Raw genomic sequence first — 241,690 nt, 5'->3', positions numbered from 1 at the left:
GGTCCAAGATCATGGACCACCCGGAGGGTCACTGCCAGGTCTACTTAAGATTAATAATGATTTAGCTATTATCTAAGTACCATACATTATATATATAATCTAACTAAGCCTTAATAATCTTCTTAGTAAAATAAAAGTAATACTAATAAATAAGATAGCTAAGTTAGATTAGTATAAAGGCTAAGGTAAACGCCCTTATAAAGGTCCTTTAATAAAACTATCTAAAACGCTTAAGATTATCTATATTCTAGATAAGGTAAGACTTTAGCCCTAAATCTATACTTAACGCTAATCTTAATACTATTATAGATTAGGTAACTAGTAGTTTTTATTAATATAAGTCTATAATAGCAGGATTTATTATATAAGCTTTAGTCTATAGAACCAAAGCTTATACTAATTTAAGATATAAAGACCCGCTAGAACTCGACTTTTTTAATACTCCGACGTACGAAAAGGCTCTAACCATTTCTTAAGCCATTCTATAAGTAATACTAGATAGACGAGCTTATAATCACTTACGAGGAATAGCGCTAAGTTAAATATCTTCTCTAGATCACCTATCCCTTCTACTAATTTACCACTATGCTTTCGTAGATAAAAGATATCACTATCTACTTAGTATTTAGTATATATAATAAGCTGTTTACTTATCTTAAGCAATCGAAAGCATAGCTCTAATAGAAGAAAGTTCTATAGAAAAAGGTGATACTTAATACCCTTAGGGCTGCTAAAACCAAACTATTATAGTACTATAGTATAACTAATAATATATATGGTAATCTTTATGTAATTGGTACTATTATATCTAGACCTGGCAGTGACCCTCCATTTGGACCCGCCAAGACGCTAAGGAGGGTCCAAAGTCCGGATTCTGGACCCGCCAAGGAAATTATGCATGCATAACCTATCCTAATTAGGAAATAATATGCTTATAAACCATGATTTATATATATTTATGTCAAAATTTAGGTCTTGGCGGGTCGCTGGACCCTCGGAGGGTCCAAGGTCATGGACCACCCGGAGGGTCACTGCCAGGTCTAATTATATCCCTATAGAATAAGCTCTAATTCTTTATAAGTAAAGATTAGAAGGATCCGGAGGTTAATTAGCGAGGTCGGTATTAGAAGAGTCTTAAAGATCGCCTTAAACCATATAAGCACTGTCTTATATATAGAGGGGAGCCTAGAGCGGTATCTTTAAACTTAGGACTATCTAAACTTAAGAAGATATATAGGTAGGCACTACCTCTATCGGAAGTATTATTAGTTAATAACAAACTAAGCCAGTATCTTAATAGTCGTAAGTACTCTAGACCCCCTTATTATATTATAACTAACCCTAAATATAGCCACTATTGCGACTATACCTTATGTTTTTTAGAGAGAGAATAAGCGTATATTCCCTGTACTTACTAACTTAGCGTAGGATATACTTACTATTCTAGCTACTAGAGCTAGAGTTAAGCGACTTTTTAACTCTATACGCGATATATATTACTACTGTCGGGGTTCTCTAAAACTATTGACCATTTAAGAGCTTATAATATATATATTTATATCAAAGTTTGAGATAGAGGATAAGGAGCGTCTACTATTAAATAAGTATCTCTTATTCTAAGAAATATAAGTAGAAGATAAAGAACGCGAAAACGGTATAAATAATCTAGAACCGATTAGTGATAATAAGGAGGATGATATTATGGAAGTAGAGATACCATAGCTAAGTACGGTTATTTTAGGAAAACGGCGGAGAAGTGTCGTATCTGTTAATAAGGACGATAGAAATAGCGAGGATAAGGGTATTAAAGAAGATAATATTAAGAATAATATAGATCTTCCAGTTAACTATACAACTAGAAGGGCGCGAGTACACTCAGTATATCTAAATAGTTATGATATAACGATGAGATAGTTATTTTACAATTAGAATGCCCTCATTTTCTCTAAATTCAACTGTAAAGAAAATAGAAATCAGAAGCTATAAGATAGAAAGTGAAAAACACAAGAATAATCAAAAATACAAACCAAGTCTTTATAATTAATGCAACTGCCAAGAATTAGGTGTTTGTCCTGTTTATGGAGGGTTGGGTTTTGGGTCGGAGGTTCCGACCCAAAATGGGTTCTGCCGAAGTCTAATCTGCTATATTACTAAAGAAAGAAGTAAGCGATTTACGCGCTAAAAATGAGAAGAAAAAGCAGAATTAAGCTAGATCTAGGAGGTAGATACCTACTAAAGAAGGCCTCTTAGTTCTTAAAGCTTCTTAATTGATTACTGAGCCGGTTGAAGCGGTTGAAGCGCCTCCCCCCTACCGGCAGAGAAGGCCTTCGCCACCTTTATAACCCCGAACGAGAGTATTACCAATATGCGGGTTATATAAAAATCTGGGTCATAAAAGAAATGTATATCCAGAGAATAGATCATTTCAGTGTATTTAATTTAATGGAGTTTTGGTTGAGTTGTATACATTTGAAATTAGTAGGTTGGGTGGGGTGGCCAGCTCGGTGGTGTGGCCAGCTCGGTAGTGAGATACGTTATGAAATAACTAACAACTAGCTAGCCTTTGTCATTCTATCGAAGAATAATAATAGTTCTCATATTCTCTCCCTTTCTCTTAGATTTTAAGCTCAGGGAAGATCAGGGTATCCAGAGACGCGCGGCGTCGCCAACACCTATCTTGTAATGGCGCGCCATCAATCTAGGATGAATGCGCTTCAACAGTTGCCTCACATGTAACGGTAGCCGAGAAGTCTACATGAAGGGCTTACTTAGGTACTTGAATCTCTGCTGTAGAATGGACCAATAAACTTATGAATTGTAGGGCATGTCGCCAGGATTGGTGGGAGAGCGACGTCGATTAGTGCTTATGGACATCGAGCGGCGTTTGATTAACTTATACAGCGAACACCCAAACTGAAGACCCTCCGCGGTCCAACTTCATACTAATGCATCAATCTGAAGGATCTGGCATGAAATTTGACAAAGCATTTCTAGACTGGGCCGGTTCCGGAAACGTAGCAAAACATCGAATGGGAAGGGGAGATGTTGGGATCTAGTGAAGTGGCTATATCCCTTTACTGTTGTTCTACAGAGGCTGATTTTATGCTAAAAGCAAGATGTCCAATACAAGAAAAGAAGCAGCGCCAAGATCCCTTATATACCATACCGAGAGGCCTTCTTTAGTGCCTTTCGGTAGCTACCAAACTCCTAGTATACATCTTCCGGCGGAGAGATTGAGCTGAAACGTGACCCCTAAATCTTTTATTTTGCGGATAATGCATATATATGGTAAGGATAAAATTTCTTTGTACTGACTCCAGAGTCTCGTGAAAGTATACTACAATGGTCGGATGCGAGTCAACTCAGCATCGCCTTTGTGACGAAATGAATAAGAGCTGACCACTAATGATAATCAAACAACCTCGACACCACTCCTGACAACCCCCCAACCCCGATAATAAGTGCTCTATTACACACCTTCTGTCCTCAAAGGAATCTGCTTAGTTGGTGATCTCGCAGTTGAGGAAAGCCGCTTAGCAACAATGTTAGTGATAAACCATTTCCATGGAAACAATCGAGAAACTTACACTTGGAGAAGAAAGCATAGCTCTCAGCATTCTCAAGGGCGGCAGAAGAACTCAGCCCATGAACAGTATCATAGCCATACGTCTCAGGACCGAAGATGCCCTTGGTATGGGCCATCTCGTGCAAGGTAGAGGTAGCCTGATCCAGAACATCGCAGGTGTTTGACGATGCAGGGAACTTGGTGAAGTACGCAGGACAAGTCCGGATTCTTCCGTAAGTTCCATCTGTCTCACCGTACGCAGTCATGGTGAAATCGTGGGTGTCAACACAGTCGATGCCATCCTGAGTGCAGTAGTAGCTCACGACTCCCTTGTTACCGTCCGTGGCCTCTGTGGCAATCTTGTCCAAGATACCTGCGACGCGGTTGCGGGACTGGACGCTGCTGGTCTTGAAAAAGCTCTGGAAGAGGTTGTACGAGTAGTCGGATTCGCTGCGGATGAGGTTGGCGCCGGCTTCGGCCATCTTTGCGGCCCGGGCGAGTGCGTTGTTGATCATCTGCGCTCTCTCAACAGAGCAGCTCTCGAGAGTAGCGCGTGTCTCAAGAGGGCTAGCGATGGCGCCTGCGATCAGAGGGAGAGCGACAAGGGTCCGGAAGAAACGCATTTTGATGACTTGGATGAAACAAGATTTGGTAATGGAAAACGAAGCCGAATGATGGTATAAGATTGATCAAGAAGTAATGATTGATGGCTACCAGGGCTTATTTATAAAGAAAGATGTTTCATTAAGGAGAGGGCCATCGTCGATCTTTTACAGATTATATCAACTTAAAACGGCCTGTTAGTTGGTCCCTGAGAGACACAGCTCTAGCGGTTTCATTATGTTTCGTTAATCTGCCTGTAGATTTTTGCCCCATGTTTCACCATTGCAATGCCGATCATGCCAATAGATGATTGAGTTGTGTCTGCTACCAAGAGCTTATGTTGTAGATAGAACCCTTAAATGATCTATGGGGACTTCTGCCACGAACAGTGTGGCTCATACAAGAGATCAAAGGATCCCTATAGCCTCGTGGCTTAGGTATGTTTACTTTCATATCCTGCAGTCACTCCACATCAGCCATGTTGCATCCTCTTCACTGTAACCCTCACGATAGCAGCCAAGACTCCTGTCTCAACAACCATAGTCCAGTTACGCCACGGATGAGGGCTTCCGCCCTACCAGCCCTGGATTCGAATGGAGGATTCCTAGTCGCGTAGGCCATCGCTTAATTAATTAAGCGGGAAGAAGGTTGATTTAAAAATGTGAGACAAGTAACTACCGCAGGATCTGAAATGCCTGCCGGGATCAGGCCAATTTTCAATCTCTGAGATCTCTCGGGTTTTTTAGAGGTGGTTTTCTAGATGAGTACTTTATTTGAACCCTTAATCGACCAAAGAGAACTAGTTAGGTGTCCTAGTCTGAAACAATTAATTTAAACTTTAGTCGGTATTTAGCGTGTTCGTCCCCTTGAGATGAAAATCTCCGATACTCCCCACTACCTTTCCCGCGGGATACTCTCGCGGGATACTGAATGACCTATGAATCCTGAAGGAACAACATTAGACCAACCTGTCTGATCTCGGAGATTGTCTTCCCTCTAGGGCAAATGCCATCTGTTATCCTTGTTTTCGGTTATTGGGATAATTTATCAAGTAGTGTGGTGAACTGTTCTACAACATAACTAAGTTACTAAAATGGATTAACTCGTCTATTCTACTGAAACAGCGAAAATATATCAATGGAAAGAGGATAGATACATGGAATAGTTAGTAGATGCTGCATAGAAAGCGTGGGAGAAGCCAACGATTCACTTTGTTAATCTAGCTAGGGCCATGCCGTACCGCGTGGAAGAGGTTATTAAAAGGCTAGCGTACTAGCTATTACGTAGGGATTCAAATTCAGAAGTTATATTCCGTACAGAGAGAAACTGAGTGTATATGCTCCTATGGAGTACTTGGGCTCCTAGGGTCTATTTTTGTCGCACTAAACACTTTATAGTACGGAGTATGGAGTAGATGTAACTCATAGCTCTAGAGTGTTTTAGAATACGATATAGGCAACAATATTACTGCCTGTCTAGTCCCAGGGTCATATGACCTATAAACATATGCTACTTTATCACCTTTGTAGGCTACTTCCTTGGAGAAGTAGCTATTATTTCATCATACCATTATAGTAACCAGTGATTAAGGAAAAGGAGGCTGATAACATGTGCAGAGGTCCGATATGAACCTGGGGATCATTCAAACCAATTATCTAGAACGAGCGTGGAAAACCACAGGAGTAAAGATTGGTAGGATTGCACAGTAATTGAAACATGGGCATCACTAAGAGGTACGGAGGGTCATTACATATCGAAAAGTATGGTATGAGTATAGATATTACCCCAAACCATCTTGACAATGAACTACTAATAGGCACCGTGTAGTAAAGAGATGTCAGATCTGCGCAGCTAGATAGCGCAGCCAAGATAGCGAAAGGAAGCGTAATTAAAGGGAGTCATACAACAAGTGCAAAGATTGACCAGACCAGTTTTTGATATTTCAAAGCAGTTAAGTACATGTACAGAAACCACCGTGACCTTGTTGACGACCGGCGAGTCTATTTTGGCAGCGAAAAAAAGGACATGGTCTTGTGATCATCTCCACCTGGTCGACCGGTGAATCCCAACTTGAATAAAGATAATGTCACCTGGGGGATCCTATTCTGGCAATTCCTCTCCTTCGTATGCGATATCATCTGGTAAAACTTCTTCTTGCGGGATCAAAGCTGGAACACCTTGGCGTTCAACAAGTTTGCGTGATTGACCTTTCTGGAAGATGTTGACTTCGTATGTGTTTTTCACCAGCAGATGATAAGCGTAGACTTTGCGGTTCTGCCCGAACCGCCGCGCCCGTCCGATTGCCTGGGTCATTCCCGCATCGTATTCATGATCAGAAGCCGTGTGGTATGGCGACAAGAAGATGACGTGATTTGCGCATTGGAGATTCCTTTATATCAGATCAGATTAGTAATGTTTCAAACAAAGAATAGATAACAGCACAGAGAGAGATAACTTACAATCCAGCTGCCATGGAGTTTCCGAGATTCAAGATCAAAGCCTTCGGCCTGGAAGATGGTTGGGTGGTGCCCTTCTTTGGTTTGGGAGGATCAGTGAACTCGCCGATTCCCTTCAAGTTGGTTTGTGTGACCATGCGGTGCTCGATTTTCGCAGCTTTGAGGGCATTTGATGCAACGGGCAAGAGGTGGCTGATTTGCACGAAGATGAGGATAAGTTCGTCCTTTGGAACCTTGCGGATGATTTTAACAAGCTCGTTGAGCTTGGTGCTCTGAATTGCTTGGTCTTCGCTGACGAGGATTTCACCAGGTACGATCTTGGACTGGACAATTTGACTGCTGCATCCAAGGACGGGGCAGGGTTTGTGTTGTTGGGTGATCGCGGCGTCAAGGCAATTTTTGCAGAGGGCATGACCACAGATTTTGAGAACGTTGACATCTTTCTTTTCTTCCAAATCGCTCTTGCAATTTTGACATTGTGGGATTCCAATGGTTTGGATCTTCACCAGATGTTCGTAGAATCGGTATTCTTGGTCAATCTCGAGGGCTTGCTTCAAAAGAGAGGTGACATCAGCGGATAATGATTTTTCAACAGCTGTCCAAACTGAATTAGAAGATGTATTGTTGGTTCCTCCAGGTCCTGTGACTCTGGGAGGTCGTGTTCCAGACACTGTGTTGCCGGTCTTCGCATTCTGGATCTTTTGGACTCGCGCCTTGAGCAAATCTTCGATTGGCCGGTGTTGTTCGTCAAGTTTCCACTCGCTGTATGAGTGGATGATGCCCTTTAAGAGCTCATTGAACTTTTTGTTGAGTTCCGCGTCCCCGGAATCAGTCTTGGCGACGCCATTCAGGGCGTTCTGCCAGTCTTTGGCATTGGTATTGTTCATTTCGCGATACCAAACAGTCGCTGCCTGTCGAGTGATCGAGTCCACTTTAGTCCAGATCTCGGCGGATTTCTTTTTGTCATTCCGCGAGCCTTTAAGGCACTTTTCGAGGTTCCATGGAGGCTGTCCGATTTGACTTGTGACACAGGACATGATGAGAGCCTCTTGGGGGAACTGGCTCTTGGACAAAATGGAGCCCAGAAGACCAGGGATTCGTCTCTTGTTTTCTTTGACGGCTCGGAACAACGTATCGTACGCTGTCTTTTCAGCTGGGGACTGTTCGGTGATGACAAGGTGCGTTATCAACGGAATGTGTGTGATGCGTGCGATGTTCTGACGCGCAAACCGGTCCAGGAATCTTTGAGCATGCTCTCGGCGGTTTTGATACCAGGCGTTGCTGTGGGGCGCCTGGTAATATTGAAATGCCTCGACAGCTGTGTGGTTTTTCCTGATATTTCGTAGTCTGCTGTTCTGCGTCGGCTTGTCGCAATCGCCATCGTCGTCCACACCAAGGTGTAGACAAAGGTAACGCGCAATACTCTTGATATCGGCAAATTCACCAAGAGCTGGCGTTCCAGAAAGGATCCATTTGGAGCGTGCCTGCAATGAGAGCAGGGAAGCCTGTCTTTCTTCTCCGGCATATGTGTATTCGTCGATGACCAAACGGTTGAAGTTGAATGCGTGGATGAATGCGGCTTTGACAGTGCGCCAGTCTTGCTTGGTGCGCCCTTTGACACCTTTTTTGATATCAAATTCTGTGCGGTCATCCTTCACGGCAGTTGATTTGGCTCCACGTTTCTTTTTGTCATCGGTCACTTCTACCAGGTCCGTCGATAGGCGCTTTTGTCGCTTTTCTTTTGAACCTTCCACTGACTTCCTACTATACCTCCGCTTCCGCTGGTCCACGGGACTCGCTGTTCCGGTCGACTGTCTCGCATCAGATGCATCAATTTCTTCGAAACCCGAGTCAGACTCAGAATCCAAATCCTCTTCTGCTTCTGCATCAGACTCATCACGACCATTATTAGCATCAGCGAATGCCTGGCCACGGAGGCGTCGAGAGGGCACGTAGGTGAAGTTGGCCTGTGTCTCATGAACTCGGCGACGTCTGGCCTCCAATTGCTGGAGCATCGCCTCAGGCCCTTCTGTTTTCAATATTTCAACAGACTCCCGCAAGGAAGCACGAGCGTCGTGGAACCAGCCATCGAAATTTCGACCTGTTCCTCCGCTCGATTTTGCGGGAGCCTGGGGTGTTCCGGTAAATTGTTGAAGTCGTTTGTAGTATGAATCATTCGCCAGGATACTCCATGACAAAATAACGATATCTGCTTCTTTGACTTCCCGGATGCTGATCTTGTTGATTGACGATATCGCCAAAACTTTATATTTTCCTTCGAGGAACTTCGAGGTCTCCGAAACCCACTGCTTGAAGACATTGCTGGGCACAACGATCAGAGTTGCTTTTGTTGAAATCAGCCCATTGTCTTCAGGGGGTATAGTGTCGGTTTTATACTGCGCGTCGATAAGACCAAGAATAACAGCCGTCTTGCCATATCCAACCTCGTCAGCTAGCACGCCGCCGCGAACAATTTTTGGCATTGTCGCTTTGACTTCGGCGCGCCAGGGCATCAAGGGGAGGATGGATTCTTCAACTTCCTCTTCCATGAATGGTTTCATGTCCTTTGCTTCTTGTGAAATCATCCAGCTCAATGATCGAAGCTGTTCATCACGAAGCTTGAATTTGAAGTTGGGAGGTTGTGGCGAAGGATTATCGTTGTCGTTGCTCCTCAAAGTAAATCTGCCAGGGGCTGCTTGGCTCATATCAGGGGTTTTTTGAGCCATGTCGTACGCATGAGGAAGAAGTCGCCAGCGAGATGTGACTGTCTCACGGCTTGCGGTGCCAACCAATTTTCCATGTGCCTGGTGCGTCAGAGCTTGAACATTGAGGGTGAAACGCAATTCAGCGTCTCCATGTTCGCTGATTCGTCTGAAGACCAAAAATGGCGAGGGTCGGTTTTTGATGGCATGCTCGTAAACGGCAGCTTCTTGAGGATTCTCGTATGGGATGATTCGGTCTTTGTTGTCGCGGCCCCACAGGATGCTGGGGGTGAGTGGGTTGCAGGTGTTGCAATTGCCATATGCATGATGGTTGGGGTCTGAGCAGTCTGGAAGGATGATTTCGGTCCAGTCTTCAAAGTCAGACCACGCGGCAATTTTCGGGAACAACCAGGCGAGACCTTTCAATTCTCTCATAGAGACCTCAGGATTCCAGGCTTGCCAGTCGGAATTTGCGTCGGGCAGGTTGAGAATCGCTGTTGTTGCTGACAGTGAGGTAAGGGTGATACAAGCATCATGACAGTGCTGGTTTTCAATCGAGACTTGGATTCCTTGTTGCAATGTGGAGAGGGTAATCTGCTCGGCAGGACAATGGTTCAACTGCGCTCGGGGGGCCTTGGCCCATTGACGGCAGAAAGCTTTCACATCTTGCGAATCCAGGGTAACATCCAATGATCTCCAAGTTGAGGGTAACTCGGCGATCGTCATTCTCACATCATATCCGGGAAGGCGGCTGTGGTAAAGAGCGAACACACAGGCATCTTCATCGGGGGGTCCAGTTTTCGTTGGGTCAAGGAATAAGAACATTGGAGGCACATGGGCGGTGGCTTCTTTTTTGTACAATGCACCAAGTGCTGTTCCACAGTCAGGGAGGAATTTGTAGATTCCTCGGACATCGAGATCAAGAACTGCGACATCTTGATTGGATCCTTCAACGAAAATACTGTCCCAGACTTTTCCATCAACAAATTTAGCGGCTTTGAGACCACATTCCGATTGGAATGATCGGACTTGGGATCCTCGGCCAGAAATCTGAAGTGAGAATGGGGTGCTAACGGGTGAACAAACTTCCCATGTACCCTCGACAAACGACCCAGAGGTGGGACTCATTCTGGAAATTGGCTTGGCTAGCACTTCTCGGATAACGCTTCTCGTGCTCGCGGACTTGGGGGGCTTTGCGTACAAAAGCCACTGGATGGAGTCCGGACCGATATCAAGGAACAAGCTGGAGTGCGTGCCATCATAAACGACTCGCCATTTTCTTCCGCGCTTGATCTCGAAAAACCGAAAAACGTCGTGCACAGCTGCCTTCACGCACAGAACAAAGTCGGGCCAAAACTGGGGGAGGTTGTCGATAGGGTAAAGGGATCTAAACGTTTCGAAGTCCAAAACGGACAAACCAGACAGCATAAGCTTCATGGGAACAAGTCCCTTCAAATTCGCTATAAACTCAGACGGCTTTTGTCGAGAGAGGGGGGAAACATGTAGATACGAATGCGTGGGATTTCCACGACAGGATCTGCAAGCGGTATGTCCACACAGTGTGCAACTGTAGATTGAATCTTGAACCCCAGTCTGTCTCTCGCAGGAGCAACACAGAACGCTGCTCGCTGCCTTGGCTTTGAGAACAGCATGGTCGACGAGGGGGGCTTCGGCGATTTGGAGGTTGCTTCTCACAAGGCTGTGAGCCTCGCTTGGAACGAGAAGGGACTTGGCCTCCGCGTCGCCGGGGTTGATTGAACCCGCCTCGTCGTCGTCAAGAATCTCATGCACGGCTATCAGACCAGCCAGCATGATTGCACACACGACAGTACTCGTCATTGCATTTCCTGCCATGTCCATCAAATCGGCTTGGGTTTCTCTCGTGAGTAGCATTCGATCGAGGGGCAGACCTTGTAACGAAAGGGCTTCCGTGCCAGATACGGGGCCCCCGCGGGTGGTCACAAATGGGATGCCCTTTGGCGTCAGGCACCCCGCGATCCCAGACCCAGCAAGGCTGTCATTCCCTCGATCGACTCCCTGAGACAAGTCGATCCAACGCCTGTGAGTTGAAGTGTTAGTAAAATATTCCTGAAGTGAAACTGAAGTGAAAGTGAGAGAATATTAAGAAAACTTACTCCTTGAAGTTCATGTCATAATCTTGAACCATCTTCTTCAAGAAATTCATATCCACGGTCTCCCACACTCTCTCCGGCTGTGTCTTCCAGAAACGATGCCAATAGAAGTCCGGTGCCTTCAGGTCATTGATTCCGGGCAGGGATCGAGTGATTGGCCTCTCGATGCCTAGTTCCAGTTCGCCACGGTGCCGCTCGTGACGAATCTGGTACTGGTCCCAGCTGGTTTCGCTTCGGGACTCAAGGCGGGCTCTCATCTCGATGAGCTCGAGTCGGCGGTCGTCGTCACTCAGCAAGAACAACCCCACCGGCGCACTCGCTGGCCGCTTGAAACGGCGAGCGAGCTCGCGAACGCGTTGAGTGACAGTGTCAATGCCACTCTGGTCCATGGAGCCTCCAAGCAGGCCCGCTGCTTCCAAGCGGCGCTTGTCAATGACCACCATGTACCCGCGCTCGCGTGTCTGCGGGATGTAGTAATTCTTCGTGTCGACATTGACACAAACCGACATGTATCCGAGCTCCTCCCACTTTCCCTTCATCTGATCCCAGGGCGCATTCCGGACGTTCTCCTGGACGACCATGCGAGGTCGATATCTCTCCGCGTACCGCAAGAGACCGTCGAACGTAGCTCCCGACTCGCCGCCTTGCTGCAGCGTCTTCTTGCGGTTGTTCAACGGAGAGAAATCGACACAGGCAGTTCCAGCAACTAAGATGTCGAGGTCACCGGGAATCACTTCCGATGACCCGTAGGCGGTTCGCCTTCAAAATCAAAGTCAGTATGAAAGTCAAGTCAGAGGAAGATGAATGGGTACTTACCCCACGTCCCCTCCAAGTTCGGTGATGTCGCGAAAGAGGATAGGGGGGCGGAAGTTCCGTTCAATGTATGATTGCTTGAACGGAACAATCTCGCAGCTGAAAGCGTGCGAGATCCGAAGTTGCTGGGCCTCTGCCAAACCTGTCAAGGTGATATTAGCAATTGCTCCATATTTCAGGGAGAACGAAGCAGAAAATGAGACAGATGAGACAGAAAGGCAAGAATGAGATGAAAGTAAACAAATGATAAATCAATACAAATCTGAAGTCATGGTGACATGGAGATCAAGGCAAAGTTAGGGCAAGGAGGGAGACATGTGACTTGGACGTCGGGACAAGGTGAGGAACCTCAACCATAGAACCAACTGCAAGCAACATGACTCTCACCATGAACATCGAAAACAACAAACAAACGACCGATGGAAAAGAAGACAAAAAAAAAAGACACTGCACTTACCCGTCTGGATCAATTCCAGGGCCAGAAGCGGGGCTTCCGTTCCTGAGCACATTGTCGCCACTCGAAGTGGTCGACCGCCGAGCCGAATGAGGACATGCTCGAATCCCATTTTCAGGGCGTTCGATGCCATGTCAGCGAAAATTTCTGTCAGCGTATGCAGAGGCGGGAGGTCATTGGCTAGATACCGACCCCGAGGGATCTCGCATCCCCGCCGCAACTCAGGAATCTCATCGGCCCGGGCCCTAGGCTCCTGATCATCCTTCGCCAAACCATCCGCCGACTGCTGCTGAGGAACCCCCTTTGACGCCATGACCTGCGTTGGAGGAGGGGGCGAGAAGATGAGGTAGTCGGATTTTTAGATGATACTGGCAAGCCAGTCAAGAAAGGACACGCTGAAACAAACCTCGGAAACCGAGGTACTTACAGTGTGATGACCTTTGAGTCACCGGCTCAGGGCACGAAGCAAACAGCAAACATGCAAAGCAATGGGTGGAGCAGTGATTGGGTGCAAAGGTGAAAGAGGAAAAAAAAGAACGTGAGAAGAAAGGGAACAAGCTCCCATTTATGCGTGACGCCCAGGCAACGACTTCATTTCCCCCGCCTAAATCGGGAGGTGCTTTCACGCGACGGCGACATATACCCAGGACTACGTCAGTAGCTCCCGCCCAATTCGGCGCGACGGCATGTGACGGTGACGACCTGCGCTCAGAGATACACTCGCGCTGAGGTATACTACTGCACGACAGTCACCAACATATGGAAATCCCGGTGGACCCCCCCCCCCCCCCNCCCCCCCCCCCCCAACGAGTCCGGTACGGGCATGCAATGGCCATTTCATTGACTGAGAGATCGAAATAGTTATGGAGACCAAGCCCGAATCACAGACTAAAGCTAAGAAACTGAAATATTGTTGTCTATACTAACTTGATATAGTATGTCGATAGACTACATGCTTCTTGCGGCAATATAATGGAGAACGGTCTAGACAGGTTACCAATGGACATGGTGTGGTTGTCAACAGAACCCAGTGTCTCCCAGTGAAAGATATAAAACTACATAGTCACTATCACTTGCCGGCCAACCCTATGTGTGCTTAGGATGAGATATGCTAGTGTCATACTGCTTGTCTCTTGTTTGATAACACAGACTTTTCCTATGGTATAAAGCTATGGGCAATGTAAAGTTTATGGCAAATGATATAGGCACCGGTGTGCCAATGGGCGGGCCTATACAGCCTTATTGCAATCAAAATTGATATTGATGGCTTTTCTGAAAAGTTAAAGATTGAAATCGAGACCGCGAATTATGCCGGTCTTGAACATGATTGGTCCCAGTTAATTGGTGGGTTGGCAGTTATTCGCCGAATATTGAGTATCAGAGGTAGAATTTGTTAAAACATCATTGTAAAAAGACTGCCATCCATGACAAGAGAGTGTTAGAGTGCCAATCCTGGATATTACCAACTCAGCTTTGTCGAACTCGCATATGGTGAAGTAACTTTGGAAGATTTCTCTCTCCGTCACTGACAAACGCACCAAATAGGTCCACGGGTTGAAGCATGTTGCCTTTGGGATAAAGACTCCGAAGGGATGGCAAAATGGAAGATTGATTATAGAAATACAAGGACTAAGAGAATCAAGATATCATTCTGTTACTATTCTGAAGGTAGAGCTTGAGATTGGCCCGGTATGCAAATCAATGGGGAAAAAATGAGAAACCCTTTGCGCCACCCATTCGCCTAGTACAAGAGCATAATAAAAGGAGAAAAATAAAATATTGGCCATGCCAGGCTTGCTCTCAACGAGCAAAGCCACAAAATATCCGAATCCATATGCAGTATCAAAAGAGGACCACACTCTACCGCATGCCGCTTTGCATCAATTGCTGGCGTAACAGCATAATCTGGCTTCTTTCCATAGGAGGCAAAGCATCAATAGAAGCCTGGGGCATGCTAAGGACTTGCTGGAGGAGCTCCTCCTGGCCGTGCATCGGGGCGGCAGGTTGAACCGGGGGAGGGGCGAAAGGAGTGCCGGTGACAGGCGGTGTAGAGATTTGGCCAGGGATACCGTACTGTTGGAATTGTTGAGGGGTTTGCTGTTGAGGAACTTGGGGAGGCTGGGCAGCCTGTTCGACGATGGAACCAAGCAGCTGGTATTCGACCAGATTCATGAGGAGTAGAGCCTGGAATACGGCATAGGCGAGCTGAGGCGCTTGGCGCAGCAGCTCAGTGGCACGCGCCGGGTCGGCAACCGCGAGCGATTTCATTTGTGTCAGAACATCGAGCAATTGATTTGGTGGGAGGGATGCGAGAGTGTGAGAGATGGCGTTGGGGCAGTCGATTTGGGGCGGGAGTTCCACGCCTGGGGGGAGAGGAGGCAGCGGCGCTGACCCTTGGATCGGTTGCTGCTGTGTGGGATCTTGATTCATCATTGGTTGCGACTGCTGCGAGTAATCTGGGGGTACGGAATCCTTCTCGTTGTTGTGAGGCCAATCAACACGGATCTTGCGGCCCATGACTTCGTGATCATTGAGGTTGCGCACCGCCGAGGCGGCGGCGTCAGCATCCGCAAAATCTGCGAATCCATAACCTTTGGGTTTGCCAGTCTCCGGGTTCATCATCAATCGGAACTTGGTAACGGTACCGGCTGTGCTGAGGATGTCTTTGACTTGTTCCTCGGTGAGATCTACAGAAATATTAGAATCGTGTAGGTTAGACAGACAGCTGCAGCAACATACTGTAGGGGATATTCCCCAGAAATACACTCTTCCCAGTCCGATCGGGCGCCATGATTGTGATAGGAAATGAAATGCGAGTGAGAGAGACAAAGAAGTCGAGGCAAGCAAAGAAACGCTGATTCTGCCCGACTTTCTCCCACCGCCCGCAACCTCACCTCATCCGCTCAAGCATCATACCAAGTTAGTCTTCATCCATCTCCAATCCTATCCGCGCACTACCTCACATCATGTCTCAAAATCAACGGGAGGCTTGGGAGCGCCTGCAAGTTATGCTGTCGAAGCGCAAGGCCGGCTTCGGTGGCGGCTTCCCATCCGGTGGTGGCCGAGGAGGCATGGGCCTTGTCGGAACTCTTGTTCTGGCCGGTATTGGCACCTACGTTGCGTCAAATGCTTTGTTTAACGGTATGTTAAGCTCGTTTACTCAGGGAATCAAGCTTCTAACTAGTTTTTAGTCGACGGTGGTCACCGTGCCATCAAATACTCGCGCTTAGGTGGTGTCCAGAAGGAGATCTACAACGAAGGTATGAAAACTCACTAACCGAACCAAGGAGCTCTCTCTCACATTTGGACGATTTTAGGAACTCACTTCCAAATCCCCTGGTTCGAAACACCCATCATCTATGATGTCCGCGCCAAACCTCGCAGCATCCCTTCTCTTACCGGTACCAAGGACTTGCAAATGGTGAACATCACCTGCCGTGTCCTATCCAGACCCCGTGTGGATGCTCTCCCCCAGATCTACCGAACTCTCGGCCAAGATTTCGATGAGCGTGTTCTGCCTTCCATCGTCAACGAGGTGCTCAAGAGTGTTGTTGCCCAGTTCAACGCCAGCCAGTTGATCACACAGCGTGAGAACGTTGCCCGTCTGGTGCGCGACAACCTGGCTCGCCGGGCTGCCCGTTTCAACATTGCTCTGGACGATGTTTCCTTGACAGTACGTATCTCCTTTGGCCCCTGCTAGCGCAAACAGCTTCTAACACAATATCTCCACACAGCACTTGACCTTCTCCCCCGAGTTCACAGCCGCAGTTGAGGCCAAGCAGGTCGCACAGCAAGACGCTCAGCGTGCTGCATTCATGGTCGACAAGGCCCGCCAAGAGAAGCAGGCCTTCATTGTCCGCGCACAAGGTGAGGCCCGCTCCGCCGAGCTCATTGGTGACGCCATCAAGAAGAGCAAGAGTTACATCGAGCTCCGCAAGATCGAAAATGCCCGTCACATCGCTCAGATCATCCACGAGAGCGGTGGCAAGAACAAGCTCTACCTTGACAGCCAAGGATTGGGCCTCAATGTCAACGCCCACAGCGAGGAGGGCAAATAAATTCATTCCGCTTGATACTTAATGGCGCTGCTGGAGGGATGTGAATTATTGTACAAATAGCTGGATTACCAAGCATCTGAATGTGGTCTCTTCTCTTTTTTTCCCAAAGTTTCTTCATAGTAAATTTTCATAAGTGGTAGCTGTAGACCTCCAGGGCTCATATATATTTTCTCCATGCGGGGACGAAGGCGGCGAGACGATTTTTCTGATTCGGAGGGGCACCACCTTCAGTCGATAACAGTTCAACACACTTGACTAGCATTAACTAGCAAGTATCACATTTAATCCGTGAGTATCAGTTGAATAAACCCCCCAAATTCAATTTTCTTGTAAATAATTATTCGTGAACCCCCACTAACAGCACCCAGATCATGCCCGAAGTTATTGACGATACCGCAGTGCACCTCACAGAGGTCGACATCGACCTTGACGTGCAAGAGATCCTCCTCGCTGCATCGCAACATGACCAGTCCAAGCTGCGCCAGCTCCTCCGCAGCCAGTCCATGCTGCCAGACGCCGCAAACGTGAAAGATACTGAGACCGGCTTCTCACCTCTGCACGCCGCAATCGCCGCCTGCGAGCCCGATACAGAGACCGTCGGCACCAATGGCGCAACCACAGAATCGAACCCCAACGGTCTGGACGCTGAGACCGTGAAATCAGCAGTGGAGACCGTCAAGTTCCTCCTGCAGGAGGGCGCTATCTGGAACGACCTCGACGCGAACAACGAGACACCCGGCTGTATCGCGCGCCGCATCGGCGCTCTCGATCTGTACGAGTTAATCGTCGACGCGGGTGTCCGCGCAGAGTTGCTACTCAACCGCCTCGACGCGTACGAAGAGCTATCCGATGATGATGACGAAGAGGAGGAAGCTGAGGCTGAAGCTGAAGCCGAGACCGCACCGGAACTCGTCGATGCCTCCGCCGAACCTACAACAGCAACAAGCACAGCCACCCCTGTCAACCCGGAAGTATCCAACTCGCAGTACCTGGAATCGCGTCTGAACATCTCGAACGACCGAATCCTGGACGCAGATCAGAACGGCGTGATGATGCGCTGGGAAAGCGACATCATGCGCAAGTCCGCGACAGCACTGCTCCCTACACCCGGGCTGAAAGTTCTGAACATCGGTCACGGGATGGGCATTGTGGATGGGTTCTTCCAGGAGCAAGGGCCGGCTGTGCACCACATTGTCGAAGCGCACGAGGAGGTCGTTACGGAGATGAAGCGACGCGGGTGGGATACTAAGCCCGGTGTTGTTATCCACCAGGGTCGTTGGCAGGATATTCTTCCTGGCCTTGTGGCGGCTGGGGAGACGTTCGATGCTATCTACTACGATACGTTTGCGGAGTCGTATGGTGATTTCCGGGACTTTTTCTCTGAGCAGGTCATTGGGTTGTTGGAGCAGGAGGGTCGGTGGGGATTCTTTAATGGCATGGGTGCTGATCGTCAGATCTCATATGATGTCTACCAGAAGGTAGCGGAGATGGATCTCTTCGAGGCTGGGTTTGATGTGCAGTGGGAGGAGATTGCTGTGCCCAAGTTGGATGGTGAATGGGAGGGTGTACGTCGGGCTTACTGGGTTGTGGATGATTATAGATTGCCCCTGTGCAAATTCATGGATTAAGGGAGATTTTGGATGATTTGATGGAAATGGGATATAAAGAAAAAGGACATTGGATGTCTATGACTGAATGAGACGCTTGAAAATGCTATAGAATGGCTAAAAGGAACAATGTACAAATGGTATCACAGTTGAATCAAATCCACCTCGGAGAAATCTGGAGGACTGCGACTGAAGATCGTCCGACACTTGCCGTCTAGCGCCTGGTACTCATTGCTAATCCAGACATGTTTGCTAAACCGTTGTGTTCGGTACACTTCATCATCACTGATACCCAGATCATCACGCGGAATCCAGATGACAGGCCGCTTGGCGCGAAGGGCCTCGTGCTGGAAGGCACGCTGCACCAGCTGGTCACGCTCATCGGGGGTAAGATCCTCTAATTCATCGTGAATACCAGCAAAGAGGGCTTGGCCAACTGTGTTGGGGGCTGGTCCCTGCGCCTCAGTGTCTTGGGCCATCTTTTCCCGCATGGTCCGTAGTGTCGGGGTGGAGGGTGTTGAGTTCTGACCGAAATACTTGGATTTCCGGTTTGATGAGTTGGAGGCCCATGAGGGACGTTTGTTCCCAAGCTTGGGGGTTGACAGGAGATCTGAATTCTGTCGCTTCTGGTCTGGGAGATTGGTCTCTAGAGGTTTCAGTTCGATGTCTTCTCGTATCTCCTTTCCGTGTTGGCGCTCTTCGTGTTCACGCTTAGCAAGGGTGTGTTCAATATCACCATCCTCGTCATCGTCATCGTCAAGAGCGAGGCCGAGGCGCGCGTGCTGAGCACGGCGGAACTCATCATCACGTCGAATAGCGTCATCTTCCAAAGTGATGGGCAGGTACCGGATCAGTGGACTGAACGCTTCGTTGAGAAGAATTTGGTAACCAGCCGTCAGGATTAGAACAACGATCATGCAGATAGCCTGTCCCTTGCAGGCGACCTCGTCATCTGCGTTCCGAACCAAGAAGAACAAGCCGATCAGGCAGACTTCCATCACGTAAATTCCAGTGAATAGCTGATTGATAGCTCGAGGGAAAAGAAGGCCACCAGTGTCAAAGCGGAACTTGGTGACGTAGAGTGTGTTATAGCGATATACGAACCAGAACAGGCCGAAGGTGATGATGTTGAAAATCAAAATCAGAGGTGCGATCACAGAGTAGATCAAACCTAGGAGAATGTTAGTCAACACATTCAATCAAAAATACGAGACGACGTACCAATAGAAGCTAGGGTGGTATAGACAGGGAAGAATGTGCCCCATTGCATCTGATTGAGGTTTGTTGTTCGTGCCCACTTCTTCCGGGCAGTAGAGTCCAGAATTGGAGCTAAAATGAACCAGCTCACCAAGCCAAAGATTTGCACAAGAGCACCAGCACTCACAGACATGGCTTGTAGGATCATGTAAGAGAAGAAGTAGTTACTAGACTTCGGGATGTTCACTGCTAGCATCTGCGGCCAACTGGTCACGTCAGCGACGTTCTCAATGATTGTTGAGAAACTGGAAGCGATGGTGACGACCAGGAACAGCTGTACAAAGAGGAAGGCAAAATAATAGTTCTGGACAGTGAGCTCGATGGACATGCCAGTGAAGAGGCCTTGTGTGCGGCTCAAGAAGCGAAGGATGAGAGGGAGTAGTGCCATCAGTATAGCTAAACACAGTGCAGGAAGGATACCCTGAATGGCTGAAATGAACCAGTCTGGGAGCTTGCCAAGCCAGGCAAGCCATGGGAATGCACCCTCCAGATATGCCAATTGCGACAATAGTCCAGTGAACGCGACGGGGAACGCCCATCCAACGACCATTGCACAGACTAGTGTGATGATGCCAAAGGAACGCAGGTATCGTTCCCACCATTTAATCGACATATTATCCCAGATGACGTCGTCAGGAGAGATTTCCACGACTCGTGGTGCCATCTGTTTGGGGAGGTGGTGACTGACAGCTTGGCAGGCCATGTGGGCGGCGACTTGGTGATTGAACTGGACGAAGGCTGAATTCATCAAAGGGAACTTTTCAGGGTGCTGTTGGTCGATTTCGATCTCCAGGTTCAGACGAGCGACCTCCTTGCGACAATAATCGATGGTATCGACCTTTTGGCCTAAAAGCCAAATCGAAGGCATCCAACTCCAACCAAATATGGGTAGACGCATGGTATCTCGGTCTTTGGGCCGGATGTATTCCTTCCACAGCGGCTCTCCGTAGTCTTCATTTTCGAAGTTTTCATTGTAGGCGATGGGGTATTCTTCCCCTTCTATTTTGTCCCCCTCCTTTCGATCATGTTCTTGTTTTTCGTTTTTGTTGGGTTCCTTCAAGTCATAACGGGGTGAATCTGTTGCAGGCGTTTCAGGTGCAGTCAGTGGATATTCGTCAGCCTCACGCACACCCTGCGATTTTGTATGAGACGACTTTCGTCTCCAAAATGGTGGCTTCGGCGAAGTCGTTGCGTCAGAACACAGAGTGTCATCCTGACCTGCACCCTGTCCGATTATCTGACCTGAATTGAAACTCAAGTGCTGACTTCGCCGCAGCCCTACGGGTCTATCGGGCTTTGTAGCAGGCTGGGTGTCAGAGGTAACAGGATCGGGGACCGGAGGGGTGTTTGCACGAGGCGGGAGGGTGTCTGAAGTTGCAGAATGATCGGGGCCTGGGGGGGTATTTGAACGAGCACGAGGCGGGACGATGTTGTCTGTAGTGGCAACGAAGCCCCCGGTTCGAGCTAGGGGCTTCTCAAAGCCGTGCTCAACCTTCTTGAAGCCTCCAAGCACTGTCTTGCCTAGTTTTCCCACCCCTTGGCCAACTGCCCCAGCGGCAGCAAAGGCAGGGTCAAACACTCGTCGAGGTCCGTCCTCCGACCGTTTCTCGTGGTGACCTTCCGGTTGTCCATAGAGCATTTCTCGTACCGTGTGGGCCTGATGAGGATTACCAGAGCTAACACCAGGACCCATGGCCATTTGGGAGGCCCGTTTGTCGGCCACCTTTTTCTCTTTTTTCTCTGCGCTTGATTGACTCTTGCCGGCTTTCTTTGCCTCCCCCTTGGCTTTTTTGAGCTGTGCCTTTTTGCATTTTGCAATCAGATCCGTCTCGGCACTCTCAAGCTTGAGAGCAAACTCGTTTCGTGCCTTTACTTTCTCGTTCAAGTCGTCAAAGTTGCGGTTGAGCCAGATGTTTCGCACGCCCCCAGGGAAGACATCGAAAAGCTTATCAAGGGCATCCATGTCGAGCCAATCAGGCGGGATAGAAGTAACGAGCACGGTGGTAGCAGAAGCACGGAGTCGATGCTGGGGAGACGTCAAATAGGCTTGTCGCAGGCGAATGTAATTCCGAAGTTCATCAAAAAATACAGCACAGACGTAGACAATGGTAATCACGGCCATTATCAGATGAGCCCAGTACCGATTCGTGTGCTCGGGGGTTACGTTGCCCCAGGCTAGCTGATCCAGACCAGTGACGCTATACTTAGTGCCCGAGGTACCATTTTGGTATGTCTGACCCTTGCCACCAACACGGTTGATTGGGAGTAGAACCGGTAAGATCACGAGGCCCAGAGGAAGGAAGATCTTCAGAAGCATGCGCAAATAGCGCAGGAAAAAGTATGCATCTAGCCCACATTTCTGAATGAATTCCGAGCTGGAGGTACGAAATACTGGGACAATCCAACGGAAGAGTCCTGGGGGTGATGGGGTTGTGCGTTCTCTATCTGGTACCAAATAGGTTCGCGGTTGACTGGATATTCAATTTTAGTCAATTTCAGGTCCACATTCTCGTTCCCGGTGAAGTTTCAGGGGACTTACTATATTCGACTTAGTTTACCCTTTAGTAACAGAAAGAGGAGAAATTCAACGACGAAGACGACGATGGCCGTCGCCAGCGACGCCAGGAAAGTCGAGATTGAAACACCTTCAGCGGTTCGGCCGTGGCCACCAGTGTGTTCCAGCGCCTCCTCCAAGCCTGAAGGCATGGTGATCAGCTCGGCTATTGCCGAGGGGGAAAAAAGTAGGAGACTAGGGAAGCTAGGACGCTAAAAGGGGTGTCGAAGAAGCTGTCGCCGCAAGAAGCATAACGAGATTTCGTTGTAGGCACCGATAGAGGTTGAAAGTAATTACCTGTAGACCGGAGGGTTTGAAGAAGAAGGAGCTTGGTGATAAGAGAACAAAATCACAAAGAGAAATCCACTTAAACAGACTTCGCAAGGCGCCAACCTGATCAGCTGTGGGGATTGAGAGCCAATAATGTCGATCTTGGTCTTTGAATAATATCTTGATTAATGAGGTGAGTGGCGCGAGGACTGAGCTAGCGGTCTGATCAAGAAATTGGGATGTTGAGGAACAGGGATGATTGGAGAGATCGTGGGAGCGCCGATCGAGGATACAATGACATCAGGCGCTAAGTGAAACAACCAACTAAGTCACGGCGGCTTTAGGTGAAAGGAGAACAAATATTGCTTTATGTAACCTAACGCCGCAGCGTTTCATATTCTATATTTGTCACAAGGAACAGTACCATTTTTTTCATCTATGACACGTTGATACATAATAGATGCGAATGCCTACTACGGTAGTAGTGAAGCCTCTCCGAGCATTTGGTGGGGAAGAAAAAAAGGGAAAGAGCGGTGATTGGCCCGTAGGTTGAAGATGTGGCTGTGCATCATGTAATGATTCAAAATTCATCCGGGAACCAGCCACAGGGTCAGGAACTGCATGTGGCTAGTGTTAAAAACACGTCGTCCTAAAGAGGAAACCACTTAACGCGCCCGTCGCGTCCACGGTGGCAGAACCCGCGTTCCGCCCACAGCTTTTTGCTCTCCCTTTCTTCACTCGTATCCCCGTACCACCACCAACCCACCTGACCAACGTCTAGTATCAACACATCAATTCATATCCACCATGTCGTCACCAACACAAAGACGGAGGGGTCGTTCCTCCAAAAATTCAACTGCATCTCCTAGTTCTTCGTCCCGACAGGAGCCCCCTAGCAGCCCGACTTTTCAAGCCACTCCCCGTGCCTCGAGACGTCTAATGGCCGAGGGAGCCGCACCCTCTTCATCCCCCATCTTTTTCCAATCATCCCCGACCAAGGGAGATAACAATGCCGAGACTCCGGATGAACGCATGGCCGATGCCAGCTCAACGGTAGACGATGGCGACAGAACCCCGCGAGGCAATCCTGGTGTGAGAGGTATGGATTTTATTTTAGCAGAGCAGCACCTTTATTTTCAATATAGATACCTAACTGCCCACCAGACTCTTCTCCTATTCATTATATTCCCAGTTCTAGCCCAACTCGAGGTTTCGGTCGGTCTGATATCCGTTCCGACATCCGCTCCGATGCATTGAGCACCGCCAGCAGTGGATTATTTGTGTCACCAGGAGGCCAGGGCCGACGGGCAGGTCCTCGTCGCAGCGATTTGCACTCAGGTGGCTTTGGGTCTACTCCCAGTCGCCGTAATCGTGTGTTCGTTGATGCCAATGGAATGCCTACAGGTGATACCATGCCTCGCTCCGATGCCACTTTCTCAAATATCAACCCGGGCACCTCCGAGGCTGAGGCCATGGCCGGAAATTCCACTCGTGTGATCTGGGGTACCAACATCTCGATCCAGGATTCAATGTCGGCATTCAAGAACTTCCTGTATAATTTCGCCACAAAGTACCGCCTCTGGGCTGACGGTGCCACCGAGGACGAAACCAGACTTATGGGAGAATTAGCAGAGAGACATGAGTGCATCACCATGTGTAACAACATGCGACGACTCGGTGTGACCACTTTCAACCTCGATGCTGCTAACCTGAAGTCATACCCATTGACTCGCAAGCTGTGGCACCAACTTTCCGCATATCCGCAAGAAATCATCCCTCTGATGGATCAGGCTTTGAAGGATGTGATGGTGGATTTAGCCCTCAAGGAAATGGACGTTCTTCGGTCAGAGAGCCAACGCGCTGCTCAGCCTCGTGACCGACGTGGTCAGCCCATCCTCACCTCGGACAATGTGCTTCCGACTGTCGATGTGCCGGATCTGGTTGGGGAAGTGGAGGCGATGACATTCAAGGTGCTCCCATTCGGTTTAGATCGGACCGTGAACATGCGTGATCTCGACCCAGCCGATATGGATAAACTGGTCAGCATCAAGGGTTTGGTCATTCGTGCTACTCCCATCATCCCCGATATGAAGGAAGCTTTCTTCCGGTGCAGCGTATGCAGCTATGGTGTGCAGGTCGACATTGATCGTGGCAGAATTGCCGAGCCAACAGTCTGCCCTCGAGACTCTTGCAAAGAGAAGAACTCAATGCAGCTCCTTCACAACCGTTGCTCCTTCTCCGATAAGCAAGTCATCAAGCTCCAGGAGACTCCAGACAACATTCCTGATGGTCAGACCCCTCACTCGGTGTCTCTGTGTGTCTATGATGAGCTAGTCGATGTTTGCAAGGCCGGTGACCGTGTGGAGGTGACTGGTATCTTCCGGTGCAACCCCATGCGTGTTAGTGCTCGTCAGCGCTCGCAGAAGTCTCTCTTCAAGACGTACATCGATGTACTTCATGTGCAGAAGTTTGACCGTAAGAAGATGGGCATTGACATGTCCACAGTCGAGCAAGAAATGTCCGAGCAGGCCGCAGAGGCAGATCAGGCGCGCAAAGTCTCGGCCGAAGAAGAAGAAAAGATCAAGCGGACCGCCTCTCGCCCCGACATCTACGACCTGCTGTCTCGTTCCTTGGCTCCCAGCATCTACGAGATGGACGACGTGAAGAAGGGTATCTTGCTGCAAATGTTTGGAGGAACTAACAAGACCTTCCAAAAGGGAGGTAACCCACGCTACCGTGGTGACATTAACGTTCTTCTGTGTGGTGACCCCTCCACCTCCAAGTCCCAACTACTGCGCTATGTTCACAAGATCGCCCCTCGCGGTGTCTACACCAGTGGTAAGGGTTCGTCGGCTGTTGGTTTGACTGCCTACGTGACTCGTGACCCGGAGACTCGCCAAATGGTTCTAGAGTCCGGTGCCTTGGTTCTGTCCGATGGTGGTGTTTGCTGTATTGATGAGTTCGACAAGATGAACGATTCCACGCGCTCCGTCCTTCACGAAGTTATGGAACAGCAGACCGTCTCTATCGCTAAGGCGGGTATCATTACTACCCTGAACGCCCGAACATCCATCCTGGCCTCTGCCAACCCCATCGGCAGTAGGTATAACCCTAAACTCGCTGTTCCGCAGAACATTGATCTGCCACCCACTTTGCTCTCTCGTTTCGACCTGGTGTACTTGGTTCTTGACCGTGTCGACGAGACGGAAGATCGTCGCTTGGCCAAGCACTTGGTCGGCATGTACCTGGAGGACAACCCTGAGAATGCCAGCTCACAGGAGATTCTGGTAAGTAACCCTCCCCGTGTGCTCAATTAGAGAGATGTCTAACAGTTTTATCTAGCCTATCGAGTTCCTTACAGCCTACATTACATACGCCAAGACCAACTGCCACCCTGCGATCACCCCAGCTGCCGGTGCTGCACTCACCGATGCCTACGTGGCTATGCGCCAACTCGGTGATGACATCCGCGCCCAAGAGCGCCGTATCACTGCCACGACTCGACAGCTGGAATCAATGATCCGACTCTCCGAGGCGCACGCACGCATGCGTCTGTCCCCCGAGGTCACCGTCGGCGATGTGGAGGAAGCTGTGCGTCTGATCCGCTCCGCCATCAAGCAGGCCGCCACCGATGCCCGAACCGGTCTCATCGACATGGGCCTTCTGACCGAAGGTAGCAGCGCCGCTGACCGTCGTCTACGCGATGATCTGAAGAAGGCGGTGCTGTCCCGCCTTGATGAACGTGGTGGAGTGAGTGGTGGTGCAGTCCGCTGGACCGACCTATATCGCGATGTGAGCGAGCAGAGTGACAACAAACTTGACCACAACCAATTCGGTGATGCGGTGCGCTCGCTCGAGACGGAGGGCTCAGTGAATGTCTTCGGTGAGGGTGCTCGTCGCAGTATCCGCCGGGCGGCCATGAGCATGTCCTAGGTGGCTGCGATGATACCATGATGTGATGATAGATTAGGCAGGTGCATGTCATCTCTGACTGAGGGTGTTCTGGCGTTGGTGGTTTTATGGATAATGGTATGGGATGTGGTCCGAACTGTTGTATTGTAGATTGATCATAATATTTTCCAATCTCATGGATACCCCAAAGGTGCTAGCTTGGTTAGAAACTAAGACATGTAGAAAAAGTATACAATCACATGCGTCTAGCTAGACCCAACGAGCACAATGCCCCGGGTGGGGCTTGATCGTCCTGCAGATGGCGACTCATATCCCTGTCCTGTAACAAGCATTGAAAAAGAAATTGGCAAGCCTGTTTTTGAACTGGATTCTGTAATAATCTCTGGTTCAGTTTAATTGTACTTCTTAGTAACATAATAATGCACTAGAATAGCATAATCATAACGAGCAGTAGAAGAAAAGAGAGGTAAACACAGAGAGACAGAGACAGAGACAGAGAACCCTAGAGAGAGAGAGAGGCTAAGTGCCCACGTGCGCTGATGACTGGTCAGATAGTTAACGTCACCAAGGAGTGGAGGTATGGGGAATACGAAGTTACCATACGATAATTACCAAAATTACCAGAAGTACCAGAAGGACGATCTAGATCTCCATCATCATTCTCCTTATAATCACCAATATACAACATATTGAAGGAAATTGAAGCCCATTATACCTCAATATCACATTTAAACGCTATTTCTCAGCTATCTAACAAGTTAAAATCTTCGTTTCAAACGATCTAGATCATCTTGCATCGCCTTAACTCTTAACACCGCACCCACTTCGATGAGACGATGGGGCCGTCACCCGCTAGTCATCGGACTAGCCGAGTTCGGGGACCCATTCTAACCTCTTTGACCTTCTGTCTTCGGGAGAGCTAGAACCCTCCGAATTTGGCCTCCCTCCCCTCACCAGGATATTTTTTCCTTCTTCTTTTTCCCGTCATGAGCTTGGGATAAACTCGACTTTCTCTTCCTCACATTCTCCCTGCCCACCATGAGGTATGTAACTCCCAATCCCCGTTATCTTCCAGCCACTCCACTTGTCGCGCCTTCAGCGTACTGACCCAATTGTTTCACAGGTTCGGTGAATATCTCAGTTCTTCCATGATCAAGGAATTCTATCCTTACTACATTGCCTACGACGATCTCAAGAAAGCTCTCAAGACCGATTTCGTCGACGAGCCAACCGCCGATAACACCCAGCCCGCCCGCAAAGAATGGACCGAAGATGATGAGACGCACTTCGTCTCCTTGCTCGAGAGTGAGCTAGAGAAGGTGTTCCTATTCCAGAAGCGCAAGAGCGAGGAGATTGTTGCCCGCATTCAAGAAAGCGAGATCGAGGTGAACGATGTCGTCTCCCGTCTGGACAGCTCGGCCGATTCCCGTCGCCAGAGTACTCGAGCTGCTCGCCCCGCGCCCACCGATGCGGATTTCATGCTGCTTGAGCAGGTGCTCAGTGATATCATTGCCGATGTTCATGATTTGGCCAAATTCACTCAATTGAACTACACGGGTTTCCAGAAGATCATCAAGAAGCATGACGTATGTTTTTCCTTCCAATTTTCGAGTCGGGGCCCCCCAATTCGCTAACAATCGCACAGAAAGAGACCCAATGGTACCTGAAGCCGGTTTTTGCGACACGTCTGAAGGCCAAGCCTTTCTTCAAGGATAACTACGACGCTTTCGTGATTAAACTATCCAAGCTGTATGACCTGGTCCGGACCAAGGGTAACCCGGTCAAGGGTGACTCATCTGCCGGTGGTGCCCAACAGAACTTTGTGCGTCAGACCACAAAATATTGGGTGCACCGAGATAATATTACGGAGTTGAAGTTGGTGATCTTGAAGCACCTGCCAGTGTTGGTCTTCAATGCCAGCAAGGAGTTCGAGGAGAAGGACACCGCCATCTCCTCTGTCTACTATGACAACACGGACACTTGGGAGCTGTATCAGGGTCGCCTGAAGAAGACAGAAGGCGCTGAGGCAATTCGATTGCGTTGGTACGGTGGGATGGAAAGTGACCAGATTTTCGTGGAGCGCAAAACCCACCGTGAGGACTGGACGGGAGAAAAATCCGTCAAGGCGCGTTTCGTGCTCAAGGAGAAGAACGTCAATGCCTATCTCGATGGTCGGATGACGGTTGAGCAGATATTTGACAAGATGCGCAAGGAGGGTAAGAAGAGCCCGGCGGAGATTGATGATTTGGAGCAATTGGCCCGCGAGATTCAGTACCGCGTCATTACTCGCCGCTTGGTGCCCGTCACCCGTACATTCTATCACCGCACTGCCTTCCAGCTGCCAGGTGATGCTCGTGTTCGAATCTCTCTTGACACGGAACTGACCATGATCCGAGAGGATAACCTGGACGGCCGCCGACGGTCCGGGAAGAACTGGCGTCGTATGGATATCGGAGTCGATTTCCCATTCTCCCAACTGCCCCCGGAGGATATCGATCGATTCCCCTATGCCGTGCTGGAGGTGAAGCTGCAGACCCAGGCAGGCCAGGAACCTCCCCAGTGGATTCGGGATTTGACTGCCAGTCACTTGGTTGAGGCAGTCCCGAAATTCAGCAAGTTCATCCACGGAACAGCCACCATGTTCCCTACTCGCATCAACCTGCTTCCATTCTGGTTCCCCCAAATGGGTGTGGACATCCGCAAACCCGCCAGTCGAGAATTCGGTATCCACAGACCGCTAGCGAGTACCTCGATATCTGCCAATGATGAAGATTCGGATGATGACGAAACCCCGGATGCGCAAGAAACACCTTTGAACGAAGACCTCACCGAGCACCAAAACGGATTGTTTGAGACCAATGGCAACGAATTGGATATCGAAGAACGCATCGCCGCCCAGCCCCTGCCCGGCGACGAAGACTACCCCTTGTACGACTCGGACGACGAATCGGTATATTCCGACGAACTCGAAGAAGCCCGTCGCATTGGGGGTGCGTACTACGCGCAGCAATTAGCCAAACACTACCTCTTTCAAACCGGTCACGCTGTCGCACAGGGTCTCATGGCGATAATCCCCCGCCCCCGCCCAACATCCCTGCCTCCCCCCGAACAGCGTGGGATCGCTGTTTTGAGTGGCCACCGACGCACCCTACAGCGCTTCCAGGCTCCCCCAGGCAAACGTAAGTCAGCTCCATACTATTTCGTACATCAGTCACACAAACTAACACAAAAATAGGCATCTTCGTTCCCGTCCGCGTGGAACCAAAAGTCTACTTCGCCGCCGAGCGAACCTTCCTCTCCTGGTTAGAATTCTCCATCATCCTCGGCGGAATCGCCGCAACCCTCCTCAACTTCGGCACCGACTTCGCCACCCTTGTCTCTTCTTGGGCCTTCACCATCCTCGCCGCCGGCGCCCTCGTCTACAGTCTCTTCCTGTACATCTGGCGCGTTGACAAGATCCGCAAGCGTCGCGACGTCAAGCGCGTCTACTACGAGCGCTGGGGTCCGACAGTCGTCAGTATCGGACTCGTTGTAATCATTCTGGTTAACTTTGCGCTGCGTGTGCGCGCTGGCGGGTTTATGGCTGCGCCAGGATCGGAGGGCGAGCATCGTCGTGGTGGACATGGCGAATTATAAAACTCTTGATTTGTTTGGAAAAGAAGAACTGAATCGTTCTCTTTATTTATCCTTTTTGGGGGTTTGATCACCTTTTCCGCTGCTCTTGGGCGGGCTCTTATGTTGTATCTACGTGGCGTTCGGACTGGGGCGTTGGGGGATTGTAAATCATGTACAAACCGCATACATGCTACTGCAAATATGAGAATGGCACCTTGATTAGTGTCTAACTTTTAGTTTCTTTACTTTTGTTCAGTAGATGTAGATGTATTATATTTGGCAATATTACTCAGGATAAGATATATCATCTTCACCAAACAGTGTAGGCTGAGAAGGTGAATTCAGAAAGACATCTTCGAACAGGCTGCCGAAAGGAAACGAGAAAGGAAACGCCATGCCCATGCCGTCTTGCGGAACCTGATCAAACAATCCTCCAGTAGGGTTCATACCACCAAGATCACATTCGTCAAGCTGACGTCCATTTTGCATCGAGGATCCCGTTGCTGGACGCTCTGGTGCTGCACCATCTTGTGTCTGTATACCAGCAGAGTATCGCCTAAGCAGTGATTCAAAAATTGGATAAAAAGCCGCAAGTACCGGGAACCGATCTCGCAATTTTTCAAGTATCAACATGCAGAATCGGGCGCGATGCTGTGAGATAATTCGCACGCCAGCATCCCCTCTGTGGATGTTGACTATATACATTGAGAGCACCGACAGCACGGGCGCAATTCTAGAAAGACCTTTAGCAAGCCGTCCGGGATACTTGGGGGCATCTTATTATCGAGGGAGGGACGTACATGCTAGCTGAGGCTGCATATAAAAGATCATTCGCCATGAGTATTTCAAGCATGTGAGAGATCTCTGTACATATCTCGAATGTCGGAGTGCCTGGGCCGGTATCGAGAGAAAATCTTGGGTTGGTTCGATGTAGAACCAGTCGATATTCCCTGTAGATTCAATGCTCAGAATGGAGAGCCTTCTGAAGAGTCATTCGAAAGGCAACTTACTGGTATAATATATGAGTCAATATAGCCCACTTGCTGCTATTTGTTGACAAAGACTTGGATTCCGGAGGGAGGGATAAAAACCACAAGGAAATTTGCTCTAGACAGATATCTTGTGAGTGACCAGTATCTTCATCATATTTGATAGTGAAGAATCGATCCACTAATATGTGTTAGCAAATACATTTAGAAACAGGATGATGGGAGGTTTAACCTGTTCGAGCTAGTTGCACAGCATTTATCACAAAGGCATTTGCCTCACTGAGCTTTTCTTGGGAGGTTCCTGTTTCTTGAGACCCGACTTGTTCAAAATCTACTTCTGACAAAGGTGGGACATTGCAAAGTCTTCCTTGTACGTGTGGAGGGCGATCAAGAAGCATAGAAAGATTTATGTCCATGGCCTGGCTTGGAAAGTCAGACTGGTAATAGACCTGGGTGGGGGTGAACAATAACTGACATATATCATCCACCACAATCTTCGCCATAATTTTCGATCTTTTTCTTCGAGACGGATGTATGACTTTCTAGAATACTGATTAGTGCCATTAGTGCACGCTGGAGGGATGAGTCGACTCACGCTTGATGTAGTCCTAAAGCCTGTGCCATTCCCACAGAGATACCAACCCAGTACCAAGGGTCTTTATGTTCTAGAAGACCATTCCACCAATAGCACATAAGGAATGTAGCTTGAATAGTCACGATTGTGTCCGTTTCATATCCAGCATCATAGAGAGATTTAGCTCTCTGGTAAAAGATGAGGCTTGCAGCGTACCGGGACACAAATCCAGCATCAGCAATGACCGAATCCGAACAATATATGGTAGCAGCGAGGTAGATAGCATTCAAGAGCAAATGTGAGAATTTGCCCTCATCGAGAGTGACAAGGAACCTCGACCTATCAAGAATAGGCAATGCAGCAAGTGAAAAATGGAAGTAAGCGTCGAGCAGGGCCTGGCTGGTCTCTTGTGACGGGAGATCAAATGCACCTTGTTTCTTGAGGCTTTCACTAGTAGATATATGAATCCTATCGATTTCCTGCACCGTCGACCTACCCAACCGGGCCAGCATTGCTCCATGGAGATGGTCTTGAAGTGGACGCACATCCGTCGTACCCCCGAAAGGATTTCCAAATTGTTGGATCAAGTAATTGAGATTAGAAGAATCCCCAACATATTGAGTCTTGCCGCTTGGCCCGAGAGCTGGGAAACATGGCTCTTGCTGTGGCGTATCTCCATTGTCTTGAGGATGAGTGGCCACAGGTGGGTTTGGACTCAGCACTCCTTCATACGACACATTGTGAGAGGTCACTGAAAGGCTCCTGCTTGAGCCTGCTTCACTGGGTAGAAGAGGAAGCTTTCGTTTCCTAATTCCGAATTAGTCTCAATATTATGGCTTGGTCTTTTGAATCCTACCGTCCACGACGAGATATAATCAGCTCACATTGGCGCCGGGCATTCCGGCAGTTGGAACACGCGGAGCCTTCACTGCGATCGCATTTGACTCGTCTGTCATGACATAAACGACAGGCGACTTTGACTGGACTGCTGCGTGGCATTTAATAATTACGAGAAAGGCAACAGTTTGGTTGTAGTGAGTTCGGCGTCTTGATTTCGGCGAAGTTGGTGCATGCAGATCCACCAAGTCGCCGAATTTTCACGCCTCTGATTGGCTAACACCTTAATGTCTGCCTTCTGATTGGATGCCTGACACTAGCTGTTTAGAAACAACTATAAAACTTCTCCAGGAGAAATGAGCTGATTCTATCTTTCCTAGATGACTTCTCGAGCGAGCAAAATATTCAGACTTAGCTGGTGATCATGTTTTTGAATACACCTTCTCGAAGCATACTTCGATACTCCAATCCAAAGCAATGGTCACAATGTCTCCTACCCACCATCGCAAGGCCACGATACCTACGCACATCTTCAGAACCTAGCAGCTCTCCATCTACACCCATCCCATTTGAAAGACAGAAAGATGGAGCGTCTGGGTATCTCCTGTAAGTCCAATACTATGTCAACTTCCAATCCAATTGATCTATAGCTCTAACATATTTCCCCTGCTCAGTGCAAAAGCCGACGAACTAGTAAACTGGGGAAGACAAGGCTCCCTTTGGCCCTTATCATTTGGACTCGCCTGCTGCGGAGTCGAAATGATGCATACCTCAATGCCACGATACGATCAAGATCGACTAGGCATTATCTTCCGCGCCTCGCCACGACAGGCAGATGTGATGATTGTTGCCGGTACGGTAGTCAACAAGATGGCGCCGGCAGTGAGACAACTATATGATCAAATGCCTGAGCCTCGATGGGTGATTAGCATGGGTAGTTGTGCCAACGGTGGAGGATATTACCACTACAGTTACAATGTTGTACGGGGCGTGGATCGTATCGTGCCGGTGGATATTTACGTGCCTGGCTGTCCGCCGACTGCAGAGGCGCTTTTGCAGGGGATTTTTCTTCTTCAGAAAAAGATGCGGAGGACGCAGGTGACCAGAATGTGGTATAGGCGCTAAGTGAGGATTGAATTGGGGTATATATGTATCATAATAAAATCCAATGCTGTCATAGCTATGGAAGTAATGGGGAATAACGCTCCTATCTATGCAAAATGCCAAAAGAATGTGATATTCATGCCTTCATTCCTCCACCTCGATCTGCATCTCTCGCTCTAGAAAATAGCGTCAGTATACCTCTGAACCGAATTCTACATTCACCACGAAATACTTACCCCAGATCTTGATCGCATGCGAAACAATCGTCTCAGCCTTAACCATTAATTTCGCAGTATACCTCTCCGCCTCTGTCGGATAAAGCTGACTTTTCTGTGCTTTGCGAGGATTGGCCTAAACAGACCAGAGACATGTTAGTAGACGATCACACACACAGTCTTCAAGAAGACATTCAAAAAGAAAAAAGATCCAAAAACCCACCATCATAAGAACAGGAACCAAATCCTTCGGCTGGGCCTCCGCCAAAGCCCTCAAATTCCTGAACCCATTATCCCTAAGCAACCGTGCGGTCCAGCTCTTAACAAAAGTAACCTGCGCCATCTCGAGCAGATCCGCGCGCGCGCCAGCCTCAAGTCTATCGCGCATATGATCCAGAACAGCAGCCATCATGCCCCAGTTCATGCGCTGGCAGAATTTGACGATGCCGGCGGCAAAGCCGTGGCATTGCTGTGCTAGGGTTTGGACTGTGCCGCGGGGGATTTTGTAGCGTTGGGCTATTGTTGAGAGGGGGACTTCGTTGCTGAGGTCGCGGAGTTGAAAGGCTGTGTAGGCGCGGCGGTAGATTCGGGCTTGTTTTATTTGGGCTGGGTTTGTTTCTTTTAGGGAGGCGCCTGATTGGACCCTGGTGATAGGGTGTTAGTGTGGAGTTTGGGATGGGTTGGGAGTGTGGGTGGAATGGTGTAGGTGGAATGGAGTAGGGAAGAAGGGGGAGGCGTACATTGTGTTGACAAAGCCTGGTTGAACTCCGACGAATTGTAGAGCCCGGAGACCGCTCTCGTCTAGCCTGTCTAGTTGATCACGGAAGATTTGCCAGTCGATGGGGGTGTTCATGGCTGCCTGGAGCGGGGTGAACATGTAGAAGATGTGCATGTCGCCGTCCATGACGAAGGCCTGTAACGCTCGTTTCAGCTCTTCGTGAACAAACAGGCCGTCTTCGGGTGAGAAAGCCGAGGCCACCACTGCCTGTCCTAATGGTGTGGCTTCGTAGGATTCGTCGTCTCGGAAAATAAGAAGTTCTTCGTCAACTAGCTCCTGGAGAGCGGATTTCATAATGGTATATGCGATCTTCTTGTCCAATGTGCGGTAAAGAAGCGTGCACCGAACATATTCTTTGATCGCCTCACAACCGGATACCAATCCTGTCGCAACGGCTTCAAGTAAAGCGCTTTGGGGTGTGAGCGAATAATTCTGGGACAATGACAAAACAGTTGGATGAGAAATACATACCGCTTGAGGCCTCTTTTCTCCGGTGCCAGACAGCTCTCAATAGCTGGCATATCAGCGTCCAACAGATCGCAAACAGCCTGCATATCGGCTTTCACGCAGATAAGATAGGTTTCGCCGGCGTCATCCTTGCCTTTACGGCCAGCACGACCGCACATTTGACGACTGTTTTTGTCAGCTTATATTCCTCACTCCAAGAAGAGAGCACCTACAGCATAGCCGGGCCTACTAGCTCACGGCCCATGCGCGCACCATTAATAATAACTCGTCTCGCCGGGAGGTTCACACCAGCGGCAAGACTACATGTGGCCACGAGGACTTTAATCACACCCTGGTCATAGGCCTGTGCAATTAACTCCCGCTCTTCGGTAGTCATGCCAGCATCTAAGTGCTCATTAGCAAGGGTGGAAACTCTATCATGGATGTCACAATACTAACTGTGAAATCCTGTCCCTTTGATGATTGTTGTCTCCAAAGCCGGGTCTAGTCCACAAGCGAGGCTCCGCAGTTCTGCGAGAAGGTCGAGTCGCTTGTTCAACTCTTCCGGCTCTGCTGGCGGCATCGCTTCACCGATAGTCGCAGCGTGAATCTGGCACGCATTGCGACTACCACAAAACACCAATGATCCAAACCCAGCAGCTGCAGTTTCTACTGCGAGCGCTACCATAGCATTTGTGGCGGAGTTGCTGAGCTGCTTAAAGGTAGAAGGTTCAACGATTCGGTGGGGAGGAATGGTATCGTGTAAGCACGCAGCTGCAGTCAGCTTGGATGCCGTTTGGAACAATTGCCTCGAGGTTGCAGCTGGGTAGATTCCATTTTCGTATACCAAGTATTCGTCGATGGGGATTGGTCTGTATGTGGAGATGTAGAACTTGGCGTTCATCCATTGTGCCAGCATCTCGGTGTTCTGTAGAAAAGTTAGAGCAGTCCACCGAAGGATTGAACGACAGACTCACAGAAAGCGTGGCACTCATCCCAACAATCTGGATGTCCTGCTGTAATAACAACAGCTTTGTGACCATCAATTCCAAGAGATAACCCCGGTGTTCGTCATCGAGCATGTGTAACTCGTCGAGGACCACGACTCCCAAGTCTCCAATGCTACACTCTTCGATGGCGCTGTTTATCAACGAATTGGCCTAAGAAAAGGAATATCAGAACTCTGCAAACATCACATCGTCAAGTGTGCACACCTTCTCTATCGTACAAACAGCAATATCAGTATCAGCCCAAGTGGCCGTCGTCCGACTTCCACCAAAGAAGCCTGTAACCCTAATATTCTTGTGCAATTTCTTCCATCGCCTGCGAGGGAATTTGGAGTCATCTTCATCATCCGGGACATTTCTCTCCACGTCTTGCACAATGCGACGCATCCACTTGAGCTTTTCCTGAACAAGAGCAACATAAGGCAGAACCAACAGCGCTTTACGCCCTGGGTTTTCGATAATGCGTTTCAAAAGCAGTACATCCGCAACAAGGGATTTTCCACCACCTGTCGGGGCCGTGTAAACTAAATGGCGTTCACCGGAGAGCAATCCCCTAGCCAGAAGACACGACGCCTGCCACGGATAGATATTTTTAACACCGAGAGCAGCAAAATTGGCCGTGAGGGCGGGCGGCAGACCATACTTTGGATTAGACAGGGAGAGCAAGGGATTCTGACTGGAAGGTGGGGCAGTCGCAGCCACTGCCTTTTGAGGTTCATCCGGAGATGGTACCGCGCCCGCACCAAGATAAATCTTGCTGGCGGTAAAGCGATGGACCGGGGCGTCTAACAGATCTCGAGCAGACTCCAGCGGAACTGATTCCAGTATGGAGTCTGTATTGACATTTTGACGAGGGAAAGTAGCTTGTTTTACGACTGGACCGGGTGGGATATCGGGGACCTGCTCTGTGGGCTCTGTCGGGGGTCGCTTCTGTCCTGCCACGGGCGCTACATGATACGCTTGTCGACGGGCGATATCAATGGATGTCTGGAAGCCGCGAGACTGGACTTGACCCGATGTCGACATGCCTGAAACACAGCTCGGCCCATTCGTCTTGGGAGGGGATAAACTAAAGTTGGATTTAACCAAAATCGGCCATATCTCTAAATTTCAAATGTTTTGATAATTAATATTTTGATGTTGATGTTTCCCCATGTTATTGTTGTTTTATCTACGCGGCTTAGTCTTGTGTTACTGCCTGAGGCAAGATAGATTATATCAGCAGTTATGTCATCCACTCAGATCCTCCCGGGAAGGCTTGGGTCTTGACTTTGTTATTCCTGAGGGACACCGATGATCGCATTTTCAATAATGTGCGTATTGCGAGATTATTACTCTTATTTCATGCTTCCATACTCCCATGCTCTGGATGATTGAACTGTAGTTCCGATGTGGCAAACCTGTAGTCCCTTGCTCAGGGACTACACCAACCTTGTCCAAGATCGTACTTATGTGGAGGCTTATGTGGATGCCGTTCTTCCAAGCCCAGCCCTGATTATTGTCGGGTTTGTAGAAACGCACAATAGACCAAACCCAAAACCCGATATTCGTAGCCCCATGCGTGTCAACGGCTGCCTAAGAACGATTGGCGCAATTCCGTCCAATCTCGTGTGTCGTCGGAGCCGAGAGGGTCGGCTGACGATCTGGGGCTAACGTTGGATTTTCCTCACGCGGCTGGACATCGTGGCCTCCTCGGAAGGCATCCTCGGAACCTACAACCACGGACAGTACATGTGGACTTGTGTTGCTCACACTTGCTGGGAAAAATATAAGAGCAAATTGGCTAGGGGAAAAAGACAAAGTTCCAAATTTAGGTGCCCTTCCGAGACCAGGTACTTCGTACAGAATCCGAGACCCGATCGGGGTGGAGGCGTCAAAACGACTGTATCATGAGTCGCGCGTACCACCTATGCATTAGGAATAGTAGGATTCGTAGTATTCGTAGTATTCAATGTTAGCAAGATTGTGAGATTTCAGTATTGTATGGTGATAACACGGAATTCAGTCGCCATGCAGTCGTGGAATGTGATATATATCCCAATATGTATTCTTATTTATCTTTATTTCCCCTGGAACAAGGTTGTAAGGGAAGGTTTTCAAGTCAGGTTCAATACGAAGAGGGAACGCCTTTCAACCCACAGTTGAACCAATCGTAAAGGTGGTAAAGGTGGTGAGTGTAATTGTCTGTTGTCAGGCGGGATGGGATGGGTTGGATCTGTTGTTCCTCGGAGGTCTGATCGCCGTTATATATCTCCCACATGAACCCGGACCTGACCTCAACCCTAGTTCAATTCATATGTTATATGTGCACCTGCGATACACAAATTATATATTGCTCCATAAAACCATCCGATTTCACGGGTGGATTTCCCAACGGAGTAGGCCGGCACGTTATACCCAAAGAGTACAGACCTTCACGGTCCTCGGCCAGTTCTCGGCGGCATCGATCGTCATTGGAGAGAAGGTTAAATTACCTATTACCTCTGATATTCTGATACTCTACATAATACTCTACTATTCTCCTATTTCTACTTTGATATATATTGTATTCTCCTAGTCCATAGACCCTCGATATCCGACAATCGCGTCCAAGGACCCACAATATTCCTCTTGTCCACGAAATTTATAGATGATTCCCCCCTTTTGCCTCTTCCCGAGATTCGTGGCCAATCCCGGTGTGTTTGGTCGCACAGGATCAGGCGAACGGGGAAAAGCCCTCCAAAATAGCAAATAGGCAAAAGGTACTGTTCATGTATTTTGGTATTTTATCCAATATCAGTCCATAAAACTCATGTTCTCTAGATCGAGAGGTCAAACTAGACCTCATGCCACCCTTTTTCCCCTTTGAAGTTGTTCTGATTATACCGCATACCAGCATTCCTCTTCCCAGTGTGCTTTAAGGAAAATAATATTAAGTAGATCGAGCAAGGGAGGTCCAAAAGAGGTTCTGGTTCCCATGTCCTTAGGGATCCGTCATATTAACATATTGGGACTAGGGGCCAGGTCGGGATCCTCGACACACTCTCTCTCTCTCTCTCTCTCTTCTGTTCTTCCTCTCTTTTCTTTTTCCTCTTTTTCCTTTTTTTCCCTTTTCCTTTTTCCCCATTCTCCCCCGTTGGCTATATCGTCTTTTTTTCCCGCTAAATCACTTTTGACCCGCTTCTCCCGACCCATATCCCTCCCTCCACTCTATCTACTCTTCTCTTCTCTTTACACTCTTCTCTCTTCCTCTCTATTCTTCTATTCTTCTACTCCTCTACTCTTCTATTCTTCTATTCTCCCCTTTATTGTTCTCAATCTCAATTTCTATTCATTCCTGTAAGTTACTATTGTCCTTCTCATCTATTATTCTTCTATTCCCCCCAATATCGCTTCTATTGTTAGCCTCTCCCCTATCAATGTTCTATCCCGGATGGTTCTTGATATCGGAAATGCCCTTCACCCCTGCAGAGAATAAGATCTGACACGGTCCACTCTTTGTCTTTCCCACTTTTATTTTTCGGTTTCCCCTTCACAACTCCCAGTTCTTCGTGTGTACCGGTGAATCTCCATATCTTGCCCACCCGTATTTTGAGATTTTCTTCCACTTTTAGTTCTTCCATTGACCGTGTCCTCTTCCGCCCTTTTCTGAAGTTCCAAGATTACGGGTTCCCACTAATCACCCGCAACAGCCTCTTGGCTTTATATTTCCCCTTCTCTCATCTTCTTCCCCCATTCACCACTATTCATTTGCCGGTGGATGACTAAGGGACTCACTCAATGACCACTCCCAACTCTCCGGAGGCAGTGGCCGATTCGGCCAACGGCTCCGCCACCGCGTATGGCACGCGATCGAGAGGTCGGAATGCCCCTCGGCCCAATTACGCGGAGGACCGTGACCTGGACGCGGACATTGATCTCTCGGCGCCAAACTCAAAGTCAGCTAAAAGAAATAGTGGCGTGGCACTCAACAACATTGTCAACGGCGCCAATATCGATGAGAAGACCTCGTCGGCGCAACCACGAAAGAGCCTGACCAATGGCCAGAGCGCAAATGGTTCGGCAAAAGATGCCATTCCTGGCACCTCATCATTTTCCGCCAGACCGGAAGATGTGAATGGATCTAATTTGAGAAAACGCAAACAACCCGCCAGCACGCCAAATTCAACTCCCAACTCGGGCGGTGCTGTGAAGAAGATCTTCACCACCCCTCCAGGTGATTCTGAGGGGGGTTATTTCACCAATATGATGAGTTTCGAAAACTCGGGGCCTTATCTGCAAGATGGCCAATTAATAGCCGATGATGGCACCACTTTTGCCCTCAATGGTTAGTCTCCACTTCCTTCAAAACCGATTGTTACCAAACTAATCATTTTTGATAGACCATGTTTATTTAATTTGCGAACCTCCGGGTGAGCCATATTATTTAGCCCGCATCATGGAATTTCTTCCATCCAAAACTAAGCCAGGTGGCTTCATTGAGGCCATGAGAGTCAACTGGTACTACCGCCCACGGGATATCCAGCGCCATTCCCCAGACACGCGGTTTGTTTTTGCTTCAATGCACTCCGACACTTGCCCTCTTTCTTCACTACGGGGCAAGTGTGAAATTCGACACGTGTCAGAGATTGAGGAGCTCGGTTGTTACAAGAAGACAAGGAACAGTTTCTGGTACGACAAAATGTTCGACCGATATATCCATCGTCTTTACGATGTCATTCCGACTAAAGATATCATTAATGTTCCCGGAAACGTCAAGAAGGTTCTCGACGAACGCTGGAAATTTATTCTTGTCGAGATTGGCAAAGGAAAAGAATTGACGGGTGCCGTCAAGACTTGTAAGCGGTGCCGTTTATACGCTGCAAACTCCGAATCCGTGGACTGCGCAGTTTGCCTTTCAACATATCACATGCAATGTGTACGACCCGCCTTGACCAAGAAACCCGCTCGAGGCTTTGCTTGGGCTTGTGCCGCTTGCAGTCGCGCCCAGGAGCGCAAACTTGAGGCACGCAACACCCCATTAACTGGCAGCATCCGGACAGATGGCGAAGATGTGATCATGGAAGAAGAGGAGGAAGAGGATCCTCATAATCATGCGAATGGTATAGCAAATGGTACCTCTCCCAGCACTCCCGGAGCTGAGGAAAATTCCATGCCTCAGCCCGCAACCGTGGAACAAATTGCACAGGCCAAAATGTGGCCTTACCGATACCTGGGTATTCACTGCCGCGTGGAGGATGCTCTGGACTACGATGATCGAATTTACCCCCGAGCTAGCTCACGTCTAGGAACTCGACACCAGGCAATGGTCCCCGCTTGGCCAGGCCGCGCAGTTGAATACGTGAAGCCACTCGATGCGAAGAAGAAATCAAAGGTTCCCGGTGGCAAAAAGGATGGCAAGCTTTCCAAAGATGCGCAGGCAGCAATGGAAGCTGCAAAGCACGAGAGGGCAAACCGACCGAAGTGGGTTCAAGATGAACCAACGGGCTACGTGCATCGTGGTGAGGATGAACCGGTCGCAATCAACGGAAAGCAGGCGCGCACAGCCGAACTTCAATTCAAAATGCCTACTTCTGATCAGATCCCCGCCCGCGGCGAAGATGATGCACCTGGTTCTCATTTAAGCGATGCGGATCGAGAAAAATTCATCGATGACTACATGCGCCAAGCTAAGGAACTGGCCCCTGGTATTGGCGTTGAGAAGTACTCCACGAACTTCCTCGATAGAGCCCTTGCACTTCTTTACTCTGAGAACTTCGATGTTCAGGCTGCCCTTGCTAAGCTGAAGAAAACCAACAAGTACAAGGATCTCAAGGAACCCCACATTCGACCGGAGGAGCTCAAGCTATTCGAACAGGGTGTCGCCAAGTATGGATCTGAATGGCGCAATATCATGAAGCACGTCAAGACTGTCCATATCTATCAGATCGTCCGTTTCTACTACATGTGGAAGAAAACCCCCAGCGGTCGGAAGATTTGGGGCAGTTATGAAGGCAGACGTGGCAAGAAGGAGGTACGCCGCCACAGCGTCATTTCATCTAAGCTTCTGGACGACGTGGCCGATGATCATGATGATTCTGCCTTTGACTCCGAGAAAGCCATCGTGCAGAAGCGTGGATTCCATTGCAAGTTCTGCACCATCCGCCATTCACGACAGTGGCGCCGTGCACCCCTAGTTCCACCAGGCACCGTTATTCCGTCTGAGCCCTCAAACAAGAAAGACAAGGGCCCTATGCTCACTGTTGCGCTCTGTCTTCGCTGCGCTTTGCTGTGGCGAAAGTACGGAATTCAATATGAGGATGTTGACGAGGTTGCGAAGAGAATTGCAAGCAGCGGTAACAAGTCCTGGCGACGCCGCATCGATGAGGAAATGCTCGCGCAACTGATTGTAGCTACCGAAACCCCGTTCGTGATCACCCCTGCTACGGCAACTACGGCTACCGCGATGGGCATTCCACTTGATACAAACCCTCGACTCTTGATGGAAGGAAAGGCGGAGCCAAAGGTGGAAGGTAAGGTGGACCCGACGAAAAAGAAGACCAAGGAAACCCCGGCACCTTCAGCCACGACATCTGTTGAACCTATGCCGAAGAAGAAGACGGTCCCCGAGAAGGTGGTGGAAGCTCCACCGATTATTCCCGACCCGCCAAAGGCCAAGACTCTCCCTTGTTCAATCTGCAACCAAGTCGAGCCTTTGGGCGAAGAGCATCTTTCATGTCGGGATTGCCGTCTTACAGTCCATCGTAATTGCTACGGTGTGCGGGATTCGCGCCCCGGCAACAAATGGCTGTGTGATATGTGCTCCAACGACCGCACTCCCTCGATTTCTACAAACTACACATGCGTTCTTTGCCCAGTATCATGGACTGAGCACGAGCTCATGGAGACACCCAAGAACAACTCTCGGAAGAAGACTGAGCGTGACAAGGAAAAGGAGCGCATGGAGAAGGAGATGGTTGCCGAGGCGATCAAGCTCTATCGCCAGCGACAGGAGGCCGTTGGCAAGCCTGTTGGTCCTAGGGAACCCCTGAAGCGCACTGCAGGTAACAACTGGGCCCACGTGCTTTGCACTTTGTGGACCCCGGAGTTGAAGTACGGCGATGCAGAGGAGCTGGAGCCTGCGGAAGGATTTGGATCTATTCCCAAGGAGCGGTGGCGCGAGACGTGCAAGGTCTGCAAGTCAAGCAAGGGCGCATGCGTGCCATGTAGCTTTGCTGGCTGCAATGCTCACTTCCACGTGGGCTGTGCTTTCCAAGCACACTACCGGTTCGGCTTTGATATCACACCCCTCAAGAGCTCACGCCGCGACAGCATGCGGGCAATTCGTCTAGGTGAAGAAATTGGAGCAGCTACACCTGCTGTTTACTGTCCAAACCACAACGTGCAGACTGTTCTGCACGAAATCGGTGAGCAGACAAACCAGGACCATCTCAACGCTCTCCAATTGTTCGCCCAGACCTACAAGCAGGCCGATCTTACCCTGACTGGAACCGTTCGCAAAGCTGCGTACATGCATCAATCTGTTGGAGCTACGCCACACCCTTCCACCAATGTGAACCGCCGGGCTTCGACAAGTACTACACCAGCTTCTAAGGATACCCACAAAGCCCAACCGGCTCTGGAGGAGGTGACTGAAGATCCCATGGACATTGATACCGACAACCATGTTGCACCGCGACCGGCTGCTCCTGGCGTGGAGACTAACCACAAATGCGTCCGTTGTGCCACCGGCTTTAGTCCCAGGTGGTGGGCCATTGGGCGACGACCTCCCATGGCCAATGGCTCAGGACAACCTCATCATCCGCCTCAAGGTGCCTTCCCCCAACACAACGGAGATCCTTGTGAACTTGCATACGAATGTCATAAATGCCACCTGAAGAATCCGGCGCCTCCTCCGCCTCCGCCTCCGCCTGTGCCAGAGCCTACGCCTGACCAACGGCCTTCGCCTTACTCTGCCCAACGTCCTATGATACCCACTTCACGAATGCCCGGCCATGCAAGTCATGCAGGTCATGCAGGTCATGCAAGCCACCCAAGCCATGCAGGCCATACATTTTTGCCGCACCCACACCCACACCCACATCAACACCCGCATCCTCCTCCTAGCGGTGTACTTGGTCGGCCGATGCCTCCCGCTCACCCACCCAGCGGACTGCCCGGACCAGGATATACTGGTCCATACGAGCAACGTCACACACCCGACATCGGTCGTCGCAACGGCATGTCGCCGTCTCCTTATCCCCAGCCACAGCCACCTCCGCATCACATGAACAACTATCCGCCACCCCATCCCGCAGGACCACCGCCTCAACACTATACCAGCGCAGGACCTTCGGGACCACCGCCGCCGTATTCCACCCATCAGAGCCCGTACGGCCCCGTGCCAGCCCGCTCGCCGCATCTTTCGCAGCCCCCGCCACGATCATATGCTGCATCCGCGTCCCCTCCAATCGTGCAAGCGACGACGATCAACCGATCACCCCAGACCTCACTGAGCGCTCTCAATGGTGGCCCGCCTCCTCGCATGTACTCCGTCGAGCGTGTGGTAGCAGCTCCCTCTCACTCACCACCAGTGACGCAGGCACGCATTGACCCGCGCGGGCCCACTGCGACCCCTCCCACGCGACCGGAAGATACACCACCTTCCCTGATGGGCGGGCCACCGAGCAGTCGACACTCCGGGGTCAATGGCACAGCGGCTGGGACCGGAGCGAGCGCAAGCCCGTCGCTGAAGAACCTTCTCTCATAACGATATCCCCACATGAGTGCTCATAATCGAGTTGTATGATAGTGACCTATGTCCTCTCCTATTTGCTTTTACTGCTACTGCATATGCATGCCACGGCATCCCATGAACAAAAAGTGTGTCCAGGGTTGGGCTTCTTTTCTGCTGTGTTTTCTCTTTGTTTTTCTCTTTTTTTTTCATTCCCTTCTAGCCACAGAGATCCCGAGCCTTTCCAGCCGGTTGATCCACCTGTCGGCCACCGTCTTTCGCACTTTATGGTTTCTTCTTTTCTTTTGTGCTTGTTATTTTTCCGGCGTCTTGAATTACGGCACCCTGGGAAAAGTCCGCGGAGTCTGTTATGGGGCGGTTGGAGGGCTTGATATCGTCGAAAATCATGGATTGCATGGAGTAGGATTGGCCACTTTATGTTGATATTACCATTACCCAATATTTCCAGCTAGATGAATTGATTAGCATCGCTATGATCTACGTTTTCTTTCTGCTTCTTCATAAAACTCGTACATTATCCACTCGGTTGTCCGGCACCTGGACATGGATTATAAACCCTCTCTCAACGTACGGTGGACCTCGGGAGCTGGTGGTGCTGACAAATGCCGATTGAATGCTCGGTTGAGATCAGCTCGTCATAACTGGATCGCTGTTAGCTGCTGGGTATATAAAAGAATATCTTCTGCCAACATTTGCATAGAAAATAACCATTGAACACTGCACATATCACTCAAGATGAGCGACACTATGCGAGCTATCGGTAAGTGAACGCGGGGTTGAAGAACCTCCCCCACCTGATATCATCTACATCATTTAGAAGCATTGAGGATCATACATGAACCAATACCAACCTATCTGCCCTTTACTTCGCTGTCCTCACTACCTGCCTCTATATCCACATGCCCTACACTCTATAAAATGTCGACCCCAACTAACAACCCCCAGGCGTCAAAGGCGGCAAAGGCCCCGCAACAAACCTCTTCATCGACCAGATCGCCAAGCCCACCGCCGCAGAAAGCGAAGCCATCATCAAGATCCGGGCCTTCGGCCTGAACCGCATGGACATACTTCAGCGCGATGGCCTATACCCGCTCCCACCGCAAGCACCATCAACCATGGGCGTAGAGTTCTCCGGCGTGATCGAGAGCTTCGGAGCCGACGGACACGAAGACTTCAATATCGGAGATGAAGTATTCGGTCTTGCATACGGCGGTGCCTATGCCGAGTACATCGCCGTCTCGACCCACATGCTAGTACACAAGCCGAAAGAGCTATCCTGGGAAGAGGCCGCCGGAGTCCCGGAGGTGCGCAGATCTATCTCCCCTCACAGAATTGAAACCCGCTAACCAAACCAAATCACCCCACAGACCTGGATCACAGCCTCACAAGCGCTCTTCCTAATCGGCGAATTCCAATCGGGCCAAAGCGTCCTCTGGCACGCGGGCGCGTCCTCAGTCTCAATCTCGGGAATCCAATTGGCAAAAGACGCCGGCGCAAAAGCTATCTACGCCACAGCGGGCTCGCAAGAGAAAATCGACTTCCTGGAAAAAGAACTCGGCGTGACAAAGGCCTTCAACTACAAGACGCAAGACTGGGCGGCCGAGATCCAGACCGCGACGGCTGGCGCGGGCGTCGACCTAACGGTTGATTTCATCGGCGCGACGTATTTCCAAGGTAATCTTGACGTAGCGGCTCGCGACAGTCGCATCGTCTTGCTGGGTCTTATGGGCGGCAGCAAGTTACCCGAGGGAGTAAATATTGCGCCGTTGCTGTTTAAGCGTGTGCGGATTGAGGGGAGTACGCTGCGTAGTCGGGATCTGGGATACCAGCGGAAATTGCGAGATACGCTTGTTGAGCATGCTTTGCCTCGGTTCTGTGATCGGACATTTAAGGTTTTTGTGGAGAAGGTGTTTCCGTTTGAAAGGATTGAGGAGGCGCATAAGTTGCTTGAGAGTAACACTACTAAGGGAAAGATTATTTGTGTCTTTGAGTAGAGGCCAGATGATGGAGGTATACTGACTTAGTATGTACATGCATAGTACAATATTAAGAAGTGTTACGATGTGTGGGTTTTATGTATGGCTTTGTATATTATATGTACATAACCTGATAGGGTATAGCCAAGAGATCGACAGAGTAGAAAGCCCCACTGCCATTTGTAAGATGCAGAATGCAGAATACAGAATATAGAATCGGCCTGCATAGTAAAGGAATTACAACCCGACCAGGACTATTTCAAAGAACCTTGGAAGTAGGAGATATGCAGCTATCCCTGCCTCGTGTGATTGGCCCAGGGTTCCCCAATCACATGGACCGGATCAGCAAGTGAACCGTGGATGATAGGGAAATTAGGTAAGGTTCACGGCTCATATCAGCCATATATGTGTCCTCTGTGTATGTCACATATACTACACCATACAGATATTATATATACGGAACACCTATAGATAGGATAGATCATATATATCACTTGGAGAAAAACACCTCATGTGTCAAGTTAAAGGTACTGCATGCAATTGTGCAGGTGATCCATTTCTGTGAGTGGAGACGGGAAAGTCGACTAATCAGCAGTCGATGAGATCACCTCGGATTATTTGGTATTCCGTCAGATTTGGCCCCNCTCTTTTTTTTTTTTTTTTTTTTGGGTTTTGCTTTTTTTCGATTCTACAGAGTGTGACAGTGTATCTAGATATAATTTTACAATATGGTAGAAGTATACAGAATCTTGGTATATTGCAATATAACTAAATTTTATCTATATATATCACAGTATATATAGATCCGGGGTACTCCGTATATCTAATTAATTATCTCCAGGGCTTCTTACGTTATCTCGACTGCATAGCCCTGGACCAGGTGTATCGTGTTACAGAATCTGCGCTTACTAACCCACTGACCTTCTAGAAAGAAAAAAAATGAGAGGCGTCATTGGGTCCACAGGTTACGATCGGAGGCTCTGCTAGAGAAGAGATGGTATAGAGGGGGGTGGAAAAGGGAGATATATACGGAGTAGTATATATAGATAGATAATCATTTGCCTATTAACGATTATATATCAAGATTACTACCAACCTAAGTAAGAAACACATGTTAATAACCAAAATACAATACACCCCTAGTAACACTGTAACTAAGATTACTTGAGGATCATCCCGTCCCGCCCCAAGGCCTTCTGGAAGGAGGAAAGAAGCCCCTTCCCCGTGTTCGCCCCTCCACTGTCCTCAGCTTTGGGTCTTTGCTCTTTTTACTCTCCGTACAACTTCAACATTTCTCTTTTCTTCTTTTTTTTCTTCTTTTTCTTTGTTGATTCTCACCGCTTACACGCTCACACGCTACACCACCATGTCGAACTGACGTCCTTTCCCGCTTCTCCCTTTCTGTTCTTTCACCTCCAATTGAACCCCCTTCCTCGACTCACGTGTCGCTTTCATCCCATCGCTCTTCCGAATCCGATCTCGGGGTGGAAAAAGTGGGTTTCGCGATCTGTTTAGTGCGACAATTCTAAGAGTCTAGGCTCTGGGGGGTTGTCTCGGAACCTCCAGTCCACAACGCGACTCGGATTGCCTCGCTGCAGGAAACAACTCCATTGTTCGATTCGGTGAACTGAGAGCTTGCTTGCCGACTCCTGCCATTCCTTCATCCGACTTTCTTTGTGCCGATTCATTCGGATCTCTCCCGATCTTCCATATCCCCCCCAACCTCGCCGCTCTTTTTTTTTTCCCTTCCTACCTCTCGAAACCGCCCCCGTCACCCCGTACTTTCCCATCACACCCCCCAGCCAAACGCCTCGGTCTTCGTCATCTGAGCCACATGCGAGTCAGGACCGCTTCAACCGACTCCTTCTCTCTTCTTCACTTCGATTGGCTTCTTACCAATCTTGTGATTTCAGCGACACTGTTTGATCGAGGGTCGCTCTATACCTTCTAACAACCATGTTTGACCGCGTGGATTGCGCGGGTCTCTACATCGATGACCGAGTGCGGTCCGAGAGATGGGTGCGCAGAACTTCCATCGATGCTTCAACGGTATCATCCGTAGGTTCCTTTTCAACTCCCGACGAACCAGAGGCCCTGCAGGCGGATGTGGAGCAGCTGTTGTTGGTTTGCAAACAAGGTAGGTTCTGCAGACTGCCCTGTGTTTGATGATTTACTAATTACTCCCCGGTCTTGCAGTTTATCTCTGCCACAATGGTTCCTCCTTTGCCACCAAGCTAGCCGAGCTCAGCGACCGGTCGGGCAGCGAGTGTAACCCGATTTTCGCATTCTTCGAGGTGGACTTTAGCGGCGAAGAGTCGAACCTGGCTCGTCGAAAGGCCAGTCGCGCCTCCTGGGCAGACAACACTCCGCCGTCACCGGGCTCCATCCACCGCACTTTCACATTTTCAACGCAGTCCGACGAAGCACGGGGCCTGTCCCTTCTATCAGGTATTTCGAACGACATCCAAGCCCAAGAGGGCCCGAATTTGGTCATCCCCATTGCTATCTTGCGTCTCCCTACTTCCGATGCACCCAGCGATAATGCGGCTACCGGCCCTACCAGTCAACCAGATCCTCAAGGACCTATCACGGTGGAGCACAAGCAGGTTGCCCGCTGTCTTGATGCCGGTGCTATGGACGTCTTGACCACTCCGCTAGATCGGTCGCGGATTCAAGGGCTCGTGGTTCATGCCTACCGTACCCGTAAAGCGGCCCAGAGAGAGATGTCCCGATTTCTCGCACGGAGGAAGCAAAGAAAGCTTTCTTGGGTTGGTGTGCATGATGAACAGCCGTATTCATATCTAAGAGAAGCCATGGTTTCAAAGCTCATGAAAGGAATTTGCAACCCAGAAGAAGTCATACATGATGAATTCCAGGAGCTGGATCTCAACATTGATCTCTCACGTATCCCTTTTATCAAAGAGCAGGTAGGCAGTTGGAAGTTCTGCGCTCACGAGTTTACCGAGGACGAACTGGTCTTTGGCGCCTGTGAGATGATACAGCATGCTTTCACCATGCCGGGACTGGACCCTTGGCGATTGACCCCCGATGAATTGCAAACTTTCCTTCTCGCTTGCCGCGCCGCCTATAATTCCTTTGTGCTTTATCACAATTTCCGCCATGCGATTGATGTCCTGCAATCCGTCTTTTGCTTCCTGCTAAACATTGGTGCCTTGCCTCCATATGAATCCATTGGTCAATCTCCTGTCCCTGAAAGTCCCATCACCTCTCTCCTCACACCATTCGACACCCTTACTCTCCTTATTTCAGCCATTGGTCATGACGTTGGCCACCCAGGTGTCAACAATTTCTTCCTCGTCAAACTCAACGCACCTCTTGCTCAACTCTACAACGACAATTCCGTCTTGGAGGCGTTCCATTGCGCCGCCTTTTCTCAAATTTTGCGTCGGCACTGGCCCGCAGCATTCAAGGACAATCAGCTGCGAAAGCTCCTCATCAGCTCTATCCTGGCTACTGACATGGGTGTGCACCAAAAGTTCATGCAGCGAATGGGCTCATTCCAAGAAAAGTTCTCCGAAAACCACCGATCTGTTGATGGCTGGAAGCCGCAAGATGTCGACATGTACAAGACTCTCGTTTGTGGATTATTGATCAAATGTGCCGATATCAGTAATGTGGCTCGACCATGGAAAGTTGCCAAGAAGTGGACGCAAATTCTGCAAGAGGAATTCGCCAACCAAGGCGAGATGGAAAGGGAGGTTGGAATGGAAACTGCCTTATTTGGCGGGCCACCCGAATTAGGGAACATCTACAAACTGGCTACTGGTCAAATTGGATTCATGTCAATATTCGCCTTGCCGCTCTTCGAAGGCATTTCCGACCTTCTTCCGCAGTTGCAGTTCACTACAGAGCACATCCTTCGCAACCAGGCACAGTGGCAAGAACTTTCTAATGAGGAGCTGAAGAAGCAAGGTCTTCCGATTGAGAAACGGGCCGAGATCACTGTTTCACCTCGCTCCCATAGCCCTGAAGCCTCTGAAAAGGGGCACGTCGATTCAGGAGATGGTGCTGCGGATAGAGTCAAATCTCCCATGAGTTCAGACTCTGGTGAATTCAACGAAAACAATATCGAACCGGTTGTGTCGCCCGATACCGCGGGTCCTCAGATTGAGATCACAGGAAGTCCCCTTGCGCTGGCGACTGCCTCTCGGAAGTCTTCTAGTGCTATGCCGGACCTTTCTGGTTTCTCCATCCCAGGAATGCCAGAGTCTGCTCGTGGGTCTGTATCGACACAGCTACACAGCCCTCTTACACAAACAAGCCCTGTTACCGACGATCCGGCTGTTCTAGCCGCCGTCTTGTATGCTAACTCGGCCTTCGGTGGTGGTACTTCATCAGGATCAGTAGAGCGTGACCATGCGTCTGGGGCTGCCGAGAGACCAAGCAGCTCCCGCCAGGGTCTTCCACATGGTTCTCAACGTGGCTCCCAACGTCACCATGCGCACAATAGTTCGTCTGCTCGCACGGGCTCAAATCGCAATAGTTGCACACGAACACACAGCACCTACAGCAACACCATGACACCAATCTCTCCCGCAACTAATGCCTCGAGCTTCTTGGCTGTGGATAGCGGCGACGAAAAGCGAGTTTCTGGGGAAAGTGCCGCCCAAAGTGATATTGGAGCGCCTGACGACAATAGCACACGTCCCAGTACAGCGGACGCGTACCCTTCAAACGTATCGGAGCCTGCGGGCGGTTACAGCCCCGGTCGTAGCTCTATCATCGCTCGTGGTCAAACTCGATCTGAAGATGGTACCGGCAAAGACTTCTCCAGGCTGGGAGCTCCCGGAACCCGCAGCACGACCCATTCGACAACTACTGGTGAAAGCATCAAAAATGAACCTCCGCCAGTGGATGACTCTCAATGTACCCGCAGACTCCCTAAGCGGAGGAGTCGGCTTCGACTTGCTTTTTGGAAGCGTCGCAACCATTCGCACGAGGTCCGCGGTGAGACCTGATTCTTACCATCCTGGCTGGTGCTTTTTTCGTTTTTGAAGCATCTCCAGCTGTGTATAATGCTGCCATGGTTCTATGAACATTTCATTTTGCAATGAGGCTTGAGACCACACTGGTGTTCCATGAATTCACGACTCGACCAGTCGAAGAAGCCAGACTTTGGATTTCTTTTCCCCACCGCATTGGCTCTCCTGGTCACGACTCTACGAAGTCGATAACGATACCATCTTACTTTCTGCTAGACGTCTTGAGTTTGTCTCAGACACGAAAGCAAATACAAATCTTGTCTGAGCAGTTACAGCATCAAGACAAGATGATTGTATGTTTTACTCTATCCCCTCACCTCCTTTTGAGGCCGAGAGTCACGCTTTATCATGTATTCCTCTCAGATGGATACTGGCATCGGTGTCCCGCTACATCTGTCATCGGATCTTTTGCATCGGGATCACCCACCTACTTCCGTGTGATGACCACGCATATCTGTTTTCTTTTATCCTTACCTCAACACCTTCCTTCATCTCTCTTTTTGTTTTTCTGCCCCGCCCTCGTGTGATGTTTTGGGCGGTTCTCTCTTGTCCTAGAGTTCGGTGATAGGCCGGCGTTCTATCTCTTACAGGAGTGAGCTTTCCTCTTTTCTCCCCTGTACTTGGTCCTTTTGCGTCTTTCTTTTTTCTCTTTTTTCTTTACATGGACTCTTGTTAGACTCTTCCGCTCTGCGCGATAATGAATGTGATGTGTACAGTGATAAAATTATTGTTTTCAGACTTGTAGTGATTGTAACAGGAGTGGGCTCCAAGTAATATACATGTGTTCCAGCATTATGCTAGCATGATCTCAAGATGAGTTTTCTACATAAAGGAACTGAATGTAGAGGTAGACGGCATGTAAAAGCAATATTCAATACCCCGTCTTACTGACAATCCTCACAACTCGCCTTATCCTTACTCTCCTCTTTCTTCTCCTCCTCTTTCTTCGCCTCCTTCTGTTCACCCTTCGCCTCCTTCTGTTCACCCTTCTCCTTCTTCAACGCCCGATCCGTATGTCCCAAATCCCTATCAGGAGCAATAACATTCCGCACAAGGGACTTGAGCGCTTTGACTTCTGCGAAGGTGAAGGGATGGTTAGATGAAATAACACACTTAAACAAGTCTTCCACGCAGTATATAACGAATATATAGAAACCGAAACCCAACCCAAATCCGAAATCATAAGAAAAAGAAAGAAAAGAAAAACATACCAGGGAAACCCCCATCTCTCTTCCGATCCCAGAGAATACTCTCCTGCGTCCTGATCTCCCCGTCAAGCACCGCACCATGCCATATCGTCACCGTGAACACGCCACCGGTTTTAGGCACGAGGGCTACTTCACCGAGATCTGTGCTGAATGTTGAGAGAAGTTCTTGGGCGAACTATTGATTTTGTGTTAGTATATATAGTATGCATATTGGCGAGGTCAATTGTATATTATGTCCATGTCTATGATCATGTTGATAGTGATAATATATGTATCAAGTATCAAGTATCGAGACACCCAATATAAAACCAACTAATCCCATACCAACCCCGCTCAAAAAGTTCTAACTAAAAGACTTCTAACATGATAGGTCAAGAAGGGAAGAAAGATAATCACGTACATATGCGGCACGGAGCATCCATCGACACTGTGTGCAGAATTGGATTGAGATGCGGGGGAGATGGACGTTCGCGGGTGCGATTTTGTCGCTGTTATCGGGGGTTGAGTCTAAAGGGGTCGATGTCTGTGTAGACTCGGCCATGATGGATGTTGGGGGTTTGAGCTGGTGCGACTGGTGCGATTGGATGAGGGGGTTACTGTGGTGTGTGGGTGGAGTGTTTGGGATGACGATGACGGATGACGGATGACGGGGTTATTTTGTATGCAGGTGGATGTATTTGTATTGGGGGCCGTATTTCTGGTTAGACAGGTGATAGGCGATATGTAGGATGTTCAAGCTGATGTCCAGAGCTTGCCAGGTGCTTAGTGGGATGGGAATTTTGGATGATGTCAGCGGGGATAGGCTGACTTGGTGTATATCAAGTACTTGCTTGCATTTTTATTATACAGTACTGAATTTGGATCATAAATCCGCTATATTTGTCCAGGATATTCAATATATACAAAAGTACCAGGCTAGCAAGACCTACCCATTGCCAATCTAAGCCACGCAAGGCCAAAACAACCGGCCGAGGGCTGAACCTGACTACCGGGTCATTCCAGCCAAGCAAATCGCAAGACGAGATTGTCGGAATTTGGGGCCGAATTACAAGCAAATTCAATACGATTAGATCGGTATGGTATTGGTCATGCGAATCTATGATACATGAATGGCAACTCTCACGCCCTGACTTGACATAGAGGCTTTTTGAAGATTTGAGAACCCGTAAGAAAAGGATACATAAGAGAAAGAAGAAAAGAAATAGAAAAGGCCGATTCCAAACAAACATAGCGAGAAGGGGGAATGGTGCAATTCGAAGAAGAAGAAGAAGAAGAAGTAAGGCGCAACAGGTGCATCGTCAAGTGCACTGTCTGCAGAGTCCTCGGACAAAGGGGACCGGAAGGGCGGAAAGGGCGACAAAACACAACGAGACTCGTATGATCCCCGGAGGCGTGGAAGGGTTCGTGCAAGACCAGCAGACGATTCTTTCACGCCGACATCTTTGTCCGCGCGAGCAATCGTAGTGCTTTGTTCGGGTCCAAGGGGGGTGTGGTCGTGAATGGGTCCGGAATTAGATAGAAAGGAAAAGAAGAAGAGAAATGAGAGCGAAATGGGTCATGGCGAAAAGTTCCCGTCGTGAGTGCATTACATGACGGTGCAGCAACCTCCCTGTTGCTGAGGAGCGTAGGGATCCTCGCGCTTGTCGACCTAGGAGAATAGAGGTGTTAGTTTTTGGATATGGGCGCGCGCGATGAGTCGATAGAAAAAGCCGGTCGCATACCTGTCCCCATACGGATGGAACCATAAAGTCGCGAGTATTGTTGCAGTAACTGATGAGACTGTTGAAGGTGTTAGATTTGGCTTGTCTTTTCTTTGTTGAATCAAAGGGTTGAACGGACGAGAGAGCTGCCTCGGAGACCTTGACCCGTGGACGGTCCAGATCCTCCTTTAGACGACCATTGAGTTCGGTCAACCGACGATATTTCAAGTCGGCGACACTTTGCTTCTTATTCTTAACATCACCCCCGGATCGAAGTTCGTAGGGAGCCATCGTGACGAGTTGAGCTTTGAAGGAAGCGCGAATGGAGAAAGGGGGGAGAGGGGGTTTTGGATCGGCAGGTGTCCCAAGGGCGTAAGAATTAGGTTAGGGGGGGGGGGGGNNGGGGGGGGGGGGGGGGGGGCCGGGTAATCAGGGGCCAAGACGCCGGACAAAGAGGAAGGAAAGAAAAAGGAAGGTGAAGGAGTCGGGTTTCGAGTTAAAGAGAGAGAATGGATAAATGAATGGGCTGTCTAAAGGGGATTTTCCTGAGGAGATCCCTGGGGCAGGTCCGTGGGTTTCCCTATTTTTCCTTACACGTTACGTTTGGTATACGGAGTACGGAGTACGGACTACTGGGGAGGGAATTATTCGGGGGGGAAGTACCCGGTACTTGGAATGGGTTGAGGGTACTATTGTTTTATAAGGTGGATCTCAATACACAGCATGTACCCGGTACTTCCTGGTCGAACTCTGATAGATTATAATCAACCACTCCGTACTCCGTAACTATGTACATTGTCGGGGTCGGAGTGAGAATTAGCTGTGATTATAATTTTAGTACGGAGTAGATGACCTGGAATATTTTAGTCGACCTATAATAAATCATTATCACAATGCACAGTAAGCAAATATGACACCTCTGCCCATGTACTTGACTTTATGCCTCAGGCCAACACACGTGATCGCCATCGCTTAACGCGAAGTGGGAACATTGGCGGGATCCAATTTTTGCTCTGGCCTCAACACGCACATTGTGAATCTTCCCCTCGTTATCGGGTATTCGCGTGGCAGTCTAATCGCATTCTACCCAGCTGCCCGTGTGTGTCGCTGGCTTCACCTAACTTTTTTTTTCCAATTTTTAATTTCATATCAGTCACCTTTGATCCTTTCCCAAGGGGCATCCACCCATCATGCCGCCCCCTCCGCATATTAAGCCTGAGAATGTCCTCAAGGTAAGCGTCGCCGTCGCCGTCGTCGCGAAATACAAGATACATCGGTTGCTAATGACTCTATCTCCAACAGAGGGCTCAGGAACTTATTGCCGTCGGCCAGTCCGCCGCCGCCTTGACTGTCCTCCACGAACATGTCACCTCCAAGCGCACCCGCAGCAGCCCCATCGCCTCCCTCGAGCCGGTGATGCTCCTGTTTGTTGAGCTGTCCGTCGACCTTCGCAAGGGTAAGGCAGCCAAGGATGGTCTTTACCAGTACAAGAACATCGCCCAGAACACCAATGTCGGCACTATCGAGGTTCGTGTTGATCGCTCTTGAAAAAAAAAAAAAAAATCGTGACTTGTCACTAATCTAGGATTTCTTCTATCTCTACAGATTGTTCTCAAGAAGTTCATCGAGCTCGCCGAGCAAAAGGTCACCGAGGCTCAGGCCAAGGCCGACGAGATCCAGTCGACCCTCGAGTCCGCCGCTCCTTCTTCCAACGTTGAGGATTTGGAGGCCATCGAGACCCCCGAGACCATCCTCCTTGCTACTGTCTCCGGTGAGCAGTCTCGCGACCGTACCGACCGCGCCGTCGTCACCCCTTGGCTCAAGTTCCTCTGGGAGACCTACCGCACCGTTCTCGAGATCCTGAAGAACAATGCCCGTCTCGAGATTATGTACCAGTCGACTGCCCTCCAGGCCTTCAAGTTCTGCCAGAAGTACGCCCGCAAGACCGAATTCCGCCGCCTGTGTGAGCTCCTGCGCAACCACGTCCAGAATGCCGCCAAGTACTCTTCGCAGATGCACGCCATCAACCTGAGCGACGCCGATACCCTGCAGCGTCACCTCGACACTCGCTTCCAGCAGTTGAACGTTGCCGTTGAGTTGGAGCTGTGGCAGGAGGCTTTCCGCAGCATTGAGGATATCCACACCCTGTTGAACCTCAGCAAGCGCCCCGCCAAGAACATCATGATGGCCAACTACTACGAGAAGCTCGCCCGCATTTTCCTGGTCAGCGAGAACTACCTCTTCCACGCCGCCGCTTACAACCGCTACTACAACCTTCTCCGTCTTTCTTCCGTGGCCCTGGCCAGCGGCCAGAGCTCCAAGAAGGAGAACCCATCGGTCACCGAGGCCGAGATGACCAAGGCCGCGTCCTTCGTCCTTCTCTCCGCTCTGTCCATTCCCGTTATCAGCACTTCCCGCTCCCGCGGCGCCCTGGTCGATGTGGATGAGGCTCGCAAGAACAAGAACACCCGTCTCACTAACCTTCTCGGCATGGCCACCTCGCCCACCCGTACCGTGCTCTTCCGCGATGCTCTGAACAAGGGTCTGCTCCGCCGTGTGCGCCCCGAGATCCGCGAGCTGTACAACATTCTCGAGGTTGACTTCCACCCTCTGTCCATCTGCAAGAAGATTACCCCCATCCTGAAGCAGATTGGTGACGACCCCGAGATGGAGAAGTACGTTGTGCCTTTGCAGCAGGTCATTCTCACCCGTCTGTTCCAGCAGCTGTCCCAGGTTTACGAGTCCGTTGAGCTCAAGTTCGTCTACGAGCTTGCCCAGTTCCCCGCTCCCTTCCAGATCACCCCCGCCATGATTGAGAAGTTCATCATGAACGGTTGCAAGAAGGGTGACCTCGCCATTCGCGTTGATCACATTTCGGGCGTCCTGACCTTCGACTCCGATGTCTTCTCTTCCTCCAAGGCTACCCACGCCGGCAGCGGCGCTGGCTCCGCCGAGAGTGAGGTTGGCTCCGTCCAGCGCCTGCAGCACACCCCCGCCGAGATCGCCCGCTTCCAGGTCGCCCGTCTCGCCAAGACTCTCCACGTCACCTGCATGTACGTCGATCCCTCCTACAGCCAGGCTCGTCTTCAGGCCAAGCAGACCGCCCAGGCCCGCGCCATTGCTGGTGTTACCCAGGAGCACGAGGAGACCCTCGCCCGTCGCGTTCTTATCGACAAGAAGAAGGAAGCCGCTACCGATGCTCTGCAGCGCAAGCAGCGCGAGGAGGAGACTCGCAAGCGTGTCCGTGCCCAGCAGCTCCAGGATGCCGAGAAGCAGCGTTTGGCTGATGAGCAGCGCGACCGTGAGCTCAAGCGTATTAAGGATGAGCAGGACCGCATTCGCCAGGAGGAGCTCAAGAAGCAGCTCGAGGAGCTCAAGACTGGTGTTAAGGGTATTGATGTCAGCGAGATCGACCTTGACGAGCTTGATGCCAACCGCCTGCGTGCCATGAAGCTGGCTCAGCTTGAGAAGGAGAAGAACGAACTGAACGACCGTATCCGCACCACTGCTAAGCGTATCGACCACTTGGAGCGTGCCTTCCGTCGCGAGGAACTGAAGCACATCTCCGCCGATTACGATGCCCAGAAGACCCTCGACAAGGAGCTTTACGAGAAGCAGGTCGCCGAGGAACAGCGTGAGGCCAAGGCGAAGCACGCCGAGGCTGTTGCTCTTAAGCACCGTCTGGGTCGTCTCGTTCCCCAGTTCAGCAACTTCCGCAAGGAGGTTTCCGAGAAGCGCCACGAGGAGTTCGAGAAGCGTCGCAAGGCCGCCGAGCGCGAATTTGAGGCTAAGAAGAAGCAGCGTGTCAAGGAGGTCCAGGAGCGCCGCCGCCGCGAGAAGCAGGAGCGCGAGGAAGAGGAGGCTCGTCGCCAAGAGGAGCAGGAGCGCGCCGAGCGTGAGGAGCAGGAACGCGTCGCCCGCGAGGAGGAGCGCCGTCGTATCTTGATTGAGGAGAAGGCTAAGCGCGATGAGGAGCGATCGTCAGTATTCCCTTACTTTGGTTGTACTTCCAACTTTGATATTAACTTGACATACAGTAAAATGGACGAGATCGCCATCAAGCAGCAACAGAGAGAGGCCGAAGCCGAAGCCCGCCGCGCAGCTCGCAAGGGTGGATACGAAGAGCCAGTCGAACGAACCGCACCCCGTCTCAATATCGCCGGTCGCACTGGAGCCGCCCCCTCCAGCTGGAGAGAACGTCTGGCCGCCAAGGAAGCCGGTGGTGCCCCCGCCGAGCCCACTCGTGAGCCCGTTCGTGAGCCCGTTCGCGCCCCCGTCCGTGCCCCCGTCCGTGAAGAGCCCGCCCCTCTGCGCAAGGGTGGATACGTTCCTCCTCACCTGCGCGCCGGTGCCTCCGCCAGCGCTGGATCCGCTCCTCCTCCCCCTGCTCCCCACGAGCCCCGTGAACCCCGCGAGTCTCTGCCCCGTGAGGCTCCCACCGAGCGCTGGGCGCCCCGTCAACCCCGCGAATCCTCTTCTCAGTCTCCTGCTCCCGCTTCGGAATCCAAGCCCGCCGCCGGTGGCAAGTGGGTTCCTAAGTGGAAGCAGCAGCAGTAAACGACCGAGCTACGACTTTCCCGTTAAAAAGTGTATCCAAGCTCTTTTCTTTTTGGCGCTATTCTCATGACCCTTCTGCATATTTCGTGTATCATTCACCCATGTTCACCCCGTAACTTGTTAATGGGGGCCCCAGTTCTGTCTTTCAGCTCGCTCGGAATATGATATATTCTTTTCCTAGATTTATTGGTATAATTTGGTGGTTTTGTAGATGTTTTAGTCTCTTTATTCCATACATGTATGTATACCTAGATCGACAATGGCGGAGTTTAGCCAATCCTACTTAAACCTTCCGACGACAACGACAGCACTGGCCCCGCACAGGTACAGGTTGCATGCAAGGATGCATGTCGAAGCGGGTACCTTTCTAATAAATTTTGAGCTAATAGAAGAGCAAGAATGAATCTACTAATCGAATTGGAATGAATGGTATCACAATTTCAAGCTTATAGGTATGTGATCCAGGAAGCTCTCTATGAACAACTAGGACGAAAACATAATGAAAGATGGCCTAGTAAACATCAATATGGATATCTGACAAAAGAATAGAAATAAAAAAGATAGAAATAAAAGACAGAAGTCTAGAGTGTCCTGACCCGAGGAAACAGACAGAATCGCAAAAATGATCAAGTCATGAACATCAATATCGAACTTATGCAGCCGCCACTTCAGGATTAGCTCCAAACAGCTTCTCCCTCCATTCCCCACAGACAGCTTCAAAGCCACTGACTACATCGCCGCAGACCTTGCCAGCCTCTCGGTCTTTAAGCCGACGGTCCCACTCACCGCGCTCGATCCATCGCGATCCCTCTTCGCGGCTCTCTTCTTCCCGCCGGATATCAGCGACGAGTTCTCGCGCAGAGCGTAACCGGCGCGAAGCAGTTGACGTCAATTGTCTCGATTCGTAGAGCGTGTCGCTTAAGCCGCGAAGTGTGTGTGTGATATCTGCTGTTTGCGAGATGAGGGCTTGGAGAGAGGCCAGGGGGTTTTGTACGGAGGACTGGGGGGCTGTTGATTGGGAGTCTTGGTGTTCTGGGAAAGGGTATGGTAGATTTGGCAATAAGCCTTCGTCGATGAGGGGCATGAGAGAGTCGATGGCATCTTCTGAAAGGAGGGGGAATGGAGAGAAGAGGAGTGGGTGGACGAGGGATTGGAGGGCGCGTGTTTGGTGGGTGAGATGTGATGTGATTGAGGAATGAGCGGTGATAAGTCTGGCGATTAGAGATTAGCTATCGGTATCGATATCGGTGGGATTGGATTATATTTTGAGAACTTGGACTTACCTCATGGCACTGTTCTCAATCCCACTCTGTCCACCAAGATCTTTCAACGACTCAACCGTCCGCTGAATGACACGGTCGTTTTCACTTCCATTATTCTCTATACCTCGTCGAACGAGACTCTCAATCTCAGCCAGTTGGCTCTCCAAGGCAGGGGAGATGTCCGCCTCCTCTAGATCAGAATCAGGCCCATAATCTGAGCCATCGTATTGCGACTCCTGCCGGCGGTGCTGCCGCAAATGATTTGCACGGTTTTTGTTTCGTGACGGATGGAGCGAATCCCTTTCTGGTGAGAGCGAAGGTGATCGGGAGCGCACGCTGTGCGCTGATTGCATGTACATATCTTCTCCATCACTGTGACCCATCTGCTGTGACCCCGCGCGACTAGCTTCCTGGCCTGACGCGTATCCATATCCATCTTCCTCTTCTCCCCATGCATCGGCTAGCTCATCGGCTAGGTTTCCCAGTCCTCCACCGCCCGCATCAACGGCGCCAGAAAAGTCTCCGGATTCTCGGTGGGACCCACTCATGGCGTTTGAGGTATGGCGGGACGCGATAGGAGACGGCGGAGCAGATAATCGGGGTGTCCGTGGTGACCGGGGACTCTCAAGTACAAAAGTATTCCCAGTTGTTCCGGGGGAGATGGGTGAGTCCTCTGAGGCTGATGGGTAGCGGTGTGAGAGTTTCAGGGGAGACGGAGGGAGGGGCATTGGGTCGTTTGGAGGTATCACACGGGACCTCCTAAGTTGGTTGAAGCTTTATTTGGGAAATTGGGAGAGCTGAATTAGGGCAATATAGCCAGAAAAAAAGAAACAAGCAGTTGTAGTGCAGCTGCAGGCGAGGAACAGTTGTTTAATAGGACACCCAATTGGATGTTCCGATAGCTCCGGATCCGAGTCAATATCGTGGTATAGCGCGGCAGCAATGGAACAAAGACCAATCTAATATCAATTGATATAGCACACACGTGAAACGACAGACTTCTCAATAAAGGAGTGACTGCATCACCAGGACGCAGGAGGGGTACAACATGAACAACTCAACTTCAACCTTCACCGCCGACTTCTATTCGTCACCGCCCGGCATAAAAAGAACAAGAGCATCAAACCCCACATTATCATTCTCACGTTGACGATATCAAGATGAGTTCTATTGAACGCATGTCCCCATTGGACCTGCTAGACCTTAATCTGACCAACCTTGACCCCCTCACTGAGAATTATGATCTCGGCTTCTACTTGAACTACCTGAACAAATGGCCCTCATTGTTCAGCACCGTCAAGGACCATGAGGCCGGTATTGTAGGTTATAGTATGTTCAATTCTAGCCCTAACTTGGCACATCCCCTTTAAACCATGAAATATATCTGACTTATTTCTTTTAGTCATGGGAAAGCTCGAAGAGCAACACCCTGCAATGCGCCACTCCGAGCACTACACTCCATGGCACGGACACATCACTGTCCTGACCGTCGCCCCTGCCTGGCGCCGTCTCGGATTTGCACGCAGATTGACCGAGCAGCTCGAGCGGGGATCCGACAGCAACGACGCCTGGTTTGTGGATCTCTACGTCCGCGCCGGAAATAAAGTCGCATATGATATGTACAAAGGAATGGGGTAAGTGAAGCTCATAGATGCGCAAATACCGAATTGATTGCTGACATGTCTATTTACAGATACTCGGTCTTCCGGCGGGTAGTTAATTATTATAGCGATGATCCATCGGGGATGTCGGAGACTGGCGAAGATGCGTTTGATATGCGCAAGCCGTGCAGTCGAGATAAGAAGCTTGAGCACGTGCGAGAAAATGGTGAGAACTTCCCTGTTGGACCGGAGGATGTGATGTAAACCATTCTTCTTTTTGTGCTCTTTATTTAAGCAGCTATGGATTCTATTCTGTCTCTCTTGCCTTTTTCTTCGAGGGTTCTCATGGCATGGAGGGCTTTTGCAGGACTGGGGTTTTATGAACATCTTCTTGTACAGAATTAAAAATATGATTATTGTTTATTTTGTTGTCATTCTCCATCCAAATAGAAAATTAAGTGCGCCGTGTCTCCCACTGACTGGATAGAAACATAATGAGTGGGGAGGTAATGCAATATGTAGAATGACCAAATTATGAACGTAATTGTGCCTATCGTCGTTCTAGCATGTCTATGCCAAGAAATAACTGGAACAAGGCTGAGACCTCTGTGGGGTGATGGGTATATTTTGTAAGACATGTCAGCAGCCATCAGGCAATACTCAAGCTTTGACATGGAACTTAAGCCCGGTGCGCAGAAATCTGACACTGGTCATAAGTACCGCCGAGGTAGTGAGACAGCAAGCTGTAAAAAGCTGCACTCCGAGGAATTGGTTTGTATCGGCCAGGATTGCACCACCAATGGGTGTGCCGATCAACAGGCCTATGGAAACGATAGCAAAGAGCATGCCCAAGCGTGTACCCAGGTTTCGCACGTCCGGAGTTATGCTCGCCATGACCACAGGTGGCAGAGACACAAACCCACCCGAGAAAAAGCCGTAGAAGATGGCAAGGATGATGATACCAGGCACGGTATGAACACGGATCCAGACAAAGGCCAGGATTGCAGTGATGGTCACGGCGGGTGTGAGCATATTCAAAGGGCCAACGTGGTCAGCGAGGAAGTTGGGCGCAATACGGCCGAAGGTCGAGGCAGCATTTAGCATGGAGAGTAGGTAGAATCCTAGGTTGGAGTCTACAATGCCTGTTTCTATTGCGTATGACTGCACATAGAAAAGGAAGTTGTAGAAACCCAAGAAACCCATGAACATGGCAATTGCGAAGATAGTAAAGGCCGGCTCCTTTAGGGCAGACAACTGGTAGAGCTTACGCTTCTCCTTTGGCTGGATGCGCAAGCGCATGACGCTAATAGAAATGCAAATTGTGCCGAAGCAGACGAACCCAAGTGCTCGCGTGGCCCAGGCAGCACCGACCCTCTTCTGCAACTGATCGAACATGATTGGGTAGATCACACCACCGATACTGCTGCCGCTGGCAGCTATGCCGTTGGCCAGGCCTCTCTTTCGGCGGAAGTACTGTGGCAGGATTGCGACGGAGGGCACGAAAAGGCAGCCTGCTGCGAGTCCGATGCACACGCCCTGGCAAAGAATCAGTTGCCAGTATTTCGTGGCAAGACTGGTCATCATCAAGCCAAAGGGCAGTAGGAACGCAGCGAAGATGAGCAGGGGTCGAAAGTAGCCAGCGTCAAACAGGGGACCTGTAATGACTCCAACCATCATCAGAAGGAAAGACTGCAGCGATCCGATCCAGGCAATGGTTGATGATGAAGTACCGGCGAGCAACTCTCGTTCGTAATAGGTTTGATATGCGCCCCATGTATTGATGATGCCCCTATTTCAAGTCATTAGCAATAGTTGGGTCTTTGTACTGAAGAACATGTACTAACCATGAATTGAAAAAGAGAAAGAATGAGCCCAAAACTTGGAGCCATGTTTGTAAACCCGTATCGAATGTCAACTCGGGCTCTTTCTCCGGAGAATTTGATATATTGGAATCGACATTTTCCTCGCTAGTGGCTGAAGAATCAGCAAGGACTTTTTGCTCTACATCCACGTTAGTTGAACCCATGTTGTTTCATGTATCGGTCAAATAGATGGCCCTCACAGGTGAGAGCGTGCACAATGTAGGATGTGATAGAGTCAAAAATCGCAATCATGCAATGATATAAATTAAGGCGGAAATAATCCATGGTTATTATAAAATATTTTCCAGTTGCTTATAAACCCCTAAGCGGGGCCTAGGACCTCCCGAGGTCGGCCATTCGGCCATTCGAGAGATGACTACATGTGTAGTATAAGGGTTGATGTGACAATTAGGCTTTTGCTAGAATCGGATATGTAGTTGGTATACTTTGACTTGAGCATCTTATATACATACCTAACCTTATCGAAATAACATACTTTACCCTTATTTTCGTCAACCCTTGAGACATCATGCTTATTTCACCGCAAATTGGTTGCCCAGGCTGAAACTGGCCTAGTCACTAGTGAGATCCATAATAAGCCAAGTTTGATGCAACATTGCGAATAGCCGAATCTGCTTTTTACCGTTAATATCCGCCAAGCGAGAGGATGATCCTAGTATAGGCATGGGATATGCATATGACTTGTGGACTCCAAATATCTTGTCAACTCGATGCATCTGTATCAAAATCGTGACTTGAATAATGCATGGAAAAACATCTGGAACGATATGAAGCATACCAAACCTCTGAAAGCCATTGAAATCCCGACAATTCTCACGTGGTTTATATGCGCTATAATTGCTTCTTCTACAAACTCGAAGTATGTATATGCAAGAAGATAAACAGGGTCAAATTATTTTTGGATATGTTTTTTTCCGTTCTAGATTCATGTACAAAGCCTCATTGGCGTCCATGTTTCATCAAGGACATCCAAGTCTCTTTTTTTTCGACGGGTTCTTCGAATCCCAGAACTCCAAACGCTATGCTGAAACCCAAAGAAAAGCAAAAGATGGAAAACAGCCTCCGTGGAGAGCGGTTGATACTGTTTTGACCACTACAACAGCTCCTCGCATGTCCAATCCTCATACCTAAAGTCAAGCATTGTTAGATTTAACCCGCCACTCATCTTTGACAGGGTATTGCTTACCATCCATCGGGCAGGTATCGGCGAATGATCAGGGGAATCTTCTTCTGGTTCAACTCCTTCATGGCGATCTGCAGGGGATCGGTTTCACCCTCGAGGTCGACAAGAACGGGGGCATTCATACTATATTAAATGTCAGCAAGCCCAATCCCACGGAATATATGCGCAATTGTCCGTATCAAAAGCAACGTACCTGATCTGCAGGGCACGGGTACCGAGAACACGCGCGCGCTCGTACTTGGTCAAGTACGGGGTGGTGGTGCGCTGGTCGTTGGGTACTTTCTTCTCACGCGACTGCTCCATCACTTTTCCTGCGTATCCGGCATTGGGATCGCCCGAAACAACAACATTGTCGCCGTTGGTGGTGGGGTAATCTTCTCCCTCAATCCCGTCTTCGCCCTCAAGGCCTTCTTGTTCCTCCGGCTCCTCATCAAACACATCCTCGCCGGGTTCGTAGTCGAAGCTGCGCACACCACATTGTTAGAAAATGGGACTATAAAAGTATATGCGAACACATTGTGAAGCTGCCTGGAGGCAAAATGGAAGCAAAGCTCCTTTGCGCCTGGTCCCCGGGCAATCTGGTGAAGGGAGGTAGCTTACGTCTCTTCGACGTCGTCGTCGTGGCCGTAGTCAGACATAATGACAGTTAAACCTGTAAAGGAGCGAAGTATTTGTAGGCCGAAGCGAGCGATGAAAGACCCAGAGGTATGGGAGACAAGTCGGGGGGCTCGAGGTGGGATTTGATGCTAAAAATCCTGGGAGCGGAAAAACTTCCTCTGTGTTGACCGTCACCGCCTTTCTGGCAAAAATAAATTTATTAGTTCGACATTCACGTCCGAACTTCTTCGTGCCCTGAGATACTTTCTCTTTGTCAATCGTCCTTTTCAGGGCTTCTCATGATGGCCATCAAACGAAAGGCCTCATTGGAGGGGGTTAATACCCCCAAACGACACCAGAAGCAGAATGTCCTCGACAATTCCGGTACGTTTACATCCTTAGATAATATTTGATAAGTGATCTAATTGCTGACGATTCTACAGACATGATCTATGAGGAAACCCACTCCGATGCTGAGTACTCAGCCCCTGGTACTCCAAGCTTAATGAGCGAAGGCATGGACGAATCTCCGGCGACCCCATTCTCGGCCACCTCTTCCCGCCGTGACCGATTCCCATCCGAGTTCAAAACCCTATGTTGCCCATTTGAAGGGTGCGACAAGGCCTTCAATCGTCCGGCTCGACTCCAGGAGCATATCCGATCACACAACAACGAAAGAATCTTTAAGTGTGAGGCCGAGGGCTGCGACAAGACATTCTTACGCACTTCTCATCTTCAACATCATGTCAAGAGTGCACATACAGGTATCCGAGACTACGTTTGCGACTACCCGGGCTGTGGGAAGAGCTTTGTGAACGGGTCACGTCTTCGCCGGCACGTGGCCACACATGATGGACATGAAACGTACCGCTGTACCGAGTACCCACCTTGCCTCGAGTCATTCCGGAAGCACTCGACGCTACAGAAACATATCACGTCTGTTCACTTGGACCAGAAGCCATTTCCATGTACTTTTGTGGACCCAATCACCAAGGAGAAATGCGAGATGGCTTTTGACAAGGCTGGTAATCTACGGACCCACCAGAGCAGGGTCCATTCTGAGAAGCGATTCACTTGCGCAGAATGTGTCGAACAGATGGAAGCCCAATCATCAGAAATGGCCGACGATGGTACACGACAGGATGTATCATTCCCCACGTATGCCAGTCTACAAAACCACATTCGAATTGTTCACCCTCCCTCATGTCCCGAGTGTCCATTGGTCTGTTCCACAGCACGGGGGCTGCGAAACCACCTCGAGATAGCCCATGGCAACGTCAGTCTCGAAGAGCGAAAGATCTTCCACTGCACCGTCCCCGGATGCGGGCGCAGCTTCACCAAGCAAGGCAACCTGACCGTCCACGTTCGCACAGTACACGAAGGCGAAAAACGATTCGTCTGCGGCGAAACAGATCTCTCAAAATCCACCAAGCTGGATGGATGGGACGGCGTCGGTTGCGGCAAGCGCTACGGCAACAAGCTGACCCTCGAAGACCACATCCGCGTTGCACACCTGGGCCTCCCGAATGCCAGGAAACGACGCCAAGCCAAGGTGAGCAAAAAGTCGACACAGAATTCCGTTTCCACCCTTTCCGCTCTCACGGGCCAAGGCTACGCCGAGGAAACAGGACGACAGATTGCTTGCTTTTACCCCGAGACGTGCCCACATCGTTTCCATCGCAACTACGATCTGTGGGTACACATGACTACCAAACACAGCTGTAACGAAGACGAGGTCCAGAACCTCTTTATGCAGCGCGCATTGCTTACCGATGAATCCAGCCCTGGAGTCAACTCACTGGGTATCTATGGTCTTGGATATGATCAGGATGGCCCGTCGTACTATCAACAATCCTATGCGGGAGGAGACCACTCCTCGGATATTGCTTTCGGCTCACAGTCCAATGATTCGACCTATCTCCCTAGTCAGCCGGGCTTGGATTCTGATTATTTGATGCAAGACGATCTTCCAATGAGCGCAGCGGCTCTTTAATGCTGGATTTGATTCTATGATACCCAGCCGTAATCATACGGCACTGGTTGACCCTGTCAATGTTTGTCATGCGATTCAACCATGATGGAGGGTATTTCTACGATGTTATGATTATCTAGCGTTCTTGATGCGTTTGTATCCATGGACTTTTCTTCAAAGAAAGTTCCCATTCCTTGACAGCGTGTTGACTTGATGTATGTTTGACTTGACAAATTCAATTTTCGAAAGACTTACTCTATGACCCTATGTCGTAGGATAAACTCCAAAAGATAGAGGGGGGGGAAGGTCCCAAACTTCAATAGTGATCATATTTTAGACATCATAATATTAAATATATCGACGGGATGCTCTCGTTTTATTGTGAACAGCTTATTCCTATCTTGATATCACCCCCTAGAATAACCTGGTTGTCATTCCGTATCGAGCAACTTGCTATGGTGCAGTGAAAAATATGACAAAAGAGTAACATTAAATGTTGTTTAAAATATACAGACATGATTCACGCAAGAAACGCCAATTTCCCTAATAAAAAATGACAGTCGAATGACTGTTGAATAATATAAATATTACCCTGTATAGAATATACATCTTAGTAGGTATCAACTTATATATATAGAATATTTCTAACTACTTGATCTATATAGTTATAAAGCTTAGTTTTTATACTAAGATATCTAAGATATACTTTAATTTACTAGAATTTTTGAATATTTCATATTCCTTATTATAATAATATAGTATAATTCTATATATGAACTAGAATATATGTAAAAGATAGTTATTATTTAGATGATTTAGCTACTTTATAAATATTAAGACTATACTTTTGTATACGGTTCTATTGATACAAGCGGCGTCAAAGTACGGGTAGCGTGCTCTAGAGATACGGGATGAAACATCACCCTTTGATGTTCTATTATAAACGCGTCGATTGAATGACATTTGGGCCTACAGAAAGCTTTTGACGGAAATTGCATCAAAAGCCGAGAACAGCCCCTTCATAGGAACTCTAAAGTGGGTTGTGGATCATTTAACTAAAGAAAATGTTCACAGCCGGTGGACTCTATCTGAGGGAATCTCTCAGCTGAAACTTTGTTAGTGCATTAACCACAGAGTAGTTTGAACATGTCTGGTGTATTTGGAATGTCTGCATGATAATAAAAGATAGGTGTTTGCGTGAAGGAGCATGCCCCTGACCACCAAGTTGATAAGCTCGTATACCATCTTCATGCATAATCCCATTCTATATTATCTTTGTCAAAATCACCGTTGGTCCTGGAACCTGCACATTTGATTGGCCCTTACTTACGCAATCAAGCTAACTGCATAATAAAACAAATTTCTCACCTGGCCCCTCTCGTGTTAAGTTGGATTTCTTTTTATATCCGCTGATTCCACACTAAGCTAAGTCGCTGGTTGAAGCATCTTCGAGGCTCCTAGGCGTACACGCTTTCTTTCCCCGCTTTGCGGGACTGTATACTGTTCTCAGCGTTTTGTCGTAATGATCACAGTTATGAACCCTGACTAGGTATTGACACATTTGGAAACAGTTACTCTTTTGTAGAACGAAAGGTTAGAGATATTTGTAAACGAGAATGCGTGAATTCTCAGTGCTGCTAATTTGAATGAAATCAAGTAGTTTTAGTTTTGCGCGAAGCAATCTACATCAAATAATTGAAAAGGATTCAACGCTCTGCAATAGTTGATGAAAGCGCACGCGCAGTACTCCGTAGGTTGGCGGATACTAAACCCTCCCCCTCTTTTCACCCCTCTTCATGCAGACTTATCACATCTTACCACATCAGCTTGCATATCAGGCTGCCTTTTAGCAATCGGGGGCCTGTGGCCCCCGGTTTGCTTTTTGCACATTTTTGTCTCTCTTCTTGTCAACATCACTATCCAGGATGGGAGTGCAGATTCATCAGAAAAAGACCTATGTTATCTATAGAGGTCGTGTAGACAAGCCAACTATCTATTCTTCTTGGTAATTTGGTGCACCACGCTTTCGGCATATAGATCATTAATGTTGTTTTCGTTAGGGGCCACGCACATCCTAAAGTTACAGAGTTTCATGGTGCAGACTATCAAGAATTTGACCAACTCGAAGATGCACAGAATTCATTGAAAAAAAAAGGATTTGAGGATTATGAGAAGTTTCTCAAACCTGAGAGAAACGCATCTAGTTCGCAGCCTCGCGGTAAATATTATGCTGTTGCGTATGGCAACATGACTGGCGTATTTAGGGACTGGAAGTAAGAGATTTTTACATTTAGTCGAGGATATGGCTAACTCTATATAGAACAGCAGAAAAGTCAATTAAAGGGTTTAAATCAGCATGTCACCAGCGTTTCGATACCGAATGTGAGGCCAGAGAGTTCATTAAAGATTGGAACGACTCGTTTGCCGAGATATGGTGCTGGGCAATTAAGAAAGGGCTTTGCGATGGATGGAAGCCAAAGGGCCTAAGCTTGGATCTAGCATCCTTGTTGGTGAAGACGGAACCAGCAATGGACCCAGACGAGAACTTGCTATCAAAACTGGAGCAGTGGAACGTGAAGGAGAATGCTCAAGATTGAATCACTCGTATGTGGTGCTCCGAGAAGAAAATTGAAGCCCTAAAAGGGCTTCACTCGTCCTAGCTCCCTCGCCTGCGAGGGTACAGCTTTTTAGCCAAATTTCAGGATTCTAAGATCACGCTTTCATGCTCCCGTACTCGCCAATCAGGCAGATTGATAGGATATAGAGGAAGACATACATCCGTAAGCGAATATCAATAGCCAATTTGACCAATGTAACTGTACGGACCAGAGGGGATTTCTTATAGGTTTGACACAGTCTTGAAACACAGCCTGCGTCTCTCGTTCTTTCTTCCCATTATTCATCACACCTGTTCGTAGCGAGGTTTCTTCGTTCTTCAAATGAATGTGGAGTTCTAGGAAAAGAACTGCATCGATCGCAAAATTCTTCCTCAAATTATGGGGAATACTTGCGGGTTACATCAAGCGTGACCTAGATATGAGCTCCTTTACTTAGTGATGAATTTAGGCTGTGGGGTAAGCACTTTGTGTCATTTTTCCGTAATTTAATTGTGTCTTCTAGCATCGAAATTGCGACCAGTTTTATATGTCGATTATTTGACAGTTGATCAACGGTAATGCAGACCTAAATAGTAATTGCTATCAAATTCACCGTATCCGAGCTATATTTGCGAAACGCACAATGAAATATAATGCTATAGAGCCATTCAAAAAGGAGAGAGAAAGAAGCAGAACAACATATGTAAAACGGAAGCTACAAGAGCGTACTGTTCCCCAATTGCAGCCAAAGCGCCTTTGAGGCAGAATGTTTTGCTGCTTTCTTGGAACTTGCTTCCGCAGAAGATCTGACTCCTTTATACTGGGCAACAGCTTTCCACCTTGGAGGGCTATGGCATAGTTGATTCGAATCGTAAGTTGGTACGCAGTACTCGGAATCACCCAACTCTTTCAACGCACTTGTATAGACGTGTTCCTCATCAGTCTGCTCTGTATCCCCTCGGAGAACGCTTGGCGGTTGGTACTCTGGTAGGGTTGAAGTAGATTGATACGAAGACAGTCCGAGGCTCACTGCAGCTTCGACATGTTCCTCACCAGTCTGCTCCGTATCCCCTTGGAGAACGCTTGGCGGTTGGTACTCTGATAGGGCTGAAGTAGATTGAGACGAAGGCAGTCCGAGGCCCACTGCAGCTTCGACATGTTCCTTATCAGTCTGCTCCGTATTTCCTTGGAGAACGCTTGGCGGTTGGTACTCTGGTAGGGCTGAAGTAGATTGAGACGAAGATGGTCCAATGCCCACTGCAGCTTCGACGTGTTCTCCTCGGGGAGCAAAGACCGGATCATATCGACAAAATTGTGTCAAAGTAGCCACAATTTGTTGAAGATTCATATTTCTAACAACTAGACCTAAAGCTTTGAATAGCGAGGCTCTCTTCGCTTGATCAAGTGCACATTTCAGATGCGGATCGGTTTTGATCATTTGATTGATAGCGCCAATGTCGTCGAAGTCATTATATAACAATCGATTCATTTCCTAAAAGAAACTTAGTATCTTACCAAAACCCAAGAAGCAATGGCTACTGACCGGTAATCCAGGTGATAATCCCGCTGTGGGTTGACTTTCGATGAATTTCCCTTGGATAAAATAATACCAAATTTGCAAACCAAGCCATTCTTCTGATGTATAGCGTCAGCAATATGACCATCTCAGCTTAGTTTTGATTTTCACCTTGATCATAGGAGCAATGTACACCATCCATTTCGAAGATTTCTATCTTTTTGATCGCTTCAAGTTCATACACTGAGGTGTTTTCAGCAGTTCTGCTGGTCATTTCCATCTGAGAAGCGTTGATTGCCGGTTCAGATGAATCTTGATGGTCTTGGCTACGGCCAGCTCGTGTGAAACTTCTCAGTTTGTGGATGTGACCACGGATTCCAATCATGATTTGAAAATGGCGCAAAGCAAAATTCCCATGAATGCTTCATACTTATAGAGAAGAAAATTGAAAGAAAAAGGATAAAAATATTCCTCTGTACTCCGCCTCTTGAAATTTGAGGCTGAATGACAACGAGGCTCTACTTGCATTAGTGTAGCTGCCTCGAGCATAGCGTCTGCAAATCTACCTGACCGTCGCAGTTAGCTGATAATGAGGATATTCTTAGAAGGCTCGTATCGACTGTATAAGGAAGTTCCGCCTTGGGCACAAAGGGGAGGGAGGCCTGAGCGCCGTGCAGCTGGTTACACTGCATACTGTCGGAGGACAACGCAGCCGCTGATGACGTGTCTTTTGGGGGTGGAAGATAATATTAGATTATAAGCGTAATATAAAAGCGAGTGGTCAAGCATGCTATGTTGGCTTAAGGGCAGAGTATACAGCAACGGCAGGTCGTTTCAATATGTCCAAGGACCCTGATCAAAATGGTGAGTTTCTATTCTGGTGTTGCCCAAAGTAATTGGCATATAGCTAAAATTATTCAGTTGATTATCTCGGTCTTCAATGGGCTAAATTGGAGATTGGTTTATGGTTATATTATCATCTGCCACGGCAGAATGATGCCATCATAAAGGTGAGCTCTATAATGAATCCAGTGATCAGATTTTAATTCCAAGACAGGAGATCTGTGAACATCTCATTATGAGAGAGCTTCCATATGACGAGCTTTTTCTAGAGATCAAGTTGAGCCTACCTGATGATGAATCATCGGATTCAGCGGCGTCTCCGTTCTTCAACAAAATCGGAAGACTCGTTGTCCAGGATTTCCTAAGGACCCCCCCATATACGGATTCTATTCGGATCATTCTCTGTGGCTATCTGAACAAAAATCGAGAGAAAATCGAGAAGTACGCCAAGTCTTTGAAGGGCTGCCCAGATACAGCAAATGAAAATCCATCGCCTTTAGACTGTCAGAATCATAGATCAAAACAAAACAAAGGAGCACTGCGCATCAAAGCTGAACATCAACAGCCAAGCGATGCCCGGATGAACATAGAGCAGAGTGATGATGATCATGTTTATACAACTGCGTTGAAAGAGTTGGGTGATTCCGAGTACTGCGTACCAACTTACGATTCGAATCAACTATGCCATAGCCCTCCAAGGTGGAAAGCTGTTGCCCAGTATAAAGGAGTCAGATCTTCTGCGGAAGCAAGTTCCAAGAAAGCAGCAAAACATTCTGCCTCAAAGGGACTTTGGTTACAAATAAGGGGAAAGTTGATAACATAGCACGGAGTGCCTCGACGACAGCAATCAAAGTTGGGGTTTCAAGGCATATCATGATTCGCAATATATGGCGCGTGGTTGTTTCACTCTGTTTGTATTTAATATATGGCTATCGCTGGAGGGCTGCTTGAGATACCGAACCACCAAAGTGGAATATTTTGCAGTGGTGGAAATTGCTCATCACTTTTCAAATATCGCAAAGTTCTAATATTTGGCTTAAATGCCAATCAATCAAAGAATTCCAGAGCAGTACTAACGCTGCGTAATCTCAAATTCGATAGTTGACTTATGTTGTCAGTCCTACCAGATTTTGACCGACGGGTTTGTAGAATCACTTGGGCGGGATCATAGTGAGAACAACATGGAACATGAGGAACAAAATAGATAAGCAAATAATGTATGCTATCTGTTCGCCACTTCTTCAACATTCGCTAGTAGTGATACAGTGATACTTGTGGTTAAACTCCGGAGACGATCGCCGTGATTATCTAACGCTTTATGCTCTGCTGCTATAAGCAAAGTTCTGTGAGCTCCTCAAGAATCCTTCTTTTACCTGCGCGGATCTGGCCCGGAGTATAGGGCGAATCAAAGTCTGCCTTGAAAACTCGAAATTTATCTCCGTCCAAGAACGAGGTTCAAACTTAAAACGAAGGGATCCTGAATTTCTACAGTACACCTGTATAGAAAAAGAGAGCTATACCCAAAGTGGAATATAAGTGGGCTCTTGAATTTTGCGGGGGCCAATGAAATGCATTTTGGGACTCTAGCTTGCATCGGGCTGTCTCGTCCAGGTTTCTTTAAGATATTTTCTTCCTTTGGACATTTTGATACTCCGTTTAGATATCATACAATGGATTCGTACACGGTATGATGATATGAATATGAACATGAAGAATTTAAGTGCGTCGACCAAATGGCAGCGCGCGTCGGCCATTATCAAACAACCAGCACCTAAAAGCGTGGTGCGTAGTTCATTCGTCCTTTCCACCCACATTTTCTCATCTTTCTTTCTTCATCCTCCCGTCATGATCTTCTCATCTTTCAATGAGACCATTTCACCATTTCAACTTTATGCCTCACCAATCACCACATAACACCTCAATAGTTCTTTCCATTTTCGGATTTCAATTTGCCCACTGCCTTCGTGGGGTCTCCCCAGAATAAAGAGCAAGTGAGAGGCGGACAAGCACGCAGTATTTATTCTCTCCCTCACCTGAGCTAGAACGCCATGGTAGAATCGAGAGACATGAGACGATACTATTGGGATCTGAGATCCTTCATTGTCTAGCCCTTCTTGTCTTCTCATTTCCCTCTGATTGCCTGCTTACTTGATGGTAGCCATTGACCTGTGTCTCAACTGCCATTGACTTCCGACGCACATATTTCCCTCTGCATGTTCAATCGCTACAATTCATCTGTTCTAACTTTCGAATAACTTTCTAGAAGTACCCTACCCGAGAGCAAAAGCATTGAGACCTTTACACCCCCTCTAGCGAGCTTTGATCAAGATGCGCAGAAATACAGTTCCACAAGATGAAGTCCAAGCTAAAGATGATGGAAACCTACCACATCTTCTCGCTGAATTGGATCTTCATGAGAACTATGAACCGGTATCGCCCCCTTCAATCATCTACAGATCCCCTAAACTTCCATCCAATGATCAGATGTCACGGCTCCTACATTGGAGAGCCGAGCAGGGTGGCATACTCAATACTTTGCGGGAAGAAGTCTCATGTTTCGTCATCGGCTTCAACCTAAACGATTTATCACATATGATATCTTTCTGTCTTCCCGGTTGGAAAACAAACACTCTCCCTGGGTCGTTTGCCCATCTTCTTTACTCCCTGTTTGGCCCATTCGAAGAAGTGGCCAAGCTTCAGCAATCCATGAACAACATCCCAGAATATTTCAACGAATACAGACACCGAGCAATGTTTGCAAACAGGATTCGGAACATCAATCGCGAGCCAAAGGATTTCAAGTGTGGTGCTACCTTCGCGCCTCAGCTCCCGCCTTCCTGGAACGGCGAATGGTGCAGGGAGGACGACGAATATTTATTCTCTCGCGAGCTGCGAATGCTCAGGGACTTGATGGGGCCTCTTCGTGATACATTCAAGCCAATCTACTGGATCACCGACCGAGTCGAGAGTGCTCTGGAAATGGACAATGGCTTCCAAGCCTCGAAGGAACTGATTGTAGATTTCAGGAAGGATCTCTATGAAACATCCTGGAATCGCCGCAAAAACTGTTCGCCAATACCCCGTGTACTTTCTGTAGATGAACTGACTTGCTAAACATCTCTAGACACAATCTATGACCCCCGTCCCGTCTGGGATCAACAGCAGAAGGAAACAAAGCATCTCAGAGAATACCGCCTACAAGCCTGCAAAGGAACAATGTACTGGGATCGCTGGCCTCCCGTCGAAGAGCAGTATGACAAGGAAGCCCTGGCCGCAAAGGAATTTATCATTGACAACGATCAACAAGCCGCTCAAGACCTTGGATTCTTACCACCAGAGAACCCTCAACCACCACAAGTCCTGGTCTCAACCAAACCGGGTATCGAGCTCGCATACATCACCGACCTCGAGCATTACGACGACCAAATCATGGTCATCCTAGTGCGCATCAGCCAATGGCTCGCTCTTGCCCGCGGTTTCCCAGCAGTCCATCTATTCTGCGACATCGTCCGGCTCTTCACCATCTACGGCGTAGACGTGGCAAATGCCGTGCAAGTGGAGTTCTGCAAACATTTAACTGGCTTGCCGTCATTCCCCTGGGACCCTGTCGAGTTGCCGCCACTGTTTCCCTTCCTTGAAAGCGAGCTTCAGACACACGAGCTCTGCCCTGAAGAAATCCAGAGGCAGCGTGCGCGGAACTACTGGGCCGAGCAGCGGTTGATGATCTGTCGCTCGCTTTGGTGTCGGGATGATAACGCTATTGCCTGGGACTACCCCCTGCAGACCCTTGTCTGGGAGGAGAGGGAGGAAGGTCGGGTCCTTGCACTTAGGTCTCCGCCTTTCCAGGATCATGCTAGACACATCCCATGGGGTTTGGTTGATATGATGAAGGAGGGGTTGTGGATTGGGGAGTATGAGGATGATTGGCTGGCACAATTCGTCGGGTTCAACAGTGAGTAATCTGATGGTTGTTCTGGCAGTTTCTGCGGTGGAGCATGAGACAATGAGAAGGATGGACGGGAGATACTGAGGAGGGAGAAAGGATGCTGAATACAGATGGATGGAAATGGAAGACAGAACCTATTCATACACAGTTACATCAAGGGCTAGAAAAAAACCTGACTTACCTGGGATACACACGGATTTCACAACATGTAGTCCCTGATCATTCATAGAAAAGTCTCTTGCACAAAGTATGCTTTTTTTTCTTGTGCATATTCGTTTTGATCGCCAAGGCATACCTAAGTGGGAGAATTTAATTATATAGTGAGATTAGTGGCTATTGTATGCACAGGACTGTCAAGAAATTGCAGTAATAGTTTATATTGCATAAACATATAATTGATATCCTGTACTACCCCATTTCAAGTGCCTACCAACACTCGAAGCACCACCAGTGATGATGACAGTGCGCGGTGAGCCTGACTTGCCCAGAACTTTGGTAGGCGCCGGGATCATAGGGCGCATCGCTGACTTTTAGTGGTAGGATCTTTCTTTGCAGGGATCCATGCTGCCTGGTTGGTGCTGTTTCTGGGAAGGAACGAGGCGGATGTGCAAAATGAAGTAAAGCAGCACCAATTAGATGGGATGATTTGTATAGGAAACCGAAGCAAAAACGAAATCCACGAAATACTCGAGCGGTATTGTTCTATGTTTATCCCCAGGGTCGAGAACAATCTAGTCCACTTGAAAGCTCTGCTTACTTTGCATTGGCGACATACGATGACTATACGTCTGCCCAGACATGACATCATCTGATCGTATCATCGAGTTAGGCGTACCTAGGTAGTTCCTTCCAGTCTGAGAGTCCCTCCCAGGCATAGAGGGAGGTGGACCTTTTGATATGGGATTTCTGGAAAGATGTATAGATTGACCAATAAGCTTGTAGTGTATTTATAGAGAGCCTCGTATTTATCTACTTAGTTACTTAAGTACGGATACGTAGGCAGATCTGATATTCATGGATGTGACAAAAAAGGAAACGTTGCAATAACTTTATTTCCCCAACAGGCCCATGAACCACAGCCACGTAGTGGCACATAGTGGCACGTAGTGGAGAAAAAATGTTGGAAACAAGCTGAACAAAAGAATCGGCCCTCTAAATCCCTGCCACATGGATGATCTACATTTTTTTTAAAAAAAAGTACTATGACGCGTTTGGTCAGATCTCCATGGGGCCACGCTGATCCTAAGCTGCAGGCCCGAAAATCATGGATCCATTTAATCTATGCCAAGACTGCAATCGGCTAGATAATAGGGCATTTGTACGGAGTTACGGAGGATGACTCCGTATTTCGTACTCGGTACTTCCATGTTCCGTACCAAGATGTTCATCTCCACTATGTTACCCACTATATGTGCCAATTAACCTAATAAATTGCGTTCCAAGTTTTATCTGTTTATGTTGTATCTGAGAGATTGTGGCTGGATTGCCCTAATGCAGGAGTGAAAAGGTCCGTGTGTGAAAGCTCATGAACTGTATGTTGGACCCGGGACCCGGTGGGGTAAACATAAACAGGGAACAGGATTGGTACCTAAATTGTGTGTGTAGTAGGTTAATCCGTACTCCGTAGAATAGATTTTATTGAAGGTGTGGAGGGTCCTCCAGCGGTACCCGCGTGTTCAAGCGGACCACACGTGCAAATTATATGTGGGCCTGTATGAAGGCAAGAAGGGCAAGAAAGGCAATGTGTCAGAGTTAAAAGTGGCAATGGAATCTGCAGAATTTGCCAAGCCCAAGTTTACTTTCGCCTGTCTTTAGATTCAGTGGCGGGAATTATGAGCCTTGGCCACGGGGGTTCTTAGAGAATTTAAGGGGGGAAGTATTTTGGAAAAGGAGATGTTGACGGAGTAGTCCCTCCGGTGTGTATGTTGTAGCTCAGGGGAATCATAATATAGTTACCTTAGTTATACTTTGTTTTCGAACATAAGACATCTATATTTATCTATGCATACTACTAGTCTACTTATAGCCCAGTTGTCTCTCCAAGAATCCAAGAGGGTCCGAGATGATGCCAATTAAAAACCTTCAGTCTCAGGGAAAGAAAAAAAAAAGCAGAAATTGGCTTGGCTTGGTGACACGAGAGAATATAATAAGTAATAAGTATTAAGTAAGAAGCAATAAGCACAGAATACTCCGTACTAAAATACAGAGTAATAAGTATATTATTGGTGTATGGAGTAGCGTGGAATGTTTAGTCGCCTCTCGGGACTTGCCCAAATGACCGTTGACCGTTTGATCTTTAGATTCTCTCTCTCTTTCTATCTCTCCTCTTCAAACCTCCTATTCTTCCCATTTTATCCTCTCTTTCTCTCTCTCACTCTCTTTCTCTCTTTTGTCTCCGAAAAAAAAAACATAATAAAAAAACAAGGATCGTTAATCCCGGTGATTAGCCAAGACGTACCCAGCTTGTAACGTCATCTTCCTTGGCAGAGAAGCTCGATTTCCCTAAACTCCTAAACTCCGACTCAACCACTCGCTCTCATTCTTATTCTTCCAGGCCTTGTGTGGATTTCATGGATTGATCCTTCTCACCGAATTTGGTCCAGGCGCAGTCGCTATTTGACAGTCTTTCGTTCAGCGCAATTCGACCCGCCTCGGACAGTTTCCTTTTAAATCCCACCACGTTCCAGTCCCTCTCCCTACGCTCGAGACGTTTTACAGTCAAACTCAGTGAGGGGTAATACTCAAAATAAACCCACTGAGGTTCTTGTCTGGAATATCACGTTCCGGCGTCATGGGTCGTTCGCGTGGTAAGTCGATCCTCTCCGGGTAGGCCGGGAAGCGCACTAGAACCCGTTATTGACTCTCCCTTGCGTTTTACTAGTCCGCTCGTTTATATCCAGCTTTGGGGGGTCAAGGCACAATGGTTCTGCTAAAGAAAGCAAAAAGTTGTCGAGCGACGTTACGCCAGTGGCCAACGTAACTCCATCCGATACACCACCCCAGTGGCAAACCCCTCCCGACACACCATCTCCTCCGACCGAATCATCCCCTGTGAGCTCTGGACCAAGAGGTGGGGATAGCTCGCGACCGGCATCCATGATCTTCTCACGAAATCCACCTCTCATGCAACAGGCGGGTGATACCCCGCCGGAGCTGTCGCCAATCTTTTCATTCCTCAATATCCACACGAACAAGGTCTACCAGGAAGGATACTTTTTAAAATTGAACGACCTGGATTCTCGTAAGTGATCTCTACCCCTGGCGCCTTGCTCGGAAAGGCGGGCTAACACGTGGCAGACGGACGGCCTTCTGGTGATCGGCAATGGGTGGAATGCTACGCACAGCTGGTTGGAACTGTTCTGTCATTATGGGATGGCGCTGCGCTGGACGCAGCAGGTGGAGAAGAGGTCCCGGCGACCTTTATCAATTTGGCCGATGCGTCTATTAAGATGGTAAGCCTTGACCCCCCGATATCTTTGAGCGTGAACTCACCAGTTACTCGCAGATTGAGACTCTTCCGATCCAAAATGGAGCTACACAACCATTGAAGAACGTACTCAGCCTTTCTTCGGCAGGCAAAAATCGATACCTTTTACATTTCAATTCTTTTAACTCGCTGACCCAATGGACTGCGGCGATTCGTCTCGCGATGTTCGAACACACATCTTTGTACGAAGCGTACACTGGTTCTTTGATTGCTGCGAGAGGAAGAACTCTTAACGGAATCAACTCTATCCTGGCACCCACCAAATTCAAGTACGAAGATTGGGCGCGTGTACGATTTGGAGCAGGAACCCCGTGGAGACGGTGCTGGTTTGTGATCTGCCCGCCAGATGAAAAGGAGCTCCAAAAAGCGCGGAAACTCATGAAGAAATCGGCGTATGACCGCTTGACAATGCCAGTTACCGGAAACATCAAGTTTTACGAGACGAGGAAGACGAAAAAGGCGATTCCCATTGCAACGGTTACCCAGGTTTACTCGGCATATGCAATTTATCCACAATCTAAAGCTCTAATTGATACATCCACCCTGGTGAAATTGGAAGGACGGATCACCACCCATTCACCTGATTCTTCCTCGGAGGGACTAGTTTTCATCATGCCGGAGTTGCATCCTGCGGTTTCTGGACTCGAGATGATGCTACGCTTCCTTTTCCCGACATTCGACACTTTCAATCTCTACGGCCGTCCTACTCGCCTGGTGGCAGACACTAATCACATTAAGAGCATCATGTTTGCCTTCCCTAAGGAGCGACGCTACGGTTATCTTGATGTGTTGGATATTGCCAACCTTCTCCAAACCCCAGGAAGCCAAGAATGGAGCGAGGCTCAATGGAGAAAACAGCTCAAAGAGGCAACACAGCTCCGAATCTCTTCTGGCAGGAGCAGAACCAATAGTGTCAACAGCACGAGACCTCGTTATCGATCGATGTCTGGCCGAAACAGTGATGTCCCTATGGACTCTACTCGCCGCCAGTTTGCTGGTCTCGAGAACAAGGCTGGATTCAACAATTCTACCGAGGCTATTATTCACGAAGTCCCCCAAAACGAGGGTTCGCCAGTCCTGTATCACAATCGCGTGATTTCTGATGCCGCAGGTTTCGATTCACCTGACTCGTCTTCTCAGGATCTGATGCACCGCCCAGCAGTCGCCCCTATTGCTGAGGGTACCAGCTCTGAAAGTGACCCGAATCTCGATCGTATCCAAGGCCCGCCAGTCGGAGAGCAGCTCCTTTCAAACACCCCACCGGCTCCTGTTGAAAACCCACCCGCATTTTCGCATGGACCCAAAGAAATTCCCACTAACAGACCAGAGGCTTCTTCAGAGCAGAGGTTGGCAAACAACCGGATGTCCCACGCAACACTTTCTCAGCTCACATCGGTCGGAACAATGGGGCTGAGCGCGGCAGCCGCCGGTGCTGCATGGAAAAGCCACCAGGCACAGACTACGAACAACCAACCGCCCCAGGACAGGAGACTCGACAATGTCTACACTCCTGGCCCCGTCATTTCTACCAACTCTCTTGCAACTAAATCAAGTGATGAGGGCTTAGGCCGTGCATTCCCAGTTCGACCTCCTCCAGCTCCAGAGCATCGCCCGAACACACCTAGTACTACCGGCAGCCCACAGCGGGTTTCTCCCCAGAAGTATTCCCCTCAACGGATGCAGATTGATGCCAACAAATCTGTGCGACGCAAGCCACTCCCCCAGCAAAACCTATTCGGGATAGAGCCACAGTCACCAAGCGAACCCACTTATGATGATCTTCGCCATACCCTTGATGAAGATGTGTTGAATAAAATTGCTCCTCATCTTCCATCCCCAATTTCATCTACTGGAAAAAGAAACGGGAATGAGGACGAGAGCGTTTATGATGATGCATCGACGGTTTCACCTGACTATGCTAGCACCCACGATTCTGTCCACAGCAAGAAATCCACCGCGTCCACCAAACCCAGAATGGGTGTCATGAAGACCGTGGGAGTACCAGCTGTGAAGGACTATGTCATTGGCGATGCTCATTATACTATGGATAAGCCTCCGACCTCGAATCCGGATATTCCCATTGTTGACTTCGGCCCAACCATGACGTATATGCCTACTACTGGGCGCCCAACCACCTCAGACACCCTGAGAAGACCAATGCATCAACGCAATGATTCGTCGGGAACCAAGTTTTCTGTTCCCACTCAAGCAATCGATCCAGCTAATGCCCGGCCTTCCAGCGGGGAGGAATATCGACGGAGCATGCTGTGGCAGCCTGGAATGGCTTCTGGTCGCCCTGTCACTCCAGGTGGAGGTCTCACCCCGGAGCAGTTCGTGCAGCAACGGGCGGCCCCCAGTCCCCCGGTGCATCTCCACAACCGCACACCGTCCAATCCCATGTCAGTGCACCGCCCGGCATCTGGCGACTGGACACAGCATGCCCGTCCTAATTCGCCTATGAACCCTCAGCGACCTTCGTCTCGTGGTGCCCAGGGTATGCTTAACTTCAGCGAGGCTTCACCCAATCTTTCTGCTCGCGAACAGGAGCACGTTGCCCGCATGACTGGTTCTACATTCTTCAATATGTCAAATGACAACCAGAAACCACAGGCGCCGGTAAACCCCATGGGCCTTGTCTCGCACATCGATGCTCGGGAGCGCGAGAAGCGTGAAATGAGGGAGGGAATGTCGAACCAGGCGGTTCAACAGGCCATTGCGCACCGTCAGCAACACATGATGCAGCAATCTATGATGAACCAGCAACAGTACGCACCTCACCAGTTCTCGACGCCGTTCTTGCCGGCGTTCGCACCTCAGCAGATGCAGCCCCAACAGGTTGGCTCTGTGTACCCGTCTCCACATGGTCATGTTCGCCACGAGTCCATGTACAACATGCCGGCTGCCAGCCACACATGGGATGCCCTAAACCAGACGGCCCGTGCCGACGAACCCCGACGGTCATCCTGGTACGGACAACTTGCGCAGGCTCCTCAAACACCACCTAGCTATCCACAAAGCCAGACGTACGGTCAAGAGCCGAGGTACTACACCCACGCTCAATGAACCTGTTCCTTCCCTGGGGTCTGACTTTGTCCCCCATCCATCGTTTTGTCACCACCTCAACTTTCCCTTCAGTCCTTTCAACTCCTCATTCCCTGCAAATCATTAGCAGTATCTTTTTTTTATGTTCAACTCACCATTCTTGCATACCCAACCTTTGCACCTGGCTTCCAAACTGTCCCTCTTGCACGCATTCCTTCTCCTTGCACTCTCCAACATCACTCATTATCATTTCTTTATCTCTCATCGCTTCATTGCTACATTCTTCTTTGCATCACGCATCCAGCCGGAGTTCCAGATGGGCGTGGTGGGATCGTCCCTGATTTTTTCATGCGAGTCGCTTGTTAACCTATCTTTATATCGGGATCCTTGCCTTACTCTCTTCTTTTTTATTGGCATGTTTGTTTCAACATGTAGATCAGACTCGTGGAAATATGCATCCTGTATGTACGCGGTATAGATTGACCATGGATATCCAACCAGGCGATTACTACTTGTCCTCTCCACTTTATTCTTTCGATTTTCGAGTACAGGATTTTGTAGTAGTAAACGTACATCGTAGACAGTTAGTTGCACTCAAAGGCTCAAAGGCTATTGTGTTGTTGGTACTTCAACGAAGTTGATTGCCTCGTTCTTGCCGACTAAAAGAACGGGTCCTACTAGCAAATGCCAAAGAGATATTAAGCGCAGATCATAGCATAATGCAAATCAATTTTACTTCTAAATTCAATCCTACGCTAGCATAAGAGATTTAAAACAATTACAATAACGAGCAGATTTTAGTCAAATAACAAATTTGCAATTTGATCAAATAAATAAATAAACCTCACCTGGAGGCAAATTATTATACAAGATAGGTTCAACAAGTCAACAAAAAAGCCGACAAAACCCTAATTAAAGAGTCAAAAGCTACACAATTCGACTCGAAATGTCAACGACATTTAGCAGCTAGCACCGCTGGGAATACCCTTGCACTTCTTGCTCTTCACACCACCGGAGAGGCTAACGCCGCCCCAAGACCAGTTGGAGCAAGCGCCGGAAGCACACAGGATGTAGACATCGGTAGCACTGCTGGAGACAGATCCGGTGACACCGCTGATGGTCAGACCAGTGATGGGGACGCCGCTGGTGGGGGTTCCGGTAGGGCTGCCGTTCTTGTAGTCCTGCTCGATGACGATTCCGTACTTGGTGATTCCAGAGAGGGTGATGTCCTTGTAGGTGACGCCCTTGACGGAGCCGGTAGCACCGTAGACGGTCTTGACGCGAACACCTGTAAGAAACTGGTGTTAGATTACTGATGATCTAATCGTGGACTGAAATGAAACTGGAGACACATGGGTTACGTACCGTTCTGGGAGTCCTTGATGGTGCAGTTCTCGATGGTGACACCGTTCACGACGTTGTCGGAGCGTCCGCCGACGGAGCCGATGGAGATACCGTGACCGCCGGTGCACTTAGCGCCGGTGAAGTGGACGTTCTGGAAAATACAGTCAGTTGATTGATCCCACAGAATAATGGTAGTTGGTTGTACATACGGTGCCGGAGTTGACGGCAAGACAGTCGTCCTGGTTGTGGACGGTAGGGTTGGTGATGTAGACACCGTTGCTGGAGCCAACGTCGAAAGCGTCGGTGTTGTGGCCGCCCTGGCTGTCTCCGTCGGCGTTGTCGACAGTGATTCCACTGAGGGTAAGCTCCTTGGCGCCGTTGACGCTGAAGACCTGAACGGGGGAGTTCTTGATGTAGATGTTCTCGATCTTGGAGTTGGTCAGGCTGTGGGCGTAGAAGAACTTGGGCTTGGTCTTGCCGCCGTTAGTTCCCTTGCCGTCCCACCAGCGGGCACCGTCTCCGTTGAGAACGGCTCCAGTGGCTCCCTGGACGGTGATGGATGTTCCGGAAACAGAGACCAGGGGTCCATCCCATTCCTTGTAGCCGAAGGTGGTGGTTCCCTCGAAGATAACCTGTACGAGGTGGTTAGTATAGAGATTGAGATTTGGAGATTGACGAATCTTACGTTGGTGCCGGACTTCAGTCCAGTCAGATCCAGGGTAGTTCCAGCTGGGACAGCGACGTTGCTCAGGGTAATGGTAGAGCAAGAAGCCTTGTTCTTGATGGCCTGGGCGGCACCGGTAGAGCCGGAGAAGGTGCAAGAAGCACGAGGGACAAGAGCGTTCGCCTCCGGGGCGACGGGAGCTGCGTTGACGGCAGCAGCACTGAGCAGGCCGAACAGGCCAAGTTTGATTGCGGAACCCATGATGAAGAAAGAAAGAATGAAAAAGTAAAGAATGTAAAGGTTAAAAAGAATGTGATGGTTTTTTGGAAATCTTCAAGCAAAGAGCAGACAAGGGTGCCTTATATATACTTCTACATGTTAATCTGAAACGTACTGGAATTAGAACCCGAGCCGAATTAAAATACGAACAACCTAGATTTTTCCCTTGAAATTGGTTGATCCCGATGAAAACAGGTACCCAATAATTTTCCTCCAATGTGATGCTTGCGTTTTGGGAGTTATTAGAGGCTCAGGGGCCCCATTTCAGTTTCGAACGGGCCATGGAAGCCCCGAGAAGAGAAGGGTGGAAAGCGCACCGGGCGCAGGGGGTGGGAGATGTAAGTCAAGCTTATTTGTGGGTTTAGACGGCTGTTTCGAAGAAAGACATTCGGAGTTCTAAGTGGAGATCCACTATGCAACGGGCTTAAACGAGGTTGTGTGAGCCGACGGCTCGTATCTAATTTGATGTCTGAAGCTTACTACAACCATAAATCCTCGGGCTAACTAATAGAACAATAGCGCAAACAAATATTTTACCAATTTGACGATAAGTTTGACCTGGGATTGTCCAATGTGAAAGCCATAGGGGCGGGAGTAAGGCGGTTAATTTCGCGGAAGCTTCGGAGGACCAAGCAATATATCAAGCCTTCCAAGCTTGAGTTCCCGCTCGACGCTATACCTAAACGGGGTGCCTAGTCTCCACTGGACTCTACATATTTTGCATAGTTTGCGTATTTTGCTCATTTTGCTCATTTTGTCACTACGGAAGTAACTCTCATGTTCCGTACTCCGAACTCCGTACAGAGTACTCCGTATGATATCCATACATATACCCCTATCTTCTGAGACCCATACTACAATTTGCCTCTCAATCTATACAACATTGTTGTAGACACTTTAGAGCGGGATCACGACATTATCGATGTTGATTAGATATCCTGATCAAGGTTTTCCACAAATTCCAATAGTCCAAGGGTAAATGCAGAATTCTAACTCAAGCTTAATTCTATTGATGCTTATTATGACAACCCGGGTGATCCGGAGTTATAAACTCCACATGTAGGATCCTTAGACTCTGATTGCTTCACTTAAATCTCTAGAATGCAGAGCTCCGAAGGCTGTTGCAGCCTAAACAAATTTGTTGGGACAGTTCATGTCTCAGGCGGATAGTACTTTGCTCTCCACCTTGTCTGATCCTTCTCTCTATCTTTCTGATAGCTAGCTAGCTTAATATAATATGGACACCACGCTTGAGACTGATTCGGTCTGCGATGAGGGCTGTGGCCTCTCCCTGAATATTTGATATGACGCGGTCAGCATCGTCTGCGCGGGCCAAAATATCACTTCTCCCGGGAGCGATGGTTTGTCGACCCGCATTAGGGGAACTCCTTGAGCTGGCTAACGAAACATGCACCAAGGATCCGGAGACTCATGCCTATTTTGATGGTGTGTCTTTTCTGAATTCTGTCTGTGCACTTCTGTCTGCGCACGCACACACACACACACACACACACACACACAACTAGCAGATGCATCAAAAGTCATTGATGGCTTCACCGACGTGCAGTTCTACTATCAAATGACCAAAGCCGAGCTTTGCTCCTATTGCAACGTGGAAAAATACCGCGTTAGGCAGTCCTCTCCGTACTCCGGCTCCAACACCGGGCCAGCTTTCTCCTACCAAGAAACATTGGAATACATATAAGCCACATGCTCTAGCAAGTTTGGTCCCACGGACACCCACACCCCAGTAAACAAGCCGATGCCATCGGTGACATTGTAGAGACAGCGCTGCTGCATCAGTATGACATGGCAGGTAAGATAGGATCCGCAGGAGAGTTTCATCTGAAAGGAATTGGAGAGACATATTTGATACTGGGAAAGTCTAGTAATATCAAACAATGCAATCTCTCGTCGTAGAGAAAAAAGAGAGAGTACATGAAGTGATGGAATGTTAGGGGTGAATGAGGTAGACAGTTGCGCGGATATATATAATGTGGGATCTATACCTTGTTGAAAAACCTCACTATTTTTTGAACTGAAGCTGCTCTTGTAAATGCTTGGAACACTCTGATATTCGTCTGGCTATAATCGAGAGTTCACTTTAAAACGCACTTAGATCCAAAGCTTGTACGATAGAATATAAAAAGTATTCACGGGCGTAACAATATATTTCATCCACCGTAACTCACTTTTTGCCCCCTGTACTCATAAAAGTTCACCATTCACGCTTAATAGAAATAATCCTATGGGTCATATAAGCCATGGCTAATAACTAACTATGGTCAGGCTCAGATACTATCTAATTCAACGGAGCGTCCAGGTAAATGACGTGGTTGGGACTAGTGAATCCGTTAAAGGTGGTTGAACAGACGGTAGTGTACGCTGCAGCCGTCATGATTGTTAGCAAAACTATCGCATATTAGCCGGGAAGGGGGGCAAACAGACCTCCCATATCCTTGAAAACCAACCAATCGCCCGTCCTGACCTCCTGACTGAACATACACCGGCTATTGATGCAGTCGTTCTGGTCACAGGAGCGGCCCCAGACCGAGCACTCCAAAGTACCCTGAGCGTTCTCATCGTGCCACTTGCCATCGCGGATAACTGCCACGGGTACAAAGCTCGAGGTGACGATGAAGCGCATCATGAAGTTACTGTAAATGCCGTCATTGATGTAGAGGCGGGTAGGCGCCTCGCCGCCAAAACCCGTCGCATTCGTGCGGCGCGCGATGACCTGCACCGCTAGATGGAAGGAACTGCACGAGAGCAGTGTCCCGGGCTCGGCGATAAGTTGCGGTCGTGGGATGATCGACCCGTTGCCGAAACACTCGTCCAGCGTCCGCTTTGCTTCGGCGGCGATGTGCGGGAATGTTTCGTCCGTGTACCCGCCGCCGATATCGAGGGTGTTAGGCTGCAGCCCCAGGCCCCGTGCATCTTTGAATACTTTGGCTGCGTCTTGAATTGCGCGCACGTAGCCGGCTGGGTCGGCGTTGGTCGGGGCTGGAAAATCCAAACAAGAATTGTCAGTCCGTTTTTTTCGGGATCGCTCCATGAGGGAAGGGAGAGAACTAACCAACATGGAAGCTCACTCCCTCAAAGTTCAATTGCAGTGCTTTGATAGTCGTGAGAAGGCTGGGAGCATCTTGGGTGGCGACGCCGAACTTGCTGCCCAGGGGATCGACGCCCGTGTGGTCGTCGGCGAAGACTCGCAGCATCAGCCGGGCCTCCGGATAGTGGTCTTTCATCTTCTGGAGCTCCTCGACATTGTCAAAGGTTATGAGCTCAATGCTGGCCCGGCGACAGAACTCGATGGAACTGATGGGCTTGCAGGGGTGCGTGTAGATGATGCGCTTCGCCGGCACCCCGAGAGAGAGAACCAATTCAATTTCCTCGGCTGAGGCGCAGTCGAAGCCGGCGCCGCACTGGGAAAGCGTCTGGAGTAACTGTCGATCATTGTTGCTCTTGACAGCTGTTTGGGGCTGGATGTTAGCCTCTCCCGGTTGTTTTATGGTTGTTTTGCTGATTTGGAAACTTCATCATCACACCTCTTACCGAAAAATGGTGTCACCCCTGGGAGAGTCTTTTGCCAGAGGTTATATTTGGTAATGACTTCACTCAGGTCAGCGACGAAGAAGGAAGCCTCGGATAGATGACTGGTCTTTTGGGCATTATTTTGCTGAATTTGTCGCTCGATCGCTCCTTTGATCGTTTGGGGTTCAATCATCGCTGCGTGGTCTTCTCTCTTAATCAAATAGGCAGGGATTATGGGTGAAGCAATAAAAGAGAAAGCACGATGCTCACCGAAGGCAAGACATTATGTATCTGTACCGCGAGCGACTGCCCTTCAAGCGGTGGCCTAAGCCTTAAGCAGTCACCCTAAGTAAAATACAGCCCGGCTGATCAGCAGTGATCCTGCAAGGACGAGGAATGCGGCGACAGAGAACAGTGTCGGTGACATGATAGCTATACAGACCGTCCACAGTAAGGGGGCTATCATCACACGCGTCCTGCTGATGGCGTAGTAGATCGGTTGAAGCCCATGCAATGGAGTAAGAATGGTCTAATGCCTATGGGATTTCTAAATCGCCATCAGCAAGTAGCAATAAGTGGCTCAGTGGCACTAGTGGGCTTTCTCACCGCTGATTAGATGGCAACGAGAGAGAGAGATGGTATTGGTCATATGCATGCACCGACTTTTCTCTGGGGATATGATGAGCTATCTCATGAACCCACCTTCTTGCTTTCTTCTCAAGTCCATGATCGGAATGTGATAGCCCTGGCTCATGTATGTGTAGCCATCGTAGTCGTGGGGAATCTTCTGATGTAATCGGGCATCTTTACAGGATGCTGCCGCAGACAATACAACACATGGAGATCGGAATACGACAACTACTTGGAGGCATGGATAATTTAGAGGACTAGACTACGTCACAAAACATTATATTGTATGAAGAGGTACGAATCATTCATTCATAGAGTCCATCGGGATAATTGGTGATCTCGAAGGAAACGGGACTCAATTCATTCACCAAGCGTCCTTTTACGTACATTACAGTAGTCTATTGTATATGTGCAAGCAAAAAGCGCTGCCTCATAAAAAGGCCCTAACTTCTTCCTGAGGCCTGCTTCTTCTCCATCACCTCTCTTCAGTCCATCTGTCATTTTATTTTGATCACAATATTGAACTAAAGAAATGCCTGCACTCCCTCTCTCTGAGAATGAGGGCTGGAAGCGCCCGACCACCCCCTTTGGAAAGCCGATGCTGAAGCATTTCTGCATGAACCCCGAGTATCGAAATCTCAATGCGCGTAGGTAAGCTTCAACCGAATATGAGGTCTCGGGGGACTAATACGCACCAGCATCCTGTGGTTCCTGGCCGAAGACCGTTCGCGATCAGTGGAGGCGTTACCTCGACGATCTCGAGGCCCAGCCTGACTACTTCTCCGAGGTGAAACAAGGCCCTGTGATTCAAGAGGCACGGCGGGAGGTTGCCCAACTACTTCATGCCCGCGTCTCCGAGTGTGTGTTCATCTCCAACGCCACCACGGGGATATACACCGTCCTCCATAACATTCCTTTTGACAAGGACGACGTGATCATCACCTTCTCGACCACGTACGGCGCCATCGATAATGCCATCGCCTCGATGGCGGAGACCCAGCCCTTCCAGACACGCAAGGTGACCGTTGACCTGCCTATGCGCGGAGAGGATATCGTCGCCCGGTTTGAGGGCATGGTAGCTCAGATCAAGGCGGAGGGGTTGCATCCTAGGCTGGCCGTCCTCGAGACCATCGTTAGCATTCCCGCCATACGGATGCCCTTCGAATCCCTCGTGCAAGCCTGCCAGAGGGAGGGGGTTTTGAGTCTGGTGGATGGTGCGCATAGTATCGGCCAATTCTCCCTGAACCTCGAGGTGCTGCAGCCGGACTTTTTTATTATGGACTGCCACAAGTATGAACAGAAAACTCAATTGATTCTTGAATGTTTCTAACACAGAAAATAGATGGCTGTTCGTGCCTCGTCCCTGCGCTGCACTGTATGTCCCCGAGCGCAATCAGCACTATATTCGGAGCACCATCCCGCCATCGTTCGGCTTCATCCCGAGGGATGGCAAGCCCGCTCTGCCCCTCTGGTCTAAGCAGTCCGGCGGTGGTAGTAGTGGCTCCACGGCAACGGATTTCGAGACTATTTTTGCCTATGTGGCGACTAGCGACAATATGCCGCATATGTGCATCCCCACAGCCCTCAAATTCCGTCGTGAGGTTTGCGGCGGTGAGGAGGCAATTTATCAGTATCTGCGCGTTCTAGCAAAGGAAGGCGGGGATAGGGTGGCCGCTATTCTGGGCACGGAGGTGCTTGACGAGAAACCAGCCGGAGAATACAAGAGTCAACGGACGCCGAGCGAGATGAGAGATTGTGGCATTGCAACAGTGCGCTTGCCCCTGGCCGTATCGTCATCCCTTAAGCCTCCACCCCACAGCGGCACACCGTATTCCCCACTTTCGGACGAGGAAGTGGGACCCGCAGTTCATTATCTGTCCATGACCTTAGCCGAAACTCACAAAACATGGCTTCCACTCATTGACCACGGAGGATACATCTGGGTGAGATTGTGTGCACAGATATATCTAGATACCTCGGACTTTGAGTGGATTGGCAATGTGCTTAAGGAGATATGTGAGACAATTGGGAAGAAGGGGCATGTCATTTCTAAACACTAGTGTGTGATAGGAGATAATTCCAATTTAAAGAGAATATGTGACAGAACCTGCCCCTGTCACGCTGTATCATGTGATCAGGATCGTCCCTTCACCTCCTTAGGCTGTTCCATCGTGACACACTTCACCCTCGACTCACCTCTCTCGGAACCAAACTCGATGACTTCATATTGCCGAGCCCAAGTACTTGAACTAGATTTTGCAACAAGGAGAAATAATAAGAACGAGTATAGATGAATAGATGTTTGGGAGACGAGCATTTAAAAGACAAGCCTGACCCATCCATTAATTCTGTGCAAATGTCAGATCAAACCCTGGGAACCCTTCATCTAGGCACTTGCACAACTCCTTCTGGTATTCAACCAACCCTCCAATCCTATTAGGCCTTAAGTCAGAGACAAACGTGCCAAGCTACTATATCTGTAGAGAGATAACGTACCATGTTGCTCCCTTGTTCTTCGCGCCCGGCCGGCAATACAAAGATTTTGACCAAAGCCGGTCGATCTTCTCGCGCCATAACTTTTGTGACTCAGCCGTTGACTCGACCTGGACCACCCCAGCTTTTCGGAAACACATGAGCGCCTGACAGATCCATTCGACTTGGACATGAATGACGGCGGGAGAGCTGACTAGCAGGGAAGGACACTGCGGTCCGTAAAGATATAGCATGTTGGGGAAATTATGCACAGCCATGCCGAGGAAGGAGTGGATATCGTCGGACCACATCTCCGCTAGCGAGACACCATCGCGACCGTGAATCGACAGCTGCTTCAAGCCACTCGCATCGTCCCCGAATCCCGTCGCCATGATGATCACGTCAAACGACCGGATCTCATCGTGGGCCTGGATACCGCCAATGGTAATGGCCTGGATGGGTCGCTGGCTGACATCGATCATGTCCACGTGGTGTCTATCGATCATCTCATACAGCCTGTCCTCCAGACAGGGCCGTTTGACCCCAAAGGGTGAGCCGGGCTGGTGTGGCACTAGCAGATCACGTTTCATCGCATCCTGCAGACGGGGTCGGACGTTCTCTGCCCAGAAGTCATAGGTGTCCCGGTTGGCGCGGGCATCGTAGTTGAGGTCACGGAAGCCTCCCATCCAGAATGCCCAGCCGCCTTCGCGGATTCGCTTCTGATAGAACTCCAACCTCTCTGTGGTCGAGGCAGATAAGGTGTCCTGATCGCGCATCGTATAGTCGAATCCGCTGAACGACTGCAGGCCGCGCTGAAACGCGGCATCAAAGGCTTCCACGCCCATTTCTAGCAGGTCAGACCCCGCCAGCTTTGGTGGCCGGTTGCCGTATTTGGGGAGTGTCAAAAAGGGGGTCTGCTGGTAGATCGTTAGGCTTTTGGCCACCTCGCCCACGCTCTGGATAATTTGCACGCCACTGGGTCCGGTACCAATGATGGCCACGTTTTTGTTCTCCATCGAGACGGCATCGTGCGGCCACTGGGCTGTGTGATAGACCTGGCCCTGGAACCGATCCAGGCCGGGGATTTGGGGCATATTGACCACTGAGTTGAAGCCCACCGCGGGGATGAACCACTGCGCATAGATCTCACGCCCATCAGCGAGACTGATTGCCCACTGCTGGGATTCCGCCGAGAAACGGGCTCCCGTGATATGGGCCCCGAATTCGAAGCCTTCCGAGATGCTCCATTCTCTGTCGACTTGCTCGAAGTATCGTAACATCTCGGCTCGACTGGGGTATTCTTCGCGCCACTGCCAGTCCTGGAGTAACCCAGCATCGTAGAACTGGTAGAATGGAAATGGACTATCGACCGCGGCCCCGGGATAGGCATTTTCTCGCCACACCCCCCCCAGCGACGCTTTCCGCTCGAAGCCTCGAACTCGAAGCCCTAACTGCCGTAGTCTAATTGATTCGTGAGCGTTCGGTCTCTAGGATTCGGACCTGAAACGAACGTCAACTAGCTTACTTACCTATGGAGAGCCAAGATGCCTGAAAATCCGGCTCCGACAATGGCCACGTCTAAAACGTCGCGAGTCATGATGGTGAGTGAACCGTGGTGAAAATGCTTGGATTGGCGATTACTTGCTTCTACGGGACAGAATATCTCCCCACCTCCCCTCTCAACCCACCGCCTCCTACAACGCAAATGTGAGAGACATCGCAATGCCACACGCATTACGTGTCAGATCTTGCATGCCACGCCTGACGTAGCCCATGCTCTCCACCTCCATTCGACCACGAAGGCTTCCGCACGCCATTGCATATGCAGGACGCTGCTGCTCGCCACCGCTTGGTATGTAGCCACTAAAAAGAGAAACCTGTCATACGCAAGGATGATCCAGACAGATCTGCTGCAGCGGGGGTTTCACCAGATGCACAGAATACGATAGTTGAGGGGTTTCTTGGAATGCAGACCAACAAATGTAGATCGGAAGATTCATCAACTCGAACAACACACGTTCTCTCACCCTCACCGACAACGCGTCTATGCTATGTTTGGTTTTTATTAAGATCGATGGGCTCGCGAGACAGATGCAGTTACACCCCGGTCAGCATTTATTTTTTATCTCTTTTATAGCTTAACGCTGCAGTTCTATCGTGTTCATTCTTCCTGGTATCAACTATTCGATCATGACAGTGACTGCTGAAATTGAGGCTTCTCCTAGTCGGGATCCGAGAGCGTTTGAGACGCTGCTTCTCCATGGAGGGTGGGTTTGATTGAAGGAGAGCTAGAGGAATATCAGTAATGCTAAGTGATTTATTGTGGCGCAGGAGATTTCCCGACGTGTTGGGCAGTTGTGCTGTACCCGTTTACAATTCCGCGGTAGGGTATTCAATTCAAGTTCATGCAGTCTCAAGCCCTTCTCTAACTCTCCCTTCGTGTCTTTTGGGGTCGCTATCTAGGCTTTCCAATTCAACAGTACCGAGCATGGTGCGCGATTGTTGAATGTTACACAACTCGGACACATCTATAGTCGGTTCACAAATGTCTGTCTCTATCACTTTCTAGATCCTTTCGGATCTTATATGCTGGTAGCCACTGACACTTTGTTTCTAGCCCACGGTAAATGTTCTTCAGAACCGCATCGCTCTCCTGGAAGGAGGAGTAGCCGCTTGTGCGGTCTCGTCGGGGTCTGCGGCAGTGGCGTTGACGATGATGGCACTGGCGGGCACGGGGGACAATTTCGTTTCCTCGTTCCATGTCCACGGGGGCACTTTCCACCAATTTAGCGTCTTGGCTAAACAGATGGGCATCGAGTGTCGGTTTATCAAGTCCGAGGATCCGCAGGCCTATGCCGACGCCGTGGATGAGCGCACCAAGTTTGTATGGATCGAAACCATCAGCAATCCCGGTAATGTGATCCCGGACTTCGAAGAGTTGGCCAAGGTGGCACGGGAAAACGGACTACCACTGATTGTAAGACTACTGATTCTTTGCTTCTTGATTTTGTTTACCGGATTAGGCTCTTCCCATGACTCAGTACTCGTGGAAATCTAACAATCTGGCAGTGCGACAACACCTTCGGCTGCGCCGGATATTTCTGCCGACCTATCGATTATGGGGTGGATATTGTGGTTCACTCAGCCACCAAATGGATTGGCGGGCACGGCACGACCATCGGGGGTCTCATCGTGGACGGCGGCACCTTCGATTGGGGCCGGCACCGCGACCGGTTCCCCCAGTTCCACGCGACCGACACGCGCCTATGGGAGAAGTTCGGCCGGCGGGCGTTCGCGATGCGGTGCCAGTTTGAGATCTTGCGGGACACGGGGAGCACACTCAGCGCGAGCTCGGCGCAGCAGCTGCTGATCGGGCTCGAGTCGCTGGCCGTGCGATGTCAACGCCACGCGGAAAATACGCAGGCGCTGGCTGATTGGTTGTGCGGCAACAGCAACAGCCAAAAGCGCCAGGTCAGCTGGGTCAACTATATCGGCCATCCGGACCATCCACATCATGCCCTTGCTAAGCGGTATCTGCGGCGGGGGTTCGGGTCCGTGTTTACATTTGGCATCACGGGCGGTGTTGCGGCCAGCGCGAGGTTCTGCGATGCATTGAAATTGGTGATTATTACGACGAAGTACGTATACCCTCTCTGAGGGGATGATACTGGCAGAGTAAAGCCGAACAACACTAACAGCTACATCCAAGCCTCGGAGATGCTAAGACCCTTGTCGTTCATCCTGCCAGCACCACACACGAGCATTTCACGCCAGAGGATCGCAAGGCCTGCGGGGTGACGGACGAGATGATTCGGTTGTCGGTGGGGATTGAGCAGATCGACGATCTGCAAGCCGATTTCGCCCAGGCTTTTGCTCAGCTCCACATTCCGTGTGCCCCACAGCCGCCCGAGTTGGCTCTGCTGGAGGAGGCCCAGGAAGAAGTTGTGGCTGCGCTATATAATTACCCACCAGGGATTTTTATGGGCAATTGATCAACATTCTTGTGACTCGTATTTTATCTTGAATTTAATGACAATATATATATTAAGCCGATTTCTCCAATATTTCCAGTTATGTCATTTTGCGGTGTAGTTTTTGCAATGATGATTGAGAAAACGCGGAATAAATTAGAAGATCATAGATCGACATCATCCTACTGGTAGTGTCCATATACTGGGAATCAACATTAGTACGAACCAAGTACAACGTCACATAGTAGAAATATTTCCGGCTGGCCTTTCTAATCCGGACCGCCACGTGCGCACTAATGCCCTAACATACGGCAACTACAACATATGTACAGACATGCATGCACACATCCCTGCTATATTGACATCAGAGACAAATCAATTATGCACTGCAATTCTGTTGGGATTGTACAAAATATGTTAGTATGTTGTAGATTAGGTATTCCTACATGCAGGAACTTGCGTTTTGTTCTCTGCCGTTATACATATGTGATCCTCACTTTGTGCTTCGCTGCCGTGCTACATATATGATCGTCACTTTATGCTTCGCTGTCGTGCTACATATATGATCGTCAGATCTGGGCCTTCAAACTCGTAATTAAGTGACGTTGGGATCACACTGTGGCTGGCTGAGCTCCTTTTCTTGCAAGAAGCGGTGTGTTGTTACGTTATCGTACAACATACAGAATACGGAGTACTCATGGTTGAGACATCAGAATCGCATGCATCGTAATAGACTTTTATTGAAGACAAGGCAGGGAGCTGAGAGTAGGTAAAATCAAGACATTAACTTGAGGCAGAAAAATAATTGCAGACACAGTTCACAGCCAGCAAATCGGGAGATAGTAGAGTATACAAACCCGACCCTCTAGGTAGGAATAAAGCTACACATCCATATCCACATCCAGAATACTCCCCCAAATTGAACACAAACCACGAAACACCAAGCAACAATGCCTTCTCTGCCATCACTTGCCCATGATCCGGCCCCTAAACTCCCAACTTTAACCCCCAAGCAAATCCAACACTACCAAGAAAAAGGCTACCTCATCCTTCCCCAAGCACAACACCATCTCTTCCCCTCTCTGCAGTCCTTCAAATCCTGGATCCATGAAGTGTCCGTCTGGCCATCACCCCCAGACCCCACGAAGCCCGAATCTTACCGCCTGTACTACGAACCCTCCCCTGTACCAGGGGAGGACCCACTCCTCTTCGACACAGAGCGCGTATCCGAGTCCCACCAGCCACTAGCTAATATCATCACGGGCCCCGCAGCCATTTCCCTCCTCCACCAATTGACCGGCCAGCAAATGCTGCTCTTCAAAGACGAAGTTGCCTGGAAGCTACCCGGTGGGCGTGGCGCGATCCCGCACATTGATCTCCCGGCATACGGGGACTTCGCACCGGAGTTTGTCGAGATCATGATCGCGGTGGATGCTCACACAGCCGAGAATGGGTGTATGGAGGTTGTAGATGGGAGTCATCGAGAGGAAGTTCCGTTTGGGGAGGGGGGCAGGATTGTTGGGGATTGGGTTCAGAAGTTGGAGGGACAGGGGAGGGAATTTGTGCCGGTTGTTTTGGAGGCTGGTATGTATTTCTTCTGGGGATTTGGTTGAGGAGATGGGCTGGGCTGACTATGTGCGTACGTACGTACTATAGGAGATATACTCATCTTCGGGGAGAAGCTGGCACATCGGTTGGGGCCGAATAAGACGGACCAGCGGCGCGCGGCGGTGTTCGCAACTTATCATTTTGATTTGGAGAAGCCGGATCTGAGGGACGAGTTCTTTGCGCACAGGCTTGTGGTGTGTCCACCGGGGATTGGTAGGTTATCTATTTCCTTTCATTGTGGAAATAATAAGGGCATAGAGGATGTCGCTAACATTTCGTCTATCTTAGTTTGATTAAAAAGAGCTACTTGTAGGGATATATGTAGGGTCTGAGCTAGGCAAAGGACAGGTTAGCAGGGCAATCTCGAAACAAAAATATCTACAACGGATGTTTGGATTTATTGAGTTGGCACAAAGTTGATGCGGATCGATCAGGATTTGTGTAAAGTCGGCAGTCCAAGGTAGCCGGAACATTTTCTCCCTTAACCCATGGGCATCACATCTATATGGCGTGCAAAAGGAAAAGAAAAGCCAACAGCCAGACTCAGACCAAACTCTCAATTCATGCTTCATATGTACAGATACTCCTTGAGAAAATTCTCTCACAGATCCAAAATAGCATTCGGCTCCTTCAACATCCAATCTATAATCTCGCCATACCGCACCAGCCACTCCCTTGACTCGTTCTCCCCCATCACCGAATCAAAAACCGTGAACTCAATCTCCAGCCCCTTCCCCTCAACCGGAACCGCAGTCACCCACGCCTCCCCGGGCTGCAGTGATCCCGAGAACTGCGAGGCACATTGCGCCAGCAACGGGCTTCCACCAGCGACCACCTCTGTATCCGATATTCCCGGCATGTCATGGTAGGCGAACATGAACCCGATGTTAGCGTCCGCTGGCCAGGCTGTAAAATTCTCCACCAAGACCCGCCAGTCGATGACCCCGTACGGGAGAGAGGCAATGTATTGATCTTGAATGGATTGGAGGAGTGTTCGGACAGTGATCTTCCTTGCAGAACCAAACTGTACGCAGAGAGGGATGATGGAATGGCACGCCCCGATGACCGGGCGCGTGCCCTGGGTACGCACTCCGTCGCGCCCGTTCACGCACTGCGTCAGCACCACCGTCGCCTTATCCTCTTCCGTCCGCTCCCGCATGAGCATCGCCCACGCCGCTTTGGCCACCGTTGCCATTGGGATCCCCACCGGTGGTGGCGGGCTGGAAATGGCTACCCGATGCTGGAGGTGGAGTGCCTGCGGCGGGGGACCGTGCTGCTCGAGCTTTCGGGTCGGAAGCTTAGGTGGTGGAGTACCCTCAAGTAAACTTCGCCAGAAGTGCCCTGCGGCCGGATTCTTTAACTGCTCGTGCGCTTGCCGCGCAAAATCGCCATAGTTTGACGAAGACGAGGGTGAAGCCACTGGGGATGTTTGATTTTGGGCGTATGCCGCCCACAGGCTCGACGTGATTTCTGCCATGCAGTCGCCATCAGATTGAGCGTGAGACAGCCGCATGATGAAGGCGGACTGCGGTGGATGGTCGGCGCTAGAATCTTTGTGCTGTGCTAGCACAAACCCCGCTGCTGGTTCCCACGAGGCATGCGTGCGTTGGCGGTCGCCGTGGCTCCACGCCTCAGCCCATGCGGCCAGGTCTGCTTTTGTTCCATCAGCAGCCTCGAGGGTATGGTGCTGGAGGAGTTCGGCAGGTGAGTGACTGAGAACGACGTTGATGAGTCGTCCTCGGTCACCAAAGGGGACTAATATGGATCGGAGAGCCGTGTGGGCTTGAACTAACGTTTGACAGGCCTCCTTGAGTCGTCTGACGTCCACCTCCCCGGTGAGTATGAAGGTAATGTAGACGATCTCGTTGGCTTCTCGGCTCTGCGCCCCTTGGGTAGGGAAGACATCCTCAATGTCTGCGTCGAGAAGAATCGCCGGGCGATGTTCCAGAAATTTAGCTTTCAACGGTGCGAACGAATCATTCTTTGTTGCGGGAGTAGTAGCCGTACTAGAAGCGAGCGCGGTGAGGGACTCGCTGTCGAACACATCGGCCACGGTTATATTGAGGCCCGCGTGGCGACATAGCGTCACCATCTGACGAGCGGCTAAGGAGTCCCCCCCGAGCAGGGAAAAGGAGTCTTGCATGCCGATGCTCTCCTTGGAAACGCCCATTGACTCGGCACAGGCCCGCCAGATGATCTCCTCGTTTGGATTCGTGGCTCCGATCTTGATCTCTGTGGGTTGTTGTTCGTGCAGATATGCCAGTAGCGTCTCCCGAGACAGAGTCGAGCCACATTCTTGGAGGCGTGGCCGGTTCATCTTTCCGGAAGGGGTGAGTGGCAAGGCCAGGACGGGGATGATGACCGTTGGCACCATGTAGCTAGGAAGGACTTTGGCAAGGCCTGCCAAAGCAGCCTTAGCCTCATCGCGCGATTCAGTTGTCGGCGGGACGAACATGGCATCGCTTTTTATATCGCCAGGCAATGAGGCCTTCTTTTCCATGACGAACCCAGCGAGCATAGAATGATGATGGTCATCCCCGTCCGCGGGCACGACCAAGACCGCCGCCACGCGTGCGCATGTGGGATACTGATGCTTCAAGTGATACTCTACCTCGGTCAAGTCCATACGCTGGCCTCGTAGCTTTACTTCTGCCGCCCCAGTTCGACCAATATATTCGATCGACCCGGTCTCGGCACAACGAACCATGTCCCCGGTTCGGAACAAGCATTGGTCTTTGAGGTCTTCAGTCGACCGCATTTTAGCGAGCCATGCCGGAGCAGGGATATACTTGTCACTCGTTTGAAAGGGATCGTTGAAATATCCTCGACCAAGGCAGGGCCCTTCTAGTACGAGCTCGCCCACGGCTCCCGGTGGCATCAGCCGATCCGCAGCATCGCAGTCGACGATCCAGCCACGGTAAGCATGGGCTGCTATGTGTCCTAGATCTCGCGGATGATGGTTTTGCAGCGACTCAGTCTTGTTGCATCCTAGCGGAGGGAATCCAGTCTCGGATTGTCCGTACATGGTCATCAGCTGTGTGTTCGCGGCCCATTGCTCAAGATCCCCCGTCGTGAGTGGCTCCCCGGCCAGGAAAAGCGTTTGAAGAGACGGAACCTGCTTGGGATCCATGGTGCGGGCCATGGAGGGCGTCATAATTGTCCAATTTGCGTCCAGGGCTCGGATACTCCCGGCAATATCATTCTCGAGTTGGCCGGCCGACGGCACACAGAGACAGCCTCCTCGTGATAATGTGCCAATGTAGTCAAAGACACATACGCCAAAGGCATGAGAGACAAATTGAAACACCCGGGATGAGGCATTGAGTCGAAGCCGTTTCTGCAAGGACTCCGTACTCCAGCCTGTGAAAGCCGCGGCGTGCTCCACCACCGATAGTTTGGGTTCGCCAGTCGAGCCTGAGCTAAAGATTGCCCATGCGGCATTTCCTGGCTGGACCTCATTGGATTCAAATTCATCGTGAATAGAATCACTTGGATCCAGTAGATCAGGGTGAGGGACCTGCAGCATAACAGTCTGCAGGCTAGTTGCACGATCCGCATAGCTGGCCGAGCAGAGAACTAGGGGAGTCTTCGTCTTTTGAGCAATCATTCGGAGACGATCCTGAGGCTGGCCAGGGTCTAAAAGGAGGAAAGCCGCTCCGCTTTTCAAGGCGGCTAGGATAGACACGGCGACCCAGACTGACTTCTCCATCAGGATACAGACCATATCATCGGGTCGGATGGGAGCGAGGCTCACCATCTTTGACGCCAGACGGGAGGAAAGCCGGTCCAGCTCGCGGTAGGTCAACTTGCCATCCCATGAGTTCACCGCCGGCGCTGAAGGCTGAATCTGGCGCTGCACTGCTATCCCATGATGGACGCAAGCTTCCACCCGGGGAGGTGGTGCTTTGCCTTGGTGCTGAATGATATCGGCTAACCCTTCAGGGCTCGTTCTCCGCAGGGAGATTGAAGGCGAGTCTCTGTTTTGGGGTTGCAGAATCTCATGGATTGCCGACGCAAGCTGATGCAGCATCATTTTCACCGTGTATGAGGAAATCGATTCCGTCTGGAAGTGCGCTTCAACTGTTATTCGATTTTCACTCCTACTGCTGCTGCAAATGACTACCAGTCCCCGCCCATTCAACACTCCCATGGGAGATTCATGAGAAGTAGCTTCGCCCTGAATGCAGAGCACATTTTGGAACTGCTGGGCCCGGATGGCATCCTCGCCAAGATTGCTAAGATGATACTCCGGGGAGAGGAGATTGGTCACCGCTTGGAATTCCCCAACGCGGGATGTTGTCGAGCTGAGGAGCTTAGTCACTGTCTGTTGGTCGCTGATTTGGACTCGAAAAGGCAAAATATTCTCATGACCGTGGGTTGGGCCCAGAGATAGCCCGAATATAGTATCGTTGTTGCCCGTGTAGCAGGACAGAGTAATGCCCCACGCCAGAGTCAATATGGCCGGGATGGACCCAACATCGGCCTGTTGTGTATTGAGGTTGAGAGAAATCTCTCTGCAGATCTTTTCACTCCGCGATGATTCCGTCGACAAGGATGGCGTTGCTGGAAAGACACTCGCGGTGAGATTCTGTAACTCCCTTCTCCAAAATTTTTCAGCTCTTTCCACTGTTGGCTTGGACACTGTCATTTTGGAGATTCTTGGAAATCGTTTGAGAGGGAAGCATTCCGGGCGAGAGCAGGACGAGTAGAGTAGACCTCAGGACAGTCGTTTCTGCCAGTACATCTTCGTACATCGATGAATACGTAATTGTGCAGCGCAGGGAATAGTTGGCAATATGTGCCGTCCTGCATGTTAAGGTTGGTACGTATTGTTCAATGCACTACTACCCAAAGTCATTCAGTCACCGCTATCCGGTGCTTTGATGTATCGTACTGCAAGGCATTGTGGAACCATTTGTGCTGAGAGTTGCATGACGTTTGTCGACGCATGCCAGATTGAAGCCGTGACCGCAAGACCGGCTGTATTCTGCTCTTCTGTGGACAAGCGTACATCTGAAAACAGTCTGAGCAAGCTGGAACGGGTGTCTCAGGCAAAACTCTGAGAATTTGGGCCCACAGGGTCTGGAAATCATGTCTAGGGTCGTAAATTGTTCCCGTTTTCTTTTCCACTTGCGTAATGCTCCATGCGCATGGTAGATAAATGTTGACCCTGCTAGATTGATTTTCTGAAGCATTCCACATTTCCTCTCATTACATACCCTGGCTTCAAGCATCCAACTCTTAACTTTTGGGCATCAAAACATTTCAAAATGGTAGGAATTGAGATCGTGGAACCGGCCGACGTGCCCGTGATCGATCTAAATGCCCTCTCCTCCCCTTCCCCTGCGGAACGCCGAGTTGCCCTGGCGCAGCTGGATGAGGCCTACCGAACCTACGGTGCCATTTGGCTAGTCAACCATAGCATTGGCGTGGACCTGGTTGAGGAGGCTTTAGCATGGGTTAGTAGAGATCTTTTCCTCTTCCCCCTTTCCTAGAAAGTTCCCAGACAAGATAGCAGCAGATGGGGAAAAAGGACCCCTGAAAGTTTGAGTGAAACAAAGATATCTAATAGCTGCTATAGTGTCAGCGCTTCTTCCAACTGCCGCGCGAGCAGAAACAGACGGTCTCTATGCCGACCAAGAATGCCTCCGAGCGGATCGAAGGGTGGTCGGACGTCGGGGCAAGCATCTCATCTCAGGGGGTGTGGGATCCGAACGAGCTGGAGAAGATCCGTGCGGCCAGCTCGATCGAGCTGAAGGAGGTGCTCGACAGCCTAGACCCGACCTCGGAGGCGGCGCAGGACTCGGAACGACTGCGCAAGCTGGACCAGATGCTGCCCGGATTCCCGGCATTCATCGAACGGTGGTGGGACGCTTGCTTTAAGCAGCAGACCGAACTGATGCGCTGCCTGTGCGAGATCCTTGGCATCGCCGACACCGATTTCATTGTCAAGCAGCAGCAGACGCCCCGCCACGGCTCCACTCATCTGACCTGGAATTACTTCTTGGGGATGCCGCTCTCGCCTCTGAGCAGCGGCAGCGCCAACCGCCTCAACCCGCACACTGACTATGGGCAGTTGACCCTGCTCTTCCAGGATATGCAGGGCGGGTTGGAGATCCTTGACCCCGTCGCTGGCATCTATCGTCCTGTCCCGCCTCTGAAGGGCGCGATGATCATCCAGGTAGGCGATATCCTGGAAAAGCAGTCGAATGGTCGGTGGAGGAGTCCGTTGCACCGCGTGACAGCGCCGAATCATCTCATGTATGGCGGGAACCCTGGGGAAAGATCTGACCAGCAGGAGGATGCCTTGGTGTCACGGTGCTCCATCGTGTTTTTGTGTTATCCCGGCTATGAGACGGTGATTGAACATCTTCCTGGATGTGAAAAGAAAGGAAACTGGAAGACCTTGGAATGGGAGGGTAACATGACGGCGGGGGAGTGGATCAAGCGCCGGGCCGCTCTGGAGTATGAACGGCCCGAGTGAGTGTCACGTACAGGCGACGAAGTACGCCACCAGTTCATAACTCTCTTATTGAATACTACCTCATCGCCTCTTTCATTGCCGGCTTCTCGAAGCGTCCATGAATATACTACTCCCTAGTTATATGTAGAAAGGTCTCTTACACGAAGCACGCTTTCCCCCCCCGCCTTCAAATACATTTAAAAAGATATCTAGAAAGGCCAACTAAAAAGACATTAGAAAATGGCCAAATCCACTACTGAGTGTTTCTGGGTAGCATGTTAAATCAACTCGAAAGACACTGTATGCGCTATATTTAATTCCGTTGCCTCCACGTCGGAACAATTAACGAAGAGAAAAAGAAAATCAAGCGGTTTTTCTAAGCACGAAGCACACCCTGCCTGCTGAAATCATAAATTTCTCCACGATCTCAAGCTCCGGACAGGCCTGAGAAAATAAATTCCTCCACTCCTCCATGCTCTTCGCAAGCGTGCCAAAACAGGCGAGCATGTGCAGACTCTCCCAGTTGGCTGAGGCGGACATGATCCCCGCTGTCTTAGGATCGATCAAATCATCCACCAGCAAAAGAGACTTGTTAGGAGTCATGGCCCGAGCCGTGTGCCTGATGATCTCGCGAGCGTCACTTGTCATCATGTCAGAGTCAAAGTTCAACGGTTCTGAGGAAGAACCCAGGCAACAACATGACATAGAGAGGACTTACGTTAGGGTTCGGTCCATGAGGATGTTGCTCATCAGGTAAACATCGGCTTCCTGTACAGGTTGTCTCTCAAGGAAGCTATGTGCTTGCCATTGCACCCTTTGTAGTAGCTGCCGCGAGTCGTCGTCACCGGTCGTCGTGGGGCTTTTGACCTCGTAGTCCTGCACTACAAAGGACAATTGGGGATGCTGCCGGGCAATTCGAAGGGAAATATGTCCCTTTCCACCTCCAATATCAACAACCACGGCGCCTGCGGGGAGCTGGCTGAAATCAAAGAACTGCTCGACTGGCAGTTGATTCACACTCTGCCATTCCATCGATCGATCGAACCGGGCCCCGCGAGCTTTGTCGAACCTGTCATAGTAATCGTAGAATGTTTTCTCGGCTGCAGGTGAGGTTTAGTGACTCTGGATCTCAATATTGAAAAATAAAAGAAATGGCTAATGGCGTTACTTACTCTGAAATCCCATCTGAAATGGAGTTCGATGAGGGCAGTCCAGCAGGCGACCACTAATGCTAGAGACGTATTCCGACACATAGGCCCCTGTGCGCAGCCCAACATCAGAGCTGCGTTGGTCGAAATTAGCCCGGTTGTTCAAAGAGCAGATTCTCTCCAGACCTCAAATACTACTAACATGTAATGCACCCAGGCCGCAAAACCCTCTTGAAGCAAGCCGCGCGAGTGCCTATTCAGCTGGTATACTTCTGGGGATGGCTCGTGAAGAATTTGCTGCATCACACACTCCCTCATCAGACACCCTGAACCAAATATCCAAAGTCAGTACTGGCCTCACTCGAGACAGAATAGCATGCGGTGGATCAAACATACGAACCAACCCTTTGGATACGTTCAATGCCTCTGCCAACTGATCCAACGACATGGTAGCCTCCTCTGTCTTGGACATCATGCTGGGAATTTTCCAGTCGAGAAACAGACACATTGCGATACTGCTCTGATACCCAGCGGCGAGACGACAGCTCCATTCCTCGGTGGGCGTAACTGCTGCTTCCAATTCCCGGACCGCATTCAACAGGGACGAAACATCCTCCTCTCTTAACTTGTTGCTGCTTTTGTTATACGAGCGAGTAAATTCCCGAATCTGCTGGGTGAGAATCTCGGTCTCGAAGCTTTTTTCTTCACGGGTCATTCTTAGGGTGAGTTCGTGTAGTATACCGGGCGTCTTCTTCTGGCTGGAGTGCTTGATACCCTGAATTGCTCTGTATCTTGTATTTATTTTGAGATAAAGCTAGTTAGTCAGACTCTCTGATTCTCACAGTAAATTTATTCTATTTATTCTATTTATTCTATATTTCCTTCCCCCCGTACCTGGCGGTGTGTGTGTGTGGGTGTGTGTGTATGTGTCCAATGCAAGTATGCGCTGTAAAACCTGTCTGCATGCATACATCTCCTTTCCGTGTGCTCAGTCCTTCTGTAAATGATCTGCTCTTTCAAGCAAAAAGAAATTCAAATAATCAGCTGCATTAAAACTTCGGTCTACTTGAACCCAGTCTGCTTAACTATAAAATGTTTAATTTTTAGTTTATGTTTTCTATTTTACTTCAAAAATGTTCTCTAAAGTATTCTTTTTAATAGTCCATTATATAGCTAGTGTAGATTTTATTAAATACAAATTATAAAGCTATAGGACATCCCTATAAAACTACGATTTAGAGTGGAGTATATTCCTTAGCGCATATAACTGTGGCAAACAGAAACATGCCAAAGGAACTGATAATCAAAGTTTGTGACTCTAAAAATCATCCCAGCTCTGCTATACCCATCTTTTCATCCCGATGGTCTCTACGGCTGGAACTTTAATCGTGGCTTGCCCTGGTCACTTCACTAGGTAGGAGCCCTATAAAGCTCACTAGGGCAATACGAGGCGTATTGGGGGTTTTAATAGGGGCGACCTCATACATGTTCCTCAAGTTAACGATACATATTTGGCTGACTTCAACATTAAAACTACAGTTGGCGTGATCATCCACAAGAGCTCGCGTATGTCCATAGCTCTTCGGGTCGCGATGACGTAGTGCCCCCTCGGTCCCCTCCACATCATAGATCGTAGTAAATACCCCAGGTATAGGAGTGGGGTGGAGGCTGAAAGTGGCCTGGCAGGTACTTTGAACAGAACCCAGTGCCCCTTCGTGGGCACGTCATACAGGCACCAGTTGCAATAAGGGGGTGTGCCGTTATTTATCTTGCGAAAAATGCCACCATAGTATTAGCGATTGCTGTATAAGGGTTCGACGGCAACCCCGAAGTTCCACTCGCAAGTGTGTCGATGATCTTCTGCCACACATTGGTGCCGATAGTGGCGGATAGGCCGTCATGTATAGAGGCGATCTTCTTGCGTTCATCAAAGTAGGGTTGTTTTCATCACCTTGTCGCGATCTAATTTCTCCTTCGACTGGGAATGGAATTTGAATTGAGTGACCACAACCTTGTCTTGTCGACTGCAGCACCGGTCGCGTACATGTAAGAGGAAAGCTAGTCGAAGGATTCGACCTAGTAATTGATCTGGGTCAGATTAGGTAACCAACTAGGTCTAGGGCCCTAAATTAGGTTATAAACTAAGCAAACACGCTAATTATGTGTATAATTCTGCTGATTTAGCTGGTTGATGACTGCTAGGACCCCCTTTTATATAGAAACTGGGTCGAACTGGGCCTATACTGGGTTTTCTAGGGCCCTAGTCACTAGGTCAATGTTAGCTTTAGGTTATGAGCTTTCGACCCAGACCCAGACTAGGTTGGGTTCTGGGTTGAGACCTTCGACCCAAAATGGGTTTTGCGGAAGACTACCCGCGGGTCACTGCCAGGTCTAGTTGGGTCTGGGTTTTACTGGGTCGTGCGGAAGACTAATCCCGGATGTATTAGCCTAGAACTTTGTTCGCTCTTGATCAGCTGGCTTTATTTCCTGAGTCTATTGGATACATAGAAACCGAAGATGTACGTTACGTCAGGGGTGACAAGCCACATGGTTCATGTCGACATGCTAACGTAATAGAAGTCTCGAAGAGTCGACATCAAATGCCGGTCATCCTCATCACATCACCGCAGTATAAATTAAAACAGCCCTAAATCGCGAAAGATCAGCCGGGGAAGGTGTGAGACGAGAAATAGAAAGAACGACGAAAGAACGAAAAAAGAACGAAAAAAGAAAAAGAAATTCGAAGTTCTATAAAGACAAATCTGACATTTTACGAGTAGAAGGGCTTATCTAGCTCTAGATCCCAGCTGGAATTATAGTTAAAAGCTAAATCAATATTAATAGCGCCAGTTCAAGTATAACCATTCCTTGAGTAGATCTGGCTAGATCAATTTGGACCCAAGGGCGTCCATCAATAATACGAACCAAAGGCTTTTGATTATCTAATAAGAGAACGTTGCTAGTTATAAGATGGTCAATGACCTTTGGTGATGATATATTGTATTCCTTGCCTGGTAATTCTTCTGTCAAATTTAGCTCGACGCAAAGTGAAAAACAAGATTGCTTGAGTGGTATGGCTGATAGTACTCCTATTCCACCATTTCGAGAAATCCATGAGCTCGTCCCAGATGAGTCCGATGGAGAATCTATTCCAGGCGCCCCCCTTCTTCAACCTACTTTATGTGAGGTTGACGAATTTCTAGCCGCGGAATTGGACGCCACGCTGCTCAATAAACTGGGTTCATATTTGGATTTCGTTGCTACAAGATCCGGCACGCATATAGACTCGCTGAGCAGCCATATCACCAAAGGTCGCAAGATCAGAATTACAGAGGATCCAGGTCTTCACCTTATTTGGTACTATAATATCCTGTTCCTCAAGCCTATCCCACATTGTCTTCTTAATTACGGCTTTTGGAGCAAATACCTATCACCAAGACAGCCGCCACCCAACGATACGCTCTCAGACTCCTGCAGGTCCGCGCTAGGGTTTCTTCGTACCTACAGGTATCTTATAAAACATGATTCGGATTTCACAACTGCCGTGGAGAAACACTTGATCCCGACTGATGTCAAGTTTAAAAGTTTTCAACTCTTCATTGACAATTTTCAACCCCTCGCCGACAGTGTAGTTGCTCCACGATACCATTACGGCCAGATGCGCCTGAGTCGTTTGAACACTGCCGTCTGGTTGTTTCCTCCGCGTCAATGGTACTATCATCGGCTTGATTGGCAAATGGGCCAATACTTTGCTCGCTGGGCACCTCCGTTGCTTTTCATTTGGGCATCAACAAACTTGGTCTTGTCTTCTTTCTCACTTGTGCGTAGTAGTCGCGGCAATGACACCTGGGCTTCATTTATTACCACAAGCTGGATCTTCGCACTTGTGGTACTTTTCGCTATCGGTTTCACGATTGCTGCTCTATTAATAGTGATAGCGTGGGTCTATGGAAAGCAGCTCGCATTTGCCAGTCAAACAGCCTGGAAGCACTACCGAGGTGTTAAGAGCCAGAAGGCGGCAGCAAATGATACAGCCTAAGAGGAGGAACATGATGTTGTGATCTCAGAGGTATGTGACGGAAATCTGGCTGTACGACAATGTATGGTAAAAATGGCAGATATGGATGACTCTTTAACGACAAAACCCGCTCTTTCAACAATCTGTGCGGAAATCGATGACTAACTGTAATATACACTTTTGTACGGTATGTCTAGTACTCGAAGTCACATAATGATTAAGGTATAATACCCGGTTTCAACCATCCATGGATGTATTCAACCTTAGACTTTGACAATATGTCATACTACTATTGCCGATCATCTGCACCCTCTGTCTAGTGAAATGGATCTATATTTTGAGCTACTGAGATCTTATGACGGCACACGTTTGATGGACTTTGAAGTCCCCTTGTGCAATTGACGACGTCAATCAGGGAAGCACAAGGAAAACATGTTCCCTTGGCTTGACGAATTGCCAGAGCTTGAATTTTGCGGCTGAGTCTGTCGGAGCCTAGATGAGTCTTAGTCTCTGTGGCAGGTGACCTTTGATCCTCTTATTAAGAACGAACATGACTGCAGAAACCTGTCTTGAACTATGCACTGAAATATTCAGATTACAAATACCGTTTACATATATTTGACCAATCTAGGCATACAGGAAGGGCAAACCATCGATGATATATGGAATATGGACATCAGTTCTTACTACCACGAGTCAGTCCTATGGGTGATCCTGCTAGCAGTTGCCAAGCACTATGGCTTCTACTATCAGGTGGTCATTATTAGTCTTGCTATGACTCGGTCTTACTCAAGGATATTTTTGAAACAAGCACCTTCCGAGAGAACTTTGAGATCATGTTTGACCCGAAAATTTCATGTGCTCATGTTTTGGATCCTCGTTGCTTGGTGCTTATTACTTTCCCCTTTACATGTTTTCATATCGGTGCCTTCTTTACTAGCCGGCTTCTCACGAACCTTTGATAATGCCCCGCATCGGGGGTCCGATGTGGTCTACGACCCTGGAAATACCACGAGTGTGGAGTGTGTCTATTTCCTGTTAGCCTCGATGTAGGAGCCAACCTGACAACTGACATTTATTTTAGTGTGTATGCTATCCACGGCCTTGGCTCGGATCCAGCGTCGACATGGAATAATTCAAAAAATGGGACCAATGTCTGTTGGCTGAAGGACCTATTGCCCAAGGTCCCTGGTCTTACAAATATCAAGGTCACGATGGTTAACCATCAAAGCCATTGGAGTGAGGATGCTGCCAATATGCAATTTGAAGATCATGCACGGACACTATTGGATGAGATTGAGCGAGTAAGACATGATGAAGGGGCTGAATGTCGACCGATCGTATTTATCGCACATAGCTTTGGTGGTTTACTGTTGAAACAGGTACTTTTTCACGGTTTCCTTATTGATCCTGCACCCAGAACTTTCATCACTAATTCCAGAACAGTTACTGGTAGACGCAAAGAACCGGTCCAGTGAAGTCTCAACCAACACAAGAGCAATATTATTCCTCGGAGTCCCTCATATGGGTTCTCAGGCTTCTATTGTCGGACGTATAATATCCTGCACCGCCTATTGGCGTGGCTCATCATCGACCCTATTGGAATATGTGTCAACGGGCAGTTTGGCCACCAGTAGCCTTCAATCTTCTTTTTTCGATGCCTATATCAAGAGCCAACCAGACCCACCTTATATATGCGACTTCATGGAGACACGGTCTGAAAGGATAGGAAATCTCTTCTTGGGTCCAGTAGGTCTCCCTAGTGGAACAATAAAATAACTAAGGCATTAGGCTGACATGAGCTAGATTGTGCCTGGAAGTTCTAGTGATCCGCACCATGGCGAGGTAGCATATCTCGATGCTGACCATCGCGGACTGAACAAATTTGCATCCGCTGATGACCCCAACTTCACAAAATTCAAGGCGAGATTTACCAAGGCATTCTTAAAGGCATTGAAAAATGGTATGTGGCTTGAGACCCAATAAACAGTTGCTGGTTTATCTATGCTCGACCCTCCCTTCCGTGGCTCCTTTAGGAGAAAGACACTCTAAAATTACTACTATAAACCTAGGTAAGCTAATATGAAGAAAAGCCAAGGTTACTTCGATTCCTTTTAGTCGGGACGCAAGGTTCACCGGCCGCCAAGATATCTTACTTGAACTTGACCAAAAACTAAGGAGAAGCCAGTTTGCCTCTCTTGCGGGGATCGGTGGCGCTGGGTACATTCCCTTCAATACGTGCTGAGAGCCTTTGCTAACCCAGGTCTAGGAAAACTCATATTGCCGTAGAATACGCCTACCGATTTCAGGAGCGGCACCCGTGTGCTGATATCTTCTGGGTTCAAGCAGGCACAAAAGACATGATTGAGAAAGGGTACAAAGACATTGCAATGTCTTTAGATTTGCCAGCTGATAACCCTGAAGGGCTAAGTATCTTCTCGCGCGTGAGCTCTGCGCTTAATGATAGCAGAGAAGGGCATTGGCTTCTAGTTTTCGATGGTCTGAATGATCCAAACTTGCTCTATGACCCCAATGATGTTTCACCGGGTAGAACACCGGAAATCGATCAGTTAATTGCCAATATGCCGCACAGTGCCAAAGGCTACACTCTGCTTACCACACGAGATAGGAGAGTGGGTCACAGGCTCACGGGGATTGATGATACAATCTCTGTTTCACCAATGGGGCTGGAGGATGCAAGGGAACTTATGACAACTCTATTGCACGAAAAGCCTGGCTTGGATGACAATCGCACAATGGAACAAATTATACAAGCCCTGCAAGGCTTGCCATTTTATCTTTCCCAGGCGGCCGGCTATATTGCAACAAAAGAAGTTTCCCTTGAACACTATTTACACCTACTTAGCAATCCCACGGAGACAACGGAGTTGATCGACCAAAGCCACAATAATACCGACCTCCTCCCGAGGCCTGAAAACGCGGTAATCATGCCGTGGAAGATTACATACGATCTCATCAGACGAGAAAGTCCCAGAGCAGCGGATATATTATGTCTCATGGCCACTTTAGATGCTCAGTCTATACCTATTCAGCTGCTTCAGAGATGCGATGAAAGCCTTGTTGCGTTTGATAAAGAGACAGGTCTCTTGAAGTCATTCTTCTTGATTACATCAAACGCAAAAGGAGACAATCTAGGTATGCTTCGTTTACAACAGCTGTCCATTCAACATTGGCTGGAGCTACAGAATTCTCTCGATGAATGGAAGGAAAATGCAATGGATGAAATTCTTCGTTTGTGCGCCCATTTGACGGGCCGAAAGCAATACGAATGCTTGGAAACAGTGTACCCACATATTCAACTTCTGTTGGCATATGACTTCCGCACTCGCAATAGCAGGATTAAGGTTGGATATCTTCTCATCCTGAAATCGGAATATGACACGTCAAGAGGTCGATTCGCTCTTGCGAACGAGCAACTCTTGAGATCCGTTGGCATATGGAAAACGAGCTGCAGTGACCACAGTTACTATGCCATACGAGGCTTACAGCTTCAAGCAAGGGCTCTAGCGCACCAGAACCGACTGGATGAGGCAGAATATGCAATTAGAGCAGCATTTTGCGCGTTTGGTCAGGTATACGGGCCAGATGATAGCAACACCCTAAGCGCCCTGATGGACCTGGGAGGTGTACTCATACATAAGCAGTTGGATGAAGCGGAACATATATATTCCACAATATTCTACTTAACGTCGGGAAGAATGATTGAAAACCAGGCCTATGATCTAGAGGCCAAGCATAATCTCGGCATGATTGCGGAAACTCGAGGAAACCATTCCGAGGCGGAGCGTATTCTGCGAGAAACCCTCCACTCAAAGCAGCAAAGATACGGCCATACGAGCGAATTTACTCTTCGAACCATGAATTTGCTCGCTATTGTTCTACAGACTCAGGGCAAAAATCCGGAAGCAGAATCCTTGTTCCGACAAACGCTCCGCCTAAGAGAGGGAGTCCTTGGGATCACAGACAAAGACACAATGTACACCCTGAATCTACTGGTAAGGCTTCTCTGGATATCAAAGAAGTTTGATGAACTGGTAGATTTTGCATTTCAACATGCCGAGCGACAAAAAATGGTCCACGGAATCAGGAACAATGGCACATTGGACGCTTTTAATGATTTTGAGGGAGCGTTATTCCATCAAGGAAGATACAACGATGCTATCACTTCGATTGAAAAGACCATTCCAGTACGAGAAGACTTTCTAGGGCCAGATGATCCTGGTACACTGATGAGCAAAGTCAACTATGCCGTCTCACTGTGTGGGCAAGGGAGAAAGCGTGAGGGACTCAATATGTTCCAGGATGTTTTAGAAACACGCAAAAGGCTTTATGGATCGGAGGACCCCAGAACCCTCAAGACTCAAGAAAATGTTCAGATCGCCGCCAATGGTATTTGTAAGTTTCGGGATATTCTAACTCCTCCTGTGAGGGTGAGGACTACGTATCCGACCACAGATGCCGACCCAACCGTCATTATAGAATTCTGTCCGTCAGATTGACGGCAGTGTTTTACCTGTCGGATTGGCTTCTATGCAGGGATGTTTGCTGGGAGGAGAGGAGAAAGGTAAGGTGATATGTTTAATGATGCCATGATCGAACCTGACTCAAGTATCTAAAGGAAGCTCATATCGAGCAGCAAGCGTCTTGCAAACTTGTGCACTAATATTGTTGAAATGTTGACAAAAATGACACCGGAAAACTAGGTTAAAAAAAGTCAATTATACATTGAACCATTACTTCAAAAATAGGTCAAGTCAGCAGCGAGCGGCTCGGAGAAGTAATGTAGAAACTACCATATTATATGAAGATATCAGGTGAGGTTCAAGAAAGAAAGATAATAGTAGGCAATCCAATTATACAAATGTAGGTGAACCAGCAAAGGAATGAATCGACATATCGAAGACGAACAAAAATAGAGGAAAGACTGAAAAATAAGGGAAGGATTAAAGGATAAACACCCAATGAACCGGAACTTGTAAATTCTTTATACAGTAGTTCCCGAAACTGTTGTCAGACCGAGGCGGTAGTACCTACCTCTACTTTAATCACATTCCCATCTAGAGGGATGATGATTTGACAGAACTTATACTGGTATTTTGCCACCATTAGGTTCCCTGCGAATGAGCGGTTTGTAGATTACTCCCTGAGCAGCCCGGAGCGTGGGGTGAGCACTCGGTGCGTGTGCTAGGAGATCAGTCAGACTGCGCCGGAGCAAAAAAAAGAAAAACGTTCCTTCAGGACTTCATGGCGGAGGCGTTCCCCAAGCCTTTATGCGCATACTGGACATCCATCTTTTTAGTTAGTTAGAGTCATACATACCTGTCATTTTTACCATACCTTGCTGTACCCGAGATTTCTGTCAAATTACCCCCACAGTCTTGGAAATCAGAAGGCTAAGCTTATTATCTACGACATGCTATCGGATTATCGCTAAACAACAGGCTCGCCGATCTCAACCACAAACTCGGGTTCGGGAGTCGTCCGTTGACACAGGCGAGCTTGCGGGGCGATTATGTTGGACGCTAGGTTTGGCCCCCACAGGCATTTACGCGCCCGGGTTGCTGTATAATCTTGGCGAAGATCCATCTCGTGGCGGAGTCATTGGAAATCCATTAATTGCTGGTGCTAGACAATAATAATTACCCCTCGGTTTCCCGGTCTTCAAATCGTCAAATTTTCAATAATTCACTAAGCTTCTACCGAAACTCCTTCTCCTTTTAAAACATGGGTCTTATCAAGACTGGCCTTGCTTTGGGTGGTGGCTATAGCCTCATTAAAGCTGCATCCAAGTGCGTTCTTAAGTCTTCCACCCATGCTTGTCACTCTCATACTCATATATCCTACATTAGGGCCGCCACTGAACACGAGGAGCAGAAGCAGAAGCAGAGGGAAAGTCTCCAGCCTGCTTCCCAAAGGCTCCGACATGCTTCCCAGCAACAATACTATCTTAATAACAAGCGGCGAATGGGCTATAAGGATGGTAGCCAAATGAACAACCCTCATGTCCAACCATCGTACCCTCTACACGGGCCTCGCTCAAACCGTGACAGCAATGGGAACAAGTCTAAGCCACAAGCACAATCCCAGTCAACCCACCAGCCGTCAATGTGCTGTACAAATACAACGGCGATGGAGGATCCTCCGGCATACGATCCTTCACCGCAGGCACAATCCCAGTCGACCTACCAGCCGTCAATGTGCACAAGGGCCATGGAGAACCCTCCTCCATACGATCAGAGCCCCCCATACGAAATTTAGGCAGATGGTAAGGCTGGATCAGGTTGGGGAATCTTCAAAATCAAAATAGAAGGGTATGGCTTGGATTAAGTGTGGTAGCCGTTTACGAGGGGGCTTTGGATTCGGTTGGTTTACATTACATTGCAGGTTCTACTAGATCCACTAGATACCCCTGAGACCTTTAAATAGATTATAATTGAAATATTCTGAGCAAAATAGATTGATTTGATTTCATTGTATTCTGCTCTATTGTTTAGGATCGAAAATAGTTATTTGTCATGAGGTGATAACATGGTTGTATCGACGTAAGGAATGGTCATGGAAACACCGTCGATAAGGTCAAGCATCAACTAGAATTCAATAATCAAAACTCACATTTATGACCCGAATAGAACTATCAATCAGTCATACCTTGCTATACACCGTGATTTCTGTCAGTATACACCAAAGCGGTATGGGGCCGCTGTTGTAGAGGTATGTACATAAATCCCGGTTACATTATAATCTATGACAACATCCCCCACCTAATCCCCACCTTTAATATATGAATTCGGATATTGAGAAAGATGTGATTTGAACATAGAGGCTGGAGTAGATAGAATCCCTGCACTTGACGTAGCCTGGGGCTGGAATGACGTAATGGAGGTCGGGTTGCCGACGCTCCGGCTTGTAGGCCGGACAATCAATGCTGGGGAACAGGTTTTCTCCATTTTTCAGTGGATGTAATTGGATATCCGATCTTGCTTGCACAGAAGTACAGTACACAAATGTTAGTGATAGCGTCGAATGGCCATGGTCGCTATCTTGGTATATGGGGCCAGTGCGCCGCTCCTCGGCATGTTCATAAACAGCCTGATATCATCTGCTGCGCAATCTGCAAGTATATAACAGGCCATTTTTTTCATTCTCAGTTTCATATCCTCCACTTTTCTGTGCCATTGTGGGACCCATATATCCACACAATAGACCTTAATTAACGCAGCTTGCCACATGGCTGCCTCAATGGATTTAGATCTCGAGAAGCCAGAGGTATCAAGCTTCAAGGATGAAGCTAGCCTACAAGAAGATAGAATAAAAATAGAACGGGGTATCGACACCCACGCCGAACATGCCTCCAATTCCGATACGGCAAGCAACGAAGACAAACCAAAGCTACAAACCGGCGGCAAGCCCGAACTAACAGAAGACGACTGCTACAACAAGCTCGGCTTCTGCTTCCCAACATGGAAGAAATGGACTATACTTTCCGTCATATTTGTGGTTCAGATGTCCATGAACTTCAACACAGGCGTCTACGCCAACGCCGTCACCGGTCTAACTGAAGAATTCCACATCAGCGAACAAGCCGCACGAGTCGGACAGAGTGTATTCCTAGTTGCATACGCATTCGGATGTGAGCTCTGGGCACCATGGAGCGAAGAATTCGGCCGCTGGCCCATAATGCAGCTCTCGCTATTCCTCGTGAATATCTGGCAAATCCCATGCGCCCTCGCACCCAACTACGGCACGATTGTCGTGTGCCGTATCCTCGGCGGTCTCAGTTCCGCCGGAGGCTCAGTTACCCTCGGTATGACAGCCGATATGTGGGAAGCCGATGACCAAGGCTACGCGGTAGCCTTTGTTGTTCTCTCCTCGGTGGGCGGGTCAACCGTCGGGCCCTTCTTCGGTGGAATGATCGGGGAGTGGCTAACATGGCACTGGGTATTCTGGATCCAATTAATTGTCGGAGCGGTAACCCAGATACTGCACTTTTTCATCGTACCGGAAACCCGCACGACAATCCTAATCGATCGCGAAGCCAAACGCCGCCGCAAGAATGGAGAGGATATATGGGGTCCGAACGAACTCAAAACCCCTCGTCTAGACTACCACGATGTCCTACGAATCTGGATCCGGCCGTTCGAGATGTTCATTCGCGAACCAATCGTCCTCTTCCTCTCCCTCCTCTCCGGTTTCTCGGACGCCCTAATCTTCGTCTTCACCGAGTCCTTCACACTAGTCTTCAAACAATGGTCCTTCAGCGTTCTAGCGGTCGGTATGACCTTTGCCTCAATCCTCATCGGATACGTAATAGCATACATAATCTTCCTACCGGACATCCACAGACAAATCCAAACACGACGTAAATATGGCGCCGCAAGCCGTCTTGCCGAGCGTCGTCTCCTCCTCCTCCTTTTCATCGCACCACTCGAACCAATCGGTCTTCTCGGTTTTGCATGGACATCAACCGGTCCGCCAATCCCTTGGATAGCGCCATGCATCTTCGCCTGTCTAATCGCAATGGCGAACTACGCAATCTACATGGCGACTATAGACTACATGGTTGCGGCGTACGGACCGTATTCTGCGTCTGCGACGGGTGGTAACGGCTTTGCGAGAGACTTCCTTGCTGGTATTGCGACGATGTATGCCACGCCCATGTACCAGAACATGGGGAGCAAGTATCATCTCCAGTGGGCGAGTACGCTGCTGGGATGTGTGGGGTTCTTGGTTTTGATTCCGATTTATGTCTTCTACTGGAAGGGTCCGGAGATTCGGGCAAAGAGTAAATTTGCGCAGCAGCTTGCTGCTGATCGGGATAGACATACAGAGAGTAGGAGAGGTAGTCGGGCGAGGGCTTCGATTGGAGAGTAGCTGCTGTGCCTAGGGCTAATGTACTATGTTCAGTTTTTGCTTGTATTTCTAATTAGTAGATGAGTACCCTGGGTAGAGAGGTATGAATAATTTATGATAATCACATTATTTCTTATATCGTGGCAGGAAATTAGAAGCAAAAGCAAGCTATTAGGGAGTATATAGACGTATTGTATGTAATACCCGACTAACTCTCCTACTGAAAAAGCTAGCATGCGAGCCACAATCAAGAGAGGGAAAGCGGGTGCGAGTTGAGAATGATTTTAAACAATGTTATTCCTAACGCCATTCCTCCCTCTTGATGCAACTCATATTCTGTGTGTCTGATGTCTTTCTTTCTTTCTTTTTTCTTCCCCCATTAACGATGATCTTGATTTGGCACCCATTTAAGGGCATTTCAGGGCACTTGTTTATTGGATTTTCCTACGTTTCGGCTTGATAAAAGGCTTAAGGAACTCAATTCAAAAAAGCCTAGAGCCACAGTTCTGTTTTGTAGGCAGAATTGTCATATCCTTCCTCTAATGTTGGATATATTGTTCCTCAAACACAAGATCGCACTATTTATAGTGAGACATTAAACAAAAATCGTTAGCCACGTTTGGCCTATCCATTGGCATGAACAATTTGGCCAGCATGAATTGGCAGCATTCCATCCAGTGGGCCCATAACCGTTGCATCATCATCTTCACTACCACAACCACCACCACCATCACCATCACTATCCTCACTCCACGACATCTTGACTACAGGGCTCATGGCCTCAAAGATCTCGGGCCCTTGTCGCTCCGCAGTCAGTTCAATTGCCTTCATACGCCCGTAATGGATGACGCGCGCTTTTTCATTTCCACCATCTAGATCCCTCCGCCCAACACGCAGTAGATACCACTGCCGGTGTCCAGACTCTAAAGTGGCATACATCAGGGAGTTGGCTCGCAGAATCTCCATCAAAGCTACAGCCTTTGGTTGGGATCGGCCACTCTGCGCTTCAACTGGGATGGGCATCGGGTATGTGTCAATCGCAGCATTCTGACTGGAGCAGATCGTCACCTCTGGCAAGTCTTTAGAAGCGAGCTGCTCTGAGGAGTGCTTCGGTAGACACTCCGGATGTAGGAATCTTGCAAGCGTACAGGGAATAGCAAGGGCGGTAGTCAAAAATGTAGCGAGATCGGGTGATTGGTAGACTTGAACATGCTGAGAGGCGTTGCTGCAGGAGGGATGGCTGACCTCTCTGATGACGGTGGTCCAATCTTGATAGCTTTCCACTGTTTTAGAGGAGTTCCTGTCACCCGGGTGCACCAGTGGGACCTCCATAGTGCCTCGAGATTCAGGATGGCTCTGCTGCAGCGAGCGGTGGGCGCTGATTCGCAAAACTCCGTTTTCGGGGTCAATCTCAGGCTCGATAAGTAACAAGCGTGGAGCCTGCTTCTTATCGACGATTGATACAGTTTGCAGGTTGACTATACACCATTGGCGGTCCCACTGCAGGCCAGTGGAGTTGACCTGCCAGGATTTGTTCTCTGGCACGGTGTATGCAGCACCACCCTTGATCGGGTAAACCATCAGGGTATGCACTCGAAGGCTCTGGGGTGATGGAAGTGGCGGTGATGTCAGCAGAGGAAGAGGGCCGGTCGTAAAGAGGTTGTGGATAAACCCCACGAAGATCTCCACATCACTCATTGTACTCATGGCGCCCAGACTGACTCTGATGATGCCCGGAGGCTTATGTCCAATTAGTACGCTCCGACATCCGCATCGAACACCGGCCATGTAGTTCTGGAACAACTCCCACTGCTCTAGCTTTAGGATCTTTGCTACACCCCCCGGGTTGCAGACGGCACCCGTGCGAAGATGGATGCGGTGCTCATTGGCAGCCTTCTCAACATGGGAAAGGCTTAACCACCGACCTTCATCAGAGCGGATGTTGAAGGCGATGATGCCTCCTTGAGTCTTACTGTCATCGTATGTGGCAGAGTGATCTTTGTAAATCTCGCACACTTTCACGCCGTTCGAGTGGCACATAGAAGAAAGGAGCTTGTAGAGGCTTACAGTGAGGTGAGTCACATGGCGAGACACGTGTTCCTGGGATATATACAGCTTCTCGTGTGTGGTAATAGCACACCCGAGAGCTATGATATTATGAAATGGTACGGTGCCATCCTCGAGCGCCTCATGGATGCAGGCTACCTTTCGAGAATGCCATGGTGGGCCGGAGCAGGTGACCATTTCCACAGTGCCGCCGCCGAAGTAGGGACGCTGCAGTAGTACATGTGCAGATTTCCTACGCACGATCAACCCTCCTAGATCAGGGAAACCGAAGATCTTGTAGAAGCTGACGGCTGTGAAATCGGGGGCTCTATCCGGGTCCCGGAAGCAGTCCAGTGACACGGTTGAGGCTAAAGCTGCAGCATCCAAAAGGCTGAACACTCGCTGGTGGGAGGTATATTCTGATTGACGTATGACTTCTGGCCAGTGAAGAGGCAGCCGTCGTCCAGTTAGATTTGTCTGCCCTGGATACGAAAATAGGCCCACTTGGAAGGTTTCCGAACTTTGCCCTGGAAATTGACCCGTCTTGTCCTTGGAAGGCGTGGATCTGAGCCAGGACTCAACTTCATCATCTGAGACGAAGCAATGTTGTCCTGCATCGGCCATTTCGCGCATACCCACAATGCTTGTATGGGACTCAATATGATATCCGAGCCAGAATCCCGGGAATTGGGGGGGCTTCTCCAGGTCCCGGGACACGGGTACGTCCTTTAATGCCTCAAAGACGAGTTTAACTGCCGCGGTGGCATTCATAACAAAAACTAAATCGAAATGCTCCGGGTCGGCGTTGAAGAACTCCAATGTCCGCCTTCGAACCTCTTCGACCTTCTTTGTTGAGACTTGCGATGACCGTGACTCGGAGTGCGGGTTTCCAAGGAGGCTGGTGGACATTTCCTGGGTGAAGCTTTTGAGAGCCGACTGTGCATAGAGAGTTGTACCGGTATGATCGAGATATGTTTCCCCTGGACAAGTTAGTTAAGAGTGTTCTCGCTTTGGCTAAATATATTTCTATTTGTTCACCTTTGAGCATAGGGTATTCAGTCTCCCGCAAAGTTTCAGCGCTATAGACATCGTGTCCAGCATCGCGATCCATGACTGTGTCTGAGCTGAAAGGTTTGATCAGGTATGGGTGAACGGAAGTACAACGGTAGTGTCTATAAAAAGTACTGTTCAACCGAGGTAGCGATTATTGAATGAGATTGGCAATATAAGCTTGATTTGACAAGTGCACGCTCCTTTATTTGCTTCCTGTAGACCATACTACTTACCGTGGCGAGATGGCCCCCGGATGTTCCCCCAGAACACCTTGCATACTCGGGCAGATGGAGCCAATCCTTGGCGCTCTGGTATCATCGAGCTGAAGGTAATAGTGTGTGCAGTTTGCCACAAATGCTCTGAATTTGGCCGGTTGCAGAGACATGGACAACAGTTCAGTGTTAACATAGTTGCACAATATTCTCTCATCGTCACAGGCGCCTGGTAACTATCACAAATAGGCACAACGTGAGGACGTGTCATACAAATATGACCACGATTGATGCACATTGACGACATTTAAACCAGCTTGGGTGGTGTATGGGACCACTATTGATGCACATCGACAAGATTAGAATCCTACTCAGGAACGTATGAGGGTTCGTAGGATTAACGATGGCTATCATCCGGGATCAGACGAGAAGGCTGTTCATTCGCTTTGATGGTATTTGTGAATAATTTGATATAATTTGAGCTGAGATCACCTGCAATAAATATGGAATTCTTTTGAATATAAATTGACCTACTTAGCCCACCATCCAACAGTAGAAAGACCCAAAGCGACAAGAACTTCACACCAGAACACTCTTTCCTATTCCTTTCACAAACATATATATCCATCCTCCAATATGGCTGATTCGGGAAAGCCTCTCAACCAGGAGGAGGTCTTGCGCCTCCTGAGACATTTCAGTGGTAAGGGTCCTCCAGCCAATGACCGGTGGGCCACCCTATGGGATGCGGGCGACTTCCTCCCTTGGGATCAGGGAGTTCCTAATCCAGCCCTCGTGCATGTCATGCAAGATCATCAGGATCTTATTGGTGCCTCTGTTTTTATTCAAGACAACGAAAAGCAGGAGCGCCGGCGGAAGCGGGCGTTGGTGCCAGGCTGTGGGCGTGGATATGACGTTCTCCTCTTGTCCAGCCTAGGTTACGACGCCTATGGCCTTGAAGTGTCAGCTAAGGCAGTTGAAGAAGCCAATACTTGGGCTGAGGAGCATCTGAGCGACTATCCGGTTCAAGATCAAGCAATAGGACCCGGGAAGGCGCAGTTCATTGTAGGCGACTTTTTTAGTGACGAGTGGACTGCGTGCATGGGCCCGCTTGTAAAATTCGAGTTCATATATGACTACACTGTGAGTGGTTCCCTTGTCTGGATCATCTGTCCACCTTCACGGCATGGTACAACACATATTGGGCATAGGGCTTTTTGCGTGAAATTCGCAATCGGCAAGCTTGATGACGTGCTAAGGGGACATAACTTTGTTATGACCTCTCAGTTGGTATGTGACTGACATTGCAAGAGCAGTTCTTCTGTGCCCTTACCCCTGACCTCCGTCCCTCCTGGGCTCGCCGATACTGGGATCTTCTTTCCATACACCAGGAAAGTGTCATCGTCTGCGTCGAATTCCCAACACAGAAAAAGCTGTCCCTTGGTGGGCCGCCTTACGCCTCGCCCTCGTCCGTTTATTTGGCGCACTTGAGTCACCCTGGACAGGAAATTCAGTACGATATCGAAGGAGCGCCGATCAATATTGAGGGGCACCTCGAACATGCGAACGGATTTCAAAGAGTCGGCCATTGGAAAGCTGAGCAGTCGCATGCGATGGGGAAAGGAATGGATTGGGTGAGTGTGTGGAGACGGCCGATTTGAGGGTAAGTGACATCCGGGGCCAGAGGACCGGGACCTCGGGAAGGATCAACCTTCAAAGTTTGGGGTAAATAGTCTAACAATCAAATAACGCACTGTTCCGGTCTCTAACTTGGCAAACCCAGGTTCATACCTCCTTTCTACATTTGTCTTCCACGTGGATTTGAAGCCATCATTATGAAAACCTGATCCCATTGTAGTCCGATCTGATACTACGTCTTTTCCATTGCCATCATCTTTCCGTTGTATCTGGTACTTTCGTGATTGAACTTGTCAACACCTCGTATCATGATGCATTATCAGTAAGGTCAAAAGTAAAGCCAAAGTTGCGGGTAGAAAGGCAGCTGTTTCTGGCCTCAACGGTGGTCATCTTAGGCGTCGATCCCACAGGTCCTTGAATTCTAGTTGTAATTTATACAAGAATAGTCGGCCGCGTTTGCGGCCTTGTGATGTCTTTTTAGATGTATGTGAAGGCGGTAACAGCATACTTTGTGCAATAGACTTTTCTTTGTATAAACAGACCATGCAATCCTTACAGGACCTCGATTCCAATCAGGTCCCTACAGCAAATTTTGAAAGTGTACTCCTCAATCACAAAGATGCGATGTTATTGATAGATGAATGCTTACATCTTAGCCCAAAACAGCGCAATGGCAAAACATGTATAAAGGTATCCCAAGAACGCCACAAGTGCCAGCTTCCCTCGTTTCCACAATGCTCCAACTCACCTCTCCACTCCGAAAAGCATCTACCTCATGCTAGAATAGATCATCCGATGCAACGAGACGTTTTGTAAATACCAAATTTTACCTTGTCTCCAATTAGATATCAACATCTAGCTCGAATGTAGCTTCTTGACGCGCATAGCGCCCTCATATAGACCGCGGTCCAAAGCAGCAGCGACAGTCAGAGTACCACCAATGATAGCACATATACCCGTAAGGAAGTTGGTAAAAGTCTTCGGCCGAGCCTCACGGTTGACAACCTTCATAGGAGAGATGTCGTAGTTGAAGAAGACGCCTGGAATACCGCCACCTGCATGAACGCGCTCCTTGTGGCCCTCTGCAGCATCATTTCCACCGGAAAGAGGACGCTTGTGCGAGGTCACAGAGTACTGATGAGCCTCGATACTACCCTGGGTACCGTAGGCGAGGCCGTGAGAGCCAAGAGGCGCCTTGTCGTAGGCATTGTGGATGGAGGTCGAGAACTGAGGATCCCAACCCAGGGGCAAGTACGATGTCGAGACAACTTTGACAAAGTACATGAAGTTGTAGGCGGGCTCGTCGGTCTCCTGCTTGGTATCGTCAAGCGGGTTGGTGTGGTGGTGGTCGGTCCACCCCCAACGGCCTGCAAGCTCGGTGGGGAGCTGAGGTCCGAAGCGAAGCTCGTGGACCAAGTGGGACATCGTGTGCTGCTCAGCAGGGCCCGCGTTAGGGACGATATAGGATTCTAGATCGTGGACGTGCATATTGCCAGTGGTGAAACTGCGGCCTGGTGCAATGTGGAAGTTGCCCACGACCTTGTTGACCTTTAGTACACCCTCGATCCGGCACCCTTCGCGGCGCTGCTCGGCGAGTTTCTCGGCATATCCTTCACGTTTACACTGCTCGATGTTGCTGCCGTCGCCGAAGGCCCATTGCTTCTCGGCGTAGGCTTCGCGCACTTCCTCGCAAGTCGTACAGCATCCCGGTTTGACAGCAGAGGGGGGAGGCGTTGCTCCACCGCATTCGCCACAGTAGTCGGGAGCCAAGTGCTTCGCAGCTTCTGATGGGGAGTGCCTGGAAAGGGACGATAATGAGATCGTGGTCATGATGTGAAGGATTTTGGGTGGAAGAATTGGCACTTACAGGTCCAAAGCCTGGACATCGATCACCTGGCCGCCTTCGTTGTATGGGCTCAGGCGGACTTTATTCACGCCGTGGGCCACGCCGACCTGCTGCTCACCAGAGACATCCATCACGTCCAAGGTCAAGAGTTCACACGGCAGCCGAGGGAAGGTCATGTTCAGATGAATCTCCATTCGCTCTCCTGCGCAGTAAAATTGAGTCGTTAGCGACCTTGCCTTATGCAGTTCATCTTCTGCAGGTCCATCGTGGGTCCGATCGAGCCTAAACTCTATTCATACCTCGCGATTTATCGACGACAAGCTCGGGCAGCACGACAACTCGTCTGTAGTCTGCCCATTCACCCCATACCAGCCACATAACAATCAATAGCGAAGCGATTGTAATGACACCTCCGGAATTTGTGCGAATGCGAGCATCCTCAACGGTCTTGGCGAAGGCGTCTAGCCTTGTGAATCGCGACTTTGCGGACATCTCGCCGGTCAATTGACGACCATAGGGTGAAGCGCAAAGGCCAGGCGAGGGTTCGTGGACAGCGGCAGGATATTAAATGCCTATATGACAGAGAGAACACGAATATGTCAGCTAGGTGGTCATTGGACGCGCAAGCTCTATTGAATGACGGAGACCCCATTCAAATAAACAGACCAAACAAACACAATGGAGTAAAGCAAACAGGGAAGGCACCCATACCAACAATAGAGTCCGAGTGAGTCAATTCAAACTCAATGCGACTGAGTCTTCCAGGCACCTGACAAGAGAGACAAGAGCAAGGCCAATTTGAAGCCTCCGCCAGGCATACTTGCAGGGCCGATGTATGAGGAGCACCCGTGAGGACAGACGACAGCATATGATTGGCCGACCTGAAACAAAGGGATGAGTCATCACCTAATCGGGACTAGTTGCAGAACAATGCCGCCTCATCACGTGCCAATCGTCACTTTTTCTTTGAACTCACTTTGGTTATTCACGGACCTATTGTTCTTTGGTCATTCACTGTCACTTTATTATTGTCTTGCAGCTGCCTACATAATCTGCAGCACCCCCCTCTTCTCCAGTCTTTTCAATTTGCTCTTTCTTTACCTCCCACCCTCCCCAGTCACAATTCCATTGCGATTTCCTCATATGCGATCAACTTCTTTCTGCCTGATCTGAGGCGCAGAGCGCGCTGCTCGCTTCACTTTAGCAGTTCCAGCTTTCTTTCAACTTAGCTCCCTTTACAAGAACCTCCGATACCCCACCCACCTCTCAAATTTCTCCTCCAACCACCATGAAGAGCATGAAGCCTCGGCGCGGCGGCAATGACCGCGGGGGAATCCGCAAGCGGGGCCCTACTCGAACCGACCGGGATGGCGACATGGACATGGATGCGGGCGGTGCTCGTGGAAAGAGAATCCGTGCCGAGAAATCTGCCCTGGGTGGCCGCGCTGCCGGCACAGGCGCAGGTGGCCGAGCTGCAGGAACTGGCCACCGGGCTCATGCTCGCAACAAGCAAAGGGACTCAGATCTGTTCGAGAAAGCCATCTACAGCGCCGACGGCCAAGCAAGCCTTCAAGGCAGCAGGAAAAAATCCGGCAGCGATCTGGAACCGTTCAGTGTCCGAGGATGGAAATCAAGCAAAGCAGCAACAAACCGTGATGGCGGTCTCGAAAGCCTCATCGCATTCCTTGAACGACGTATGAACTCATTTATCAAATCCGGACCCCGCGCAAAGATTACAAAGGTATGTTCCTCGTTCACAATACCGGTCACCAACATCGATGCTCGACGTCCCTCGCTTCAGTGCCCTCTCGTTTTCGAGGACGGTCCTCCTACAAAACGACGATCGACACTTTTTGGGCTTTTTGGCTTCCTCCCCTTTGGGTGACCGTGGTTTTCAAGGCCCCTTCGCACCTTTCTAACTTTCAAATTAGTCGCGCACTGAAGGTGACACACTCGTCGCCTTCGTTCGACCTGATCTAGCGGCTCACATGCTTCGTATCAACAACAATGTCTTCGCTGGAGCTCATGTTACTGTTGAGGCATACACTGCCGCCACCGCACTCGATCAGGAACTCGCCGCAGCGGACCCAGCTCCTGGATCGACCGCCGATACAAAGACTAAGATGACTACCATTCTCGGAAAGCGCTTCTTTCCTGCCACCAAACTGCTTGACTTGTCGAAGCTGTCGGACGACCCCGATCTGAATGCCATGGGCATCTTCAACACCATCTCTACTCAGTCCAAGTTCTTTCCTGCTCTCATGAAGGTCTGGGAATTGGGTTTCAAGACCGTAGCCGAGCGACGTGAAGCGGTCGAAAGTGTCAGTCTGGCGGAAAACAAGCTCGGCAATATCAACTCCGTGACAACCCTTGCACAATCTTTCCCCGATATCCAATATCTAGACCTCTCGAAGAACGACATCAAAAATTCGCAGGCGATGATTGGATGGCGCTGGAAATTCCGTAACCTCATCTTCCTCGACTTGACTGAGAACGAGATCAGTTCCGACCCAACTTTCAAGGACACTATGCTCAAGTGGTATCCCAAGCTGCAAACCTTGAACAACGTCCAAGTGCGAACCCCGGAAGAGGTCGCGGCTCAGAAGAAGACACCGATCCCCGTCTTGCCCCCTCACTTCATTGACGAATCTCAAGTCGGCGAGAACTTCGTTCGTGCTTTCTTCCCTGGCTATGACAACGATCGCAACAGCCTCGTCAGCAGCGTCTACGATGATGAGTCCACTTTCTCCCTAAATGTAAACACCACCGCTCCCCGGGCCGGTCAAACCGAGCAGGCAGGTTGGGGTGAATACATCAGAAAGAGCCGAAATCTCGACAAGATCAGCCACCTTTCCGCACGCATGTCCCGCTCCTTCAAGGGCATTGAGAAAATCCGTGAAGTTTTCAATGCGCTCCCGCCCACTCGCCACCCTGACCTTATCGCAAAGGCAGAGCAATGGCTGGTTGAATGTCACCCGGTCCCCCATCTCCCCGACCCTACTGGACAGAGCCCCACTGGCGTTGGTGGTCTCTCTCTCATGGTGCATGGACAACTTGAGGAGAGCGTTGGTGGCAAGATTGAGATCCGCAGCTTCGATCGAACCTTTATTCTTGGCCCCGGTAAGACACCCGGTGGCATCCGAGTTGTCAGCGAGATTTTCTGCCTGCGCGCTTTCGGTGGACATGAGGCATGGTCCCCTGAAATTCAGGCACTTTCCCAGGTGCCCGACGTTGCAGCTCCAGGTCCTGTTCCCACTGCGGTCCCTATACCCCCCACAGTCTCTGCAGCTGCCCCGAGTGTTGCTGAAGGATATGGTTTGCCCCGACCCGGAAAGTCCGACACCCAGCTTCAGCAGGAGCAGATGGTCACTCAGATGAGTGCCAAGTCGGGTATGACTTTCGAATACTCAGAGATGGCCCTCGCAGGCAATGGCTGGAATGTCGAGCTTGCTTGGAAGAACTTTGAACAGCTCAAGGTAAGCTAGTTACAAGAATGGTCCCTTAAATGGCACGGAGTGATAACTAACGAGACTCTACAATAGGCAACAAACGCACTTCCTCCCACCGCTTTTCTCGCTCCGGCCTGAGCACTTGATGAGCACTTGCTGTTCTCTGGTTTCATTGAAACCTTCCACGCCCACTCCCACTTCTGTTGTTGTTAGCTAGTCAGTTTTATCTTTGGAGTGGTGTTGTGGAAGCATAATGCATCTTATGTGACCATACTTCTTTTACTTGCATGGCTTGGGCGAATGGCACTGGTTTGATAGTTTCGAAATCTGGACATGGGCCATTGGGCCAGGAACTTTTACGAAAACAAATAAACCCCCAAAAAAATCAATCAAATGAATACTCTGTTCCAATTTTCCACCCAGAATATAAATAGGAAAGTGTAGACTTAAGAATCTCTAGGATTATATCTCTGTAATTGCTTAAAGAACAGCCCTGTGAGGATTGCGGCAGTTGCGGAAGATGCCAAGCTGGCGCGCTAGAGCCATGCGGGCTGCGATCAACATCCCCCATTCAACCTCTCCCTCCCACGAATTCCGCATTGGCCTCACAAAGAGCAAGTTGAGACCAAGGGCAGGATGATTCTGGTGAGCTGATGGAATGACGATCACTGCCACAACCACCGGCCACATGTCGCCAAACGAGGAACCAAGCCTCGACGCCTTGGATGCGGGTGCGGAACAATTGACCTCTCGTGCTCACTATTGTTTATGCTAACATACGAGGTATATCCAGTGGACTACGATCCGATTGAACACTTGAATGCCGTTTTCTCCCATCCATCCACCCTCTCCTCCGTTTCTCAGATCGCCGACGCCCTGAACGAATGCGAAGATGAGCTGGACGATGACATCGGCATGCTGGTGGAGGAGCAGGTCACCTCCAATGCCGATAGCGTGGAACGAATCCAGGCAGCTAAGGCTGACCTGTCGGAGCTGTTTAAGAAGATCGATGACGTGCGTGAGCGCGCATTGAAGACCGAGCAGGCAATCACCGACATGACAGCCGACATCAAGCAATTAGACAACGCCAAGAAGAACCTCACACTATCGATGACGGCGCTTAAGCGCCTACAGATGTTGACTACGGCATATGACCAGCTCCAAGCTCTTAGTCGGACGCGACAATATGGAGAATGTGCACATCTACTTCAAGCTGTCATCCAGCTCATGGCCCATTTCAAGTCATATCGATCGATTGACCAAATCGCAATGCTAAGTCGGAATGTCGCGGACATACAGCGAGACCTCCAAGAGCAGGTCTGTGAGGACTTCGAGCTGGCCTTCGCCAAGGGGGAGGTAGGCTCGAAGCGTGCGATGCTTGCGGAGTCATGCCAAGTCGCAGATGCCCTGGGTGAACACGCACGGTCCCGGCTGGTGACATGGTATTGCAATACACAGCTCCGTGAGTACCGGCAGGTCTTCCGGAACAACGAGGAGGCTGGATCATTGGACAACATCTCTCGGCGATATTCATGGTTCCGGCGCATATTGAAGATATATGATGAAGAAAATGCGGCCATCTTCCCGGCTTCGTGGAGGGTAAATGAGGTATTAGCCAATGTCTTCTGTGAAGGTACACGAGAGGATTTCAAGGGTATTTTATCCCGGTCTGTACGAAGCGGACAGACAATCGATGTCAATTTGCTCCTCTCGTGCTTGCAAGAGACGCTTGATTTCGAGCATTCTCTTGAACGCCGCTTCGCCCCTTCATCCCGTGCATCTGTTGATACATTCGCCTCTGCCGAGCCGCCTGTATTCAACCAGTCAATTTCCGAGGCTTTCGAGCCGTACCTCAGTGTCTGGGTCGAGGCTCAAGACAAGCAACTCGCAGCCCTGCTACCGAAATACCGCCAACAACCACTCAAAGTACCGGACGAGGAGTTCAACTCGCACATTGTGATTTCATCTTCGACCGAGCTTTTCACTTTCTATCGTCACGCGTTACAACAGTGTGCCAAGCTCTCAACTGGTGGCAGTCTGGCCGAGTTGGCCAAGGTGTTTGCCAAATATCTGGACCAATATGCCCAGCAGGTCCTTCTCAATTATATAAGTGAACGACCGACAGTTCACACGCCGTCTAGGGTGCCCTCGGTCGAAGATTACGTCTCAGTTTTGAACACTGCCGATTACTGCTACACGACTTGCTCCCAATTAGAAGAGAAGATTAGGGGTAGATTGGATGAAAACCTGAAGCAATCCGTGGATCTGCAAAGTCAAGCAGACTCTTTCATGGGCATTGCCTCTGCTGCTGTACGGGGTCTTGTGCGCCAAGTCGAAGTCGACCTCGAGCCTTCCTGGCGCGAGATGCGCAATACACCTTGGGCTAAAATCGAGGCAGTCAGTGATCAGAGCTCATATGTGGGCGAGATGCTCTCTCGGACGAAGGAGAAGGCAACTGGGATTTTACAGTTGTTGCATAAGCAGCAATATGCGCGTGCCTTCTCCGATCATCTGATTGAACACATCTCGAGCCAGTTCATTAGCAATGTCTTCCAATGCAGGCCGCTTTCAGAAACCGGCGCAGAACAGGTATGAAGTCCCCCTGGGATGTAATTACATATATCACTAACTTTATTCATAGATGCTTCTCGATTCCTATACTCTCAAGAGCGGTCTTTCATCCCTGCTACCTGCCCCAGCGCCTGCCGGCTTTGTCAAGCGTGTGAACAGCAGCTTCTTCAAAATCGAAACTCTCCTCAAAACCCTCCAAGTCCGGCCGTCACCACCGGAAGCTCTTGTGCAAGCATACCTCATTCACATTGCCGACCGCAACAACAACAACTTCCGCAAAATCCTCGATCTCAAAGGCATCCGCAGCCGTCAAGATCAAAACCACCTTGTGGAGCTCTTCCAGCTTCACCGTGCATCGGATCGATATGCATCAAGCCTCCAGCAGAGCAACCCAATCCTCGCTGCTCTCCAAGGGCCATCTGCCACCGCTACCGGATCCGTATCCCAAGGTCTGGGCCTAAGCGGCGCCGCCGCAGCCATGCCCTCCCGTTTTGACGCATCCATGCTCGGCTCTGCCATTATGTCCGCTGCCAAAGACGGCGTCGACCGCTTCGGAAACCCCAGTCTGAGCACTCTGGGTGCTGGTGTCGCTGGGGCTACTGGGACAGCTACATCTACATCTGGCGTGACCAGTCCATCGGGCGCATTGTCCCCTTCCCTGGCCAGCTCTACCCTACAACATAATCCCATGCAAACGCCAACAGAAAGTACAACAGGAAATCTCAATGAGAACCTGAAGAACATTGGTAAATTCTTCCGCCGCGATCTCGGCGGCTTTGGAGGTCGGTTCGGGCGGAGTACTGAGGACGGGGCGTAGATCCCCTCGCCTATTTTCATTATGTCTTTTTCTTTCTGGTTATATCTTGACTCGGGCGTGGACACACCATTGTAGAAATGTTCTTTGCCGTTTCGGCTGATTTGTTCGGGCCATTGCATGCCCGGAGGTCTGGTTTATGTATGGTCAGGGCGCCCTGTCTTGACCTCATGTTTTGCAGCTGTATACCACTTGGATTGAATGCATTGAATGCGATATCCGTGTTGTTCTGGATCTAATTCGTCTATATTTTTCTATCGCACATACCAAAGTCTAAATCCATTGCCTGGTGTGGGTCATTTTTCTTCGAATATATTCCCTTTTAGTCCACGCCCTTCCAATGACATGTCGCGATAAGGAAGTGTTCCAAGCAATAAAATATAGATCTATATCGAGTTTACCCCTAGCCACCCACGATCACTTTTTTTTCCCTATTACAATATAAATCCAACCCATCAAAACATCCACTGCACAATGAATCCCCAAACCCCCCAAGAACTCCAATCCCCGGGATACACACTACGCACCCACCGACCAGGGGATATAGGCCAGATAATCCACCGCCACGCAGCACTATACGAAAAAGAACAAGGCTGGGGCACAAAAATGGAAGCGCTAGTATGCAAAGTGGGCGCAGAATTCCTCGATAACTACGACGCATCCACTGACCGGTGCTGGATCGCCGAGCGCAACGACGAGTTCCTAGGCTGTATAGTTCTCATTCGAGACAGAGAACTCGTCAACACGGCCAAGCTTCGTCTCCTCCTTGTTGAGCCCAGCGCGCGGGGCCTCGGGCTTGGTAGTGCTTTGATTCAGCAGTGTACGCGGTTTGCGCGCGAGACGGGGTATGCGCAGATTCGGCTTTGGACGCAGAATGTGCTTGTTTCGGCTAGAAGACTGTATGCAAAGGAGGGTTATCGGCTTGTTAGTTCAGATGATCATGGGGCTTTCGGGGAGGGGCATTATGGGGAGTGTTGGGAATTGGATTTGTGAGGGGGATGTTTCCTTCCGAAAAGGGAAGGTGGGTCTACATATGGCGTGTGCTGATATATCATGTCGAAAGCCATGTTACAATACATGACTGGGCCCCATAATAATTGCATATAAAGCTTAGTCAGTTATGTCCGAGCAGATTGTCAAATAGTGGATTTTTGTCATTTTAGCCAGAGTCATACACATCTGTCATTTTTACCATACATTGCTGTACCCGAGATTTCTGCCATATAATATATGAATCTGTTTCCTTTTTCTTCTTTTCTGCAAATATTATCTCGAGATCAGGGTTTCTATAAATGAGCCTTTATGATCTTAGGAGGCGTGTACAATGTATGATTTGCGATGTACCACCTTGGGAGAGCTACATGTGCCAAGCTTAAATAAGGTAAAGTGGGTCAAACTATATGTGCGGCAGTGGTATTGAGGTATATCCCTGAAGTATTGCAGTCATTGTGTCGTATTGTCTATGCGCGCTCAGGTGATCACGATGAATTTAGGACCAAGCCAGCGTGATCATAAAGAACAAGGACTATCGCTTGTTGCAGTTCATAAATGGGCCCAGACCCCAGACCCAAAGCCTAACCCTCAGTGGGCTGTGGGCCTCACATTTGAAGCCCAGCCCAATCCACTGCCCATTCATGGGAGTCTTGGCGCGTATAACCTGGCGTCTTATAAGCTGTATTCTAAGCTTCTACTAATCATATAGAGTTTAAGTTTGGAACTTAGAATTATAGTAGCTATGTAAGTATATATTTCAATTTGAAAATTCGATGGAGATTGAGACACAGCAGAAAAGGTTGATATATACATGCAGTTGTGATTTGTACAGGATAAGTGAACCTCTGTAGTTTATAAATCACGCGTTTTATCGCGTTTTATCGCGCTTTGAAACGAGGGTAATTAAAAAAGTCGCGTTTTTCGGAACTTTTGTATTGTTTGGGGCCCATTGGGCCCCCACGAAAGCCCAATAAGCCCTTACCCCGGGCCCACGGCCCATCGGTGAGCCTAAGGACCGGTCCCAAAATCCAGCCCATTGGTGGGTTGGGGCGGGTTGGGCTTTGGGCTTTGTGAGCTTTGCGGAGGTCTAGTTGCAGTCATGTGAGCCAGCCCCTCTTTAATTAGGTCCATAGGTAGATGAATGTTTTACCTTCTTCCATCCTATAGCTCGTACCGGTGCTCGTGATATTTCTCGCTCTTACAAGACAGAGCATTTTCATTTTGCTTCTCTGGTTGATCATCATTCCAAATGGAAAGCGCTTTCGGCAGGTGGGTGGTTCATGGCAATCTCGTCATGTCTTAGGTCTAATGCTCTTAGATAGGTATCTTTCTTCGCCCTTATTCACCTTTACGGTAGGTGCCGATAAGAAGCAAATTACCGTTCATTCTTCTGCTTTTGCGGGGCTTTCTCGAAGCCTGAATGCTCTCATGAATGGCGAAATGATGGAGGCAAAAACAAGACACGTTGACTGGTCAGAGGTCGACGTTGACACATTCGCTCGGTTATGTGAATTTGCCTATTGCCGAGATTACACTCCCCCTTCATTTCGCCTCGTTGCTGGCAAGTTTCCTCGCTTTAATTTGGGCTCGTACGACGCTATACCGGAGCCTGAGCCGGAGCTGGAGCCTATACCTGAGCCTGAACCGGAGCCCATCCCTGCGTTTCGCTATAGATATGCGTCCCTTCCATCCAAATACCCTCCGTCCGATCCCTTCTCCAATGATGATCCTGAAATGCCATACAAGGAAAGAAGTTTCTGGACTAAACAATTGCACAATGCATTTGAAGGGAGCCTTGTCGTCTCAAGCCAAAGTGAGGACTTGGGTGATACTTTCACACCCCCTAAAAACACCGGGTCTTGGGAAGATTTCACCCCTGTGTTTCTCGAACAAGCCCGACTCTATGTGCTGGCCGACAAATATGGCATAGAGCCGTTGAGCCAGCTGGTCCTTTCCAAGTTGTATCAAACTCTGAAAAGCTTCAAGCTATATGACACGGGGGTCAGTGGTATTGTGGAGCTTGTTCGATTCGTCTACTTGAACACGCCACCAAGTTACGATAGTAAGCTTGACGCCCTGAGGAATCTAGTGACATGTTATGTTGTTTCTATTCTTGGACAAATTGGTGAAAACGAAAGTTTCCAGGAGCTTTTGGAAGAAGGTGGTTCTTTCGTCTCTGATTTCTGGCGTATCATTTGGAGAGTCGATCAACCCTCTTCTCGCTTGAAATAACATTCCTAGGAATTGTGGGATTATCGTGCGGATTATCACCAACTAAAATGTTGCGAGAGCCTCGGGATCCACTGAAGGTTACTATTCAGGTGTTGTAGACTTAGGTTCCAGAGATAGCTTCTTCTAACAGTCATTCGTATTACTGATTCATGCAATTTCTAGCGTCGTCCGCAGCAGAGTCAAGTCTGACCGCGGTCCATGTCATGTAGTCATAGAAATCGAACTAACAGTCCTCCCCTATCTGGGACCAAAATTATAGCAATCCAAATGTCACCAGCTGGCTCGCGTAAATTGTAGCATTTCACACATGTGTGATGATAGCCTTCGACTCCCCCATCACTGACAGAAACCAGAGCAGTATGTTTCTTGGTTTTTGGCATTCTATGGCGATCAAATTACAAGAAGCTCTTGCTTAGATAGCGGAGGGCTAACACAATTCTGGCCACATCTCAAGCCTGTGAATCTGTGCTTTGAAAAGCGGTGTTAAAAGCATATCTTCAAGGGCTCTGAGCTCATGCTTGCAGGAAATAAGTAAAGTAATACTCTTCCCTTCTGTGAGCTTGATTGGTTAGTAATGGCGAATGATGACGAAGATAGTGGTAGATGACAGGGATCTATGTGACATCAGGCAGCCGCGCACCCCACCCTGACCCTTGGTTTGGGGGCCAAACGCCTAGATCAGATAAGATCGGACCAGGATGCCATTCCCGACGGTGTTGGTGTTTGAATGCATGGTCTTTAGTAAAGAAAAAAAAAGATAAGACAACAGATGATCCGGAAGAGACGGAAATGATTGTTGATCCCTGCACTTTTGGAATATTATTTCCAAATAGTCTGCGGAGTATACTATACCGTTGTAGTTACCTAGTCCGACCAGGTATTATAAATTATTAAAATCATTGCTTTTCCCGTTTTTCTTCTTTTCTTCTTTTTTTTGACTAACGAACTGTTCGATTTTCATTCCATTTATTGCTTCTTATGTTGTTTCTTACATCGACGTTTAAAATTAAATGGAAAAACCAAGTGCCCCCGAGCTAAGCGAAGCACCGATACACACCGATCCCGATCCTGCAAACGACGAATTACTCGTAAACTGGAACGGAATAGATGACCCCGACTGTCCATTCAATTGGACCCTGTCCAAACGATGGGGCATCACTTTACCATGCTCTATGGGGGGCATGGTGACCCTGATGAGCGCATCTATGTTAGCACCGGCGTTGGGCAATATTGGTGACGACCTCAGCATCAGCGAGAGTGAAGCCAACATGGTAGTCTCGATTTTTGTGCTTGCTTTTGCCTTTGGACCGATGGTTCTCGCTCCCCTGGCTGAAGTATTTGGTCGTCGATGGGTATGGATCCTTTCTTCAACCTGGTATCTGCTGTGGAACACAGTCTGCGGCTTTTCTCAGACCAGGGGCCTTCTACTGGCTGGACGAATTCTGAGTGGCCTGGGAGCCAGTGCAGAGTATGCGATCTCAACCCCGGTTCTGGGGGACTGTTGGCCTGCAGAGCAGCGCGGCCATTCTTTTGCAATCGCAACTTTCGTGCCTTTGTTGGGTCCAGCTATTGGACCTATCCTCGGCGGTATCATCACGACAAAAATCGGATGGAGGTAGCTTTTCTGGGTCATTTCCATTTTCGATGGTGCTTTGATTGTTTATGCACTCTTCTTCTTTCCGGAAACTTATCACCGTTTGTTGCTTCATCGAAAGGCTCTCAAATTGCAAAAGGAGACGGGCAGGCCTTTCCATACCAAAACCGATATTCACAGCCAACCACTGGGAAGAAAGCTCTGCTATAGTCTCGCACGACCGTGCTGGATGCTAGCGACCCAGCCGACTATTCAAATCATGTCTGTCTTTCTCGCCTACAACTTTGGCGTTCTCTTCCTGGTCCTCACCAGCTTTGCCTCCCTCTGGAGAGACAATTATCATCAATCGGTGTTAATCAGTGGTGTTCACTATGTCGCTCTTGTGGTCGGCTACACCGTCGCCGCTCAAGGTGGCGCTCGTATCACCGACTGGCTCTGGAAGTACCTTACACGCAAGCGAGGACAAACTGCACCTGAATATCGAATTCCCTTGATGATCCCAGGAATTTTTTTCCTGATAGCTGGTCTGTTTTGGTACGGTTGGTCAGCGGAAGCAATAGCTCCATGGATCGTGGTCGACATTGGAGCAGCGGTGTTTGGCTGTGGAGTGATCCTCAGTACTCAGGCCATGCAGCAGTATGTAATGGAATCTTACAGTGAGTATGTAGCATCGGCAAATGCGTCCAGTCAATTCTTACGAAGTATCTTCGGGTTTTGCTTCCCTATATTCGCGCCAGCTCTGTTCGATCGTCTTGGATATGGATGGGGGAACAGCACTTTGGCGTTCATTATGATAGGTTTCGGTGTACCAGCGCCTTTTATCATATGGATATATGGTGCTAGGCTCAGAGAGAAGGGAAAGCAGAGGGCAAAGGGGAAAGTATTCCTAGCTTAGTGGGTCTTACTATAATTTATAATTGATATGGACGGCCACACTGTTCAAATTTAAGTTATCTTATAAAGCGCAAATGGCAAATTGTCTCAGTTAACAGGGTGAATGATTTTACGGTTCCTTCATTTCCCAGGAAATTGAAAGATCGTTTGATAACCCACATTTCTCCAAGCTCGCACTTATGATCAACTCGCAGATGAAGCTGATGACATGGTGTACTCCCTAGGGGTTTAAACCGAACATCCATAAAATATTCAAATTTCAGATCTCATGTACTTCAACTTGATCTTCCAAAATACTCGATGAGGACTCGATTTCCAATCAAGGTTGCATTCAAATGTTGGTTAGCGCCCTTTGACTTAAGATAAGCGGTCGCATGACTCGCCAACATTCCCCTTTTCTCGCCTCAGCCATATCCTACAATTATCCACGTAATATGCTTGAAGAGACCTCACCACTTCTTGGTGGGCAGCGGAAAGTCACGAGATGGTCATCAATTTACTGGTTGTCTGCTGTCATCTTCTGCCTGTCCGCTGCGGGGGCCTTGCTCAATGTACCCCTGACTCAACTCATCGAAAACAACCTCTGCAGTCGATATGCTGAAGGCGCCCCAACTAAAGAGCTCTGCAAGACTGATAAAATCCAGTCCAAGTTGGCTTATCTAAATGGCTACCTCCCCCTTGTGGAGGCTGTAGTTGGTACGGACCATGCATGGTTATCTGCCTTAGCATCAAGCTATCCGATGCTGACGGGTTGCTATAGGTCTTATTGTGGCGTTTCCATTTGGAGCTTTAGCTGACAGGTTCGGACGATCTTTGAATTTATTTGAAAGAAATGAAAACTGATTTGTGTGTAGAATCGGTCGAAAACCCATCATTATTCTGTCAACGTTTGGAACATCACTATCCTTGGCCTGGGAATTAGCTGTAATTGCTTTACCTAGCATCATTCCAGTTCAGTTCATCCTGGCTGGTCCATTGTTTGCTATCGTCGGTGGTGGAAATACCGTGCTTATCGCTAATCTGTACTCGATCGCGTCCGATTTGGTAGTTCAATCAGACCGGTATGTTTTGATAGACACCCATCTCGATAAATCATATGAATATCTAACATATACAAAAAGAGCTTCCACATTCTTCCTCATGGCATTCGCCAGTCTGGTCGGTGCCTCTGTTGGGCCAGCTATTTCCTCCATCTTTATGGAAATATTCTCACCTTGGGTTTCAACCTTCATCGCCTTCTTGACCAATCTGGCCGCTCTAATCCCGCTCTTCTTCGTTCCCGAGACATTGTCACCATCAAAGCAAGACTCCACCTCCGAGCAAGATCATGCCGAGTCAGAAGAAGGGTCTCGTAGCTTCCGATCGCGCGTATCTCAGTCCCTTCACCTCGGCTCTTCCATCGCATTGCTGAAGTCACCTTCTTTGATTCTGGTCTTGGCCACATTTCTCACAGCTGTACCCGAGGCCCTAAGTACTTCACAGTTTTTGGCACAGTACATTAGCAAGCGCTTTGATTGGCCTCTCTCCAAAACAGGCTATCTTTTGACCCTCCGCGGGGTCATCCATATGGGAGTCCTGCTCTTTACACTTCCTCTACTCTCCAAGATACTCTTGCGACACCAGCGTGCACCTGTCAAAGATTTGATGCTCGCCCGTGCCTCAGTTGCAATTGCCGCCGTCGGAGCATTCTACATGGCTGCATCACAGATAGGATTGGTGATCGCTGGGCTAGCGATTCATAGCCTGGGATCGGGTCTGGCCCCGCTGTGTCGCTCGCTAGCAACCAGCTATGTGGGACCAGAGGACACGTCCAAATTAAATACGGCCATCGGTATAGTTATAACAATAGGGTCTCTGTTCGCTGGGCCGGCACTTGCGTGGTTATTTGAGACGGGAATGGAACTAGGAGGTGTGTCGCTTGGGCTGCCATATTATGGGCTGGCAGGGTCGTTCGTGTTGTGCCTGGTGGGCTTGATGTTTGTTCATCCTCCTGCACAGGGAGAGGAGATCGATGAATCCTAGCTCAATTGGTACCTCCTTTGTGATAAGGCCAAAGCGGGATTTGCATGGATTTACAGATGATGATTCTTGCCTACGGGCAAGGTCATTGAGCATTAAGTTCTACACTGGGCAATCTAAACAACCCAAATAACTAGAAAGCTAGACCGGCTGCCCACAACTACTTGAGAAGGGTTCAAGCTTCTCAACCTCTATCTCCTCATTCCAACCTCCTTTAACTTTGCCATCCGCTTTCACATCTCAAATTATCTGCGCACTCAACACAGTCGAATGTAAAATCTAGCTGTCGCGATGGGCTAGGAGTATATGACAAATAAATTTGGTCAACCCATGGATATGACCTCGGGAGTGATCCATGGATGGATATACAAGACGATTCATAGTTACGTCATATATCAAGGACGACCAGCTCTTCTCGGACCTTTTCTCGTATTGGACTTCGTAAATATCCGCGAGTTTTGTTTAGCAGGAACCCCATAGTTTCCACTAGAAACAGTCAACAAAGATCCATCATTCACCAAACGCAGAAATAGAGAATGCAAAAGAAGGGGTCTCAAGATACTCCTGCACACCATCCCTTCGCGCAAGTCAAATTACCTGTGCGCTCCTTGTCATCTCATGTTCACCATATAATCAAGGACGATGGCAGAGAGATGGGAGATTTTGAGAGCCCTCACATCCTCGATAAACTAACCAATATCGTATCCGGGTGGGGATGGTTGACACCTGAACATGAGGGTGGTTCTCCTTCGAGAACAACCTTGTCAGGTCAAGGTTCTCTGGGACTTGCGGGCGCTTCTCCTCTACAAGAGAAGGCTACGCATTCCTATGAGTCAGATCAGAAGCAAAGAATTACAGAGGGAGCATTGCAGACATCGATCAAGGATTATGGGAAATTCAAGAAAGTCCTCTATTACGACGACCTCAATACTGTTGAATTATACGAAAAGAAAGTACCGGTTTTTGACCAAACCACATCGCCAGCAAATCCCACGCAGAGTCATATACTGGGGAGAATGAGGCGAGCTTCTGCATCCGATACAATTAAGGAACTCTATGCAGTCAAAGTGTTTCGCCACGCCAAAACCACCATGTTTCCACCAGCCAAGCCGCTCCAAAACCCAAGTCGAAATGTTTCTCTGTGCCACCCTAATATTGTCCCGATCATCGACATTCTCTATAATAAGCAACGGAATCTTTGTCTTGTTGTGCCGTACTACGCTGGCGGCAATCTACACTCTTTTCTTTCACAAAAAAGGAAACCAAGCCAGAAACTGTCCACCGAGGAGTTGGACTGTATAGCTATACAAATCCTACGAGCAGTGGCCTTTTTACATGGAAATCATATTACCCATGGCGACATAAGGCCAGAACATATACTCCTAACGATCCAGGGCGCAGTGAAAGTGGGTGGTTTTGGTGAAGACGAAAACGCAATTCGAGAACTAGCCCAACTATCACATAGTGGTAATCTCACATCATCCTCTTCGGCACAAAACTCCAACTCAGCTCTGGATTCTCAATCTAAGCCGAACCTGTGCCTTCGGAGACGGGTCTCGGATTCCAGTGTTCCTTATCTCCCTCCCGAGAGATTTTCCAGCCGCCGTGGCTCTCGCCGTCAAAGCTATCCAAATCAAGACGTCTCTGCTTTCAAAGCGGGAGATATATGGGCATGCGGCATAATCTGCATGTTACTACAATCCGGCGAATTTCTCTGGCACAGCGCCCAGAGAGTTGATCCTGATAAATCCTTTGCCGATTACCTCCACTGTCGTCTGGAGAAACATGGCTATAGACCCATACAGGTCCTTGAAAAGGTAAGTTATATCTATCGTCTATTCCTAGTGAGACTGGGCATGAGAAACTTATCTAATACCTCGGAATTCAAAAGCGTCACCGAAATGTGGTCTACGCGATGTTGCATCCCGATTCGGGGTCGAGAATCACTGCAGCAGAGGTCATGGGATCTGAGTGGGCCCTTGGAGTTGCTGTTTGTGTGGCTGGGGATATGGGGTTGTGATTTTAAGATTCCATTTTTTATGACTTCCATATGTATGTAATAATGCAAAATGTAAAGGCTTCTTGTAGGTTGAGTCTGCACCCGAATAATATTGGAAGCTATATGCGATAGATCTCCCTAGCTCTTTGGCCCATCAAGATTTGAAATGCTTAGCAAAACCGAACATGTGTCTAGTCTCCTGCAGGGCTATATATTACCCCAACTTAGGTATTTGATTGACATCACTCGTTTGAATAAGCTTGAAGTGACTAAACCGAGCTGGCAACATAACCAAAAGTCAACCACCGTGTCTAGCTCAATGATTCGTATTAATGCTTCCGAATGCATCGGCTTATTCTGGATATTCGTAAAGACATAATCTAATTGCGTGTCAGGAGGAAAAATTTTATATGGGGCAAAGGCAGTTAAGTGGTCAAATTTATTCCATATCTACTCCTGGGGCTGGGGGACCAAATCGGCGATGCATATTCCTTTTTTGGGTAAAGGTGATCCACTGTCGACAGCGCACAATTGATTACAATTGATTCAAATAAATTATACATTTAGCTCGGGTCAGAGCCTTGTATATTATGCTTCATATTTGTCCAGGCTTCGAGTCAACGACTGGCTACTCTGGCCATCGATATCTATATACTTCCTGGATGATATATCTGAACCGAGAGCAGACCCTCTCTTACTGTGACGGGCCCCCTGCATTTCGAATTCGGGCTCATTTGCTGATCTCTTTTGATGTCCCGGCCACGACGGCCCAGTTGATCCAGTTCCTGATGCGGCTTGCTTCGACTTCTTCTTCTGTCCCTTCAGGAGTCCGTACAGGACGGGAGCATTTGCTACGATAGCGGCAGCGAGTAGCTCGACAGACGCCCACGTCGTTCTATTCACTTGTACAGTGGAATTTTTAGCGTTTTGAGGCAGTCTAGCAATGGTGATTGCGACGATGAAGAGGCCGACAGCGAAGAGGATGGCTAGTTGGATTTTCCTGAAGAGACCGCATCAACAAGATGCATGGTTGAGGTAGGTCGGGTCAAGCTTACTCAACAACAGATCGTTTAACTATAACCAGAACTGGAATCGGCAAGGCGATAAGCATAACATCGGTGATGATATTTAGGACACCTGAGGAAACTCGAACGTTAGAGATGTAATAATTTGAAACGAACTTCCTCACAGAAGGCATACCGAGCACGATTAATTGGAGCTGTGCCTGGCAGCATATGCCTGCATTGTGTTAGAAGGTTCAACAGATACGACAAACAAAGAAAAGGAATACCAGGGTCCGGCAATACGATCCAGTAATGATTGAATGGATCGCACTCGGTGAAAGTCACAATCTGGACGACTATATACGTCACTGCGAATATCCCGATATACGAAATCATCGTGACCTTCTCCCAGCGAAGGTGTGTGAGCAGTCTGCCGTAGGTATCAAGCAGAACCAACTTCTGCAACCAGAGACTGAAAGAATAATGAGTATAAAAAATTACTAGGTGGACCCTGAATTCCATGTAACCGATGACGTACTAGGAATTATAGAACACTCGATTGACGAGCACAAATTTGCTCGCGATCTCTCTACGACGGATCTCGTCGGGTGTGAAATGATGCGTATTTCTGAACGTCGTAGACATATTATTGGTTCCCCAGATGATAATGACATGTACCAAGGCGAGTCGTACGAGCGCACAGAGGATTGCTCCCATTGCGAGATAATCGCCCAGGACAAACTGGAATCTCTTCAACTTGCGTACTAGCAGCCGAAGGATAATTAAGACAATTGCCACCCATGTAAATACCCACAGAATTATAAGAGTGGGATCCATGGCTGTTGAGGAAGAAAAGAGTGACAGAAAAAGAGTGTGACAGTAACAAGGAGATGATGGCGAACTATATTAAAGGGGAGGACGTTCCAACCATTTTTCTCGTATTACTCATAATATCCATAGAAAGAGATTTCAAGAGAATCTACCGTTACAAAATCTTAGAACAGGGGTGAAGTCCAAGGTTCACTTGGCAAAGTCTAAGGGCCGTCTCTTCATTTCGCTTCTGTTCCCCATGGGGCCAATTGACATCAAAGCTCCCCACCGCGGAGGAAATTCGGCAAAATCATCTTAGCATTTGCTATAAATTGAGTAATAAAACCTTATTCTTGTTTTGATCCCCTATCCTCTCAAGATGCATCTCAAAATAGGTTTATTATTGATCGGGGCAATTGTTGCCGCTTCAGGCTGGTGCAGTGAGGTGCCAGCCCAGCGATCGTACATGTATGTTGGAGGACAATATATTCTGAATAGTGCTGGCCAGCATGTCTTCGCCGATCAAATGTATGTGGAAAAACTAACTCCGGTCGCGGGTGTTACTAAACCATATCCAATTGTCTTCATCCATGGCCAAGCTCAAACAGGCACTGTAAGTATCATTGAAGTCACCGCTTCTTTCATTTCCCAGATCTTAACCGTGATGCTGGCAGAATTGGCTCAACAAACCTGACGGAGGAGAAGGCTGGGCCTCTTACTTCCTCTCTCAAGGATATGCATGCTATATCATCGACCAAACCTTCCGCGGCCGCAGTGCCTGGTTCCCTGGCAATGGGACGATGAGCACCTACAGCGCTGAGCTGTTACAGCAACGCTTCACCGCACCAAATTTATACAACCTCTGGCCGCAAGCATCGCTACATACCCAGTGGAACGGAACAGGCATTATGGGCGACCGAAATTTCGACACATACTATTCCTCGACAGTCGAGTTCCTCAGTTCAGCAACCTACCAGCAATCAACCGTGCAGGCCGCCGGCGCTGCCCTACTCGACACCATCGGATCCCCCGTCATCCTCCTCTCCCACTCACAGGGCGGAGCCATGCCGTGGCTGATTGCAGATGTGCGACCAAAGCTCGTCCACTCGATCGTCTCGATCGAACCCACCGGCCCTCCTTTCCAGGACGCCGTCTTCAGCAACTCCTCTACGCGCGCCTACGGACTTACCGATATCCCGATAACCTACTCACCAGCCCTAGCCGATCCGGTTGACCTCGTGAAACATGTTATCCCTTCCAACTCGTCGTTGTATTCAGACTGCGTAATCCAGGCTGATTCCCCCGCACCGAGAAAACTCGTCAACCTTGCAAAGGTGCCCGTCTTGGTCCTGACGACTGAATCGTCGTACCACGCGCCATATGACTGGTGCACGGTCCGGTTCTTGCAACAGGCGGGAGTCCCCGCGAAACACCTCCAGCTGGGGGATATCGGTATCCATGGGAATGGACATATGGTTTTCATGGAGAAGAATAGTTTGGAAGTTGCTGCTGTTCTGCAGCGGTGGATGGAGCGGACGTAATTTGTAGGATGCAAATCATTTTTCTTCGCTACTCTACCTGGTCTCTGCCAAAGCATGTGGTTCTTCTGGAAAGTGCTCAGAGTTTGAAATAAGAGCTTGTGCCTCCACCTCATATTCTGAATTCTGAAGTGCTCTTTGTAATACCTCTTCAGCGAGGTCTCTTTCTTCGGCCCTTCACTCCAGGCTATCTCGATCAGATTGGGCGAGTAATTATTCAGGCTGCCGTGGGTTGCTTGTGGGACTTTCCTCCTGTCGATTCCTCTTGGACTTTATCCGTCAAATCGGAGTTATCTCACTTTCTGCGAGTTGTACCTAGTAGAAGAAAGAAGAAGTAAACAGTACAATTTATCCATTTCGCACTTCCTGCAACTGTTGGTGACTAATGAGGGCTAACTACACATGGGATGAATGTTCTATAGTATAGGGACAACGATCATGCTTATTGAGTATCAGAGAAACCCCCGCAAGTGTGGCCGAGTGGTTAAAGTACTTAGCGTCCACGCGCCCTGGAGCGGGTAGCTGGCGGATGGCAGGTACCCGCCCACGGGCCCCGGGCCCCGTTTATACAGGCGGGGCGCTCACATAGAAGAAACGGCAGTAAGTTGTGCCTACGTATTAATGAGCTTGTAGATTTTGGAAACCACTTTCCTCTCATAAAATCCATTTTACTTAATGTTCCTAAGCAAGCTATCATAGGGTCGTCTACTGAAACCATCCTAATATCTTCTGTAGTCCTATAACTTATGATAGCTCTCTAATGGTAGCCAATTAATCGAGTGCAAAACAACCTCTTTCGCCAGAGGTCTTCTTGGTTGTTAAACATGTAGTGAAAGCCAGCTATAGTTACAGGGAAAATGAGCCACAAAAAGAGGATCGAATCTCATTATTGGTGAAAGCCCAGTAGGTTGACGTGTTTGCTTCTGACATTAGAGTCATTGTACATACCGATAAAAGGGTCTGAAGGGTCCTGCTTGATTTGACGAAGAGCATCAATGATCTTCCGGAGCTCATGGCAAACCGAGATACGATGATTCACGTCCATAGAGTCCCATGCCTGCTCTAGAGTTTGACCCTGAAGATATTCCATAAAAATGAATGTTTCGCCTCCATCAATGGACCACCCGAAGACCTGCGGTACCGGGATATCGTCGAACTGGCCGATAGCAAAAAGACTATGAGCTTCAGAGATCTTCACTTCTGTGCCCCATTTAACGAGAAGATTTTTGTTTCGGAAAACGCGGGCGGGGGTTTGCCCTGAGGGGTTTGCCTTAAGGACCTTCCTCGTTGATGTCGAAAAAAGTCCTGCTACTGATGGTAGTTCCGGCACCGGGTTGAGCTCTGGCGTTCGCGCGAACCTCGTATGGAGAAGGAGGCTAACCCCAGTTCCTCGAGTAGGAAGAGTCCGGGATAACGAGATCTAGAGACATTGGTATCGAAGGTATTTTCCGTATGGGGCCTTTTGTGGCCACATTGTTGAAGCCGGATGGTCGAAATAGTTGGATATTAGGAGTCGGATAGGAAACTGAAAGGTGCAAAGTGACAGGTCGTAGGGAAGTGCCCGGAAGTTTGGTGTAAAGAAGGTGCATGTACCTTTCGTATGGAGTCGCCATACAAAAGATACAAAATGCTACGATTTACTACCCGCTGGGCATACATGGTGCTGGGCACGCCACGAGTACTCGGGAGCTGACCATTACGAAGAACAAATTTTTGGAGAACGATATTTTCATTGAGCAACCATCTATTACGGCAGCTGCACAAATAGAGATAGCGAACAGGATTTCCGACAGCCTCCAACTACAAAATTGTCTACGGCGACAACATATCGGCACTACTATCGCAGGTCGAATGAAGAGCATCTGTAATCTTGTCACAAGTTAGCAATTGTTTGCAAATTGAGGAGTCAAAAGTCAAAGTCAAGAGCATGTGTGAGGGTAAAGGCATGGCGTCATCAAAAAATTAGAGTGTTGTTGTTGCATTATTTTAATCTTCAGAGCGCCCCGGAGGGGGGCGTAAATGCTCGGGGTTAAAAATTTATAATCATCCGCCAGGGTGATGTGAGGTGGTGTGGGTGCAAGGGGGAGGGGGGGAAGAGTTGAAAACTCACCAATTCTGCGGAAACAAACAATGGGCGTAGCTACGTCCATCATACGAGTCCTAGGTTTCCGAAGGAAATCCATTGCCAAGACATGTTGTTTCATTCCCGGTCGCTATTTCAAGCTCCCGTTCAAGTAAATCTAATACATGGCATTCGCATCCCGTCGAGGAAGCGCTTAGTCGAAGAGACCGAAGCCCATGTCCTCATCGGACTCCTCCTCATCCTCAGCGGGAGCTGCGGCGGCAGGGGCGTCACCACCGGAGGTGGCGGCGGCGGCGACAGGGGCAGCAGAGGCGTACGCATCGGGGTTAGCGATGCGGTCCTTGAGATCCTCAATCTCAGCCCAGCTGTAGTCGGTGCTGATGGCAGCAGCAAGGACCTTCTTGTATCCGTTGATGAGGGAGTGGATAACGGAGGGAAGGGTGGGGTAGTTGGCAGCCAGGGAGACAGCAGTGACGGTAGCAATAGCCTGGGAGAAGGCGCTCAAGAGCTGCTCATCGGTGATGTCGAGAACCTCGGCGCCGAAGCACTGACCGTTCTCGTAGACCTGGGTGATGGCCATACCGTAGGTGAACGGAGAGATGTTCAGCAGGTTAAGGAGGGTAGCCTCGGAGGCACCGACCTTGTTGCCAGCCTCAACGAGCTTGAGGTCGGAAACAATCTCAATGGTACCACGAGCAATCTTGGTGGGGACACCGAGAGCCTGGAAGAAGGCGGTCTTACCGGGCTCCATACCAGTGTTACCACCGGGGATCCAGACATCATCAGGGGCGATGGCACCGGCACGAGCGGGAGCAGCGACACGGTTGGCAAGGATCTTCTCCTTGATGGACTTGAGGTCACCGTTGGTGAAGATGAAACCAACGTTGCCACGGACGTGGGGAAGGAGACGCTCCCACTCGGGGTTCTCGGTGACGAAACCCTTAAGGGCACGACGAACCATGGTGTTCTTACCCATCAGGACGACGGCCTCTCCACGGAGGGAGATACGGATCTCGTGCATCTGCTGGGAGCTGACATTGTCAACTCCAACGATGAAGATGGTGCTGTACTCATTGAGACTGTAACACAAGAGTGTTAGAAATTTTGAAACATGTCAATTGCCAGGCGCCATTGAGGTGAAACTAACAGAGTACGCAGCTTCTCAAAGTAAGCAGACTTGGTTGCGGACTTGCCCCCCATTTCTTCTTGATTTCGGTGAAGATAGGTTGTTTAAGGGAAAGTCTGTTGTTGTGGTGGTGAATGGAAGAGAAGAAAAGAAGAGCTTGCCGAGTTGGGGAAAATCAATTTTGGTAGTGCGCTCGCTAGTGGATCACGTGACGTAAAAAGTAGGACCCGCCCAAGATGGACAGACATGGGCGGAATTCGATCAGAGGGATCTCGGGAGCTCTTACTTCTGTTATTTGTTGTCTTCTTGACTACAAGTAGTAAGCGATTGGCAAATTTGTGAGCTCATTGATTATTCCCATTCCGTGAATCAAAGCCCTTCATCATGGCCGGTCTCCAACACCCATTCCAGTGTCTGCGATATGTCAACAGGCAGTCAGCAGGCCAATCGGATATCCTTATCGCTACTGCTGGTCGCAATCTCTACTCTTACGATGCGTCCAGTGGTCAGCGCCTGGATGTGTGGCCTCAACCCGTAGATGCCAATGCGGAGGATAAAAGCTCTGACGCAGCTCCCGCATCTGAAAGCCAAGGCCCCCCAGAAAAGCGAAGGAAGCTATCTTCGACCTCTGAGGACCAGAAGGAGTCCAAATCTGATTCAAAACCTAAGGATTCGAACAAAGAAGCTTCCAACTCCTGGACCAACATTCCTCTCTTGACTGTTGCCCACGGCAAATATGTAGTGATCATGACCTCCGAGGACAAATGTGTTCGAGTCTTGAGCCTGGACAGCGAAGGCAAACTTCAGCAATTGAGTGCTCGGTGAGTGCCTATTTTTCCATCTGCAAGCACGCCAAACTCATCATTTATAGTACAATGCCCAAGAAGCTCTCTGCGCTTACTCTGACTCCCGATGAGAACAACATCTTGACGGGTGACAAATTCGGAGATGTGTACACCTTCCCACTAATTCCGAGTGGAGAGTACGTGAAGGTCCAGGCTCCAGCGAAAGCATATGAGCCAGCCGCTACGAACCTCACGGTGCACACCAAACGCAACCTTGAATCATTAGAGCAACAAATGCGACAGGCTGCTCTGTCGAAGACCAACCAAGCAGAACGAGTTGCGCTAAACTTCGAGCACCAAGTTATTATCGGTCACGTTTCGTTGTTGACGGAGTTGATTTCCGTCACCCGGCCTGCAGACTCGACCGTTGGCAAGCGGAATTACATCCTGACTGCGGATCGTGATGAGCACATCCGTGTCTCTCGTGGTGTTCCCCAAGCACATGTAATTGAGCAGTTCTGCTTTGGCCACACTTCATTTGTTAGCAGTCTGTGCGTCCCTTCGTTCGAACCCAAGGTTCTCATCTCGGGTGGTGGCGACAACTATCTGCTTGTGTGGGACTGGCTCGAGAACCAGATTTTACAGAAGGTTCAGCTTCCTGGGGCAGAAGGAGAGACTACCGTGCGCGGCATTTGGGATGTTTCCCTTGAGCCTACGGCAGGCAATGCCGATCCTGTGAAGGCTATCTTTGTTGCACTTGAAGGGTACGTTCTAATAACCATTAGTGATATCTACAATTTTCCTAACATTGGAAGCAGGTCTTCACAGCTTCTTTGCTACACTCTAGAAAGCGACAACACGATAACTCACCAAGATACCCTCCAGCTGTCAGGAAACGTTCTTGAGCTGATTGGCCTTGATTCAAGAGGCTCTATTCTTGTTGCTGTGGATACTTTGCGGGAATCTGATTCTACAAGTGCCTGGAAGTCGTCCTCCCAGCCTCCTCTCGAAACCTTCCGCCTCAGTTCTGGGAAGTGGGCTCATGTGGAGGACTCCATGGTCGCCAAAATCAACTCCGAGGGCACCTCAAGTCTTCCTACGACAATAGAAGAGAAACAGCTGAAAGAGCTGAATGAGTCCATGTACAGTTTGGGCAACCTGCGGAAGAGAGGTGACTACGACGAATAAAAGCATGCTTTTGATGAATGTACAGCAAATGATCAATTAGAGTTCCAAATACATATGTAATGCAGCAGTCTTTCAAGATTTATCATTCTTCGTCCGAGAGGGAAAAAAGCATAGTCGGAAAAATCGCTTGCCGCGATCGAAATATATATTCGTATGGTTCTATCTATACCATCTTTGTTTCCACTACCTTTTTGGATTTTCTGCCCCCTATTGTGAAGAAACAGAATACATAAAACAGACCCGAGTCAGTACGAGAATGCCATGTAGTATTGCCGAAGTTGACCATCGCCTTTCGGGATATAATTGCTTCTTTGTCTATGGAGCACCCAGTTCACTAGCAAGCCAGAATGTGCCCTGATAGGATGGCCCAGAGGGGCTGAGACATTATCAATTCACCACGGTAGCCTAACTCTGCTGAGGATCTCCCGCGAATGGTCCCATCCAATCGGACCCTAGTCATAGTTCTTAGTTAGACTTATGGTGGTTAGAAGCAGATTAGAGCATCTTTAAGCTCTCGGAGGCTCCGGCGACTCGGCGTTTGATCTACGGGAAAACCATGGGGCTATTATACCAAAGTAATGTTTTTGACCGACGGTAGGAGTCCGCAGGGGTAAGTTCTAGTAAATATAGAAGGACGGATAGGTCAACATCTGATAGAAAAGCTGTCTCACAAGAGACAATATGACCGGTGATATCCATGGCTAAGACACACAAACATATTAATCAATTTGACAACTCGAATTCTAGCTATATTATAATGGATGCGAAATTACCTAACTATTGCCAAAAATTAACAATAGAAAGAAACCTCGGGAAGAAAACGCAGTCATGAATGTACGGGGATAAAGGGTTGCCACTGTGTTTTCTGATGATCACGGGCCGCGGTACCCGGGGAGCCTTCTTATAATCCCACTTCTCCCCCTCCATCCCACTTGCATATTCCATCGACAAAATGCAGGAACAATTTGAGCCTTTGAAAAACGACTTGCTGTTGAGGGCTGCACGGGGTATGTCTTTTCTGTGTTTTGTGTTTTAATCGGAGCTGACAATCGCAGGTGAGAAGGTGGAGCGTCCTCCGATATGGGTCATGCGACAGGGTGAGTTAGACTTATTCATGCACCACTCCCCCAAGAGCAATTGATTGACATTTTTTCTCTCTTTATTCAACAGCTGGTCGATACCTCCCCGAATACCATGAGGCGAAGGCCGGCCGTGACTTCTTCGAATGCTGCCGCACACCCGAAATCGCATCGACCTTGACCCTCCAGCCCATTGAGCGTTATGAAGGCCTCATCGACGCCGCAATCATCTTCTCTGATATTCTAGTCATTCCCCAGGCCATGGGAATGGTCGTGGAGATGCTGGACAAGAAGGGACCTCATTTCCCCGAGCCGCTCGACTCCCCGACGGACGGACAGTACGAGAAGGTCATGGCGAAGGAAGTGGACGTGAAAGCAGAGCTTGACTACGTCTATAAAGCAATTACACTCACACGATTCAAGCTGAAGGGCCGGGTGCCCCTGATCGGCTTCTGTGGTGCACCATGGACCCTGCTGTGCTACATGGTCGAAGGCGGTGGCAGCAAGCTCTTCGTGCAGTCCAAGAAATGGGTCTACAAGTACCCCGCCGAGGCACAGGCTCTTCTACAGAAGATTGCCGAGATCTGTGTGGAATACCTTGCGCTCCAGGTCGCTGCCGGAGCGCAGCTAGTGCAGGTCTTTGACTCCTGGGCTGGCGAGCTGTCTCCCGTCTCGTTCAAGTCGTTCTCGCTTCCTTATCTGCGCCACATCTCCGCCAACCTGCCCAAGCGGTTACAGGAGATGGGCCTGGAGCCTGTCCCCATGACCGTCTTCGCAAAGGGCGCATGGTACGCTCTGGATGACCTTTGTGATTCAGGCTACAATGTTGTCGGCTTGGACTGGCTGCACGATGCCGGTGAGGCCATGCGCATTGCCAACGGTCGTGTGACCATCCAGGGCAACGCGGATCCTGGCATGCTCTACGGTGGCCCCCCAGCTATTACTGCCACCCTTGAGCCCATGGTTGAGGGATTCAAGAAGGGCAAGCAGGGATGGATCTGCAACTTGGGCCACGGTTAGTCGAACTCTTATAATTTGGGTTCCATATCATTCAACTAATTCTCTCTCAACGCAGGTGTCACTCCATTCGTCGACCCCGAGAACCTCAAGTTCTTCTTTGAAGAGATTCACCGCTTGACCGTATAATTGTGTGTTTCTTGAATTTCATAAGCAGTCGGCTTCTTCCCCGACTCAGATTAAAAGACTACATTGGATTTAAAAACACATATTTCGGGCGTGAATATTTCAATTCTCAGGGTATTTAGGGCTATGATATATGCAGGCCTTATGATATTAGACAGCGATATCCTCGTTCCTGTATAGCGGACACTACAGTTAGTATTGATGATCATGAAACAGCCAACAATCCTCAAGGCAACTGCGAGCCGACCGAGAGCCGCTTTACGCATTCCGATAGACCAAGCACCAAAAATAACATACCATAGCTCAGGCTTCTCCTTCATGAAGTTGGTCATCAATTCCTTGCACTCGGCATTATCCAAAACGACAACCTCCTTGCCCTTGTTGAGCAGAAGCTCCTCACCACCCATGAAGCTCTGGTTCTCACCAATGACAATCCGCTTCACCTTGTAGAGGATACAAGCACCAGTACACATATCACAGGGCGAGAGGGTGGTGTACATGGTAGCACCCTCGTAAGCGGAGGCAGGAAGACGGCCGGAGTTTTCGAGAGCGGACATCTCGGCCTTGTGTGTGTTAGCGGTAGTTCATGAACGCTATAATAGTGGATATAGATATAGATCGACAATTGATCTCAATTGGATTATATCACGCTATACTGACATGCAAGACAGCGCTTCCCTTCTGGACGCGCATGTTGTGACCACGGCCAAGGATCTTTCCATCCTTCGAGACCAGGGCAGCACCGATTGGGACACCTCCCTCAGAGAGGCCCTGCTTCGCCTCTTCCACGGCGGCAATGAATCCGGGATCCTGTTCCATTTTGAAGTGTGTAGTAATTGAGCTGATGTGTGGGCTACGGAGTAGAGAGGGGACAAGATAAGGAAAACTACGCGGAGTACGGAAATCTACTCCAGGTGCAATCGGAGAGTTCCGAACCCCTCTATGACGATGGACCCGAGTGGACCGCGAAGAGCTTTTTTTCCCCCTCGTCTCTTGGCTTATCGATAAGAGAAGATATGTGGCTAGAGGGTGGCTGTCAGTGGCGAGGGTTCAAAATTTCTGCATTGCAAGTTACTGGTACATTTACAGGGATGGTATGCAGGATACAATATGCAAAAACCCGTATACAACCCTCAAATGAAATGCTAATTAGACTAATAAATCGCTAAAAACAACACCCACTAGAGAATGATCCCATTGCGGACATCTTCAACTTAGACATAACTATATCTGGCGCCTGATGGATGAAATATACAGCGTTAGTCAGCAGTAATAAAAAGAAACCATGGAAGCGCGGAGAAAACTTGCGAAGACCATCGAAGGCCGCAGAATCCCGTAGAATCAGCGCTCGGGCCAATTTGGGATGTACATAGAAGCCACCAGAAGAGTTGAAGATGAAGAATAGCCCGTATTGTCGAGCAATTTGTCGATTATATATTGAAAAATAGCAAAATCTGCTCCAAAGCGAGACAAAGAAAACTAGTGTAAAATCGTGAATCCTTAGTTGCCCTGGTAATTTATTGGGTAATTTTACGAGCCCCATACCGGTGCCTGGGTAAAAAAGTTACTCAGCCTTTTTTTGGCTTCGATTATTATTGTTCAGATAACCATCTCGCCCTTTCTCTCCCCCTCCTCCACTTTCTCATCAACCTTTCAGCCAGGACTTCAAATACCCGCAATTGTTGTCCATTTGGCATTTCACTTATAAAAGCCGTCTTAAAGTTTTCGGCGCCTTTCTCTCCCCTCCATTCTCCCGCTTCATTTCTGGATTCCACGGGAATACCTAATATTGATTTCTTTCTTACGCCTCTTGATTCCCCGCATACTTCACAATGGTCAAGGAAACCAAGTTCTACGACACCCTCGGGGTATGTGCAAACTATACTTGACCGGTTTCTAGGCCGGTTTGATTCGTGCTCCAAATCTGACTTGGCGTTTCTTTCATTTAGGTCGCTCCCACCGCTACTGAGGCTCAGCTCAAGACTGCCTATAAGAAGGGTGCTCTCAAGTACCACCCTGGTATGTGAAAATCCCGGAGACTCCGAATAGCATATATGGAAACACTCAGCTGACATCCTTTTGTCACATGAAGACAAGAACACCAACAACCCCGATGCCGCAGAGAAGTTCAAGGAACTGTCCCACGCCTACGAGACTCTTTCCGACCCCGAGAAGCGTCAGCTGTATGATCAGCTCGGTGAAGAGGGCCTGGAGCACGGCGGTGGTGGCGGCGGCATGAACGCCGAGGATTTGTTCTCTCAATTCTTCGGCGGCGGCGGCGGCGGCCCCTTCGGTGGAATGTTCGGCGGCGGCATGCGTGAACAAGGCCCGAAGAAGGCCCGCACAATCCACCACGTGCACAAGGTTAACCTCGAGGATATCTACAAGGGCAAGGTCTCCAAGTTGGCACTCCAGAAGTCCGTCATCTGCGGTGGCTGTGATGGCCGCGGTGGAAAGGAGGGCGCTGTTAAGGAGTGCGCGGGTTGCAACGGTAGCGGTATGAAGACTATGATGCGCCAGATGGGTCCCATGATCCAGCGCTTCCAGACCGTCTGCCCCGACTGCAACGGTGAAGGCGAGATCGTCCGTGATAAGGATCGCTGCAAGAAGTGTAACGGCAAGAAGACCGTCGTTGAGCGCAAGGTTCTTCACGTTCACGTCGACAAAGGTGTGCGCGATGGCCACAAGATTGAGTTCCGCGGCGAGGGTGACCAGATGCCTGGTGTTATGCCCGGTGATGTCGTGTTCGAGATTGAGCAGAAGCCCCACGCCCGCTTCCAGCGCAAGGGCGACGACCTGTTCTACCAGGCCGAGATCGACCTTCTTACCGCTCTTGCCGGCGGTGCCATCCACATTGAGCACCTCGACGATCGGTGGATGACCGTGAACATCGCCCCCGGCGAGGTTATCGTTCCTGGTATGTGACTTACAATTTTTTTCCTGTACAAGCCTCGTGAAACTTGTTACTAACAATTGTTTTTAGATGCTATCAAGGTCATCCACGGCCAGGGTATGCCCTCGTTCCGCCACCACGACCACGGCAACCTGTACATCAAGTTCGATGTCAAGTTCCCTAAGAAGGAGGACCTCCAGAACCTGGAACTCCTTGAGAAGGTCCTTCCTCCTCGCTCCGAGAAGGTCGTTCCCCCGACCGACGCCATGGTCGAGGACTTCGAGCTTGAGGACCCCGAGAACGAGCACGACCAGGCCCGCGCCCACGGCGCAGCCGCGACCGGCATGGACGAGGATGAAGATGACGTACCCGGCGGTGCCGAGCGGGTGCAGTGCGCTTCGCAGTAAAAGGATTCCGGAGACAATTTCCATGCCGTAAATGGGGGTTGATGCTAGGCCAATGATGAAGACTTCGCTTATGATACCATGTGAAGGGGGCCCTTCTCCTTAACCCCGATTTGACGCGGGGAACCTGTTTGTTTTCTTTATGCTTTGCAATGGCGTTTCCTTTGAAGACCTGGAAGATATCATTTTCTCTTTTTTCTGTCTTCTCGGGTTCCATTTCCCAATTTTCTCCTGTAATCCTCTTTCGAATCTCTCGCCTTGTCCAATTCTTTTTTCCCCCCTTCTTCTTTTGCATACACGTTTCGGGTCCTTGATCCTTGCTTTTCCATTGCTTTTTTTCACGTTTATCGCCCATTTTATGTTTTCCATGGGAACTGGGGGTTGTGTGGTGGGAGTGTGCTGACGATGGGAAAGAGTCATGAATCGAAAATGGATGAGACGAGACCACGATTGCGGGCCTGGCTCTTGCGAACGGATCTTAACGATTTCTGTTGCCGATGCTAGCTGTGTCCTAGGATGAAGTTCTGGCAAGGGGTCGCGGCGTGATCATGATGGATTCGTGCTTTTTTTTTGTTAGCCTGCACTCTGATGATGACCTTTGAATAGACCTTGTATGTTTTCGTTCCAATGCATTGCTCATCCTATGGATGGTTTGTTTGATATAAGACGTGTTGTTGGTAGTAGTACGTGTAGTCGTTAGAGTGAAGAGAAGAGAAGGAGGTGGGAGTGCGACAAGATAGCTTCCTTGGAAGTCCTCAAGGTCCTCTGTGCTGTTGTGGGACTGACTTCCAAGGTCGTCCTGTGAAATTCAGTGGTAGGTATGTTGACCAGTGTACAAAAGACAATATGAAAGAGTGTATCAAGGCTACTTCGTAAAGTGACGAGTTGCTGTGGGCTATTCAGGGAAAAATCGGAAGATACTATGGTTGTCGTGTGACGCGACAGCTGCTCATTACCTCGGCAACAATGCTACGAAGAGCCTTAATGACTAACTACGGCGATCTGAACATTTGAATTTCATTTAGACAAATGCTTCGTGCTAAGATTGCCAATTGACCCCGGTGAATTAGCGCAGCCACCAGGATACTGACATCAATCACCCGAGACTCCTCGAACCCATTTTTGGGTCTCTTGTTTGCTGGCGATATATAACCACATCTCCTATATTATCTGCGAATAAGCATGCAGGTGCATAACAAGGGAATGAGATGCCGTAAATTCACGACAAGCAAGCGAAATATTAAGCGATTATTATAGCAAGCGGTACGTTCTTGCTATATCCAATGTAATTTAACACATATTTGGTGGAATTTGGCAATCAATTTCTCGGATGGAGAATGGAAGGATACATATGTCTGCATGAGAATTGAGAATAGCTCATACAATGTAATTTACCATATCGCCTCAGATTGGAAGTCTGATCGTGGATATCTAGGTTTGGACCTACGAGGGTGACCCCTTAGACCTTGTGGACTCGGTGGCTATGCCTATATTCATGGCGCTTGAAGCTGTTGAGCAGATGAAACAAGTCGTTAAGATTGCTGACGACTACACTGAGGCTGAGAAGGAGGCTGAACGTAAGACGGCAATGATGGCATTCCTGGGCGCCCTCTTGTTCCTCGTTCCCATTGGCGCCAATGGCGTTGGGAAACGTGCCAGACGATTGAGAGCAGACTGTCTATGATGAGCTCTTGGCCATGCACTACCTAGCTATCATGGAAGATGCCACCCAATTTGATGGGGCGTCAGTCGATGAGGTCAAAGTTCATTTCGAAAACGGGACGATGCGCAAGTCAGGCGAGATAATGCAGCCATGTTTCGTATATGTATGATGATTGACGAGGAGTCACTACAGACGCTGCTAGATGCATCTTCGGCGAAAGAGAGAGAGAAAAGGTCTTGGGTAGGCAGCCTGGTACACTTTGTGCAAGTTGTTGAGGCTTGGCTGGAGATTTATAGCAGTGATTCCTTCCCTGGTTAGATGAAATGTGATATTAATAAGTCTGGGGTCTCTCCAGGGCTTTGGGGCATGATTGATGATGGAGATGAAATGAGGAGATCTTAGGATGATATGATACGGGACAACGATAGCCGCGGTGTTTATGACGCAATTTGGTGTCTCTGTGTATGCTGGAGAAGATTAAAAAGAAAGCTATCAGCTAGCCAAGTTTACACGTGTTTTTGCGTTCTGCCATCTAGAAAGGGACAACAATGACTTCATATAACTGTGCAGCATCTAGCAGTCTCATAACATTTGACTCTATTGGGCTCCGAGTAAGGTCGAGACAAAGCCCAACTACGACCGGACTTTTCAATATCACAATGCATACCACGGCCATAAGTGAGCTTATACAGCAGATTTATCGTAGCTGGCTGAATATGGCGATGTGCATAATCTACGAGTCAGCGTATGCAGCAGATCCGCTGTGGGTAGCTGAATGTAGCAATGTACAGGATCACTAGTGTGGGCTACATGCCAGATAGGTTATATTCCACTAGCGCTAGAGAACAGATGGGTGCGCCTAACTTATTCTTAGTATTTCCTCAACCTTTACGATTAGTGGGCGAAGGACCTCTTAGCACCACTTTTTAAGTTAAATCCTTAAGGCGGACCATATATTTTTGGTCTCTATATTACCATTGGACTATATATGAGGCGATATGTACCTAGGTAGGTAGGTATCACATAATTTAGCGCGGGCCGTGCCGGTCACAGCATATCACATATCACGCGAATCTAATGCGAATTTAACGCGAAACTAGCGCGAAACTAGCGTGAAACTATTGCTTCTTTTACCGTTTCCGTCGAGTCACATATGCATACTTCCAATACAACATATGTACCACCAAGTCCTACATTTTAAGGGTCCCGGCGATCTAGCCATGGAGGGATTAGTGCCTGAGGCCCTAAACTGACGGTCTAAGGCCACACACTACAACAGATATCGGGCAGGAACTCACGTATTTGGCTTGATGTATCTAGCTATATTTCCATATAACTTGAGCGCTTGGCACGGTTGCCTGCTCGATATTACATGGGGCATTAATCAAACTGGATATTTTTTTTCGATCTCGTCAGTTTGCTACACTACTGCTATTGACATACAGTTCAGCATCCGCTTGAGGACAAGTATATAAATTCTACAGCGGGATAAAGATCGTTCCAAGTATACTTTGATGAGAATTATACCTAGTTAGTTAGTTCTTAGTAATTAATATGGCATTAGGGGCTCTTCAACGCTAGCCCTAATTCGTCGTTATATACTCCGTACCATGACTCGCGATGCCAGCTTTACATAGCAAAAATATCGCACTCCTACAGAATCGAGATTAGCGCCATTGGTCCAATTCAATTGTTGGGTTCAATCAATTTGAATCCAAGAGAATCCTGCTCCTTTCTGTTTTCTCAAAAATGAGTGAGGGATTTATGAATATACAGGGGTGGAAGAGAGGCCATAAATACGGCCTTCTATCCCGGGTATGAAGAGATTAGACAGATTACAAGTTTCTGGCACTATCTTATAGCACCAATCAATTTGGAATCGATTCAGATCCCAAATTTACACCGTTCTATAGTGCTCTATTCAATATGCTTGCGTGGTTTGATTCTCTGGGTAGAAATCCCGCTAACAGAGAACCACTGATCAAGATACCGCCGTCTGATCCTCCACCAATTGACCCAAGCTCACTCATGTCCTCGCTGGGATATGATCCCCCTAATCCCACGCATGCTACCAGCAAGCCTCCCGGAAACAGCCATCAAGAACGGTCAGTCTATTTGCCAGACTTGTTTTGCTCAATCATGGCCGCCAAGCCAACCATCAACCCAAATTATTCTCATGTGAAGTCCAAAGGCAATCCCCTTATTGTCAAGTATGTGCACAAATATTACCTGAGAAAGGTCAAGGCTTACACTATATAAAGTGCTCTCCAGGCAGATGATAAATACGCGGCAAAGCTTTCCGAAATCGACTTTGCTTACCTCACTGCTATATGGGCACCATCCTGCGGCGAGGATGCCTTCCAAGTGCTAGTAGACTGGAGCACATGGGTATAAAACTATCCATATTCCTAGTTATAATTGGATATACTAATTTTGGCTTTATAGATCTTTCTTTTTGATGACCGTAAGTAAATGAGCTAACGTGACACGGGAAAGGAATTATGTAGGAAAATCTAACTTACATTCTAATATTTACAGAATTCGACGAGGGTCATCTCAAGGATAATCCGATTGCAGCGGAAGAAGAAATTGGCAAGATTATAGCAATCATGAATGGAACACGGTGCTCGGTTTCGATGTACGAAGATCCACTTGGGTTTATATTTCAGACGGTCTGGGACCGTATAGCAAAGGTACCAAATTACCCTTCACCTATGACCTAAAACCCAAGCTGATTAGAGCACATTAGTCTGCATCTCACGGTATGTTATACTGAAGAAGATACCTCGAACAATTTGGATTGCTTGATATATTACTCTCAGCTAACACCCTGGCATTATAAGCCACACAGCAGCGGTTGAAAGACGCACACGAAGATTTCTTTTGCGGACAACTTCAACAGGTCCGTGCTACAGGTGGCTTACGCATAGGTCCGCGCGATGTGGATAAATACTTGGAACTGCGGAGGAAGAATGTTGGTGTATACTCAGCCTTCGCCTGCTGCGAGTACGTTTCTCTTGGGACCATTAAAGCTGTATAAAGCATACTAACCTCGCCATTTAGAGCCATTCTCGGCATTGACCTTCCGCAAAACGTTCAGACCCATCCATCCCTTCAGGAGTTGAGCTATCTCTCAACAGAAATGGTTATCCTGTAAGTCAAACTCTAGAGATCTCTGGCAGACCGGAAGGAAAAAATGATTGATATTCTCCAGTTGCAATGACATACTTTCTTATAAGAGGGACATAGTAGGTATCTGGTGCTCTATCTGTGCTCTCACATGCTAAGTCTCCGTCCAGCAAGAAGGAACTGACTACAACCTAATAGAAGTTCTTATGGAACACGGGATTTCTACGCAACATGCTATGAATAAAGCCGGTGAGATGTTGATTGATTGCTATAAGCGGTGGTATACTGCGCTAGCCAATGTGCCTATATGGGGGGAAGAAACTGATCGACAGGTGCTGAAGTTCATTGATCTCCGTCGGGATATGGCATTAGGAAATCTACATTGGAGGTGAAGTCTGTTCCTAAGCTCTAGATAAACAGATTCTGACCACAGGTGGAATAGTTTCAAGACGACGCGCTATCTAGGAATTGAGCCAGGGGAAGTGTATCGGACACGAATACTAACCCTTCCCTGTTTACAGCCAGGAGATGTGAACCAATCTATAGTCTGACTAGAAAAGAGACACAAACATCAACCTATTTAGGCCAGAGAGAAATATGAATAATTTTTAGGTTCTTATCTTGGTTTTCCTTGATTATATGACGTGACAATCAATTTCGGTCAGGCATTTCTATAGCATCGATTTTGAGATGAGAAATAAGGAATCAGGCCTTGAAACCCAGTTAGCCTTCATTACACATTAGTTTTGAACATTGATTTATTCTAGTTCCGCCATTTGATACCACATCGGGAGTGTTCGACACGTAGGTCTTACCGTTGAGAAGGTGTAACATTCTCATAGTAGCTACAGGAGCGGTTAATATCAGCCTCGCCGCTTTCTTCTCTCTTGTTCTTTTCTAAAATCTGCCACTGAGTATAATTATATCTCTACTGAGTAAGCCTGAGCCTTAACACGCTCATAAAATCAGAGGCAACTCATATAGGAAATCGGTACGTACAGGTGCATGTGGAGTAGGTCTCTCAGAGTGATATTTAATCCCTCTAAAAGAATCCGTATTTGCTGTGAAAATGGGAAATTTAACCATAGTAACACGCCCAGGGCAGAATTGGGCAATCACTGCGCCAGAAAACGAACCAATTATAGACTTACTGCGCAGTAAACAACAAGAAAGTACCGTACGTTTGTAACTTCAATGGAACTGCCATGTTGAGGCAATACACATGAAGAATTTTTGTTCAAAACGAGCGGAGCATCAAACTTGTGGACCGAATTTAATTCAACTGCCGAAATTTTGGTTTATACTGCTTAGAACTAGAGAGGCCTACGAAGACTATAGGACTCAGGGTTCAAACCCCCTTTTGTAGGTGGTTTAGTGCCTGAATGCCTGACTTTAGAACGGTAGAAAAATTAAGATACCTGAATTACTATTACACATATTTTCATAATCAAAGTACACTGATTCTGGTCGCGTTTTGACCGGCCTTGACATCTTATGCGGCTTTTTCAAGTTGGTCCACTATTAAAGAAGCAATATCATGCGCCGCCGATCTCCAATATCGCGTTTTAACCAAAGGCATTGCCCAGTGATGACCTTCGAAGCTGCAAGGTGTCGAATAACAGGTACATGAAAGTCTTGTGGCGGGCAAACCTACAGTGGTCAGCAGAGACGAAGAATACCTCATAAAGCCCGTTTACCTTCTGCTATGGTGACTCAAACCCCACTCAGAAAGAGCACTTAAGGACACTGGGATGGTGCGCTTTTCTAAATGGCCTTCGACCCCTTTGGAAATAAAGTGGGGAATGCGGCGGTAAAATAACTCTCCAGTACGTCCACTAAAGTTGAGGTTCTCAAGTAATTAGCGTGATCCTAGTGCCTCCCGAGATTTAGACATCATTTATAACAGGGAGGTGTAAAAATAAACATGAATATGAGGCATACTATGTAATCAAGGATTATCAGATCCACGGTGGCTCGAATGCCAGGGTTTCGGTCCGCCATATTGAAGTCAACAATAAAGCGGGGGAATATCAGATGAGAGAGGTATGTGAACCGTCCAAGAGTGATCCCTTGTGCCCTGAATATGCAGCCTTTCCCACTATGAGCCCCTCATTTCTGTTCGAATACCTTGGAGTCCTACATTCTCGAGACTGGTCACTTTGAATATTGGCCAGGTTCTGCCCGTGGTTACTGTAGGAATTTGACACTACGTAGACCACTGGAAAGTATGGGGAAATCAATGATGTTATCCATGTCGACGCACCGGTTTTGCCGACCACTCATCCAACACGATGTGGCATGACATTGTGGTCTCGACCAATTTTAAAGCTAAAAGTGAAGTTCAAAACCCAAGCGTATAGACAAGCCAGGTGCTCATCCACAGGTTAAGGTTGCATTCGGTCACCTCTAAATGGTTGGAACCGAGTGGCACATATTTCCAGCCAATAGCACGATTTTGGCGTTTAAACTTTAAAATATCGTTGTGGTCTGACAGCACACTTGACTAAGTTTTATGCTTGCTACTTGAATCAATTGCGTAAGTCTACTAGAACCATCATGAGTCTATTAATGAGGAACACGCAAACGTTTTATTTTCTGCATTGCAATCCCAAGAATTGTCAATTTCGATAGTCTCGCAAAATGCCCTACAAATATGACCCATGTGTGACCTGCGGCAAATATCCATCGCAAGGCTCTTTTTGCCCAGATACCTGCAGTTATCTCTTGATAGACCAATCCCCCCCTACGCCAACCACAACTGTTGCCAACGGATCCGCTATATATTTCGCTCCTACTCTATCCACTGTAATCATGGAACAAAGGCTTCGGGGCAGATCGATTTCCCGAATAAAATCTTCCTCAAATTCAACGGAATGGTGCCAACCCGGTCAAGACCTCCCGTTGAGAAAGAATGTATCGACGGAGGATAAATATTTTCTCAAGTCTTATGAGAATTTATTTGATAAACTCCGGGTCATGAAGCGACAACTGTCTCAATGATTCTATGAGCCATTCAATTATCGAACTAAATGGTAAGCACAGTCATTTTTTCAAGATATGAATGTCGCTAAAGTAGAAATACGAAGAGTTAACAACTGGAATTAGATCTACCTGCTCAAGATAAAATGGATATTCCCTTCGCACATAGCCTTTTCTTGCCGGGGCTCTTTGGAAATAATATTCACCATAAGGATTGCCTTGAAAAGTCACGAAAACATGGCGATTTACGAAGCGACACTGTGATTCCGATGTCAGCAAGCTCCTGAACTTTGGAGGAAAAATGCGAACAAAAGGTCGGCATTGTCTTCCTAAGGCCCATTCGTGGTATACCAAAGTCTGCCAGGAGGAGCACTTTTTGATATTTTATCAAAATATTGCTAGGTTTTATGTCCCGGTGTCAAATACTCAAAGTATGGGTGTGGTGTATTATCTCAATGAAACATCTAAACCACCGTTTACTAAAGGTCTTTCTAGACTTGAGATATTCGTGTAGATTCTCATTTGCACGATCTATAGTTACCACAAATTTTATTTCTTCCTCACTTCCTCTATCGTGAAATCACCAGGTTGGTCAGGAGATCTTCGGCTGATATAATTCATAATGCAAGCTTGACACAATGCCTACATTTCCAGGCTTCGCGCTCGGTTTCAAATCAGATGGCTGTTTCATAGTGCTCTAGACCTTCTGCCTTTCTAAATGCCAACCACTTGACTTTTATCAAATATATCTGTTAATATATGCAACATGACATAAATCTCTTGTCTAGCAAGGTATGGTATAAATGACAGATATATATGACTCTAAGGAGAGATCAGGGATACGTTGGGTCAGTCAGAGCCACTCTCTGAGAGCTCAATCGAATGGTTTATGCGAGGTTGACCTGCGGAACGATGTATCATTATGTGAATGTCGAGATCCATTTCCGAAGAGGTGCGATTTATCGAGGGGTAGTGAGGGCAAGAAACCTCGAAAAATTGAATCTAGCTGATTTTCTTCGGGGAGGGCGGGAGACGGTGTGTTGGTGATGAGACAACAGGGACCAGGAAGACTGGGGAAGGAGGATCGGTTGTGTTGAGAGAGATGGCCTGGCGGATCTAGCTGGGTGTCGACTCATTCCCCTAAGCTAAGCTGCTGTTCTGAAAAAAATAAGTAGCCCACGCCTATCTCAACAGTTGGTCAACAGAGATATGTACACAATAGGATATTAAGCCAGCTATCTTGCCTAGCAGTATGTGTCCGTTGTGGCCTTTTGCCTGATCCCAGGTCGCATGGAGCGGATCCTTTGCCTCGATGCAAATTCTGAGATGACCGGAGACTGTATGAATAGAATCTCGAACGACTCGGCTGCCTGTATCAGATCAACAGAATGAGTCTGGAAGCAACTTGATGAACCGAAGTCTAATGCTGGACAGACGGTATGGCTAGAGGATGGCTTGAGAAGAAATTCCTGTGGTGGCCAAATCTATCATCGATAGTTCAGCACGTCAGGCAAATAAAATTTGACTAGTTTCCAAAGTACCCTGGATGACGAGATAAAATAACGCGATTGTGTCACGCAATTCTACCGGGGGCTTGAGCCGGCACTAGAGATGCGCCCTACTTTGTATTGACTTCAAGCTAATAAGTGGAAGGGTCCGATCACATTGATTGCGAAATATTGGTGTTGTTCATCTAACCAAGTATCTGCCTTGATCTCAAGCTTTGACGACATTTGTCTGTATGTACTTACGCCCGGGTGCTCCAAGCTCACCGGTATCGGAATTCATAAGTTCTAGAACAAAGCTAGTTTGGTGTAATGAGTAGCGTAACTCTTAGGACTGACCATAAGGGCCGGAGATGCTTCGGGAGAAATCCTTGAACTGGTTCCTTTTTTTTCTCCGAGGGATTTTGAATCCTTCTTCATGATCATGCCAGCTCTTCGGTGAGGAACAAGGATTAGGAGTACGAGATGAAAAACTGCCCACCCAGGTCCACGGACACTCCTTACATGCAATATCATCGCGACGCCTCCTCGGGATTCCTAGAAAAAGCGACTTCACGATCACCCCTGCATATGCACGCGAGGACCATTAAGCACCTAGAACGCATCGTGTCATTAGTCACACGGACACAGGAGATGGAATAAATTCCCAATGGTACACAAGATCCCGTATCCATATGTAGTAATGGGGCACAGGGGACTCGGGGACCAAGAATACGGAACCCCGAGCCGAGCGAACATAACGGCGCTATGTTATATTAGCGGCAAGGGCGAGAAATGAGTGCAAAAAAGAAATCAATAATGTGACAAACTGAATGACTAGTCAATATGTGACAAAGTTCTCGTATAAAACAAGCCAAACGCCACCCCGTCTACGGAAGAAGAGGCTGAAATTGAAGAGCATCTCCGAGGAGACGGTCAATGTATGGTCCGTAGTACTCTGTGTAGCGGAGATGCATGCACCCATGAGCACGGCTATGCAACCATAACCAGCTGCAGATCCGACCATGTCTTACCTAGAGTCAGCTGCCTAAGATGAACGGCGCGACGCCACATTATTTCATTTTTGCTTCTTCCTGTCGCCTATTTCTTCTCTTATATGCCGCTATAACATCTAGTCTGGTAGCCAAGAGAATCCACAGGCCTTGGATATGTGCCTATATAACCTGGGCGGTAGGAATGTCTTGCGTGATACGGCCAAAAGCGCCGAGGAATGCACTAGGAAGACTAGCCAGCGACTAAAGTGGAAGATGTAAACAGAAGAAGCTGATACGTCTGTAAACAGACCAAGAGTGGCATGGGTAGCCTCGTGGCACCATATTTTAAGTTAAGGGCGCAGGTCTACGGATGTACTCTGCAAGTAGAACTGCTTTAGTACTTTAGTATTCAGGATATCCCGGTAGACGCGGGCTAAAGATAAAGCTCGATGACGTGATTTAGATCTTGATTGCGTTTTTACAGAGTGGATGAAAATGCATGCGGAGGACAGGGGAAAGACATGCATATTCTAAGCTCCATATCAAATTTAACTATATATGCCTCAAACCTTGGCTATTGGGGCGCCGTTTTGGCAAAAGAGGAAACTGCGGCCGTGTTCCCCTACTCAAGTTCTGTGAAGGCCGATGGGTTAGATACAGCGTATGTAAAAAGGCAACTGTCTACGGAGTACTCCGTAACTGCCGCGAGAAAGGGTGTATTTTCCACTACTCCGTACTCCGTACATATGCACCTAACAGATAGAGTAGCCCCGAGCTCAAAGGGACCCCACGCGAGCTTTTGATTACAAGAATATTATTCTAATTCTAATTTAAAGATGAATGGACCATTCCGTAACGGGACCACGCGGCAGATGATCAATACAATTTAGATCCCGAGGTCAGTGTGGAGCTACACCTATTCTACAGTACTGTTGAAGCTATACAATATTAAATTATGTAACAATCTAAGGCGGTCTGGAATAAAGTTAATCAGTTAAAGAAGATTCTTGAAACGAAAAACAATGCAAACTCCACCAAAAACCATCTTATCCAAGCGTGGAACCTCGTTTTTCCCTTTCACCATCTCGCCTCCAGATTGCGTGTTCTAAACGGTCCGTGATTGGTCTCGTGGCCCCACTTGTTGATCTTCTTGGGGCAAATCTCATCGAGGCGCGTTCTCATTCGTCATCCACACTGCTTGGCACCACGACAGCTGCTCCAGTGTGGTCCCCCAGTTTAGTCATTGAGGACGTTCATATTCGTCGATTTGAGACGATATACATGGGCTATCAGGTGAGAAAAATGTCATGGGAACAATGAATAAGTTACCTGTGTGTGTGATAGTGTTTGAAACAACCAGGACATAAGAGCCAAGTTATTCCGTCTCATCTCGACCATGGGCCCCATGTGAAAAACGGATATACTCCACGACCCGTCGTCATATTCTTCCAGACCGAGTGGGACCTGCGGGTTTACGCTCTTTAGTGATCAACTCGGATCGTCGGTGGACCCGGCCGCGTGAAATTCCTCCCTGGTTTTTAACAACTTGGGCTCGCTTTCAATCAGTTTTTGCTTTTTTCTTGTGATTATTTTATCTCGAGGAGCACTTTGTACAAGTCTAGCCCTCGTATAAACCTTGCTTGAATTCGACTCTAAGCGAATTAAGCGGAAATTTCCACCTGGGCAAATCTTAATTTGAATCTGGGGAGCTTAGATATTGCGCCATTTGCGATCGAATCACGCATCCAACATTCTTGGCCTTTCTTATTTTTTTTAAATTTTTTTTGTCGCGCCATGCAGAGTGCATGATTGTCTGATTGACATTCTTTTTATATCCCTGATCATCACCACATTTCTGGGGAATCTATCTTTCCAAGTTTCCGTCAACACACTTCGTCCTTGTGGTGAAGCTTCGTTCAATCCCGGCTTTTGATATAGTCAACTCCGGTCTGTACAAGCATACTCATCATGTCCGAACACGGGGAGAAGACCAGTTCCAAGATTGGTCATTCCCTGGCCAAGGTCCTCGGTATCAAGCTCGCATACAGAGACCCTCTGGGTGCTACCGGTGAGGCCGTTACAAGAGGAGAATCGGCATTTTCCATGGGCACCGTCGACACATACTCATACAATGAGCCCGAGCCGACAAGCATCGACTGGATTCGCGAGACCACTCCTTCCGGAGCTCAAATAGGTAGATATCTCATCAGCTTGTTCCCTTTCCTTTCATGGATTGGCAACTACAACATGACATGGCTGTACGGTGACTTGGTTGCCGGTATCACCGTTGGAGCGGTCGTTGTGCCACAAGGTATGGCCTATGCTGAGCTGGCTGGACTGCCGGTCCAGTACGGTCTGTACTCCTCCTTCATGGGAGTTTTGATCTATTGGTTCTTTGCCACGTCAAAGGATATTACTATTGGAGTGAGTGATACTGCGACCGGTTGGAACCCAAGTGCCATTACTGACCTCATCTCATAGCCTGTGGCCGTCATGTCCACTCTTACCGGAACTATCGTGGCCAAGGTCCAGGATGAATACCCAGACTACCCTGCCCATTTGATTGCATCCTCCCTTGCTATCATTTGCGGTGCTATTGTTCTAGTGATGGGTCTTCTGCGCATCGGATTCATTGTCGATTTCATTCCTCTCCCCGCTATTTCGGCCTTCATGACCGGCTCCGCTATCAATATCTGCGCGGGACAAGTTCCAACCATGTTGGGTGAATCAGCCAAATTTAGTACGCGCGGTGCCACCTACATGGTCATTATCAACACTCTCAAACACCTCCCTAGTTCGAAGTTGGATGCTGCTATGGGTGTCACTGCCTGTGCAATGCTGTACATGATTCGCTCAGGATGCACTTACGCCGCGAAGAAGCAGCCCGCTAGGGCCAAGACTTGGTTCTTCATCTCGACTCTTCGAACTGTGTTTGTGATCTTGTTCTACACTATGATTAGTGCCGCCACGAACTTGCACCGCAGGAAGCACCCGGCATTTAAGCTCCTCGGGACAGTCCCTCGAGGATTCCAACAGGCCGACGTGCCCACTATGGATTCCAAGATCATCAAAGCCTATATTGGCGAGCTTCCGGCTGCCGTCATCGTTCTTCTGATTGAGCACATTGCCATTTCCAAATCTTTCGGCCGTGTGAACAACTACACTATCGATCCCTCTCAGGAATTCGTGGCTATTGGTGTGAGTAACCTGCTCGGGCCTTTCCTCGGTGGCTACCCCGCGACTGGATCTTTCTCCCGGACAGCTATCAAGTCTAAAGCTGGAGTGCGCACACCCCTTGCTGGTGTCATTACCGCGGTCGTGGTGCTCTTGGCTATCTATGCCCTGCCCGCTGTCTTCTTCTTCATCCCTAAGGCTTCTCTGGCTGGTATCATTATCCACGCTGTCGGTGATCTGATCACTCCCCCGAACACTGTTTACCAGTTTTGGCGTGTGTCTCCGCTTGATGCGATTATTTTCTTCATTGGTGTCATTGTCACTGTTTTCAGTTCCATTGAAAATGGTATCTACTGCACAGTCTGTGTGTCGGTTGCAGTCCTCCTTTTCCGTGTGGCCAAGGCCCGCGGTCAGTTCTTGGGCCGTGTCACTATCCATTCTGTTGTCGGAGACCACCTGTTGGACGGGGAGGGAAAGTACGGATCGTTCGGAACTAACAAGACTCCCTCCGACGACGAGGACCGCCACCACCGCACTATCTTCCTTCCCCTTAACCACACTGATGGCTCCAACCCTGACATCGAAGTGGAGCAGCCCCTTCCTGGTATCTTCATCTACCGCTTTGCCGAAGGCTTCAATTACCCCAATGCCAATCACTACACCGATTCCCTGGTTCAAACCATATTCAAGAGCACCCGCCGAACGAACCCGAATGCCTACAGCAACCGCGGTGAACGTCCATGGAACGACGCTGGTCCCCGCCGCGGCAAGGAAGGCAGCGACGACGATTCACACTTGCCCCTTCTCCAAGCCGTCATTCTGGACTTCTCATCCGTGAACAATGTCGACGTAACCTCAATTCAGAACCTGATCGACGTCCGCAACCAGCTGGACAGGTACGCTTCCCCCCGCACCGTGCAATGGCACTTCGCACACATCAACAACCGCTGGACAAAGCGCGGCCTGGCTGCCGCAGGCTTCGGTTACCCGACCCCCGTCGCTCGCGACGGCTTCCACCGGTGGAAGCCCATCTTCAGCGTGGCCGAGATCGAAGGCAACGCCTCCGCCGCCGCCCACGCTGAAATGATTGCCAACCAACAAGAACACAAGAACGCGGATATCGAATCCGGCCTCAAGTCTGATTCCAACACCGTCACGTTGGAGACTAACGGCATTGAGACCGCCTCTGAGAGCTCCGAGGCCGTCCGCGAGGACAAGTTCAATCGCGATATCACGGACAGCAAGGCGTACCAGCGCCGTCCTAAGGTTGCGCTCGTGCAGGGCATGAACCGGCCTTTCTTCCACATCGACTTGACCAGCGCTCTTCAAAGCGCTGTTGCCAATTCCTCGGACGTGATCCCACACATTGAGTGATTCGTCTTTTTGTTTATGTGTTTCATCTCTTCGCTTTGCACTGCATCTCCTGCTTGCTACATGTCTGCATCGATCAGTTGTTCCTCCCTGGCTTGGAGTCTGATCTGATATACCCCCCCGATTATGACCTGTTAATATCGTGTTTGCTCTTGTCATTTTCGTTACCCTCTATACTTTTGTCACTTAGCACTGTCTATATTGGATGTATTCCATGGCACTGACTGTGGACATCTTGTTGTTGTGATATATTCTTTCGGCACTATTCCCTTGGTTCGCGTGTGTTGGTTTATTTGGTCTGGGTCTTGTTTATTGGCCCTTTTGGGTCTGGGAAGAAACGGATTGTTTGGAATGGACTTGGCTCCTTGATTTTTACTAGGGAGATACTTACCCCTTTTTGCTTACATATCTTGGATAGACCTCGCTTGGTAAATATATTCCACCTTATCATTTTAAAAATGTTCTCCTGTGTAGTCCCTTAGCAGACCTCCGCGTAACCCATCATTAGTAAACCGGCCTTCAGATCCGCCCCAGTGTCCAGGTGCCAGATATCTGATTGATAATCGATCATCCCCAACCACGCCCTGTTACATATTATTAGCGATCTCCACTTCCCCCGAGTCTAACCGCGCAACCGCGACCTGATCCACATATCAGCACAATTCTAAGCTCTGCCATGTCTTCGTCTAAATATTTCCAAGAGCTAGTCGAGCTCAGCGAAAGCTTTAATTGATACAACTTTCAAGATATACAATAATCAACGAGTTCCAAGGTTAAAATAGTTACTAGTAACATAATGACCTCGGAAGTCAAGATAATTTCCTATTCCAGATTAGCGCCTTCCGAAAACATCCATGATGTACTCCATATACCGCGGGTATATAGTTTTTTAATGAAGTTTCTTCGGCGAAAGGCTTGCCCAGGTGGATCCATGGCATTTCTCAATAATATTTAGATTTTTGAAACATTTCTTCTCTCTCCTACATCTCTCAAAGGAGATACACTACACCAAGATGGCCAATCCCCAATCAACAAGCACCGGAATCTCCCTCCAAGACCTAAATACAAATCTAGGAGAAAGGCCCGCACGAGCAACCCAAAATGACCTCTCATCAACCCCCACGGAATTGGACATAATGCAACAATCCCTGCTAGCAGACTCACAAGTCCCAGACGGCGGCGAAGCCTGGGTCGTGATATCAGGTTGCGCAGTGGTAACATGGTGGTTCATCGGAACATCCTACTGCTGGGGAATTCTACAAGCCGCGCTCGTCAAAGAAGGTGTATCATCATCGTCAACACTAGCATTCGTCGGATCTCTCGCAACAGCATGTATCTCCTTCCTGGGCATTCTGAACGCGCGCATTATCCGCAAACTCGGGACGCGCATATCGGCCATGGTGGGTGTCTTCTTTCTCGGTCTTGGGGAGGTGCTGAGTGGGTTCTCGGCTATGAATATTGGGGGGTTGTTTGCTACGGCTGGGATTGTTATGGGTATTGGAATAAGGTGAGATTGATCCAGTTTGGAGCTTCTTGTTTCCGTGTATAGTATACGTGGATGCTGGATATATGCTATATGCCAGAACCCATAGTTGGAAGACTTCACTGCACTGTTACTCTTACTGACCAGGGTACAGTCTCTGCTTTATGGTCGTATCCGTCACGCCGGCTCAGTATTTCCGAGCGAAGCGCGGCATCGCGAATGGCATCGTCTATGCAGCGGGTGGACTCGGTGGTGCTGTGATTAGCTTCGTGATGAATGCGCTCCTCGAGCGCGTGGGTGTGCAGTGGACGTTCCGGATCATCGGGTTTGCTACTTGGGCTACGGGCTTGCCGGCTGCTTATTTGATCAAACAGCGGGTTCCGATTCCGCCTTCGGCTTTTGTGGATTGGTACGTTATATTACTATATTCCTTCATTACTCTATTGTTTTAGGGTTGTTATACTATCATTATTGATCCCTAGACTAACACCTTCTACAGGCGTCTATTCCGCGACATCCGGTTTGTCCTCCTCTTCGCAATGGGTGCAATCGCGACATTCCCCCTCCTAGTCCCACCCTTCTTCCTACCACTCTTCACAGCTTCACTGGGAATGTCATCCGGCACGGGAGCGGGTATTGTGGCAGCATTCAATTTCTCCTCTGCGCTGGGGAGATTGCTTTGTGGACTGTGCAGTGATTTCGTCGGACCGCTAAATACGCTGTTTATTTCTCTTCTGTTGAGTGCACTGAGCATGTTGATTATCTGGCCTATCTCGACTTCGCTGGGGCCGCTGGTCGTCTTTGTTATTGTCAATGGTATGGCGAATGGGGGCTTCTTTTCAACTATGCCTACTGTTGTCGGAAATACGTTTGGCTCGGCCAGGGTGTCTGTTGTTATGGGGATGGTTGTGACGGGCTGGGCTGGCGGTTATTTGCTTGTAAGTTGACCGGCCATGGTTGCCGATGCGGTTCTATATACGAGCATGTGGTACTAACCATGGATACAGGGTGCGCCCATTGCTGGGTTTATCCTTGATGCTGCTGGCGGGGAGAGTAAGGGGATCACGGGTTACCGTCCGGCTATTGTTTATGCTGGTTCAATGGCTCTAGTTGCTTCTATAATTGGGCTTTCTATTCGGTTAAAGACGGATAAGAAGCTACTCAAGAAGCTCTAGGATCAGGTGGGTATGCCTGGGAAAAGCCAATAGTGCATGGTGTTGGCATGTACCACATTGTAAAATAATATAATTAAATAAATAAATAGACAAATAGAGACAATAGAGAAAAGAGGAGTTACAAGCGAGGCATATAGATGGCCGAGGTACAACGGAGCCCCATAGTTCCAAGTACTGCGAACTACGCCGCATCCCCCAGAACGTCACTGTTTTTCATCAATTCATATTCGGCTCCCTTTCCCTTCTACAGGTATCAATTAAAAGTTATTCAATTCAAAATGACTCTGAAAGCAATGAATTGCCTGACACGCCCAGTACTGCACCTCAAAAGTGTGGCTATTCCTCCACGAGTATCACCAATCAAATCATGCATCGCGCAATATAGCTCCCACTCACCAATGGGCTCAACAACCGCTAGCACACGCAAAAAAGTAACAATTCAAACAATTCAAAACCTCTACAAAAAGAATGAACCCATCACAGTCCTTACAGCATCCGATTTCCCTAGCGGCCATGTCGCCGACACAGCCGGCATGGAGATCGTGCTTGTAGGCGACAGTCTCGCAATGGTCGCAATGGGCATGGAAGATACGAACGAAGTGACAATGGACGAGATGCTTCTCCATTGCCGGAGTGTGAACCGCGCTGTCAAGAGTGCCTTTACAGTGAGTAACTATTACATGCATTGCCCATCCAAATACATACTATACACACACCCCACCAAAACACATCAAGCTTCATCATCTCACAACCACATAGATCGCAGACCTACCAATGGGCTCATACGAAACAACCCCAGAAAAAGCCCTTACATCTGCAATCCGGATGGTAAAAGAAGGCGGCATGAAAGGCGTGAAACTCGAAGGCGGCGCAGAGATGGCATCTACAATCCGCAAGATCTCCCAAGCGGGGATCCCAGTCATGGCGCACATCGGACTAACACCGCAGCGACAGCACTCGCTCGGCGGGTTCCGGGTACAGGGCAAGTCAGCCGCGGGCGCGGTGAAACTTCTGCGTGATGCATTGGCTGTGCAGAAGGCCGGTGCTTGTATGGTCCTTATTGAGGCTGTGCCGCCTGAGATTGCGGAGATTGTTACGCGGCGGCTCAGCGTGCCGACTATTGGGATTGGGTCTGGGAATGGGTGTTCTGGACAGGTTCTTGTGCAGGTCGATATGTTGGGGAATTTCCCCGAAGGGAGGTTTTTGCCTAAGTTTGTTAAGACTTATGCGGATGTCTGGGGGGAGGCGAGGAGGGGGGTTGAGGCTTATAGGGAGGAGGTTAAGAGTAGGGCTTTTCCATCGGTTGAGTATACTTATTCTGTTTCTAAGGAGGTTTTGGAGGAGTTTGAGAAGGTTGTTGATGAGGTTGTGGGTGAGAAGGAGTAATAAATTAGCGAATGGTGTATTTTTGGGTCTTTAGTTGCTTTTCGACAATCTGTACATACGCTGAACCTATGCCATAGTCTTGACCTTTGATGTCTGCCTAGCAACTTAATATTCCAAGTGAGATTTCAACCTGCGAATATGTTCTAGGGTATACCGAGATAGGAAACCATCTCGAAAAAAGCCCCTAGGTATCAATTAACATGCAACAATTCAATTCGTACAGAGCATATACAACCCCCTAATAACCCCCAACAAGTCCACACCTAGCTTTTAAATAGAATCCAAGATCCTACCAGCCGATATATATTTCTTTTCACCTCAAAACACCCCCAACACCGGCCCAGCCAAGCACAAACCCACTAAGCGCCTCACTCATAACACCGCCACCAAACCAAACATCCCTCCAAGCACCCTTGCGGAGAATCTTCCTGGGACCAGCCTTTCCACCAAGCTGCATGCGCACAGCCTTGCTCTTCTCATCCATCTCAATAGAACCCTCGACCTCGCCAGGGTTACTGCCAGGGAAGAAAGAGCCTGCGCCTGCACCACCGGAGCGGTGGATCAGAACTGCATGGAAGAGTCCTGATACCAGGATCGTGCCGAGGAAGTAGAAGGCGAAGCCGTAGCCTGATTGCAGGGCTAGGATTCCGGCGGATAGACCGAGGAGGAAGGAGGTTAGGCTGTGGAGGGAGGAGAGGACCTATTTTCCGTTGTTAGTTTGTGGTATTATAATGTAGGATGCATATGCGGATATGATATTGGTGTAGGAGATATGGAGGTGCATGTGGTGGATAGGGGTGGTTGGATGGGATGTGGGATGTGGGAAAGTCATACGCGGTTGTTGTGCTGGACGGCCTCGGGTACGAGAGGGGTGATTAGCAGGGAGAGTTCCTGCTTTGTTGGTGCCATCTTGGCTACTTTGATGTCTTTTTATTCCCGATGTTGGATTTGAGAGGTCGAGCTATGGCTCTCGGTGTTCGTTGCCGGTGCTGATAACGTCTCACGCGGATGATTGCTGGGTTTGACCAAGTTTGCAGGACTGTTGCTCTTCAATGGCGATAAAATTGTTGAGCCAGGAGATATTCTCGTGGAGGGGTGGTCACAGCAGCTTTCGGCTCGAACAGATGGAGGTCGGAGGTGGCTGCGAGTTTCTAGAAGTGCACGGGCCACTTGGCCTTCCAGCTGCCAAAATGATATTCCAATGCTTCAGACTGGTATATTACACTACATTCACGAGTACAAGACTATTTAGGAGAGTACTTAACGTAAAATCAATCATGTTCATATCTACTATTAACCCGAATCCAATGTTCAATAATCCCGAGCCTTTCTCATGAATACGTTCACATCACAGCGTTTGATACATTTGTCTTCGATTATGCTGCAAACATAGCAGAAAGAAAATGCCAGTTCCATGATGTCGCTGACTTTAAATTCAAATATCACATTAAACCAGATTTTCGAATTTACCATCGACGCGGGCCTCCTTGACCTGCTCAAAGACCTGATGAAAAGGTTAGTGGATGATCAGAATTATAAATCAAGCAATCAAGCAACGCTTACCTTTAGCATCTTGTTGCGTGCACCCAAAGCGTTGACACCGCGATCTTCCAGGGCCTTGTCGTCCAAGTCGACTAGTTCCGTCCACTGCAGATCCTTCAGGTTGTCGGTATACTTGTGCAGCCTGAGGGATCGCAGCCAGCTGGGGATATCCTTCAGAAGAGCCGGGTCTGTGGGGTCCTCGGGCGGCTTCGAGCTGCCACGGCGACCCCGCGGAGAGCGGCCTCGCGTAACCTCCGAGTGATCTGACAGGTAGCCTTCACTACCCAGACCAAACTGCCCAATGTTCAAAGAGCCCAATCCATTGCCCATAAGAGGGTTGTTAGGATCATATGCAGCCAGGAACCCATTGTTCTGCGGTGAGGTGAAGCCCATCGGGGTCAAGCCACCACCGTGCATAGCAATGCCGGGCGATGTTGGGCGAGACCGTCTACCGGCCATAGCCGCCTGTTGCTGAGCCTGCAGAGCTGCCAGCTGCTGAGTATTGAGAAGCTGACCAGCCACCAAGTGTTGTCCACCCAGGCCTGGGCTAGCCAAGCCCTGGGAGAGCATCGGGTTTCCATGAGAGTTCTTGCCCTGGCCATCATTGGAGCGAGCACGGCGGTACTTGCGCGCGTCATCCAGAGCAATGCGGTTATTCACCGTCGACAAAGCTGCCAGCTTCATTGCCGTGGCATTGGCCACCATATCCGCGTGGGTATTGGGGTTCTGGTGCGATTGTTGACCAAAAGTCGCAGTCATCGGAGTGTTGGTCATCGACGCCCAGCTGTGGTTGCCAACATTGTATGGCGAAAGCAGAGGGGGCTCAATATCGGGAGCGGGAATATTGGCGGTCTGAGGGAGAGGCGAGCGCATGCCAGAGGGCTGGCTGAACTGGCCCATAGGCTGGTGTCCGGAGGATGACTTAGGCCGAGCGATCGGAGGCTGCGTGTCTGAAACGCCACGCTGAGCCCACGGAGAGCCAGGCTGTTGGCCTAGGCCGTCCGAATTGTTGTCAGGCGCCGAGATGGTGGGGGCCACGAAAGAGGCACGATCGAAGACTGCGCTATTGCGGTTCGACGGAGGCGCGTTGCCAGTTTGCTGGGTGAATTCCGCCTTCTTCTTCGCAATTGCCGCGGCAGCATCCGGGAACATCGCGTTGATGGTAGAAGGGTCGAGGACAGAGTTGCGCTTCGCGCCAGGGGATGGCGGAGGTCGTCCGAGGGAGTTCCGGGAGGAAGTGTCCATATTAAGCTTCGACATAGCATCGCTCAGGCGGCTGGACATGGCATCTACACGACGAAAAGTAGGTTAGTTACATCCCAAAGGTGATTTGGACAATTTATCATACCCTTTTCGCCAAAGTTGGCAGGGGAGAGCAGGCCGGACATCGGGTGACCCTGAGACATTTGCTGCAGGACTTGGATGAAGAACCGGATCTGCACCTGAGTGGTCTGCTGCAGCAAGGCATATAGGGCCGCGGTTCTCTCGGCTTCGCTCAGAACACGGAACCATTGCTCGATGGCACTGAGTTCATCTTTAAAGTCCTGATCAAGCGTGGCAGCTGCCATTTCTTCCAATGTAGTTTCGTACTGATCAATGTCCGCAAGCCATTGTTGAGCGGCACGGTCCAAAGCATCCTCCGTCGCATTCTGACCTTGGGTTTGTTGGTTGAAAAAGACCTCCGATGATGGACGGATGCTTCGGGCGGACAGCGGCGAAGGAAACCCGGACATGTCTGCCGACGCCCGCAGCTGGTGCGATCCGAGGTTTCGCGATGAGGATGGAGGACGGAGGGTTGAATTTGATGCTTCAGGAGTGCTGTTGCGATTGCCAATGATATGACTGGCCATGGTTTAAGGCGACGTGTTGGGAAGATGACTAGTAAATACAGTGGGGGAAATGATTACTGCAAAACACCTGCAGGACCTGCTGAGTTTGCGTAACAAATAAAATCAAAAATCCTTGGAACCAGGATCCAGGCTAAGATCCTAAGGTATCAGATGACGCTGAAAATATCCAGATCTCTCGTTCAGACGATGGCACAGACCAGTCCAGTGGGCTGCACCTCGGAGATTTGAGATCGAAAAATTAAGGCCTGGAACGAAAGGAAATTGAGACTTGAAGCAATAGTGTGTCAAACACAGTCAAGCCGAGTCCCAAAGAAAGAGGAAAAGGAAAGGAAAAGGGAGGGGAAGAGAAGAGGTTAGGTGGAGAGAGAGAGAGAGGAAGAGGAAGAGGGAAGTTGGGGATTGAAGAAGTTTGGTGAAGAGGCTTTTCTGTTTCAGGCAGATCACGGGTTCACCGAGGAGAACCTCAGGGTCAACATTCTTTTTCTTGACTTCTCCATATCTCTGCTTTTTAACTCTGGTCTTTCTTCTATTTTCATTTCTTTCCTCGCAATTCTGCTATTGGGCAAATCTGAATATTTTCTTCAGCCCTGGTGGAGACAGTTACTATGAATATCTGCCGAGCCCAGACCTGAAACCCTTTCCTAGATTCAGTGCACTCCAACTAAATTGGATTGATAATGAACTCCTTAGTGATCCACATTTTTGATGATTGACTTAAGCTATATCTTTTATCAATAGTGGAAAACACTTTCTATTGAACTTTGAACCAAACCATCAGTGGTCATGAGTTCCCAACATTACCCGGACGGGATTCCTCTGGATGAGGAAACACAAGAGGGAGAGTCAGCATATCCGGATATCAATGAGACTGTTCATTATCCATGGCAAAATGATCAATCTTTTGACGTCGGGGAAATGCTCGCCTCGGTGATTGATCCTCGTTTGTTTGGGGACCAAAACCCACAAACTCAACCCCAAAGCATCAATCAATATCCTCAAGATCCTAACTATGGCCAAGGCGAAGTCGAAGAAGAGCAAGAGGTTGATGACTTCTACCCGGATGAATATGATAGTCAAGGGTATCCCCCAGTGTCGTATCCTCCCGTGCCTGGGGAGGGGTCCGTGTCGGACGAGGACTTTGCCCTATCCGGAGACGAGAGCGAGAGGTATGTATGCTAAGACACCACATGCCTGACTTTAGTTGACACAACATTAGTGAGTCTGAGGAAGACGAACCAGCGGAGGATGATGACGATGATCGTTCAGGCGCCAGCAGGCGCCGCCGTCGTGGAGGTGGACGCTTTTCTGGAAGATATGGCGCTCGCGGTGGAAAGGGCATCAAAAGAGGACCACGCAAACCGCTAGAGCCCAGTCCAGAATTTAAACATCTTCATTCGGGGGCTACCTCTGCCTTCATCGATGGAGACTACGACCGAGCCATTGATCTAGTGATGCAAGCGATTCAAATTAATCCTGAGATGTTTGCTGCTCATTCTTTGCTCTCGGAAATCTTCCTCGCACAAGGAGAAAATGATAAAGCCCTAGCAGCTCTATTCAACGGAGCTCATACACGACCAAAAGATCCCGGTGTCTGGATCAAAGTTGCTCGGCTCATCTTGGATCGCGCCGGAGAGAATCGACAGTCCGCATTGCATGATGTTGCTTACTGTTACAGCCGCATCCTCGAGGTCAGCCCCACCAACACCAACATTCGGTTCCAGAGAGCAGCGATCTATCGTGAACTAGGTCACAATGGCCGAGCCGCAGCTGAGTATGAGAGACTACTCAAGGACTGCCCACACAGTGCTAGAGCACTGCGCCATCTTGCAGAGACGTACATCGATCTCAATGACGTACAAAAAGCCGCAGATTATTATGCGGACAGCATTGACCACTACCTATCTCTCAGCCCTGAGGACTCTGAGTTCACTTGGTCGGATCTCAATATCTATGTTGAGCTTTTTGGTTATCTCAATCAACCCGAAGAAGGACTCATCTCTTTGAAAATACTTGCACGTTGGCTTCTAGGTCGCGGAGAAGACTCAGTGTGGGACGGCCACGAGGATGACGACAGAGAATGGGACGCCGATGATTCGCCTCGGCGCATCAAAACTGATGGTTTTCTACCGGGTCAGTGGCCTCGAGAGTCGTATGGGCTTGGTCTTCCGCTAGAGCTACGTATAAAGATGGGTGTTTTCCGCCTGAAATTGGGCGACAAGCATCACGACGAGGCATTGGTGAGTTTGATCCCGGATAATGATAATGCTTGAATAGGAGTACTGACAAAATAAAATCAGCATCACTTTGAATGGCTTAACCCAGAAGACGATTCCGAAGGTGCCCGGATCTTCGACTATGGTGATCTTTTTAGGGAAGTGGCAGATGCTTTAAAACAAGGCGGTCTCTTCGAGGAAGCACTCCGATACTATACGCCCATCCAGCAGACCGCTGAACACGCCGATATCAGCTTCTTCATGGCCATGGCTGATTGCTGTATGCAGCTGGGCAAGATGGAAGATGCTGAAAGCTGCTATCTACTCGTCGCTGAACACGATGCTAGTCATATGGAGTCGAGAGTACTACTAGCTAAGCTCTATGAAAGTCTCGGGATGAGCGAACAGGCTATGAAGTATGTTGGCGAGGCAGTCCTGATCGGCCGGCAGGAAAATCGCAGCCGGGGAAGAAGAAAAGACACCAGACTTGAGCAGCTTGCCATAGAGTTCAAGATGGCTGGATCAGAACCCCTCCGGTCAATTGCGCCCAAACCGACACCGGCAGCAACACTTATGAATGCGGCTCCTTTGGCTCCTGGCAAAGGACGGGTGCAAGCTGGCGAAGGTACTCGGACCGATGATATTCAATTCTTGTATTCCAAGTTATTGGAGTTGAATCCCCAAGTGAAAGACGGTGTCCCTGTAGCCATTGAAGATTGGCTGGACATTGCTGATGCTTTATTACGAGACTTCCGGAATAATCGGGCATTCTATCCGATGGATCGAAGTATTGCTTTTAGGGGATATTCGACTGGTGCAAAATCCAAGAACCAGACCAAAAACGGCACAATGATGGATGAAATGCAGCAAATGGCGGGCCGTCTTCAAGAAACCTTGGGTATGAAACCCCTATCAATCCAACAATATACACCATGCTAATGCTATAAATAGGAGATGTCTCAGAGGAGCCCTTGCAGGGCGCCATTCCCACTGACTACCATGGAATACCATTTGATGAGTGGCTTGACATATTCCTGCAGTATGCTCTGCTTGTAGCAGAACAAGGCGAGCCAGAAGAAGCTTATGAGACCCTTGATTCTGCGGCGATTGCAAGCATCTGGTTGCACTCTAAGCCCAAGTCGCGATTGATTCATGTTTGCTGGTTCAGTGAGTTCGTTTAATTCATTCAAAGGCGATTATCTACTAACAACTTAATAGCATGCGCTCTCCGCGCACGAGACGAAGAGACATTGGCCAATGAAGCCCGCTGGTTTATCAAAGAATACCAGTTTGTCACCGACACTTATCGACTTTTCTCTATGCTGGGTCACCTATGTGGCGACCCTCACCGATCCCTTTTCCATTCCTCCGGAAACATGAAATTCATGCTTCGCCAAATCAAGGCCATAGACTTTACCATGCCACAAGATACCCCTCGACCCATCCGGCATTCTGTCTGGAAAGAGCGCGCCACTCTATCCACACGGGATGAAGCCGGTGAGCCCATCACCGCGAAATCGTTAGACATCGCTCTTCTTGTGCTCTATGGCCACATGCTATACTCCGGAAACAGTTTCTACCCCGCGCTGAACTATTTCTTCCGAGCATACGCCATAGATGACCAAAACCCGGCCGTTCTCCTCTCCATCGCACTCTCCTTCATCCACCACTCTCTCAAACGACAATCTGAGAATCGTCACTACCTCATCATGCAAGGACTTTCCTTCATGCATGAATACCGGCTGGTTCGGGAGAAGCCGGGGACTCTTCTTCCCGAAAAACAGGAGATGGAATTCAATTTCGCTCGTGTTTGGCACTCGCTTGGTCTGGCCCACCTTGCTATCGAAGGGTACGACCGGGTGTTGAAACTCGGCGAGCAGATTCAGGAACAGGCCAAACAAAAATCTCTTCAAAAACCGACATCTGCATCAGATGGTGCTGATGTGGTTATGAGCGATGATGGCAAACCCCAGGAGACTTCATCACCCACTAGCCAGCTTTTCGTTGAAGATTTCTCGCGCGAGGCTGCTTATGCTCTGCAGTGTATTCATGTTCTCAGCGGCAATGCAGGGACGGCGAAGGCTGTTACAGAAAAATGGCTTGTCATTTGATAACAGTTCATGCTTCTGAAGTGGTCTGCTTTTCAGTCTATTGCAAACTGAACTTCATTTTGTAATGTGTATCATATGAATTGGAACTTCAAAATCAAGACTATCAAGTTTATTTACAAGCTGTTTCCCTTGAACTCCTTTTGAATCAATGGGATAGGTCTTGATGTAACAAAGAAATTGACGTGTGTTGTGTGTTGCAGTTGGAACACTTCGGACAGAAATCTTGAAATGCATCCATCCAGTACTTGTGCTTCATCCAACGCATCCACAATGATGTAGACTTTTGAAAATAAGGTCGTCAACAACCATGGCGGTCATGGTTATTTTTCCTGCTCCTGGAATACCTGAGCAAAATAACGTCTGCTTGGAAGTGCTTCGCCAATTTTTTTACGGGCCCGACTATAAGAACCACTTGCCAGTTCCTAACTGTTTCATTTTCATAAAGTGGCTCTGTTCATGACCGCAATTGATTGGTGAAAGCCAATTCAGAAGTTCCAGGTCTTCTTTTCTTTCAAATTTGGAGCTCATTTTTGAACTTGAGCTTCTGTTCTACCAATAGTACGGTCGATTAACATCCTTATCAGAGGATACATAGTATATTCAAATGTTTGAAACTAACCTTGGCTTAGGATATCTCTTAACGGGTGCTCCCCGGCGACATGACTTGGCTGCACATACTTCAGAACGGCCTTCGCACATGCCGCAGCCACAGCTGCAGCATATGGCTGCCATTCGTCATTTTTCCATTTATCGGCATAATTGCAAATTCCCCGTATGACAATGCAGGGGAAGTCATTCATCAACCCTGCTGCCTCCATCTCAACACACAAGACTTTTCCTCCGAGGTGCTCATTGATACCATCACGAACCTTGGCATCTTTAATGACTTGGTTGCCGGAGGCTATCAGACCGCAATGCACCTCAACAGCTCCCTGTTGCTTTGGGGTCTGAGCCAACCGGACCAGCTCGCGACCACCATCCACGGGGGCTAAGATTTGCCATCCCAAGAGGTAGCCAAAAAGCGCCAGGATTATATCCCATATGACATAAATGACAGATCGTGGCATTTTCACTTCTTCCTGAGAATTGGCTAGCCCCGAAGAAGGTGGTTCAATGTATTGTGGCACCAAATCTGGCCAATTTTTGCCCATCTCTTCTAGATATTGGGGTAGAAAAGTATGTTTCTTGAGCCTGTTCCTGGTTCTTACTTTGGCCGCGGCTGTCAAAAGTACGCTTGGAGGGCTGTTCAAAGCACCGGTACGCCTGAATTTCCCGCCACCTTCTGCTTTGCCAAGATCCCATTGAACAACTCCTGGATACTGGTCCACAGGAATGCTGATCACGACATCTCCGAGTTTGACTTTGGAAGGGATGCCACCACCAATGCCTACTATCAAGCGGATCCTGATGGATGGAAAAGTGCGCGCCATCTGAGTCGCAAAAGTGGCCGCTACATTATTACCCATCCTTCCTTCTGGTAGACAAGCTATGACGACATTGTGCTCCCCAATAGACCCAAGGGTGTACGTGTTCGGATCATCCGGCGGCGTAGGGAGATCGGGATGCTCCTGGTCTAACATAGCAGTGGCAGCAGTCTGCTCTTCAAACAATGCACAGATCCACCCGACAGCATAGTCATTGTGTGTCAGCTTTTTCGAGTGACACTGGTTCTCTGGTTCACTGCCCAACCCGTGAAAGATCTCAGGGAGTTGTTTGTGGTCATCAAGCCTTTCGGCTATCTCAAGCATTTTGCTATCGTACTGCACCGTGCATGTAGCAAGCTGATTTGCGGTGTATCCATGGAAATCGATGGACAGCCAGAATAAATGAGGCCTCGAAAAATTTGTTGTAAGGTTTTTGTGTCTGAGTGAATAATTTGAAGAAAGTTGAACAAGTATCTGACAGCCCACACTTGGGAAAGAAAGTAAATGGAGAAATGTCTTTGCTAAATACCTGATCGCTTGGAATAGCTTGGGCATTAGTGGGTGATCACTACCGAATCGGGAAATAGGGCGCTAACCTCGTAACTATTCATAGCACCAATAGGTGATTGCCCAGACTTACTTGTTGTTCACTTTGCTTTTCTTCGGCTTCTGTAAGGTGTGTTTGTGCGTTATACCTAGGCTGAGAGGTGGGTGGTGCCCTTTCATCTTCTCTTGGGCCTAATAGCAGACTGCGCTGTATAAACATTGATACATATATAGGGAGGATAGGTATTCATAGCGGATCTACCCGCAAGAATGTGGGGGGCAGTGCGGAAACGCATGCGGAAATGGCGTGAAATTGAAATTCTTGCTAATCAACATCTCACCTAACATGTAAGCCTTACGACTTTGGATTATTACTGGCTCAAAAACGCCTAGCCTGCAGGTCGAAGTGGTAATTTTCTTCAAGCTGTTCCGGCCCTATCTCGCATAAATCTCCCCTAAACCTAATGCTCATATGAGTCTTTCGGCCTCGTTGATGTCATCGAGTCATTGAGATATAAAAGGACATACGGCCACATAAGATCCCAAGCACTAGCAAATGACTGCAGAAAACACCCAAAGAGTGGGAAACCATTCCAACTCTCCAATTGAAAGTCCTGCAGAACTAATGCCGATCACCTCGGCACACTCCAATTCCCCGACGGTCCAGGAGTTTGGTGAAGATGAAAAAGCCCATGATGTCAACGTTCAAAGCTCGTCAGAAGAGTCAATAGGAAAACACAAGTACTGGAGACGCTTTGTCGATGTCGTTTTATGGACACCGCCGCGATGTCGATGGGATACAGAGAATCCGAGTAAATTCGGCTTACCTTTGAATATCCTGTTCGCATTCTCGGGAACTTTCACGGTATGGAATATAAAAGTATCGAGTACGCGATAATGGTTGCTAATACAGTCGTACAGGTTGCCAATCTATACTATTCACATCCCATTCTTGATATTCTTGCCCAATTCTTCGACGTCTCGCATGAGCGAGCTTCATTGATCCCGACGTGCAGTCAGGCTGGATATGCGACGGGATTAATCTTTCTTTGTCCTCTTGGGGACTTAGTTCGGAGAAGGCACTTTGTTTTGCTGTTGACCCTTGTTACAGCGGCATTGTGGATTGGTGTCTGTATCACCAAGTCATTCGAGGTGTTCCTCGTTCTAAGTTATCTGTCTTCGATCACGACTGTTACTCCAGTAAGTGGCTCCAAGCAAGCATGTTCGATGCTCTGGCATAAACACAAATCTTATTATATATACAGCAAGTTATGCTCCCTCTCGTCGGAGATCTCGTCCCCCCAGCTCGTCGTGCAACAGCCCTATCAATCGTATCCTCGGGACTCGTCCTGGGTCTTCTCTTCGCTCGCCTGCTCTCGGGTATAGTCGCGGAATACTCATACTGGCGAAATATCTATTGGCTATCACTTGGCCTCCAATTCCTCATTTTCGCGCTTTTATGGCTGTTCATGCCGGACTACCCATCAACAAACACCAACATCTCCTACTTCAAGATCTTATATTCTATCATCGGATACTACTGGAAATCCCCAGTCCTTGTCCAGGCAACACTCATGGGATTCTTCCTTTCAGCCACATTCACCAGTTTCTGGACAACACTCACCTTCCTCCTATCCGGCGATCCCTACAACTACCCAACCGTGACAATCGGACTATTCTCTCTGGCAGGCCTCACACCCATGTTCCTGGGTCCATTCTTCTCACGCTACATGATCGACAAATTCGTGCCACAGTTCTCCATTCTCGTCAATTTCGGCATCATGATCATCGGCGTTAGCATCGGTACATATACAGGCACGTTTACTGTCGCGGGACCAATTCTCCAGGCTGCGCTCCAAGATTTCGGTCTGCAGATGAGTCAAATTGCCAATCGCGTTTCAATCTATAGTGTTGCACCGAAGGCGCGAAATCGGATTAATACAGGATACATGATGGGCGTGTTCTGTGGTCAGCTTATGGGTACCTCTGTCGGGAATCGTCTCTACAGTCAAGGGGGGTGGATTCTGTCGGGAAGTGTCAATCTGGCGTTTATCGGAGCGGCGTTAATTATTTGTCTTCTTCGTGGCCCGGCTGAGAAGGGATGGATTGGATGGCATGGTGGCATTCGCATCCGACGAACAGAGTGATGTCCTGCCGTGCTTGGGTTTTATTTTGTTCTATGGAAATAAATTTCCTGTCAATATCATTTGCACTATAGACTACATATATAGAGAACCATGAGAAGTGTTACTCCTTTTCTAAGGCAGATGATACCAGCTTCATTCGAGTGCGCATTAGCAGCAACCTTATATAGGAGAACGATGGTAGCTATGTAGGTCTGAGTTTGTTACATATACTTCGAGCATGTACGTCAAACTTCTACCGGCCTGGAGCTACTTATCTTACGCTTAATATATCCGAAACGAGGTTGGTGAGTGCTTATCTACGTTTCAAGTATGGTGACGTTAACCAGCCCAATTTTTCAATTTGGGGGCTTGCAGACTAATTTAACAAGGTTACATTGAAAGAAATGGCTAGTTATCAGTCGAAGATTAAACCTCCATATCGAACTATCTTTCCTCAATATTGTACGTAAATATAGCTCTATGTTGTATGTACGTACAAAAATATCAACCCTGTTACTATTATCAATCTCTGCACCTTTGAACTAGAAAAAGGCAAAACCAACCGATGTGAAAAGAAAGTTAGATTAACAAAAGGCCCCACTTGTAAATTTTTAATGAAAAAAAAGAATGCATCAGGAGGGAATCGAACCCCCCTCGCCAGTTAACTTGAGAAGGAAGAAATTCCTAATCATGGAAGACTAGCATCATAACCACTAGACCACTGATGCAGTGGATATGTTGTTTGGTCATCCGTGTCGGTTGATAAATACTGCAAAGATCGAGCATCGGTGCATCAACCCTGGGCAATTGGTGAACAATTCAATTCCAAATATTATTATACTCGATTCTATTTGCTCCGAGGCTATTTGAACGAGCTTGTTAAAATATCTAGATTCATGTATGTATGTATGTATGTATGTATGTATGATGGATACTTCAAAGCAAGACTAGTACCTTGTATAATGTCAGATCAATCAAGTTTGTTCCTTGTGTCTATAACCACGTTCACGTTCATTTTGCAGGTATATTGATTTGTATATATGTATCTATATAACCGTGCAGGAGTGTTTAGGGTGTTGTCCCGATGCAGGGGTGGAAATGTATATGTAGGTTTAATATATATAGACGATCTACATCTAAATGACCGATGAAAAAAACTGGAAAAACAAAACAGTCATTGTGAGTTACTAGCGTGGGGTCCATCGTGATTTACAGATATTGAAACAGATTTGGTTAATTTAAAAAGCTAAATTTCAAACCCCTAGTGCTGAGAGACCGTTTGAAGCTACCTACATAGAGGCTGATGTCACTTTGGATATTCCCCCGCTCGGCCAAGCCGAATATTAGCAGATGGTGGTATTTGATACTTTATTATAGTTTGGCAAATGTACCTTGAGGCACTTTGATTAGAATATGTATCCTCCACACCTTAATATACACCTGAAGCTGTCTATGTACATACATAGCGCATTTTGATAAGAAAAAGAAGAAAAAACCAAGTATGCGATCAAGACAACGGACACGAAATAACAGGCGAAGCCAGAAACTATCAAATGCACATCGATAAGATATAAGACACCGTGCTATGCTGAAAGGGGGGGAGTGGGAAACAAAAACGCAAATGTATTGTCCGAAAGTGTCCGCAAATAGCGATAAGAGCCGCCCGCCATACAGGATATTAAATATCCAAAGTAACGGGAAGTATCATGATGAGATAGGGCTGCGGGTGCCCCGAAGCGGAAAGACCCTAGTCTGAGCCATAAACTTTGGAGCCGCTCGAGCCGCCTGTTTCTCAGATGACCACAGCGTCTTCGTCCCCGTCCCGATAGTAGTCCGCATCGTCAAAGAAAACGGCAGACTGGCGTCTTATTTCCTCGATCACACTTCCCCGCCGGGAACTTGGCGTGTGAGGACGTGATGAGCCGGTTGATTGAGAAATGCTATCTGACAAGTCGCCGAAATGCGACTCGCTCTTGTAGCTAGATCCATCGCGCTCGGGAAGATTTTCATCTAGACGCTCGACCATAGAGTCTGGATGTTCATTTTCTCGATTTCGGACTCGACGAGAGAGAATCGGGGAGAGGGCGCGTCCACCCTTTCGGGATTCCTGGAGGCCTTTCATGATCGCATTCTCGACCTTAAGCCGGTTTTGGATAAATTTAATCTTGGAGAAAGCGCTTTGCTGGCCGACATGTATCATGCGGGCAAGTCTTTCGGGACTAGGATCGGAAAGAATGTGTATGAAATCGGAGGGGATGGTTTTTGGCCAAATGGTCACGGTGCCACTGAACTTTTGCAACCAGATCTCGCTCCAATCTTGGCCCATAGGTCGTGGGAGGAGCTCTAAATGCCGAAGAACTCGAAGCCATTTGTTGAGGTCTAATTTGATGTATTGTTCGATCGCAGTGCCGAGGAAGCCGCCGCGCCAGCCACGGCCCTTGCGGTGTGTGACTGGTCGCCCCACTGTTCCTCTAGAACTAAAGAAGAACAGGTTGATGTGAGGGTTAACCTGGGGTAGTGTTAGTGACAAAATAGTAAAATCGACGAAATGAATCCTACCTGTGATACGATCGTAAAGTTGACATTGAAATGCAGGTTCAATGCTTTGATAGGTATGTCAGTTCTCAGGCTACCATCCTTCCATTTGTGTCCAAACGAATAAGGCGCGAGAGTCCCATCACGCTTTTTGGTCATCAATACAACAGGGTTTAAAATGCCTGGAACAGCCGCTGAAGCTAACACGGCACTCCATATGACGCAATCGGGGCATGTCAAATAATTGGCTAGGATAGTCGGTGAGTGAGGATCCGAGGGCACGCATGTGACATTCAAGATGCGCCCGGTCCGCTCGTAAGCTTCGCGAAAGGTTGTTGAGCCTCTGCAGAACCAGGCGCATTGCCGAGCCCAGTCGAGAGTATCGAACCGAGCACCAGTTCGCCACCAGCGATGGATCCAAGTTGCCAGCCCTTCGTGACATGCGCGAATCCGATGTGCTAAAGCTGGAACGAGCAGCTGCTTTAGCTCATCATCTGTCCGAGTCGCGACTAGTCCCGCCACCAATGCTCCGCCTGATGTGCCAGTTATGATTTCTGGGAGGACATCATTATCCAGCAGCGCTCTTACAACCCCGAAGTGGTAATAAGCAAATGTGGCCCCACCCGAAAGACAAAGAGCGGTGCGTCCAAAGTTCGTATCGAGGTGTTTGAAAAGCTGATACTTGGCATCCTTGTCAATCTGCTTATTGTCCAAAACGATCTGTATGCATGCGTGCACCTCGTCGATGTACTCCTGAACCAGCTCCTTGGTCCCCGAATAGGTCTCGCTGTATATCCGAGGATTTTCCACACCGGCAAAGTTGTTCTTGACGCAAGCCTCCAAAAGTGCTCGAAGGTCTTCAATAGCGGGTACCTCGCTGGAGCCGACCCGACCATTTTCCATTTCCCATTCCGCATCCTTCCTCAGCTGCTTCAGCTGCGACACCACTTTGTTGACAGTGAGGTGGTCGTAGTAAGCGTACTCGTCTGTCTTCTTCCAATTTTCGGTTCCGAGGTGGACGTCCAGCGCCTGAGCCGCTTTCAGCCAGTCAGGATAGTTTTTCTGTGCAGATAGCTCTCGGCGCAGCCTTTCCCTCTTCCCCCGCCATGTCACCCACTGCTCATACAGTAATATATAGACGCGCACTAGAACATAGCCAAAACTTAGTACTATGAGCCACGCGAATACAATGAAGAGGAAGGGCCATTTCAAAACAGAATATAGCACGCCTTCCCTCGTTTCATCCTTGCTTCGCTTTGGCGCTTTGCGACGCCCACGACTCTTGCGGACTCTTTGATTGATTGGGCGCCAGTCGTTGATGGCTGTTAACGGGGAGGCTTCTGGGGCATTCAGCGCCCTCTCGAATTGGTCAAGTTCATCGGGTTGAATGAAGTCGCGGTCGTAGTCAGGGAGACAGGCCGGATCGTAAGGGTCATATACTGCAGGTTTATTCTCAGTGGTCATGTTCAACACATTCTGAATACACCAACGAAGATGTTGAAAGTCACAGAGGTACCTGGAAATCCGGTTGGGGTAGCTACGTTGTACGGATCATGACGTTGGCGTCACGTGTAGCTTATCCCCACATTGCGCTAGTGTATTTCCAGAAATAGCTAGTCTCGTTTTATATTTGCTGAGTCAGCCAGATCTTGCCCCGCCAGATAAGAAATAAAAAACATACCAGAACCATGGATGTCTCAGTAGCTAAACAGCAATTGATTCCAATTCAGAACTTTGCTGTTCTCCAAAACGAGGGAATTGTGTAGATCTACTAGCAATAATCTATTTAGGATTGAATTTGTCATGATCGCGCAATTTTCAACCTCGCTCAACATTCTTTGTATGGAGAGTGAATTAACTTTGAGAAACTATGGCACACATCATCCCACCTTGACATCCTGCGGCATTTGAATACGACAATGCCGCCTGCCGTGCGATGGCATTGGAGAATATTTGGAATGTACCCCTCCATGCACACCATCCGGGGGCAATCGGCATTCCTTCATGCAATCGATCTCTTATTCAGTGGTCCAATGCTCAATTAGCGGGGTCATTGCGCTCACCTCTCGAGGCTAAATGCGAGATTTATTTTCTTCCGGCTCAAAGAATCATACTATAGCTCACCGCTACATGCTCGGCGGCACGAATATCGAGAAAGATCTCAGTGACCTCCCGTGATTGGTAGGTGTCTCGGGAGAGTTTGTTTGTCGCAGCCGAATTGGAGACCCGCATCATATGGATAGCAGCGGGGGTCAACATTACTGTAGCTACGTACATGCATCAAGGGCCGGGAAGTGCTTCGTGCTCGCGGTATCGGACATAAGCTACAAAGTGGTAGAACGGAACGTCGGCTATCTTTTTATCTTATACGACAGGGAAGCGTCATTTCGGTCACCTGATGTTAAAAACGGCCCCTTAATCACATATCGAGGATGATTTGCAGCAACTAGGAATCCTTAGCGTCGTCATAGGCTGCAGGATTCATCCATAATTAGACTCGTTTAGGAACTCGTTTAGGAGAGGATATTCCGGACGCTTTTTCCTTTTGGGCGTGTTCGTGGTCAATGCTGATCATGTTGATCAACCTGCTAAAGTCTTAAATGCAGATTCAAAAAAGCAAACATGCTGTAAGCCATCGCTTTTCATTGCTACTTTATGATTTTACACTCGCTTATACTAACGTGTTTTAAGCATCGTTTTCGATACGGCCTTCGGCTTTTCTCGTAGCGGTACACAGCAGTAAAACTATTTATTGTCCCGTGTTGCGCGGTAGCCGCTCAGTTTATTGTGTTGCTTTAGCCTTTTGTGACATCCCTGGACGTGCCGGGAGCACCGAATTTGAGTGCAGACTCATGTCAAGGTTACCATGTTCTCTCTAATGCCCCGCTCTTTGAGGTAAAGGACGCCTTGGCATTTTCGCTATCTTCAATACAAACTCGAATCATTGTTCCCTATTTGACCCTATGCAGATCATGGATCTTCCCTCGTGAAGTATTGTGGCGTTGTTAGAGCCGGTGAGAAAGCTTTCCCCCGCTTACGAAGTTAACCCTCAGTACTCCCCGAAGATGGGCGGCAAAAACAACAGAAAAAAAAGCTCAGCGAGCCACATTTGAGACTTGGCAAGGGAATGCGTCTGGAAATGACCCGTGTCGCGTCTCAGCCAATGAGCAGGCTCAACGCCCATGTATGTCCCATATCGCACTGCGCACTTGGCGGGGATCGTCCCAGGGTGGGGAAAACTGTTCTCGGATCTCCGAGGCCGGGCAACGCCCGAAAGCATTTCCTACTCGGGCAACTTGGCCTTTGTTGTTTTATGCTGTCTGCAGTACTCCATATTAGATATTTATGTACATACAATATTGTAGTACAGAGGGGCAATGTAGATTTAGTTGATCTCATATCATGTGCCCCCTCCCCCTTGGTTATGTCACAAAGTGTACTTTCCATGTGTTGAGCATTCCTGGGGGTTTGAGGGGGAATTCAGCCCTGATCAGCCAAAAAGATTGGCGTTCTAATTTTGTTTACGAAGTACGCAGTACTTCTGGAAAAATAGGGGGTGTCCATATGGTACTCCGTACTTCGTACATACGGAGTACATATGCGCTTCATAGCACACACTTCAATAACGGTAGGGATGCTGTAAGCTCCTCGCATGAAAAGTGCAGTGTCGTATGCAGCGAGGCTGGGATCTGAAGTTGAACCGAGCGTTTGCGGCGCATTTACATAAATGTCCTGGAATGTTAGTCCTCAATATTTTGATCTAACTACAATTATACCCCGCGCTCTGGGATCTGTCGCAGGGATAAAAAAAAGAATAAATAATGGGAAATTAAAATTATATCTGTATACAAAGTTTAGAGGCGCATTTGTCCTTGATACTCAAATATGAAACATTCGCAATATAATAAATTCATGTCGCAAAAACGCAGTGGTATTCCAGGGGGTTTGTCAACGGTCAAACACAGCCCCCCCGATAGAGATAAAATACACGATAGAGGAACCCTGGAATTAAAGAGAGATGAAGGGGTAGGTAACATTGGACCGTGGGTTGACAGCCGCCCTTATCCGTTTTTCTGTAAAAGCGGTGTGGCTGATATCGGGGTCGAGTCAAGCAGAACCATGGATGAGATGAAACCATATCTACATTACTTTGTGACACTTGTCTCGTAAGTTATAATTGATGTCATCAGAAGACATCTTGGAGTTCATATATATTTAAAGTAAAAGGAGAAAAAAACATTTTTGATTCCTGTCTCCACTAACCCAAAGGAATGTCATATGTCAGTGCGAGCTGACGGACTCCGACGATCCCAGATAGCGTAATGGCGAATTCTAGTTGAATGTCGCTGATTGGTCCTTTGACGGGGATTCATCAAGGTATAACGCCAACCAGGTCCTCTATTTATGCTCATTCTCGCTGAATTTCTGAATGACTGCATCCACTATTTCCCATTTGAGGAGGGAGGCATCCTACGAGCATGCAGATATCCTCCCATGCATGTGCGCCCCCGCCAATCGTGTGCCTCGTGCGATCATTCGCTTCCGTCTGAACCCTGATTTGATCGGCTGCACCCCCTTTAGCGCCTACAGATGACCAACTACATATTCGGTAAGGGCACGGCGTATGAGTCGTACCCTCGTACTCTCGGGATTTGCGCTGAAGAGTTAAAGTGGTTAAAAAAATAGATGATACTCCGTACGGAGACATGCCCCGATAAAAAAAAGTAGAAAAGCGGGCCAACAGGAGCACAGGGCAACTGGGCCAGCTCTCGGCATTTCCACCCGGTCTGCATCGTGGTCTGAGGTTGCCTGCGTGTGGCTGCGTCGGAGATTGATCAACACGCCGCCACCAAGATGGGATTCATGACAAGTTTCAACAGTTCCCAGGAGGGGTGGGTTTCAACCTTCAACTGCATGAATGGGAAGATGTTAAATTTTTTTTCTACCGTCGATCAAAGAAAGCCCCTCGGTACAGGACCCACTGATAGGTTATGGTCTGAGTTTCCTTGCTCCACGATCGGCTCATAGTATCCATGTGTGAATTCTATGGCTCAGTCATGCAGGAGGGTCCAAACCATCACAGACTACTCTTCGCTAACTATCCAGAAAAATTTCCTGGTCTTCTTATAGGGTAACAGGGGGGTGAACATGGTACTAGTGATTCCAAACGTTTTGATAGACGCGGGAGAGAATTCGGCGAACTAAAATCCTAGGCGCTGCCCCCATAGGCTCGCCACTTCCCACCCGGGTATAGTAGCTGCAGCATTAGCACCAAATATTTATTTATATTAGTGATGGTTATACGGTATTAGGGTATTAGACTAAGCACGGAGTACGGAGTAGTCTGTGTCTGATAGATTACTTGGATAGGTCAAATATTGGGAAGAGGACAGCGTACATGCACGGAGTAGAGAAACCAGAATCAGACAATCGCATTCATTGCGAAGTAAAGTATAAGATGAAAAATAATATGAGAAGGAGAAATAAAATCCAATCAGAAGTATATCAGACGACTATCATTTTTTGAAATATGTTCTCAGCTGATAAACGAAAATCGAAATAAAATGTTGTAAAACGTGTATTACGGCGTATATGGGCTGTGTATTGTGTTATCAGGATAAGCCGTATTATTTAGCTAAATAATTGGTTACCCCGTGCCACCACCTTTTCCCTCTTCACCTTTTGTCATTCCTCTCCAATCTCTACACTTTTCGAGGTCTCAGGGAGGAGATCGAGTCATTCTTTGACTCTTCATATTTCATTTTACAGGTATTATCCCTCCTCACTTACCTACCCCCCCCGGGGTCACCGAAATCCCTCAATAAGACTGATCAATTTCACCACACCGTTACTAACCCTCACATTTAGAGCCTCGATTGCTCGTTTTTTTCGGGTTTCATTCGGGTCGCACAAGCAAGATGTCGACTACATCTGGTAACATCTGTTGAGCTATCTATCTTCAGAGTTCTCTCGGTCCACCACCATACCCCCTCCCGTTGACGCCATGGAGAAAATCAACACCGGGGATGGACAACTTTTCATAAAGGTTTGTGTTTCTATCTAGCAGTCGCCTGATCATGGAGATGATATAGATCGCCTGGGTATTTGGGTATACAGACAGCTAATGCGCATGGTTGCCATAGAATGTCGCTAGCTACGTTCGCACCCACGAAAAGGCCCTCGCCAATGCACTACAGCTTCGTCGTCAACCCACCAAAAATGCCATTCCACAATCACCTAGTGTTCCTTTGACACCTGGTAGCTCCTTCGCCTCAACTTCATCAACCCTAGCCGCAGCCTTCTCATCCGCAGCATTGAAATTCATGTCGCAGAACGCCAAAACCGCCAAACTTACATTGACTCCCCACCACCTTTTCTACCTTCTCTCCCGCTTCGAAGAATTGACCATTGCCGTGGGCCCTATGAACATCAGGTTGGAGAATATTCAAACTGAGGTTTCGCAATCATATGTCTCATTCTTGAACAAGCCCCAACAGTCCCGGGGCGATCGGGCCTCCATCCATTCAGTGTCCAGTGTTCGTAGTGTGATGTCTGGTATGACCGATCTTTGGTCATCTTTCCGCCTTGGATCGAAGGATACCCCAACCAAATCGGACAGGGCCAAGGCCGCCTTGGAAACAGACCTGAAGTACCTATACTCTGCCTTTACTAAGATCCCGTGTCTTCGTCTCGCCCCGGACCACCGTGCTCCTCTGATCTCTGGTTATGAAGAATTTCCTTTCGACACAGCTGTGCCGCTGCACTCCTTTAAGAATTTGAGCGCTTTAGAGATTATTGATCTAGACTACCGTTCTTTCTATGGCTGGGACAGATTGTCTGAGCAACTACGCACCTTGACCATCAAGAGAGCCCACCTAGATGATCCGGCTGATCTTTTAACGAGAATTGTGTTGGACGATATCGATAAACGCCGCCGCCGGTCTGCCAAGTCTCAACATTCGCCTTCACTGGGATGGTCTGGCAGTCAACCGGTTCACACTCCCGACCAGGCCAACTCGATCTCAGCCCCTGGATCTCCTATTGTGGACACAGCATTCGGAACCAGCACTAGTCCCAGATCTGCCCCGATGTTCCGAACCGGCTCCGAAGGCGCCAGAATTCGTGCCAGGGCCGGCAGTGTCTCTCCAACTCGACCGGGCACTAAGCACGGTCACCGTCGAGGCCAATCTCGGCAAATTCGCCGCACAGGCTCCGCAAGCTCTGAGTCAAGCGAGACCTCTACCACCCATCGAAGTGGAAGCTCCACAAACCTTCTCGCAGACGTCCTCTCACCTTCAAAATGGCGATTCCTGCGACACCTAGGCCTTCCCGAAAATTCCCTGACATCCGTCTCTGCTGCTAGTCTCGCCCCTGTAGCCAACAGTCTCAACTCGCTTGATCTGTCCTCCAACCTCTTGACAGAGATTCCCGAGGGTGTGGCGTCACTGGTGGCACTGAGAGCCCTCAATTTGTCGCATTGCATGATCGAGTCTCTTCACTCACTCACCCGGAATCCCCTTCCCGCAATCACCGTTCTCACCCTCCGCGGAAATCGCCTTCGTTCGCTTGCAGGAATCGAGCGGTTGCTCTCTTTAGAAAGGTTGGATCTTCGTGACAACAACCTCACGGACCCGACGGAGATTGCACGGCTGACCAGTCTCCCTGAAATACGGGAGATCTGGGTATCTGGCAATCCATTCGTCAAGACCCACTCTGGATATCGGGTTGTGATTATGAACCTCTTCCGCCGGACGCCTGGTTATTCCGAGGATATCATAATTGACGGGAGAGGTCCGGGATACACCGAGAGGAAGCAACTTGTTGAGCGAGTTGCAGAGCCTCAAGCTGCACCGGTTGTACGCTCCAGCCCGGCAGATGCCTCAACTGTTGTGCAGAAGTCTACTATCTCGAAAGTTCCCCACGATCTTGCAATCTTCAAGCCCGAAGAAGACGAAGGAGATTTGCACATCAATGGCACACAACTGAAGGAAAGTGACGGGGGAACCAACCGTCGCAAAAAGCTCCAACGACGCAGGATAGTCGATATCTCGGTGGATAACCCATTTAACACTGATGGTTTAGGCAATGCGGGAAGCACGGTCCTCCCCGCTCTTCCCGTTCAGCAAGTCCAGCCGCCAGTTGACCATCCGATTGTTGTCCCTGTTGATCAGCCGTGGAGGCTGGATAGCGCCGCGCACTCCGGATCATCAAGCATCCAAAGCCCTGAAAAGTCTGTACATTCGAGTCCTCCTCTTGTACAGGCCTTGCAGGGTAAGGACAGGACGATGGATGAAGAGTTCTGCCGCCAGCAGCTGGAAGTTCTTCGTCAGGGCGTGGGCCATAACTGGCTGACTGTTCTCGGCGAAAATGACTGGAACAACTCCCATAAAGACTTCGCTCACAGCTCTGGGGTGGGCTTGGATCATTCCCCTCATCTTTCCACGCCTCCAATAACCCGCTCGAATACCCAAGCAATCCTGAGCGGACACGCGCTTAGCGGATAAAATGTCATTTTTTATTTACAGTCCTCGGCCCATGAAATCTCCTGCCGGGACTCCGTTCGCCTCTCACGTTTCCGTCTCATGACTTCCAAAGTCTCTCTGTCACGGATGCGACGTATACCTGCTTCAGCAGGTTCTTTTATCTCTTTTCCTTATCTACGAGGACACAACCTCCCTCGTGCGGTCCCCCGAGACCCATTTGAACAAAATATCCCCAGCACCAGCAGCTGATCATTCTATGCATTGTTTTCGGCGTTGGATGACTTATGAGACATGGTGGGTTGGATGTATGAACTATTTACGGCCGTTTTTGCTTTCTTTTCACTGGTCCCATGTCCCCATTTCCTCTTCTTTTCCAAAACGCATCCTGCGATGGCCCTTGTTTTTGGGGTTCGGCTTGATCCACGGAAGGCACAGTGAAAGACATTTTGTTTTCGGTTCTAGCGTTGTACTGTATGATTTTGATTTTTCAGCATCCGGGCGTTGGAAGGATCTTTGACTTGTTTAATTCCCCTCTTGTTGCTTCTTGGTTTCTGCTTGTTTTCAATTCCTTTCTGTATAATGCTGCATGACTTCTGGACAAGCAGCATTGATTGAGACTAGAGCCCAGAGCTCATTTGTGAAGAATGCCAATTATTTTGGAGAGTTTCCTATATTTCTACTTTTCTACTTTTTTACTTTCCTACTAGGCATCTAGATATCCATTGTATCCATTATAGTCCCAGCAGGTCCAATAGTATGGGGTTGATAGTGTATGGAGTGTAGAGACATAGAGACATCATAGAATGGTATGATCTCAGTCTAGATGCTCTATCTAAATGTACTATTTTAGTAGATCAGCCTCTTCATTCGTGCTTGGACCCCGTTTGGCGTCGAGGGCGTTGGCAGTCTCGACCTAGAACACCCCCCTCTATGCAGATTTTTTTGCATCAAAGCGCTTGTAACACAGAAGAGAGGGAATGGAATAATAAACAGAATAATGGAATAATAGAATAATAGAATTATCGAATGCAAAGTAGAAGGGGGAAAAGGTTCCTTTATAAGCGCTCTATATATAACATTATCACCCCCTCCTCTCCTTGGGGAAGATCAAACACGCGCAAACACAAAATAGGAACTTCCCGCTTTCTTCTTCATAAAAGATTCTCTTCTCTTCAACCTTCAACCCCATCTCCACATTCACGTTTACGTTTACGTTCAAGTTGATGTTTTGAGATTCAAACTGGTCTGACTATCATACACGAGAAAATTTTCTCCCTTGATTGAAATTTCTCTTCCCTCGACATATCTCGATTCATCTCGACTCATCCACCTTCCGACTTTCTTCATCAACTCAAATCGCTAAGAGTCTAGTGCTCTTTCGCTCAGCCTCGTTTATCTTGTGAGGCGCCTAGGAGCCCATTCTCTTCTGTTTCCACCGTGCGCGTACACAACAACTCGGATAGGCACCACCGTCCACACCCGTCTGGCATCTCTGCCAGAACTGTTTTCTTCTTTCTTTCCCTTGGCCGTCGGGGCCCTTCTCTAGATCTGTTTGGTCTTGACATATTCTGTTTGGTAGGCATCCATTCTTTTTTTCTCCGCTGCTGCTGCTCCCCAACGACTCCGACCGTCCAAAGGGGGAGAAAAATCAACGAAAAATTTCGAGCGCGTTCGTGATTTTTGCTTTACCTTGGGACTTGCAATGCAGACTGGACTTCATCTCAATCTGGGACGCTATATTAACTTGTTTTTCTGATAGTAACAGGACATAGCCGCCGCGTCATCAAATCTCTGTTATTCTCACCCGATCGCTCCGGAAGTCTCTCTTCCACCTTTCGCTTTTCTTTTCCTTCCACCCATTTTTTTCTTTCTTTCGTGTTTTCGTTAGACATTCTTCACCATGGCCGATCAGGAAGTGGATCTGGACTCGATCATCGACCGGCTCTTGGAGGTGAGGGGTAGCCGCCCTGGAAAGCAGGTTCAGCTGCTCGAGTCAGAGATACGTTTCCTCTGCACCAAGGCTCGTGAGATCTTCATCTCCCAGCCCATTCTTCTCGAACTGGAAGCTCCCATCAAGGTAAGATTTTTCTTTTGTGTCCGAACGGTTCCTCGAATCTCGGAAAAGGCCTCCGTCTAACACGCGTGTCTCGCTAGATTTGCGGTGATATCCACGGCCAATACTATGACCTCCTGCGTCTCTTCGAATACGGCGGTTTCCCCCCGGAGGCTAACTACCTCTTCCTCGGTGACTACGTCGACCGTGGCAAGCAGTCCCTCGAGACCATCTGCCTCCTCCTTGCGTACAAGATCAAGTACCCCGAGAACTTCTTCATTCTGCGTGGAAACCACGAGTGTGCCTCGATCAACCGTATCTACGGTTTCTACGATGAGTGCAAGCGCCGATACAACATCAAGCTCTGGAAGACTTTCACCGACTGCTTCAACTGCCTCCCCATTGCCGCCATCATTGACGAGAAGATCTTCACCATGCACGGTGGTCTGAGCCCCGATCTCAACTCGATGGAGCAAATCCGCCGTGTCATGCGCCCCACGGATGTAAGTTTCTGCCCTTCTCCGATTTCACCCTTCCCCTCTGGTAGATGTGGTTCTATTGGCGAAAACAAAATTGGCAGTGTGGCGCTGGGTTCGTTCGGCTAAATGCCAACATCGCTGACTGAAATAGATTCCCGACTGCGGTCTCCTGTGCGATCTCCTGTGGTCCGACCCCGATAAGGATATCACCGGCTGGAGCGAAAACGACCGAGGTGTTTCATTCACATTCGGCCCCGATGTGGTCTCGCGCTTCCTTCAAAAACACGATATGGACTTGATCTGCCGTGCACACCAAGTTGTTGAGGATGGATACGAATTCTTCTCCAAGCGCCAGTTGGTTACACTATTCAGTGCGCCCAACTACTGTGGTGAATTCGATAATGCTGGTGCAATGATGAGCGTTGACGAAAGTCTGCTCTGCTCCTTCCAGGTGAGTTATGGATTTTTAACCCCCCAAGATCGGTTTTTTTTTTCCAGTTCCTAACCTACGATTTTTTTTCTTCTTCCGATAGATCCTGAAACCAGCCGAGAAAAAGCAAAAGTACGTTTACGGTGGCATGAGCGCCGGCGGTCCCGTCACTCCTCCGCGAAAGCAAAAGAAGAAATAAAAGAATCAATACGAGCTTCCCCATGTGCAGCAGGTTCGGGCGGAGATAAGCCTTTCACAAAATCTCTTTAACAGCGCCCTCATGACATCCTCCCTACAACCCCCGCGAGTCCCCCCGGATCCACGAAAACGATGAACGACCGAGGAACCCCTCATCCGCACCCAGGGCAGCCCGATATTCCTCTTCAACTCCACCGATAATATCACAGTCACATTCTCAACTCCTCCAGACCCCCGGGCTCTCTCTCTCCCAGTGCGACATGCGATAAAAAACAACAGTCACATCATTTCCTGGCCCGTGCGACTCTCTGTACTTCCGGAGCGGAGTTCAAATGCTTATTTCTTTGTTTCTCGACTTCTCTGTCTCTGTTTCTAACCATCTGGACTGGAATGTGTTTTTCCTTTCGGCATCCTGGGAACGGGGTAAGGGAAACTGGTTATCTTTTCTCTTTTCTCTTTTTTTTCTTCTTACTTCTTATTGTCCTGTTCCTTGACCGCATGTGTTGTCGTTTTCTTACCGAATCATATTCGTCTTTTCGAATTTTCTAGCCCGACACGTACGAGGCGGTAGTAGTACCTCTGCTGATGCATCGTATACCGGATTGGGAATGGGAGGCTCTGTTACTAGCGGTGTTTTGTGAATCTAGCTCGGCCTTGGAATGGTTCTTTTTTCCGGAGGTCTAGATTGTTTGTTATATGGGCTGTGAGAATCACATTTGAGTTTATGTTTATGTAGGCCAAGATATCTGTCATATTTTCTATTGGGTAGTTGATTTCGTCCCTGATTGATACTCGAACTACTAGATCTATGTGTATTCAAATCAAGGAATTGGAATATCATTCAATTCAAGACATGGGTATATACAGCAATCCCACTAGGGTATTTTTAGACTACGCAACCGTGACCGTATTTTTTCTACCTCACATGTTTATTTTCAGACCGCACTTTGTTAATTATATTATTACCCTAGGTAGCCTATTTAAAGCATGCGTGTAGGTGATTGATATAGACCCACTCATCCGCCGACTAGATATTGTTTTAAACGCCCCTCTATAACTAGCTCCCGGCCGAAATTGGCGGTGAATAAATCAACCCTATATTACTAGCCCCATCAAGCTTGCATTTCTTGTGCTCCTCAGGGAGAAGATCGGAGTTCAAGGTCAACAACCCATGGTAGCTGCATCGATAGATTCTCTTTCTGGTTATCCATGCCTTGGGGCGTCCCCACAATGGCAGCATTCACAAACAGCGTTTGAGAACCCCAGTTCAGTGGATGAGTATCCCCAGAACAGTGGCTAGTAGCGAGGTACTTCATAGGCGCGCCGTCCCCGCTCAAGCTTTGTCTAGTTCCGTCTTTCATGTCGGAGAGCTTCGCTATAGGACAAGACTGTCCGTTGTCGATATCCGTTAGGTGGGAGGGCATGGCGGTAGTTCTGTCACGCCACGTAACAAGTTTCGCACCCCAGCCTTCATGAATGTGACCGAAGCAATGCATGCGTGGTCGTGGGCGGGCGCGAGCGAGGGCGCGAAAGAGGTCAGGGGAGCCTGCCCGTTCACCGGAGTGAGTGTAGTCCATGATTCCCTTCGGCGGCCCGTGTGTCATCACAACATCCACGGTATTAGTACCACTGCCATTGTCGATCATAAAGTCATGGCCATCATCGGGGTGGTACTGAAACCCCCAATCTCCAAGCGATGGCGTGTATGGACTGGCATAAACAGTCAGCAAAGCGCTATTCTGTAACTGGAAAGAGTGTACGCCTTCGTCGAGGAAAGTAATCCCTGTGCCTTCAAATAACCTCCTAGCCTCCCCGTCATATCCGTACACTTGCTCAACGAGCTCACACCCTAATGGCTGGGCCTCTGCGACCTTTTTGTGGAACATTGGTATGTCCATTGTGAAATCGTGGTTTCCTGCTATGATAAGCTTTAAAGGTGCGTTGATGGCCTGGAGCAAACAGATTGACGCTTTGTATTCGTGGAGTTGAGATTGGGTGGTGAGATCTCCGCAGTGAATGGCAACGTCTGCATGTTGCTTCACGGACGGAATGAAGCCAGGTAAACTGTCGATTCCATGGGTGTCCGAGCATATCAGGAAGCGTGTCTTGGTGTTTGTTGTGCTAGTAGCATTATTCTGTGTCATTTTGGTAATGTGTCTAGTGATTTGTATATTTCTCGAGACTGGAAATGGGAGCCAACTTGAATGCAATGAAAAGTGGTGGGAGTGACTGATTAGGCACGGAAGGTTTCCACGTTTCCTACAAAAGGAATTCCCCGGGCCTCAGGCATAGTTGCAGTTCATGGCAACATAAACCAATTGACGTGTATAAGTTTAGTGAGATAATTGAAGAGAGAGAAACTGTGTCAAGTTATGAAGTTGTCAAATCTACAAAACTTCTCAAAACCTCGATATTGAATGTTCGAATTAGGTGATTCTGATGGCCTAAGGCACCAACCGGCCCCTCTTCGGATTTATATGTTTCGGCTTGGTCGTGTAGTCTACTTCGTCCCTGTTGGCTTTTGGGCCACTCACTGCATTTACATCTAGGCACATACTGACCTATCTAGTACCACCTGGGTTTGAATGGCCCAGTGCAGCGCTCCCCTTGATCCACGGCAATGACTTCAATCGGGGTAATGGACCAGTATCCGCCATCAGTGGCCAAGTCGTGTAGCAGATGCCGTTCCAGAAAAGTGAAGGTGATATTGTCAATTTCGATTCATTCGCGTTGTGCTAAATGTGTAGTCAATAGTGTGATCTGAAAGTGCCCCATTGTTCGGCATGTGAGAGACAGGGTGAGGTTTGCAACATCACCGAATACGTTGCCTATCCATATGCGCTTGTGGAGAGTCTTCATTCAAGAGTAAAAGAGCTTGAGGAAAAACTTGCAGCCTATACAAATGGCTCGGCTCACGGACCATACCTTAGTGGCCCTACACTTGAACCATACTTCAATCGGCAGACCGCAGGGGCATCGGCTCCACCAGCAGACGTCAGCAAAGAAGCCGAGGAAGTAGGCGTTCTGGCCATTGGATTTGCTGATCGGTATTCTCACTCCAAATACGGTCCGTCAAATGCTCAAGTCATCTCAAGACATTGACCTGTCAGCTAATTGGGATTCCCAGTGGGAGCGGCTGCCGGTTCAACCTTTGCTCGAATATTTTTCAAACAGATTGGCATGACCAATTCCTCGGACACGAACCAAGAAAACCCAGAGACGGATGAAAACCTGGAATATACGGCTTCAATCCCATCAAAAGATATTTCTGGGTATTTACTTTCGACTTACCTCGCACGGGTTCATCTGTGGTGGCCTTTCTTAGATCTACGTCGGATTCGGTCATGCTTTCGGAAGATTTATCAAGAACCACGATCATGCACAGATTATGAGAGATTTAGTTTCTTTATAGTCCTTGCATTAGCCTCGGACGAAGCTCGTGTTGACGATGCTTATACTTCAATGCTGGATTACAACACTCCGCGGGATTATTTCCAAACTGCACTTCATTTCTTCAACCGTTTCCGGGAGCATCCTCGCGACCTCTCGGGACTCCAAGCTGTCTTATTGATGACAATTTGGATGCTGAATTCGCCCTCTTGCAATCATAGCAATGATCTTTGGCATCTTACGAGATATGCTATGTCCATTGCGCTCGAGCTGGGTCTTCATCGACATAATCCATCTTGGCGCTTTGGGCCCGAAGAAATTGAGATTAGGTCTCGTACGTGGTGGACTGTCTATAGTCTGGAGAGGTTCGTATCAAACCATTGCCCTTGAATAATGCAAGGTCAATCACATCTAACACCACGAGCAGATCCATAGCTCTGAACACAGGGAGAGTCTTATCAGTGCGCGACCAGGCAATTGATACCGCAATCCCTTCGTTCAATAGTCTCGACCAGCTTACTGAGCAAGAGGCGAAGACTGCCACTCTTTTCCACGCCAAATCAGTTTGGCTCTTTGTCCATATGATCGAACTTCGCAAAATCGCCGGGCGCATTCTGGAGTCAATATATATCGCTCGAGACCGGGATGGGCGATGTTCATCACTCACTTTCCAAGAACTCTGCTCTATTTCAGACAATTTGCATCGACAGCTGGACAACTGGAAATCCCAACTTGATGCTGCAGAAATTGGCTCTTCACTGGAATCTAAACTGATGAGAATTGAATACTGCATAATGTTAATGCATCTGAATCGTCCTTCACCAGCTTTCATGGTTCCCTCACAAATCATGGTTGCTGTCTGCTCTCACGCATCATCCGGTGCTCTGAGACAGTGGGCGGCGATATCCAATGAGTTTGGGATAGATGCTATCTGTCGGTGCTATCGCCAATTCCATGACATTCTCATGGCCGGCCTTGTTCGTCTATACAGTGACTGGTAAGCTAAGAGTTTCTCTTATCTTGATTTTAATATTAGAACAAGATGCTAAATGATCAGGCATACGCAAAAGGTTGCATCAACCCCCAGACCAACTCGCCGACCCGAAGATGCTGAAATCTGCCTCGATTTACTTCGTAAGGGAATTTCAAACCTTCACGACCCTTCTCTTTCAAAATTCCAAAGGATATTCTCTTCCCTCAAAGAGAAAATATATGGTTCTGCGTCTGCGTTTGACGAGGCAAGCCATGACATCCCATTTGCTCCGGTGCACAACCTTTCAATATTTACCAGTGCCCCGAATATGACCCGGACTCGAGAATCTAGCCATCATGTCCCTAATACCAACATTGACATGATGCCTATGGGATCAGAGGGTCTCGAAAGTTATTTGAATCAAATGACGACCATTTTTGACAACGAGATGTTTGATATCGATGATACGCTGACTGCTTGGTATGGGTCTGTTCTTAATGACATTGGAGATACCGATCACATGCGAATTGGGTGAAAGAAAAAAGGACCTGTATGTAATTATGCTATGTATTTTAAATAATGTATTTCCCATCCCAATCGTATCTAGACGACTATGTAGAGTCGAATTAATATGCGTATCTAAACCTAGTGTTCTCCCGATCGGTTGAATCATCCAGATCCGCTTCAATCCCTTCCATACCAGGCCTTTCGCTAATCTGCCCATGAACACGATCACGGTGCTTGTTAGAAATCAAACAAGATGCGAAATACAAGATTCCAGTTACAGTCATAATCGCAAAGCAGCAGAGCATTGCCCCAATTCCCAGTGGATAATGCGGTGCTTGGTCGTTGCGGAAGAACTGTGGACCGATGATGTTTCCAACAGCTAGAACTTTATATTAGCAAGGATTTCAAAAATAAATCATGTAAAAAATGAGACTTGCCATAGAATATAGCCACAGAAATAGAAAGGAAGCTCTTCTTCGTTGTTCCGCTAGTGTTGGATGTTTGCAGACTCAATGCGAGCACCCAGGGCACGTTGTAGAATCCCATAATGTAAACGCCAGCCAGTGAGGCATTACGCTGTGTGACTGGGTCCACAACATGAACCATTATAGCTCCTGCCATAGCGATGAGGGAGGAAATAACCCAAAGCAAGCATCGGATGTTGGGGATGTAGAATGCGAGAGTGGTAAAGATTGCCTGCGCAACCATTGCAACTGCAGCTTGTGGAGTGGCGAGCAAGGTTGTCTTGGCTTGGGAAAAGCCATATCCGGATATAATAAGGGGATTGAAGTTTGTGATTCCAGCATTCGTAATTGCCTGGGCTATGGCGAAGGTCATGAGGATGTAGTATCTGGGATCTGTGAGAGCGTCCAGGATCTGACTGAGTTTCATGTCCTACACGAAAGAAACAATTAGTTCGGCTCCATTTCATGAGTGAGAGATCTCCATACCTTGTGAGAACCTAGACCAGTCTGGTTTTCCGCAACACGTAGAAGTGCAATCTTTTTTTCTTCCGCTGATAGGAACCAGGCAGTCGCAGGGCTATCAGGCAAGGCGAAGAAAACCAAGCTGCCAACCAAGATAGTCACAGCTCCGTAGATAATAAAGATATACTGCATGATCCTTATTAGAAAGTGCATTCTAGTCGAAGGAATGAATTAACTGACCTTCCAGGTAGCCAGATCTCCCTTGATATGTCCGATAGCATAACTCAAGATACCGCCGAAGACACCGGCAAAGGTATTATACCAAAACGCAGTGCGTAGGGGCTGCTCATTGCGGCGGTACCACTTTGAGTTGACTAGCAACAAGCAAGGAAGTAGAGCAGCTTCGAAAACACCGAGCAAGAAGCGAATGGCAGCGAGTCCGGCAAAGTCATGGCAGGCCGCCAGCAAGCATAGACATGCGCCCCAGGCCACGAGACAACCTCCGATGTATTTACCCGTTGGGAATTTTGTGATTAACCAGAGATTCGGGAACTCCATGGCAAGGTATCCGAAGTAGAAAATGCTTCCTAGCCAGCTGTATTGTTGTCCGACCAGATTTGTGTCTTTCTTTAAGCCATATACCGCTGCATAGGCAAGTCCGTTCTATTGTATTGTAAGTATCACTTATTTAATAAGTATTGGGGAAGACGGTACCTTATCCAGGAACGCCAGTGTCATTGAAATGACGATGAGAGGCATTACAACAAAGTCGATTTTCAGCAATACACTTCGAGACTTTGCTGCGGACACTTCAGGGTCGAATTGCCCATTGTGCATATCATATAATATGCTAGCAGCGGCCGTGTCAGGGCCTTTGAGATCGGCATTAGCTGTTTCATGCATCTTCAACGTGCTGTGGGGAATCTGAGGGATATTTGTGGAGAATATGCCCGTTGGCTTCTAGACAAAGCAACACGAATGGAGATGAATGTATAAGAATATTTAGAGGATCATGCGTTATCCCATATCATTTGAAAGATGCGCAAAAAAAGTTCCTTCCAGAAACTAAAGATGAAAAACTGGCTCTTATATTATACCTTTTCGAGCTCTATAGCACGTAATCTAGCTATCTTCTGACGGAATCAACCTTACCATATTTCAAACTTCCGATAACAAACTCCAGTGGAACCGATATGGAGTCCCGGCAATGCAAGTGTGTAATTCGCTTGTCCACTTTTTTTTTCTCGGGGCAAACCGAGTCATATCTCGGTCTACACCGAAAAGTGGGTCTCGAGGCTTGGCTTGCTTCCAAGCCCTAAAAGGTTATCATCAAGTTCCAATCATATTCGGACCTCACCGAGAGCGAAAGTGGTGAGTCTCTCGGTCCATACCGAAGTAAATCCCAATTTGTGGATACTTGTCGAGGAGAATCTTCGGTTGTATTTAAAAGGCGTCAATATCGCTTCAATTGCATGAAGAGAACAAAGACATCTTGGACAATTCCACCCTTCTTCCTTTTCCCATACAACCGTGAAAATGGCCTCCCACGATCAGAGTAAAAAGGGTGCAACCCACGCAACAGTTCCGAATGAGAAGAACCAAAATATCCTGGTGAGTTTACCTCCAGAGATAATCCGATAGGCATTCACTCTCTGACTGGTCATAGATCGGGATGCGCGATGGAGTCAGCGGTGACTTCAAACTAGTACCACGCAAAGAAGCAGTCGTCTCCGTATTTGATTCGAATTTCCTAATCGGCGACGGTATATGGGTATGTAATCATCCAGCATGAGAGGGAACAATATTGACCAGATATACAGGAAGGCGTCCGCGCCAGAAATGGCCGAATCCAATTCGCCAAAGACCACATTAACCGTCTTTTCCAATCCTCTAAGGCAATGTTCATGGATCTTGGACTCTCCAAACTCGAACTATTAGACCTTCTGCACAGAACTCTCGATGCAAACAAGATGTCCAACGAGCCACACGTTCATATCCGACTAGTTGTAAGCCGAGGCTTAAAATCAACACCCTACCAGAACCCCTCAGTGAACATCGGTCTTCCATTGATCGTCATCATCCCTGAGATCAAAGCCACAGACCCCGGCGTGAAAAAGCAGGGACTAAGATTGATCACCACACACATCCGTCGAGGACCGCCTGATGTCAAAGACGAGATGTGGAACCACATCTCCAAAGCCACGGACGTGCAAGCGTGTATCAGTGCTAATGTTACCGGCGCGGATGAATCGCTGATGCTGGATCTGAATGGATTTGTCAAGACGTGCAATTCGACCAATTTCTTTATTGTTCGCGACGGGGAGGTATGGGCTCCGACGAAGAATAACCAGATGCAGGGAATCACTCGGCAGAAATCCATTGATGTTTGTCGGGCTAATGGGATTCCTATTCGAGAGCTTGATTTCACTCTTACCGAGGCATATGGGGCTGATGAGGCCTTTTGTACTGGAACATTTCCCTCGCAGATTCATGTGCGAGAAATTGATGGGCGGACAATTGGAAGTGGGAAGCGTGGTCCGATTACAGAGCGTATTCAGCAGCTATATGCGGAGATGGTGGTTAAGGATACAGAGAGAACGCGGGTGGAGATTCAACAGGGTCTAGAAGCACAAAGACCATTCAAGCTCTAGGGTGTTTAAGTGAAAAGTTCCAAAATCGACAAGGGACCAAATATACTGAATGAAGGAAATATCTCGGCAGCTCGAAGGCAGTTGAAGATCGACATGGATATAAGGAGATGTAACATCATGTTCTGCATTTCGTCTACTATTGTCTGTATAGGGTTAGCACCTGATGTAAAAACAATCAAAATCAAATGGCATTACACAACACACGATAAGATATTGTTCAACAGATAGTCTTTCCTACGGAGGAGGCAAATAATTCTGATAATAAATGGCTGGGAAGCCTAGAAAGAATGAAAAGGCGAAGATGCGGAGGATATGCCGAGGTAGGCAGGGCTTCTTATATATGATGGCTGAGAGGAACTGCAGACCATTCGTTTAGTTCATTTTTGTTGTAACACTATCATTCCTATGCTTTATATCAAGAAAGAAGAAAGAAATTCAAGTCTTTAGACTATAGTAACCAGGGAAAACCAGCTAGCTAGCTCGAGCAAAAGCGCAGAACAGAAGGAACAAGAATTGAACAAACGTGACAAGATGAGCGAGGTACAGCGTTGTCGAGTGACACATTCAAAACGTACAGGTACGTCCGGGGGTAAAAAGTTGGGTTGGGTTTGTGGGAGGGAGATATAGCGTAGCTAGATATGGGGGTGGGAACAGGGTTTCGATTGTAGAGGGAAATGTCGGAGAAAGCCCGAAGCCCAAGCCAAAGCCCAAGCCATTTTCATTTCACTTAAACTCTTGGTTAGGTGGAATGAATATGGATTTGGGGTTGACTGGTTGGGGAGGGGAATCGGTTGTGTCGGGGGAACAGGGAAGACTCTCTGTTTAAACGTATTGGGACAACCATCTGATGCCCTCGCCGTATCCTGTTGGAGAAAGAATAAGGGTTAGTTGTAATGTTCAATGTGTGCTTAGACACCACAGCCCCAATTTCCATGGAACTCAACGAAACTCACCCTGTCTCATAACAACACTGCACATGAACACCTCGATAGGCCGGATGCCCTCGAGAGGGACCTTGCCCTTACCAGTGGTCTGGTAGAGACCAAGCTGGTGGCGCAGCTCATCCTCGCTGACAGCATCGGGGTGATCGATCTTGTTTCCGAGAACGAGGAAGGGGACCTTGGAGAGCTCCTCCATGGCGAGGAGAGCATCGAGCTCGGCCTTGGATTCGGGGAAGCGCTCGTAATCCTTGGCGTCAACCAGGAAGACGATTCCGCTCACTTCGGGGAAGTAGTCCTTCCAGAGACGGCGGGCTGAATGGAGAAGGTAGGTTCGTTAGTTATGTTCAATCTCAAGAACTGTTGGGGGGGTGGGTTGAGGTTGCTTGGGCACTAAGCTTGCGCAACATCACGATTCCCCGTCAAGAGTATCACTCACCCTGCTGGTGACCACCGAGATCGAAGGTCGTGAAGCGGTTGTTGCCGATGGCCAGCTCCTCGGAGGTGGGGTGTGCGGTAGGTTGCAGGACGGCGACACGGTCGTTCTGTTGAATGTCCTGTTAGCAAACAAGCCCCATACAACGTCCATTTCTCATATCTCCCCCCTGCTATATCCAAGCTCCCGGATCTGTGCAATAACCCAGCGCAACCAGACTCGGGCCTTATAGCCAGCGGAATTGAACACCAATGGGCTAGGCCTTCTCTTCCCAAACTCAACACCAACGCTCAACTCACCTTCAACATGTGCAGCAGCGTTGTCTTGCCGGCATTGTCAAGACCGAGGAACAGAAGCTTGGCGTGCTTATTGAGGAGACCCAGCGAGGCCAGGACATCGTAGACTATAGAAAAAAGAAGCGAGATTAGTAAATTGTATCATGTACCTCGAGACGGACATCTCGATCACAAGCAGCCGGTACCGCAGCCGTCGCATGACCCGACGTCGGAGTCGAAATGAAGATATATTTTGTCCCAACGCAGCTAAGCGGTCCAGAAAAACATCTTGTTTTCTCTTCTTCCGTGTTTGAGATCGGCCCCGGACGGTGACTGCTGGTGATCGGGTGATGTATCGGCATGGTACTTACACCAGTTGACGATCCACATTGTAAAGGGCCGGAGTCAGGAAGTAATGGAAAATAAAGTGACAAGCAGGGATCACAGATTAATATCAGTGACAAGCTGATTGGGGAGAGGTGGATGGACGGGGGTGGAAGAGATAGAAGCAAAGAAGACAGGTTTGATGTTGTTTTCGGGGATCGGGTTGGCTGCCTTAGGCAGGAAGACGGAATCCTCGCGCAGCGATAAGCTACGACTTCGGGGATTTGGGCTGATTTGGGTATATATGGGATGATTTTGTAGATTCTTCTATGATTTGTTGAAAATATTGATCATAATTGCATACTTGTCTCTGAATCTTCATCGTGGCGAAGACTTGCCACTACTCGACCTCGTTTAGTATTTACTGTTATCTTCTACTATAGGAAAGGAAGAATGTTCATCTAAGAATTATTTCATATTCACTCCCATCAAACTGATGGATCTCTTTATTCACAATGCAGAAAAGCCAGATAGGGGTATATGCACCGCAGCCATGCAAGACAACAAAGGAAGCGACCTCCAGCAAGTCCATAGGACCGCATATAGGAAAAGAGGGAAAAGAAAGGATATAGATATACTTCCAACAGAAAATGCAAAGAAAGAACCACCTCCGTGTAGGAATTATTGAAGAAAAGGGGGAAAGGGGTAAGGGTAAATAAACCATTCATGTGGACAACACAAAGTCGGCTAATATGTGTAAGAAAGCGAAAGGAACTCGGATCGCTAACCGAGCAGGTAAGGCAAAAAAACCCCCTGAAAGCAAAAAATGTGACAAAAAGTAGGTATGTACAGGTCAAAAAAACGGAGGGGTGAAACTTTTTCATACAAGTTCCATAGGTAGGGACACCTAAACGGATAGGACGAGCTGGGCGTCTTGACCGACGCCGTAAGCTCTGCACCTCTCAGCAACTTCGAGGCCAAGCTCCTTCATCCGTTCGGCTCCATGGCCTGGAATGGGCCGTTTGCCCATCTGCTCTTTGGCAGCTTTGCGGCAGTGTTGACGCCAGAACTTTTCTTTGCGTTTCTGGCGCTTCTTCTCGAGCCCTTCGACAATGTCGATTGGGCCACGAGTGTGTAGTTCACGGGTACGTGAGTGTTCGTGCTCTGGGGATTCAGAGAACACCGGGATACCTTGCCAACGGTGATCTTTGTCCAAGCCGGTGAAGAAAGGATTGGGGACACGGGGGAGTGACTTGGTACGGACGAGAGGTCGCCGCTGAACCAGGTGGCTGATGTTGACACCTCTGGGAGAATCAACGATGGGCATATCGTCGGTGAGTTCCCACGTGGCTGGGGTGGGCGACTTCGCTCTCATGCGCGGGGGCGGGGACTTGAGACGCTTGGGAGAGGCACGGCCAGCGCGACGGGGTGGTGGGGACATCAAACGCCTGGGAGAGCGACGGGGTGAGTGCTTGCGGGCCTCGCCCTCTGGCCGTCCTCGGGTTACTTCAGCACGGCGACCTGTGGCAGAGGACGAGCCGGAAAGCTCTTCCTCGGATGGTTCAGGGTCTTCGTTGTCCTCCGGATCACTGGTGGGGAAGCTGGGGTCGATATCCTGTGGGATGACAACTTCTTTTAGGCGGCGCCGTTGTTCGAGGCAAGATTTGTAGGCGAGTTCGAGGGGACGATCCTCGTCGAGGGTTCCACAGACAAAGTCGGTACTATCAGGAAGGTTCGGGGTTCTCGGACGAATCCTGATGCTCTTGGAGGTCTTCAAAGTGTGACGGCTACTGATCCTCTGCACGGGGGCTGGAAGCCAGTTCGAGTGGTCGTCCGTCATGGATTCAAAAGATGTGTTCGAGGCGCGGCGTTCAATGGCCGAGGGGCGTGCATCGATGGATTGACTGGTGGGTTCTGGAACACGGTGTGATGAGCCCCAAAATTCAACGTCAGAGCCATCATCGTCGCTCTCGTCTGACTCTGCGAAACCAGCCTCGTTGTCCGACTCGTTACCGTCGTCCGAAGAGAAGTCGTGCACAGTTTCGTCGTCGTCCGGAAGGTCGTCCATATCCTCTTCCTCTTCCAAAGCCTCTTCCTCTGCCTGTTCACCGAGCCGTCGGATAGCCATTTCTTTCTTCATACAGTCGTTCAAAGTGATCTTTTGCGTATAGTCGGCCTCCCTGTTCACCCACTCATCGTCTTCGTCCATAGAGCTAGCAAACTCGTGGAACCGGGTAGCTTCGGATTCCTCGAATTTACCCAGTCCACTGGTTGGGATACCCTTGCGATCTGTGGACGCAGAGACAGCTTCCTCCTTGGGAACATCCTTGGAAACCTCCTTGGAGACCTCCTTGGGAGTTTCCTTGGAAGTTTCCTTGGGAGTTTCCTTCAAGCTGGGAGAGGCTTTGCGAGCAGCAGGTGCAGGGGAGCCACGGCATCGCGGCCGGATGGAGGACTTGCGCGCCGGAGATCGCTCTCTTTGGGAAACAGTCTCCCGTCCAGGACACGCGAAAGTAAGTGTGGTTTTGCGCTTAATTATTTGAATCGGGGCTTCCTCCGTGGGGAGCTCCTTCAGTGGTTGTGTTTTGGGTGGGAGTTCTTGTGACGCAGAGGGTGAGACCGGAGATCTCAGCTCGTTATCATTAGTTTTACGACCACAAGCGAAGCTAATGCATCGTTTGCGGCCAAGGTTGGCCTCGACAGAAGTTTCACTAGCATCGACGACCTTCACTTTAGGGGCCACATTCACATTCCTCTTTCCCATCAACCCTGAATTTTTCATCATTTGAGGTGGTAAAGGTGGGCTGGGAGTATTAGACAAAGATGGACTTGTGAGGCCGCCGTCGCTGGTCAACTCGGCCGTCGAGACGCCACTGATGTTGCTATGAGGGTAGGATCGGTACATGTAGGAGTCGTAGTGGGAGGCGTGTGGATCGGTTGGGGACATCTCCGGGCTGCTCTTCAACGCGCGCGTGAGCAGTGATTCCTTGCGGTTCACCGTTGGCCGAGAGAGCACGATCTGGTCGGAGTTCATCGAGGTGGCGTGCATGACGTGTTCAGGGGGTTCGTCGACGTCCTCGGCCAAGTCGGCCTCGCCGTGAGCCGGCTTGCTGGACGAGTTGGGCGAGATGAGCATCCTTAATAGGTTATGAAAAGAAAACGTTCTTTCTCCGTCCCGAGACTGTGCCATGTTTCAAAAGGGAAAAAAGGGTTCGCGGTATAGTTCCAAAGTATAAGAAGGAGGATGAGGGTGAGGCGGGTGGCGTAGGTTCGAGTCAAAGGCGAGATTAGGACGTTGCTTGAAAGGATAAAATGAGGTCTTTCATTCAACGAATGCTGTCCTTGATATCGATCAATGTTAAATCGATCGACCTTGAGGGCAGAACAAGATGTCCCGAGCGAGGACTAATGTCATGATATAAACCGCATGACTAGGGGGTATCGAGACGAAGGAGGGTATTCGCCAAGATCGATAATTGTGCCTAAGAATGGCAACTCAATGTTGAGGAGCTGGACTAGATCTGTTTCTCGAATACCTCCAGGCTTAAAGGTCCGTGCTTTCGGAGGGATCTCGATAAAGTAAAAAAAGCAAGGTCAGGAATGTTGAGAATGTTCAAACGAGAAATGGAGTGGAGATTATAAAGAGGAATAAAAAGAAGAAAAGAAGGGGAAGTTCGGGGAAAGGTTGACAATAATAACAGAATAGGAAGATCGCGCATAGAAAAGGTGCAGGGGTGTCCGATGTCTTGGAGGGGGGGGAGAGAAGAGTGTGGGAGTGACGATACGGCAGCCCGGCACAGTCGTTTTGGGACTAGTCTGGATGTTTTTAAATTTTCCTTTCCCACGTTTTTTTTAATTTTCCTTTTTTCTTTTCAATTTTTCAATTTTCCAAATTTTCAATTTCCGTTCTTTTTTGTAATTTTTTACTAATTTCCCTAACCTTTTTGGATTTCCAGGTTTTTTTTCTTTTCTTTTTCTGTCATTTAACCCTTTGAACCCCCAATTGACCCCCATTTTTTTCAATTTGCCTTACTCCGTTACCACGTACTTTGATCTCCGGGGTCAAAAGTTGTACAGCCCTGAGCCCTGAGCCTTGGAGACCGTAACATCCCTGACTAAGAAAATGTCTTGCCACTTGCGCATGGTTCCTGCGCTACTACTTCGTACATTGTACTCCGTACCATAAGTTGCATTTCTATAGATATTTCCTTTTTTATTTTATTTCTTTATTACTATATATTACTATTCTATATTCATTTTGAAATCTATATTAGACTCTTTGTTTCAAAATGAAAGAAACGAAATGTAGCATAAAGGGTTTCATTTCGAGAATCGAGGTCAATTGATTATTCAAGTGGACCACGATGACCATTGTCTATTGAGTAGGTGGTCGCGGGCTGGCTATGAGGGATTTTGTGTTGAGACTAAACCCGTTTCAGGGTGCTTTTTCGCTGAAAACTCCCCGTTGAACCTGACCTCTCTTAATCTCTTAATACTCCGTACCTGCCGTTGAGCGAATCCACTTGCCAACACAATGAAATTCTGGTACTCTGTTGTACTCCGTATTGAAGAAAAATCCGCTTTAATATCCTCACCGTACATTTGTAACGGAGTAGTTTCTATATATGTACATCGTAGACCTCCACTGGATGTAATTTTTCTTCGAAACGTATAGGTATGGTCATATCAAAGTTACAGAGGACTATTCCCATAGTATAACTCGGTATGAAAAAAAGAAATTCATACCACTTCCCGATTGTGCCTGAACGCTGCCGAGCCGTCAAGTCAACCTTGGCCGAACTTACCCTAGAGCTAACAGGGTTAACAGGGTGAACTCTCTTACTCGACCGAAACTCGTAATGAGAAAATGATAGCTGAAACTATAAACGCGCTGTACGCGCCTCACAGTTTCTACTTTGATTCTCTCCAACAGGCTCTTGGCGGTTTTCGCCGAGATCTCGAGTCATACCTGAATGCTTGGTATTGATTTGATTTCTCTTCCCTTGCTCCCAATGCGGGAAGACTCCTCTCATCTGACGTAGAGTGACATGGAGTATATTAGTCATTTACTCGCTCTCCCGTCTTAGCCTCATCGAATTTCAAAAAAATCCCCATGACTTCAGTCCAGCCGGAGCTTCTCGGGAAGAGTCATGGATAAATTGCATGTTGCATTTAGTACAATCTACTATACGCCGTATAGGTGGTGTACAGAAGTACAAAGTAGTATCCACTGGCATCCGAACTGCACCTCAAAATGGACTCTTGGCTCTGCTCCTTCCCGGTAGATCAGGCTTGGTATACATACAAAGCAATAGCACATAGCCCTGGAGGACAGGCTGTGTTTCCAGTAATTTACACTCCGTACTCCGTAGATAGAATTGATTATCTCCATTGGCTCTCATTCCAGTGCCAAGTCCAAAGGCAGTCTTATTTTCTAGGGATGTCCAGCTCAACCCTTCGCCAACACGGCCTCCTTTGACCCTCCAAATTTAGACATTAACAGTTTCGTCATTCAGAGGCGAAGCAATCATGATCGTCAAGTTGGGCATACAATCGATCTACATAACAATACAGAGTGCAAAGTATAATGAATTGTTTCAACAGGCAGCTTGGTTTATCATCCAGCTCCACACAAGTAATCACCGAGATCAGAAAGGAAAATCCCTCCATGCTCGACAGACAAGCACGAGTAACCTGCATTAAGCTTACGAAGATTCCCACGTTGACAAAGAACAGCGGTCAGCCGCGATCACGATCAGCCCTAGATCGGCTGACCGGGCAAGATCTTCCCTGCGCAAACCACAATTGCAAATCACTTTCGAAAGTATATCGCATAACTCGGACAATAAAAAACTCCCGCAGAGGAAAAAAAAAACCTGAAAGCTCCACTCCACCAGTAACCACAAAGATCCCCCAGGCTGACATTCGTACTGGTTCCCGGAGATATGCAGACTGCAGCCACAACCCCCTCATCAAAGCTGTAGGCCATGAACCCCCGTTTAGATCGCAACAAGCTTCTCGAATCCGAGGAGATCCCCCCGCAGTCTATTTGTTCCAGCAGGCATAACCCCTGTAAACGCAATCCAAGCTCACTGGATTGCATGTCCTCGAGCCGGGTGACCGTGGGAAATGAGTCGAGAGTTTGGAATTGAATTGTGGAAGAAGCTTGTTGGCAACGCAACGGCTTTGCCGCGGGGATTACCCTAGATTGAAGTCATTGAGTTCATCTTGCTGCAATACCTCCTCTGTCGGGCTATAGTTTTTTTTCCCTTTATTTTGTCTCTTTCCTCCATTGTCATTTAGTTTACATTTCACGTACGGGGTACATAGGACAATGACAATTTTATACGGACGAGCGGCAGTCTTGCATATGAAGCGATTCGCTGTAATTATTACCATTATTATTATTTTCCAATCCTTCAGTTTCCTAATAGAGAGAAGGCAGCCGGGGCGCAAAACAGTGTTTTGAAAATATACATCGTATCCAGAGATGTACAAGGATACGAACATACCCAAAGTCGCTACAAAGTCCTACTCTAGGTACATGCAGGACAAAAGTTCCCGCGTTGACAGCAATATCGCAGACGGGAATAGAAACGGGGTGTTTCCTTGGCCACCCCTCACTCCTTGGGCTTGGAATTGGGCTTGGGCTCCCTTTCCCGCCAAAATGGGAAAATGAAAAATTTGTGGAATCCAGTACGGAGTACTGGGCGGCAATGCTCACCATCTGGTTGGGATATTGTGGAATGGGCCAAGAAGACCCCCTCCCCGATGCATCGGAGAAGTTCTCCCAAGTGGAGTAGGAAGGAGTGAGAAGTTTGCGCAACGGGAGGCTCTATAGGACGGGAATATGGTTTGATTAGAAGTGGTTACTAGGAGTAGCGCTGTATTCGTGGCACGATGGGATTGTGGAAGGGGATTTCTCCGCTCAAATATCGTGGCAATCACTCAATTGACGATTGGCAAGACCCGCTCTATAGCACTTACCCCAAGTCCCCAAGTCCCAAGTCCGAAGTTGCCAAGTGTAAGAAAATGAAGTATAGTACGGAGTACGGAGAACAACATACGTGTGCCTAGTGTAATAAGGTGTGAACTGTGCAAGTGGGGATACAGACTACGACCAGGGGATGGCACGAGCGGGATGTTTATTTGACACTTAGAACGTATAACATATCCTTTAGAACTACTCCGTACTCCGTACCCCAAATTGAAGCGCAAGTACGGAGTACAACATATACAAAGTATTATAAAAATAACACCCGAATCGTTGACCGGACACACAAGGGGAAGTGGAGTTCTGAGAAGCAAAGAGATTGGTCAAATGCAAACTGCAATGCGCGATAAGCGGGACGGGTAAATGGGTTAATAATCAGATGGGAATGTATGAGGCATTTTCATTTTGGGGCTACTGCACTGTGCCAGATGCAGTTACGGTCTGCGTGTGCTGTTTCTATGGAGAAGTACGAAGTATGAATTTTATCAATTGACTTTGATCTTGAAAATAATATACAACTTATGTTGTATGTTGTATGTTCTTGACTCCCAATTCAATTGAGTCTGATGACTTTGATTGATCCCAATAATCTCCATCCCAATTTGGAAAGAGGCTATTCTCTCTTTGTTCTATCACTGTCAATACAGGAATGTTACTATGATCTTGGCAGATCGTGGCAAGATGTTTCCTCCGACATAGACATTCCCCTACATGTTTCACACAAAAGATAATACACAAGGACTAATCATACCAATTGCTGGTCTGTGCAGGATATCTCCAGTATGGACCATCTCGGGTCCCGATACATACCTCTACCCCAGATCTTCACTCCATCAAAGAATCGATTGTCGAGTTGGACGATGGCAAATGCCAAGTCCACCCCGTGCCTCCCACAGAGAACACCGTTCCATTGAGCAGATTTCCCCAGAGGAACGTCACAGCCTAAACATCAACCTCATGACCTCCCCGCCAAGACAAACCTAGGGGTTCACAAAATCCTACTCGTCAAGAGACAGGTAGAACAGGCAGATAAATGATCTACCCGGCAGTGCGTATTGCAAGGAGAGGGCAGTGGCTCTAGACCATACCGGAGGAATGCTTGGCGATAGCGCGTGGTGAAGCAAACTGCCAAGATCTAGGCATTGGATCTTGAGAATGCGCCCGGTACGACTTGAGCTGTGTGGTATGGAACCAGTCTGAAGAACAACGAATATTTCCGGGTGTGACAATACGGGGTAGAAAGAGCAAGGAGACGGAGAAGAAATGCCGAGTTCTCCACAAAGGGGGTTCAGGTTCAGAATCAATGATTTGATTCTATTTCGATAACACCCCCTTTCTTGAAGAGCTCTTGGCACTAAACCCCTGCGATAACCATCCGCTCCATGATAGGAGTCCCTCTCGATGCCAAGCACCGTGTTACATAGATCGAATTCTCAAAAATGAACTCGCTGACGCCCGGTCGCGGCGGTGCGGTTATCGAATGTCAATGTATGGTGGAATGGTCTCGCCAAGGGCGATCATGGTGATCATGCTGACACTCTGAATCTAGTCTTGGCACTGATCTTGACTATTTACGTGCTATTGTTTGTGCCAAGCTGTCGCACCAAGTGACAATAATGCATTGAGTTAGGGGGTTGCAGTGGCAGTGCTCTGTTATTTTGGCTCGGGATCGACGGGCTACAGGCTTGGCCGTTCGACTCGGTCCGGTCCGATTGAGATCTGTAAGCAGCCTGGGTATTGAAAACCTGTTTATGCACCGCCTGTCACCTGGTGATTTAGGTGCTTAGTACGGAGTATATTGGCACGGATCTTTCCTTGCACGTTGTACATGGTACCTATAGATAGTTGTATGTGGATGATGTGCTTAGTACGCAGTACCATGTGTACACTTCATCGTTGGGAATAGGATACGATCGACACTGTGGCGCCCCTTCATCTCTTCTCTTGCAGGCATACGAAGCAACCATCTAGAGACGTGCGTGAACCAATGTAACAACCTCTCATAGAGCACCGAGTTACGTCTTGGCACGCCACTTTGCGCAATATTGCGGCTCTTACTATGGCTATAAGCGTTCATCCCTGCAAATCCACGTAAGATGCGCCCGACCTCTTCAAAGTCCAAGGCACCGAAATTCTTATCCCGACATTTCTGGCATTTCAATTTCAACGTACAACGTATCGCCACTGTTCAAATCGGCAGGTGCAAATCTTCTAGAAATGCTTGATAATCAACTCCACCTGCCCATGGACCTCCTCACCGCAGAACATGGTTGGCTCTCGTGCTTGATCATCGGACGCGAAATCGACTTGCCAATGATCGTTCAGTTTAATGGGAGACATAGGAATCCCGTGCGCGTTTGGAGCACGGCATCGGCCGCCGACGAATGAATCCTTGAGTGAGTCCATAGACCGGGAACGGAGAGTGTAAAGAACCGGGAATAACTCGGGATACTGTCTAGCCACTAACATGACCATCTGATTATCTCTGTCTCAGTACAGGTATCATGGCGGTCGCATTTACAGCCCAAATGATCATGATACAATTTGATACAGTTTGCGCATGACTCGGCGATAATTATTGAAATTTTCTATATCTCTATACGATATAGGCGGTATGATGTCATTTTTAATAGGGCGCCGAGATGACACGGGACTGAAACACGTTTCGGGTACCGCCCATGCGAAGCAACATTTGAATTCAGAACCAGAACCAGAACCTACAATATTATCGAACATATTGTATACTACATCGTATAATGGACAGGCGGCAAAGGAAACAGTGCCAGTTCCAGCAGTTTCATGTCCATCGCAATAACCCCAACCACGAAACCTCCAACCACGGAAATAACCCTCGATGATCACCGAAAGAGGGAGGAGACGAGCGGTATCAGCGGGAGTTATCTCGAGCGACAAAACCCGACCTACGTAATCACGTCAGAACCTACAATATACCGCTCCGTCATTCGCTCGATCGCCAGCCAATCCCTGGCCAATATGATACCTGTTCTAAGCTGGGACCCTTTGGAGGCGATTCCAGCGGTTGCGACAATACCAGCGCGGAATTAGTCGGTCTGTCGATGCATTTGATGTCATATTAGCGACCCATGGGTTCAGAGATGGAGGCTTGAGCTTCTAACTTACTTTTAACATTACAATATACGTTTCGGATGCTCATTTGACCCTCCAAACTGGTGACATCACGGATGGAGACGGACATGGTACGGTGATCAGCCGCGTGGTTGGTTGCTATGGTAGCATGTGCTTTTATTGTGCTTTGGTCGTGACATGAACTAGCGGTGCGGTGCTTTCTGAGATGGCTCTACGTCAGATCGGGTCGATCTGTACTGTACGTTAGTGCTTGCCCTATACGATGTACAGCATAGCGCTTCTGGAATACGATATATTGATGATAGATGGCCGTGCGATGAATACTGTAAAGGTTTCTTGGTAAGATAATGTGGAGTCTCATTGTTGACGATCTTTGTCGGAGATCTATGTTGGGGCTGTAGTTGTATGATGCGACATCTGCACTAGCAGGGATTGATTTATATGTGATATCTTGTCCATGTAATTACATGGCTTGGTGCTGACGCGTTTGATGTTCAAAATCGGATTAAGATGTTCAAACTGCTTTCATCTGATTCGATATTTGAGAATGTAGGGAAGCACAACTGTATATCCCACTTCCTAAACTGGCAACCAGGATTACGGTTGAAATACAGCGTATACGCGCTCGTATGGATTGTTAGAACTGTTTCACATATTTCCCTTTCATGTTATTGTATGTAAAGCGAGTTTATACACTAAAAATAATCCCTCTAGCACTATTCTGGTTGCTATTCATGTGTCCTTGAATTTGATATTGTATAATGTGAGTCATGGACCTATCTCTACTTCGGGACAAAAAGATCCCGTGGCTTGAAGGAAATGACTGATTCCAATATCAGTTTGAGTCATAGTAGCATGCAGCAATATTCAACACTATCCCCCATAGAACCCCCTAACGAATTCTCCCAACAACTGGATGACCTCAATGGACCTGACTCACAAATCGCACGCAATGGACACATGCTGCTTGCTTGAGAGTCCGCTGTTTCTGGCTAGTAATAATCATTATCATCGTATACTGAGCTTAATTAGGAACTACTAGATCCTTAGCAGTCACAACTGAAGCCAGACTTATTTTACGAGCCCCGTCAACATCAATACCAGTTACTCACTAGGTTATCTGGGGTATTGGAATCTAGCTGAATAGATATTGACGAATGGAGCAACCTGGTCCCTTACTACTTTTGGGGTAATAAGTCTGCGTGGGTTGCCGCTGTCGCTGCGCCAGCAGTACACCTCGCTCTTCATTTACTAGCATACTAGGGTAAAAGAAACAGTGGTCATATTAGGAGGTTCTCACGGAAGTTCTGGTTTAAAGATCCAAAGAATGAATCAGATAGAAATCAGCGAATATTTTTGATGCTTCGTTCCATGATGTTGAGGGAGACCTTCCCCGCTTCGATCATGGTGGGCCCAGTCTCATTTGGATATTCCATCAATATTCCACCAGGACATCGCGCGATGTAATACATTAATATACTGATATAAAGGGCCAGTAGTAATCTATCCGGTAATCTAGATATATTGCACAGAGAAATAGAGGCTGAAAAATAATTCTCAGCTTTAGGCCCCCACATCCAAGCTTATCCTCCTTTGCCAGATGCCTATTCTCACCCTCAATACGAGGCGAAAACTCTTCACCTTTCCTACCTCTAACCATCTTTCCATTTCAACTGTATACATGCAATGGAAGATCACCCAACAACCCCCAGCTCATTCGCTGCTTCTTATGTCTCCAACCCCCGCTTCCATCGCTCCTTCACCATCGAGCCAACTTCTACCCATGGCCCTCTCAATGTGACTTACGGCGATTACGGCCGCGAGCCTGATAAGAACGGGACTACACCCACAATTCTCTTTATGCCGGGCATGGTTTCATCCCGGTACCTCGGAATCTGTGCGCACACGATTGCTGAGAAATGGGGCGTGCGCGTTTTGGTTGTTGATCGGTAGGTGTACCCCAGCCCTTCAACTACAACAGGAACTAATCATATTGTATGTAGTCCTGGGATGGGAAATTCCACCAATGTACCGCTGGCGCAGCGAGTCTCCACCTGGATTGAGACTGTCCCACGGCTGTTGGCCCATGTAGGTATCCAGCATGTTTCATTGGTGTCGCATAGTTCTGGCACTATGTATCTGTTGAACACCCTGTATCACTGTCGAGATATTCTGTATCCCGAGAAGCCGATGGCTACCATGCTAGGTATGTTGCAGTTCCAGCAGATCACTTTATCCCTTTTGTGTACATTTTCACATTGGATGGGAATATTACAACAAAAGTTCTCAGGATCTAACCAAAAGATAGCGCCATGGGTGGACCCCGCCAAATCAGGGATGACATCCTTGAGAATGGCCCAGTATATCCCTGCCCCAGCCTTCAAGCTGTTGCATCATATCCCACGCCTCTTCCTCGCCAATGATGGGTCTGCAACAGCAACCAGTGGAGCAATCATTGCCAGTCTCACTGCCTCATTTCCCTCAAAGAGCGGTGATAACCAGGCAAAGAATAGTCTGTACATAGCGCAGAACTACGAACTAGACGTGGACCAGCAGAAGGAGATAAGCTCTTCCATGATGCAGGGTATGTTCAAGGAGGAAACGGTTGGCTCTAATAGTGAGGCGCTCCTGTGCCTACGGAAGGAGCCTAACATATGGGGGCAATGTGAAGACTATGAGGTCTTTGTGCGTGAGGTGGTAGAGCGTGAAAGAGCGCGAGATGGAGCGCCGTTGAAGGTCTATGCATTTTTTGCTGAGTCTGATAGTTTGATTGGTAAGAAGGGGCAAGCTTATGTTGAGAAATGCTGGCATCAGGTCAATGATGGGGACTCGAGGGGTGTGGTTGAATTTGATTCAAGAGTAGTGCTTGGTACTGATCATGATAGCTTGGTGCCGTGCGCGGAAGCGTGGGAGAGCATTTTCAAGAGAATGCAAGGAGTAGAAGGCGATGGCTCAATATAGTTTCTGAAATAGAATTGGCTTTACCTATATACGTACATAGTATATGGAAGAGTACGTTTACAGTCAAAGTCTGAGCAACGGGGATGAAAGACGAGTTGCATAGGCTGTGATACATTTTGGGATGTGGATGACCTCGGGGGTGAACTAGACACATACACAAAACAGCTTAGAGAGTAATAGCAAACACCATACGATTCTATCTATGGTTTCTTTCTCACCTTGTCTTCCCTACAACGTGTCAATCATTCTGGTATGCATCATGTCACGGCTTGAAGCGAAATCACAGCACTTTCGTCGCTGATTTGACCAAGTGGTGATTCCTAGGCACTCAGTCTGAATGGATACTGAGACCTCGAACAGCCCGAACTAGTGAGCCGACTGTCGTATGGCTCGCCGCACCTTCGGGCAATCTTTCAGCAGATTCTCCAACAAAATGTATTGGAGCCAGTGGAGCTAACAGCCACATTCAATGTGATATCCCTCGATGTCAGTGGCCCTGATATCCTATTGGTCATCTTTGTCTCCATTTTGCCCATGAGAACAGCCAAGTGGTGGTGATCTATGCTCACGACGTCCATGGCGTTGCCTTGGGTGAACTCCAAACCCCAACGTTTGTCTTGGGCGTGGGAGTAGTATTGGCGCGTGATTATGCGGTTCATTCTCACGAAAAACTTTGGAGCGACCACTGGGTCGAGGGAGCACATTCGAAGCTACCAATTGCAGATGCTTTGCAATACCCTTGACGACGTCCGCTCCGGAAAGGAGCCAAGAGAGTACGCAAAAGAAATCATCCGCCACGCTAAATTGGCGAATGCGCTCTCATTCTCACCTTACTCTCACTTTACTCCCACTTTACTTTTATTTACGCTTTGCCTTAGCTAGTGACCTCCAGGCCCTCATTATATCGTAAGGTCCACGATCTCTCGTTCTTAGGCCTGTGACTGCGTTTACTCATCGCACCTGGAATCAGCTGGAGCCAGGAAGCTCAGGCTGTCGGTAGATGCCTCCGGGCAGGTTCCTTAGAGAAACTACTAAGGTAGAGGCTACAACTCACATTATTGTATAGATCACTTCAGGTTTAGACTTGACCGTGCTTCGGGTGTATGCCGAAGATACCTTTGATCGATATCGCAACGACAAGCAGGCTGGCTATGAATGCTCGAGAAGGATGATCTAGTAACTAATGATAAAACCCATTTAAAGACTTCGGGTTAAAGCCGATCGCTTACACAGGTCTGAAAAATACCAGGAGTTGCGGAACCAGATACAGCGGACTTAGGTCAGCGACGATTCTACGCTGGTTACAAACTTGGATGAACAGAGAAGAGTGCACGAAGATAACACCGTTGGGAATTCTAGTCAGAAGGTGCAGAAAGAGCTACTGGGACTTGGACAATTGCTGCATTGTTGCATCCTCGGCCCGAGCGCTATGATCTAGCTAATTATGACGACTCTAGAGAAAGGAAAAACAGGCTGAAGATCTCATTTCCATTTCCCAGCATCTTCCGTTCCCTGAGCAACCCGTTTCGCCCCGTTCTCAAGACCTGAGCTCGCACTACCGAGGGCATTCCCAATCGGCTCGCCAGCACTCCCCGTCGCGCTTGTGATGGTATCACCGATACCTCGCCCGGCAGTTCCTGCCACTCCACCCACCGTGCGGGTGACACCACCGACTGTGTTTCCAAGAGTGGAGGTGACGAATTTAGCGGCTCCGGTAACGCCTTTGTCTTGATTGGATTCGATCGGCATGATGGTTTGATTTGAAATGGTAGATTTGAATGAAATCAAAGAATTTTCTCGAGTTTCGGAATTAACACAAGGGAATGAAATGTAGAGGATTATAGATAGAGGTAAATATTGAAACAAAAGAAACAGGTGTCAGAAGGGCATTATTATATTGGGGCGTGCGCCTTATGACATCATTGGGTGGCTCGGTGGCTCGGTGGCTACCCCTGCAATTTATATTGGGGTTTAACTTAAAATAACAATCTGACATGGTATAAACAGCAGTGACGATGGAATGGCCACCATATGACGTAGTCGGAAATCGAATATACGTGGTATTCTCACATAGTCATTATAGTTGTCAAGAGAGGACTACGTCGAAGTGCATGGTGAACGTGAGATTGATTGAGTAGAGTGTTGTTGAAGCTAGGCTACAGAGAGACTAAAAAATCTGACAATAGTATTTGGCTGGCGTTGACACGCTGTGTATGGGTCGGTGGTAACTATTCCTCTTGGACTACTATAGACTAGCGAGAGAGAGAAGGAGAAGGAGAAGGAGAAGAAGAAGAAGAAGAAGAAGAAGAAGAAGAAGAAGAAGGAAAGAATCATGTTCACATGAACTGGCAAATACCGGGTCTATATACCCGGTAAAACCATTTGAACAAGACTCAGTCTGCTAACAAACAAGCATCTAAGTTGGATGAGCGATGTTCCACGGGCCGTATGTTTGCATCTTCAGCAATGGCTCAAATATTCGATGTCTCCTCATTATTTAGGCACTCAAGATACTGCTAATCGTAGTCAGCAATTGTTAGAGATGTCTACTAAGGCCGGTTAGAATATGGCTCCTGATAGTGCCGTCTTATCAAACTTACCGACGAAGGTGGACTTTCGGCCGTGCTTGTCGTCGCGTATCCTCTCACAAGCCTTCTTTGTTGTCTAAGCAAAACCCCTTGGGGAAAGTTTGGCTTGCATTTTGTGTGACCGTAAGGCTCTCATGGCAGCGAAGTCCAAAGTGGTAAATTTCGAACCCGAATGAACATTTGGTAGGGCATGGAGGGGGTCAACATGGTGTAAAAATTGCTTTTTTTTTTGGCTTGAGAGGGTTATGGCAGTGTGTACGAATCTTGGAGGACAAAGGAAATGAGGTGAGGAGCTACCGAGGTGTGGGCGCTCCTGCCCTCCAAGTCTGACATGATTTATATGGCAAGTACATTTCTACACATGTGACGTATGGGAACAATCGCACTTACCTCGTCACGTCTTCTTAGCTGTCTTTTAGTCTTTCTAGTGGTCTTTTTAGCGGTCTTTGTAGCGGTCTTTGTAGCGGTCTTTGTAGCGGTCTTTGTAGCGGTCTTTGTAGCGGTCTTTGTAGCGGCCTTTTGGAATGTGGTGAATATTTTTATATGAATCATTCTGATATGGGTAGCTAAGTCACTAATCAAGATTCAACAAAGCAGCAAAATATAAATTTATCTTATAGGCAATGTGTAGGTACCGCCAACTGGCTCACTCAAACAATACCGAACGAACAATTCCACTAGCGCTTTTTCTACGTCTGAGAAGTTCCATAGTTGTGAATATTGTATGATTATCCCCTTTCCATCATACGAAGCCTGAATGATTCTCCCCTGTTGATTGCCCAAGTAAGAGAAAAAAAGAATCTATATAGGTCTTAGGTATTATCACACTATAACACATTGTGGAAACACTTACTGGATGAATATGATATCTGCGGAATGGTCTATGATTCACCCGGAGGAGCATCATGCACACGATACCTCTTAGCTCATGTGTAGTGAGTTCTCGATTTGTATCAGTAGGATGAATATGGGCAAGGCATGACATGACCGAATGTGGCTTGAGGGGGCGATCGGCGTATCGGTAATGATTGATCACTCGCCACGTTTTTGATTTGGATCGCCTGCCTTATGGTCCGGGCTGTAAGTTGTTAGTTGCATCCATAAGCGTAGAAGATATTTTACAATGATTTGCAGTCTATTTACCTCCAATATAGTTGGTTCCTGAGGTGTTCAAGCGTAAAGTCATCTGATGGTCCTTGTCTTGGCGTATCCAGGTGAGAACGGATAACATCCTCTATCCCCTCGGCTTGGCTATACGCATCATTCTCCATTAGATACCTAGGACGATCTATACATGTAAGATCCTCAAGTACTGGAGCAACTTTGGGGAGATATTCCGTTGGAGTCGTTGATGAAATCCTGTATGGTGCGGATATGTGGTATCTTTAGATGATTTTCATAATGTTCCTGGTCCACCTTAGGATGGATAAGATATTTTTCAAGGAGTTTGTCTGGGTGTGGTTGAAAGAAGCACGGGTCAAATTTGAGAGTTCCATATTCATTCGTGTCAAAGGATACTTCGAATGTTTGGATTCCAAGTCCCTGAAGGTCTCCAGGAGAAGGGAAGTCAGACTCAAAGGTTTTAACTCGCCGAAAGAGGGACATGAGAAAGGTCTGAGGTTGAGCTTGCGATTCAACCATTTTGAAGGAGAAGATAAGGGATGTGTCCTATCTGATGGCACATGGTGCAAAAGTACTATATATTCTGTCAGTGTATATGTATCAGTGCTATGAGAAACTCATCATAGGAAATGAGATCGGGAGAGAAAGGCACCGCAAATTTAGGCCAAAAAGCCTCATTCCGGGGTCTATTCGGACCCAATTTTTCTTTTCTCCCTCTCCTCAACTCCTCTATCTTGCACTCAGTGTCGCCTCCTTTCTTCCAGTCGCTACTCTTCCTCCACCCCACCGACGATTGTGCCTTTGCTTTCAGCCTGACACACTGGACGGAGCGGGAAATGCGGCATCGAAGGAATATCGGCACGTTATAGATACAAAGGAGGCCGGTGGGCCTTTGGACGAAAGCAAGAGTACCGACACGAAATAGCCAGATGCTGCTGTGGCCTGAATCACCCCAGTGGTTCAGTTCCTAGATGACATGCATTACAATCTCGGTGTCGGATCGAGCGGCACCGCTATTAAGAAAGGCACACCCCTTCAGAGGTTACATTGCACAGCCCCATCATCACAAAATGACTCTCAGTTGCCCGGTCGCGAATAACGGGGCGCACAGTTGTCGTCATCGTCGGTCTCCCAAGGTTCTATATACCTAGTTGATGGATCTTCGATTCACAGCCTGATAATATAGGCCAATAGCGGAAAATACCGCAAATGCCCTTAAATGCCTCATAGACCATCTAGCTTCTAGTGGAATCAAGAGAAAATCGATCTTACACTTCTCTATGGGTACATAACAAGCGGTATCTACTAGGAGTATATATACAAGATGGTTTGCCGCTGGATTCCGCTCATAATTCCATCTTATAATACGTGTGTCTTTTCATCTTCATCGTCAGAGAGCCGCGAAAATGATTCGGGCCATCCTACTCTCAATTAATTTTCTTCTTATCAGCTTCGGGCAAACGGCAATTGTCCCTCTCCCTTCAAGCACCGGGCCATGCGATGTCACGCTTCATGCAAGTGAACTAGTTGACATGTCTCGAACCAATCCCTATGACCCAAAAGGAGGCAAACGTTCTATCATGGTCACTACCTTTACACCCGTCAATTGCGGAAGTGTACCCTCTACATCTTACATGCCGAATGCAACAGCAAAGTTTGAAGACGAGACTTTCCAGTCTTTTGGAATACCTCCAGGAACGTTTGAGTCCCTTAGGATCCAGACTCAGACACAGCAGCAGCCACTTCCTTTCAAACTTCACGGAGATTACCCAGTAGTGCTTTTCTCGCCGGCACTGGCAACCTCGAGATTGATGTACACATTGCTACTTCAAGATATTGCGAGTAACGGATTTGCTGTTGTCTCCGTCGACCACCCGTATGATGCTGACATCGTTGAATATCCCGATGGCCGTACGGTTCTCGGAAGACTCGCAAACATCAGTACCACGACAGAATTTGTTTCAGCACTGAACGTTCGTGTTAAGGACATGGTATTTTTACTTGATCAAATGCACGACGAAAAAGTGATCAGAAACCTATTCCCTTTGTCACAGGGAAATTTACATCTACTCTCTCTTGATCGAGTAACCATCCTTGGTCATTCCCTTGGTGGAGCAACAGCAGCGCAGACAATACTAGTTGACAATCGCTTTGTTGGGGGTATCAATCTAGACGGCGCATTATGGGGGTCTGTCGTGGACAAAGGACTGTCGAGTCCGTTCCTGCTTTTTGGTAACACAAACCATACCCAGGCAACAGATCGCAGCTGGGCAAAATTTTCGTCACATTCACGAGGATGGAAACTTGAGCTACAACTCGCACAGTCTAAACACTATACTTTTTCTGACATTCCATTGCTTGTTGATGCTCTGGGTGTTTCGGATGAAGTTCGACAAATAATTCAGGCTGAAAGTATTGGGACGATAGGTGGTTTGCGGGCTAAGGATGTGATTACTTCATACACCATTGCTACACTGCAGTACTTTGTTTATGGGCACACATCAGAATTGCTGAGCGGCCCTTCTGTAGCATATCCTGATGTGACATTTGTGTCTTGATAACTAGTTAAATGATTGGTAAATATCTGAAATATTGACTCAATAGATATGAATATCCGTACCTGTGAAGCTGTTGCATTTGCAATATCGCTGCGTGAGAAATTTGCTATAAGAGGCAATCAAGTAGGTCATTGCTCATAATTGGCGGTGGTCAGGATTCTTTGGCTTGGTAAGAGAGGTGAGTTGCCTGCTGTAGCTCTGCATTGTCCCTAGGGACCTCTAGTGTGGAGATTGCTGAGACGGCGATGGTACCGCTTGTACTTGATAGAGATGTTGCTTTGTTTCCGCTGTTTGTTGCGTTTGCGTGGAACATTCTATGTAGCTAGTCCAGGGCTTCTAATAATAGGCTCTTGTATCTGTCTTACAATCTATAACATGTGACTGGTATTATTACACATAGGTACGAAACATGTTATTATCCCGTATCCCGTATCATGTGATTGGGGTTTGAAAAGCCATCTCTGTTTTTCTGATATAGAAGGCGAACCTGGGCGGAATGAGCTCAGTGTCTTGCTTCTTCTGATAGTTTCTCCATGAAGCCTACCCAGAGGCATCTACCGGCAGCCCGTGCTTCCTGGGTCCAGTTAATCCCAGGCGCAGTCAGGATGATGCAGTTACACGCCTCATGTAGATACAGGCCGAGAGGTCCTAGATCATAGGTGATGATCAGGACTTGGAGATCGCTGGCTGGGTCATTTAATTTCTTTTCTGAAATCTCTCGCTCCAGAATAGTCAATTCTGGGCGGACAACACGAGAATTCACTAACGCTGCCCGTAGGAGAGTCTGCATAAACCAGGCGTTTAGTGGGATGCAGTCGACGACAAATATTTTTTGGCAGTGACCGGAGCTGAACCGAAAGAAACATGACAAAACAACATCAGGGACAAAACGCACTGCCTGTCAAAACGCGGTAGGGGTATCATTTCATAAATAAATAAGAATACTTGAGAAAATGGGATAGAAGGAAAAACAGAAAGGAAAACGGAAAGGAAACGGAAAGGAAACGGAAAGGCCCCATTAGAGGCGCCGAATACCTCGGCGGCCAGAATTGGGTTGGTTCTGGCGAACAGACGATCTCTGACCAGCAGATTTGCGTCGAGGTGTATGTTGAGTCTTCGCCATCAGCTTCACCTGCTCTGTCTGCTCTCGTAGCTTACAGGCTTTGACACCGCGCCACCATCGAGTAATCACCTCACATGCCGACTCCGTCCTGGCTGTGGCTATAGCGCACGCGTACTTATTCCGTCGTTCTGTAAATGACCGCCATGCCCGTTGAATAACGATGGCGGAAAAGGCATGCTTCAAGGCAGAGGCCGAAGGATTCTCAGCAGGAGGTGGATGTCCTATCTTTTTAGGGACTCCGACGGCATTCACTCGTGTTTCACCCAGTGCCACACGCTTCAGTGGATCTTTTCGCGGTTCTTTAGGCTTGGCTGTTATGTGCGTTCTGAAAGTAGAGTTTTGCATGGTTGGACGGGCCATTTTGGACACCGGTGAATGGTTTCCTGATTTGCTTTTCTTGTTGTTGATGACGGAAAATCCAGGAGGGATATTTTCTTTGCCGCCACCTGTTCCAGGAACATCAACTATTGTCGCCCCTGCCTGGAGAACCTTCAAGTTTTGCTGGAGCGGAGCTCTCCGATTAGACCCTGCCAACGGCTTTTGTGGTTGCCGTCTAGTACGTTGTGATTTGAAGCTGCCAATCTCAGTTTTACCTGAGATATGTGGAATGGCGTCTTTGGTTTGCCACCTGGGTGAATTGTAAAGACCCATGAAGACGGTAGGAGCGATAGGGTCATCAGACGGAATGTGTATTGTATCACCTCGTCTTGAAGACTCATGCCTCGACGAACGGGGAGTCATACGTTCGTCTTGAAGACCTGACGTGGCGTCCAGGTTTCCTAACAAGAAATGAGGTTTCATACTGAGATGAGAGTTGGGTTAATTGAAACTGAGGGAATGTGTCGGGATATTTGTTCGGAGAAGCGGTGAAGTCAATCAAGGGATCAACTCAGATGCGGGGAAGACTCGGGGTGAGACTTGATTTTATCAACAAGCTTGGGCAACTGTATAGTCGCGTATCAAATCAATAGAGATCGATTATCGCGTGTCTGGAACAGTCGATTACTACGACACCCGTGTTGACCTGTGGACGCGTTGTCTAGGGCAACACGTGGGGGTCAACACGTGACATCATCAAAGTATCGGATGAAATAGGGATAGGAGGAAGGAACACATTGGATCTAGGTAGAATGTTCTCTCCCAGTATGCGCCAGCAGTCCCGCAAACTCTTTCATGCGAAAGTACACCCCCAAGCCTTCTTCCCGCCGCTGCAAGTTCTTCCGGATGCAGATCGTTCAAGTCGAATGTGACTCTAGCGCAATATACTTCTTGATCAGTTCGCCGAGGATCTAGATCATGGTGGCGACCAAGCTGTCATTAAATCAGCCTTGGCTGCATGAACTTCATTCAACAGGTGCGCCACCAGCCAGTCATGCGTGATGTCCGGGAGCGCGGCTGACGGGAACCCGACTTCGGCTCCGAAGCCCTGCATCCCTTTCGGGTATGAGCTGGCGGTTTCCCGCATGCGATCCGATAGAGTCTCAACCAGTCGCTGCATATGTCGTAATTCACCTAGCGTGACTTGCGCTTGAATGGTCAATCCCAGCGCCTGATCATCGACCGAGTGATCTCCGATGGTGACGGGTTGATGAACTACCTTCTCCAATGCGGACCCTGCCTGGTTGGGTGCAATTTTCATGCTGTGCCCAGAGAAACTACTGGCTCCATTCACAAAGCACGCGCGGATCATCGCGCGGTACCACGAAACTAGCCGGGAACAGATAATTGCTAGGATCAGCTGGTTCTGTGGACGGAGGGCACAGCCACACTGTAGCATGCGGCAGACTGACATGCCTGCATCTTTATTGCTTTTAAGGACCGAGCCGGACATGCGTGGCAGTTCGGGTTTACTGCGGTCATGGCTGCCGCCGCTTCGGCGGGAGACGCAACTAGTCTGGGGGACGTGGAGTGAGCGAAGGGATTGTGTCGCAGTCATTATGCAAGGGGTGCCATGCTGTGCGAGACAAGAAGCTGCTGTCGTTGGTGGTGAGGGTGTTTGGACTGGAGGAAGGGTTGAATCTGGGACAGCGAATAGTGGGGTGGAGAAACCAGGAAGCGTGGAGCAATCCAGCGTCGGTTCATCGTGATTGTCAAATTCATCGGAGTTCACACGAGGTGTAGGAACAGAGCAAAGGTTGGGAATAGTGCCAAAAGGGATGGAGTGAGCCGGCGCAAAGGTGCCAAGGTATATACCGGGGTCAAGATCGACATTGATATCGAGATCTAGGTCGTCTATCGGTGCATCTGCGAACAGACCACCACCAGACTCCACAGACGGATGAAGTAGATTGTCATGGGCTGTACATTGGGCGAGAATGGATTGCCAGTCGTAGTTTTCAAGGAGCGTTGAGTCCTCGAGGAGGTATGGATTATCCGGGGTTGAGGCTTCCATTGTCGCACGGTGTTGGTTTTCCCCTGACGGCTCAACCTTGGCTTGGATGCTTGACCCGTCAAAGTGTGACCTAACCCGATTTGGCTAGTGTTTACTCAAGCTCCATCTCGCGTCGGCCGAAGGTTTTTGGCTGGGGACACGAGGTTTCATCACGACGTCAGTTTCTCTCTTGGTCTCTAACCTTGGGAAAAATCCCAGGTTGTATCCTGGAACACTGTCTGGATGATGTTCGATGCAGCTGATTGCTCCACAGCTTCGCTTGCATATTTCTTATCTCTTGGCAAGGAGGGGCGGAAGTGGGTTGTAAGCGGGACCAAGACCAAGCGATCTACAACATAGGTGAGGGAAGACGAGGAGAAAGGCTAGTCACAAGCACCCAAAATGGCTAATAATGGGAACTATTAGATTTGCAGGACCTGGGTCCACGAGCAATCCTTTCATGACAAGCAGAAACCGACGTCATGGACCGCAGTCGCATTCGAACTTCGAGATCGTCCAAACCCACTGCTCCGCATACTACCTCCACCTTACAAACCCCAAAACTCAAAGATTCTTGCGATAAATGCTCCTCCTCCAAAGTACGTTGCACAAAGGAGAAACCCTTCTGTGCCCGCTGTGATAAGCTTGGATACACATGCTTCTACAGTCCAGCAAGACGAGCCGGCCGGCCCTACCGGTTAAGAAAACAGCTTTCAGAAGGAATCAATATTGAAGAATCCAACCGACTCTCTGCAATAGATATAACAACGACCCAGTTTGTAGACGAGAGCGCGAGGCTATACTCCCGCTTCAATGACTCCGCACCCGTCAACGTGGCATCCAATACCTCAACTCCAAATACCACTCCATCCAACAACAAAACGGCACAGTCAGACCCCATTACCGCAGAACCCCACCGCACCTCCGATCCGGATTGCCTGCTGGTCATTCTGGACATATTCTCCGACTTAGAAGTGTCAGCAGAGCAATTCAGACGAGCATCCCCTGTAGACGCAAGTCTTCTCAGCACAACCTCACAAACTATCACAGCAGCCTTGCATCGCCTTTCTACAATTCTGATTTGTTCTTGCTCCAAGCGAGCGGAGGTGGGGATGCTCATTTCGGCAATTTGCATGTCAGTCATTGACATGCATGCCATGACAATTTCAAATTTCGCGAAAGATCAGCATCCTGCTGGAATACTCAGCCAGCCGACACCATGGGAGAATCCCGGTGTCGGGCCTTATGGGTCCCCTGAGTATGAGGTTACTGCTATACAAGTCTTTACAGAGCTTTCAGAGCTGGCCAGGCTCATTTTACGACTTGCCGAGCGCTATGATGGAGCGAGTGGGTCTTTAAATGGTCTACAGAATGGATCGGAGCTGCCAACGGATATTCTCCCAGGAATAGCTACTTTCTTACGTGAGAGATTGCAGCAAATCACGAATGGCGCTACTCGCTGGGTTGGATAGATCTAGGTCTCGTTCTCCAATGTGGGCTCTTTGCACTCAGTCTTGGAGTGTTGTGACTTTTGGAATGATGGGTTGAAGCACAGTTCCAGTAAGTTTTGGACGACCCAAAGAACATGAAAGAGCTGCCCCCCTGGATCGACATAGGCTATGCTATGTCTGGATCGGACCAAGCATTCAAGGGGTTGTCAGCATCAATATTATCGGGGTAAACTTGTGGTGTATGGCTCAGCTCAGTCATTTGGGAGACTGATACTGATTGCCGAAACATGTATAAATTCCGGTCATATGAATTAGTCTAACCTACTCCAATTAAGCATTGAACATAGTTATTCTATAACAAAAACCACTTCTTCTCTTGTCCCGCGCGAGCAAGTCCAACCTTCCCCTCATCAACTAGTTTCGATAGAACCTGCGCTATGAATGGCCCCGCCATCGCCTCCATCTCGGGCCCATAGAGACATGCGATGATCTCCCGCATCGACAAGGGTGCCTTTATCTTTGTCTTCCCCCCAACAAAAGCTGATAAAACCTTCTTTTCTCGCATTTCCCAGTGTCTGCTCCAGACCATGAGTTTGGCTGGCAGGTCGTCAATCACGGCACCATGTCCAGGGTATCCAACTCTTATCTCTTCATAGCGCACACTTTGGGTCATGGATTTCAAGCTCTTCATGTATGATCCTAGATCTTCCACAACAACACTTCCTCCATGTCCAAGCACATTATCGCCCGTGAACATGGCACCGCCGTCCTCCAGGACAAAACACATGTGGTCTTGACTATGTCCGGGTGTGAAAAAGGCTCGCAGCGTAGTTACTCCGGCAGTAAAAGTCTGTCCATCACGAATTGAATGTTGGCCGTGGTCCGGCTGGGCCTTGTGGACCGCCGTGGCTAGATGTGGATACTGCGCCAGTAGCGCCGGGAGACCACCGGTATGATCGTTATGCCAGTGGGTCAGCAGTACGTGGGAGATTCTCAATTGGTGTTTCTCAAGATAGTTGACCAGAGTTGTGAGCCAGATCGGACATCCCTGTAGACATTATTCTCTAATTTAGTCTCCAAGTCCTAAAATAGGATGGCGAACATCACTTACCTGTCCTGTGTCTATCAAAATCCGTTCCTGGCCACTGCCGACTAGATATGTATTGGTTCCTTGCAATTGCATGTCGCCGGGATTTCCACCAAGTATCCGTACCACCTCTGCGTCGAGTTCTGAGACAGCTGGAAGATGTGGCAGTCCAGCATTTCGAGCAGCTAGAAATTCCTGCCACACTGGCTGCGTCCACACTTTTGGGGTGGACATGTTCCTTGCTGATCGACTCTCAGAACTCAGGTAGGCTTTGTGACTTGAGTAAGCAGAGTTGGAATTGAAAGGTGGGGGCTCTTACATTTTGGAGAGCATATGCAACGCAGCCAGATGGGGCATGCATGGCTGCCTGATATACAAGGCCGCTATCTTCGGGCTAGGACTAAACAGGAAATTCCTTTTCATTCCTTTTCACATTGAGGTTCGTGTTCATTCTTCTTGCGCGTTAGGCAATCTCAATATTAACAGAGCAGATAAGGCAGAGAGAATATGAAGGGAAGTTGAGGCAAGAAAAAAAAACATGAAGAAAAACAACACTCACGGCCGAGAACGACCGACAGACCTTGCATATATTGACAAATCAAAAAATCAAAAATCCCCTTGGACGTTAGCTAATTCCGGGAAGCTAAACCCGAAGGGCATGGAATATGGGAACTTGCTATCAAATACAAGGGAATAAGATATCCAGCAAAATAGACAGCAGTCACACTGTTGATGTTAACGAGCTTCCACTCAGACACAGCAGCAGCAACTGTGAGAATTCACTGTGGTGGATCATATTCTACAGGAGTAATAGTATTGATAGTAGTAGAGAGATGGAAATACTAAAGATCGTGATACCGCCTGTCCGGTGCAGGTAGAAAATCCCGAACAAGCTCGGGTACCACTACCACAACTTTTACGGCGTCCTTTATAGGATGTTCCGCCACCATCCCATCTAGCGCAGCATCCGCAGCCGGTTAGTATAGCAATTAGCTCCTAACATGCTACCAAATCCGGTATAAGCTATGGGAAGTAGGAAGATGATCCTATTCAACTACGCGCAAGCTACCTACAGAGGGATTTGGTCATGCAACCAAGTTACGTGACGGCAACACCTGCGACCCAGCCAAAGATCTCGTCCCCAATATCCAGCTTAGTTCGGTGGTGTCTAGAGCTGCAATAGTCCCGTAAACCTGAAGATCATATCTACCCAAGCATGACTAAACAAATCAACAAGGTGCTCTTCAACTCCCCCTAACTATTACATAATGATCGTGGCATATCCATGACCGCCGGAAGTGCATACTCGAAGTCTATATGCCCAACAAAACTCTCATTCGTGACGTGTGCGCCGCGGTTGATCTCGTGATCAAGATGCGCCAAACACGAGGCCGCCAAGCCCCCTTGGAGCTTCATACTGGAAAGCGAAACCATAAGGACCTGCATCGAGTCCATCAAGGGGCCGATGTATCTCGGTGAAGTGTTACCCCTAGTAGATGAGGAAGATGGCGTGGCTACTGGTAGAGTAGAGGAACCCCCGAAGATGGTGCTTGTGATCCAAAGTTGCTTACATCGGAGAGGGGATTTGACGGTTGAAAAGTGCGGACAAAGATCCGGGCTGCAGTAAATATAGGCCAAGGGGTGAATATATTCATCTGGGTTTAAGTTAGACTTTGTCAATACTGTTCAAAATCCAGAGGAATATCAAGTAACCCCAAAGAAGAGTGCAGAGGAATGCTCTAAAGATCCGGTCCGATCTTTTCATTCCCAATGGCAGAAACGGGGGATATATATACTCTGTAATAAAGTATGCCTTTTCTTCTCATTATTTAGGGTCTGCTATTCTTTCTCTCAATTCGAACCTCTTCATATTAAGGAAGATCACAGCTCTCAACAAACACGATGATATCATAATTGATGGCGGCTCATGTTGCAAATTTTCCACGAGTCAAGATTCGCTGGATGCATCGAAATAGATAGCGGTCATATCCCGTTTCAAATCCCAAAATTCCATCGAATTTTTCGTTTTCCCCGAAATCCCGACCCGCAAATACGGATATTCCCAAATATCGGCATCCACCTACGTAGTTAGGAACGTTGGACATATCCTTTTTAGCGGTAGCCTATTATTCGGATAGTTTCCGAAGAAATACAGTTCAGACTTGCGCTTTACCTCATTCCATGAAGATACACTGTTGGGTTCATGTTGAGTGTTTCTATCAGGCTCCTCCTGCGATAATAAGCAGCTGACTGTTCAAATAGAAACCATTGTAGTGTCATATAAAGGTTTGCCATCTAGAGTTTCTTTTGTTCGCCTGAACATAGCAACTAAGGAAGCCAAACCGCATCTATACAGGGCGTTGATTAATTTCGGGGTTTTCTCAGTCTTACAATCGGCTTCCCGGCAATAGATCGATCTACAGGCCCATCATCATCCACCTGCCAAGGCCAAGACACAATGTCCGATAGTAGAAGTTGTCAGATAGGCCATTTAACGGATTTATGGTGTTTCAAGCGTCATGGAAGAGCAATCCAAGAAGGGATTAGGTCAGAAGTGGTTTTTACATATAAAGGGCTTCCTTGTCCCTAGAAATGAACTATAAACCCTCACATCGAGTTCCAACAGCATATCATTCCTCTCAACTTAACTATGATTTTCTCTTCGAGCCTTTTGCTCGCTTTCATGGCGACTTGTGCACATGCTCTACCCGTGTTCACCCAACCACTCACCAACTACAAATGGCCTACTCAGTTTGTCCGGAGTGGTGAGGCAAACATCCAAGTTCTTGTCCAAGGCGCAGGTCCCGCAGTTGTGATCATCCCATCGTACGGGCGAGACGGAGGTGACGATTACAACTACTTCAGCAACTCCCTCGTAGATGCAGGGTACCTTGTGTTGCGACCTCAACCAAGGGGTACCTTTGAGTCTACGGGCCCGATCACCAATGTCACACTCGAAGACCTGGCGGCCGATATTGCAGCTGTGATCGATACACTGGGCGGAGGCCAAGCTATAGTGATCGGTCATGCATTTGGTACCTTCCTAGCCAAAGTGAGCTCCGTGCTCTACCCGGAAAAAATACCTGCAATTGTGGTAGCTGCCCCAGGTGGCATCGATCTCCCGACTGATATCGCCAAAATGCCCTTTATCACTGGCAACACCTCTTTGCCTATCTCTGAAAGACTCAAAGCTCTCCAGACAGCCTTCTTTGCGCCCAATCACGATGCTCATATCTGGCTCGATGGATGGTACCCGGATGTTCTTGCCATGGAGCACGCCGCTGTGCAAGCTTATGGTAGCTTGGCATCGCATTGGGGTGGTGCCGATACTACACAGGTCCTCGAGTTGATTCCTGCGGATGACCCCTTCCAACCAAAGGCTCAATGGAATGTGACAATGGACCTGTATCCGAATAGAGCGACTTCTAAAGTTATTGCCGATGCGTCGCATGCGCTGTTCCCTGAGCAGGGAAAGGCCGTTTTTGAGGCTGTTTTGCCGTGGTTGAACCAACAGAGCTCGCACATTTGAGAAAGAGGATTAGTATCAGAGATGGGAAGCAACTACAACATGGAATGGGAGAGATTTGAATGTATTGATGTAAATATGCCTTTTTGAATTCTTACATCTAATGGACTTCTATCTGTTCTGCAATCCCTGCGTTGGAGCTTTAAATAGAAGCGCACCTCAGTATTCTTCAAGTGTGCAAGAGTAAGATTACAAATAAATTTCTATTGTGTATATTAACATCAAGAGTGGGTCTTTGCTCAAAGAGTGACCTTCATTGATACTGTGGTATGATCTATAAAAGCATTGCCATTGCATTCTCTCCCCCCTGAAACTCAACAAGCATTTCTCGAACACGTCTCGTCATTTCATCCTGATATTCCTGTTCTCTGATTATGAACGGATTACCTGAAACCCTAGACTTCTCCAGATACGCTCTCTCATTTAGTACCGGGCGCCCATTTCTCAAGAAGTGGAATGCCAGATAGTACAATGAGAGGCTATTTGCGATAAGAATATTTCCTGCACTCAATTCGTACTGATGCTGGGATCGTCTTCGAAACTGCTCCCACGACATATGCCATGTATGCAATGCTCCCTCTAGGGCGGAAAGATCCACAGGAAGTATTGATGTTTGAGCTTCCAGCAGCAGTGAGTGAATTGCCAAAATCAACAGATTCAAGCCGAATTTAGTTAGATTTGACTCTGACGGAGCCTGCCTGACCATGAGCCCCTTTACAGAGGACAAGAAACAGCTCGATGGATCTTGCGCTGGCATTGCAGCCCACAACGAGGCGGAACATGCATTCCAGCTTGGATAATCACAGGGAAAAGAAGCGCGTGTATCTGTTGGTAGAAGAAGTGGCTTACTGCCACATAGGATGGATTGATAGCAATCCACTGTGAACACGCCCCAAAGAACTCTCTTCTTAGACTCCTTTTCAATCCATGATTGCCATACATGTGCATTCCGTGTAGCTTTTGAGCACTCGCCATGGATTTTGAGGAGCCCTGCTTGTCGTATGACAGAGACAAGAAGTGGATGCAGGAGCCGCGACGCAGCCCGTTCCGCTGCACTTTCCCCGTTTGCCATACTCGCTAACTGGAAAAGCACTATTGCTTGAAGCTCCTCGAGGTTGGGGGACATTTTGTCGTAATGAAGGCAGCATTTGGCAAGCAGAGTTGATAAAGACCCATGAAGAAGCTTCGCATCCGATTTCGACGTTGTGCTGTTTTCAAACCCAGCGCCTATGAAGCAGACCGCTCTGACAAGCACAGCGGGAGACGAGGCCAAGCAGAAAGTGGGAATGTGCAGTATAGGAAAGAAAGGGTGGAAATTGGCAAAAAACAGCCTCGCATATGTTTCCAATCGATATACGGGCACGGTACCCGGACCTTCTAGTTCCAGGACATAGTCGGCAGGAAGTCGAAAGTTGTCCGGGCATAGATACCCCACATTCATGGCGATCTCCGGGACACGCATATCAAATGTCGATGCACCGGTGCTAGGTTGGGGCAGGCCGTGGTCACTGACCACGGAGACATTTTCTTGCGGTGTCCAGCCGAAGGAGCTCATATCGACGCAATTTTCAAGGTCGGCTAACTGAGCTAGAAAATCGACTTCGTCCGGTGAGCAACTGTCGAGGAATGACAAGTCGACAGATTGTTCATCAAATACTGGTATGTCCGAGGCCTTGTACGGCCCATCCTCACTTCCGGTTTGCGGTGATGGAGGGGAAGTAATCCCCCTAGTTCTTCGCGCGCGCTTCTTGCGCTCCGCCCTCACACAAGTCCACCCCCTTTGCAGGCATCGAGAACACGGCGGGGCCGTTTTGTTAAGGTCACATCGAAGCTTTGATTCGGAACATGCAATGCAGCTTCTATTCATCGTCCCAGATTGGCCTAGCACAGGGCGGAAATAATAATCTCGGATATTTGCAGGTGGAGGGATGTACAGGAAGAAATCTCGATTTCCAATTCCACCCGACTTACCCGTGCCCGACTGTGGCGTTATGGAGCGCCCACCTTGAATTCCTATCAAAGTGTCATAGCCAAGTGGAGGGTCTCACCCGCTTACCTCCAGGGCTGCTTACTGCTGGTTTGCTGTCTCGCGGGTTTCCCCCCCC

The 241,690-nt window shown here is 48.5% G+C and overlaps 82 protein-coding genes across 82 annotated transcripts; 46 read left to right on the top strand and 36 right to left on the bottom strand.

Moving 5' to 3' along the window:
* Positions 1-3,500: 3,500 nt before the first annotated feature.
* PEX2_110700 (putative metalloproteinase) lies at positions 3,501-4,188 on the bottom strand (the record flags this gene model as incomplete). The annotated part of the gene is made up of 2 exons (XM_016748336.1): positions 3,501-3,532; positions 3,588-4,188. 2 exons carry the CDS (start codon positions 4,186-4,188, stop codon positions 3,501-3,503), a joined length of 633 nt encoding a protein of 210 aa, XP_016595178.1.
* Positions 4,189-6,268: 2,080 nt separating this feature from the next.
* PEX2_110690 (putative SNF2 family helicase) lies at positions 6,269-13,038 on the bottom strand (the record flags this gene model as incomplete). The annotated part of the gene is made up of 5 exons (XM_016748335.1): positions 6,269-6,557; positions 6,628-11,385; positions 11,462-12,217; positions 12,275-12,413; positions 12,729-13,038. The coding sequence occupies 5 exons, from the start codon at positions 13,036-13,038 to the stop codon at positions 6,269-6,271; spliced, it is 6,252 nt and encodes a 2,083-aa protein (XP_016595177.1).
* Positions 13,039-14,585: 1,547 nt separating this feature from the next.
* On the bottom strand, positions 14,586-15,516 carry PEX2_110680 (putative polyadenylation factor subunit CstF64; the record flags this gene model as incomplete). The annotated part of the gene is made up of 2 exons (XM_016748334.1): positions 14,586-15,412; positions 15,465-15,516. 2 exons carry the CDS (start codon positions 15,514-15,516, stop codon positions 14,586-14,588), a joined length of 879 nt encoding a protein of 292 aa, XP_016595176.1.
* A 175-nt stretch (positions 15,517-15,691) lies between these two features.
* PEX2_110670 (prohibitin subunit PHB2) lies at positions 15,692-16,783 on the top strand (the record flags this gene model as incomplete). Its single annotated transcript, XM_016748333.1, has 4 exons — positions 15,692-15,866; positions 15,917-15,985; positions 16,043-16,398; positions 16,460-16,783. 4 exons carry the CDS (start codon positions 15,692-15,694, stop codon positions 16,781-16,783), a joined length of 924 nt encoding a protein of 307 aa, XP_016595175.1.
* Positions 16,784-17,154: 371 nt separating this feature from the next.
* rmt2 (protein-arginine N5-methyltransferase) lies at positions 17,155-18,411 on the top strand (the record flags this gene model as incomplete). Its single annotated transcript, XM_016748332.1, has 1 exon — positions 17,155-18,411. The coding sequence occupies one exon, from the start codon at positions 17,155-17,157 to the stop codon at positions 18,409-18,411; it is 1,257 nt and encodes a 418-aa protein (XP_016595174.1).
* A 122-nt stretch (positions 18,412-18,533) lies between these two features.
* PEX2_110650 (putative DUF221 domain protein) lies at positions 18,534-22,353 on the bottom strand (the record flags this gene model as incomplete). Its single annotated transcript, XM_016748331.1, has 3 exons — positions 18,534-19,561; positions 19,612-22,118; positions 22,187-22,353. The coding sequence occupies 3 exons, from the start codon at positions 22,351-22,353 to the stop codon at positions 18,534-18,536; spliced, it is 3,702 nt and encodes a 1,233-aa protein (XP_016595173.1).
* Positions 22,354-23,278: 925 nt separating this feature from the next.
* Positions 23,279-26,404, top strand: PEX2_110640 (MCM DNA helicase complex subunit MCM4; the record flags this gene model as incomplete). Its single annotated transcript, XM_016748330.1, has 3 exons — positions 23,279-23,570; positions 23,636-25,758; positions 25,814-26,404. 3 exons carry the CDS (start codon positions 23,279-23,281, stop codon positions 26,402-26,404), a joined length of 3,006 nt encoding a protein of 1,001 aa, XP_016595172.1.
* A 1,017-nt stretch (positions 26,405-27,421) lies between these two features.
* vtc4 (putative vacuolar transporter chaperone (Vtc4)) lies at positions 27,422-30,019 on the top strand (the record flags this gene model as incomplete). The annotated part of the gene is made up of 4 exons (XM_016748329.1): positions 27,422-27,426; positions 27,507-27,969; positions 28,029-29,562; positions 29,619-30,019. The coding sequence occupies 4 exons, from the start codon at positions 27,422-27,424 to the stop codon at positions 30,017-30,019; spliced, it is 2,403 nt and encodes an 800-aa protein (XP_016595171.1).
* Positions 30,020-33,646: 3,627 nt separating this feature from the next.
* Positions 33,647-36,975, bottom strand: PEX2_110620 (DEAD/DEAH box helicase; the record flags this gene model as incomplete). Its single annotated transcript, XM_016748328.1, has 9 exons — positions 33,647-33,678; positions 33,739-33,853; positions 33,941-34,361; positions 34,458-34,904; positions 34,967-35,128; positions 35,176-35,347; positions 35,402-35,870; positions 35,920-36,102; positions 36,157-36,975. 9 exons carry the CDS (start codon positions 36,973-36,975, stop codon positions 33,647-33,649), a joined length of 2,820 nt encoding a protein of 939 aa, XP_016595170.1.
* Positions 36,976-39,708: 2,733 nt separating this feature from the next.
* On the top strand, positions 39,709-44,677 carry PEX2_110610 (DNA-binding E3 ubiquitin-protein ligase SNT2; the record flags this gene model as incomplete). Its single annotated transcript, XM_016748327.1, has 2 exons — positions 39,709-40,255; positions 40,311-44,677. 2 exons carry the CDS (start codon positions 39,709-39,711, stop codon positions 44,675-44,677), a joined length of 4,914 nt encoding a protein of 1,637 aa, XP_016595169.1.
* Positions 44,678-45,397: 720 nt separating this feature from the next.
* On the top strand, positions 45,398-46,656 carry PEX2_110600 (NAD(P)H-quinone oxidoreductase; the record flags this gene model as incomplete). Its single annotated transcript, XM_016748326.1, has 3 exons — positions 45,398-45,422; positions 45,608-45,966; positions 46,030-46,656. The coding sequence occupies 3 exons, from the start codon at positions 45,398-45,400 to the stop codon at positions 46,654-46,656; spliced, it is 1,011 nt and encodes a 336-aa protein (XP_016595168.1).
* Positions 46,657-48,594: 1,938 nt separating this feature from the next.
* Positions 48,595-51,617, top strand: pdeB (3',5'-cyclic-nucleotide phosphodiesterase PDE2; the record flags this gene model as incomplete). Its single annotated transcript, XM_016748325.1, has 2 exons — positions 48,595-48,775; positions 48,835-51,617. The coding sequence occupies 2 exons, from the start codon at positions 48,595-48,597 to the stop codon at positions 51,615-51,617; spliced, it is 2,964 nt and encodes a 987-aa protein (XP_016595167.1).
* Positions 51,618-52,525: 908 nt separating this feature from the next.
* On the bottom strand, positions 52,526-53,390 carry PEX2_110580 (Rdx family protein; the record flags this gene model as incomplete). The annotated part of the gene is made up of 3 exons (XM_016748324.1): positions 52,526-52,716; positions 52,853-53,024; positions 53,250-53,390. The coding sequence occupies 3 exons, from the start codon at positions 53,388-53,390 to the stop codon at positions 52,526-52,528; spliced, it is 504 nt and encodes a 167-aa protein (XP_016595166.1).
* Positions 53,391-54,434: 1,044 nt separating this feature from the next.
* Positions 54,435-54,840, bottom strand: PEX2_110570 (guanine nucleotide-binding protein subunit gamma; the record flags this gene model as incomplete). The annotated part of the gene is made up of 2 exons (XM_016748323.1): positions 54,435-54,497; positions 54,571-54,840. The coding sequence occupies 2 exons, from the start codon at positions 54,838-54,840 to the stop codon at positions 54,435-54,437; spliced, it is 333 nt and encodes a 110-aa protein (XP_016595165.1).
* Positions 54,841-55,739: 899 nt separating this feature from the next.
* tif32 (putative eukaryotic translation initiation factor 3 subunit EifCa) lies at positions 55,740-59,106 on the top strand (the record flags this gene model as incomplete). The annotated part of the gene is made up of 3 exons (XM_016748322.1): positions 55,740-55,781; positions 55,852-56,076; positions 56,155-59,106. The coding sequence occupies 3 exons, from the start codon at positions 55,740-55,742 to the stop codon at positions 59,104-59,106; spliced, it is 3,219 nt and encodes a 1,072-aa protein (XP_016595164.1).
* A 652-nt stretch (positions 59,107-59,758) lies between these two features.
* On the bottom strand, positions 59,759-61,096 carry PEX2_110550 (uncharacterized protein; the record flags this gene model as incomplete). The annotated part of the gene is made up of 2 exons (XM_016748321.1): positions 59,759-60,317; positions 60,390-61,096. The coding sequence occupies 2 exons, from the start codon at positions 61,094-61,096 to the stop codon at positions 59,759-59,761; spliced, it is 1,266 nt and encodes a 421-aa protein (XP_016595163.1).
* Positions 61,097-61,528: 432 nt separating this feature from the next.
* PEX2_110540 (peptide alpha-N-acetyltransferase complex B subunit NAT3) lies at positions 61,529-62,233 on the top strand (the record flags this gene model as incomplete). The annotated part of the gene is made up of 3 exons (XM_016748320.1): positions 61,529-61,697; positions 61,771-62,002; positions 62,062-62,233. The coding sequence occupies 3 exons, from the start codon at positions 61,529-61,531 to the stop codon at positions 62,231-62,233; spliced, it is 573 nt and encodes a 190-aa protein (XP_016595162.1).
* A 396-nt stretch (positions 62,234-62,629) lies between these two features.
* PEX2_110530 (MCT family MFS transporter) lies at positions 62,630-64,083 on the bottom strand (the record flags this gene model as incomplete). Its single annotated transcript, XM_016748319.1, has 3 exons — positions 62,630-63,758; positions 63,814-63,969; positions 64,034-64,083. 3 exons carry the CDS (start codon positions 64,081-64,083, stop codon positions 62,630-62,632), a joined length of 1,335 nt encoding a protein of 444 aa, XP_016595161.1.
* Positions 64,084-64,945: 862 nt separating this feature from the next.
* On the bottom strand, positions 64,946-65,673 carry PEX2_110520 (DNA-directed RNA polymerase core subunit RPO26; the record flags this gene model as incomplete). The annotated part of the gene is made up of 4 exons (XM_016748318.1): positions 64,946-64,979; positions 65,039-65,158; positions 65,229-65,498; positions 65,636-65,673. 4 exons carry the CDS (start codon positions 65,671-65,673, stop codon positions 64,946-64,948), a joined length of 462 nt encoding a protein of 153 aa, XP_016595160.1.
* A 258-nt stretch (positions 65,674-65,931) lies between these two features.
* PEX2_110510 (C2H2-type zinc finger protein) lies at positions 65,932-67,625 on the top strand (the record flags this gene model as incomplete). Its single annotated transcript, XM_016748317.1, has 2 exons — positions 65,932-66,016; positions 66,076-67,625. 2 exons carry the CDS (start codon positions 65,932-65,934, stop codon positions 67,623-67,625), a joined length of 1,635 nt encoding a protein of 544 aa, XP_016595159.1.
* Positions 67,626-70,916: 3,291 nt separating this feature from the next.
* On the bottom strand, positions 70,917-71,639 carry PEX2_110500 (double-stranded RNA binding motif domain-containing protein; the record flags this gene model as incomplete). The annotated part of the gene is made up of 1 exon (XM_016748316.1): positions 70,917-71,639. One exon carries the CDS (start codon positions 71,637-71,639, stop codon positions 70,917-70,919), a length of 723 nt encoding a protein of 240 aa, XP_016595158.1.
* Positions 71,640-74,888: 3,249 nt separating this feature from the next.
* Positions 74,889-76,520, top strand: PEX2_110490 (uncharacterized protein; the record flags this gene model as incomplete). The annotated part of the gene is made up of 2 exons (XM_016748315.1): positions 74,889-75,627; positions 75,685-76,520. 2 exons carry the CDS (start codon positions 74,889-74,891, stop codon positions 76,518-76,520), a joined length of 1,575 nt encoding a protein of 524 aa, XP_016595157.1.
* Positions 76,521-79,297: 2,777 nt separating this feature from the next.
* On the top strand, positions 79,298-83,056 carry PEX2_110480 (uncharacterized protein; the record flags this gene model as incomplete). The annotated part of the gene is made up of 4 exons (XM_016748314.1): positions 79,298-79,332; positions 79,407-79,747; positions 79,804-79,958; positions 80,012-83,056. 4 exons carry the CDS (start codon positions 79,298-79,300, stop codon positions 83,054-83,056), a joined length of 3,576 nt encoding a protein of 1,191 aa, XP_016595156.1.
* Positions 83,057-83,994: 938 nt separating this feature from the next.
* Positions 83,995-85,304, bottom strand: PEX2_110470 (glycoside hydrolase family 28 protein; the record flags this gene model as incomplete). Its single annotated transcript, XM_016748313.1, has 4 exons — positions 83,995-84,323; positions 84,401-84,530; positions 84,589-85,011; positions 85,065-85,304. The coding sequence occupies 4 exons, from the start codon at positions 85,302-85,304 to the stop codon at positions 83,995-83,997; spliced, it is 1,122 nt and encodes a 373-aa protein (XP_016595155.1).
* Positions 85,305-87,624: 2,320 nt separating this feature from the next.
* On the bottom strand, positions 87,625-89,049 carry PEX2_110460 (type III PLP-dependent enzyme; the record flags this gene model as incomplete). Its single annotated transcript, XM_016748312.1, has 4 exons — positions 87,625-87,707; positions 87,771-88,325; positions 88,399-88,818; positions 88,878-89,049. 4 exons carry the CDS (start codon positions 89,047-89,049, stop codon positions 87,625-87,627), a joined length of 1,230 nt encoding a protein of 409 aa, XP_016595154.1.
* Positions 89,050-90,018: 969 nt separating this feature from the next.
* On the top strand, positions 90,019-91,546 carry PEX2_110450 (Aminotransferase, class V/Cysteine desulfurase; the record flags this gene model as incomplete). The annotated part of the gene is made up of 3 exons (XM_016748311.1): positions 90,019-90,133; positions 90,185-90,776; positions 90,829-91,546. The coding sequence occupies 3 exons, from the start codon at positions 90,019-90,021 to the stop codon at positions 91,544-91,546; spliced, it is 1,425 nt and encodes a 474-aa protein (XP_016595153.1).
* Positions 91,547-91,828: 282 nt separating this feature from the next.
* Positions 91,829-93,555, bottom strand: PEX2_110440 (flavin-containing monooxygenase; the record flags this gene model as incomplete). The annotated part of the gene is made up of 3 exons (XM_016748310.1): positions 91,829-91,919; positions 91,983-93,419; positions 93,488-93,555. 3 exons carry the CDS (start codon positions 93,553-93,555, stop codon positions 91,829-91,831), a joined length of 1,596 nt encoding a protein of 531 aa, XP_016595152.1.
* Positions 93,556-94,148: 593 nt separating this feature from the next.
* Positions 94,149-95,950, top strand: PEX2_110430 (O-acetylhomoserine aminocarboxypropyltransferase/cysteine synthase family protein; the record flags this gene model as incomplete). The annotated part of the gene is made up of 5 exons (XM_016748309.1): positions 94,149-94,225; positions 94,290-94,341; positions 94,576-94,935; positions 95,028-95,596; positions 95,668-95,950. 5 exons carry the CDS (start codon positions 94,149-94,151, stop codon positions 95,948-95,950), a joined length of 1,341 nt encoding a protein of 446 aa, XP_016595151.1.
* Positions 95,951-96,879: 929 nt separating this feature from the next.
* On the top strand, positions 96,880-97,834 carry PEX2_110420 (phytanoyl-CoA dioxygenase family protein; the record flags this gene model as incomplete). Its single annotated transcript, XM_016748308.1, has 3 exons — positions 96,880-97,513; positions 97,586-97,731; positions 97,826-97,834. 3 exons carry the CDS (start codon positions 96,880-96,882, stop codon positions 97,832-97,834), a joined length of 789 nt encoding a protein of 262 aa, XP_016595150.1.
* Positions 97,835-98,138: 304 nt separating this feature from the next.
* On the bottom strand, positions 98,139-102,185 carry PEX2_110410 (AMP-dependent synthetase/ligase; the record flags this gene model as incomplete). The annotated part of the gene is made up of 1 exon (XM_016748307.1): positions 98,139-102,185. The coding sequence occupies one exon, from the start codon at positions 102,183-102,185 to the stop codon at positions 98,139-98,141; it is 4,047 nt and encodes a 1,348-aa protein (XP_016595149.1).
* A 622-nt stretch (positions 102,186-102,807) lies between these two features.
* Positions 102,808-104,021, top strand: PEX2_110400 (Oxoglutarate/iron-dependent dioxygenase; the record flags this gene model as incomplete). The annotated part of the gene is made up of 2 exons (XM_016748306.1): positions 102,808-102,996; positions 103,125-104,021. The coding sequence occupies 2 exons, from the start codon at positions 102,808-102,810 to the stop codon at positions 104,019-104,021; spliced, it is 1,086 nt and encodes a 361-aa protein (XP_016595148.1).
* A 342-nt stretch (positions 104,022-104,363) lies between these two features.
* On the bottom strand, positions 104,364-105,863 carry PEX2_110390 (Winged helix-turn-helix transcription repressor DNA-binding; the record flags this gene model as incomplete). Its single annotated transcript, XM_016748305.1, has 5 exons — positions 104,364-104,640; positions 104,719-105,100; positions 105,173-105,282; positions 105,351-105,474; positions 105,545-105,863. The coding sequence occupies 5 exons, from the start codon at positions 105,861-105,863 to the stop codon at positions 104,364-104,366; spliced, it is 1,212 nt and encodes a 403-aa protein (XP_016595147.1).
* Positions 105,864-108,221: 2,358 nt separating this feature from the next.
* Positions 108,222-109,187, top strand: PEX2_110380 (uncharacterized protein; the record flags this gene model as incomplete). Its single annotated transcript, XM_016748304.1, has 1 exon — positions 108,222-109,187. One exon carries the CDS (start codon positions 108,222-108,224, stop codon positions 109,185-109,187), a length of 966 nt encoding a protein of 321 aa, XP_016595146.1.
* Positions 109,188-110,030: 843 nt separating this feature from the next.
* Positions 110,031-113,686, top strand: PEX2_110370 (Tetratricopeptide-like helical; the record flags this gene model as incomplete). The annotated part of the gene is made up of 6 exons (XM_016748303.1): positions 110,031-110,188; positions 110,251-110,470; positions 110,973-111,129; positions 111,260-111,386; positions 111,436-113,582; positions 113,643-113,686. The coding sequence occupies 6 exons, from the start codon at positions 110,031-110,033 to the stop codon at positions 113,684-113,686; spliced, it is 2,853 nt and encodes a 950-aa protein (XP_016595145.1).
* A 1,225-nt stretch (positions 113,687-114,911) lies between these two features.
* PEX2_110360 (uncharacterized protein) lies at positions 114,912-115,445 on the top strand (the record flags this gene model as incomplete). Its single annotated transcript, XM_016748302.1, has 2 exons — positions 114,912-114,976; positions 115,037-115,445. 2 exons carry the CDS (start codon positions 114,912-114,914, stop codon positions 115,443-115,445), a joined length of 474 nt encoding a protein of 157 aa, XP_016595144.1.
* A 969-nt stretch (positions 115,446-116,414) lies between these two features.
* Positions 116,415-118,058, top strand: PEX2_110350 (Major facilitator superfamily domain, general substrate transporter; the record flags this gene model as incomplete). The annotated part of the gene is made up of 1 exon (XM_016748301.1): positions 116,415-118,058. The coding sequence occupies one exon, from the start codon at positions 116,415-116,417 to the stop codon at positions 118,056-118,058; it is 1,644 nt and encodes a 547-aa protein (XP_016595143.1).
* A 603-nt stretch (positions 118,059-118,661) lies between these two features.
* On the bottom strand, positions 118,662-121,194 carry PEX2_110340 (Aminotransferase, class V/Cysteine desulfurase; the record flags this gene model as incomplete). The annotated part of the gene is made up of 2 exons (XM_016748300.1): positions 118,662-121,063; positions 121,122-121,194. 2 exons carry the CDS (start codon positions 121,192-121,194, stop codon positions 118,662-118,664), a joined length of 2,475 nt encoding a protein of 824 aa, XP_016595142.1.
* A 790-nt stretch (positions 121,195-121,984) lies between these two features.
* PEX2_110330 (TPMT family) lies at positions 121,985-123,006 on the top strand (the record flags this gene model as incomplete). Its single annotated transcript, XM_016748299.1, has 2 exons — positions 121,985-122,488; positions 122,662-123,006. The coding sequence occupies 2 exons, from the start codon at positions 121,985-121,987 to the stop codon at positions 123,004-123,006; spliced, it is 849 nt and encodes a 282-aa protein (XP_016595141.1).
* Positions 123,007-123,838: 832 nt separating this feature from the next.
* Positions 123,839-125,321, bottom strand: PEX2_110320 (retrograde cargo receptor ERV46; the record flags this gene model as incomplete). Its single annotated transcript, XM_016748298.1, has 3 exons — positions 123,839-124,781; positions 124,851-125,031; positions 125,129-125,321. 3 exons carry the CDS (start codon positions 125,319-125,321, stop codon positions 123,839-123,841), a joined length of 1,317 nt encoding a protein of 438 aa, XP_016595140.1.
* A 796-nt stretch (positions 125,322-126,117) lies between these two features.
* PEX2_110310 (uncharacterized protein) lies at positions 126,118-128,416 on the top strand (the record flags this gene model as incomplete). Its single annotated transcript, XM_016748297.1, has 3 exons — positions 126,118-126,570; positions 126,761-128,305; positions 128,372-128,416. 3 exons carry the CDS (start codon positions 126,118-126,120, stop codon positions 128,414-128,416), a joined length of 2,043 nt encoding a protein of 680 aa, XP_016595139.1.
* Positions 128,417-128,966: 550 nt separating this feature from the next.
* On the top strand, positions 128,967-131,666 carry PEX2_110300 (putative GARP complex subunit Vps53; the record flags this gene model as incomplete). Its single annotated transcript, XM_016748296.1, has 3 exons — positions 128,967-129,009; positions 129,072-130,867; positions 130,920-131,666. The coding sequence occupies 3 exons, from the start codon at positions 128,967-128,969 to the stop codon at positions 131,664-131,666; spliced, it is 2,586 nt and encodes an 861-aa protein (XP_016595138.1).
* Positions 131,667-132,137: 471 nt separating this feature from the next.
* Positions 132,138-132,656, top strand: PEX2_110290 (GNAT family N-acetyltransferase; the record flags this gene model as incomplete). Its single annotated transcript, XM_016748295.1, has 1 exon — positions 132,138-132,656. The coding sequence occupies one exon, from the start codon at positions 132,138-132,140 to the stop codon at positions 132,654-132,656; it is 519 nt and encodes a 172-aa protein (XP_016595137.1).
* Positions 132,657-133,905: 1,249 nt separating this feature from the next.
* On the top strand, positions 133,906-134,888 carry PEX2_110280 (uncharacterized protein; the record flags this gene model as incomplete). Its single annotated transcript, XM_016748294.1, has 2 exons — positions 133,906-133,925; positions 133,979-134,888. 2 exons carry the CDS (start codon positions 133,906-133,908, stop codon positions 134,886-134,888), a joined length of 930 nt encoding a protein of 309 aa, XP_016595136.1.
* A 1,010-nt stretch (positions 134,889-135,898) lies between these two features.
* PEX2_110270 (Major facilitator superfamily domain, general substrate transporter) lies at positions 135,899-136,507 on the top strand (the record flags this gene model as incomplete). The annotated part of the gene is made up of 1 exon (XM_016748293.1): positions 135,899-136,507. The coding sequence occupies one exon, from the start codon at positions 135,899-135,901 to the stop codon at positions 136,505-136,507; it is 609 nt and encodes a 202-aa protein (XP_016595135.1).
* A 234-nt stretch (positions 136,508-136,741) lies between these two features.
* PEX2_110260 (Major facilitator superfamily domain, general substrate transporter) lies at positions 136,742-137,377 on the top strand (the record flags this gene model as incomplete). The annotated part of the gene is made up of 1 exon (XM_016748292.1): positions 136,742-137,377. The coding sequence occupies one exon, from the start codon at positions 136,742-136,744 to the stop codon at positions 137,375-137,377; it is 636 nt and encodes a 211-aa protein (XP_016595134.1).
* A 433-nt stretch (positions 137,378-137,810) lies between these two features.
* Positions 137,811-139,398, top strand: PEX2_110250 (Major facilitator superfamily domain, general substrate transporter; the record flags this gene model as incomplete). Its single annotated transcript, XM_016748291.1, has 4 exons — positions 137,811-138,072; positions 138,137-138,176; positions 138,231-138,437; positions 138,498-139,398. The coding sequence occupies 4 exons, from the start codon at positions 137,811-137,813 to the stop codon at positions 139,396-139,398; spliced, it is 1,410 nt and encodes a 469-aa protein (XP_016595133.1).
* A 2,584-nt stretch (positions 139,399-141,982) lies between these two features.
* PEX2_110240 (uncharacterized protein) lies at positions 141,983-143,235 on the bottom strand (the record flags this gene model as incomplete). Its single annotated transcript, XM_016748290.1, has 4 exons — positions 141,983-142,394; positions 142,450-142,633; positions 142,686-142,870; positions 142,937-143,235. 4 exons carry the CDS (start codon positions 143,233-143,235, stop codon positions 141,983-141,985), a joined length of 1,080 nt encoding a protein of 359 aa, XP_016595132.1.
* A 499-nt stretch (positions 143,236-143,734) lies between these two features.
* On the top strand, positions 143,735-144,749 carry PEX2_110230 (alpha/beta hydrolase; the record flags this gene model as incomplete). Its single annotated transcript, XM_016748289.1, has 2 exons — positions 143,735-143,821; positions 143,883-144,749. 2 exons carry the CDS (start codon positions 143,735-143,737, stop codon positions 144,747-144,749), a joined length of 954 nt encoding a protein of 317 aa, XP_016595131.1.
* An 883-nt stretch (positions 144,750-145,632) lies between these two features.
* PEX2_110220 (uncharacterized protein) lies at positions 145,633-146,176 on the bottom strand (the record flags this gene model as incomplete). Its single annotated transcript, XM_016748288.1, has 2 exons — positions 145,633-146,051; positions 146,128-146,176. The coding sequence occupies 2 exons, from the start codon at positions 146,174-146,176 to the stop codon at positions 145,633-145,635; spliced, it is 468 nt and encodes a 155-aa protein (XP_016595130.1).
* An 846-nt stretch (positions 146,177-147,022) lies between these two features.
* PEX2_110210 (60S ribosomal protein uL10) lies at positions 147,023-148,029 on the bottom strand (the record flags this gene model as incomplete). The annotated part of the gene is made up of 2 exons (XM_016748287.1): positions 147,023-147,908; positions 147,977-148,029. 2 exons carry the CDS (start codon positions 148,027-148,029, stop codon positions 147,023-147,025), a joined length of 939 nt encoding a protein of 312 aa, XP_016595129.1.
* Positions 148,030-148,339: 310 nt separating this feature from the next.
* trm82 (putative tRNA methyltransferase) lies at positions 148,340-149,928 on the top strand (the record flags this gene model as incomplete). The annotated part of the gene is made up of 3 exons (XM_016748286.1): positions 148,340-148,776; positions 148,827-149,504; positions 149,559-149,928. 3 exons carry the CDS (start codon positions 148,340-148,342, stop codon positions 149,926-149,928), a joined length of 1,485 nt encoding a protein of 494 aa, XP_016595128.1.
* Positions 149,929-150,880: 952 nt separating this feature from the next.
* Positions 150,881-152,153, top strand: PEX2_110190 (uroporphyrinogen decarboxylase HEM12; the record flags this gene model as incomplete). The annotated part of the gene is made up of 4 exons (XM_016748285.1): positions 150,881-150,935; positions 150,984-151,025; positions 151,099-152,022; positions 152,083-152,153. 4 exons carry the CDS (start codon positions 150,881-150,883, stop codon positions 152,151-152,153), a joined length of 1,092 nt encoding a protein of 363 aa, XP_016595127.1.
* A 147-nt stretch (positions 152,154-152,300) lies between these two features.
* On the bottom strand, positions 152,301-152,969 carry PEX2_110180 (cytosine deaminase; the record flags this gene model as incomplete). Its single annotated transcript, XM_016748284.1, has 3 exons — positions 152,301-152,322; positions 152,448-152,713; positions 152,811-152,969. 3 exons carry the CDS (start codon positions 152,967-152,969, stop codon positions 152,301-152,303), a joined length of 447 nt encoding a protein of 148 aa, XP_016595126.1.
* A 1,013-nt stretch (positions 152,970-153,982) lies between these two features.
* PEX2_110170 (type I HSP40 co-chaperone YDJ1) lies at positions 153,983-155,450 on the top strand (the record flags this gene model as incomplete). The annotated part of the gene is made up of 4 exons (XM_016748283.1): positions 153,983-154,018; positions 154,100-154,169; positions 154,219-155,067; positions 155,134-155,450. The coding sequence occupies 4 exons, from the start codon at positions 153,983-153,985 to the stop codon at positions 155,448-155,450; spliced, it is 1,272 nt and encodes a 423-aa protein (XP_016595125.1).
* Positions 155,451-159,036: 3,586 nt separating this feature from the next.
* Positions 159,037-160,434, top strand: PEX2_110160 (terpene synthase family protein; the record flags this gene model as incomplete). The annotated part of the gene is made up of 8 exons (XM_016748282.1): positions 159,037-159,320; positions 159,372-159,498; positions 159,556-159,574; positions 159,649-159,803; positions 159,860-159,872; positions 159,954-160,116; positions 160,174-160,263; positions 160,410-160,434. 8 exons carry the CDS (start codon positions 159,037-159,039, stop codon positions 160,432-160,434), a joined length of 876 nt encoding a protein of 291 aa, XP_016595124.1.
* A 7,231-nt stretch (positions 160,435-167,665) lies between these two features.
* PEX2_110150 (SLC26/SulP family anion transporter) lies at positions 167,666-170,245 on the top strand (the record flags this gene model as incomplete). The annotated part of the gene is made up of 2 exons (XM_016748281.1): positions 167,666-168,121; positions 168,179-170,245. The coding sequence occupies 2 exons, from the start codon at positions 167,666-167,668 to the stop codon at positions 170,243-170,245; spliced, it is 2,523 nt and encodes an 840-aa protein (XP_016595123.1).
* Positions 170,246-171,255: 1,010 nt separating this feature from the next.
* Positions 171,256-172,900, top strand: PEX2_110140 (Major facilitator superfamily domain, general substrate transporter; the record flags this gene model as incomplete). Its single annotated transcript, XM_016748280.1, has 4 exons — positions 171,256-171,749; positions 171,880-172,134; positions 172,225-172,663; positions 172,733-172,900. 4 exons carry the CDS (start codon positions 171,256-171,258, stop codon positions 172,898-172,900), a joined length of 1,356 nt encoding a protein of 451 aa, XP_016595122.1.
* A 398-nt stretch (positions 172,901-173,298) lies between these two features.
* Positions 173,299-174,286, top strand: PEX2_110130 (3-methyl-2-oxobutanoate hydroxymethyltransferase; the record flags this gene model as incomplete). The annotated part of the gene is made up of 2 exons (XM_016748279.1): positions 173,299-173,565; positions 173,660-174,286. The coding sequence occupies 2 exons, from the start codon at positions 173,299-173,301 to the stop codon at positions 174,284-174,286; spliced, it is 894 nt and encodes a 297-aa protein (XP_016595121.1).
* A 313-nt stretch (positions 174,287-174,599) lies between these two features.
* On the bottom strand, positions 174,600-175,195 carry PEX2_110120 (EMC6 family protein; the record flags this gene model as incomplete). Its single annotated transcript, XM_016748278.1, has 2 exons — positions 174,600-174,986; positions 175,121-175,195. 2 exons carry the CDS (start codon positions 175,193-175,195, stop codon positions 174,600-174,602), a joined length of 462 nt encoding a protein of 153 aa, XP_016595120.1.
* Positions 175,196-175,733: 538 nt separating this feature from the next.
* On the bottom strand, positions 175,734-177,678 carry PEX2_110110 (RNA-binding protein VTS1; the record flags this gene model as incomplete). The annotated part of the gene is made up of 3 exons (XM_016748277.1): positions 175,734-175,790; positions 175,850-177,117; positions 177,177-177,678. The coding sequence occupies 3 exons, from the start codon at positions 177,676-177,678 to the stop codon at positions 175,734-175,736; spliced, it is 1,827 nt and encodes a 608-aa protein (XP_016595119.1).
* Positions 177,679-178,461: 783 nt separating this feature from the next.
* On the top strand, positions 178,462-182,002 carry PEX2_110100 (tetratricopeptide repeat protein; the record flags this gene model as incomplete). Its single annotated transcript, XM_016748276.1, has 5 exons — positions 178,462-178,844; positions 178,895-179,915; positions 179,976-180,789; positions 180,843-181,058; positions 181,110-182,002. The coding sequence occupies 5 exons, from the start codon at positions 178,462-178,464 to the stop codon at positions 182,000-182,002; spliced, it is 3,327 nt and encodes a 1,108-aa protein (XP_016595118.1).
* Positions 182,003-182,616: 614 nt separating this feature from the next.
* Positions 182,617-183,750, bottom strand: PEX2_110090 (5'-methylthioadenosine/S-adenosylhomocysteine nucleosidase family protein; the record flags this gene model as incomplete). The annotated part of the gene is made up of 1 exon (XM_016748275.1): positions 182,617-183,750. The coding sequence occupies one exon, from the start codon at positions 183,748-183,750 to the stop codon at positions 182,617-182,619; it is 1,134 nt and encodes a 377-aa protein (XP_016595117.1).
* An 847-nt stretch (positions 183,751-184,597) lies between these two features.
* Positions 184,598-186,119, top strand: PEX2_110080 (MFS transporter; the record flags this gene model as incomplete). The annotated part of the gene is made up of 3 exons (XM_016748274.1): positions 184,598-184,837; positions 184,894-185,172; positions 185,238-186,119. 3 exons carry the CDS (start codon positions 184,598-184,600, stop codon positions 186,117-186,119), a joined length of 1,401 nt encoding a protein of 466 aa, XP_016595116.1.
* A 1,771-nt stretch (positions 186,120-187,890) lies between these two features.
* On the bottom strand, positions 187,891-190,097 carry PEX2_110070 (patatin-like phospholipase domain-containing protein; the record flags this gene model as incomplete). Its single annotated transcript, XM_016748273.1, has 2 exons — positions 187,891-188,607; positions 188,658-190,097. The coding sequence occupies 2 exons, from the start codon at positions 190,095-190,097 to the stop codon at positions 187,891-187,893; spliced, it is 2,157 nt and encodes a 718-aa protein (XP_016595115.1).
* Positions 190,098-194,637: 4,540 nt separating this feature from the next.
* PEX2_110060 (leucine-rich repeat domain-containing protein) lies at positions 194,638-197,137 on the top strand (the record flags this gene model as incomplete). Its single annotated transcript, XM_016748272.1, has 2 exons — positions 194,638-194,679; positions 194,777-197,137. 2 exons carry the CDS (start codon positions 194,638-194,640, stop codon positions 197,135-197,137), a joined length of 2,403 nt encoding a protein of 800 aa, XP_016595114.1.
* A 1,879-nt stretch (positions 197,138-199,016) lies between these two features.
* glcA (type 1 serine/threonine-protein phosphatase catalytic subunit GLC7) lies at positions 199,017-200,277 on the top strand (the record flags this gene model as incomplete). Its single annotated transcript, XM_016748271.1, has 4 exons — positions 199,017-199,193; positions 199,271-199,672; positions 199,800-200,099; positions 200,182-200,277. The coding sequence occupies 4 exons, from the start codon at positions 199,017-199,019 to the stop codon at positions 200,275-200,277; spliced, it is 975 nt and encodes a 324-aa protein (XP_016595113.1).
* A 1,135-nt stretch (positions 200,278-201,412) lies between these two features.
* Positions 201,413-202,420, bottom strand: PEX2_110040 (metallophosphatase domain-containing protein; the record flags this gene model as incomplete). Its single annotated transcript, XM_016748270.1, has 1 exon — positions 201,413-202,420. The coding sequence occupies one exon, from the start codon at positions 202,418-202,420 to the stop codon at positions 201,413-201,415; it is 1,008 nt and encodes a 335-aa protein (XP_016595112.1).
* A 692-nt stretch (positions 202,421-203,112) lies between these two features.
* On the top strand, positions 203,113-205,174 carry PEX2_110030 (fungal specific transcription factor domain-containing protein; the record flags this gene model as incomplete). Its single annotated transcript, XM_016748269.1, has 6 exons — positions 203,113-203,141; positions 203,207-203,343; positions 203,404-203,548; positions 203,678-204,031; positions 204,094-204,663; positions 204,724-205,174. The coding sequence occupies 6 exons, from the start codon at positions 203,113-203,115 to the stop codon at positions 205,172-205,174; spliced, it is 1,686 nt and encodes a 561-aa protein (XP_016595111.1).
* A 91-nt stretch (positions 205,175-205,265) lies between these two features.
* On the bottom strand, positions 205,266-206,975 carry PEX2_110020 (Major facilitator superfamily domain, general substrate transporter; the record flags this gene model as incomplete). The annotated part of the gene is made up of 5 exons (XM_016748268.1): positions 205,266-205,525; positions 205,656-206,040; positions 206,097-206,258; positions 206,313-206,735; positions 206,787-206,975. 5 exons carry the CDS (start codon positions 206,973-206,975, stop codon positions 205,266-205,268), a joined length of 1,419 nt encoding a protein of 472 aa, XP_016595110.1.
* A 633-nt stretch (positions 206,976-207,608) lies between these two features.
* PEX2_110010 (Aminotransferase, class IV) lies at positions 207,609-208,723 on the top strand (the record flags this gene model as incomplete). The annotated part of the gene is made up of 3 exons (XM_016748267.1): positions 207,609-207,683; positions 207,739-207,843; positions 207,893-208,723. 3 exons carry the CDS (start codon positions 207,609-207,611, stop codon positions 208,721-208,723), a joined length of 1,011 nt encoding a protein of 336 aa, XP_016595109.1.
* An 822-nt stretch (positions 208,724-209,545) lies between these two features.
* Positions 209,546-210,762, bottom strand: sar1 (Arf family GTPase SAR1; the record flags this gene model as incomplete). The annotated part of the gene is made up of 5 exons (XM_016748266.1): positions 209,546-209,586; positions 209,677-209,976; positions 210,101-210,206; positions 210,397-210,500; positions 210,744-210,762. 5 exons carry the CDS (start codon positions 210,760-210,762, stop codon positions 209,546-209,548), a joined length of 570 nt encoding a protein of 189 aa, XP_016595108.1.
* An 841-nt stretch (positions 210,763-211,603) lies between these two features.
* Positions 211,604-213,832, bottom strand: PEX2_109990 (DUF2457 domain-containing protein; the record flags this gene model as incomplete). Its single annotated transcript, XM_016748265.1, has 1 exon — positions 211,604-213,832. The coding sequence occupies one exon, from the start codon at positions 213,830-213,832 to the stop codon at positions 211,604-211,606; it is 2,229 nt and encodes a 742-aa protein (XP_016595107.1).
* Positions 213,833-222,484: 8,652 nt separating this feature from the next.
* PEX2_109980 (alpha/beta fold hydrolase) lies at positions 222,485-223,759 on the top strand (the record flags this gene model as incomplete). Its single annotated transcript, XM_016748264.1, has 3 exons — positions 222,485-222,747; positions 222,802-223,004; positions 223,107-223,759. 3 exons carry the CDS (start codon positions 222,485-222,487, stop codon positions 223,757-223,759), a joined length of 1,119 nt encoding a protein of 372 aa, XP_016595106.1.
* Positions 223,760-225,241: 1,482 nt separating this feature from the next.
* On the bottom strand, positions 225,242-225,508 carry PEX2_109970 (uncharacterized protein; the record flags this gene model as incomplete). Its single annotated transcript, XM_016748263.1, has 1 exon — positions 225,242-225,508. The coding sequence occupies one exon, from the start codon at positions 225,506-225,508 to the stop codon at positions 225,242-225,244; it is 267 nt and encodes an 88-aa protein (XP_016595105.1).
* A 2,144-nt stretch (positions 225,509-227,652) lies between these two features.
* Positions 227,653-227,988, bottom strand: PEX2_109960 (uncharacterized protein; the record flags this gene model as incomplete). Its single annotated transcript, XM_016748262.1, has 1 exon — positions 227,653-227,988. One exon carries the CDS (start codon positions 227,986-227,988, stop codon positions 227,653-227,655), a length of 336 nt encoding a protein of 111 aa, XP_016595104.1.
* Positions 227,989-228,875: 887 nt separating this feature from the next.
* Positions 228,876-230,027, top strand: PEX2_109950 (alpha/beta hydrolase family protein; the record flags this gene model as incomplete). The annotated part of the gene is made up of 1 exon (XM_016748261.1): positions 228,876-230,027. The coding sequence occupies one exon, from the start codon at positions 228,876-228,878 to the stop codon at positions 230,025-230,027; it is 1,152 nt and encodes a 383-aa protein (XP_016595103.1).
* Positions 230,028-231,045: 1,018 nt separating this feature from the next.
* Positions 231,046-231,951, bottom strand: sha1 (putative calmodulin-binding protein Sha1; the record flags this gene model as incomplete). Its single annotated transcript, XM_016748260.1, has 1 exon — positions 231,046-231,951. One exon carries the CDS (start codon positions 231,949-231,951, stop codon positions 231,046-231,048), a length of 906 nt encoding a protein of 301 aa, XP_016595102.1.
* Positions 231,952-232,444: 493 nt separating this feature from the next.
* On the bottom strand, positions 232,445-233,542 carry PEX2_109930 (uncharacterized protein; the record flags this gene model as incomplete). Its single annotated transcript, XM_016748259.1, has 1 exon — positions 232,445-233,542. The coding sequence occupies one exon, from the start codon at positions 233,540-233,542 to the stop codon at positions 232,445-232,447; it is 1,098 nt and encodes a 365-aa protein (XP_016595101.1).
* Positions 233,543-234,003: 461 nt separating this feature from the next.
* On the top strand, positions 234,004-234,993 carry PEX2_109920 (Zn(II)2Cys6 transcription factor; the record flags this gene model as incomplete). The annotated part of the gene is made up of 1 exon (XM_016748258.1): positions 234,004-234,993. One exon carries the CDS (start codon positions 234,004-234,006, stop codon positions 234,991-234,993), a length of 990 nt encoding a protein of 329 aa, XP_016595100.1.
* A 331-nt stretch (positions 234,994-235,324) lies between these two features.
* Positions 235,325-236,293, bottom strand: PEX2_109910 (uncharacterized protein; the record flags this gene model as incomplete). The annotated part of the gene is made up of 2 exons (XM_016748257.1): positions 235,325-236,020; positions 236,084-236,293. The coding sequence occupies 2 exons, from the start codon at positions 236,291-236,293 to the stop codon at positions 235,325-235,327; spliced, it is 906 nt and encodes a 301-aa protein (XP_016595099.1).
* A 2,416-nt stretch (positions 236,294-238,709) lies between these two features.
* Positions 238,710-239,588, top strand: PEX2_109900 (alpha/beta fold hydrolase; the record flags this gene model as incomplete). Its single annotated transcript, XM_016748256.1, has 1 exon — positions 238,710-239,588. The coding sequence occupies one exon, from the start codon at positions 238,710-238,712 to the stop codon at positions 239,586-239,588; it is 879 nt and encodes a 292-aa protein (XP_016595098.1).
* A 271-nt stretch (positions 239,589-239,859) lies between these two features.
* On the bottom strand, positions 239,860-241,452 carry PEX2_109890 (Zn(II)2Cys6 transcription factor; the record flags this gene model as incomplete). Its single annotated transcript, XM_016748255.1, has 1 exon — positions 239,860-241,452. The coding sequence occupies one exon, from the start codon at positions 241,450-241,452 to the stop codon at positions 239,860-239,862; it is 1,593 nt and encodes a 530-aa protein (XP_016595097.1).
* Positions 241,453-241,690: the final 238 nt, after the last annotated feature.

Source organism: Penicillium expansum, assembly GCF_000769745.1.
Source record: "Penicillium expansum strain MD-8 chromosome Unknown contig378, whole genome shotgun sequence".
Classification (NCBI taxonomy): Eukaryota; Fungi; Ascomycota; class Eurotiomycetes; order Eurotiales; family Aspergillaceae; genus Penicillium; species Penicillium expansum.
This window is presented reverse-complemented; position numbering and strand designations above follow the sequence as displayed.